The sequence below is a fragment of the Eubalaena glacialis genome, chromosome X (assembly GCF_028564815.1).
Source record: "Eubalaena glacialis isolate mEubGla1 chromosome X, mEubGla1.1.hap2.+ XY, whole genome shotgun sequence".
Classification (NCBI taxonomy): domain Eukaryota; kingdom Metazoa; phylum Chordata; class Mammalia; order Artiodactyla; family Balaenidae; genus Eubalaena; species Eubalaena glacialis.
The window spans coordinates 76359131-76647488 of NC_083736.1; the positions used below are offsets into that span (position 1 = coordinate 76359131).

General features: G+C 35.3%; 1 protein-coding gene across 1 annotated transcript; it reads right to left on the bottom strand.

The window, feature by feature from the left end:
* Positions 1-3856: 3856 nt before the first annotated feature.
* On the bottom strand, positions 3857-162827 carry HDX (highly divergent homeobox). Its single transcript, XM_061178991.1, has 10 exons — positions 162774-162827; positions 137721-137867; positions 131324-132442; positions 94759-94812; positions 59983-60129; positions 28869-29076; positions 17109-17188; positions 14170-14253; positions 8674-8796; positions 3857-3982 (listed from the first exon to the last, which is right to left on the bottom strand). The coding sequence occupies exons 2-10, from the start codon at positions 137865-137867 to the stop codon at positions 3857-3859; spliced, it is 2088 nt and encodes a 695-aa protein (XP_061034974.1). The 5' UTR covers positions 162774-162827.
* Positions 162828-288358: the final 125531 nt, after the last annotated feature.

Genomic DNA, 288358 nt, shown 5'->3' on the forward strand with positions numbered 1-288358 from the left:
TTACTAAAAGTAATTAACAAGTTAATGCAAAATAAAATTTCAATGTGGAGAAATATATACTCAGTATACACTTTAATGGAACAATCATAATATATTTCCATGAAAATATCACTTTATTCTCTTTTATCCCTTAGCAAATCTGTTCTTAATAAAGGTTTGTTTTGGGCAATGGTATGTTGACTGTAGGCTCACAAGTTAGTAGGCTCCTCCATTATAACATCACAGAGCATAGCTTAGTGAAGAGCATGATACAGTGCTGTCTGCCAAGGATAACACCAACTTCAAAGATAAACCCGTTTATTCATCATCTAGACACCATGGTACTGATAACTCCCTTAAAAGGCTAATCTATCAGAATTTGGCATTTTTAGGATCTGAATGAAGATCTAATATTTAAAAAAATAAGCAATATTCCCTGTATACCATCACTGCAATATGGAGGAAGGACAAGGGTTAGAGTTTTCAGAATTCTTCTTAAATATGATCGTAAGCTATCAGGCCAAGGTGAGGAAACTATTCTTGGAAATGGGCTGAATGCTCCCTCCTCCCTAAAAAAGGGCAACAAAGTCAATCTTAGAGGCTAGAATTCTTTTAAATATACCACTTATGGTTTCTCCTACAAACTTACATACTGCTGACTGTGAAAATGTCTTAAAATAGATGTTACTGTCTTTGGAGAAATTACCTCTTGGACATCTTTTGAGGTCTTGGTAGTATACAGAGCTTAGGATGTAATTGGGCTGCAGCCTTTTCTTCTCCAACAATAACAAACATTTCTATCACAAGATTTCAATGGTAGTACAAAATTCCTTCTGTCAATAACTGAAGTTACAACAAAACATCCCTAGGTTCCATGAAGAGGCCGATTTCTTCAATGTTTTCCTTGCATGTGCTAATTTTCCTATTCTCCAGGGTAACTGCAGTTCTCATTTTCTTGGGACTAATTTTAGCTTGGCTGAAATAAGAAAGGTACTTCAGGTTTTTTTTTTAATGCACATTTTGAAAGGTAAGTGCTCTTTTTTTTTTTTTTGGCGGAGCCATTGGGAGCTCAGAGTCTTAACCACTGGACTGCCAGGGAAGTCCTGGTAACTGCTTTTAGATACACATTCCCTGTTTAGAAACAGGCCAAAAGCAGACATCAAAGGATAGTTAAAAGAAAAGGAAAAAAAATTTTTCATATTGGCATCTGTCTTTGTGAGAGATAGTATGGCTTCAGATAGTATGTTCTGTTTTATTATTGTGTCAAAGCCCTAAAGAAAAAACACTAGTTGTTTTTCTTCTCCCAGTCATGATGATGTTCACAAAAAGAGTCCATAAACTGATATTTTCCTGCTCTAAAATGTCTCAAAATCAATTCCAATCTATACATGTGAAAATATATTTTCTTCAAAGTAGATTTTTAATACTTGACCTTGGCATCATTTTCAAAATCTATGGTGTATAATTTCATTCTGCCAATTTTGATCTTTTTTTCTGGATACATCTATTTCCTTTGGTTCCTGCTACAGAAAAACTGTATTTTGTTTTAGAAATGTTTTACATTCAATGATAGTAAAAGAAATAATTTTAGGGCTGAAACACAAATGTCAAGACAAAAGGATTCCTAAGTGTACTGTTATGATTTATGCAGTTTCTATTTTAATGGAACTTTAAACAGGGACAAGGGAATCATCTATGCCATACCTAGTAAAATCCTTAAGTCTATTAAAATTTCTACTTAAATAATTTTATTTATATCCCTGAAAAAGTGAAAAGAAATAATTTATTTTGAAGTTTATGGCTTGCTGGGGAGTAGAAATCCAATATCCCTATTGCAGGAGTTCAATGAATATTTTTTGATTTATTGACTAATTGCTGAAGTGTGACAAGCGTAATCCATAGAGTTGAAAGATGTAGGAGAGAATCACCTATCTTTACTTAGTAACAAGAACTCAATAATAAGGGGCTTAAATTGAAGCAGGAGAAATTAGAATTTAAAGATAAACTCAACAACTAGTAAAAAGGATCCTAAGAGAGACTCGAAGGCCTGGAATTTGTTCATGTTACTTCAAGAAATGGTTTCTATATTTGCTGTATATAATAGAGACTCTTTATCTCATAGGGGAATTAGTGTGACTGATAAATTTAAACTTAATATCCAAGGTTCTGTTACTCAGCCCTCTTTTCTCTGAATGGAATTTGTCTTGTCAACAAGGAGTACTAAAAATTGTTTATGAAGAACCATACAGCTCTCAGCTAAAAGGGAGCATACCTAACCACTGAAATATTTCTGCTAACAAAGAACCATAACAGTAGCATGGCAGTAATATTAAATCAAACAAATAGCTGACAAAGTGAATGATTATCAATGAACCTTACCTATTTGTGTGTGTGGGAGGGGACATTTAAAGGTCAAAGACATTCATGACTGCATTTTTGTATTCATAAGTTGGTACCTGTGAATTCCAAGATCAAAATTGATTTTACTTACAAATTACAAAAATATCTGACATAGAAGCTTGATGGCCAAAAGAGCCATCTAGTTACTTCATTAATCTTTTAGATATAGATAGTATTTTAATCATGTGATACAATTCCACACTGCCAACTCACAAATATGTGATATTGTGTGCTCAGGGAGAAACTAGCATTTTCCCTTCTATGGGTCATGGTAATGCCATCTGGTACCCTGGAAGGGAAGGTCTGCAAAAAATTGTCTACAGTGTGGTGCTATCTGGTAGCTACTAATAGAACAACTGGGTAGCATGCCCATTTTAGGAGTGTACTCATAGAATAGTATCCAGGAAATTCAGAGGAATGTGATTTACAACCAAAGTAGTATAATTCTTTTTGGATATTATCCTTGGCTGATGACTCTGTACAAGTCTCGCATGGAAATGAGGTAAATTTTGTGGCAAAGCTAAGTGACTAGATTAAAAAAAAAAATGCAAAGAAAACTCAGTGGCTTACCTTGACTTCTTGTTTCATAAAGTGTAAGAACTGAAGAAATATTATGGTGATGGTGATAAACTTGTAATATTTGTGCAACATTTCGTCTAACTCAGTTATACAAATTTACTAGTAGAATGTGAATCTTATCAATATTTGTCATTTGCAGCAATGAAGAGCTCCCATTAAGATTAATCTTTTACAACATTTTGTTCTATACACTTAATAATTTATTTGACTTCATGTTCATGAATTACTTTTCCATAATGCTTCCCCCCCAAAAAATATTTGGGTTACATAATGGAAGAATACCAATAATTTACAATTATATACTAGTAATCACTTCAATTTTCAATCATTAACTTAAGTCAAATTCTCATAGGGGTTTAAAAATAAATCCCAAGACTCATCCAGGTTAAAACATTTTTAAGGTTTTGTTTTCAATTTTCAGTCCACTTTCCTGAATAAAGGTGTATGTGGATGACAGGAAAAGGAGAGAGGAAGAAAGAAGATGTAATGGCTACAAAAACAAGACTAATCAAGCTTCAGTAACTTGATAAGCTATGTTGAAATATCTTTGTTTTTGTGTCTCTGGTCAAAACTATTACTAAAACTAAGATTCTTCTATAAAACCAAAAAGACCTTTCATAAATTAGACATTATGCATTTCATAGCTAAACTGCTCAAAATTAAATACATTTTTTCCCAGAGTTCCATCAGTTTGGAAAAAACTCTCAAACAATGCTTTTAAATTTTACATACATCTTTTTGCACCACAGCCATTGTATCTTGTTAATCCTTCAGTATACATTGTTTGACAATATCTTTTTCCAAATGAAGAATTTCGGGGCAACAGAATGCAACTATGTTGAAATGCATACCTGTTAGGTAGCCAAAAGGCTGTATCATATATCCTCCCCCCACCCAATCACAAACTGTCTGAGGCATTTTTCTCTGATAAAGAAGACACACTGAATGAGGTATCATCAGGCTCCGGTGAGGCATGATTGAAATCCATCTCTTCTAATTCAGGAGGTAAATCTGACAGCAGTGCCTGAGTCAGAAAAATCAATTGTTTTGAATTAGTATGTGGACATATTTTTTCCAATTTTATAGTTGTGGTCCTTTCACATTGATTTATTCTTACAGATTTAAATAAAGGATCATTTCTCTTTCAGGTCCTTATACAATATCTTACCTAAGAGAAAAATTCTTCATATACTATTAAGGAAGTAACAAAATACTAGATCTTGAGAGTGTGGATTATATAGTGTGGAACCCTGGACAAAAGGGAAATAAGGAGAGAAATGAGCAACTATTCTGAACCAAATGCTTTGAAGTGTTTGAGATAAGTGATTTTCATACTAGTTTTGAGTGTTCAATGATCACTGCTAAAGGGCTTTAAAATTATATTCCTTATTAAAATAGTCCTGCTTGGTTATGCTGTGTCCTTCAGACTAAAACACATTTCACAAAAGACTATTTTGTACTTCAGTGGGAGAAAGAACTTAGCAGTTAGGGAAAAAGTTCAGCTACTCTACTTTAGATTAAACTTTAACAATTTAAAAGTCCAAGTGATTTTTTTTCTTTTCTTAGGCCATGCCCGTATCTACAGATGGCCAAGCATTCACCAAGACACTGCTGAACCAGTGAATTTGGCTGTGTAATGATGTATCTAGAGGGCTGCTCATTTTTCTGCTGGAGTAATTAGGATAAGCCAAGAGCCATGAACTAAACTGTGCCATGGTGTAATTGTTTCATCTGGAGTTGCAGAACATGCATTCATACTAGAGAAATAAATAATTAATCAAGTTTTTTCTGGTTGGTAGTGCTGATGCCCATTTGACCATCAGAAATTGCAAATTAAATGGTTAATTCGCTGCTCCTAATACCAAAAAGAATGTAGCATATCTCGGCAATTTTTAGACAACGTTACTTGTAGTGTGGGCTTTGGGTGCAGCAGTAAACAAAGATTAAGGGAACAGGAACAAATGTAAGCTTGCCACTACCCAAATACGGAACGGAAAAACAGGGCATGTTAGAGAACACATGAAATCCACTGTTGAAATAAGACATTACTCTCCTATTCTCTTTATTAAAAGAAGTGACAGCTATAAATCCTATAGTTTTTGTCTTAGAGCAAAGAGGAAAGATTAGAGCTTTCTGTCAGGCTGCAAAAGGAAAGGCTAACTCCTTCTGAACAAAAATTTATTATTTATTTTATGCTATTAAATAGTCCATGAACTTCTTGGTGAAACTGAGAGTACTGTTTACAAAGCAGTCACCTAAAGGTACTACATACTCTCTAAGGTTTCTAGATTGCAGTCATAGGACACAGAGCCATTTTCTTCTAGATCAGTTGTTTACCACTAACCCAGTCTAGGTGAAACAAAGACTTTGCTGATATTGGTTGATCATAGTTTATGAGAAATACATCACTGGATTTATTTCACTTTGCAAGTGTGAAGAAGCCCCATTAAAGAGGGCAAAGTGTTCCAATTAACATAGCTTAGAGTACTGGAAAGTCAAAGTAGATGAGCAGAGTTAATGACATTCTAAATTCTAATGGGGAGACCTTCAAATCAAAGAAGCACTACTATTTATTTCTTTCTCATTGCACTTAATGTAGTTGACTAAAATAAGTGTAGTATGAAATAGGAAAACTTTAATATCTGAGGCAGTATAAGGCACAACTAATGCATGAAGTCCACTTTAAAATTCTCCTTTTCAGTATCTTTCTGGATTGCAACATTGGCACACTGAACAAATCTTCAGATTATGTCAGTTGCTAGAACTGTCTTTTTCATAGACCAAAGTGAACACAATGAGCTTTCTTCACTCCAGGTTCTTCATCAGTCAGAGCCTGACCTAGTGTCACTCTTCCTAAGAGATTAAGGCATTTCCCAAATATATCATCAGTCTCTATAATACTTATTCTAGGCCCTAGGGTGTGAATGCCAAGTTCCATAATGTTAATCATTCTTATCCTCCTTGAAAAGTGGAGAAATCGAAGTTCAAGAAAGGCAATTGACCTGGCTAGAATCACATAGTGAATTATCAAGGGAAGAAAGACCATAACTAATGACTTAGCACAGTCCTGGGAACATTATTTTTATTTTAAAATGGCTATTGATTAAAAAAATATTTGGATAATCTAATATTTCAGTCAGACATTTCCATATATTTTTAAATCCTGGACTGCTTCATTGGAGCAAAGTATTCTGTGGACCACTCATCTCACTCAACTTACCAAAATCAAGATTAATAGAAAAACAGACTTTTAAAATGAGAAACCAGTGACAATATGGTTCTCTTTTATTAGGCAGAATAAAAATTAATTCCTTCCAGAAATAAACCTCTAAGTATTTCATAGTATAAAGATCAGTAGTTTAAGAGATGACCTGGATAACTTTTGTGGACTACTATAGGTGTCTTCTATATTTTTAGACCATATTTTGAGATCCATTATACCCAATCTCAACTATGAAAATCAGTAGTTTCTATTTGGGGGCTGATTATATAGGCCATGATTTTCAGTATAATTTTTGTATAACTGTCTCTCTTTCCCCCCAGCCAATGTTTTGTTCATATCTTAGTTCATCAGCCTTTTACCAGAGGAAAAGTACAAGAAAAAGAGAAAAATAAAATGTACCATGGGTACTTTTCTTTCTTGTTAGTGGTTTTGGGGAAAGAATAAAGCCAGGTTAGAATTAGAAAATAAAGTGCAGTTTGTGTGCCACGCCTTGATATCAAGAGACGTAAACAACTGCTAAGAAGCTGACCGTTCCAAACCATGCTACGACTTTTGGGACCAGGACCACACTCCAAGTTACTCCCATAGTTGGACCTAATTCTGCTTTTTTTTTCTTTTTAACATTTATTTAATTAAAATTTACAGTTCCTTTGGGACCATGTTCAAGTGGCATGTACATATATACACTGCTAGATGTAAAACCGATAGCTAGTGGGAAGCAGCAGCATAGCACAAGGAGATCAGCTCGGTGCTTTGTGATCATCTAGAGGGGTGGGATAGGGAGGGTAGGAGGGAGGGTGACGCAAGAGGGAAGAGATATGGGGATATATGTATATGTATAGCTGATTCACTTTGTTATAAAGCAGAAACTAACACACCATTGTAAAGCAGTTATACTCCAATAAAGATGTTAAAAAAAAAACAAAAAACTACCACCTTATTTATTTAAAAATCTGTACTTTCGGTTCTAAAAAACAAATACATTTTCAATATGCCATGGAATATGCATAACTCACATAGTAAAGCAAAATGCTTAAATAAAACTGGCAAAGGTAACTGAAAACTACTGTCTTGGGATGTCTGTGTATGTACAGCATGGGGGGAGCACAATTCATGAAACTGGACACATAATGTACATGCTGGTTTACGCCTCATGAGTAAATTCTTTTATAGTTTAAATTTTGTGGTTCAGTACTTTTGTGAAATATATAACGACTTTTTTCTTATAAAAAAGGGAGAATTGTTGGATGCTAAGACACTAATCTTTTTCCCTAGAGATAACTCGGTTAGGCTGTGTATGTGCAGTCTTGCTTGAATATAAGGGATAAATGTTTGTACTCCGGCTGAATAAAAAACTCTGAGACTGCTTAATTAATGGTTACCTGTGTGACATACTACTTACATTGAATTTCTCTGATAAAGAATCAACATGGTAGTATACAACTCAGAGGCAAATTTAGTATCTTTTAGCATTAAATGGAATATTTAACATAATTCTATATTCCTTTTTAGCAAGATTAATACATTATTTCACAAATTTTAACTGAAAAAATGAGACAGAAAATGTGCTTTGGGAGAAATTTGTAAACAAAAATCCACAGTGACAAACAAAAGATGTTGCATTTCATCTTTGGGGTAGAGCAGGGGTCCTCAACCCCTAGGCTGCGGACTGGTACCGGTCCTCGACATGTTAGGAACCGGACCACACAGCAGGAGGTGAGCAGCGGGTGCGAGAGGGAAGCTTCATCTGCCGCTCATCTCACCATCGCTCCCCATCGCTCGCATTACCACCTGAACCATCCCCCCCCCACCACCTGGTCCGTGGAAAAATTGTCTTCCGTGAAACCAATCCTTGGTGCCAAAAAGGTTGGGGACCGCTGGGGTAGAGGAACCAAACACTATGGTTAAATTGGGAAAAGTGAATGCTGCACTGTGGTCACAAAGAATTTCACAAAGTAATCTCACCTTTTTTTAGTGATGAGCAACATATCATGAAATAAAAGGTATTCAAACACCTGTGAACTCTAGTAGGGGCTGGAATGTAACTGAAATCCAGAAGAGAGGCAAATGCCTCACTTCTTTCATTCAAAAAAGGTCCCAAAATATGTGCCTCTCCAGTTAGTGTAGCCCCATCTCTACAAACATTTTGAGAATTTCTTTAAAACTAATTAAATGAAATGATATGAACAAGATGGGGAATACAGTCAATAATTATGTAGATAATATTTTAAATGTTTTCCCTACTTAATGGCGGCTTGGAATTAACAAAGTATGTTAATCAGTTATTTTGATTTTCCACTAAAGTAGCACACAAAATCTGAGTATTTTTTCTCAATAAAGCTGTGCTTTAAAAAAAGTCCCAAAGTAACAAATCCTTCCTTGATGCCAAGTAGGAATGAGGTATAAAAACAAAAAAATATGTAGAACCCAAGTGTGACATGCTACTTTTCAACATGATACATTACAGCTTACTATTCTCTTCTGTCACTTACCTGCTGTTGTTCCTTATCGTCAGCTTTTATAGCTAGTATCAAGCTTCTTACAAATGTCTGAAGTTTAAAATATTTTTGCTTTTGAATCTCTAGCTCATTTTCAATGAATCTGACTTCTTCATTCTGAAGGAGAAAACATCGAATAATACAATTACTCTATGCAAACCTAGGACTGTACATGTTTGATGTACAATAAATTTTTAAAAAGCAATCAACTTAGAGGGACAATAAAGAAGATAACATTTTAGCATAAAGGAATATAAAGCACAGAAGTAAATTATCCTGTTACTCAAAGGCTGCCTTTTAAGCAAATCACCAACAGAAAATAATCTGCAAGGTCAAAAATCGAATCAAATAAATTCCAGTAAGAGAAAAATCAAGAAACAGTTCCCCTCTTGGAAAGACTCCTCCTACATTAAACCTAATTAGCATTTGAATTAGGATTAATAATAGAGCTCAATTAACCCCAAGTAAAGAGCAATAGCAGATGCAGTAATGCTGAATGTACCATTCACAAAGTCAAATACTGAGGTTATTATTTTGTACCAAGAAAGGACTCAAATTTTTAATAAGACTGTCTTAAGTAGTTTGCTGAGGCCCCCACCTTTATGTAAGAGTTTGTTATTTAGAAAATATCTCCAAATTTACCACTGTGTACCACTGATTTGAAACCCAGTCTCCACTATTTTTCCTAGTTGTGTAGGAAAAGAACAATAGACTAGGTTTTGGGAGGATTTTAGTGCCAGGTCTACTGATAATTGTGTAAAGTTGGGCAGGCCAATTAACCTGTGATTCTATTTACTCATCAATAAAATGGATATAGTACTAGCAGTCTTTGGGAATTCTAGCTTGAGGGTTATAAGGCTCAAATAAGATAATGGCCATGAAATTGCTCTGAATAGATTTACTATTTAAGCTACAATAGTCAAGAAAGTGTGGTATTGTCAAAAGGGTGGACGTATAGATCAATGGACAGAACAGAGTCCAGAAATATTTATTATATATTACTTTATACATATATAATACATACATAAATATATATATATACATACACATACATATTTGGTTGATTTTTGATGAAGATGCTGAGGTAGTTCAATGGACAAAGAAAGAACAGTCTTTCAACAAACAGTGGTTGAACAATTGTAAATCCATACCCCCTCCAAAAATGATTATTAACTCTTACCTCACATCATGTACAAAATTTAATAAGAAATGGATCGTAGGCCTAAATGTAGAACCTAAAACTATAAAACTTCTAGAGGAAAACAGAGGAAAAAAATCTTTATGTCCTTGGGTTAGGCAAAGATTTTTCAATAGGACACAAAAAGCATGAAACTTAAAAGAAGGATTTCATTAAAAAAAAACAAAACAAAACACAACCTTTGCTTTTCAAAAGACACTTAAGAAAATAAAAATACATGCTACATATTAGGAGAAAAAATTTGTAAATCACATATCTGATAAAGGACTTGCATGCAGAATACATAAAGAGCTCTTGTAGCACAAATATAGGACCAGCAACAGAATAAAAAGCAGGCAAAATATTTGAACATACACTTTATCAAAGAAGAAATGTGAATGGCCAATAAATATGTGAAAAATGCTTAATATCGTTTATCATTAAGGAAATGCAAATTAAAATCACAAAGAGATACTACCACCAACATACTACAATGGCTAATGTTAAAGAGACTGACAATAGCAAGTGCTGATGAGAATGTGGAGCAATTAGAAGTCTCATACTTTGCTAGTGGGAGTGTAAAGCAGTACAGCAACTTTGGAAAATGTTTTGGCAGTTTCTTATAAAATTAAACATACTATTTTTTACCATCTGACTCAGCAATCCTACTCTTAAGTATTTACCCAAGGGAAATGAAAACACATGTCCACAAGAAGACAGATATGAATATTCATAGCAGCTTTATTCATAATAGCCCCAAACTAGAAGTAACACAAGTGTTCATCAGCAGATGAATAACAAATTGTGTTCATGGTTACACAACTGTGTCCAATTGTCAAAACTAAATGTATGAAAAGGTGAATTTTATTGTATGTAACTTATATATCAAAAAACCTGATTAAAAAATTTATTACCCAGCCCTCTTGCCAAAAACGTGAAAATAAGCTGTGCGTATTCTCTGCAACCAGAGAATCTGTCTCAAAGAGCATAGCAGGACCTTTAACAACATTTGCTCAAAAAGCTGCATAAAATACATTAAAATTAGTTAATTCTATGGGCATTCTTGTTTCAGTTGAGAGGATACAGTTGTATTAATCATATTCTATCTATGAATATGTTAACTGCATCAATTATTTTATCAGCTCAGTTTAGAACTTATTTTACCTAATAAAACTGCTTCCTTTTCAGACCATTTAATATCAAGTGAATGATCTGCAAATGATGATTCAAGCTAAATTCCTTGTTCAAAGGCACTCTACAGTAATCTAAGTTATAAGTAAGCATTATAATAAAATTCCACGTGCTTCTGCTATAATACACTTGACTAATTCTAAACTTTTTGTATTTTTAGTATTCATTGTCAGAACAGCAGTATTAGTAAAGTGCTGACCAGGGAGTCTTTTTGAATACAGGAGATATCGATCATCATTATCACAGTGTCGTTTGAAAGCACAGTCCTTTTGAGCTACACTCACAGTCCATTAGAAAACATTTTAAAAACAGTAATTCACATTTGCAAAAGTCAGGAAGCATCTTTTGGTATGCAGATCTCTAATTTCTCATGCAAATATTCCTCCTCCTCAGTATTTATGCAATGTTTTTAAAACATAAACAGCTTTAAGATAATTTAATATTTCAGACATTTTCTTCTTGGAGCTGCTTTTTGCAAGCCTATTAAACACTTCCTAGATTACAGGCAGTAATTTATGTGTACTTTCAAGATTTTCCTAAGCAAATGGTTTGCGAGAGGAACTAGTAAGATAACATCAGTCACTGCATTTCACGAAAAAAGACCTAGCTCATTTTCCTTTTTAAAATCTTCCCTACATTCCCACTAAGCTTTGTCAATTCTCCAAGATAACTGTAGGGAGCACTCAAGGCTTCATGTGGACCGGGGCTTTGATCTCTGAGCAGGCTACTGATGGATGCCAAACTTGAGGTGTTATTTTATGATATAGCTACTCATGCCTCAGAAACTCAGCTAATCAACTTGTTTTATAAGCATTTGGGGTTAGTTAGAACTCCTAGCAATATGGATTTCTAGCAAATATCTCAGTCAGAAACTCCACTATGCCCACAATGAATATTGATTTTTGCATAGTAGTAATTACCAAACACACATAAAAAACATTCTTTCATTTTGCTACAGTGAATCCCAAGAACAATGAGAGATTGTTCAATTTAGTGTGGGGGGAAAAAAGTTATAATAATCCAGCTGCGGATCTTAATTGATTTTATATAAGTGAGCACTTGCATAATAATATTAAAAGTATTTCCAAGGATAAATTAATTAATTTATTCACTCACTCAGGAACTAGTTACTGGACACCTATGTCCTAGGCACTAGACCAGATAACATATACATGAATAAGATAAGTATCTACAAGAAGCATATGATGAATATATTCAAGAAACCAGCAAGGTGATTTTGATCCCAAAACAAAGAACACTAGCATGTGTATGCAAATAGAATAAAACAATGTTCTCTCAAGGAAGATTAAATTTCCAAACTGGTAAGGCTATTTTATTTATTTATTTATTTATTTTTCTGGCTGCACTACACGGCATGCGGGATCTTCGTTCCCTGGCCAGGGATCGAACCTTGTGCCTCCTGCACTGGGAGTGCAGAGTCTTAACCACTGGACCACCAGGGAAGTCCCTGGTAAGGCTATTTTAAATCAACTTACTGAAATCGGCAATGAGAACTGCTATATGAGGTTTCACTTACACTTACTTCAGAATTAAGGTAACAAAATTCACTGATGAAGTGAACTGAAATATCTTAAATAATGATTATAAAGAGACATATTTTCTATATAGGTGCTAATTTTTGAGAGTTAAATAAAAGTTCATCTAGGATGGTGAAGTTTTATAAAAGATATCCTTAATAAGGTAGCGAAAGACCCCTTGTTCCCACAGCATTTACCAAAATGGAAAACACTGGATCATTAAATGTCCTTTAGAAGTCAATGAAAATGATAATTGAAATTTCTGGGCTGGATACTCTGGCCTGCCCAGGTCTTCAGCTTGAAACCTTCTCAAGTGGGCTGGTGCCCCAGAGGGGAAAGGTCCTGGAAAGAATCCTCTGAGTTCTGGGCCCAGCCCTATCTGAACTGTTTGAGTGTACTAAGTGGAGCACACTTAACAGCTGTGCAATCCAGTCCTCTCATCTGTAGTTTCCATAGCCTGTGCCAAGTGGTGGCTTGCAGAGCCATTTTAATTCTGAACTGGGCATTTAGAAATATTATATGACCATGTAGGAGAGATTAGAAGGATCTCCTGTACTTCCGAACCAACAACTTTATAATTTTATTAGTTGAAAATACAGTTTAAATATAGGATTATATTGTGCTCTTTGACCACTTAGCAAATAAATTTCAAAAACTAATTTCCTTCTGTGTTTACAATGTTCAATATTTTAAAGTCTGACATGTTATGAACATTTGGAAAACAGAATCTGTTGAATGACATAACTTTCAATTATAGTAAAACTGAAAAGATTTTTGAGAAAATGACAGCTGTTGGCTTTTCTGATTAAATGTTTTTTTTTGTTAACATCTTAAGATTACTAGTCTCTGCTTTGAAGATGTATGATATTCAAGAAAATAACTTTTGTGCATGAAAGGAATGAATCTGTTGCCAAATTTCAGAAGGCCCCAAATTACCTAGTAAGACAGGATATTGATTAACAAAGGGAAAACAATTACACATCTATGCAGAAAACATATTGACATATAGACTGATAGCTTATGTCAAAATTTAATAAAAACAAAATTATGTATGGCACACTGTCAAAGTAAGTCTTTCAGTTCAGTAACAAGTGACATTAAGAAAAGGTCATTTCTATTCATATTCATTCAGTATTTGCTTTGGGGATTGTTTTTAAACTTCTAAAACAGGTATATTATTATGTTAAAAAAAAGTCTTCAGAAATTGAAATTCAAGATAAAATTAGCAAGGGACACTGGAAAAAATATCCCCTTTACCATCATTTAAAAATGTACATGGGCTTTAAAAAAAACATTGTCATACATTTCACATTAACCACCACTATGCCTCATCTTGCCATACACCATCAATAATTACTCATGCTCAGCAAACTGTGCTTAAAACCATAACCACTAAACCAGCCAGCATTAATTAAAATGTTCGGCACTCTGACTGATATCCAAGTGCCTGAGAGAGTCAATGCAGAGTCCCGGTATACCTAATTTATCAAATGGAAGTGAAATAAACCGGTACATAGGTACTGTAAAAGTCTGCCTCCTTTAATACCTTCTCTTAAAAAATTCAGAATCTGAAAATACTTTTACCTTATAATCCAAGAGAGAATTCACTTGTTCTACTTCAGAATTACTTATCATGTCACTTTCTTCATCATCAATAATTTCTATTTTCTGTAACACAAGTAAAGAAGTTTTGCTAAATATATATCTGATCATCACTATACTCAATAATGTATAGAGCATATATACATTCAATATTCAGTTTTAGTGATGGGGTTATCTAGTCTAGGTTATCCAGAATAACTCTAACTGACTGGCTCCTCAGCTTTACACCCAGTATGTGTCTGAGCCACCTCCCTTAGTAACAGAAAATTATTGTGATACTATTTAAAACAGAAAAAAACACTTTCACAATATCCCTGAAAAAGTAGGCATTCGAACTCTGCTTAAATAGTGCCCTCCAGGAAGGGAGCTTGCTTCCTATAAGTGTAGTCTATTTAATGATAACCAAATTTAATTGGTTGGAAGGGCTTTCTTTTTTAAGTTTCCATATATCTCTTTGCAACTTGTAATGTAAAATATCAACATATGACATGTATTGCAAAGTCAAATATAATTTTTTAAAAATTCACTTATTTACAGCACTCCATTAGTTATACAATTGAAAGCAGACATTTATAATGTAATGGCGAAAAGAGCAGGATGATTTGTTTCCTTCACTAGACAGTAAGAAGGAGAAGAGAGCCAGAACAAGAGACGCACTAAACTGCCCTTAGCTTTAGAATTAAGGTACAGCATAATTCGTACAGTATCTCGCACACAGTAGGTACTAATTAAATATTTGTCAAAAGAATGAACAAAACAGCTTAGCACTGATGGAAAAAAAAGTGACCATTAAGCTCCAACCATGGAGGCAAGGCAAGTTCTCTAATCATAGAATTTTTTTTAAAAAAAGCAAAAGCAAAACGAAAAAACAAAATCGGCTTTAATTTTTCTTTTGCATATGAAAAACACAGTTAAGAAAAAACACTTTTAAACATTTAAATCCTGCCAACCCAAAAGAAAATTTAAAAAAGAGAAAAGCTAAGCTAGAGTTAGTCACTAGGCAGTCTTTTAAGAACAATCACATTAATAGCAACATGTCGTAGGCAGAATTTGAAATCAAGTTTCCTACCCAGCAATAGATATGGTGATTAAAAATCACAAATGAACTGGGAATGATCATATTTGATACATTGCCTATGAGGACATGATACCATAACAGTGTTTGTGACCTGCAGGCTTCTGAGTCAGGAGGACAGCTGCAATGAAGTTGCTTTCTACTGCTGCCTGGAGATGAATCTAATGTTTTGTTTTCTATTATAATCACTATAAACTTGGGGCTTAATCATGTCATCTCTCACCAGAATGCAGATTTGATATCTTTTTCGATGTTGTTTTTTAGATTTTTCTATTTGGATTGGTTCTGGGAAAAAAGAGCTAAGTAATCCAGGGAGGAAGGCCCCAAGGGCCACTGTATAGATTTGCACATATAAATAGGTCTTGTATGTCTTTGTGATTTGTCATCCATGAATAATTGGGGACATTCAAAAGTTATAGGCAGAGGAGATCAACTTTTGAAAGTTTGGAGTTTTGTCTCTGAAAATCAATTGCTCTTGAAAAATTAGGTGCCTAAGTGACTGTGAGTCATCCCATGCCATGACTTCATTCATTATCTTCAAATGTCTGCCACAGGGGAGATCCAATGTTGAGAAATTCAGACTAAAAATGAGCATGTCTTTAGGGGAAAAGAGTTCCAATTTGTAAATAATTGTATATAATTTGTAATAGTATTACTCAAATCTGGAGCAAAGGAGATTATTACTTGGTGGAATTAAGAATATTAGCACAATTAATAATTGCGGAAAACAATTATTACTAGCTATCTAATGAAAACACAACTTTGCCTCAGAATAAAAGTATGTTTTCCTATATGCCCATTCAATTTACTGTTAGAAGGGTCAAATATAAACTTAAATCAGGACTGAAATCAGTAAAATGCAATCCTAAACTACACTCTGTATGTGGAAAACACTGTTATATATTGTCGAAATCTAACAAAAAAAGAACAAAACTGTATTTTATGTGCTCAACTTTTATTAAGGAGATGTGATAGAATTATAGTGTCAGATAAATAATGTTTGTAATGGAAGCTAGGGTAAATCTTGAAGTTACAGCCATTTTGTAACAGAAAAATCCATTATAGGGACCATTTGTAAAGTCTGCAATCAAGCACAAGCACAAAACACTGATTCAAAAGCAAAAGCAAAAGGACAATGACATTTGCCTTTATGTCTGACTTCAGGTTAATACCATCTTGATTTCTGTATTATTTGATGGAGTCAGAATATAAACAGATGCTGCTAATACAGCTGCTTAGAGAAGATCTCTATATATCAATGTTTACATTTTCACAAACTCAGTTTAATCCACATGTAGGCTGTGTCTGCTTGCTATTCAGTTTCTTAATACTGCCTTTCTTCCATTGCTGCAATTTTTAAGATGACTAGCAGAGTCCAATTTAACTAAAAAGAAGAAAAGTTTCCAAAAACAGTATAGATAGGTATGGTCTGAACAAAGAACACAAGAATCAGGAATCCTTGGATACAAGTCCCAGAACTAAGAAAGCCTTCCTCCATGGTCTCAGGCTAAACTTTTTTAACTCTGCCATCTGTCAAATGAGAAGAAATCTGCTCTTTGCTAAATGTGTTGAAGCAAAATAACTTGTTATGTATAAAATGTCACATGTGTAGTAAGCATTAGGTTTTTATATTTGCAAATCTCAAATTAAAAAATGGTACAAATGACATTGCTTTAAATTTCATTTATTAAACCCTATAAGATATATCATTGCATTGGTAACAGATCCATTTTGGTTTGTGAAGTGAAGCAAGACTTTATTCTGACAACGCTGATATTGTCACCAACTGGAAACAAATCCTTGGAATCCATCATGTAATGAGGAAAGAATTTCAAAACGTACATACCACATTATCTGCGGATACTGTATGGTGGTTCTCCTCCTTATGAGCCCTTGCCTCATTTGGAACAACTTCACTGGACTCCTCTACAGAAACAAAGAAGGCCATGATTTCATTTTTCATTCCTTAAAACTTTATTGAGAATGCTTTTTTCAAAATCACTTAAATAATTTCTCTATTGTAAAAAGACACAAATGGCAATTCTACTTCTAACAATGTATTCTAAGGAAATAAGTGTGGATGGATTTGAATTTAAGGATGGTCATCACTGTGCTGTTTATAATTAAAAAAAATGAAGTAACCTATGTGCTTAACAATGAAGGCTTGGATAAATCATGTAGGGCTTATCCTTACAATAAATACTAGAAAGCCACTAAAAATGAAGTAGAAGAATAGTTGATAATAAAGAGAATATTCATGATCTATTGGAAGGAGAAAAACTGAAGGTGACAAAATCTACTCTATAGGTACACTGTGATCTTAATTTTGTAAAAGAAAAAAAGTATACATTTTCATGGAGAAAAGAAAGACTGATGTTATTTATACCAAAACATTGCCATTATTATTTCTGATTGAAATTACAGGCAACTTTTATTACTCTTCATTTTGTCTAATTTACTTGCTTTAATATTTCCTATTTTCTTTCATTTGCTTATTTATATTTAAATATTTTCTACAATAAACATGTATTGCTCATTTTAACAAGAAAAAAGTGATACAAATAATGTTCAAATACATGATATAAAGCTATAAATATAGTACATTTTCAATTTTGTAAAAAGGGATGTGTATATGAGTATACACACACACACAAACAAACCTGTATATATGCAGAGAAAACACTGGCATAAGTATTCTCTCACCCCCATTTCAAGAGAGGATATCACTGAGGGGTAGGATTATTTCTAACTTTTTCATTGTATGTTCCAATATTTTATATAATGAACATGTATTCTTTTTATGATCAAAATTTAGTATTCTGATACTGTAGGGGGAGTGGCCAAGATGGCAGAGTAGGAAGACCCTGAGCTCACCTCCTCCCATGGGCATACCAAAATTGCAACTATTTCAGAGCAACTATCCATGAGAGCAACATGAAGATTAGCAGAAAAGAATCTTTACTGCTAGACATATAATGAAGGAGCCACAAGAAGAGGGGTAGGAGGGGTGAAGACACAGTACAGTGAAGACCCATACACCTGGTGAAGGTGACCCACAAACAGGAGGATAATTATAATTGCAGAGGTTCTCCCCAAGGAGCAAGGGATTGAAGCCCCACATCAGGCTCCTCAGCCCAGGGGTCCTGCACTGGGAAGATGAGCCACCCAGAAAGTTTGGCTTTGAAGGGCAGCAGGGCTTACTTTCAGGAGAGCCAGAGGGCTGTGGGAAAAAGACTCCACTCTTAAAGGTCACACACAAAATCTCACACCCTCCAAGATCCAGGGCAGAAGCAGTAATTTGAAAGGAGCCTGGGTCAGATGTACTTGCTGATCTTGGAGAGCCTCCTGGAGAAGCAGGAGGCAATTAAAACTCATCTTGGAGACACAGACGCTGGCAGTAGCCATTTGGGGGAGTTCATTCCACCATAAGGACACTGGTGCTGGTAAGCACTACTTTGGAATCCCCCCTCTAGCTTATTAGTGCCAGGACCCACCCTGCCCACCAACCGGTGGGCACCAGTTCTGGGATGCCCCAGGCCAAACAGCTAGCCAGGAAGGGACACAGCCTCACCCATGAGCAAGCTGACTGCCTTAGGATCTCCTAAGCTCCCAGCTGCTCTGGGACCTGACCACATCCACCAGAGTGCCCAGGACCTGGCCCAGGTCACCAGTGCACCTGCACTAACCCCAGGACTCCCAGGGCCCTATAGCCAGAGACTGTGGGACACAACTCTGCCCATCAGTGAGTGGCACTGTCACCACTTTTATTCAACATAGTATTGAAGTCCTAGACATAGCAATCAGATAAGAAAAAGAAATAAAAGACAACTAAATTGGAAAGGAACAAGGAAAACTGTTACTGTTTGCAGATGATATGACACTATACATAGAAAATACTAAAGATACCACTAAAAACTACTAGAACTCGTCAATGAATTTGGTAAAGTTGCAGGATAGCAAATTAATATGCAGAAATCTGTTGTGTTTCTATACACTAACAGTGAACTACCAGAAAGAGAATTTATGAAAACAATCCCATTCACAATCGCATCAAAAAGAATAAATTACCAGGGAATACATCTAACTAAGGAGGTAAAAGATCTGTACTCTGAAAATTATAAGATACTGAGGAAAGAAATTGAAGATGACAAAACAGATGGAAAGAAATTCTGCATTCATGGGTTGGAAGAATTAATATTGTTAAAAGAACCATACTACCCAAAGCAATTTACAGATTCAATGCATTCCCTACCAAAATACCAATGGCATTTTTCAAAGAACTAGAAAAAATAATTCTAAAATTTGTATGGAAACACAAAAGACCCCGAATAGCTGAAATAATCTTAAGAAAGAAGAACAAAACAAGAGGTAGCACGCTCCTTGATTTCATACTATACTACAAAGCTACAGTAATCAACAGTAAGATTCTAGCACAAAAACAGATACATAGATCAACAGAACCAAACAGAGAGCCCAGAAATGAACCCACACTTATAAGGGCAATTAATCTATGACCAGGGAGGCAAGAATATACAATAGGGAAAGTACAGCTTCTTCAATAAATAGTGTTTAAAAAACTAGTCAGCTACATAGAAAAGAATCAAAATAGACTACTTTCTCACACCATATACAAAAACTCAAAACAGATTAAAGGTTTAACTGTAAGACCTGATATTATAAAACTTCTAGAAGAAAACATAGGTAATAAGTTCTTTGACATCAGTCTTAGCAGTATTTTTTTGGATATATATCCTCAGTCAAGGAAAACATAAGCAAAAATGAACAAACGAGACTACATCAAACTAAAAAGCTTTTGCACAGTAAAGGAAACTGTCAACAAAACTAAAAGGCCGCCTACTGAATGGGAGAAAATATTTGCAAAGGATGTATCCGATAAGGGGTTAAGATTCAAAATATACCAAGATCTCATACAACTCAATATCAAAAATACAAACAACCCAAGTAAAAAATGAGTAGAGGACCTGAATAGACATTTTTTTCGAAGAAGACATACAGATGACCAACAGGAAAAGATGCTCAACATCACTAATCATTACAGAAATGCAAATCAAAACCATGGTGAGATATCACTTCACATCTGCCAGAATGCCTATTATCAAAAAGGCAAGAAATAACAACTGTTGGTGAGGATGGGGAGAAAAGGGAACCCTCGTGTACCGTTAGTGGGAATGTACATTGGTGCTGGCAGATACTATGGAAAACAGCATGGAGACTCCTCAAAAATTAAAAATAAAACTACCATATGATCTAGCAATTCCACTTCTGGGTATTCACCAAAGAAAATGAGAACACTAATTCAAAAAGATATATGCACCCCTATGTTCATTGCAGCATTGCTTACAATAGCCAAGAAATGGAAGCAACTTAAGTGACCATTGATAGATGAATGGATAAAGAAAAATCTGGTATACACACACACACACACACATACACACACACACAGTGGAATATTACTCAGCCATAAAAAGAATGAAATCTTGCCATTTGCAAAAACGTGGATGGGCCTAGAGGGTATTATGCTAAATGAAATAAGTCAAACAGTGAATGACAAATACTGTGTGATTTCACTTATATGTGGAATCTAAAAAACAAAACAGATGAACAAACTAATCAAAAAGAAATAGAGTCATAGATACAGAGAACAAACAGGTGGTTGTCAGATGGGGTGGGGTGGGGGCAGGAGAGAAATAGTTGAGGAAGATTAATTGGTAGAAACTTTCAATTACAAAATAAATTAGTTACAGGTATGAAATGTACAGTGTGGGGAATTACAGTCAATAATTATATAATATCTTCGTAGTGACACATGACAACTATACTTGTCCTGGTGAATGTTTTGAAGTGTATAGAAATATTGAATCACTATTTTTTTATATCAGGAATTAACAAAGCATTGTAGGTCAATTATACTTCAGAAACAAACAAACTCATACAAAAAGAGATCAGATTTGTGGCTACCAGAGGCAGGGGGTGGGTGGATGGGAGATTGGATGAAGGTGGTCAAAAGGTACAAACTTCCAGTTATAAGATAAATAAATACTAGGGATGTAATGCACAACATGATAAAGATAATTAGCACTGCTGTGTGTTATAAATGAAAATTGTTAAGAGAGTAAATCCTAAGAGCTCTCATCACAAGGAAAAAATTTTTTTTTCTATTTCTTTAACGTTGTTTCTATATGAGGTGAGGGATTTTTACTAAAACTTTTGTGGTAATCATTTGATGATGTATGTAAGTCAAATTATTATGTTGTACACCTTAAACTTATACTGTGCTGTAGGTCAATATATCTCAACAAAACTGGAAAAAGAAGTTTGCATGCTGTAAGTATGAATGAGTAGTCAATCCCTGGCTGTCATACTAATAAAACAGCAATGAAATTTTTTAAAAACCTCGATAGTTTAAAAAATGAGAAAAGAAAAAATAAAAGAAAAATTAACTCAGAAAAATCAGTGTACTAAAAAATTCTCTGTGCTGGGCTAGGGGAAGTGGCTAATTCACAGCATGGTGTGTCTACAAGATAATCCTCTGTCTTAAGATTTCCCCTACCTCTATCCCTTAGAAAAATAGGGCTAATGTTCTCTCTTTTCTTTCTGCACAGCCATGTCATAGATTATTTGGATAAATACTAGTGGAAGTTCTCAGCCCCTCGGTAATGAACAATTTATTTCACCATAGAAAGCAGAACAAAAATAGTTATCAGTTCTCCTAAGATTTTTTGAGTCCATTCCTTCCCATGGAAAGACATATAAGGGTGCCGTGTATGAACATGGGAAATGACTAGGAGGAAAACATTGCTCATCCAGGAACTCACATGAGTGCATTGAGAATGAAAGATATTCAGGGAAGGGGCTTCCCTGGTGGTGCAGTGGTTGAGAATCTGCCTGCCATTGCAGGGGACACGGGTTCGAGCCCTGGTCTGGGAGGATCCCACGTGCCATGGAGCAACTAGGTCCGTGAGCCACAACCACTGAGCCTGCGCATCTGGAGCCTGTGCTCCGCAACAAGAGAGGCCGTGACAGTGAGAGGCCCGCGCACCGCGATGAAGAGTGGCCCCCGCTTGCCGCAACTAGAGAAAGCCCTTGCACAGAAACGAAGATCCAACACAGCCATAAATTAATAAATAAATTTTTTTTAAAAAGGCTTAAAAAAATATATATTCAGGGAAGTTTTACCAGAGTTTTAACGCAAAGTCCACTAAAAATTCAATTGATTTTTTTCTATAAAAGAGTGGTTCCTAACCCTCCTACTCTGTGGGTGGGAATGTAAATTGGTACAGCCACTATGGAGAACAGTATGGAGGTTCCTTAAAAAACTAAAAATAGAACTACCATATGACCCTGCAATCACACTCCTGGGCATATATCGGGAGAAAAACATGGTCCAAAAGGATACATGCACCCCAATGTTCATTGCAGCACTGTTTACAATAGCCAAGACATGGAAGCAGCCTTAATGTCCATTGACAGAGGAATGGATAAAGAAGATGTGGTACATATATACAATGGAATATTACTCAGCCATAAAAAGAGAATGAAATAATGCCATTTGCAGCAACATGGATGCGCCTAGAGATTTTCATACTGAGTGAAGTAAGTCAGACAGAGAAAGAGAAATATCATATGATATCACTTATATGTGGAAACTAAAAAGAAACAATAAAAATGAACGTACTTACAAAACAGAAACAGACTCACAGACTTTGAGAATGAACTTAACGGTTACCAGTGGGAGAAGGGTGGAGGGAAGGGATAGTTAGGGAGTTTTGGGGATTTATATCATGTACACACTGTTATATTTAAAAAGCATAACCGACAAGGACCTACTGTATAGCACAGGGATCTCTGCTCAATGTTATGTGGCAGCCTGGATGGGAGGGGAGTCTGGGGGAGAATAGATACATGTATATGTATGGCTGAGTCGCTTTGCTGTGCAACTGAAACTATCACAACATTGTTAATCGGCTATACTGCAATATAAAATAAAAAGTTAAAAAAAAAAGTGGTTCCTAGATAGAGGAAATTTTATTAATTATTAGGACATTTCAAATCACCGCATTTCAAGTCCTGTGTAATCAGCAACTAAATGATATGAAGGAAGGGAAAATTGTCATCAGATTTAGCTGCAGAGCTCGTATTAGTACTGGTGCCCTCAGAATAGGAGTTATATTGCTCATCAACAGATCTTTACTGGTATCATTCCTTAGAGGTTTGCCTTACATTTCTGTTCTCACTTGCTCATACCTTGGTACACAGTTCTGCTTTACCAGCAACAGATTCATCCATCATTTGATTCTTTTATAAGATGCATATAAAAACTGTTTTGAGGATTTCTAAAATAAAAAGGTATGAAATGATACAGCTGAATAAGGCATGTTTTCTTTTGCTTACAGATAGCTTCCACATTTGTAAAAGTTTGAAAGCTAAATACTGTCAATTTGTCTGGTTATTACTCAACAAAAGCAGCTCTCTTAATTGGAAAATAAACAAATAAGTAGAATTACTAATCAGTGAAAACTCTAGAGGGCACTTTATGTGGTGGCCGCATGCTCACACTAAGTAACTGTACGCAGAATTATCTTTCATGTGCATATCCACATACATAATAGGTACAGTTGAAAAGAGGCTTTGTTATAAAATTTAATGAATTTAACGTTATAGATGTTAATTGTTCCTATACTTTAGACAGTTCACTTCTCAGGATAGTATAAATTTTTAAAGTTGCTCAACCATAAATATATTTTGGTAGACACAAAACTTGAAATTAAGGAGCTGAGTCATCTATTACATTTGCTAAAGTTTGCAGTTGGGTGTGGGGGGTGAATCCAGGTAGCCTTTTCTTTATCAATCCCAACCACATCTCCTTTCACTTCACCTCCACACATGGAAAGGCAAAGGAAATGGGAGAAGCGAAGGTGGGAAGTAGAAGGAGGAAATTAGAGGTAAGTCAGAAGCTATGTATCAGGGAAGTACCTACTCTCCCAGAAGCAAAAGAATGGACTTGAAACCACTAAAAGATCAACAGCACTTTTTCGTGACTTTGGCTAACCCTGCCTTTTACTGTGTTTTAAAAAATAATCCTTGTTTTTGCTTGTAGAGTTTTTTTCTAGAATATTTTAAAGTGATTTTAATTGTTTTTTGACATATAAAATGTGAGCCCTGATTTAAAGACATTTTTTTCTTCTTAGACATTTAAAAGACTCTAACCCTATTGAATCAACAGCTGTATTATAAAGGACCCTGAGTTTCAAGTTGTTAGTTTTTTGAAATAGTATGGGAAGCTACTCTGATTATCTTGCCTCCATATCTCTAAGATGTAATTAATGGAAGCTCAAAGTAAACATACATTCGACTACATTTTCATAACTGGAAGAGAATATGGTCAGCATATTTTAAAGGTATTATATTAATCTAGGCTGGATGATACAATTCACTTAATTGTCACAAAAGAATCACACAGTTAAATCAGATTAGTATTTTCCATCAGTAAAATGAGGATGGTAACAGGACAGCACTAGTAGGAAACCATACAGAAAAAGACTCTTTTCAGTATTTGAAAATTCTTTTATGCTTTTATTTTGCAATTTCTGATGAGAATGAAAAGGTTACCATGCAGCTGTGAAAAATAAGCCACCGAGAGGAATCCTAGGCAATCTCACTTCCCATCAAGTGTTTTTTGATTCATGCATTAAATTCTCTCTCCTTTTTCTCATTAGATCTTGATTACTATGTCAGCTGTCTAGAGAGCACGCTATTAAATGACAAAGGATGCTAGTGTAGGAGCAGTGGTCCATTAGCAACCTTAAAATTAACTCACTTTTTTCCCATTAACTACTTTATTTTTTAAAATTCCCTTTTAGGTGGGGAAGATGGAGTTGGGGAATCAAACTCCCCTTAAGGGCTTATGTAATTTCCTTTTATCAGAATATTTCCTCACAGCTCTCTGACCCACCCATAGAAACATACAAATCCCTACTTCCCCACTATCCCTCAAATAGCTGCCAGACATCATTCGCTAAGGATCTATTTAGAATCACTGAAAATATTTGTACACAAAAGCTGCACATAATTAATGTATACAATTTGGTGAATTTGAACGTGTATATACTTTTGTTGCCATCACCACAATCCAAGTAATAAACGTATCCATCACCTCCAAAAGTTTCCCTGTGTCCCTTTTTTTGTGTTACAAATGCTTAACATGATTTACCCTCTTAAGTTTTTAAGTATACAATCACTTATTACTAACTACAGGCACTGAGTTGTTCAGCAGTTCTCCTCTTCTGTAACTGTAACTTTATATCCATTGAACAACAGCTCCCCATATCTCTCTCCCTCCACTCCCTCATACCACTGTTCTATCGTCCACTTATATAACTTTAACAACTTTAGATGCCTTATATGAGAGGAATTTCTACTCAACCTCTATGAGACCATTGAGATAATGATGCCTCTTCCTTCTGAAATCTTTTTCTTTCCTTGGTTTTGGTAATAGCATACTATCTTGATTCTCCTATATCTGACCATTCTTTCAATGGCTCCTTTTTCTCCTCCAGGAATCTGGATATTTCTCAACACACTGTCCTTGTCCATCTTCCTTTCTTGTTTTCCATTTTCTCACCTAACTAAATCATCTATTTCTATGGCTAGACATTTTTTTTTGGCCTCGATGTGGGTGACTCCAATATTTCTTCTCATATCTTACCCCTTCTTCTGAGCTCCAGACCCATATTATCCAAGGGTCTGCTGGACAGCTCCACATGGATGTCCTGCCCTCATTTAAAACTCAGCACATGCAAAACTGCATTCATCTTCCCACATTATCCTATCCATTTAGTGCAGTAACAATAAAAATCTTAAATGAATTTGGGGAGGGGTATTGGGTAAAGGTATGAACTAAGTTCATCTAGAAGAATCAGTGTACTACAAGAGCTAAGAATGAGAGCCTTGCCAGATCTTCAGATATCTTATAAAACCACAATTATAAACAATCAGATCAATCTAACATAATAGGAAATCCAGAGTTTAATCCATGTGTGTATGTATACATACATGAATTTGTGTCTATCTATCTATTTCTCTGTCATCTATCTATCTATCTATCTATCTATCTATCTATCTATCTATCTTTGATTAAAATTTGGAAAAACAAAATTAGGTATTGTCTTCACGTATCTTAAAGCAAAACAATTTCTAGGTGGGATAAATATCATGTTGTAAAAATGAAACCATAAGGATACATGAAGCAAACATGGGGTATGTTTACATAATTGTAGTACAAGGAAGGATTTTGTAATCCTGACACCAAAGTCACAAACCATAAAGGAAAGAATTGGTATATTTAACAATACAAAAATTACAAACAAAAGTTCTGACATTTGAAAACCCCATAAGCAAATTTAGAAGGCAAAAATAAACTGGAAAATATAGTGTAAATACCCTATAAAATCGATAAAATAAAAACAAACAAAATGGGCCAATGCAAAATTCTCTCTCTCTATTACAGATGCAACCCCCCCACTATATATTATATGATTCATTTATATGAAATGCCCAGAAAAGACAAATTTATATAGTCAGAAATCAGATCTGTGGTTGCCTAGGTTTGGAGGTGGGAGTGGGTACTGGCTGAAAATGGGCTCAAGGAAATTTTTTGAAGTGGTGAAAATATTCTATAATTGGATTTTAGTGATTTGAAGAGATTATTCTAAAATTTGATTTTAGTGATGGTGATGGTTGTACAACTATAAATTTACTAAAAATCATTGAATTCTACTTTTGCAATGGATGAATTTTATTCTATGTAAATTAAACCTCAATAAAAGTGTTCATAAAAAAAGTGTCAGGAGAGGACTCTTTCTATGCTTGAAGTCAAATGAAAAATACTTCTCACAGACAAATGGTATAATTACATGTTATTATTTGAATTCTCATTTAGGGAAGCACTGAGAAGTATTATAAAGATGATCCGGCCTAATTCCCTTATTTTGCAGATGAGAAAACTAAAGCATGATGAATTAAATACTTTGCCTGAAGTCACATAATCAGCTAGTGGAAGATCTAGGACTTGTACCCAGGTTATCCAACTACTAGTCTGGTATTTGTCACATTATACATTATACCATACTCTCTTTGATTACAATGCATTTAAATTGCTCTAACCCAAATTGACTAGAATTCCAATAAAATTAAAACGATCATATACTATAATTTATGGATTGTTGTAATAACCAATATTTCAAATCATGGAGATCATTATTGTGGTAGATGAGTGTCACTTTTTGTGATGACGATGTGGGAGACTGCTTAGGTGGAAGCATTAAAAATCAAAAAGGTAAAATACAAGTGTTGGTGAGGATATGGAAAAAAGGGGTAGAGCCATTATGAAAAACAGTATGAAAGTTCCTCAAAAAATTAAAAATGAAACTACCATATGATTCAGCGATTCCTCTTCTGGGTATATATCCAAAGGAAATGAAATCAGTACCTCAAAGAGATATCTATGCTTCCATGTTCATTGCAGCATTCATCACAGTAGTCAAGGTATGGAAACAACCTAAGTGTCCATTAACAGATGAATGGATAAAGAAACCATGGTATACATATACAATGGAATATTAGTCTTTAAAAAAAATCCTGCCATTTGCGACTGCTTAGATGAACCTAGAGGACATTATGCTAACTGAAATAAGCCAAACACAGAAAGAAAAGCATTGCATGATCTTACATGTGGAATCAAAAAAAGTCAAATACATAGAAGCAGAGAGTAGAATGGTAGGTACCAGGGTGAAGAGGTGGGGAAAATGGGGAAATATTGGTCAAAGGGTACAAAATTGCAATTACATAGGATGAATAAGTCTAGATAACTAATGTAGAGCATGATGACTAAAGGTAACAATACAGTTGACCCTTGAACAATGTGGGGGTTATGGGCACCAACCCCCCTGCACAGTTAAAAATCCAAGTATAAATTTTGACTCCTCCAAAACTTAACTACTAATAGCCTACTGTTGACCAGAAGCCTTACCAATAACATAAACAGTTGATTAACACATATTTTGTATGTTATATGTATATTACATATATTTTATGCATTCATGACATACCTTTTTCTTAACTTTTTTGATATTTCTAGGCGACACGGTTTGTCTGCAAGTTTTTCCAAATTGTTGCAAATCTCCAAAAATTTTTCCAATGTATTTATTGAAAGTGGACCAGTGCAGTTCAAACCCATGTTGTTTAAGGGTCAACTGTACTATATTGTATGCTGGAAATTTGCTTTGGGAGTAGATTTCAGGTGCTCTCACCACACACACACACAAAGGTAACTATGTGAGGAGATGGATATGTTAATTAGCTTGACTGTAGTAATCATTTCACTACGTATATGTATATCTAAATATGTTGCACACTTCAAATATATACAACTATTATTTTAAAATAGAATAAAAATATGTCTATTCTTTTCAAATGTTTAACCAAATGTTTTGAGGACTTTAGATTTGAAGTACGGTAAGCTGAAAAGCAAGTAAAAAAGCATCAAATTCACAAAAGATATCATTAGGAGGTGGAGCATATAAAATACCTTGCGAGCTTCCTTCAGACAAACAGATGGATACTTCATCATTTCTGTCATTATCCTCTCCTACTTCAGGACCAGCTTCCTCTCCTGGTGTGAGTGCAGATAAAGAACCAGATTCGGGTTGCTCAGAAAAATCAGCAGGGCCTCCTCTTGGAGGTGGAACTTCAATCCCCATTAAACGATATTTCCTTCTTCGATTCCCAATCCAAGTCTTTGTAAGAGAAATAGCAGAGAAAGTTTTGTAAAAATAGAAACCTTAGCAGTTCTAGCCATTAAAATAATGAATGGATACTACATAAAATATGATTAAAAAGAATAAGTAGATACCTAGAATAATGCAGTTTTATTATTACTCAATAAGTTAAAATAAAAGTAATTGCTTTTATTTTAAAATACCTTATTAGAAGAAATATTTATCTAAATACTCAGACTTTCAAGCAACATGCAGCCCGTCGCAGAACACTTTTTTGTTTTTGTTTTTTTTCTGGTGAAAATTATCCACCAAATATTTCAAAAGAAACATGAATTTGTTCTTTTCTGAAAGGAACCAAGCATGCAGCTCTAACTATAGTTCATATCCCATTTCCAATCTTGCTCTTCGTACGTGAAAATGTGCCTTCTAGTAACTTTGTTTGGCTCCATAATGACTACCTGGGTATTTTAAGTATTCTAAAATTGCATTTTATTAGATTTAGAACCAATTTTTTAAACTTTTTATAGTAAAATAAATTTCGAGTTACAGGAAGTTGCAAAAATTGGTCTTCTTCACTCAGTTTTCTCCAATTTACATTTTACATAATTATAGCACCATAACAGAAAAAGGAAATTGATATTGTACAATATATGTGTACAATTCTATGTTCCTTTATCACACCATTCTTCTCCTCCCTCCCACCATCCTCAACCCCTGGCAACCACCAATCTGTTTTCCACCTCTATAATTGTGTCATTTTGAGAATGTTATATAAACGGAGTCATACAGCATGTGACTTCAAAAATTTCAAAAAATTGGCTTTTCTCATTCAGCTTAATTTCCTGGAAATTTATTAAAGTCACATATATCAATAGTCCATTCCTTTCTATTGCTAAGTAGTCTTCCATGATACTTATGTACCATTTTGTTTCTGTTTCTTTGCAATGTTTTTTTAACCCTTCACTTGTTGGAGGACACTTGGGTTGTTTCTAATTTTTGGCTATTATATACAGCTAAAAAGCTTCTATGAACAGTCATGTACAGGTTTTTGTGCTGATGTAAGTTTTCATTTCTCTAAGATAAATGCCCAAGAATGCAACTGCTGGGTCAAATGGTAATTATATGTTTAATTTTAAAAGAAACTGCCAAATTGTTTCCATAAAAGTTGTGCCATTTTATATTTCTACCAGCAATGTATGAGAGATCCAGTTTCTTGGCATTCTTGCCAGGACTTCGTATTATAAGTAATTCTTTTTTTTAGCTGTTCTCATTGGTGCATGTAGCAATAGATCATCAAGTTCTTAATTTAATTTCCCCAAAGGCTAGTGATGCTGAAAATCTTTTCATGTGCTTTGTGCCATCCATATATCAGTGAAATGTCTCTTCATGTCTCTTGTCCATTTTGTAATTGTTGTTTTTTCTTTAATATTAAGTTTTTAAAATTAATTAATTAATTAATTTATTTTTGGCTGTGTTGAGTCTTTGTTTCTGTGCGACGGCTTTCTCTAGTTGTGGCAAACGGGGGCACTCTTCATCGCGGTGCGTGGGCCTCTCACTATCGTGGCCTCTCTTGTTGCGGAGCACAGGCTCCAGACGCGCAGGCTCAGTAGTTGTGGCTCACGGGCCTAGTTGCTCCGCGGCATGTGGGATCTTCCCAGACCAGGGCTCGAACCCGCATCCCCTGCATTAGCAGGCAGATTCTCAACCACTGCGCCACCAGGGAAGCCCTTAATATTAAGTTTTGAAAGTACTTTATATATTCTAGATATGAATTTTTGTCAGATATGTGGTTTTGCAAAATTTTCTCCCATTCTCTAGTAGATATGAGTTCTTTGTCAGATATGTGGTTTGCAAATATTTTCTCCTCATCTGTAGCTTGTATTTTCATCATCCTGGTCTTTTGCAGCACAAAAGTTTTTTTAATTTTGATGAAGTCCAAGCTACTGCTTTTTTCTTTTATGGATTATGCTTTTAGTCCTATTCCTAAGAATTCTTCACCAAGCCCTAAGCCACAAAGATTTTCTCCTATGTTATCTAACATTTTTATAGTTTTATTTTTTACATTTAAATCTCTGATCCATTATGAATTCACTTTGTATAAGGTGTGAGACTTACATCAAGGTTAATTTATGTTTTCCTATAGATATCCAATTGTTCCAGCACCATTTCTTGAAAAGACTCCCTCCATTGAATTGCTTTTGCACGTTTGTCAAAAATCAACTGAGTTGGCCATGGTTGTGCAGGACTATTTCTGGGCTCTCCATTCTGTTCCAATGATCTATACGTCTTATCACCCTGCCAATACCACAGTCTTGGTTACTGTAGTTATATAATAAGTCTTGAAATTGGGTAGATGGATTTCTTCCACTTTATTCTTTTTGTCAAGAACTGTTTTAGCTATACTAGCATATTTCCTTTCCATGTGAATTTTAGAATTATCTTGTCTACATCAACAAACAATCTTGCTGGAATTTTATAGGAATTATGTTAAACCTGAATATCAATTTGGGGAGAATTTACATTTTTACTATGTCGAGTCTTCCAGTACATGAACACAGAATGTCTCTCCATTTAGTTAGAATTTCTTTCATCAGTGTTTTGTAGTTTTCAGCATACAAGTCCTGTACATGTTTTGTTAGAGTTACATGTAAGTATTTGATTTTTTGAGTGATTGCAAATAATTTATTAATATCTCAAATTTCAATTTCATTGCATTCATTTTTACTATATAGACATGCAATTGATTTTTATATGATGATCTTGTATCCAGAGACTTTGGTGAATTCACTTATTAGTTGTAAGAGTGTTTTGTAGATTCTTTAGGATTTTCTACACAGCTAATCATGTGTATCTTTTATTTCCTTTTCTCGATTTATTGTGCTGGTTAGAACTTCTACTACCAAATTGAATATAGGTGGTTAGAGTGGACATCTTGTTTCTGGTCTCAGAGGGAAAGCATTCTATTTTTCACCATTAAAGTATGATGTTAGCTGTAGGTTTTAGGTGCTTGTAGATTCTTTTTTGGGGAGATTGTTTTGAATTCAATTTCCTTAATAATTATAGGACAGCCTAAATGTCCATTGACAGATGAATGGATAAACATGTGGTATATATATACAATGGAATATTACTCAGCCATAAAAAAGAATGAAATAATGCCATTTTCAGCAACACAGATGGACCTAGAGATTATCGTATTAAGTGAAGTCAGACAGAGAAAGACAAATATCATATGATATCACTTATATGTGGAATCTAAAAAAATGATACAAATGAACTTATTTACAAAACAGAAATAAGACTTACAGACATAGAAAACAAACTTATTACCAAAGGGGATAGTGGGGTGGGGGAAGAGATAAATTAGGAGTTTGGGATTAACATATATACACTATTATATATAAAATAGATAACCAACAAGAATCTACTGTCTAGCACAGGGTACTATATTCAATATCTTGTAATAACCTATAATGGAAAAGAATCTGAAAAAGAATATATATATACATATATGTGTATATACATGTAACTGAATCACTTTGCTGTACACCTGAAACTAACACAACATTGTAAATGAACTATACTTCAATTAAAAAATGGTTAACAATAAATAAATGAATGTATATATTTTTTATGTTATTCCTTAGGTCCTGTGGTCCCTAGCAGATGTGAGTTCTTTCCACCCTTCACAGTCTTCTTATATTTGTTTTATATATAATGTCCAGGGATTTTAGTTGTACTTAGTGGGAAGGATAGGGAAAATTATGTGTACTCCAACATTTTTTGGAAGCCGCAGTCTAAAACCAATTTTATTCTCAAGTTTCTCATGCAATTTTCAAAAAGCTCATTTTATATGATTAGAGTTTGTAACCTTTATAGTTTTGACATGTGACTCTACAAAGTAGAATTGCCACGCCAATCTACAAAGTGGAAGAAGAATTCTTAAAACCTGTGTATTCTCTTTTAGTGTAGAAAGTCATTCAATAGCATTTCATAATTTCAGATCTAAATTTGATTATGGTACCCTTTCTTTGTATAAAAAGTAGAATTGCTTCTATACAACAAGGTCCACGTCCATACAAAGCCACCTTAGATATTCTCTAATGTAAATAAAAAACATGAATAAAGTTAACTTTTACGTGGTAAGATTTTGCAAAAAAAAAAAAAAAAATACAGGGCAAAACAGAAGAACTATTCAGTTAGTCCAAGAAGATCAATTCTTCTTTATAATTTTTTTTTGGGGGGGGCATTTTCTCTTCAAATTCAGGATATGTAGTACCTTTGATGTATTTAGCATTCATTGCTAAATGTGAAACCTGAAACACATGGATTGCTTTGTAGGCTCCCAAGTGAAAATTACCTGGTAGAAAAGGCAAATATTTATGGATATTAATTTTCCTAGCTTTGCTAAATTCTCCCATAGAAGAAACACTATTTTAAAGAATATAGTTCCATTTCAATTTCCCAGTATATGGTCTCATTGAGAATAAGCTACTAGACTTCAGAAAAAGTAAAGAATTTCAACTTCTTACTAAAGTTCCATTAAATTGTCATGTACTTTCTCTATTTCCTGTCTTTGAATACTGATGCTTATCAAATGCTGATGCTTCTTTTTCACAATAATCTTAGCCACAGATGCTTGGGAAAATGATGGTGTGGGCAGAAGAAGAACGATACCAGTTTTCTTAGGATGCTTTTGGCTTCCTTTGGGTCATAAAGGCTTAGGAAGAGAGAAGAAAACAGAAAACAGAAACCAATGTCCATTTATTTTCAACTTCTTTTTTCACCCTTCTTGGGAGAAATGAGTGATTATATACTGTATAATGATAAAGGTAAAATAATATGTGAACATTGGGACTATATGGGAATTTATTACATACTAGGGCTGACATAGTTCCTCTCTGGATATTTCTCAAAACTGGAAGGCACCAGGAAAATAATTCAGTATACAAACATAATCTTAATGGGTTTATTACATTTTCAAAGAATCATAGAAGATGGAAGGGATCTTAGAAGCCAACTAGTCTAACCTTCCATTTAAGGTAAAAGTTCCTTCTTCAGCATTATAGGTGGATGGCTATTCAGTCTTTGCATGAAAATTTCAGGAATATGGAACATACTACTTTGCAAGGTTCCTCAGTCCAGTTTTTGGATAGTGTTTTTTTTTTTTTTCCAAAAATGTTCTTCCTAAAACTGAAACAGTATCTATTGTCTTATTAATTCTAGGCCTTGGTTCCAGTTTTTCACTATGGAACCACCTTACTCCAAATAGCCTCTTCTACATTCCAGCTATCAATTATGTAAAGAGTATTTATTCCTATTTTTGGCTGTGCCATGTGGCTTGCAGAATCTCAGTTCCCCGACCAGGGATTGAACCCAGGCCACGGCAGTGAAAGCGCCAAATTCTAATCACTAGGCCACCAGGGAATTCAAGTATTTATTTCTTTGTTTCAAAATAAATGCCCCTAATTTAGTATAATACAGTTTTTCAACCATTTTATATGACCCATGGTCAAGTTATTTTATCACTCTGGGACTCATATTCCTTAACTGAGGAAACTGGAAATTGAGATAATTGGTTTCCAAATCTTTAGTCTCCTGGATAAACTTTATCCCTCCAGAGTTGCTCATAAATTTATAGAATAAGTATCTTCTATAACCATAACTCCTATGTATTGACAGCTCAAATATATTAGCTATTTAAAATGAGGACTTTCAGGCCCTATTAGCTTCTAAGTACATTTCTATTAAAATAATAAAAAAACCCAATATTCCAAACTGCCATTAGTTTAAATGTATATTATTATATATTTGTATTCTGTGTGCTATAAATAGAGGGCACACCTTTCTGTTAAACGTTCATTCGTTCAAAGGAAACCCTCTTACAGTGTTGGTGGGAATGTAAATTGATGCAGCCACTATGAAAAACAGTATAGAGGTTTCTCCAAAAACTAAAAATAGAACTACCATATGATCCAGCAATTCCACTCCTGTACATATCAAAAAAATAAAATAAAAACACTAATTCAAAAAATACATGCACTCCAATGTTCTTAGCAGCATTATTTACAATTGCCAAGATAAGGAAGCAAGCCAAGTGCCCATCAACAGATGGATGGATAAAGAAGATGTGGTACACACACACACACACACACACACTGCAATACTACTCAGCCATAAAAAGAACAAAAATTTTGCCATTTGTAGCAACATGGATGGACTTGGAGGGCATTATGCTAAGTGAAATAAGTCAGACTGAGAAAGACAAATATATATGATATCACTTATATATGGAATCTAAAAACTACAACAAATTAGTGAATATAACAAAAAAGAAGCAGACTCACAGATACAAAGAACAAACTAATGATTACCAGTGGTGGGGAGGGGAAGGGCAATATAGAGATGGGGCAGTGGGAGGTACAAACAGTTGAGTGAAAGGCTACAAGGATGTACTGTATAACACAGGGAATATAGCCAATGTTTTGTAATAACTGTAAATGGAGTGTAACCTTTAAAATAGTATAAAAAATTCATTCTTTCATTCCACAAATATTACTGAACATCAAGTACATACCAAGCACTGTTCTAGTGCTGGGGATAGAGTAGTGAACAAGCAGGCCTGATATATACCCTTGTGGAGCTTGAATTTACAATCCAGAAGATGTATACACAATAAACAAATAGACAAGAAAAATACAAATCACAAAATTTGACCAATTATTATGGAGGGAAAGCACCAACTAGAATATTTAGCCACAATGACATAGTGTAGTGAAGTGAAATCCTTTCCAAATTTGCCCATCATCAGAATTACTGGGGGAAAGGAAATATATAGATTCCAAGGTCCTTCCCTGAAAATCCTGATTAGTAGGTCTGGGATGGGGTGATCTGTATATTTTTTAACATATTTATTGGAGGATAATTGCTTTACAATGGTGGGTTAGTTTCTGCTGTATAACAAAGTGAATCAGCTATACATATACATATATCCCCAATTCTCCTCCCTCTTGTGTCTCCCTCCCACCCTCCTTATATCACCCCTCGTAGTGGACACAAAGCACTGAGCTAATCTCCCTGTGCCATGCGGCTGCTTCCCACTAGCTATCTATTTTACATTTGGTAGTGTATATATGTCCAAGCCACTCTCTCACTTCGTCCCAGCTTACGTTTCCCCCTCCCCGTGTCCTCAAGTCCATTCTCTACATCTGTGTCTTTATTCCTGTCTGAACGTAGGTTCTTCAGACCTTTTTAATTTTTTTTTAGATTCCATATATATGTGTTAGCATACAGTATTTGTTTTTCTCTTTCTGACTTACGTCACTCTGTATGACAGACTCTAGGTCCATCCACCTCACTGCAAATAACTCAATTTCCTTTCTTTATATGGCTGAGTAATATTCCGTTGTATATATGTGCCACATCTTCTTTATCCATTCGTCTATCAATGGACACTTAGGTTGCTTCCATGTCCTGGCTATTGTAAATAGTGCTGCAATGAACATTGTGGTACATGACTCTTTTTGAGTTATGGTTTTTCAGGATATATGACCAGCAGTGGGATTGCTGGGCCATATTGTAGTTCTATTTTTAGTTTTTTAAGGAACCTCCATACTGTTCTCCATAGTGGCTGTATCAATTTATATCCCCACCAACAATGCAAGAGGGTTCCCTTTTCTCCACACCCTCTCCAGCATTTATTGTTTGTAGATATTTTAACTATGGCCATTCTGACTGCTGTGAGGTGATACCTCATTGTAGCTTTGATTTGCATTTCTCTAATGATTAGTGATGTTGAGCATCCTTTCATGTGTTTGTTGGCAATCTCTATATCTTCCTTGGAGAAATGTCTATTTAGGTCTTCTGCCCATTTTTGGATTCGGTTGTTTGTGTTTTTGATATTGAGCTGCATGAGCTGCTTGTATATTTTGGAGATTAATCCTTTGTCAGTTGCTTCATTTGCAAATATTTTTCCCATTCTGAGGGTTGTCTTTTTGTCTTCTTTATAGATTCGTTTGCTGTGCAAAAGCTTTTAAGTTTCATTAGGTCCCATTTGGTTATTTTTGTTTTTATTTCCATTTCTCTAGGAGGTGGAACAAAAAGGATCTTGCTGTGATTTATGTCATAGAGTGTTCTGCCTATGTTTTCCTCTAAGAGTTTGATAGTGTCTGGCCTTACATTTAGGTCTTTAATCCATTTTGAGTTTATTTTTGTGTATGGTGTTAGGGAGTGTTCTAATTTCATTTTTTTACATGTAGCTGTCCAGTTTTCCCAGCACCAGTTATTGAAGAGTCTGTCTTTTCCCCATTGAATATTCTTGCCTCCTTTATCAAACATAAGGTGACCACATGTGTGCAGGTTTATATCTGGGCTTTCTATCCTGTTCCATTGATCTATATTTTTGTTTTTGTGCCAGTACCATACTGTCTTGATTACTGCAGCTTTGTAATATAGTCTGAAGTCCAGGAGCCTGATTCCTCCAGCTCCATTTTTCGTTCTCAAGATTTCTTTGGCTATTTGGGGTCTTTTGTGTTTCCATACAAATTGTGAAATTTTTTGTTCTAGTTCTGTGACAAATGCCATTGGTAGTTTGAAAGGGATTGCACTGAATCTGTAGATTGCTTTGGGTAGTAGAGTCATTTTCACAATATTGATTCTTCGAATCCAAGAACATGGTATATCTCTCCATCTGTTTGAATAATCTTTAATTTCTTTCGTCAGTGTCATATTTTCTGCATACAGGTCTTTTGTCTCCTTCTTTTGGTTTATTCCTAGGTATTTTATTCTTTCGGTTGTAATGATAAATGGGAGTGTTTCTTTAACTTCTCTTTCAGATTTTTCATCATTAGTATATAGGAATGCAAGAGATTTCTGTGCATTAATTTTGTATCCTGCTACTTTACCAAATTCATTGATTAGCTGTAGTACTTTTCTGGTAGCATCTTTAGGATTCGCTATGTATAGTATCATGTAATCTGAAAACATTGACACTTTACTTCTTCTTTTCCGATTTGGATTCCTTTTATTTCTTTTTCTTCTCTGATTGCAGTGGCTAAAACTCCCAAATCTATGTTGAATAATACTAGTGAGAGTGTCTTCTTCCTGATCTTAGTGGAAATGGTTTCAGTTTTTCACCATTTAGAACGATGCTGGCTGTGGGTTTGTCATATATGGCCTTTATTATGCTGAGGTAAGTTCCCTCTATGCCTACTTTCTGGAGGGTTTTTATTATAAATGGGTGTTGAATTTCGTTGAAAGCTTTTTCTGCATCTATTGAGATGATCATATGGTTTTTATTAGTCAGTTTATTAATGTGGTGTATCGCATTGATTGATTGATGTATATTGAAGAGTCCTTGCATCCCTGGGATAAACCCCACTTGATCATGGTGTACGCTCCCTTTAATGTGCTGTTGGATTCTGTTTGATAGTAATTAGTTGAGGATTTGTGCATCTGTGTTCATCAGTGATATTGGCCTGTAGTTTTCTTTTTTTGTGACATCTTTGCCTGGTTTTGGTATCAGAGTGATGGTGGCCTCGTAGAATGTGTTTGGGAGTGTTCCTCCCTCTGCTATATTTTGGAAGCGTTTGAGAAGGATGGGTGTTAGCTCTTCTCTAAATGTTTGATAGAATTCATCTGTGAAGCCATCTGGTTCTGGGCTTTTGTTTGTTGGAAGATTTTTAATCACATTTTCAATTTCAGTGCTTGTGATTGGCCTGTTTATATTTTCTATTTCTTCCTGGTTCAGTCTTGGAATGTTGTGCTTTACTAAGAATTTGTCCATTTCTTCCAGGTTGTCCATTTTATTGGCATATAGTTGCTTGTAGTAATCTCTCATGATCCTTTGTATTTCTTTTTTGTTTTTTTTTTGAACTTTTGACTTTTATTTATTTTTTTATATAGCAGGTTCTTATTAGTCATCAATTTTATACACATCAAGGTGTACATGTCAAACCCAGTCGCCCAATTCATCACACACCCCCCGCACCCCCCCACGCTGCTTTACCCCATTGGTGTCCATATGTTTCTTCTCTACATCTGTGTCTCAATTTCTGCCCTGCAAAGCGGTTCGTCCATACCATTTTTCTAGGTTCCACATATATGCGTTAATATACGATATTTTTTTTCTCTTGCTGACTTACTTCACTCTGTATGACAGTCTCTAGATCCATCCATGTCTCAACAAATCACCTAATTTCATTCCTTTTTATGGCTGAGTAATATTCCATTGTATATATGTACCACATCTTCTTTATCCATTCGTCTGTCGATGGGCATTTAGGTTGTTTCCATGACCTGGCTATTGTAAATAGTGCTGCAATGAACATTGGGGTGCATGTGTGTTTTTGAATTATGGTTTTTTCTGGGTATATGCCCAGTATTGGGATTGCTGGATCATATGGTAATTCTATTTTTAGTTTTTTAAGGAACCTCCATACTGTTCTCCATAGTGGCTGTATCAATTTACATTCCCACCAACAGGGCAAGAGGGTTCCCTTTTCTCCACACCCTCCACAAATTTTGTTGTTCGTAAACTTTCTGATGATGCCCATTCTAACTGGTGTGAGGTGATTCCTCATTGTAGTTTTGATTTGCATTTTTCTAGTAATTAGTGATGTTGAGCAGCTATTCATGTGCTTCTTGGCCATCTGTATGTCTTCTTTGGAGAAATGTCTATTTAGGTCTTCTGCCCATTTTTGGATTGGGATGTTTGTTTTTTTAATATTGAGCTGCATGAGCTGTTTATATATTTTGGATATTAATCCTTTGTCCATTGATTCATTTGCAAATATTTTCTCCCATTCTGAGGGTTGTCTTTTAATCTTGTTTATGGTTTCCTTTCCTGTGCAAAAGCTTTGAAGTTTCATTAGGTCCCATTTGTTTATTTTTGTTTTTATTTCCATTACTGTAGGAGGTGGATCAAAAAAGGTCTTGCTGTGATTTATATCAAAGAGTGTTCTTCCAGTGTTTTACTCTAAGAGTTTTATAGTGTTTGTTCTTACATTTAGGTCTCTAATCCATTTTGAGTTTATTTTTGTGTAAGGTATTAGGGAGTGTTCTAATTTCATTCTTTTACATGTAGCTGTGCAGTTTTCCCAGCACCATTTATTGAAGAGACTGTCTTTTCTCCATTGTATATCCTTGCCTCCTTTGTTATAGATTAGTTGACCATAGGTGCGTGGGTTTATCTCAGGGCTTTCTATTTTGTTCCATTGATATATATTTCTGTTTTTGTGCCAGTACCATATTTCTTGATTACATATTGTACCTTTGTAGTATAGTCTGAAGTCAGGGAATCTGATTCATCCAGCTCTGCTTTTTTCCCTCAAGACTGCTTTGGCTATTCAGGGTCTTTTGTGTCTCCATACAAATTTTAAGATGATTTGTTCTAGTTCCATAAAAAATGCCATTGGTAGTTTGATAGGGATTGCATTGAATCTGTAGATTGCTTTGGGTAGTAGAGTCATTTTCACAATATTGATTCTTCCAATCCAAGAACATGGTATATCTCTCCACCTGTTGGTATCATCTTTAATTTCTTTTATCAGTGTCTTATAGTTTTCTGCATACAGGTCTTTTGTCTCCCTAGGTAGGTTTATACCTAGGTATTTTATTCTTTTTGTTGTAATGGTAAATGGGAGTTTTTCCTTAATTTCTCTTTCAGATTTTTCATCATTAGTGTATAGGAATGCAAGAGATTTCTGTGCATTAATTTTGTATCCTGCTACTTTACCAAATTCATTGATTAGCTCTAGTAGATTTCTGGTGGCATCTTTAGGATGCTCTATGTATAGTATCATGTCATCTGCAAACAGTGACAGCTTTACTTCTTCTTTTCCAATTTGTATTCCTTGTATTTCTTGTCCTTCTCTGATTGCCATGGGTAGCACTTATAAAACTATGTTGAATAATAGTGGTGAGAGTGGACATCCTTGTCTTGTTCCTGATCTTAGAGGAAATGCTTTCAGTTTTTCATCATTGAGAATGATGTTTGCTGTGGGTTTGTCATATATGGCCTTTATTATGATGAAGTAGGTTCCCTCTATGCCCACTTTCTGGAGAGTTTTTATCATAAACGGGTGTTGAATTTTGTCAAAAGCTTTTTCTGCATCTATTGAGAAGATCATATTGTTTTTATTCTTCAATTTGTTAATACAGTGTATCACATTGATTGACTTGCGTATATTGAAGAACCATTGCATCCCTGGGATAAATCTCACTTGATCATGGTGTATGATCCTTTTAATGTGTTGTTGGATTCTGTTTGCTAGTATTTTGCTGAGGATTTTTGCATCTATATTCATCAGTGATATTGGTCTGTAATTTTTTAAAAATTATCTTTGTCTTGTTTTGGTATCAGGGCGATGGTGGCCTCATAAAATGAGTTTGGGAGTGTTCCTTCCTTTGCAATTTTTGGAAGAGTTTGAGAAGGATGGGTGTTAGCTCATCTCTAAATGTTTGACAGAATTCACCTGTGAAGCCATCTTGTCCTGGACTTTTGTTTGTTGGAAGATTTTTAATCACAGCTTCAATTTCGTTACTTGTGGTTTCTCTGTTCATATTTTCTATTTCTTCCTGGTTCAATCTTGGAAGTTTATACCTTTCTAAGAATTTGTCCATTTCTTCCAGGTTGTCCGTCTTATTGGCATAGAGTTGCTTGTAGTAGTCTCTTAGGATGCTTTGTATTTCTGTGGTGTCTGTTATAACTTCTCCTTTCTCATTTTTAATTTTATTGATTTGTATCCTCTCCCTCTTTTTATTGATTAGTCTGGCTAATGGTTTATCAATTTGGTTTGTCTTCCCAAAGAACCAGCTTTTAGTTTTATTGATCTCTGCTATTGTTTTCTTTGTTTCCGTTTCATTTATTTGTGCTCTAATCTTTACGATTTGTTTCCTTCTGCTAACTTTGGGTGTTCTTTGTTCTTCTTTCTCTAGTTCCTTTAGGTGTAAGGTTAGATTGTTTACTTGAGATTTTTCTTGTTACTTGAGGTAGGCTTGTATAGCTATAAACTTCCCTCTTAGAACTGCTTTTGCTGCATCCCATAGGTTTTGGATCGTCTTTTTTTCATTGCCTTTTGTCTCTAGGTATTTTTTGATTTCCTCTTTGATTTCTTCAGTGATCTCTTGGTTATTTAGTAACGTACTGTTTAGCCTCCACATGTTTGTTTTCTTTTACGTTTTTTCCCTGTAATTCATTTCTAATCTCATAGCACTGTGGTCAGAAAAGACGCTTGATATGATTTCAATTTTCTTAAATTTACTGAGGCTTGATTTGTGACCCAAGATTTGATCTATCCCGGAGAATGTTCCATGCGCACTTGAGAAGGAAGTGTAATCTGCTGTTTTTGGATGAAATGTCCTATAAATGTCAATTAAATCTATCTGGTCTATTGTGTCTTTTAAAGCTTCTGTTTCCTTATTTATTTTCATTTTGGATGATCTGTCCATTGGTGTAAGTGAGGTGTTAAAGTCCGCCACTATTATTGTGTTACTGTCGATTTCCTCTTTTATAGCTGTTAGCAGTTGCCTCATGTATTGAGGTGCTCCTATGTTGGGTGCATATATATTTATAATTGTTACATCTTTTTCTTGGATTGATCCCTTGATCATTATGTAGCATCCTTCCTTGTCTCTTGTAACATTCTTTATTTTAAAGTCTTTTGTATCTGATATGAGTATTGCTACTCCAGCTCTCTTTTGATTTCCATTTGCATTGAATATCTTTTTCCATCCCCTCACTTTCTGTCTGTATGTGTCCTTAGGTCTGAAGTGGGTCTCTTGTTGACAGCATATAGATGGTTCTTGTTTTTCTATCCAATCAGCAAGCCTGTGTCTTTTGGTTGGAGCATTTTATCCATTCACGTTTACGGTAATTATCGATATGTATGTTCCTATGGTCATTTTCTTATTTGTTTTGGGTTTGTTTTTGTAGGTCTTTTTCTTCTCTTGTGTTCCCCACTCAGAGAAGTTCCTTCAGCATTTGTTGTAGAGCTGGTTTGGTTGTGCTGAATTCTCTTAGCTTTTTCTTGTCTTTAAAGCTTTTGATTTCTCCATCGAATCTGAATGAGATCTTTGCTGGGTAGAGTAATCTTGGTTGTGGGTTCCTCCCTTTCATCACTTTAAGTATATCATGGCACTCCTTTCTGGCTTGTAGAATTTCTGCTGAGAAAGCAGCTGTTAACCTTATGGGAGTTCCCTTGTATGTTATTTGTCATTTTTCCCTTGCTGCTTTCGGTAATTTTTCTTTGTCTTTAATTTTTGCCAATTTGATTACTATTTGTCTCAGCGTGTTTCTCCTTGGGTTTATCCTGTGTGGGATGCTCTGTGCTTCCTGTAGTTGGATGGCTATTTTCTTTCCCATGTTAGGCAAGTTTTTGACTGTAATCTCTTCAAATATTTTTTCGAGTCCTTTCTCTCTCTCTTCTCCTTCTGGGACCCCTATGATGCGAAAGTTGCTTCATTTAATGTTGTCCCAGAGGTCTCTTTGGCTGTCTTCATTTCTTTTCATTCTTTTTTCTTTTTCTGTTCCACAGCAGTGAATTCCACCATTCTGTCTTCCAGGTCACTTATCTGTTCTTCTGTCTCAGTTATTCTGCTATTGCTTCCTTCTAGTGTAGGTTTCATTTCAGTTATTGTATTGTTCATCTCTATTTGTTTGTTCTTTAATTCTTCTAGATCTTTATTAAATATTTCTTGCATCTTCTCGATCTTTGCCTCCATTCTTTTTCCGAGGTCCTGGATCATCTTCACTATCATTATTCTGAAATCATTTTCTGGATGGTTGCCTATCTCCACTTCATTTTGTTGTTTTTCTGGGTTTTCATCTTTTTCCTTCATCTGGTACATAGCCCTCTGCCTTTTCATCTTGTTTGTCTTTCAGTGAATGTGATTTTTGTTCCACAGGCTGCAGGATTGTAGTTCTCCTTGCTTCTGCTATCTGCCCTCTGGTGGATGAGGCTATCTAAGAGGCTTGTGCAAGTTTCCTGATGGGAGGGACTGGTGGTGGGTAGAGCTGGCTGTTGCTGTGGTGGGCAGAGCTCAGTAAAACTTTAATCCGCTTGACTGCTGATGGGTGGGGCTGGGTTCCCTCCCTGTTGGTTGTTTGACCTGAAGCAACCCAACACAGGAGCCTACCTGGGCTCTTTGATGGGGCCAGTGGCGGACTCTGGGAGGGCTCACGCCAAGGAATACTTTCCAGAACTTCTGCTGCCAGTGTCCTTGTCCTCACGGTGAGTCACAACCACCACCCACCTCTGCAGGAGACCCTCCAACACTGGCAGGTAGGTCTGGTTCAGTCTACCCTGGGGTCACTGCTCCTTTCCCTGGGTCCTGATGCGCACACTACTTCGTGTGTGCCCTCCAAGAGTGGAGTCTCTGTTTCCCCCAATCCTGTGAGAGTCCTGCAGTCAAATCCCGCTAGCTTTCAAAGTCTGATTTTCTAGGAATTCCTCCTCCTGTTGATGGACCCCCAGGGTGGGAAGCCTGACGTGGGGCTCAGGACCTTCACTCCAGTGGGTGGACTTCTGTGGTATAAGTGTTCTCCAGTTTGTGAGTCACCCACCCAGCAGTTATGGGATTTGATTTTATTGTGATTGCGCCTCTCTTACCATCTCATTGTGGCTTCTCCTTTGCCTTTGGATGTGGGATATCTTTTTTGGTGTGTTCCAGTGTCTTTCTGTTGATGATTGTTCAGCAGTTAGTTGTGAATCTGGTGTTCTCGCAAGAGGGAGTGAGAGCACGTCCTTCTACTCTGCCATCTTGCTTCCAAATCTCGATTCTTTGTATTTCTGGAGAGCCAGTTGTTTCTTATCCCTTTTCATTTCTAATTCTACTGATTCGGGTCTTCTCCCTTTTTTTCTTGATGAGTCTGGGTAATGGTTTATCAATCTTGTTTATCTTATCAAGGAACCAGCTTTTAGTTTTATTGATCTTTGCTCTCATTTCCTTCATTTCTTTTTCATTTGTTTCTGACCTGATCTTTATGATTTCTTTCCTTCTGCTAACTTTAGGATTTTTTTGTTCTTCTTTCTCTAATTGCTTTAGGTGTAAGTTTAGCTTGTTTATTTGAGATGTTTCTTGTTTCTGAAGGTAAGATGTATTGCTATAAACTTCCCTCTAATCACTACTTTTGCTGCATCCCATAGGTTTTGGGTCATTGTGTTTTCATTGTCATTTGTTTCTAGGGATTTTTTGATTTCCTCTTTGATTTCTTCAGTGATCTCTTGGTTGTTTAGTAGTGTATTGTTTAGCCTCTATGTGTTTGTATTTTTTACAGATTTTTCCCTGTAATTGATATCTAGTGTCAATGTGTTGTGGTCAGAAAACATACTTGGTACAAATTCAATTTTCTTAAATTTACCAAGGATAGATTTGTGACCCAAGGTATGATCTACCCTGGAGAATGTTCCATGAGCATTTGAGAAGAAAGTGCATTCTGTTGTTTTTGGATGGAATGTCCTATAAATATCAATTAAGTACATCGGAATGTCCTATAAATATCAATTAAGTCCATCTTGTTTAATGTATCATTTAAAGCTTGTGTTTCCTTATATATTTTCATTTTGTATGATCTGTCCATTGCCTAAAATGGGGTGTTAAAGTCCCCTACTATGATTGTGTTATTGTTGATTTCCCGTTTTATGGTTACTAGTATTTGCCCTAGGTATTGAGGTGCCCCTACGTTGGGTGCATAAATATTTACAATTGTTATATCTTCTGCTTGGATTGATCCCTTCATCATTATGTAGTTTCCTTCTTTGTCTCATGTAATAGTCTTTATTTTACAGTCTATTTTGTCTGATATGAGAATTGCTATTCCAGCTTTCTTTTGATTTCCATTTGCATGGAATATCTTTTTCCATCCCCTCACTTTCAGTCTGTATGTGTCCCTGGGTCTGAAGTGGGTCTCTTGTAGACAGCATATATACGGGTCTTGCTTTTGTATCCATTCAGCCAGTCTATGCCTTTTGGTTGGAGCATTTAATCCATTTGCATTTAAGGTAGTTGTCGATATGCAATCCCGATTACCTTTTTTCTTAATTGTTTTGGGTTGTTATTGTAGGTATTTTCCTTCTCTTGTGTTTCCTGCCTAGAGAAATTCCTTTAGCATTTGTTGTAAAGCTGGTTTGGTGTTGCTGAATTCTCTTAACTTTTGCTTTTTTGTCAAGATTTTAATTTCTTCATTGAATCTGAATGAGATCCTTGATGGGTAGAGTAATCTTGGCTGTAGGTTTTTCCCTTTCTTCACTTTAAGTATGTCCTGCCACTCCCTTGTGGCTTGCAGAGTTTCTGCTGAAAGATCAGCTGTTAACCTTATGGGGATTCCCTTGTGTATTATTTGTTGTTTTTCCCTTGCTGCTTTTAATATTTTTTCTTTGTATTTAACTTTTGATAGTTTGATTAATATGTGTCTTGGCGTGTTTCTCCTTGGATTTATCCTGTATGGGACTCTCTTTGCTTCTTGGACTTGATTGCTTATTTCCTTTGCCATATTAGGGAAGTTTTCAACTATAATCTCTTCAAATATTTTCTCCGTCCCTTTCTTTTTCTCTTTTTCTTCTGGGACCCCTATGATTCGAATGTTGGTGTGTTTAATGTTGTCCCAGAGGTCTCTAAGACTGTCCTCAATTCCTTTCATTCTTTCTTTCTTTATTCTTCTCTGCAATAGTTATTTCCACTATTTCATCTTCCAGGTCACTTATCCGTTCTTCTGCCTCAGTTATTCTGCTATTGATTCCTTCTCGAGAATTTTTAACTCCATTTATTGTGTTCTTCATCATTGTTTGTTTGCTCTTTAGTTCTTCTAGGTCCTTGTTAAACGTTTCTTGTATTTTCTCCATTCTGTTTCCAAGATTTTGTATCATCTTTATTATCATTTCTCTGAATTCTATTTCAGGTAGAGTACCTATTTCCTCTTCATTTGTTTGGTCTGGTGGTTTTTTACCTTGCTCCTTCATCTGCTGTGTGTTTCTCTGTATTCTCCTTTTGCTTAACTTACTGTGTTGGGGTCTCCTTTTTGCAGGTTACAGCTTCATAGTTCCTGTCGTTTTTGGTGTCTGCCCCCAGCGGTTGAGGTTGGTTCAGTGGTTTGTGTAGGCTTCCTCTGGAGGGGATTGGTGTCTGTGTTCTTGTGGATGAGGCTGGATCTTTTCTTTCTTGTGGCAGGACCACATCCGGTGGTTTGTTTTGGGGTGTCTGTGACCTTTTTATGATTTTACGCAGCCTCTCTGTTAATGGGTGGGGTTGTATTCCTGTTTTGCTAGTTGTTTTACATAGGGTGTCCAACACTGTACCTTGCTGGTTGTCGAGTGGAGCTGGCTCTTAGCGTGGAGATGGTGATCTCTGGGAGAACTTTTGTTGCTTCATATTATGTGGATTTTGGAGGTCTCTGTTGGACCAATGTCCTGAACTTGGCTCTCCCACCTCAGTGGCACAGGCCTTACACCTGGCCGGAGCACCAGGACCATGTCAGCCACACGGCTCAGAAAAAAAGGGAGAAAAAAAGAAAGGAAGAAAAAAATAAAATAAAATAAAATTAAAATGTTATTAAAATAAAAAATAATTATTAAAAATTAAAAAAATTATAAGGTAATAAAAAAAGGAAAAACAAAGAATGATAGCAAGAAGAAAGCAGCCAATCCAAAAAACAAACTACCAATTATAACAAGCGCTAAAAACTATACTAAAAATCAAACAGACAAACAAAAAAAATGGACAAACAGAGCCCTAGGACAAATGGTAAAAGCAAAGCTATGCAGACAAATCACACAAAGAAGCATATACATACACCATCACAAAAAGAGAATAAGGAAAAATATATATCTATATATAAGAGAAAAAAAAAGGAGGAAGAGGGCAACCAAATTGATAAACAAATCTACCAATGATAATAAACTCTAAATACTAAACTAAAATAACTTAAAATCAGAAACAAATTAGATGCAGAAGGCCAACCCCAAGTCTACAGTTGCTCCCAAAATTCACCACCTCAATTTTGGGATCATTTGTTATCTAGTCAGGTATTTCACAGATGCAGGCTACATCAAATTGATTGTGGACATTTAATCCACTGCCCCTGAGGCTGCTGGGAAAAATTCCCCTTTCTCTTCTTTGTTTGCACAGCTCCTGGGGTTTGGCATTGGGTTTTGCCCTGCCTCTGTGTGTAGGTCACCTGAGGGTGTCTGTTCTTTGCCCAGACAGGACGGGGTTAAAGTAGCAGTTGTTTAGGGGTCTCTGGCTCACTCAGCCCAGGGGGTGGCAGGGGTATGGAATGCAGGTTGAGCCTGTGGTGGCAGAGGCTGGCATGATGTTGCAAGAGCTTGAGGTGCACCGTGTGTTCTTCTGGGGAAGTTGCCCCTGGATCATGGGACCCTGGTAGTGGTGGGCTGCACAGGCTCCTGGGAGGGGAGGTGTGGATAGTGACCTGTGCTTGCACACAGGATTCTTGGTGGCTGCAGCAGCAGCCTTAGCATTTCATGCCCATCTCTGGGGTCCGCGTTGATAGCCGCAGCTCGTGCCCTTCTCTGGAGCTCCTTAGCATTTCATGGCCGTCTTTGGTGTCTGTGCTGATAGCCTGCTCATGCCCATCTCTGGAGGTTGTTTAGGCAGTGCTCTAAATCTCCTCTCCTCGAGCACCCTGAAACAATTGTCTCTTGCCTCTTAGGCAGGTCCAGATTTTTTCCCAGACTCCCTCCCAGCTAGCTGTGGTGCACTAGCCCCCGTCAGGCTGTGTTCACACAGCCAGCCCCAGTCCTCTGCCTGGGATCTTACCTCCGAAGCCAGAGCCTCAGCTCCCAGCCCCCACCTGCCCTGGTGGGTGAGCAGACAAGCCTCTCAGGCTGGTGAGTGCTGGTCAGCACTGATCCTCTGTGCAGGAATCTCTCTGTTTTGCCCTCTACACCCCTGTTGCTGTACTCTCCTCCATGGCTCCAAAGCTTCCCCCCTGCCCACCGCCTGTCTCCGCCACTGAAGGGGCTTCCTAGTGTATGGAAACTTTTCCTCCTTCACAGCTCCCTCTCAGATGTGCAGGTCCCATTCCTATTCTTTTGTCTCTGTTTTTCCTTTTTTCTTTTGCCCTACCTAGGTATGTGGGGAATTTCTTGCCTTTTGGGAAGTCTGAGGTCTTCTGCCAGCATTCAGTAGGTGTTATGTAGGAGTTGTTCCACATGTAGATGTATTTTTTGATGTATTTGTGGGGAGGAAGGTGATCTCCGCATCTTACTCCTCCACTATCTGGAAGGTCTCCCCCCACCTTTCTTTTTGAGTCTTGTTAATCAGTATATTTTTCTTTTTTACACTCTGGCATATGCCCCATCAAGCGTTTATAACTGTTGTCCTCAGAGAAGCTCATGTAGAAAAATATGTACATGGTGATACATTAAGTAAGAGAGATTAATGCTGCACCTTAGGAAATGATCAATTCCAATTTCAGTACTTGCCAGAGGCTTTAGCTTTAACAAGATTCTGTACTTTTAAGAAATATGCAAAGTAATTCTTATGGCAAGGCATAGACTGGTGAATTGGAAATGAAAATAATGGTAGACTGGTAATAAAGAGATCTGGACTCTAATCACTGACCAGCTGTGTGACCTTCGGTGAGCCATACCCCCATCTATCTACACTTTTCTTATATAAAATAAGAGTATGGTATTCAATCTCAAGATGCCCACCAGCTTTAAGTCAACCTCCATGTTATATAATAGAGAGTTTACAATTTGTTTTTCATACACAGTGGTGGTGGAGGGTTATATTTAATGCAAAAACAAGCTAAAAACAGTATAAGTGAAAAGCATTCTTCTATTTAAAGGCATTTCAAATTTAGCCATGATCCTTGGAAAATAAACATAATCTAAAATGTAAAAACATACATCTGTTTTCCATGAAATTTACTTGTCTTTCAAAATGTATTTTAAACATTCAAACATGTGTTGTTTATATAAATATTTGACCATACAAGAGTTTGTTTTTACATATGTCCACTACAATGAAAACACAGATGGAAAGGGCAGGCATTAAACTGAATTGCAGAGAGATAGGGGAGGGAACAAACTTTTACGGGTGACTTATAGTGCTTTACACTTATTATCCACATACATTATCTCAAAACAACCCTCTGTTATATTATGTCCATTTACTGTTTACTGAAGCACAGAGACTTTAAAAAATTTGACCATGCTAAATTGCAAATTCTGAAGGAGAGCTGCGTTTTTCTCATGGCCTCTAGAATAGTTCTGGCACATAATAGGTGTTCGGTTTATCTTTCATGAATAAATAAGTCACTAAATAATAGGCACGAACCGGGGAAAACATTCCACATTAAAGAAATGTATGTACATAATATTCAATGAATTTAAAGGGAAAATATACCAAATTTGCTTCCTAGACTTTTTTAGAAGCATAAGATATAACAAGGAAACATGAATCTAAAATTTCCACATTATTCCACAAGTAATGGCTAACTAGACATCCTGAGGCAAAGTTCATTTTGGTGATCAATAACTAGAAGGTCTATTAGACTTTAAAACATCTACATAGTTTCTACCACAATCTCAGGAATATATTTATGTGGCAAACATATTCTTATTGGCAGTTTATCTAATATTACAAAAGAGGTCCTATTACAACACATAACCTTTTCAAAGTTTCTTTCTGCTGTGGGCATGATGCATTTTGGAAAACCACTAAAAATGAAAAGATAGTAAGCAGTTCACTACTCTTTCCTCTAGTAGAAGCTTTAACAAGCCATAAGCAAGAAGAAAATGGTAATACTTCTTTCTTTTTCTGTATGTTAGTATTTTCTATAGGGATAAAGATTTCTGCACAGTATCCATGGCTTTGACCATTTTTAACCTCAGTTATGCCTAAAACTCCTTTATATCAAATAGAATCCTAGTGAGGAACCCTGTGGTTATCTTATCTTTCATTTTGGAAGAGTATGTTTTTAGTAATACTCTGTCTCTGTGTCCTCTCTCCTGCAGAATGGGGTCTCCAGGAACCCTTACGACAGTCCATGGAGCCTGAATGCTGCTGTCATGGCACGTGGAGTTTATTAGTATCAGTGGCAGATTGAATAAGAACAAAAATGAAAAAAACTCAGTAGAAAAGTTGGAAGATAAATTTGAGGATATCTTACTGAAAGTATAGCAAAAAAACAAACAGATTGAATATGGAAATCTCAGGGTAACAGTTGTGCTCCAGGTGCAGAGTAACCAATTCATGTTGGAGCAGATCAGAAGTTCCAGGAAAGTTTCTTTAAGATGATAAAATTGCTGCACTACCAAATGTGTATGAATGTATTGAAAGGAGGTATGTACAACTGGGGAAGGTTTTGAGGATAAATTAGTAGTAGTACCTAGAAAATTAAGCAAGCAAACATACAAAAACCAAAACCTAAGTAAATAAAGAACTCCAAGGAAACAAAATAATAGTATGCAGAAAAGGACAAAAAATAATATTATACCACACAAGTCAAATGTGTAAAGCATTTACATAGTCATAACAATGTTAACACTGAATATCAAACTAACCAAAATTATGGAATAATTATACTGTGAGGATAAGAAGAGAAGAAGTATGCATGTAGGTGAAAGGATCAATAAAGAGATCTTGAAAGAGTTAGAAAAAATGCCTTGCATTTCATAGTCAAAAATCAATCAACAATGCCTAGCACTGAAAAATCAAGAAGTAGTGATATAAACAGATAGATGAGACAGCTAGGTGTTCCCCAATATCTTTCTCCCTCTTCCAATAATAACTGAAAGTTTAGCTGGGCACATGACTCCCTACAATATAACTACATTTGCAGCTTCCCTTGTAGTTAGGTACAACCATGTGACTAATATTTAGCCAATGGGATTTAAGTGAATGTGTCTTGTGGCAGTTTCTGGGAATCCCTTTTAAAAGATAGCTAGTGCACACTTTTTGTCCCTTCTTTCTCCCCATCTCTGTCATGCTGCCTGGACCATAAATGCCATAATTTTGGACCTTGAGGACCAGGGCTACATCATAGGGATGGCAGAATGGAAGATGGAAGGCATTAGAGTCTCTTGAGGACTTCACAAGGCAGAACGGCCATGCCAGCTCTGGACTTGTACATGGAATTGAAATATCTTGTTTAAGCCACTGTTATTTTGAGTCTTTTTGTTATTCACAGCAAAACCTAATTCTAATTAATATACCACATTATTCAGATGGTGGTAAATACAAAAGGGATCATCTAAAAGAGTAGAAAGTAGTTGACTCTGGCTATCGGGAAATGGTAGGAGGAGAGGAGTAAAGAATGTTGGTTTCGCAGAAACTAACACACCATTGTAAAGCAATTATACTCCAATAAAGATGTTTAAAAAATAAAATAAAATAAAAGTATTCAAATATTTTCATCCATTAAAAAAATAAATAAATAAATAAATGCTTGTGGCTTTAAAAAAAAAATGTTGGTTTTGTAGCAAGTTCCACAGAACTTAACTCCTTAAGCTATGTGCATGTATAACTTTGATTTAAAGAAACATTAAAAACAACAATGACAACAAAAACACATGCTCTGTATTTCCCTAATTGTGGCTTTTGCTTAGGCTCCTCATACCATGATGCCACTCCAATTCCTCTTCAGTCATTTATATTCTTTTGTCACCCCTTTTGCTAGACTTTAAGCTCCTTAGAAATAGGACAAGTGTCTAATGCATTTCTAGTTCCCTGTTCGTATATATAACACATAGCATGCTCAGTAAATACAGGATTTTATTTGATTTCTCATCTGAATCCTAAAAAAAATTAAAAGCACGGCTCTGGACAGGGCAGTATTTATTTTGAGAATACTATTTATTTTGAGGAATGTGCTCTATGATTTATCCCTATATTTCTCCCTCTTTCTTCATGTATGTATGAGAAAATACTTTATTTCTTCCTCTGGAAGAGTTCTGCGTTTTGTCCTTTTTCTTTAATAGTACTTAACTCTTGATTTTCTGTAATGATCCTCCAGTGTGAGCTGAAGCCTACTTATACTTGCTCACAAGAGCCAATTGTTAACATCTCTTTTGAACTCTGCATTGAATGAGACATGGAATCAGCCATGGCAGGAATCTTTATATCATAGAAATCAACAAATGTTATAAATCAGGGCTTTTTTTTTCCTTAAAAAGCTGGTTGTTAAATACCAGCACACCTCTGCCACTGTCTAAATCTTATACAAGTATCTTTTAAATGGAATGTAAACTACAGTTCCCATGACTGATCAATATAATTTTTCAATCTATCATTAATTATATAATATGTGAGATGTACAGTACTCCCCCATTATCTGAGTGAATGCCTGAAACCAGGGATAGTATCGAACGCTATATATACTTTTTTTTTCTATACACACACCTACAATAAAGTTTAATTTATAAACTAGGCACAGTAAGAGAATATTCGAGTTGCCAGCATAACTACTCTTGAGATTTGGGGCAATTATTAAGTAAAATAAGGGTTACTTGAACACAAGCACTGAGATACCATGACAGTCAATCTGATAACTTAGATGGCTACTAAGTGACTAATGGGTGGGTAGCATATACAGCATGAATACGCTGGAGAAAGGGATGATTCACATCCTAGGATGGAGCAGGAGGACACAAGATCTATCATGCTACTCCAAACAGAGCACAAATGAAAACTTATGAATTGTTTATTTCTGGAATTGTCCATTTAATATTTTCAGACTGCAGTTGAGCACAGGTAACTGAAATTGCAGAAAGCAAAACCACAGATAAGGGGGGAGTACTGTATTTCAGATCACCTCATGCAATTTTATGAGACTGATGTGCTGCCAGCTGCGCTAAGAGGGCAGATATCTCATGCAATTTTAAAAACAGTGTTATCGATATATTTAACATGCCATACAACTCACTCATTTAATGTGTACAGTGAAAAGATTTTTAACATATTCACAGAGTTGTGCAGCAATTACCACTAGCTAATTCCAGAACATTTTCATCATGCCAAAAACAAACCCTATACCCATTAGCAGTCACTCCCCATTCCTCCCTCCCCCCAGCCCCTGGCAACCACTAATATACCCTCTGTCTCTATAGATGTGCCTATTCTGGACATTTCATATAAATGGAACTATAAAATATGCAGTCTTTTGTGACTGGCTTCTTTCACTTGGCATAATGTTTTCAAGATTCATCTATTTTGTAGTATGTTTCAGTATTTCATTCCTTTATATGGTTCTATAATATTCCACTATATGCATATATCACATTTTGTCTATTCATTCACTTGATGAACATTTTTTCCCACTTTTTTGCTATTATGAATAATGCTGTTATGAATATCCATGTATAAGTTTTCTTTAAACAACAAATATTTGTCTAGATCAAGGCACCACCAGACCTGGTGTCTGGTGAGAGTCCACTTCCTGGCTTGTAGACAGCCAACTTCTCCATGTGTCCTCACAGGGCCAAGAGAGAGAAAGAGAGATGTGGCTCTTTTCATTATGGCATTAATCCCATCTTGAGGTCCTCACTCTCAGGAACTAATTTAACCTAATTACCTTACAAAGGCCCCACCTCCAAATATCATCATATTGTGGATTAGGGTTTCAACATCTGAATTTGGAAGTGACACAAACAATAAGTCCACAGTAGTAATGTTTACCGAATATTCACTAATAAAAGACAAAACTGGCAATGTGATTTCTACTTTTTTCACTGAGATCACACTGCATAAGATCAAGTTAAATTTGAAGATTCAATGAAAGGAAGAGCTTATTTGTGAACTACCCAGACAAGTGTGATAATTTTTGCTAAGATTAAAACTTTTCAAATCAATAAAAATGATTATTTTATACACTTTTCTAACATGAATCAATGTGCAGATTGTAGCAGTAATCACCAGTTCTATATACAAGGATTTCAAAAATTACAAGAAAAATTTGAAGGATACTTTGTTGATATTCATAAGCTTAGAGTTTCTTTTCAATTTATAGTATGTCTTTTTGATTTTCATGTTAATGATGGTAAGCTGACACAAGAATTGACAGTCTTATTAAATTTGAATAGATATAATTTTGAAATTGATAAACTTTTGCTTCAAAGTCAAATCAATTTTTCTTAAAAAAGATGAATCGATGTTCACACTCAAGAGAGCTTTACCTCATTCTGTATAGGTAGCATCACGAGATGCATCCAATTTGCTCTCCGTACAAACTCATCACTGTTACATTATCGGTACTTGAACTCTGCAGCTACCTCCAGCAAGGGTGGCAAGGGTGTCTTATTGTGTGTGTTGCTTATAATCAGAAAGAATAACATCATCAAGTTCAAAACTTTTATTCCTGGAGGTCATTAAAATTCATCTTTTTGTTTTCATGAGGCATCACCCTCAAGTGTGTTCTGGGGAGCACTGATTCCTGGGGGTACAAATAGGTGTTAACAGGAAAAAGCAGAATTGTTTTGGGAACAAGTAGACTGGAGAAATACTTGGTTATGGAAAGTTAATAAATTTCAATACAGCAGAACTTCACAGAGCCTTGGAGTATGTTGATACTTATACTAATCTCCTGGGGGCATGGGAAAGGTATAGTATTAAGTGTTTTCCTAAGTAATTTGGAACTGGCTCCCTGAAGGGACCAGTGATCCTTAGAACATATTCAGTTCTCATTTCTTTCACCTCAGTGAAGCAGGTAATTTGTTCTCTCTCTCTCTCTCTCTCTCTCTCTCTCTCTCTTTTTAAACAGCTGTGAACACTGAATTTTAGAGAGTGACACCCAAAGTTATCCCATTAGTTACTGGTTGAGCTGTGAATGCTGTCACCATAATATTAAAGCGTTAATTGAAATTCCACCTTGTATTATATGTAGAATTCAGAATTTCTGACCATTATGAATAATAAGTCTCTTAACATAGATGAATATTTTTATTGTTTCTTTGGTCCCTAGTTTATGTTTGTAGTACCATAGAACCACTTGAAGTAATATGATATAGCAACTTTTTGCCAATTCTCAAAACAAGTTAATGTTAATAATGTAACAGGTAGTAGAGAGGTCATTAGTGGAGAATGCCAAAACCTCCAACCAAAGCAAATATACAGTCTTTTAAAAATTATATGACAGAAGAATATCTCTCATTATTACATGCTGGCCAAGTTTTGTAGTGTAAGTTCCCCATTGTTAGAAGCCCTTGTAATAATCTTTCATTAAGACTAAAGATAATGTTAATTTTACAGGACACTCTTCTTTTTTTTAAATTGAAGTATAGTTGATTTACAATGTTGTGTTAATTTCTGCTGTACAGCAAAGTGATTCAGTTATATATATATATGCACATTCTTTTTTATATTCTTTTCCACTATGGTTTATCACAGGATATTGAATACAGTTCCCTGTGCAATACAGTAAGACCTTGCTGTTTATCTCTTCTGTATATAATAGTTTGCATCTGCTAACCCCAAACTCTCACTCCATCTCTCCCCCACCCCCCACCCTTGGCAACCACAGGTCTGTTCTCTATGTCTGTGAGTCTGTTTCTGTTTCGTAGGTAGGTTCATTTGGTGAGGACACATTTCTTAAATAACAAAGCCAAGGACCTTGTGTCTCTCTTTGGAAACGAAGGGTAATGTTCTACTTTGTCAATCTTGATCAATAAAATATTATTATAGAAACACAGATAGTTCTAGCTAGATCCTTCTGAAGGAGTCTGGTGATTTCCCAGGGACTTTTGAATGGTCATTTTTCGAAGATCACAAGGTTGGATTCAACAATACCCCAGTGCTGGTGCATTGATATTGCTGACTAATTATTGGGGGATCTAGTTATCCTTTCTTTTCTTTATATGATAGACATTATACCAGTTAGTGATTTTCTTTTGGAATTCACAAAGCTCAAGTGGTAACGTAAGGTCTAGAACTGACCTGCTTATAACTTCAGTGAATAATTTACCGTCCATGTGTCTTATTTTCAGTAATCAGGCAACATCAGATACCATTATGTACTAAAACTTGTATAAAAATATTGTTGGATAAAAAGAAAGTACCATTTCATGGTTGTTTTCCTCTTGTATGACTTATCTCTTCAAGTAGAGCAAGAACTAAGATTTACATTTTCATTCTAGCCCTATGGTGACTAGAATAGTAAATGACATCCTATATATTCGATTAATACTTGATATATCAGTTAGTTTTAATTATTTATTAGCAACATTTTTATCTGAAAGGTGTGACCTTGTTCTTCTATACCTCATAGGACTATTTCAAAGAAAAAATAAAATATCACAAGTGTGAAGACACTTAAAGCAATGACCCCTTAACTGATGTCCCTGTGTAATGTCAGTCTTTTGAAAAAAGTGTTCTGTAGTCATATATGTTGAAATGATGTTGCATAATTCTACAACTCTCTCTTCAAGCACATTTTGAAAGCTCTGAATGAACTGTATTATCTGCAATAAAGAAACAAGCTGCTCTGGTCTGAATAACAAAAAAAAAACATGATGAATTGATGTTATCAATGTAGATGTAAACACTAAAGGAAATACCTTTTTTTTTTTTTTTTACTTGATGCAATTATTGGAAACATTTTAAGTATGCTTTCAACAACTTAGTTATGTGACTCTACAGTCGGGAAGTAGCCTTGGGGGGATTGGTTCCAAGACCCATCGGGGATACAAAAATCCACAGATACTCAAGTCCCATAGTTGGCCCTCCATACGAGAGATTCTGCATCTCCATGTATAAGTTTTTGAGTGGACATACTTTTCATTTCTTTTGAGTGTATACCTAAGAATGGAATTGCTGTCATATGATAACTCTATGTTAAAAATTTTGAGGACTGTTTTCCAAAGTGGTTAAAACATTTTATATTTTCACCAGAAGTGTAAAATGGTTCCAATTGCTCCACATCCTGGCCAACACTTATTACCTGTCTTTCTTATTATAGCCATCATAGTGGGTGTTAAGAGGTATCTCATTGTGGTTTTGATTTCCATAATGACAAATGATGTTGAACATATTTTAGCGTATTTATTGGCCACTTGTACATCTTCTTTGGAAAAATGACTATTCTAATCTATTGCCCATTTTTAAATTGCATTATTTGTTTTTTTATTATTGATATGTAAGAGTTCTTTACATAGTCTGGATAAGATCCTTATCAGATATATGATTTGAACATATTTCCTCCCATTCTGTGGGTTATCTTTTTCACTTTATTGATAGCATTGTTTAAAGCACCTCATACAATTTTTTAAATTAATTTTTATTGGAGTATAGTTGATTTACAATGTTGTGTTAGTTTCAGGTATACAGCAAAGTGAATCAGTTATACATATATCCATTCTTTTTCAGATTCTTTTCCCATAGAGGTTATTAGAGAATATTGAGTAAAGTTCCCTGTGTTACAGAGTAGGTCCTTTTTAGTTATCAATTTTCTATATAGAAGTATGTATATGTTAATCTCAATCTCCTAATTTATCACTTCCTGCCACATTTTCCCTTTGGTAACCATAAGGTTGATTTCAAGATCTGTGAGTCTGTTTCTCTTTTGTATATAAGTCCATTTGTATCATTTTTAAAATTAGATTCCACATATAAGTGATAACATATGCTATTTGTCTTTCTCTGTCTGACTTACTTCACTTAGTATGATAATCTCTAGGTCCATTCATGTTGCTGCAAATGGCATTATTTCATTCTCTTTTTATGGCTGAGTAATATTCCATTGCATATATGTACCACATCTTCTTTATCCATTCCTCTGTTGATGGACATTTAGGTTGCTTCCATGTCTTGGCTACTGTAAATAGTGCTGCAGTGAACATTGGGATGTATGTATCTTTTTGAATTTTGGTTTTCTCTGGATATATGCCCAGGAGTGGGATTGCTGGATCATATGGTAGCTCTATATTTAGTTTTTTAAGAAACCTCCATACTGTTCTCCATAATGGTTGTACCAATTTACATTCTCACTAACAGTGTAGGAGGGTCCCCTTTTCTTCACACTCTCTCCAGTATTTATTGTTTGTAGATTTTTTGATGATGGCCATTCTGACCAGTGTGAGGCATTTTTCAGAGAACTAGAGCAAAAAATTTTAGAATTTGTATGGAAACACAGAAGACCCCAAATAGCCAAAGCGATCTTGAAAAAGAAGAATGGAGCTGAAGGAATCAGGCTGACTTCAGACTATACTACAAAGCTACAGTAATCAAAACAGTAATCAAAAAAGTATGGTACTGACACAAAAACAGATATATAAATCAATGGAACAGGACAGAAAGTCCAGAGATAAATCCATTCACCTATGGTCAACTAATCTCTGACTAAGGAGGCAAGAATATACAATGGAGAAAAGACAATCTCTTCAGTAAGTAGTGCTGGGAAAACTGGACAGCTACATGTAAAAGAATGAAAATAGAACACTCCCTAACACCATACACAAAAATAAACTCTAAATGGATTAAAGACCTAAATGTAAGGCCAGACACTATAAAACTCTTAGAGGAAAACATAGGCAGAACACTCTTTGACATAAATCACAGCAAGATCTTTTTTGACCTACCTCCTAGAGAAATGGAAATAAAAACAAAAATAAACAAATGGGACCTAATGAAACTTAAAAGGTTTTTCACAGCAAAGGAAACCATAAACAAAATGAAAACACAACCCTCAGAATGGGAGAAAATATTTGCAAATGAAGCGACTGACAAGGGATTAATCTCCAAAATATACAAACAGCTCATGCAGCTCAATATGAAAAAAACAAACAACCCAACCAAAAAATGGGCAGAATCTCTAAATAGACATTTCTCCAAAGAAGACATACAGATGGCCAAAAAGCACATGAAAAGATGCTCCACATCACTAATTAGAGAAATGCAAACCATACAACTTTTTAGGGCTTTCATTTATGACACTCATCAACCAAAACATGAAAATTATTGAAAATGCCTTACCCGAACTATTTCACAGTCAACATTCAATTCAGTTGCAACTGCTTCAATTTTCTCTCTACAAACAGAGCCAAGGCTGGTCATGCCATTGTCCCAGTACTTCTTAAGGGTGGCTAAGTCTTGGTCACTGAACTGAGTGCGGTCTTGTAGCTGTAAAAAACATTTTTAAAAATTAGAATACTCAAAGGAAGAATATTAAATCATCAGAGTGATATGTGCTAGGTTACTTTCAACACATAAATTAATTTCACAATTCTTACTCTGTGTTCCCCCTTGCTGAAATGGGCATTATCATGGTATTTATTACTCTGACATGAAAGTGTGCTAGAGTAAAATGAGTAAAAAAATTTACCTGATAACAATCAAGCAATGGTGACTTAAAATGGTTGTAGTGACACAAATAATACGTATTAATAGTAGAAAATACAGATATATTTAAAAAGAAGAGAATTTAAATCACTAACAATCCTGAAATTACACTTGTTAATTCTAATATATGTTCTTTCAAACTTTTTTCTATAATACATGTATTCACATTCACACTACATATATTTAAAAAATACCAGAGTCAGGATCATGTCACGGTGTTGTCTTTTGATAAATTAATCTAGACTTACCATAGATAGGCTCCTACTAATGTTATAATTAATTAAAAGACTAAATAAGAGAAATGTAATAAGATAATGTTGGTTTTTTTAATTAATTAATTTATTTATTTATTTATTTTTGGCTGTGTTGGGTCTTCGTTTCTGTGCGAGGGCTTTCTCTAGTTGCGGCGAGCGGGGGCCACTCTTCATCGCGGTGTGCGGGCCTCTCACTATCATGGCCTCTCTTGTTGTGGAGCACAGGCTCCAGACGCGCAGGCTCAGTAGTTGTGGCTCACGGGCTCAGATGCTCCGCGGCATGTGGGATCTTCCCAGACCAGGGCTCGAACCCGCATCCCCTGCATTAGCAGGCAGATTCTCAACCACTGCGCCACCAGGGAAGCCCCAAAGATAATGTTGTTTTAAAAGAATCATATTTATGGCTTCTGAAAGTTTCAGAATAAGCCCATCCTTTTTTTTCTTAGGGTTTTTTTAAACCAATAAACTATGGACTTTATATACTGTTTGAATTCAATGAATCCTGGAGGCACCCCTAGGAAATAAATTAGAAGCATGATAGAATAATGACCTCTATTTGTGAATAAGGAGTCATGAAAAGAAAGGTTAAAGGACTTATTCAACAGGGCACAGAGAGACCATAGCAGGGCTAGATGTAGAAATATATCTGATTTTTTTCTAGTAGCTTTATCCCTATGGTGTCTCCAATTATCTCAAGGGGTGGTAAAAAAATCTGAAAATTAACTTTAATTAAAAATATAGGGACTTCCCTGATGGTGCAGTGGTTAAGAATCTGCCTGCCAATACAAGGGACATGGGTTTGAGCCCTGGTCCGGGAGGATCTCACATGCCGTGGAGCAACTAAGCCTGCGGGCCACAACTACTGAGCCTGCGTGCCACAACTACTTCAGCCCACGTGCCTAGAGCCTGTGCTCCGCAACAAAGAGAACCCACCGTAATGAGAAGCCCGCACACCTCAACCACAACAAAGAGTAACCCCCGCTCGCCACAACTAGAGAAAGCCTGTGCACAGCAACGAAGACCCAATGCAGTCAAAAATAAATAAATAAATAAATTTATTTAAAAAAATATATATATATGCTGTTGAGGGGATATGGGGATATGTGTATACATATAGCTGATTCACTTTGCTATACAGCAGAAACTAACACACCATTGTAAAGCAATTATACTGCAATAAAGATGTTAAAAAAACAAAAAGGAAAACAAAAGAAAAATGCTGACACGTGGAAGAAGTTCTGCAAGAATATATAATAACCAACTATATATAGGGAAAACAGAAGACTTTTCACTTCCTAAGTTAAATATTGTTTAAAAAATTTAATAGGAACCTTTATGACCAAAATTTTAAATAAAAATAAAATTTGAAAACTAAATATCTATATCTATCTATCTATCTATATGCTGCAAAACCCTGTATGTGTATGTGTGTGTTTGTGATGAAAGAATGTGGTGAGAGCGAGAGTGAGAGAGAGAGAAAGCCTGTGAGACTGAATGAATTGAGGACAAAAGTGGCAAATCATGATGGCATGAGATGTGAGGTTCTGTTGCTACCTTCTACCTAAGAATAAATGATCTGGTCCCACAGAGAGGTTAGACTTCAAAGCCTTCCTAGACATAAAATGCTTTCAATGTTTCCTTCCTAACTGAAATTTAAAATGGAACCCTCTCCTAAATTAGATACAGGTAACAACAGGAAATAATGTACACAACATATAAACCATGACTTAAATAAAAGAGTTATCATAACTAAAACTGATACAATACTAAACAACAGGTGCAAATTTGTTTTAAAGCTACAATCTTTTGAAAAGAAATTTTAGCTATCAGGAGGAAAAACAATGTATGAATTCTCAGTTTACCACCAAGAAAGTGAAGTTAGATTGTACAATTAGTATGTGTCTTTTCATAAGACATATAGTACAGTTTTTCTTTGAGTGTGTGTCAATCAATTTCCTTACCAGCTAGATCTGTTCTCCCCCCAGTTAAAAAAAAAACCCTGATGCGTAACATTTATTACAAGTACTGATACTAAATTACATGTTTCCAATAAAAGAATCAAAACATGTCATCCAAGTTTTTTTTTAATCAAGTGAAATAACCCTCAAGTTATAATATTTATAACATAAAAATCTCATTATATGTCCCTCCTATATTTATTGTACAATAGTTGTGGAGCTAAAATTCTCAAAGCAAAACAAAGAGCAAAATAAATGGTAGTAAGTTTCTAGGTAGATTCAAATAATTCATAGCAGCCAGCATAAATATTCCCATATTTTTCCGTTGAACCAAATTCTCCACTATAAGCTAGCCTACATTATTGTCAAACTGGAAGGAATAATGAACAAAACACTGAACACACTGAGCCAATTAATTTGTAATTCATTTAGAGGACATCCAAAGCTGATTCATCCCTTAAATTGAACTAAATAAAAGCTGATTTGATTTGTTAGAAATTTCCTGCATTAGCAATGCTGAAGGCAACTTATTAAGACAACGCCTGATAAGTAGAAGCTCATGGGGAAAAGGGCAGTTATTTTTAAAGCTCCTAAGAGCATATTTTAACTAAGAAAATAAATAAGGTAATAAAAATCAATTAACATTAAAACTGAATACTCATTTACTGAAGAAAAAAAATGTGGACACTTAAAAGAGAAGGTGAATTCTTCCCCGAGGAGCTTGAAGTTGAAATCAGTTTTGTCTCTCTATTGAAATCTAAAGCCACTTTCACTTTACAAGACATCCCTCAGCCTTAACTGCTGACTTAAGTGAGGGAGACATATTAGTCAATTATCTTGCTGATGTTGTGAAGAGTAACATTCCAGTAACCCTGGAAATCTAGGTGAAAGCTGAGGTTTGGCCCATGTGACAAGACAATTGTTTTGATTTCACCTGGATTATATTGTAACACAATAGAAAAAAACCTTCTGGCCTCTTCACCAGCCTCAAGGACACTTCTAGGAATTTAGTTCTTTTATTTTTCTCTTAAAAATAAAACTAAGTGACAAAACTCTGATATTGGGGAGCAGAGTTTCCTGTTTTAAGTATGTATCTTAGTTAAATGTGGAACTGAATTATATATTTGTACTTAGAAGTAACCCTTTTGAAGTGAGAACTATTAAAAAATTTATAGCTCAATTAGCACTTCCTTCACCTTACTCCCTCAGTTTTCCATAGGCTGTGCACTACTCTGCCTTATCCCAATCATCAGTCCAGATATTAACCCATGCTGTTGAGATTTCAAACTTGTTTTGTGAAATCTTGTTCATTTTTTCACTAGACAATGGGCTGCTTAATAGCAGGTATCATGCCTTTTTACTTTTATTTTCATTGTAAAAATAAAAGTAATTATGCACTTGATTAAAAAAAAGTCAAACAATTAGAAAGGTATAAAATGAGCTACCGTCTCTCTCCTTCCTTAGTTACAAACTTCCAATCCTGACACCAAAGGCAACCACTGTCAGTAGTTTCCTGGGTAACATTCCAGGGTAAAAATGCATATACATTTAGAAAAAAAATTGATGATACTATAATTTAATTTTTTTCACTTAGTGTATCTTGAAGATCTTTCTATATCATCAGATACAGATATACTTCAGTCTTTTTAACTGCTACTTTGTGCTCCATCATATGGACACTATACAATTTACTTATGTAATTGTTATCTAATATTTTCTAATTATATTATCTAATTTAGTTATCTAATGGTGAACATTTAGGTGGTTTTCAGGTTATTGCTATTAAAAACAATGCTGAAATGGACATTCTGGTACCTATATCTTGCTTTATATTTGCAATTATATATGATGGGAAATTCCAAGCCATATGTTTTGATCACCTCCACTTCTTCCAGTTGATAAGGAAGGGATTCCTGCTTAGGGTTATGAGGATTGATAAACAACTGATTCCCAACACTAGACAGATGAAATCAACAGTAGTGTATTAGTCACATATACTTACAGCCTATAAGAGGAGAACATTGTATGCCATGCAGGGCCATAGGGTAATTCTACTTGGAAACAGAATGAACAAGCAGAGGCTGTGGTGTAACCCCTAGGCATGGTGAAATCTCTGTTTCCCACAGGAGAATGTGATTGACTTGTTTGAATCATTCTGTGGGCTAGCAGGGAACCGAAGCTTGCTATTCAGGGATAAGCAGGCACTGTGCCTGGTCCCCATGCTAAGGAGAGTTGTTTGAATATGGTACTTTATCTTCAGGAACACGATGGTAAGGGGAACTTGTGATTGGGCCATCATTCAAGACCCTCTCGGCTATCCCCAGATATCAAGACACATATAATATGGGGACTTAATTTTAGATCTTATACCACAAAATGGAATTGGTTGTCCAAAGAGTATGTGCATTTAATTTTCTTTTTTGTAAATATAGACAAATTGCCTGGACAAAGGCTGAAATGTATGATAGTCCTTATTTTCCTATATCTTTATCAATGCTAGGTATTATCCAACTTTATAATTTTTGCTAGTTTAGTGAAAAATGGTATTGTGCTGTTTTGATTTATATTTCTTTAAGAAAGACCAAGCGTTTTTATATGCTTATTGGCCTTATATTTCACAGAAATGCTTTTCTTTCTTATTTATTATTTTTTAAAAAAATTGTATACCCTTAGTGACCAGAACTGTGCTAAACATATGTTAGATATCTTTTTTGTAAACAATGATATTTTTAATCATATGAAATACATTTTCTATGATTAGCAATGCATTACCCTTTTAAACTGTATGATTTTAAAAAATGTATGCTTTACAGATATATTATTCCATTCAATTTACTTACTGATAACAGTACCTACCCCCAGTGAAAATGTCTTCTTATCTATAAGAGATTGAATATGGGGTCCTCATAAAGAATACTCTTTTGTGACTTCTGGGTGGAAATTTAATTTAACTAATTTTTTCCAAATTGTGATCAAACACACTAATATAAGATGTACCATTTTAACTATTTTTAAGTGTACAATTCAATAGTGGTAAATACATTCACATTGCTGTGCAACCAATCTCCAAAATTTTTCATAGCCATTAAACAAAAACTCCCATTTCCTCATCTGTCCAGCCACTGGCAACCAGCATTCTACTTTCTGTTTCTATGAGTTTGAATACTCCAGATAGCTTATCAAAGTGGAACAATACAGTATTGGTCTTTTTGTAGCTGATTTATTTCACTTAGCATAATTTCCTCAAGGTCCACCCATGTTGTAGCATGTGTCAGAATTTCCTCTCTTTTTAAGAATGAATAATATTCCCTTTCATGTATATACCACATTTGTTCATCAATGTATCTGCTGATGAACATTTGGGTTGCTTCCACATTTTGGCTATTGTGAAAAAAGCTACTACAAATGTTGGTGTACAGGTATCTGTTTGAGTCCCTCCTTTCAACTCTTTGGGGTATACACCCAGAAATTGAATGTCTGGATCATATGGTAATCGTATTTTTAATTTTTGGAGGAACCATCATAGCGCTTTCCATAGTGACTGTACCATTTTACATTCCCATCAACAGTGCACAAGTGTACTACTTTCTCCATATGCTCATGAACACTTGTTAGCTTAATTTTTTAATAGTTACCATGCTAATGGGTATGAGGTGATATTTCATTGTGGTTTTTATTTGCATTTTCCTGTGATGTTGGGCATTTTTTATATACTTGTTACCCATTTGTATATTTTATTTGACAAATGTCTATTGAAGTCTTTTGCCCATTTTTTTAAAAACATCTTTATTGGAGTATAATTGCTTTACAATGGTGTGTTAGTTTCTGTTTTATAACAAAGTGAATCAGTTATACATATACATATATCCCCATATATCTTCTCTTTTGTGTCACCCTCCCTCCCACCCTCCCTATCCCACCCCAGCTAGGTCAAAAAGCACCTAGCTGATCTCCCTGCGCTATGAACCTCCTTCCCACTAGCTATCTATTTTACATTTGGTAGTGTATATATGTCCATGACACTCTCTCGCTTTGTCCCAGCTTACCCTTCCCCCTCCCCGTATCCTCAAGTCCATTCTCTAGTAGGTCTCCGTCTTTATGTCTTTATTCCCATCTTGCCCCTAGGTTCTTCACGACCTTTTTTTTTTTTTTTTTTTAGATTCCATATATATGTGTTAGCATACGGTATTTGTTTTTCTCTTTCTGACTTACTTCACTCTGTGTGAAAGATTCTAGGCCCATCCACCTCACTACAAATAACTCAATTTCATTTCTTTTTCTGGCTGAGGAATATTCCATTGTATATATGTGCCACATCTTCTTTATCCATTCATCTATCAATGAATACTTAGGTTGCTTCCATGTCCTGGCTATTGTAAATAGAGCTGCAATGAACATTGTGGTACATGACTCTTTTTGAATTATGGTTTTCTCACGGTAAATGCCTAGTAGTGGGATTGCTGGGTCGTAGGGTAGTTCTATTTTTAGTTTTTTAAGGAACCTCCATACTGTTCTCCATAGTGGCTGTATCAATTTACATTCCCACCAAGAGTGCAAGAAGGTTCCCTTTTCTCTACACCCTCTCCAGCATTTATTATTTGTAGATTTTTTGATGATGGGCATTCTGACTGGTGTGAGATGATATCTCATTGTAGTTTTGATTTGCATTTCTCTAATGATTAATGATGTTGAGCATTCTTTCATGTGTTTGTTGGCAATCTGTATATCTTCTTTGGAGAAATGTCTATTTAGGTCTTCTGCCCATTTTTGAATTGGGTTGTTCGTTTTTTTGTTATTGAGCTGCATGAGCTGCTTGTAAATTTTGGAGATTAATCCTTTGTCAGTTGCTTCATTTGCAAATAATTTTTCCCATTCTGAGGGTTGTCTTTTGGTCTTGTTTATGGTTTCCTTTGCTGTGCAAAAGCTTTTAAGTTTCATTAGGTCCCATTTGTTTATTTTTGTTTTTATTTCCATTTCTCAAGAAGGTGGGTCAAAAAGGATCTTGCTGTGCTTTATGTCATAGAGTGTTCTGCCTATGTTTTCCTCTAAGAGTTTGATAGTGTCTGGCCTTACACTTAGGTCTTTAATCCATTTTGAGTTTATTTTTGTGTATGGTGTTAAGGAGTGTTCTAATTTCACACTTTTACATGTACCTGTCCAGTTTTCCCAGCACCACTTATTGAAGAGACTGTCTTTTCTCCACTGTATATTCTTGCCTCCTTTATCAAAGATAAGGGGACCATATGTGCGTGGGTTTATCTCTGGGCTTTCTATCCTGTTCCAATGATCTATATTTCTGTTTTTGTGCCAGTACCATACTGTCTTGATTACTGTAGCTTTGTAGTATAGTCTGAAGTCAGGCAGCCTGATTTCTCCAGCTCCGTTTTTCTTTCTCAAGATTGCTTTGGAAATTCTGGGTCTTTTGTGTTTCCAAACAAATTGTGAAATTTTTTTGTGCTAGTTCTGTGAAAAATAACAGTGGTAGTTTGATAGGGATTGCATTGAATCTGTACATTGCTTTGAGTAGTATATTCATTTTCACAATGTTGATTCTTCCAATCCAAGAACATGTTACATCTCTCCATCTATTTGTATCATCTTCAATTTCTTTCATCAGTGTCTTATAATTTTCTGCATACAGGACTTTTGTCTCCTTAGGTAGGTTTATTCCTAGATACTTTATTCTTTTTGTTGCAGTGGTAAATGGGAGTGTTTTCTTAATTTCACTTTCAGATTTTTCATTATTAGTGCATAGGAATGCAAGAGATTTCTGTGCATTAATTTTGTATCCTGCTACTTTACGAAATTCATTGATTAGCTCTAGTAATTTTCTGATAGCATATTTAGGATTCTCTAGTCATAGTATCATGTTATCTGCAAACAGTGACAGCTTTACTTCTTCTTTTCCGATTTGGATTCCTTTTATTTCTTTTTCTTCTCTGATTGCTGTGGCTAAAACTTCCAGAGGTATGTTAAATAATAGTGGTGAGAGTGGGCAACCTTGTCTTGTTCCTGATCTTAGTGGAAATGGTTTCAGTTTTCACCACTGAGGACGATGTTGGCTGTGGGTTTGTCATATATGGCCTTTTTTATGTTGAGCGAAGTTATTAACTTCGCTCTATGCCTACTTTCAAGAGGGTTTGTACCATAAATGGGTGTTAAATTTTGTCAAAAGCTTTCTGTGCACCTATTGAGATGATCATATGGTTTTTCCCCTTCAATTTGTTAATATGGTGTATCACATTGATTGATTTGCATATATTGAAGATTCCTTGCATTCCTGGGATAAACCACACTTGATTTTGGTGTATGATCCTTTTAATGTGCTGTTGGATTCTGTTTGCTAGTATTCTGTTGAGAACTTTTGCATCTATGTTCATCAGTGATATTGGTCTGTAGTTTTCTTTTTTGTGACAACTTTCTCTGGTTTTGGTATCACGGTGATGGTGGCCTGGCAGAATGAGCTGGGGAGTGTTCCTCCATCTGGAAGGGGAAGGAACAGTTTTGGAAGAGTTTGAGAAGGATAGGTGTTAGCTCTTCTCTAAATATTTGATAGAATTTGCCTGTGAAGCCATCTGGTCCTGGGCTTTTGTTTGTTGGAAGATTTTTAATCACAGTTTCAATTTCAGTGCTTGTGATTGGTCTGTTCATATTTTCTATTTCTTCCTGGATCAGTTTCAGAAGGTTGTGTATTTCTAAGAATTTGTCCATTTCTTCAAGGTTGTCCATTTCTTCAAGTTTGTCCATTTTATTGGCATATACTTGCTTGTAGTAATCTCTCATGATTCTTTGTATTTCTGCAGTGTCAGTTGTTACTTCTCCATTTTCATTTCTAACTCTACTGATTTGAGTCTTCTCCCTTTTTTTCTTGATGAGTCTGGCTAATGGTTTATCGATTTTGTTTATCTTCTCAAAGGACCAGCTTTTAGTTTTATTGATCTTTAGTATCGTTTCCTTCATTTCTTTTTCATTTATTTCTGCTCTGATCTTTATGATTTCTTACCTTCTGCTAACTTTGGGGGTTTTTTTGTTCTTCTTTCTCTCATTGCTTTAGGTGTAAGGTTAGGTTGTTTATTTGATATGTTTCTTGTTTCTTGAGGTAGGATTGTATTGCTATAAACTTCCCTCTTAGAACTGTTTTTGCTGCATCCTATAGGTTTGGGTCGTTGTGTTTTCATTTTCAATCGTTTCTGGGTATGTTTTGATTTCCTCTTTGATTTCTTCAGTGATCTCGTGCTTATTTAGTAGTGTATTCTTTAGCCTCCATGTGTTTGTATTTTTTACAGATTTTTTTTCTGTAATTGATATCTAGTCTCATAGCGTTGTGGTCGGAAAATATACCTGATACGATTTCAATTTTCTTATATTTACCAAGGCTTGATTTGTGACCCAAGATATGATCTATCCTGGAGAATGTTCCATGAGCACTTGAGAAAAATATGTATTCTGTTGTTTTTGGATGGAATAGCCTATAAATATCAATTAAGTCCATCTTGTTTAATGTATCATTTAAAGCTTGTGTTTCCTTATTTATTTTCATTTTGGATGACCTGTCCATTGGTGAAAGTGGGGTGTTAATGTCCCCTACTATGATTGTGTTACTGTCGATTTCCCCTTTTATGGCTGTTATCATTTGCCTTATGTATTGAGGTGCTCCTATGTTGGGTGAATAAATGTTTACAAGTGTTATGTCTTCTGCTTGGATTGATCCCTTCATCATTATGTAGTGTCCTTCTTTGTACCTTGTAATAGTCTTTGTTTTAAAGTCTATTTTGTCTGGTATAAGAATTGCTACTCCAGCTTTCTTTTGATTTCCATTTGAATGGAATACATTTTTCTATCCACTCACTTTCAGTCTGTATGTGTCCCTAGGTCTGAAGTGGGTCTCTTGTAGACAGCATATAGATGGGTCTTGTTTTTGTATCCATTCAGCCAGTCTATGTGTTTTGTTGAAGCATTTAATACATTTATATTTAAGGTAATTATCAATATGTATGTTCCTATTACCATTTTCTTAACTGTTTTGTGTTTGTTTTTGTAGGTCTTTTCCTTCTCTTGTGTTTCCTGCCTACAGAAGTGCCTTTAGCATTTGTTGTAAAGCTGGTTTGGTGGTGCTGAATTCTCTTAGCTTTTGCTTGTCTATAAAGGTTTTAATTTCTCCATGAAATCTTAATGAGATCCTTGCTGGGTAGAATAATCTTGATTGTAGGTTTTTCCCCTTCCTCACTTTAAATATGTCCTGCCACTCCCTTCTGGCTTGCAGAGTTTCTGCTGAAATATCAGCTGTTAACCTTATGGGGATTCCCTTGTATGTTATTTGTTGTTTTTCCCTTGCTGCTTTTAATATTTTTTTTGTATTTAATTTTTGATAGTTTGATTAATATGTGTCTTGGCGTGTTTATCCTTGGATTTATCTTGTGTGGGACTCTCTGTGCTTCCTGGCCTTGATTAACTATTTCCTTTCCCATATTAGGGAAGTTTTCAACTATAATCTCTTCGAATAGTTTCTCAGCCCCTTTCTTTTTCTCTTCTTCTTCTGGGACCCCTATAATTTAAATGTTGGTGTGTTTAATGTTGTCCCAGAGGTCTCTGAGACTGTCCTCAATCTTTTCATTCTTTTATCTTTATTCTGATTTGCAGTAGTTATTTCCACTCTTTTATCTTCCAGGTCACTTACCCGTTCTTCTGCCTCAGTTATTCTGCTATTGATCTGTTTTAGAGAATTTTTAATTTCATTTATTGTGTTGTTAATCACTGTTTGTTTTCTCTTTAATTCTTCTAGGTCCTTATTAAGCGTTTCTTGTATTTTCTCCATTCTATTTCCAAGATTTTGGATCATCTTTACTATCATTATTCTCAATTCTTTTTCAGGTGGACTGCCTATTTCCTCTTAATTTGTTAGGTCTGGTGGGTTTTTGCCTTGCTCCTTCATCTTCTGTGTGTTTTTCTGTCTTCTCTTTTTGCTTAACTTACTGTGTTTGGGGTCTCCTTTTCGCAGGCTGCAGTTTTGTAGTTCCTGTTGTTCTTGGTGTCTGTCCCCAGTGGCTAAGGTTGGTTCCGTGGGTTGTGTAGGCTTCCTGGTGGAGGGCAGTTGTGTCTGTGCTCTGGTGGATGAGGTTGGATCTTGTCTTTCTGGTGGGCATGTCCACGTCTGGTGGTGTGTTTTGGGGTGTCTGTGGCCTTATTATGATTTTAGGCAGCCTCTCTGTTAATGGGTGGGGTTGTGTTCCTCTCTTGCTTGTTGTTTGGCATAGGGTGTCCAGCACTGTAGCTTGCTGGTCATTGAGTGGGGCTGGGTCTTGTCATTGAGATGGAGATCTCTGGGAGATTTTTTCCATTTGATATTACATGGAGCTGGGACCAGTGGACCAGTGTCCTTAACTTGGCTCTCCCACTTCAGAGGCACAGCCCTGATGCCTGGCTGGAGCACCAAGAGCGTGTCATCCACACAGGTCAGAATAAAAGGGAGAAAAAAAGGAAAGAAAGAAAGAAGAAGATAAAATAATATAAAATAAAGTAAAATAAAATAAAATAATGTTATTAAAATAAAAAATAAAAAATAATTATTTAAAAAATTGTTTTTAAATAATAAAAAAAAAGAGAGAAAGGAGAGAGCAACCAAACCTAAAAACAAATCCACCAATGGTAACAAGTGCTAAAAACTATACTAAAAAGAAAAAAAAAAAAAACACAGACAGACAGAACCCTAGGACAAATGGTAAAAGGAAAGCTATACAGACAAAATCACACACAGTAGCATACACATACACACTCACAAAAAGAAAAAGTGAAAAAAATATGTATATTGTTACTCCCAAAATCCACCTCCTCAATTTGGGATGGTTCGTTGTCTATTCAGGTATTCCACAGATGCAGGGTACATCAAGTTGATTGTGGAGATTTAATCCACTGCTCATGATGCTGCTGGGAGAAATTTCCCTTTCTCTTCTTTGTTAGCACAGCTCCTGGGGTTCAGCTTTGATTTGGACCCGCATCTGCGTGTAGGTCACCTGAGGGCATCTGTTCTTCGCTCAGACAGGATAGGGTTAAAGGAGCAGCTGCTTTAGGTGCTCTGGCTCACTTAGGCCGGGGTCAGGGAGGGGTACGGAATGCAGGGCGAGTCTGTGGCGGCAGAGGCCGGCGTGACTTTGCACCAGCGTGAGGCGTGCCGTGTGTTCTCCCGGGGAAGTTGTCCCTGGATCACGGGACCCTGGCAGTGGCAGGCTGCTCAGGCTCCCGGGAGGGGCAGTGTGGATAGTGACCTGTGCTTGCACACAGGCTTCTTGGTGGCTGCAGCAGCAGCCTTAGCGTCTCATGCCCATCTCTGAGGTCTGCGCTGATAGTCGCGGCTCGCGCCCATCTCTGGAGTTCCTTTAAGTGGCGCTCTTAATCCCCTCTCTTACCGCACCAGGAAACAAAGAGGTAAGAAAAAGTCCTTTGCCTCTTTGGCAGCTCCAGACTTTTTCCCGGACTCCCTCCTGGCTAGCTGTGGCACACTAGCCCCCTTCAGGCTGTGTTCACGCAGCCAACCCCAGTCCTCTCCCTGGGATCTGACCTCCGAAGCCCGAGCCTCAGTTCCCAGCCCCCACCCGCCCCGGCGGGTGAGCAGACAAGCCTCTCGGTCTGGTGAATGCTGGTTGGCACTGATCCTCTGTGTAGGAATCTCTCTGCTTTGCCCTCCACACCCCTGTTGCTGCACTCTCCTCCGTGGCTCCGAAGCTTCCCCGCTGCCCACCCCCCATCTCCGTCAGTGAAGGGACTTCCTCGTGTGTGGAAGCTTTTCCTCCTTCACAGCTCCCTCCCAGAGATGCAGGTCCCATCCCTATTCTTTATCTCTGTTTTTTCTTTTTTCTTTTGCCCTATCCAGGTACGTGGGGAGTTTCTTGCCTTTTGGGAGGTCTGAGGTCTTCTGCCAGCGTTCAGTAAGTGTTCTGTAGGAGTTGTTCCACATGTAGATGTATTTCTGATGTATTTGTGGGGAGGAAGGTGATTTCTGCCTATTACTCTTACGCCATCTTGGAGTTCTTCCCCTTGCCCATTTTTTAATCATGTTATTTGTTTTTCTGTTGTTGAGTTGTAGGAGTTCTTTATGTATTCCTAATATTAACACCTTATCAGATAAGAGATTTATCTTTTAAGTTCTCATAATTTTTAGTCCTTGAATTTCTGAGATATATTCCTGTGATGATTAATTTTATGTGTCAACTTGACTGGGCCATAGGGTGCCCGGACATTTGGTCAAACATTATTCTGAGTGTATCTGTGATGGTGTTTCAAGATAAGATTAACATTTCAATCAGTAGATTGAATTAAGCAGATCACCCTCCCTACTTCGGGTGTGCCTCGTCCAATCAAATGAAGACATGAATAGAATAAAAACACTGAGTAAGAGGGTACTCCTTCTGCCTGATTGCTTGAGCTACAACATTGGTCTTTTCTAGCCTTTGGACTCAGACTGAAACAGTAGCTGTTCTTGGGACTGGAGCCTGCTGGCTTACAGACTGGACCTTGCACTATCAGCTGTCCTGATTCTCAAGTCTTTGGACTTCGACTGGAACTACACTCTGGCTTTCCTAGTTCCCTAGCTTGCTGACTGCAGATCTTGGGACATCTTAAGCCTCCATAATTGTGTGAGCCAATCCCTTATAATCTCTCTCTCTCTCTCTCTGTCTCTCTCTCTCTATATATCTATATATATATATATACACACACATATATATACTTTCTCTCTCCCCTCATATAAATATACATACACATATATACATACATACATCTTATTGGTTCTGTTTCTCTGGAGAACTCTGACTAATCTCTTTATAAACCTAAGGCCACTTGTACTTTAATCTTGAGAAGAACATCCTTCAACTTTACACTATAGGTGTCTGGGCATAGGGTATCTTGAATCTTTAGTCCTAGGAATACTGTCATCCAAATCCTTGACTCAATGTCCTTCAAAAGCCACCACATATAAGAACTTACTGTCATTTTTGGTTTCATTCTTTTAAAAAGATCAACAGCCAACTCTAGAATTTAAACTGACAGTGTCCAGCTGATATTTTTCTTGTCTCATGTACAGTTTCAATCACAATCTTCTGCTACAGGAACACCATACAAAATGTATCAGGCAGAAACAGAAAACTTCTTTATACTGATGAGCAGATGTAAAGCAAAAACCCTTATTATCATAGGTAAGTTTAAAAACATTGAATGCAGATAACTAGACTTTTAAAGAATTCCCTGGAGAAACTGACTCATCCTCTTTGGAAAGAATCAAATAAGGGTTTTTTCTCTAAACTTAGCAGGCAGTAGTCTCAATACAAAATAAAGGAATCGCTGGTAACCCTCTACATACAAGAGCAAATTTGCTGAAAACAAAACACAACACAACAAAATCTCACATCACTTCAACATGTATACAAAACTTCTCTAGCAACAAAAATTAAAAGCCAGAGGCAGCAGAGATTCTGATATTGTTGTGCATATAGTAGGGGCTTAAATCTGGTAACAAGTAGTGAACTGTAATTTTACTCCTTAGTGCAAAATAGTGGGAATCAAGAAAGTCCTAGATTTTAATCTTAACTTTGTCTCTTCCTAGTTGTGGGCAAGTGACTTAATCTCTGAGGCTTAGTTTCCTTATCTGGAAATGGGAATAATACTACCTACCTCATAGGACTGCTAAAAAGATTAAAAGAGAAAACCCTTATAAAACAAAACATGCTCATAGAGGGACCCAATAAACGTTAGTCTCCCCCTGGCACCTACTCCGCTCCCCACACCCCTACCTCTATCCTAAACAGGAAGAAAGTACAAGGTGCTATTAGGGGAAGACTAATTTAAAAGAAGAATCACATATACCTGAGGGAAAAACCTGCTATTTTAGAAAAAAAAAAAAAAAACAAAGCAAAAAACAGTTGTAGCTGGGCATGCTTGGAATTTGCCCCAGCTTCTTTGTGAAGGGCATCTCATCCTGCCTACTTTTTTCTTCTTTTAGAAATTATACCTTTGCATATATTCAAGACAGAGGATGTAGCTTTTTTTTTTTTTTTTTTTTTTTTACTATTTCTATTTTAGTCACAGTTCCCAGGGAACACAGATGTCACTTGGATGATAGCTAGCATGTTAAGAAGGTCTGATTTCCTGTCTTGCCAGTATCACATCACCATTCAGAAGGTCTTATAGAGATCCCCCTGTGATGGCTGCTCAGGTTCACATTTGGTACTGCCAGCTATTATGTGCTGTCTGAGGAACTTTCTTTGTTGACTAAATTAAATATTGGGAGTCCAATATTTGGGAGTCCTGAAGCAAAGTTCTGGACCTAAAAGGCAAACTGCTGCAGGATCCTTCTGCAATATGGCACTTGGTCATCTGCTCATTGCCACTACTTCTGCTGCTTACTTCCTATAGTTCTTATACATTGGTGGTATTTCTCCATTATTAATTTAGTAATTAATAAAATTAGGAAAAAGTTAAAAAATAAATCAAAATAGGAAGCCCACATCAAAGGATACAAATGAACTTATGTACAAAACAGAAATAGAGTTACAGATGTCAAAAACAAACTTATGGTTACCAGGGTGTAAGCGTGGGGGTGGGGAAGATAAATTGGAAGATTGGGATTGACATATACACATTACTATATATAAAATAGATAACTAATAGGGACCTACTGTATAGCACAGGGAACTCTACTCACTCTGTAATGGCCTATATGGGAAAAGAATCTTAAAAAGAATGGATATATGTATATGTATAACTGATTCACTTTGCTGTACACCTGAAACAAACACAACATTGTAAGTCAACTATACTCCAATAAAATTTTTTTAAAATGTAATTTGAGAGGAGTCTCTTATTGATACAATAGAATAAACCTGTAGACATCTTGGAATGTTCAGATCTAATAAAACAGCAGCCACTAGGACAGAAAGGAGAATACAGGATCATAGAATTAGACACAAAGGGGGTAAGCATAGTAGTAAATCAGGTAGTTCAGCACTGAGGAAAACTTACATAATTTTTCCTTACATATGTCTCACAATCTTAATCCAGTAGCAGAAAGTGCTGTTAAATTTTTCAGTGTTAAGTACATTTTTGGCATCATATATGGATATTAAGTTATGCACATCCATACTTAATATGCAATTTTAAGACATCGAATGACAGTAACTTTTTGCATAACCTTAAGTGAGAAGAAAAATCAGTGATAAACCTTCCACTAGATGGGAAATTTTGTCAGACAGTCAATTAACATTATTGGGTGTCTACTGCATGATACATAAGCATACAGATTTACTGTTTATAAGTTTACATTTGCTGTCACTAAAACTCATGTGTCGCTGAGGATTCTGTAATATAAGTTTGAACCCCAGCAGACTTTTGCCACTTAAATTCTTCTTTTCTTTAATTTCACTGCATTGTACAGGTTCTTTTTTGTTCTTACATTTTTTAAAAAATATTTTTATCTTACTGAACTAAGGTATAACACAGACCTAAAAATGAGAATTATTCTTGTAAAATGTAATTAAACTCCAAAAGGTTTATCAGAAGGTATGACTTTTCAGTCAGGGTTCTTACCTGAGAATGGGAAAGCTTTTGCAATGAGTATAAAACAAATATAATCATAAAAATTAAGATGTTTCATTTGCAGCATGTGAGCGACAGGACATACTTCTTGCCTTAAAGTATGCTATTTAAAAATAACTTATTCATAAAGGCTGATGTTTTGAAAAAACAGATTAAAACAAAACAAAAACAAGTCCATAAACATTATCTAAAGAATAAGGCCTAAGTTAGGGGAAAACTATGTCTTACCAGCCAGGATGTCCCTAACCTACTCAAGTGTGAAAGAATGAAGACCAGAGCTATTCTGAAGACTTGCACAATAGATTAAAAATCCAAATTCATTTGACTGGTGCATTTTTTATTGAAAACACTTATTGTTTTTTTAAATTTATTTATCTATTTTTTACATGGAGTTGAAATCAATTGATAGCAAGTTAAAGACGATATATATTTTTAACCATGTTTTGAAATTGAAGTATAGTTACTTTACAATGTTGTGTTAGTTTCAGGTGTACAGCAAAGTGATTCAGTTATACATATATATATATTATTTTTCAGATTCTTTTCCATTATAGGTTATTACAAGATATTAAATATAGTTCCCTGTGCTATACAGTAGATCATTGTTTTTATCTATTTTTTATTTTTATTATCTTTATTATTTTTAAATTTTTATTTTATATTGGAGTATATTTCATTTACAATTTTTTGTTAGCTTCAGGTGTACAGCAAAGTGATTCAGTTATACATATACATATATCTATTCTTTTTCAAATTCTTTTCCCATTTAGGTTATTACAGAATGTTGAGTAGAGTTCCCTGAGTAGAGTTACAGTAGGTCATTGTTGATTTTCTATTTTATATATGGTAGTGTGTATATATTAATTCAAAACTCCTAATTTATTTCTCTCCCCGTACCCTCCCACTGCCCCCTGCGATCCCCTTTAATAACCATATGTTTGGAAAACCTTGCTTTTAAATGGGCTTCAATCCATGTTTAGAAACACCAGAATCTAGTAGGTAATGTGGCTAAGCAAAAAGATTTAGTTTCTGAATCTTGACACTTTGAACATGATAGCTAAATAGCATGTATATTAAAAATCCAAATTACAAAGTGCATTTGAATCACTTAGAAACTTTATCTTAAAAAAAGAAAAATAATTCTTAAAATAGTTTTGATAACCAAATTAGGTTGTGACCATTTTGAAAATATGAACAATTATATAAATTTCAAAAGTGGTATATATAAGATAAAAAGATAGCTTTCTTCTCAATTTTGGTCCTTCTTAATCTATCTGTAGAATGATGGCAACACCAATACAGGAAGAAAAGCTTTTGGGAATGCAGACTTACACTAGCAAATGTTTAGAATTAACATGAATGTTTACAGATGACTGAAATTAAGTCACCCAAAGGGAGAAGAGATTTTCTTAGGTGATTTTATAATATTGCACATGAATTTTGAAACCTGATTTCATACATGATAACATAAACCATAAATAGAGAAATCTGCACCCAATCCAGATTTAAAAACAACTTCCAAAATAATGTACATTAGTTTATTGCTTTTTGTGGTAAAATTGAGAAAAACTTGTTTCAAGTCTACTGTAATTTTATATTAACATGCATTATATGCAGTTTTCACTGTTAACTTCAGTAATAAGTACTAAAAGTGTTAAAAGTCATCAAGACCATATGTTTGGCTACATTTACCTGCTACTGTTGTTATTATGCTACTGTTGTTATTATTTTGTTACTATTACATTGTGTACCTAGAAGCATCAACCATCCCAATCTCTATTCACACATGCATCTAGTTCTAAAGCATATAGTCCTAGGGAGTCTTAAAATAATCTGCTGTTGATAAGTGTAATAAAAAATTCTATTTTTTCCAGTAAATTGTTAACCTGTGATTGATGTTAACTAAACTTATTGTGGTTAAAATTTCATGCTATATACATATCAAATCATTATGCTGTACATATGCTTCAACATGTACGTATTATGCTTGGATGAATGCAATGTTATATGCCAATTATGTCTCAATAAAACTGGGAAAAATAAAATAAAATATAAATGTCATTAAGGCAATAATTCATATCCAGTTTTACTCTGTCCTATGTTAAATAAACTTTTACAGAAAAAATTTTAAAAAGTTAATTCCTGTTTCCAATATTGTAGTTTAGTATCCTCTGTTGTGCTGCACTTGTAATGGTATAAATTTTTTTATCATATTCCAAAAATTTGCTTAGCTTTTAATTATAAGCTACTAGAGGGCACAGATTGAAAGACTTAGCTTTTCTTTGTATAATGCTTAGCATAGATTTAAGAGCATAATTCAGGGGCATGTGGCTCATAGAACTGCAGAGAAAGAGATCTCTAGCAATTCCCCAGTCCAGGCTGGACAATTTCAAAATTATCCAAGATAAATAAGTATCAGTATTCATCTATTGTTATCCAGTGTACAAAAGGAGGATCTATGCAAGTAACCAGGAGATTTTAATTTATGGCAACTTTTGCAATCCATTGTAATTAAATTCTAAGTAAAAGAATAAAAGGATTGGCTTAATTATTTTTCATACAAACATCTTCTTGCATAGGAAAATAGTTTAGAGAGGTAGTCAGAAGAAATTCATGCTTTATCATGCTTAACAATAAAGTATTCAAATGGAGACCTGTCTCATAACAAGACTTAAATCTATAATGTGGATAAGTGTTACTGATTAAAGCAGTTAAATGTAGAACTTGAGAACTACTCTTCAATGAATTTAACTTGAAAGGCTGAAATATTGTGCAATACAATGCAGGCATTATGCATATCTCTACAGTCTTCTGAGGAATCGGAAATGGAATCATACAGTGTAAAGCCTTTTCAAATTGGCTGCTTCTCTTAGCAATATATGTTTAAGATTCATCAATGTCTTTGCATGACTTCATAGATCATTCCTTATTATCACTGAATAGTATTCCAATTCTATTCAGTGTACCAGTTTGTTTATCCCTTTGCTTATTGAAAGACATCTTTGTTGCTTCCAGTTTTTGGTGAGTATGAATAAAGCTGCTATAAGCATTTGCATTAAGGATTTGGGTAGAAATAAAATTTCAAATCAGTTGGGTAAATACCTAGTAGCGTGACTGATGGATCATATGGTAAGACTATGTTTAGCTTTGAAAGAAACTGCCAGACTGTCTTCCAAAGTGGTTGTACTATTTTACATTCCCACCATCAATAAATGAGAGTTCCTGTTGCTCCTCATCAGAAATTGCTATCTTAGCATTTTGAATTTAGCCATTCTAATGGATGTATAACCTTTAACCTAAAACATATACAATCGAAAATCACATGGAATTTTCACACTAAAGACACTGGTACCTTGCAAAGTCATCTTTGTGTGAATTTCTTCCCCAAATAACCTTTAAAATTATAATTTTATATTTGAGCTTAAACATGTGTTTATGATAAAATTTATGCTTGCTTAGAAAATATTCTAAAAAGTCTGGAACTATTTGCTCCAATATGACTTCGGGAAAAATCAAAGTAACTAACTCATTTTATCAATCACCTTAGAATGAACTATTTGCTACTTGCATACAGAAAATGCTAGACTCTGGTCAAGCTTTCCAGTAAATTTGACTCTGAAACATCAAGCGATTGTAATCTAAATAAGCAAATTAAGAAACACTGATAGATAAAATAAGGGTTAAATAGAATGTCCTTTGTACTTTATGTAACACTAAAAAAGGGGTGGGGGACATGGACGAAGGTTGTCAAAAGGTACAAACTTCCAGATATAAGATAAATAAGTATTGGAAAGTAATGTACAACCTGATGACTATAGTTAACACTGCTATATAGTATATTTGAAAGTTGTTAAGAGAGTAGATCCTAAGAGTTGTCATCACAAGAAAAAATTTTTTTTTCTTGTTTTTTTTGTATCTATATAAGATGATGGATATTGACTAAACTTACTGTGGTAATCATTTCACAATATATATATGTCAAATCATGCTGCACACTTTAAACTTATAACAGTGCTGTATGACAATTATATCTCAATAAAACTAAAAAGCTGAAACTTTTTTTGCTGACATTGAGACAGCCAATTCGAAAACAAAACTGAAAAATAAACAAAAATAAAACTAAAAAATCCAGAAGAATATATTGCAGAATTATCATTTGGGAGCTATAGCACCACCAGAAGAAAATCCAGGTCCCTACTCCATATTAACAAACAACAAAGAGGAATCAGTGCCCGAAAGAGATTTCAAGTTCTAAGTAAGTCCAAAATCAGATTTAGTACGGATCTTAGTTTTTACTAATTTGGATATATTGCAACAGACTTGACACCAGGTACAGAAATTTGAGTTATCTAATAGCTCAACAGTAAACCACAAAGTATAGGCTTAGTAACCAACTTCTTAAGTAACATTTTTTTGGTATATACAGCCAGATAACGAATGTCCTTCAACAGACATACACAATGTCTGTAAATTAAGCTCTTTAAATTTAAACCTCATTACAATTAAAAAACAAACCAATATATATGTAGATAGGTAGTTTAAAATGTTTATCATGAAAACATGATATATTAAAGTCTCACAGAAGTTTTATATGACACCCACTCAACAGAAGATGGATGTGTTTTACCAGGTTTACACTTAATACTGTCAGAAAAAAAAAAGAGTACACATTAATTTAGAATAGAGAAAAGACAGAAAGGAAAAGACGCTGCGATACTTTAAAGTATCTCTGGGGACTTCCCTGGTGGTGCAGTGGTTAAGAATCCGCCTGCCAATGCTGGGGACTCGGGTTCGAGCCCTGGTCCTGGAAAATCCCACGTGCCGCGGAGCAACTAAGCCCATGTGCCACAACTACTGAGCCTGCGCTCTAGATCCCGTGAGCCACAACTACTGAGCCCTCGTGGGCAGTAACGAAGACTCAACACAGCCATAAATAAATAAAAAGAGTTTTATAAAAAAAACTAAAGTATCTCTGAATAAATCAGACTGTTAATCTTATTTTTAAAAATTCATAATTCTTATTTTTTGGTTAACCCTGTATAAAGAGAGCCTATCTTAATTAACTGGCAAGTAACTGTTCTAACCATCTAATTCCTGAACAAAAAAATGGATTAATCTAGTTGTTTCTTAGACCATAAAAATTATCTGAATTATAAAAATACTTTTTAAAATACACACCTTTGTGTTGTTAAAAATATACATAGCTCCTGTGATTCTTATTACATACAATTCCTACTATTTTCCCAATACCATAGCTGTGTCACAACTATAGTATATTTAAGCAATGGTATGAGTCAACAAATTTAGAAACAATCAGCACAGTTTTTGAAAAATCATCAAATTGATTATTGTCCAGTAACTGACTGATCGATTAAGTCAAAATAGCAGATCTAAGGTCCTCAGATAGAGAATACTGTAATGTAATACATTACCCATTCATTTCAACATGCTTACAGGTAAAGGCTCAGAACTTTTTAAAGTATTATAGGTGATAGAAGAGAGGCTTGCTGGGAAGGCTGGGTAAACAGAAATTGAAGGCTAAGTGGAATTAAAGACTGAAATGTGTGGTACAAACAGTAAGTGCTATGGAATTTCAGACGAAAGAGAGCTAGTAGGTGGTCACTGGGGAGGATTGTGAGTTGAGGCTTGAGGCATGAGTAACAGTTGACTAGAGAGAGATAATAGAGGAAGTGAGAAAGTGAAAGTGTAGGTGAGGATACCAGCGAACACAATAGATTTGCTCAAGTGACAAAAGGAGACAACAACCTCTACTGAAAAATATATTTAAACAGGCAAGGTGGAACCAGAAAATAGCGAGCTCTAATGTTAGAATAAGTTTTAGTAGATTCCACAGGCAATGAGGAGACACAGTAGCTGAATCAACAGAAGAGGGACATGAAAGAAACTATATAAATGCTAAACAGGATTATAGAAACCAAACTGGGGTAACATATTGCAAATATCACAAGGGAAAGGAATATAACTATGAATTCCAAATCAAAGCAAAGACTGGTATATAATTATTAAATAATGGACAAATAATTCATATATAAGTAATACACTATATTTTTTAAACCGCTACATTTCATAACAATTAACTCTAAAGAAATTCCACAATAGTGTTGCTGAGACTACAAAAGCAAAATATCTTTTGAGTAATGGAACAGTCAAGTATAAACATGCACACACACTGCAGTAAATATTCTTTCACTGCAATGAGGACTATTTACTACTGCAGTCTGTCCCTCCCACCCTTAAACCCTTGCAATTATCCCTACTCTGCTTCCTTTTTTCTACATAGTACTTAAAATCTTCTGACATACAATTTATTTGCTTATTTTATTTGTTTACCGTATATGTCCCCTGACTACAAAGTGAGCTCCACAAAGGCAAGGATCTTTGTCTGTATGGTTCCTAATATATGTCAAACGCTTACATCAATTCCTGGAACAGAGTAGGAACTTCAAATAAAAATTTGTTAAATGAATAATTGAATAAATGGATGAATATGGGAATTTTATTAAAATGAATTATAATCTATTGCATTCTCAGTTTAAAGAAGCAAGATATAAAGAGTTGTTTATAAATAGGTGAAAAGGAGAAAGCAGGAGGTATCGTGTAAATATTTATATGTTTAACTACCTTTATCTTCTAAGTTTCTTGAATAATTACTTTGATTTGAGTGAGAAGTTGAAAGATGAGGTGTGTGAAGTAGAAAGAATAAGGAGAATTAACTATAACTTGACAGGAGATTTTTTCCTTCATTGAAAGGGCATATCACTTATGTTCTCAATATAGAAGGGTAATTAAATAGGCAGAGAATGAAGCGTACACTTGTTCCACTGGGTTTTGTGTTGTAAAAAAAATCCATCTTTGCATACATATTATATGAAAATTTTAATGGAATAATAATCATTGAATTGAGATTTTACTTGTACTGATTTTACATAAATATGAAGGGAAAAAATTTAGTTTAAAAATTTTGTTTATAGGCAATATTCTAAAAAGAAAAAGAACTACAAAACAACAAGAATTATAAGATTTTATATCAAACTCCATCTACCAATGATCTATTCTTTTTAGAAAAACTTAATTCCCATCCAGAAATTTAGATGACCAAGGTCATTCAACTTTTAAAAATATAAATATTCACAACGAGTCCAACTTATTTTCCTTAAAGTTCTAAATATTTTACATGAGAAAAATTTCAACCTCTGATAGACCAGACCAGTATCTTCTTTTTTGACATAGTTTTCACATTTTAAATATGTGTCTACGTACAAGTTAGTAACTTTAAAAAGGTCCACCTAAACAGATATGGAAAAAAGAAGAAATGCTTCTTAAGAGTAGCATTATGTGAATTAAAAATGTCTTTCCACTATATTTTTATTTGTATTCCATAGTTGTTGCACATGTACTATGACTTCTTCAGAGACTCAGTCTGATGACTGCAGTGGCTGATTGATTTGTGATATTGTCCTATTGCTTTCTTATTTTGGAACTATGGATTGAGGGTCTGACAGGCTTTATGTTTTTACAAAAGTATTAGAGAATGCTATTAATCTATTTGGAAAATGTATTTTTTCTTCTCTTGGTGCCAACTTAGTTTGAAGCATAAACTATAATCCTTTTTAATAAGCTGGACTCTAATCCCAGAACCATAGTAAACCTAAAAAATACATTCAACTACAACATACACCATTATTGAGCACTTTCAAATTGATTTCATTTAAACCTCAAAATAACCGTGAGTGGTATATATTATTATCTAGATTTTTACAGATTTGGGAATTGATGTCTAGAGTGGTTAAATAATTTGCTTAAGGTTACACAAATAGTAAGTTGTGGGACATGGTTTTAAATCTAAAAAGCCTACAGTATTAACCACAGACCACATGCATACATGAATCCATGAATCCCATGTTCAAGTGACCTTTGTAAATTTAATATTTAAATGACCCCTGCCTAGGTGACTAACTTTTAAAAAATTTCAGATTCTATCTGGTCAGCAGTGTAGGTCCAGCATATGACAGATGGCTTATTGCAACAAATATGACTCATACAAAAATAATTACTAAGCTACAGACTGTGGCCAAGATAAACAAGGTTCATATTCTCATGGAGTTTAAAATCTGGTGGTGGAAAAAAACCACAAGCAAACAGATAAATGTGCTACTTTGGGTTAATGTTTTGTGCAAGAAGAAAATTAAATAGAGTAGTAGGATAAAGAGCAACTTGGGCTAGAGAGGAGTTTTTAGATAGAGTGATAAAGGAAAACCTCTCCCAAAAGAGGTGACATTTGAGCTGTGACCTGAATAGTGAGACACATATACTACATACATAAATACATATCTATATAAAATATCTATATACACTTATATCTCTAGACATAGGTGTTATTAAAAAGTTCACAGAGCTTCACTTTTACATGTTCAAGATATGAGACAATTACACCAAAATTAATAACAAAGTAGGCTAAACAAATGGCCATTAAATAATACTCTCTTACTGCTATCATGCATTCATGAGCATTTTACAAGTTTAGTTTAGTGTTTAGATTTATGGTTTTAACTCAGAAGGTTTCCTTCCTATTTATCAAATTAAACTATTGATTTACAAATTTATTTCATTTGAAACTAAGTAAGAAAAAAACACTCAAATTAAAAATTTTAGAGGCATGTAATGGGTCATTTCTCAACAGTGTTTCTATCATTATTTTTTACAATTATTTTTATTTTATTGTTGTAAGGACACTTAAGATGAGATCTAAATGTAGTTTTGTAATATATTTTGAAAAGTGGAAGTGTAAGGCCTTCAAGTCTGTCCTTTTTAACACTGTTTTGGCTGAGTCCTTTGTGGTTCCACATGAATTTTAGAATATTTTTTCCTACTTCTGTAAAAAGTGCCATTGACATTTTGACAGGGATTGCACTGAATCTGTAGATTATTTTGGGTAGTACGAACATTTTAACATTGTCTTCCAATCCATGAACATGGGATGTTTTTTCATTTGTTTGTGTCTTTAATTTCTTCATTAATGTTTTGTAGTTTTCAGTGTACAGGCATATCTCGTTTCACTGCATTTCACTTTATTGCACTTTGTGGATACTGGTTTTTTTTGTTTGTTTGTTTGTTTTACAAATAGACGGTTTGTAGAAACCCTGCATCGAGCAAGTCTACTGGTGCCATTTTTCCAACAGCATTTGCCCATTTCAAGTCTCTGTGTCACATTTCAGTAATTCTCACAATATTTTAAACTCCTTCATTATTATTATATTTATTATAGTGTGATCAGTAATCCTTGATGTTACTATTGTGAAAAGATTACAACTCGCTGAAGGCTCAGATGATGGTTAGCTATTTTTAGCAATAAAGTGTTTTTAATTAAGGTATGTCCATTGTTTTTTTAGACATAATGCTAGTGCACAGTTAATAGACTACAGCATAGCATAAACATAACTTTTATATGCACTGGGAAACCAAAAATTTGTGTGACTCACTTTATTGCAATATTTGCTTTATTGTGGTAATCTGGAACCGAACCCAAAATATTTCTGAGGCATGCCTGTACATCTTTTACCTCCTTAGTTAGGTTTATTCCTAAGTATTTTATTCTTTTTGATGCTATTGCAAATGGGATTATTTCCCCAATTTCTTTTTCAGATAGTTCATTGTTAGTGTATAGAAACACAGCAGATTTTTGTATCCTGCAACCTTACTGAATTCAGTCATTAGTCTTAACGGGGTCTTTTGTAGAGTTATTTATGGTTTTCTGTGTATAAGATCATGTCAACTGCAAAGGGAGATCATTTTACTTTTTCCTTTCCAATTTTGTTGCCTTTTATTTCATCTTGCCTAACTGCTCTGGCTAGGACTTCCAGTACTATGTTGAATAGAAGTGGTAAGAGTGAGCATCCTTGCCTTGTTCCTGATCTTAGAGGAAAGCTTTCTATTTTTCCCCCTTGAGTATGGTGTTAGTTTTTGGCTCTTCATATATGAGCTTTATCATACTGAGGTCCTATCCTTCTATTCCTAGTTTGTTGAGGGTTTTTATCATGAAATGGGGCTGAATTTTATCAAATGCTTTTTCTGCATCTATTGAGATGATCATGTGAGTATCCTATATTATTTTAATATATTGCATTACATTAACTGATTTTCACATGTTGAAACATCCTTGCATCCCTGGGATACATCCAACTTGGTCATGATGTATGATCTTTTTAACATGCTGTTGAATTCAGTTTTCTAGTATATGTTCAAGGATTTTTGCATCTACATTCATCAGGAATATTGGTTTGTAGTTTTCTTATAGTGTTTTTTTTTAAGTTTTTAAAATTTAATTAATAAATTAATTAATTTATTTTTGGCCACATTGTGTCTTCCTTGCTGCGTGTGAGCTTTCTCTAGTTGCAGCGAGTGGGGGCTACTCTTCGTTGTGGTGCACGGGCTTCTCACTGTGATGGTTTCTCTTGTTCCAGAGCACAGGCTCTAGGCACGCAGGCTTCAGTAGTTGTGGCACGCAGGCTTCAGTAGTTGTGGCACGCAGGCTTCAGTAGTTGTGGCATGTGGGCTTCAGTAATTGTGGCATGTGGGCTCAGTAGTTGTGGCTTGCAGGTTCTAGAGTGCAGGCTCAGTAGTTGTGGTGAATAGGCTTAGTTGCTCTACAGCATGTGGGATCTTCCCAGACCAGGGCTTGAACCCGTGTCCCCTGCATTGGCAGGCAGATTCCTAACCACTGTACCACCAGGGAAGTCCCTTTTATAGTGTTTCTGGCTTTGGTATCATGGTAATGCTAGCCCCTAAAAATGAGTTTGGGTGTGTTATCTCCTTTGTTTCTGTAGCTCCCAGAGGTTTAGTATATGCTGTGTCTCATCAGGACTCTGAGACAAGTGAGATAGAAGCCAGTTCTTCAGATAGCACCTGGAAAAGTTAGGATATTGGATGTTTGGTACATGTCTTTCCCTACTCAGGAAGAAGCTGTGCACTGAGGGTTTCCTCCCAATTGTATGGTTCTGTGCCAGGGGTGGGGATTATGATGAGAAGGTATCTCCAATTTTCTTACCAGTTTAACGTGGCTAGTTTCATATTTGCCCTGAGTGCAGGAGCCTCTAACTTGTGTCTTGATTTCTCACAAAAGGAACTGAACTGTGTATTGCTGTTGAATTGGGATGTCATGTGGGGAAGGAGAATCTTGCTGACACCATTCCCATTATTTTTTTAAAGAGAGTAAAACTAGAGTTTCAAAGGTTTAGTTTAATATTATTTTATGTGACTCTTATTGCTCTTTTTTTCTGAGGGGAATGCATTGTATTTTTGGTGGTTTTAAATTTTATTACATGTTTAAAACATGGTGCTCTCATGCTTTCACTGGATTTCTTAGAAATCCTGAAATTACGTTATTAGCAGAATTGAAAATATATTGCAATTAACCTAAGTGAGTAGATCACTAAGTACCAATCTGTATTTTTTAAGTTCTCCTTTCTGCTGAAAGTTACAATATGAGAAAATATTTTAAGAAAATCTCAGTGTATAGATAGAAGTGACAGAAAATTAGAGAGGATTTAATTGAAATTGTAAATAAATCATGTAGCTTCCATCGACCTGTAGCCTTTTGGGAAAAAAGTCATTTAAAAAGTTTGGTGGAATTAATTTTCACAATATGGCACAGTTATTGCTAGACAATGGAGTCTGATCAGTGTACCACTAACCACTAGAACCAGGACAGTGTTTCACAACCTTGGCTCATCATAAGAATCACTGGGCCATTTATTAAGAATACTATTTCCAGGTTTTCCTCTAGAGCTTCTGATTCAGTATATCTTGGGTAGTATCCAGACATTTATTTTTAACAGGTCACCATTACCCCCAACGTACAAACTCCAATGATTCTTATGATCAGGCAAGGTTGGGAAACACATACTGACTGGACGGATCTTCACGTTACTGACTGTTTTCTCCAGGCTTTCCCTTCATTCCAGGGGCTGAAGAGAATAGAGTTGCCATTAGAATCCACTTGCAATGACTTACTTAAAAGGTTATACTTCCATATCTTTCCAAAACTGACTGAAACAGATAATTAACTACATTCATCCTTCCACTTTCCTTTTAGTCAGACCCTGTTGCAGGCATGTTGAGACTCCAAAGAAATCTTAAAAAAAAAAAAAAGGCGTTCTTACTCAAAAACAAAACAAAATGAAAAACAAAAAGCTGAGGACTTCTGCTGTAAACAAACAGCTTTTCCCCTTTCCTGATGCTGCTATGAGGCAAAATACTAAAGATAGTGGAACTACAAGTCATAAAAGACTTGAGTTCTAATCCAAATTCAATCATTTACTAGATATGTAGTCTTTTCAAGTAACTTAACCATCTTGAATTTAGCTTTTTCATCTATAAAGTCTAAATAGAAACGCCTGCCCTATCTACCTCTCTACATTTTTACAAGGATTAGAATGAGATAATCTAAGTAAAATGACTTTGAACTATAAAATACTATACATATGCTAATATTATTTTTACTATTGAAAAGCCACAACCTAATGTGAGTAGTATTAACATACATAAATAGTTTGTTATAATAAGAACAATCAGAACCATTTGTAGTCTTCAAAAGTCAAAAAGACACTAACCAGATTTTTAAAATTCTATAGTAATTCCCTAATTTATATAGACTTATTTTGATTCCACAAGTGGCAGCATACACTCATACAGTCTGGTTATACAAAAAACTAAAGCAAATGAAAATTCCTAATTTCTTCTGTATTGGTAATTACACTACATTTTCTCAGTTCCAAATGCAGTCTTCTATACCATGTTTTTGATGGGACTCTGCAAAGTATATTTCTGCTTACCAAATGTCTTTGAATGAGATTCTGACAATAGAGAGCAGTAGAAGGAGACTAGAAGGCTGAAGAAGAGAAGATGGTCCTTCCTGTTTTGCTTCCTATTCCTATCAGTATCACCCAAGGGACAACGCTTCATCCTGACATTGGTTGTTGGTAATAGTCGCAGTTGGTTCCTGATTTTCTACACTACCAGAATCAACCTCATTGTGCCCCCCAGAGGTACCAGCATTAGCTGGCAGTGTACCAAACTCAGAAATGAGTCCCATCTCAGCAAACCTCTCCTCTAATTTTGTAGTTTCTGAAAATACAAATTTCTCTTTGTTTTCCTAGCCCAAGGGGTAATAGTTACCTTCCTGAATTTAACACTTTTGTTGCTTCACAGTTTCCTTTTTGCTTTTTAAAATCCTCTAAAACCTGTCTAAATAATTTATCATATTAAATTCTTCTGGCGAGTTTTCTGTTTTCCTGCTTGGACACTTACTGATACTAACCATCCATTTAACAATCAGTTTCACAAAGATGACTTTTCAGGATGGTGTGCATGGACAGTAACTGTAATATGAATAGAATGTTGAACACAGTGTGCATAATGATGTCAAGATATATACTAGTGAGATAGAAAAAAAAAAAAGCAGCCACCGTCATCCAAAATTAAACTGATGTTCAGAGCTAGACTACAATATTATTACATGCTGGCCTGACACTCACAGTCAGGCTATTTTGTTCTCTTGTTGAACACATTGTTTAATTTCACAGAGTACAATCTAAAACAAGATTACTCAGAGACTATGATAAGATGAAACAAAACAAGGCTTCTTCATAATTTTGCCTCAACAGACAAAACCAAGTTTGCAATGCCACATGCAAAATACCCTATCACAGAATTGCTCCCACTTTCTCACAGCATCCAATCTAGAACAAATCCTCACTTCCTTATACCCTCCCTTAAATCACTCAACCAAAGCCCAAATCCTCCAGTAAGTTATTTCTAACATCTTCTTACTGTGATGTGTCATGGCTCTCCATGGTATGTGTTCTCCTTTGCTGCAACAAGTAATAAACACAACTTATTTAACTACTGGTTTTTTCTTAGTGGGTTTGACTGAGGGACATTGACACTGGTAAAATTTTCCTTGGAAGTGGGTGAGAGAATTTTCAGAGGCAATGGTTATATTCCATTGTGTGTATAAAGTGTGCTTCCAGAAGAAGCTAGAAAGTGACCAACATGGGCGTTTGTCACAATGGCAATTATGATTATGTAATTATTTCATGAATACCTCTCTTCTTATTAAATCTAGGTCATTAGCTCCATGAGAGCAGGGAAAACATCTGTTTTTTCTCACCATTGTATCCCTAAGATCAAGCACAATATCTGGCACATTGTTGACCTGTGTAGTACAATAGAAATACAATATGAGACACATACGTAGGCTTACATTTTCTAGTAGCAACATTAAAAAAATGAAAAACAGATGGAAAAATTAATTTTAATAATATACTTTAACACAATATATTCAAAATTTTATTTAAACATGTAATTAGTACAAAAATTGAGATTTTTACATATTATTTTTACTGTACAAAATCTTTGAAATCATGTGTATTTTACATTTATAGTACATGTCAGTTTGAATGTTAAATTTTCATCATACAAACTTGATCTATATGTAAATTTCATAAGATTTACAGTTGAAAAAGAAGATTCAAATACCTAGGTTTTCTAATAACTGAATTGTTATCTTTTTAAAGTTTTATTGAGGTATAATTAACAAAAACTAAACTACACATATTTAAATTATACAATTTGATGTTTTGATATATGTATATGATCAAGAAACAATCTTGGACAAACATACTCATCATCCCTAAAAGTTTCCTAATGCTCCCTTTCAATCAGTTTGCCCTACCTTTTGCCCTCCTGCCTTACCATGCAACCACTGATCTGCTTCTTGTTTGCATTTTCAATAATTTTATACAGATGGAAGCATACAGTATGTACTCTTTTTTTCATCTGGTTTCTTTCACTCAGGCTGATTATTTTGAGATTCATTCATGTTGATGTGTGCATCAATAGTTCATATTTTTAATGTTGAGTACTATTTCCCTATACGAACAAAAAAAATTGTTTATCCATTCACCTGTTAATGAACATTTAGTTTGTTTCTAATTTTAGGCTATTATAAATAAAGCTGCTATAAACATTTATGTACAAATCTTTGTATGGATATGTGCTATCACTCCTCTTGGGTAAATACTTATCAGAATAGCTGGATCATAGGGTAGGTGTATGTTTAGCTTTTTAAGAAACTGCCAAACTGTTTTCCAGAGTGGTTGTACCATTTCACATTCCCACCATCAACGTTTGATTGTTCCTTTATCTCCATATCTTTGCCAATATTTGTTGTCAGTTTTATAGTATTATATTTTCGATTCCTTCACATCCTTACCAAAACTTGGTATGATTAAAAAAATTTAGCTATTATAATGGGTGGTCATATTGTGGTTTAAATTTACATTTATCTTATGACTAATGGTGTTGAGCACCTTTACATGCTCTTATTGGCTATCTCCATATCTTCTTTGGTGAAGTGTCTTTCAAATATTTTGCCCATTTTTTATTGGGTTGTGTTCCCTTATTATTGAATTTTGAGAATTCTTTCTGTATCCCGGACACAGGTCCTTTATCAGCTGTACCATTTGTAATTATTTTCTCCCTATCTGTGGTTTGTCTTTCATTCTCTTAATGGTATCTCTTTATAAAAACAACTTTACTACAGTATTATGTTTACATAATATAAACAGATTTTCAACTGTAAATCTTACGAAATTTACATATAGATCAAGTTTGTATGATGAAAATTTAACATTCAAACTGACATGTACTATAAATGTAAAATACACATGATTTCAAAGATTTTGTAAAGTAAAAATAATATGTAAAAATCTCAATTTTTATACTAATTACATGTTTAAATAAAATTTTGAATATGTTGAGTTAAAGTATACAGTTCAATGATTTTTAGTAACTTCACTTAGTGGTGAAAACATCATCATATATCAGTTTTAGAACATTGTAATCTCTGTAATATATCTCTCATGTCTATTTCCAGATGTTCCACATTCCTATTCCCAACCTCAGGCAACTACTGATCTATTTCCTGTCTCTATGAATTTGTATTTGTCTTTGGACATTTCATATAAATAGAAACATATAATATGTGATCTCTTGTGTCTAGCTTCTGTCACAGTGCATAATCTTTTTGAGGTTCATCTATGATGCACCATGTGTCACTAGTTAATTCCTTTTTATTACTGAATTGTATTACATTGTATGGATATACTGTACTTTGTCTATCCATTTACAAGTTGATGGGCTTTTAGGTTGCTTCCAATTTTTGGTTATTATTAAAGATGTTACATCAACTGCTGAACATATGCATGCAATCCTACATGTAGAAGTGTTTTTGTTTCTCTTTGGCAGATACTGATGAGTGGAATTGCTGGGTTGTACGGTAGTTTATGTTTGACGTTTTCAGAAACTACCAAACTGTTTTCCAAAGTGGCTGTGCCATTTTACATTCTCACCATCAATGTATGATTGTTCCTTTATCTTCATATCTTTGCCAATATTTGTTATTGGAGAGAGTGTGAAATACCTTATTTTGGGTTTAATAGGCATTTCCTGAATGATGTATGATTTTGAGCATCTGCTCATGTATTTATTAAAAATTCATGTATCTGCTTTGTTGAAATATCTGTTCATATCTTTTGTCCATTTTATGATCAGATTGTTTTTCTTTGTAAGAGTTTTTTGTATATTCTGGTTACAAGTCTTTTAATGGATAAGTGATTTGTAAGTATTTCCTTCTAGGCTGTTGCTTGTCTTTTCATTTTCTTCATGGTCTTTTGAAGTGCTAAAGTTTTGAATTTTGTTGAGATCCAATTTATCCATTTTTAAATTTTATGCACTATACTTTGTTGAACAGACTATCTTTCTCCTCTGCAATGAACTGTCATAACATCTTTGTATAAAATCAATTGACTATAAATATAACAACTTATTTCTGCACTCTCAATTCTGTTCCATTGTTCCAAAGCTATCTACCATACAATAACTTGAGCTATCTTTCTAAAAGTCTACTCATGTCTTTTTTTTACTTTTGAAATCCTTTAATAGTTTCCCTTCTAAGGAAAAGTTACATCAAAATCTCCTGCATGTTAAAATGCAAATTTATGGGTCCTATACAGACCAACTGAATGAGCTTCTTTGAGAAAGCACAATTTTAATGAAATTCTGTTATATTAATATTTTAAGAACCATAACAGTTGTAGCAGAAAGCCAGAAAATAGTATTGTTAAAATATTAGTTACTCATCATTTCTAAATACTGAAATACACAAATAATAAATAGTAATGTAAATTATTTAACTTTGATTGAGATGTTTATATCAATCAATTCTATGATCAAATTAACTGGGCTTATTAGATGTAGAAAAATTATGATATTTTATGAAATACCTTTAAATTTTTTTTTAAACTACAAAAACCTGCTCAAAGATTATACAATGTGCTGCTTACTGCATTTTATTTAAGGTTACCTTTTTAGTATATATAAATATTATCATCTCAAAATATGTCCTTTGAGATTAATTAACTTATTGAAGTTCAGTTTTGCCAACTTTACAAATATCATAACAACTTTCTCAATGGCATTCTTACTAACGAGACAGGGGGAAACCCATTTGCTGCTTTAAATGAAAGATTACTTACTGCTCTTTTTCTAGAACACCCTGTAATCCAAGGCACAGTAAGGTTTCCTGAAATCTGTGGAAACAACAAATGGAATCTCAGTAAGGTATGCATTGACACTATTGGAATGTTGATCAACACCAAAGAATTCATACAAGATGTCAAGATAGGTCTGCATTCAGAGCATATCTCCCATGTGGACAATGTTGTTACCTTATTGAAAGCAAGAGATTTTAAAAGCTTTCCTTTGTGGGAAAATTCAAGAAGTAGTGCAGTTCCTCTGAAAATTCAAGAAAATTTTGAAGACATTTTTCGGGCCTCGAAGTACCCGGTTTGGAAGGTTTGGAAATCTATGGACAAGAAAATTATTATAATAAAAATGCAGTATTCTGTGGAATAAATGTTACAATAATTAAATAATTAACTATAGTCATCATACTGTATATTAGCTCTCTAGGTTTATTCATCTTACATAACTGCAAGTCCCTTTTTAGGTAGAAACTACTAAGGTGAATAGCTAGTAACACCTTATTACATCAACATTGCCGCTCAAGGAGAGAGATGCTACTCTCATAGGATTCTGGGGAGTGTTTAAAGAGACCAAGGTGTTTCTGTGAGCTATGGCTCAGGTTAGTCTGGACTTAACCATACCTTTTCCTGGGACACACAAGAATTGGGGAGTACTCCAAACTCTCCCCTTGCCCTCTCCTTCCCTTCCAAATATGTGTTTCCTGAGAGACCGACAAGTCAAATCAGCGTTGCTAAGCGGTAGTGGTGGTGGGAATGTGGTATTCAATCAAACATTTATTGGTTTTGATAAATTATATTCAGTGATGGCCAATTAATTTGTATTATGCTTACTGATAAGAAGTGATGATCAAACAGTCAAAGTAAATAGTAGAGTAATATCCTCAATTATTCAAATTTCAGGTAAAAGAATACTGTCCCTGGCCACCAGACCTGCCATTTTACTTTGAGTTCAAAATGCATCAATATGCTAGGGACAGGCTAAAAATTATATAAACTCCAAATAATAGTTGTAAGGAAAAATTTTACTAAAGTTAAAATACCATTACGGTAAAATGACAATTAACTAGAATCCTTGAGGGTCATGAGAAGGTTTGAATAATTGATTTTTTTAAATGGTGAACAAGAGTGAAAAGAAAATTTCTACAGAAAAATTCTTTAAAAAGTATACTTTCTTGTCCTCCCACTAATACTTGGTATATGATACAATGTTTGCAGAGTAAATTGATTGCTAGTCTCAATGAAGGAGGTAAATCTGCTAAAATAATCACATAATATACTCTTGAAAGAATAGAGATATCCAACTATTTTGGAATATTTGTGCACATACTTCCATCTATTAGTGAGGATATTTTAAAACTGATTATGTAAAGTTGCTAAAGAAAACATGTTAAACCAAATGAATTGCAACCCCCCCATAAACTACTAATAAAAAGTTAATATGAAACCATAAAAATGATACACATAATAAACATGGAAATTGAATTTCTTTAAACATGGACCTTATACATTATAAGACTATAAAATGTGGTTTCTTGATTAAGTCAGTTGTATGTAACCAAGAAAATGGAAAACTCCTATAAGCACCTTAACATACAAATATTATAAATTCCATGTGATTTGGGAAAAGATGAAGTTTCATGTTTTTGTTTTATAATTCTGTGGCACCAGTTACATGATACTCAAATGTTATATTCAACTACCCTCTATTATTTACTTTAAATCTATCTTTCAGTTCCTTATGTTTCTGCTAAAACTTAAGAATGGCCAAGCATAGTAGCTAAATTTGTAGGCTTTTTTGAATCATAGTACTGTATAAATGTTTCCCTCAAATTTGGAACGTTTTCTTCGGTGCAAGAGTGATGACAAGGTTTCTCCCTCACCAGAAGCTATAAAATACAGTATTTCAAATGAGTCGGAAAATATACTTCTCATTTAAGTGATATTTAAGTTCCAAACACACTTTTCAACACCCTGGTTTGGAAAATTGCAAAATGAATCTACAAGACAAGACTAATTTAACAAATATATTAGAATTTACATATCCAAATGAGTACTTTGTGTTTCAAAATAAAAATCTTTGGAAGTTATAAAGTCATTACAGTGATGTTGCTATTGTTGAAAGCACTTTGGGAACTTTTCTTTTGGAGTTGTTAGTTCATGACTCACCCAGATATTCTGTCTCATTCATATTCTCTTTGTTTTAACTGAAAATATAACAGCTCAGATTGAACATCCATATTATTCACTAAACGCGTCTCAGAATGAATTCTATTTTCCAAAATCAAATTTTCCCTGAAATGATGAAGATTTGTCACCACTGAAAGCATTTAAAAGAATCCCACAGGTCCTTAAAGCAATTGTAAAAGAACTTCAGAAACTTTTTGACAAATTGAACATTATTGAAATAAGTATAGATAACTTTCCAAGGTAACTAATTTGAATTCTCTTCAAATATTTATCAGGCATCTCTGTACTAGGTGCTGTTTTGGGTGCTACAGGAAATAAAAAGATGGGTAAAACATAATTTCCTGGAGGGAAAGAACTATGATCTTAGAGGGAAAGATAAGACAGGTACATGAATGGCTGTAATACAAAGATAAATATGATAAGTGCCACAAGGGAGGTACAATAGGAGTTAAAGACACGGCAAAATTACATCAACTTGAGGATTTATATCTCAGCTGAACCTTAAAAGATGAGCAGAATCTTGATAGAAATAAAAGAGCATTCCAGGGGTAAAGAATGGCATGAATATTGTGGAATAAAAGGATAGGGTGTGTTTGGGAATGGTGAATTCAGCTAGAACTAGAAAGGGAGTTAGGGTCTTTGTGGAGGCCATGAATGCCAAGGTACATTTATATCTAATTCTGTAGAAAATGGGGAGTCATTGAAAGTTTTTAAGCAGATGAGTTATATGGTCAGAATTGTACTTTTATACATTAGGATGATTAATGTGACTAAATGTGTATAGTGAATTGAATAAGTATGGAAACTTTCACAATAATTTAGGCAAGAGGTAATCTAGGCTTGGAACTAGGTTAGAGGAGGTAGGAATTGAGAAGAGAAATATAAAACATATTTCTAAAGAAAGGTCTTGTGCATGAGATAGAAGATAACTAGACAGTCAGGAGATTACTGGAATAGTCTTTTTATGGCCATCATAAAACTGCCTCCACAAATGGCTGTCCTGCTCAAACTAATGGAGAGTTGCAGAGTCACAACTTTGAATGTGAATGCAAGGAAGTGCCTAATGTTGGAAATCTGCTTCTCTTGGCTAAGAGTGGATACACTAAAGTATGTAACACACTAATTTTGATGTAAACTGGAGTCACATCATATGGATAGTTAAGATTTGTGAATCCAGCTATAACACTTACCTTTCTCATTGAAAATTATACTTAAAATAGATACCGTATATCAGAATATTAATTATACATTTTATACACACATTATTATACATGGTTATACATTCACAGGAAAGCATGCATATAGTTACTTTTGTGGATGATTTAAGGAATTTTTAAAACAATTTTTACTATATTTTATTTTATACGATTTAGACCCTACATATGACTCTGTTGTAATATTTTTTCTAGACTATGAGATTCTTAAGGGCAAAGTATCATGTTTAAAACAATTTAGTCTAATTATTTTTATATAGTAACAGAGAATATACACAAAAAAGCATTTGTTTGATTTCAAAAGTCTTTCTGTTAGAAAGACAATTCTACACATATCATAGGTATTATATTTTTAAAACTTCAGAGCAGTTCATGGGTCTAACAAAGCTCCTATCTGAAATATACTATATTTTATATAAGCCAGGAAAATTAAGTATATTATTAATTAGCATATGCTTAAAGAGAATTTGATTATCTGAAACACTCAGACAATAACCATGTCTCTCAGCAAAGTTCATCAATAAGTGATTCATAAATTAATGTTTTAGCTTTCCATAAGTTGTTTTGGTATCAGTTGAGCATTAAAACCTATCAAACCTATCAAGCATTCTGCTTTAATCAGCAGGGCTTCCTAGATGTCTTTCAATTATGAGTTATAGAGCATAGAGGACACTGCTGGGCGTGTGGTAGGCAATCAATAAATATATGCTGATTGAATGATTGAATTAACTTGTGCCTTTATTATTAACTAGCTTCACTTGCCATAATTCAACAAAGGCCAAGAGTGGAAATATACAAGTGACCATTATATAGGGTAGGCAGTTGGGAGGAAGGGAGTAAGTTGTTTCTGGTTGAGAACAATGTGTTCTGGAGCAAAGAAGAAAAGAAGTACTGGCTTATTTAAAAATATTTCCCCCTCCTCTCTCTACCAAGTCTAGAAAAGCTTTCAGAAACTAAATAAGCTTACAACTGAAATTTTAATATTACAACTTTTGGCTAAGGGACTAACACCCTTTTTTAAGCATATGGATTGTTCTTATATTAAGTCACATGAAATTAGAAAAGTTTACTAGCCTGACAAATTCTTGCAATTGACAACCAAGATGCTATTTGTTTTTTCTATATAATTTTACTAGTTAAAAATTCACAAACCTTAAGAGATTAAGATCAGGGAAACTGGAATTCTAGGACATTTCAATGGAATTATAAAAAGTACACATACATGGCATAACAAGCCTGATTTCACCATACTGATTCTAGAGATACTGGCTGTTAAAAATAATGGAAGGATATAAGTAAAATAATATAAATTATTATGTGGAATGATTAAGTTCTGATGCCAAGGACCTGGAGAGTTTACAAGTACAAATCTGGATCCCCTGAAATTATACTCTCAAAAATATTTTAAGATATTATCTCAATGCTACTCATGTAAAAAAAATTGAGAAAACATAAAAATTCTTTACTAACTTTAGAAAATAAAGTGTCAAATTTTAGCTTTAAGTTCTACATATATTTTTACAACTGAAATTAAATGTTTTATTACATGTATACTCAGAGATCAGTTCCTTAAAAAACAGCAAAAGATTTATAGCTCTTATCAGGCTACAATCCTTGCTGGGCTGGACTAGCATTCTTAACATGAATCATGGTTTCATGTCTTTGTTTTTGCACATGGATCCTTGTTGAACCAAAACATAGGCATTTAAAAGAAATCAAACACCCTGGCTGTTTGTTGCACTAACACTATATGTACTGATACACTTACTCTGTAATTTAAAAAACAAACAGCAGAGACAGCAGCAAGATGAAAGACTAAGCAGACCTAGAGTCTCATCCTTCTTCCCCAGAAACATCAAATTAAAAACTAGAGACTGACAAGAATAACATCATGGTAGAAATTAGTCAAAGATTTTACAGCAACCAAGCAAATAAACAACCAAGAAAAAGCCATACTAAAAATGTAGGAAATTTCACAGCATTTTAAAAAGTGTCACACTCTCTTCCTTGTGTAGCATGACATGGATCAGGGAAAGTGTTGGCCTTGTCACCAGTCCCCTTATGTGAACCAAAGAGAACAGAGTAGACAGAATTTACAACATTCTAACCTGGCTTTGGGCTGCTTGAGAGATTCATCTCTTTAGCTCCTAACTTGGAGCTCACATAGCCAAAAGTGGCATGACTCAGATCTCAGGCTAGGAGAAGTAGCAGGAAGCATCAGGCAAGACTCAAGAAAATGGCAAGAAGACTATAGACCCTCATACACCTGGAGAAAGAGATTACTGATTGATGAATATACTAGACCATCTAAGGGTCTAGGATAAGCAAGAATGAGAATCTTCAGGAAATAAAGATATTTAAAAGTAGCTGTGTACAGAGGGGAATCAGTACAAAACATGCACACAAGACCAGGGGAGACACATGCCCAGGAAAGGCCTACAAAGACCTTAAGCCTTTACACCAGTCTAATTAGTGAAGGTCTTCAACTGTGCAGACCCAGACTGCAAAGACTGGGAGAGGTGGTGGTTTATTCAAATGCCCAATTAAAAAAAATCACAAAATATACAGAGAAATAGGAAAACATCAGCCATTCAAAAGAACAAAATAAATGTCCAGAAAATGTCCCTGAAGAAACATGAACATTGGATTTACTACACAAATACTTTAAAACAATTACATTAAATCTGCTCAAAGAACTAAAGAAAAACATAAAGAAATAAAAGAAATAAGGGTGACAATATTTGTACAAAATGAGAATATCAGCAGAAATAGAGATTATAAAAGGAATCAAACGGAAATTTTAGAGCTGAAAATACTATAACTGAATGGAAAAATTCACTGAAGGAGTTCAACAGAAGACAAAAGAGGTGGAAGAAAGGATCAGTGAACTTGAAAAGAGGTCATTTCATATTATGAAGCTTGAGGAGCAAAAAAGGAAAAATAATTCTTATCAATAAAAATGTGAACAGGGCCTAAGAGACTAATGGGACATCAAAAGCAGACCAATACATGCATTATAGAAGTCCCAGAAGGAAGAGAGAAAGGCAAAGAGACAGAAAGATGATTTGAATAAATACCTGAAAACTTCCCAAATTTGAGAAAAGTCATTGATATACAAATCCAAGCAGTTTAAAAAACTCCAAGTAGGATAAATACAAAGAATTCCACACAGAGACACATTATAATCAAACTGTCAAAAGACAAAGACAGTGAAAGAATACTGGAAGCAGCAAAAGTGACTCATCACATACAGGGGATTCTCTGTAAGATTATCAGAGGATTTCATAGCTGAAAGCTTGCAGGTAAGAAGGAAGTTGGACGATATATTTAAAGTGGTAAAAGAAAAAATTATCAGCTGAGAATTATATATCTAGGAAACTGTCCTTCAAAAATGAAGGAGAAATTAAGACATTTCTAGATAAATATAAGTTGAGTAAGTTTATTACCACTAAATCTGTTCTGCAAGAAATGCTAATGGGAGTTCTTCAAGTTGAAATGAAAAGACACTAGACATTAAATTGAAGCCATATGAAATTATAAGTTTCTCCAGTAAAGGTAAATACATGGACAAATATAAAAACAAGTATTAATGTAACGTTTGGTTTGTAACTCCATTTTTCATTTTTCTACAGGAATTTAAAGATGAAGGCATAAAATAGTTATAAATCTATGTTAATAGGTACACAATATATAAAAATGTAAGTTGTGATATCAGTAAAATGGTAGGACAGAACTGTAAAGGATTAAAGTTTTTGCATATAATTGAAGTTGTTACTATCAATTTAAAATAGATTGTTATAACTTTAAGACATTATATGTAACCCCCATGGTAAACAGAAAGAAAATATGTATAGAATATATACAAAAGGAAATGAGAAAGGAACCAAAAAGAGTTACTATAAAAAAGACAGTTAAACAGGAAGGAAGGTAGTAATGGAGGAAATGAGGGACAAAAATATTTAAAGCATTCAGAAGATAAGTAACATAATGGTAATAGTAAGTCCTTCACTATCAGTAATTACTTTAAATGTAATTGGATTGACTTTCCCAATTAAAAGACAGATTAGAAGAATGGATTAAAAAAACAGGATCCAACCATAGGCTGTCTACAACAGACTCACTATAGATCTAAGGAACCTTACCTTACACCATATACAGAATTAGCTCAAATGGGACAAAGGCTTAAACATAAAAGCTAAAACTATAAACTTTTTAGAAGAAGATAGAACAGCTTCTTGATATTGGATTTGGCAATGATTTCTTAGATATGACACTAAAAGCATAAGAACAAAATAAAAACTAGATAAATTGAACTAGATCAAAATTAAACACTTTTGTGAATCAAAAGGATACTATCAGTAGAACGAAAAGGCAACCAATGAAATGGCAGAAAATATTTGTAAATCATATATCCAATAAGGAGTTAATATACAGAATATATAAAGAACCCTTACAATCTACAATACAGAAGCAATCTGATTTTAAAAAGGCAAAGGAAGATCAAATTAAAGGAAAGAATGGAGTAGGGAGGAAATGAAAGTATTAGAAGAGAAAAAAATACAAAAGAGAATGGAAGAAAAACAATAGAAAAATCAATGAAAACAAATTTTTTAAAAGAGCAATACATTTAAAAAACTTCAGGCAGATTGACTGTAGTGTGTTGACTGGTGACTGTCAAAAAGATATGTCCATGTCTTAACCACTGGAATCTGAATGTGACTTTATTTGGAATAAGGGCCTTTGAAGATGTAATTAAGTTAAGGATCTTGAGATGTGATCATCCCAGATTATTCAGGTGGACTCTAAATCCAAGGACTAGTATCCTTACAAGAGAAAGAAGAGAAGAGATGAGAAGAGGTCATGTGAAGATGGAGGCATAGATTGGAATTATGCAGTTACAAGTGAAAGAATACCTGGAACCACAAGAAATTGAAAGAGGCAAGGAAGTATTCCCCCCTTGAGCCATCAGAGGGAGTACGACCCTGAGGACACCTTGATTGCAGATTTCTAGACTCCAGAACGGTGAGAGAATAAGTTTCTACTGATGTAAGCCACTCAATTTGTGGTTATTTGCTATAGAAACCCTAGGAAATTAATACACTAACCAAAGGGAAAAGAAAGAGAAATGAGGAACAAAAATTACTAAAATTAGGAATGAAAGAAGGCACTCTCTACCAAACTTACAAACATCTAAAACATGAAAAGGGAATACTATGAAAAACCTTATGCCAACAAACTAGATAACTTATCCAAAATAGATATCTAGAAAGACCTAAAATCCACAAAGTGATCCAAGAATAAATAGAAAATCTGAATGGGCTTAAACAAGTAAAAAATTTGTAATACCAAAATCTCCAACAAAAAAGTCCCAGCCAAGATGGCTTCATTGGTGAATTCTACCAAGCATTTAAAGAATTAATAACAATTCTTTACAAACTAATCCAAAAATCAGGAGAGAACACTTCACAACTCATTCTATGAGGCCAGTATTGCCCTGATATCAAACCAAAGTATTATAATAAAGAAAGCTATAAGCCAATATCTCTTATGAATATACCCCCAGAAATCTTCCACAAAATAGTAGCAAACAAAAGCCAGCAACATGTAAAAAGGATTTACACCATGTTTAAGTGAAATTTATCACAGGTATGCAAGGTTGACTGAACATCTAAAAATCAATTAACATAATATATCATATTCCTAGAATAATGGACAAAAATCACATGATAACCTCAATGGTCATAGAAAAAAACATTTTAAAAAGATTATTCACAATGACCCAGTGGGGCTTATCTCAAGAGTTTATGGTTGGTTCAACATATAAAAACTAATCAGGAGTGAAGCCACTAAGATGGGACATAGGTCTTTCCTGACTTTGCTCCCTCTCACAAGAACAAATAACAACTATTACTGGACAAGACACCACAGAGAAAATCTTAGAACAGTGCTGTGAGGATGAAGCAGCACCTTGCACCACAGAGACCAAGACAGACCATACTAGAATGGTAAGAGGAGCAGCTACATGCTGACCACATTGCCCCTCCCCCAAGCGGACACAGCACCACACCAAGAGGTTTCCTCTGAGTCTACAGTTCTTCCAGTGGAAAGAAAGCACTCAGGGTAGACATCCAGCACCCCCTGCATTGTGGGTCACTTCTTGGGATTCCCCACTCTGGTCTATCCCACAGGGATTATGGGGGAATTTGTGGGGCTTGACCACTATGAATCTGATTGTGATGGAGGAAAGGGGAGAGGCTAGCAACAACCAGAACTTGCATCTTTGTAGACCAAGTTCCTACCTGGAGCACCCAAGTAGTGGTCCCAAACAGTGGCTTTGCTCATTTGCAAAGCCAAGTCGATGGCACAGTCTGACCAGGGAACTTGACAGGGTGCAGGTCTGCCTGATTTTGGTCCTCAAAAGAAGAGCATTCCAGTCCTGGAGCATGGTCTTCCCTGACTCAGGCAGGGTAGCTGAGTCATAGCCCAATCCACTGTTGAGCGTAGCTCCCAGCCCCATCTGATCAGAAAGGCTGGTCAGAAGACCTGAAAGCTACACAGCCCAACAACACTCAAGCAGAGTATGGCAGGCAGAACTGATCATCCACAGAGAAAACCTAGGGGCACCGTTCAGCCAGAAGACTTGGGGAGGGGGTCAGCTGATTCAAGATGACAAATAAAGAGCCTTGCCCAGCTTGGAGTCAGTTTACCTGTTCTGCCCAGGCAGGGGAGCTAATTCTAGCTCCACCCTTTGCTGAATATAGCTCCAGGCCCCTCAAGACAGGAGACCCTGACCCAGAATACCTGAAAGCCTTCTTGGGGCTGGCCCTCCTGTTCTGCCCAGGCAGGGGAGCTAGTTAGCAAGCCTGCTCACTGCTGAGTGTACCTCTCTGTCCTGCCCAACAAGAAAGCCTGGCCAAAACACCTGGAGAGCCCAACAATGCTCAAGTGGAGAGTCCAGCAGGCAGAGTTGATCATCCACAGAGCAAAACCAATGGCCCCATTCAGCCAGGGAACTTGACAGAGTGGGTTACCTTGAGTCAAGACCAAAATCAAAGAGCTTTACCAGCTTTGGAGCTGTTTCTCCAGCTACCCACAGGTAGGGAAACAAACTCATAGTCCTGTTCATGTCTGAATACAGCTCTCAGTCTGCCCAGTCAAGGAACTTAATGAGAGTACACAGAAAGCTACACAGCTAATTCAACAGCCCCGTGTACAGTGGCACTCAAAGAGAGCACAACCCATGGCTTCCCCATCTGCAAAGCAAAACCACAGGCCTCCTCTGACCAGGGAATTCAGTGCACACTCTAGCATGATTCTGTTCCCCAAAGAATGAGCTGTATAGGCCCTTGGTGCTGTCCTGCTGCCCTGCCAGGGCAGAGAATCAAATTCATAGCCTCACAAACTACTGAGTATAGTACCTAGATCTGACTATCTAGTAAGCCTGTCCAGAGAATACAGACAACTGCAGAGCTGTTATATCCTACAGCCTCACTTGGGTAGGAAACCAAGCCAGCAGTACTATACAACCATTCTCGGCCAGCTGCATCCCACCCAAACAAAAAGCTTGGTCAGTGGCCTCACCTAAAAATAGACCCTGATAGCAAGCCCCACCACCTGTCCAAGGACATAACCAGCAGACACATCCAGAAACCCAACCTGAGCTGACTGGTGAAGAACTGTCTCTGCCAGAGAGAACCTGTAAAGTCTGAAAGACACAACTTACTCAAATGTGCAGATACCAAAGAATCAAGGGTCATAAAATACCAGGTAAACACGATACCTCCAAAGGGAACTAATAAAACTCAATAACTGTGCTAAAGAAATGGAAATCTTTGACTTTTCATACAAAGAATTCAGAATAATGTTCTTAGAGAAGTTTAGTGAACTACAGAAACACACGTACAAATGAAATTAGGAAAACAGAACATAAACAAAATGAGTTACAAAGAAACAGAAACAATAAGAAAACAACAGCAACAATAAACCTTAGAGATGCAAATTACAGTGACTGAAGAATTCAATAGAGAGCTTCAAAGGAAGACTTGATCACACAGAAGAAAGATTCAGTGACCTAGAAGACCAGGAAGACATTTTAAATTATCCAGTCAGAGAAGCAAAAACAAAAAAGAATTAAAAAGAATGAAGAAAGCCCAAAGAATTTATAGGACACAATAAAAAAGAATATATTATGGGAATTCCAGAAGGAGAAGATTTTGAAAGTAGCAAAAGAGAAGAGAGAAGTTATATACAAGGAAACCCCCATAAGACTAAAGGCAGATTTCTCAACAGAAACTTCAGCCTAGAAAAGAATGGGATGATATATTCAAAATATTGAAAGAAATAAGCTATCAGCCAAGAATTCTATATCTGACAATGCTACCCTTCAGAAATGAAGAAAAAATATTTTCTTGAATAAACGAAAGCTAAGGGATTTCACTAGACCTGCCTTAGAAAAAAATGCTAGGAGGAGTTCTTTGAGTGGAAGTTAAAAGACACTAATTAACATCATAAAAATGTACGAAGGTAGCATAAAACTCACTGCAAGTGGTAAAGATATAGTCAAAGTTAGATTCTGTAATATGGTAATGATAGTGCATAATTCACATACAACTGTAGTTTAAAAGTTAAAAAACAGAGACAGTAAAAATTAACCATAACTATAATAATTTGTTATTGGTTGTGTAATATAAAACTATGTAAAGTATAATGTCTATAGCCTAAAATGTCAGTTGGAGGAGAATTAAAAGTGTAAAGTGCAGCCATTATGGAAAACAGTATGGAGGTTCCTAAAAAACTAAAAATAGAACTAACACTCCTGTGTATATATCCAAAGAAAATGAAAACATTAATTTGAAAAGATACATGCACCCCAATGTTCATAGCAGCATTATTTACATTAGCCAAGTTATGGAAACAACCTAAGTGTCCATCAACAGATGAATGGAAAAAGAAGATGTGGATGGAATGGAATATTAAAATGGAATATTACTCAGCCATAAAGAAGAATAAAATTCTGCCATTTGTAACAGCATGGATGGACCTAGAGAGTATTATGTTTAATGAAATGTCAGAAAGAGAAAGACAAATAATCTATGTCATCACTTATATGTGGAATATAAAAAAATAAAACAAACGAATATATATAAGAAAGCAGAAACAGATTCATAGATAAAAAAGCAAACTAGTGGTTACCAGTGGGGAGAGGAAAGGAGGTACAGGCAAAATAAGGGTATGAGATTAAGAGATACAAACTACTATGTATAAAACAGATAAGGAACAAGGATATATTGTACAGCACAGAGAAATATAGCCATTATTTTGTAATAACTTTAAATGGAGTATAATCTATAGAAATATTGAATCGTGATGTTGTACACCTGAAACTAATATAATACTGTAAATGATCTATACTTCAATAAAAAGTATAAAGTTTAGAAATGCTATTGAAGTTAAGTTGTTATCAATTAAAAATAGGGTGTTATAATTTTAAGATGTTTTATGTAAGTCTTACAGTAACCAGAATGGAAAAATCATGTAGTAATCACAAAAAAGAACATAATAAATCAAGGCATATTGATACCAAAAGACATCAAAACAGATATTAAAAAAAACATCAGGATAAGAAACAAGGCACAATGGATCTACAAAACAGCCAGAAAATAATTAGCAATTGACAATAGTAAGTCCTTACTTATCAGTAATGAATTTAAATGTAAATGGATTAAATTTCCAATCAAAAGAAACAGAATGGCTGAAAGGATGAAAGAACAAGATCCACTGATAGCTTACAAGACCCTCAGTTTAGCCTTAGATACACACATAGACTTACAGTGAAGGGATGGGAAAAGACATTTCAAGCAAATGGTAAAAAAAAGAGAGCAGGGGTAGCTATACTTATAATAGGAAAAGTAGACTTTAAAATGAAATTGGTAAAAGGGAAAATGAAAGTCATTATATAATGATAAAGGGTTCACTCTATCAAGAAACTATAATGATTATAAATATGTATGCACCCAACTTTGGAGCACCTAAATATATAAAGCAAACACTAACAGAAGTAAAAGAAGAGATAAACAGCAATGCAAGAATAGTTGGGGACTTTAATACCCCACTTTCAAAAAGGAATAGGTCATTTAGGAAGAATATCAATAAAGAAGCAGAGGATTTAACCAATACTGTAGACAAAATGGTTTTAACAGACATATATAGAATATTTCATTTGATAACAGAAATAAGCCAAAGCATTTATGGTCAACTAATATTTGGCAAGGGAGCCAAGAGTATGCAATGGAGAAAAGACAGTCTAATAAATGGTGCTGGGAAAATTGGATTTCACATGCAAAAGAATGAAACTAGACCCCTATATAACACACTGACAAGAATTAACTGAAAATAGTCTTAAATGTAAAACCAGAAGCCATAAGACCCCTACAAGAAAATAGGAAAAATTCTCCTGACATGGATCTTGGCAACGATTTTTTATATATGACACCTAAAGAACAAGCAACAAAATAAAAAATAAACAAGTGGGACTACATCAAACTAAAAAGCTGCTGCACAGCAAAAGAATTATCCACAAAGTGAAAAGACAAACTATGGAGTGGGAAAAAATGTTTGTAAACCATATAGCTGAGAAGGGGTTAATATCCCAAGTGTATAAAGAACACATACAACTTAATAGCCAAAACCCAAATAACCCAATTAAGAAGTGGGCAATGTTATAAGTCATAATCCTAGTTATTTAAAATGTATATCTCAGAAATAACTAATTTTCTTGTCAACTGCATTATTATGAACTTTCATCAAATCTTTAACCGTGGTCATTTTTAAGTCTTGTCATTTACAGACAGTTCTGGGTGTACTCTGATGCTTTTGTAAATATGTTCCTATAAAAGGGTTTCATCTTCAGGAAATTCATGGAAAAGACTCTGACAAGTACAGGTTTCTGGTACCTGACTGTACTGCTGAACTGAATGAATAAGCATTTTCAGAACTCTAATGAAAAACTGATGAGCTCATAAAAGTGCTAACAAAAGATCAAGATGAAAAAAAAAAATTAATTACATGGGAGTGAGTGAATTGATGAGGATGAGTATAATTTTTGTGACTTTCTGGTTGAATTTAAAAAAAGAAAAAATCCCACAAGGACTCAGAGGCAAAGAATATACAAATCAATTTTCACTGCAAAGTAAAGGAGCTGTTACAGTGGAGGATTACTGGACTGAATGTCAATATTATAACATAGTATGAGTGTGTTTCATGTTTGGTAATTGCAATCATTGTTGCTTTTGTTGTGGTCATCCATGTACAATGCTTGGTGTCAGTCTATTTATCTCTTGTAAAAATAAAATACAGTGTGTGTGGGGAAAAAAAAAAAAAAAAAAAAGAAGTGGGCAAAGGACCTGAGTACACATTTCTCCGAAGAAGGTATATAAAAGGCCACCAGGTACATAAAAAAATGCTCAACTTCACTAGTCATTAGGGAAATGCAAATTAAAACCAAAGCAAGATATCACCTCAAGTCTATAAGAATGGCCATCATCAAAAAGCAGGAGATAACCAAATGCTGGGGTGGATGTGGAAAAAAGGGAACACTTGTGCAGTGCTGGAGAGATTGTAAATGGATACAGCCTCTATAGCAAACAGTATGGAGTTTCCTCAAAAAATTAAGAATAGAACTACCATATGATCCAGCAATTCCACTTATGGGAAAATGTCCAAAGGAAATGAAAACACTAAAATGAAAAGACACCTTTACCCCATGTTCATAGCAGTAGTATTTACAGTAGCGAAGATATGAAAATTACTGGCTCATCTAAGACCTAAGATGGCGGCGTTTGCATAGGGTATAATTGCTGCAGGCATACCAGATGTGGAAATGTGGCCAAAGGATGACTCTACTAAGGACTGCCCAGGAACTTACCGATATTTGTGTTGTGATTTTTAAAAACTTTAAACAGTACAGTCGAAGCCCCTCTTCACCACATGCCACAATCTCTGTGCATTGAAGGCAGAGACCGCAGCGGCCTCTGTAAGGTCACTTTGCCCTGGAGCCGCTGGCTGGAGCCCCAGCCTCAGCCGCAGCACCCCCGTCACCAGTCCCCTCCCCCCCCGCCTCAGCCAGAGCCACCTCGCACACTGCACGGCCACCAAAGGAGGAGTGAGAGTGACTTGATGCCGGGAGGGAGACCCCAAAGGGGCCGCACCCACAGGAGGCCGAGTCCTGGCTGCTGTAGGCCTTACCCGAGGCCTTCAACTGGACCCCTCAGGCCATGCACTAGCTGAGTGTCACGTGCCTCCTGGACCCCATCCTGCCTTGTGTCGCTGACCCAGTCGCCCAGTTGACAGAATGAGGTGAAGTCTGAAAATTGCTCAGCAAGACCAGGCATAGCAAGGGCCCCTTCTCTTGTGGTTTCACTTGCCAGTGACCACTATCTTGATAATTCCGTGTGGCTGACAGGGTCTTGGTGCTCCAGCCTGGTGTCAGGCCAGAGCCTCTGTGGTGGGAGAGCTGAGTTCAGTACACTGAACAATAAGAGACCTCCCAGCCCCACATAATATCATTCAGCAAAAGCTCTACCAGAGATCTCTGTCTCAAAGCTAAGACCCAGCTCCACACAACAGCCAGCAATCTCCAGTGCTGGACACACCATGCCAAACAACTAGCAAGACAGGAACACAAACCCACCCATTAGCAGAGATGCTGCCTAAAATCATATTAAGTTCATAGACATACCAAAACACACCACCAGACGCGGTCCTGCCAACAGAAAGACAAGATCCAGCCCCACGCACCAGAACACAGGCACTAGTCCCCTCCACCAGGAAGCCTACACAACCCACTGAACCAACCTCACCCACTGGGGGCAGACACCAAAAACAACAGGAAATACGAACATGCAGCCTGCGGAAAGGAGACCCCCAAACACAGTAAGTTAAACAAAATGAGAAGACAGAGAAATACATAGGAGATGAAGGAGCAAGGAAAAAAACCCACCAGACCAAATAAATGAAGAGGAAGTAGGCAGTCTACCTGAAAAAGAATTCAGAGTAATGACAGTAAAGATGATCCAAAATCTTGGAAAAAGAATGGAGAAAATACAAGAAACATTTAACAAGGACCTAGAAGAACTAAACAGCAAACAATGATGAACAACACAATAAGTGAAATAAAAAAATTCTCTAGAAGGAATCAAGAGCAGATAAACAGATGCAGAAGAACGGATAAGTGACATGGAAGAAAAAATAGTGGATATAAATATTGCAGAGCAGAATAAAATAAAAGAATGAGAAGAATTGAGGACAGTCTCAGAGAGCTCTGGGGCAACATTAAATGCACCAACATTCGAATTATAGGGGCCCTAGAAGAAGGGAAAAAGAAAGGAACTGAGAAAATATTTGAAGAGATTATAGATAAAAACTTCCCTAACGCAGGAAAGGAAATAGTCAATCAAGTCCAGGAAGCACAGAGACTCCCATACAGGATAAATCCCAGGATAAACAAGGCAAGACACATATTAATAAAGCTATCAAAAATTAAATACAAAGAAAAAATATTAAAAGCAGCAAGGGAAAATAACAAATAACATACAAGGGAAGCCCCATAAATTTAAGACCTGATTTTTCAGCAAAAGCTCTGCAAGCCATAAGGGAGTGGCAAGACATATTTAAAGTGATGGAAGGGAAAAACCTACAACCAAGATTACTCTACCTAGCAAGGATCTCATTCAGATTTGATGGAGAAATTAAAACCTTTACAGACAAGCAAAAGTTAAGAGAATTCAGCAGCACCAAACCAGGTTTACAACAAATGCTAAAGGAAATTCTTTAGGCAGAAAACACAAGAGAAGGAACAGACCTACAATAACAAACCCAAAACAGTTAAGAAAACATACATATTGATAATTACCTTAAATGTAAATTGATTAAATGCTCCAACCAAAAGACATAGACTGGCTGAATGAATACAAAAACAAGACCTGTATATATGCCGTCTACAAGAGACCCAGTTTAGACCTAGGGACAAATACAAACTGAAAGTGAGGGGATGGAAAAAGATATTCTGTGCAAATAGAAATCAAAAGAAAGCTGGAGTAGCAATTCTCATATCAGACAAAATAAACTTTAAAATAAAGACTATCACAAGACACAAAGAAGGACACTACATAATGATCAAGGGATCAATCCAAAAAGAAGATATAACAATTGTAAATATTTATGCACCCAACATAGGAGCACCTAAATACATAAGACAAATGCTAACAACCATAAAAAGGGAAATTGACAGTAACACAATAATAGTAGGGGACTTTAACACCCCAATTTCACCAGTGGACAGATCATCCAAAATGAAAATAAATAAGGAAACACTAGCTTTAAATGATACATTAAACAAGGCGGAGTTAATTGATATTTATAGGACATTCCATCCAAAAACAACAGAATACACTTTCTTCTCAAGTGCTCATGGAACATTCTCCAGGATAGGTCACATATTAGGTGACAAATCAAGCCTTGGTAAATTTAAGAAAATTGAAATCACATCAAGTATCTTTTCTGACCACAATGCTATGAGACTGGATACCAAGTACAGGAAAAAAACTAAAAATTACAAACACATGGAGGCGAAAAAATATGCTACTAAATAACCGAGAGATCACTGAAGAAATCAAAGAGGAAATCAAAAAACTACCTAGAAATGAATGACAATGAAAACATGACAACCCAAAACCTTTGGGATGCAGCAAAAGGAGTTCTAAGAGGGAAGTTTATAGCAATAAAATCCTACCTGAAGAAACAAGAAAAATCTCAGATAAACAATCTAACCTTACACCTAAAGCAATTAGAGAAAGAAGAGCAAAAAAACCCCAAAGTTAGCAGAAGGATAGAAATCATAAAGATCAGACCAGAAATAAATGAAAAAGAAATGAAGGAAAAAATAGCAAAGATCAATAAAAATAAAAGCTGGTTCTTTGAGGAGATAAACTAAATTGACAAACCATTAGCCACACGCATCAAGAAAAAAAGGGAGAAGACTCATATCACAGAATTAGTAGTGAAAAAGAAGTAACAACTGACACTGCAGAAATACAAAGGATCATGAGAGATTATTACAAGCAACCATATGCCAATAAAATGGACAATCTGGAAGAAATGGACAAATTCTTAGAAAACCACAACCTCCCAAGACTAAACCAGGAAAAAATAGAAAATATAAACAGATGAATAACAAGCACCGAAACTGAAACTGTGATTAAAAATCTTCCAACAAACAAAAGTCCAGGACCAGATGGCTTCAGAGTCAACTTCTATCAAACATTTAGAGAAGAACTAACACCTGTCCTTCTCAAAGTCTTCCAAAATACAGCAGAGGGAGGAACGCTCCCAAACTCATTCTATGTGGCCACCATCACCCTGATACCAAAGCCAATCAAAGATGTCACAAAAAAAGAAAACTACAGGACAATATCACTGAGGAATATAGATGGAAAACTCCTCAACAAAATACTAGCAAACAGAATCCACCAGCACATTAAAAAGATCATACACCATGATCAAGTGGGGTTTATCCCAGGAATGCAAGGATTCTTCAATATATGCAAATCAATCAATGTGATAAACCATATTAAAAAACAGAAGGATAAAACCATTTGATAATCTCAATAGATGCAGCAAAAGCTTTTGACAAAATTCAACACCCATTTATGTTAAAAACTCTTTAGAATGTAGGCATAGAGGGAACCCACCTCAACATAATAAAGGCTATATATGACAAACCTTCAGCCAGCATCATTCTCAATGGTGAAAAACTGAAGCCATTTCCTCTAAGATCTGGAACAAGACAAGGTTGCCGACTCTCACCACTATTATTCAACATAGTTTTGGAAGTTTTAGCCACAGCAATCAGAGAAGAAAAAGAAATAAAAGGAATCCAAATCAGAAAAGAAGAAGTAAAGCTGTCACTCTTTGCAGATGACATGATACTATACATAGAGAATCCTAAAGATGCTACCAGAAAACTACTAGAGCTGATCAATGACTTTGGTAAAGTAGCTGGATACACAATTAATGTACTGAAATCTCTTGCATTCCTGTACAGTAATGACGAAAAATCTGAAAGAGAAGTTAAGGAATCACTCCCATTTACCATTGCAATTAAAAGAATAAAATACCTAGGAATAAACCTACCTAAGGAGACAAAAGACCTGTATGCAGAACACTATAAGACACTGATGAAAGAAATTAAAGACAATACAAACAGATGGAGAGATATACCATGTTCTTGGACTGGAAGAATCAACATTGTGAAAATGATTATACTACCCAAAGCAATCTCCAGATTCAATGCAATCTTTATCAAACTACCAATGGCATTTTTCACAGAACTAGAAAAAAAATTTCACAATTTGTATGGAAAAACAAAAGACCCCGAATAGCCAAAGCAATCTTGAGAAAAAAAACTGGAGGTGGAGGAATCAGGCTCCATGACTTCTTACTATACTGCAAAGCTAAGTATTCAAGACAATATGGTACTGGCACAAAAACAGAAATATAGATCAGTGGAGCAGGATAGAAAGCCCAGAGGTAAATCCAGGCACATATGGTCACCTTATTTTTGATAAAGGAGGAAAGAATATACAATGGGGAAAAGACAGCCTCTTCAATAAGTGGTGCTGGGAAAACTGGACAACTGCATGTAAAAGAATGAAATTAGAACACTTCCTAACACCATACACAAAAATAAACTCTAAATGGATTAAAGACCTAAATGTAAGGCCAAACCCTATTAATCTCTTAGAGGAAAACATAGGCAGAACACTCTATGACATAAATCACAGCAATATCCTTTTTGACCCACCTCCTAGAGAAGTGGAAATAAAATCAAAAATAAACAAATGGGACCTCATGAAATTTAAAAGCTTTTGCACAGCAAAGGAAACCTTAAACAAGACAAAAAGACAACACTCAGAATGAGAGGAAATATTTGCAAATGAAGCAAGTGACAAAGGATCAATCTCCAAAATATACAGGCAACTCATGAAGCTCAATATCAAAAAAACAAATGACCCAATCCAAAAGTGAGCAGAAGACCTAAATAGACATTTCTCCAAAGAAGATATACAGATTGCCAGCAAGCACATGAAAGAATGCTCAACATCACTAATCATTAGAGAAATGCAAATCAAAACTACAATGAGGTATCACCTCACACCAGTCATCAAAAAATCTACAAACAATAAATGCTGAAGAGGGTGTGGAGGAAAGGGAACCCTCCGGCACTGTTGGTGGGAATGTAAAGTGATATGGCCACTATGGAGAACAGTATGGAGGTTCCTTAGAAAACTAAAAATATAACTACCATATGACCCAGCAATCTTACTACTGGGCATATACCCTGAGAAAACTGTAATTCAAAAAGAGACATATACCACAATGTTCATTGCAGCACTATTTACATTAGCCAGGACATGGAAGCAACCTAAGTGTCCATTGACAGATGAATGGATAAAGAAGTTGTGGCACTTATATACAATGGAATACTACTCAGCCATAAAACGAAATGAAATTGAGTTATTTGCAGTGAGGTAGATGCACCTAGAGTCTGTCATACAGAGTGAAGTGTGTCAGAAAGAGAAAAACAAATATTGTATGGTAATACATATATATGGAATCTAAAAAAAAAAATGATTCTGATTCAGCTAGGGGCAGGACAAGAATAAAGATGCAGGCTTAGAAAATGGACCTGAAGACATGGCATGGGGTGGGGGAAGGGTAAGTTGGGATGAAGTAAGAAAGTAGCATGGACAGATATACACTACCAAATATAAAATAGATAGCTAGTTGGAAGCAGCTGCATAGCACAGGGAGATCAGCTCAGTGCTTTTGACCACCTAGAGGGTTGGAATAGGGAGGGTTGGAGGGAGACACAAGAGGGAGGGGATATTGGGATATATGTATATACATAGATGAATCACTTTGTTAATTTGTTAGCAGAAACTAACACAACATTGTAAAGCAATTATACTCTAAAAAAGATGTTAAAAAAATAAATAAATTACAGATATGTTTTAAAAAAAAAAAATAACCTAACTCTCCATTGATGGATGGATGGGTAAAGCAGGTGTGGTATATATGTACCATAGAATATTATTCAGCCATAAAAAAACAAGGAAACCATATAATTTGTAACACCATGTAGGTACCTTGAAGGCATTATGCTAAGTGAAATAAGTCAGAGAATGAAATACTGTATAATCTCACTTATATGTGGAAACTACAAAAAAAAAATCACCAAATTCATAGAAAAAGAGATCAGAGTTGTGTTTACCAAAGTTGGAATGTGGGAGGAGGGAGAAATGGAGGAAGGTGGTCAAAAGTTACAAACTTCCAGTTATAAGATAAATAAATACTAGGGATGTAATGTACAACATCATGATGATAGCTAACATTGATGTATTATAAAGATGTAAGTTGTTAAATAGTCGTAAGAGTTGCCATCATAAGAAATATTTTTATTCTATTTATATGAGAATATGGATGTTAGCTGAACCCATTATGATAATCATTTCACAATATATGTAAATCAAACCAACATGTTCTAAGCCTTAAACTTATACAGTGATGTGTGTCCCTTAAAAAATTAAATAATTTAACTTGCTTCATTTTAAATTAACAAATGTTTTTATCATAAATGGGTGTTCAGTTTTATTAAATGTTTTTTTCTGTGTCTATTGAGATGTTCACATGATTCTTTTTTTCATTTTATTAATGTGTGGTAACAATATGTTGATTAACACCAACATATTGATGTTAAATACATTGAATATGTTGAACATAGGATATGTTGAATATAATTGTTGAATATGTTGAACAAGGATATGTTGAAGTATCCTTGCATCCCAGGGATAATTCCCACTTGATCATGGTGAATCATAATTTTAATATACTGTTGAATTCAGTTTTCTATTATTTTATTGATAATTTTTGCATTTATATTCATCTGGGGTATTGGCCTGCAGTTTTCTTTTCCAGCAGTATCCTTTTTCTGGTTTTAGTATCAGGACAACACTGGTTTCTTAAAATGAGTTTGGGGGTGTTCTCTACTCTATGATTTTTTTGGAAGAGTTTGAGACAGATTGGAGTTAATGCTTCTTTTAATGTTAGGTAAAATTCACTGGAGAAGCCAAATGGTCCTGGGCCTTTATTCATTGAGAGATTTTTGATTACTGATTCAATCATTTTATTAGTAATTGATCTTTTCAGATTTCTATTTCTTCCTGATTCAGTCTTGGCAAGTTGTATGTTTGTAAGGATTTTTCCATTTCTTCTAGGTTGTGCAATTTTTTGTGTATACTTGTTCATAGTAGCCTCATGATCCTTTGTATTTCTGTGGTGTCAATAGTAATGTTTCCTTTTTCATTTATAATTTTGTTGATTTGTTTCCTCTCTCTTTTATCCTTGTGTAGTCTAGCTAAAGGTTTCTCAAATTTGTTTGACTTTTCAAAGAACTATCTCTTGATTTTTTAAATATTTCTTATTTTTTCCTGTTCTCTATTTCATTTATTTCTGATCTTATATTGATTATTTCTTTCCATCTACTACCTTTTGGCTCAGTTTGTTTTTGTTTTTCTAGTTCCTTGAGGCATAGAATTAGATTGTTTACTTGCAATCTTACTTGCTTCTTAATATGTAGACATTTATTGCTATGAATTTCCCCCTTAGAACTGCTTTTGCTGAATCCCATAAGTGCTAGTATGTTGTGTTTCCATTTTAGTTTGCCTTGAGAAACTTATTTCCCTCTTAATTACTTCTCTGATTCTTTGGTTATTCAGGAGAGTTGTTTAATTTCATTTTGTTCTTAAATTTTCCAGTTTTCCTCTTGTTATTGATTTCTAGTTTCATGCCATTGTGGTCAGAGAATACTTGGTATGATGTAAATCTTCTTGAATGTGCTAAGACTTGTTTTGTAGCCTAACATATTGTCTATCCTAGAAAATGTTCTATGTGTGCTTGAGAAGAATGTGTACTCTGCTGTTGTTAGAATGTTCTGTATATGTCTGTTAGGTTTATTTGGTATAGTATTGTTCATGTGCACTGTTTCCTTATTGTTTCTCTCTCTGGATGCTATATCCATTGTTGAGAGTGAGGTATAAAGTCCCTAACTATTATTTTATTACTGTTTATTTCTTCTTTAGCTCTGTTAGTTTTTCCTTTATATATTTAGATGCTCTAATGTTGGGTTCATACATATTTACAACTCTTCTATCTTCTTGATGGATTGACCCTTTTATCATTATATGACCTTCTTTGTCTCCTTTTACCATTTTCATTTTAAAGTCTATTTTGTTTGATATAAATATTGCTACCCATGCTTTCTTTTGGTTACCGTTTGCTTGAAATGTCTTTTCTCCATCCGTTCTCTGTTAATCTATGTGTGTCTTTAAGCCTAAAGTGAGCCTCTTGTAGGCAGCATATCATTGGATCTTGTTCTTTCATTCATTCAGACATTCCATGTCTTTTAATTGAAGAATTTATTCTGTTTATATTCAAAATAATTAATAGGTAAGCACTTACTATTGCCATTTTCAAAGTTGTTTTCTGAATATTTTGTAGATCCGTTGTACCTTGTATTTTATCCTGCTGTCTTTTTTGTGCTTTTGTCTCTTTTGATATTGTTGTACCTTGTATTTTATCCTGCTGTCTTTTTTGTGTTTTTGTCTCTTTTGATATCAGCATGCTTTGAATTCTTTATCATGTTCTTTTGTGTAATTACTACAGGATTTACCCTTGTGTTGAACATGAGGCTTACATAAAATATCTTAAATATATAATACCTTATTTTAAACTGATAAACTTAACTTTAATAGAATTTCTTAATTTTACACTTTTAATTCTCTTTCCCTTTACATTTCATATGGTTGTTGTTACAATTTACAAGTTTTTTAATATTGTGTAACTAATAACATATTATTTCAGTTATGTTTACTTTGGCTATTTTTTAAACTTTTAAACTAGTTTAACTTTTAAACTACTTTTAAACTAGTAAATTATGCACTGCTATTACCATATTGCAGGCTATAACTATGACTATTTATTTAATATTGCCAGTGAGATTTATGCTACCTTTCTATGTATGTTCTTAATTAGTGTCTTTTTACTTCCACTCAAAGAACTCTAGCATTTCTTGTAAGGCAGGTGTGGTGGTAATGAACTCCACTGGCTTTCGTTTGTTCTGGAAAGTCTTTATCCCTCCTTTGTTTCAGATGGACATCTTTGCTGGTATAGAATTCTTGGTTGAGTTATTTTATTTCAATATTTTGAATATGCCATGCCATCCCAGTCTCTCCAGGCCTGAACAGTTTTTGTTGAAAAATCCACCAATAGTTGTATGAGTATTCTTTTTTATGTAACTACTCTCTTTTTTTTGTGCTCTAAAATTCTATCTTTGCCTTTGACTTCCGTGAATTGAATCATAATGTCTCTTACCATGGTCCTATTCAGGTTCAACCTGTTTGAGATTCTTTGGGCCTCATGCTTCTGGTTGTCCTTTCCTCTCCTCAGGTTTGGGAAATTTTGAACCATTATTGCTATGAATATATTTTCTGTCCCTTTCTCTTTCCCTTATCCTTCTGGAATTCTCATGATGTGAATATTTCGCTTTTCATCATGTCCCATAATTCCCATCAGCTTTCTTCACTCTTTTTTTATTCTTTTTTCTTTTTGTTCCTCTGGGTAATTTCCATTGTCCTGTCCTCCAGGTCATTGAATGTTTCTTCTTCATCTTCAAATCTATTTTTTTAACCTCTACTGAATTTTTCAGTTCAGTTATTTTATTTTTCAACTCTAGGATTTGTTTGTTTGTTTGTTTGTTTTTTGATGGTTGTTATTTCCTCATTGAACTTGTTTTGTTTATACATTGTTTCCCTTATTTCATTAAGTTGTTTCTCTGTGGTTTTGCGTAGTACACTAAACTTCCTTAAGATGATCACTGAATTATTTCTGACAGTTCATAGGTCTTTATTTCTTTAGGATCAGTTATTGGAGCTATATTATTTTCCTTTGGTGATGTCACATTTACCTAATTTTTTAGTGATCCTTGATTCTTTAAGATGGTATCTGTGCATTTGAGTAAGTGGTTTCCTCTCTCAGACTTTAAAGTTTCTCTTTGGCAGAGATAGTTCTTCACCCATCAACTCAGGTTGGATTTCTGGGCATGTCTGCTGGTAATGTCCTTGGGCAAGTGGGACTTTTATCAGGGTCTATTTTTGGGCAAGGTCGCTGTCCGAGAGCTCTGAGGACAGAGATAGGGGTGTGTGCCACTGGTTCAGAATAGTTGGATAGAACCGCTGGCTTGGTTTCCTGCCTATGTGAGGCTATAGAAAGTGCTCTGCAGTTGCTTGGACTCTTTGTTCAGGTTAACTAAGTGTTTAGGACTGGGATTTATATTCCAGTGTAAGCATGGCTGTGAATTTGATTCCCTGCCTTGTCAGGGCAGTAGAAAAGGCCCCATGATTTGCATATCACCTTGTTTAAGGACCAAAATCAGGCAAGACTATGTTCTGATTTCTGTGGCCAAACAAGGCTCCAGATTTTCTTCTGCAGATGGAGAAAGCCATGGCTGTGCTCTCTATTTACGTTCCACTGTAAGCAGGCTGTTGGATGGGCTATATACCTTCTCATGTGCACTGGGTTAGGTTCCCTCTTCAGTTGGACTGAAGGTTATATTCAGAAATGGGTGGGGCTGTGAATTATTTTCCCTGCCTAGGCTAAGCAAAAGAATCATCTCCAAGGTCAGAAAGCCTCTTGGTTTGTTGTCTTAACCAAAGCCAACCCATACCCCAAGTTCCCTTACTGAACAGGACCACTGATGTTGTTCTGCCAACTATTGGCTCTATCTGCCCACCTCTTAGCTCAAGTGTTGCTGAGCCTCACAGCTTCCAAGAGTTGTCACCAGCCCTTCTGGTCAGATGGGGCCAGAAGGCACTCTCCACAGCAGGTGGGTCAGCAAAACTCCTCTTTGAGAATCCAAATCAGGCAGATCTTTACCCCGCCATGTTCCATGGTCAGAATGCAGCCCCAACTTGGTTCCGCAGATGAGCAGAGCTGCTGGGTGGGATTACTATTTGGTCCTTCATATGAGCAAAGCTGCTGGTTGGGATTACTATATAGCAAATATACTATCATATTTGCAAATATGAATGCAGTCTTCCAAGATCTGTGTGTTAGTTTTACAAGCCCCTCCCCCCATCACAGTCAGATTCCTAGTGGTCGAGCCTCACAGATTCCCCTGATAACGTCCATGTTGCAAAGTAGGTGCTACTGCAAAGTGCTGAACAATGCTGGGGGTGGGCTGGTTGTCCCCCTATTTTCTCTCTTCCCACTGGAGGAACCAAAGGCTCAGCTGAGACCTGTCCACATGGTGCTGTGCTGGCCTGGGTGAGAGACAATGCAGTCAATATACATTACCCTTCTAATGCAGTCTGTCTTGGTCTCTGTGGTGCAGCAGGATGCTTCATTCTTATCCCCATGTTCAAGGATTCTCTCAGTAGTGTCTTATTCTTGAGTTGCTAGCTGTTGTTAGTTGTCAATTCTTGTTAGCTGTTTTTGTTGTGAGGGGAAGTGAAGTCAGGAACAATCTATGTTGCCATATGGGTGACATCAGAATCCTCATGATAAAAACTTTTAGCAAATTAGATATAGAAGGAACATGCTTAAACATAAAGAGGCCATATATGAAAAGCCCACAGCTAACATTATACTCAATGGTGAAAGGTTGAAAGCCTTACTTTTCAGATCAGGAATAAGACAAGGGTGTTGACTCTCATCACTCTTATTCAAGCTAGTACTGGAAGTCCTAGCCAGAGTAATAGGGCAAGAAAAATAAATAAAATACATCACAAGTGGAAAGGAAGAAATAAAATTGGCTCTATTTTCATATGACAAAATTTTATGTATAGAAAATCCTAGAGTCCACCAAAAAACTGTTTGAGCTAATCCATGAATTCAGTAAAGTAGACTGAGACAACATTAACATATAAAAATCAGTAACATTTCTATACACTAACAATTGAATTATCTGAAAAAGAAAATAATCCCACTTACGATAGCATCAAAACAATAAAATACTTTGGAATATATTAAACCAAGGAGGTGAAAGATGTCTACTCTGAAAACTACAGGACATTAATGAAAGAAATAGAAGACACAAATAAGCGAGACAGTATCCTGTGTTCATGGATTGGAAAAATTAATATTGTTAAAATGTCAGTACTACCTAAAGCCATCTATAGATTCAATGCAATCCCTATCAAGATTCCAATGGAATTTTTTATAGAAGTAGAAAATAATCCCAAAATTCATGTGAAACCACAAAAGACTCCAAATAGCCAAAATAATTCAGAGAAAAAGCAAGGCAGGAGGTATCACACTCCCTGATTTCAAGCTATATTAAAAAGCTACAGTAATCACTATGGAAAACAAGATGGAAGATCTTCAAAAAATTAAAAATAGAACTACCATATGATCTAGCAATTCCATTTCTGGGTATTTTGCTGAATAAAACAAAAACATTATTTCAAAAATATATATGCACCCCGATGTTCATTGCAGCATTATCCGCAATAGCCAAGGTATGGAAGCTACCTAAGTGCCCATCAATAGATGATTGTATAAAGAGAAATCTGATACACACACACACACACACACACACACACACTGGAATATTACTCAGCCATAAAAAAGAATGAAATCTTGCCATCTGTGACATGGATGGACCTAGAGAACATTATGCTAAGTGAAATAAGTCAGACAGAGAAAGACAAATATCACATGATTTCACTTATATGTGGAATCTAAAAAACAAAACAAATGAACAAACATAACAAAACAGAAACAGAGCCATAGAGACAGAGAACAAACAGGTGGTTGCTGGGGGTGTGGGGAATGAGTGAAATAGGTGAGAGTTAAGAGGTACAAACTTCCAGTTGCAAAATAAATGAGTCATGGGGAAGAAATGTTCAGCTTGGGGAATATAGTCAATAATAATGTAATATCTTTGTATGGTGACATGGTAACTAGACTTATCATGGTGATCATTTTGTAATGTATGGAAATATCAACTCACTATGTTTTATACTTGGAACTCACATAGTGTTGTAGGTCAATTATACTTCAACAAACAAATAAACAAGCTCATAGAAAGAGATCAAATTTGTGGTTACCAGAGTCAGGGAAGGGGAGAAGGAGAATTGGATGAAGGTGGTCAAAAAGGTGCCAACTTCCAGTTATAAGATAAATAAGAACTAGGGATATAATGTACAACATGATTAATATAATTAATACTGCTGTATGCTATATATGAAAGTTGTTAAGAGAATAAATCCTGAGTTCTCATCACAAGGAAAACCACTTTGTTCTTTTATTTTTTTAAATCTGTGGCTATATGATATGATGGTAATCATTTCATGATGTGTGTAAGTCAAAACATTAAGCTGTACACATTAAAACTTATATGGTGCTGTATGTCAATTGTATCTCAATAAAACTGGAAGGAAAAAAAGCTACAGTAATCAAAACAGTGTGGCACTGGCATAAAAACAGATACATAGACCAATGGAGCAGAATCAAAAGCTCAGAAATGAACCAATCCATATATGTTCAACTAATATTTAACTATGAAGCCAAGATCACTCAGTGGAGAAAAGACAATCTCTTCAATAAATGGTGCTGGGAAAACTGGATATTCACATGCAAAAGAATGAAACTAGACCACTATCTTACATCACTCACAAAAATTAAGTGAGAATGGATTAAGGACTTAAATATAACTCTAGAAACCATAAGACCCCTAGAAGAAAACAGAAAAACAATCTCCTTAACATGGATCTTGGCAATGATTTTTTTGTATATGACACCTAAAGCACAAGCAACAAAATCAAAAATAGACAAGTGGAACTACATCAGACTAAAAAGCTTCTGCACAGCCAAAGAAATGATTGATAAAATGTAAGGACAATCTATGGAATTAGAAAAAATATTTGCAAACCATGTATCTGGTTAGGGGTTAATATCCAAAATATATAAAAAATTCATGCAACTCAATAGCAAAAAACAAATAATCCAATTTAATAATCCAATTAAGATATCAATAGATATTTTCCAAAGAAGATAAATGAATAGCCAGCAGGTATATTGAATGTGCTCAGCATCACTAATCATAAGGTAAATGCAAATTAATCTCACAATGAGATATCACCTCATGCTTGTTATAATGCCTATCATCAAAAAGACAAGAGATTAAAAATGCTGTCAAAGATGTGGATAAAAGTGAAAACTTGCACAGTGTTGGTGGGATTGTAAATTGGTACTGGCACTACGCAAAACAGTATTAAGGATACTCAATAATTTAAAAATAAAACTACCATATAATCAAGCAATTTCACTTCTGGGAATATATCTAATGGAAATGAAAACACTAACTTGAAAAGATATTTGCACCCTCATATTCATAGCATTATTTACAATAGCCAAGACATGAAAACAACCTAAGTGCCCATCAACAGATTAATGGATAAAGAAGTTGTGAAATATATATAGAATTGAATATTATTCAGCCATAAAAAGAATGAAGTCCTGCCATTGGCAGTAACATGAATGGACCTCAAGGGCATTATGCTACATGAAATAAGTCAGACAGAGGAAGACAATTAGTTGTATGATCTCATACATGGGATCTAAAACAAACGAACAGACAAAATAAATCAGCCTCATAGAAAAGGAGATCTGATTTGCAGTTCCCAGAGGCAGGGAGTGGGGGAGTGGGAATTGGACGAAGGTGATCAAAAGGTACAAAGTTCCACTTATAAGATAAATAAGTACTAAGGATATAATGTACAGTGTCATGACTATAGTTAACACTGCTGCTGTATGGTATATTTGAAAGTTGTTGAGAAAGTAGTTCCCAAGAGTTCTCATCACAAGGAAAGAAAGATTTTTTTCTTTTTCTTTTTTAAAAATATACATTAGATAATGGATGTTAACTAAACTTATTGCTTAGTAATAATTTCACAATATATGTAAATGAAATCATTATGCTGAACACTTTAAATTTACATAGTACTGTATGTCAATTATATCTTAGTAAAACTGAAAAAAGATATGCAAAATAGATACCAAAAAAAGAAAATGAAAAGAAAAAAATTAATGTAATACTCCATATTAATATAAAAATAAATGGAAAAATGCACATGAATATACCTCTTTAGATGCAGAAATAGCATTTGACAAAAATCCAACACATTTTCATGATGAAAGCACTCTAAACCAGGAATAAAAGGGGTCTTTTATTCTTTATCATCCTGATAAAGACCATCTACAAAAACACCACAGGTAACACCATATTTAATTGTGAGACACTGAATTTTTTCCATTTAAGATTAAGAAGAAGAGTAAGATGTCTTACCACTTCTACTTAGCATTGGATTGGAGGTTCTAGCAATTAGTTAAGAAAAAGAAAATGCAGTAAGTTTCTACACAAGTAAAACTATTTGTGCTTGTAGATGGCATGACTTTACATAAATAAAACCCTAAGAAATCCACTAGTGTCTAATATAGCTAATAGATTAGTTCAGTACTTTTTCAGGATACAAGATCAATGTACAAAAATCAATGAACAATCCAACAATTAAATTAAGAAAGAAATTCCATTTAAAATAACATTAAAAGTTATATACTTATATATAAATTTAACAAAATAAATGCAAGACAACTGAAAAGTACAACACATTGTTAAAAGAAATTAAAGAAGATCTAATAAGTGGAAAGGCATACCATGTTCATGGTACCATGTTCATATTATTGATATGGCAATACTCCCCAAATTGATCTACAGATCGAATATGATCTCTATCAAAATTCCATCTGTTGTTTTTGCAGAAATTGATAAGCTGATCTTAAAATTCACATGCAAATTTAAGGGACCTAGAATAGTTAAAATAATTTAGATAAAATAGTAGACATTTGGAGGACTCACACTTCACAATTTCAAAACTTACTACAAAGGTACAGTAATACAAACAGTGTTGTATCAGCATAAGAAGAAACATATATATCAATACAATAGAACTGAGAGTCCAGAAATAAACTCTTCCATATGATTAATTGATTTAGAGAAGGATGACAAGACCATTCAACGGGGTAAGTATAATCTTTTAAACAAATGATGATGGGACAGCTGGATATTTATATGCAAAATAATCAAGGTGAACTCCTACCTCATATCATACACAAAAACAAGCTCAAAACAGCTGAAACGCCTACATATAAGAGATACAAGTATAAAATTCTTAGAAGAAAACATATGAGTCAGTCTTTGTTATTTTGGCTTAGATAATAAGTTCTTAGATACAACACCAAAAGCACAAGTACTGACAGAAAAAAATAGATAAATTGGACTTCATCAAAATTTAAAAAATTGTGTTTAAACAATACCCTCAAGAAAGTGAAAAGGAAGCATGTGGAGTGAGAGAAAATATTTGCTAGTCATATATCTGATAAGGACTAGTATAGAAAATATGAAGATCTAAACACAACTCAAAGAACAATTTACAAAATGGTCAAATTCTCTGAATAGACGTTTCTCCAAATACGATATTTGAATGGCCAATAAGCACATGAAAAAGGAGTTAACATTGTTAGCTGTTAGGGAAATGCAAATCAAGATCTCCCTGAGATATTTCACACCCATGATACTGGCTATAATCAAATGACTGACATGACAAGTGTTGGTCAGGATGTGGAGAAATTAGAATTCTTTTACATTGATGGTTGGATTGTAAAGTGACACAACCACTTTGGAAAAAATTTTGGCATTTCCTCAAAACTTTAAGCATAGAATTACAATATGAACTAGAAATGCACTCCTAGATATATAACCAAGAGATATGAAAACATATTTCCACACAGAAATTTGTATATGAATGTTCATAGCAGCACTATTCATAATAGACAAAATGTAAACAACTCAAATATCCATCAGCTAATGAATGGATAAACAATTTATGCTATATATACACAATAGAATATCATAGAACAATGTAAAAGAATGAAGTGCTGATATATACTATAGCATGGACCTTGAAAACATTATGCTAACTGAAAGAAGCCAGTCATAAAAAACCATTATACTGTATTATTCCACTTATAATAATATTCAGAATAGGTAAATCCATAGAGAAAGATTAACGGTTGTCTAGTATTGCGATGGGGGATTTGTTGTGCTAATCAGTATGTAGTTTAGTTTTGAAGTAACAAAATGTTCTAAAATTCGATTGTGGTACTGCTTGAACAGAGCTGTGACTATATTAAAAAATATTTAATTGTACACTTCTGATGTGTGACTGCTGTATTATGTGAATTATATCTTAATAAAGTCATTTAAAAATGATCCATGCTAACTACACCTATTCAACACAGATTACTGTTGCTTTTTTAAAGTTGACTATTTACCTGAGAGTTATTTTAGCAAAGTCAATCTTACTGGCCCTCACTTTCCTCGGGTCAAAATACCATTTTTATTGGTTTAGAATGTCATGATGTTTAAAGTTTTTACAACTATTAAATGTCCATGTTTATTTAAGAAATGAACTCAAGCACACAAATACTGAATAAATTTGGAGGGTACTACCAAAGTACTTCCACTGGTGGGGGATACATTGTACTTATTTAGTAGCTTTTAAAGAAAGCTCAAAGTGCTCTACGTCTATTAACTTCTAAGTTCTTAAGAAGCTCACAAGAGTTGGGAATGCAGTTAATTTTTAAGTAACAATAATAATTACGACAAAATCCTGAATGTATAGCACTTGTTTTCCAAAATACCCCAATATCTTCACATAGATTATCATCAATTATTAATCTGTAATCAACACAGCACTCAAGATGGACTGACATAGACATAATATGAAAAGTGAAAGGCACTTCGGAGACCAATACAGTTGCAATCTAGCTCCAAAGGAGTGAGGTCAGCCCATAAAGTCTTTGAAATAGAACTGGGCTATAGTACCCTGGTATAGTTACCTCCTGACAGTTTCCTTCTCATTACTTCAACTCTTAATATGGTATTCCAAAGTGACTCCAAAACAGAGCCGATTTCAACTCTTTATCATCCTCATGGATTTCCTCAGTTTGTACTCAGTCACCTATATAGCTTGGAACTAGACTATACTCTAGGAATAGGACCTCGGCTTGAAGATACCTGGTACAACAGAGAGAAGAGGCAGATATCTCTGTTATATTATAGTCCCAGGGTCAGAAACTAAAGAGAACTGCTTGCTTGCTTATAGTTTCATAGCTAGAAAGTGGACAAGATGGTCATAGGTTTTATTTTTCTAAGTCCAGATCTACTAATAATATAGCTTGGTAATAGAGTGTCATCAAAATCTTGGAGGATAACTACCATGGACTGAAAGTTTGGGTCGCAGCTGAATTCATATGTTGAAACCTAATCCCCAATGTAATGGCAATTGGAGGTGGGGCTTTTGGGAGGTGATTATGTTGTGAGAATGGAGCCCTCATGAATGGGATTAGTGTCCTTACAAAAGAGACCCCAGAGGGCTCCCTTACTACTTCTGACACATGATGACTCAGTGAGAAGATAGCCATCTATGAATTAGGAAGCAGGCACTCACCAGATACTAAGTCAGCCAGCACCTTGATCTTGGGCTTCCCAGACTCTAGAACTGTGAGAAATAAATGTTTGTTGGGTTTTAAGTCACCCAGTCTATGATATTTTTGTAATAGAAGCCCAAATGGACTAAAACATTAGTCTTCATGGACTACACTTCCCCAGGCTACCTTGGTTCCCTAAAATCTCTACTAATTAAAATAAGGGTGGGGCATGAAACTAATATAATAGTGTGTCAACTATACTTCAATTTAAAAATATATAAATACAAACAAACAAAAAAGAAAGGTGGGGCAAAGTGATGCCCAAGAGTTCTATGCAAAGACTCTCTACCATACTGTCTCAGGTCAAGTTGGAGGAGGTCTGTTATAATATAAATAGAAATATATGGGCTTTTAATACATAGATTATGGTGAGGTTGAAAGCTGATCACCAATCTTCTTTCAGCCAGCACTACAGCTATTTCTTCCTCAATCACACTGTGATAACTGTGGGCTATGCAATATTTTACTTGAAATGGAATGTAAAGAAGACCTGGACTAGCAGAGTTTCATTAACTTTCCAACTATGATGTCATAAGTACAAGAAAGTTTATGTGCCAGGGAATGTATAAGGAGGCTTGCACAGATTGTGTCATTTCATGTATAGCATTCCTGTGAAGTATATATTATTAAGTGCATTATACAAATTAGGAAACTGTTACCCAGAGAGGTTATGACACTTGCCTGAGGTCACACAAGTAGAAAGTAGCAGAGCCTAGATTTGAATCCAGGTCTGTCTGGCTCTGAGCCCATGCTCTAAATTATGTCAGATTGTCTTTCTTTAAAGAGATTACTTTTCCAAAAAATATTGCTAAGTTTTATTCCATTTAAAAGGTTCTTTTATATAAAATAAATTTAATTTCTTTAAAAGTTCTGTCAGGAAAAAAGATAAAGACTATAAAAAGGTCTTTTTTTAGGCTAAATTATCCTTTAGGGAGCAATCGGTTTATGAAAAATTAAAACTTAAACTTTGCACTCTCAAGCCTCCAAATATTCCAATAAAGTTGAAATTGTTAGGCTGCATGGTAAAGCAGAAAAAAAACCCACATGATATATTTCTGAGTTGTAATCCTGGTTCTGTCATGTATTGGCTGTATGATTCTAGACAAGATATTAAAACATGGATAAAATGCTTATATGACCAGATTGCCATGAAGATTAAATGAGATCAGGTATATAAATTTACTGATGGTGCCTAGTACATGCAAGACCCTCAAGAAATCATAAATGTTATTATTATTACAATTATTAGGAACAATACCGCTGAAGGGGTAAAAAGTACAAAAGAGGTGAATGAAAAGGGGCATTGGGGAGGATCTTAAAGGTATGGTTCAATGTTACTTTAAGCATGATTTAAGAAAGAGCAAACACAGAAAAATGAAAAGATCCTTAATAAGAAATGTCTACTAATGATGATGATGGAGTACTCTTCTGTTAGAGATAGGTGCCAGAGGGATACTTCCTATACTCTGTTATTGCTTTTCATTTTGTAGCAGGGAGGTATAAGATAAAAGGAGTCAAGAGAAGTTGGTTCCTTATATTGGTTGATAATAGCCTGGAAGCATTTTAAATACAGATAAAAAATACTGTGGTTGAACAAATTAAAGGGTCTAGCTAGCAGCAAGAAAAAATGGCAAACATTCTTGCTTTGCTATTCAAATTCTCTAAAGCAGATTTTTTCAGAAAGAAGATCTATGGCCTTAAGAGATATTCTGAGGTAGGTTTATACCTCACTGTTGAGATTATTTGAAGCATATCTAAACAACTGAATATGTGAAACAGTAAAGAAATAATGCTTATTTTTTGCACAGGTTTAAAATTGCTTTAATTCTTACTTTGAATGTGTCTCTTCCCTCTAAACATTTTAAAAAAGACAATTTGATTAATGTTGCACTTAATGTTTTAATAAAGCATTTACTTTTAGAAAAAAACAGCTGGCTGAGTTACTGCAGGCTCTGACTTCTCAACCATTGTCACCTAGAGAAATGATTGACTTGCCTGACTATGTACCCAGGGAAAGCACCACTCATCTAGTGACATCTTCCCAAACTGCAAGTAAAAGTCATAACAGGAATAATCTATGTTCAAGAGGATGAGTCTAGCCAATTCAGTCCTATTTTAGTGATGGGAAATGCCATGCTTCCCATAAGGCTATTATTTCCTGAACAAAATCATTTGAAATGTCAGGAGACAGTTGTCATGTTATAAAAATTATTATATTCCATGAAAAAAAGGACTCACCATTTTTAAATGTGACAAAGAAAGCACAAGATTCTTTAAAGAGTTTACCCGAAACCACTATTTAGAAGCAAACAAATCAAAGTACTTCAAAATGAGTTAAGTGACCCAGATCTCAAGTCTAATTGATTACCAACACAATTTTTTACACCAAACAAACTTTTATAAAACCTTTATAAAATAAACATACACATTACCTGGTAATTGTTTTGGTTTTGTGATAACCTCAATTGGTTTGATGATGCAAAATGTGAAGAAAAATTACTCCGTGATGGATTTGTATTACTGTACATTGTAGTAGATGCTGTATGTAATGAGGTCCGTGGTGTCAAATGGTATTCTCTGTTTTGATACAGTACATTGTCTGACAAGTCTCTAATATTCACCATTTGTGAATTTGGCATATTTCTTCCTGGTCCGGGCAAAACTGTACTTTGGTTCTCAGCTCGAAGGGAACTGCCACTTTCATAAAATCTTGAGTAGCTTGGTATCTGTGCTCCCATCAATGCCAACTCTTCCTCTCTGGCATACTCATCATCAGCATCTCCAGTCTCCATTGCAATGGACAAACAAATTCCTTCTGTTGAACTAGGAGGCTTCTGTGGGGCATTTCCTCCCAGAATTCTCTGGGGGTAATCACTAACTGCCAATGAAAATACTTCACGGATTTCCAAGTTTTGTGTTCTGCAGTAAGGGTCTCTAATAGGTGGCTTTTGCCCGCATAAGTTTTGTGATGCTAGACCCGTGTGTTCAGGCTTATATGATCTTTGAATTCCGACTGGTTCAATTTTGCAAGGTTGGTGGCACACAGATGGCTTTTGTGGTACCGTCAACTCAGAGGCTTGCATTGAAGAGCTTCCATAGTGTTTCTTTGTGTGATTGTATACAGAGTTTCCAGCATTTAGCACACTTGTCTGTCTTGACAAAATAATTGTTTTTTCACCTAAGAGCAGAGAGGCATTTTTACAGTGTGCTACTTGTCTTTGAACAGGAATGTGCAACTGAAACTCAGTATCATTTTTACTGGCTGTTTTCTGACTAGGGATTTTATGTGCTTCTGTAATTTGTGTATTTGTATGTTTGGTTGTCCCTTGCCTACTTGATGAACTGGCTGGACTGTATATACCAGTTACAATGACATCATTATTGGGCAATGTCCAAGAAGACTGTTGGCTTGCGGGTGGAGCAATATTAACCACATTTCTGACTGTAACGTCTGGAGCTGCCAAAGGAGTACCAGAAACAGTTCCTGTTGTTGCTGCTCCTGATTCAGAATTCTTACTACTCATTTTTCTTCTCTTATTGCCAACCCACGTCTGGAAGGATAAAAAAATGATATTATGGAAAAGTTCTTAACCAAAAAACAAGAAAAAACAATTTCTATGTGATAAATTATATTCTCATTTGTCATAAAGTCAAGGCCTATACAAATTTAAAAGAAAAAATATACAATAAAAGAAAAAGTAACTAAAGTATAAGGTCAGAGATAATCAGGGACCAACACATAATAAATATCTAGGAACTTTGATAGAAGAATTGTATTATTGTTCTTCTTCTCCTCAAAACCCATCCAATTAATATGTAGCAAGAACCCTAAAATGTTTATATCCCTTGACCTAGTATATTCATTTTTGGGAATTTATCCTAAAAGTAATCCTAGATGTATACAAAGTTTATATGCAAAGATGTTCATCATATTTATGTATAATAGTGAAAAATTGGAAACATACTAGAGGTAGGATGTTTAATGACATTGGAAAATGCTCATAGTATTGTTAAAGAAATATACACTAGGAATCTTCAGATTTAACAACTTCTATGAATATATCATAACTTGGTTAATTTAATATTGCTAGATATTTAGATTACTTTTAGAAATATTCACTATTATAAACCATATAGCAATACACTTCATTGTGCATGCATCTTTGTACTATTGGTCCATTAGAATGCCATCTTTAGAAGGAAAATTGCTGGGCTTTTTGATATTTTCAAACTACCCTCCAATGTATAAGAGTTCTGGTTTCCCCACACCCTCAACAACACTTTGCATTATCTTTTTGTAGTCTCTACTAGCCCAGGAGTTAAGAAAAGGTATATAATTGCTGTTTTGATTTGAGTTTCTATGGTTACTATATTACTTTGATAGAGTTGCTTACTGATTACCTCTACTAATTTTTATATTAGGGTATTTGTCATTTTTAATTGATTTATAAGAGCAATTTCCTACTAGAGGCAGCAGCACTTTGTCACAAGTTGCAAATATTTTTCCCAGTTTGTCATTAATTTGTGGTAGTTATTTTCTTCTTTATGTTTTTCTCAATTTACCAAATCTTATACAGTGAATATGTATTACTTTTATAAACCAAAAATTAATAAAAATAATACCAGTGGTAGGCATTTAGAATTTGATTACAAAATATGTACTTTTATATAAGTAATTTATTATAATAATCTTAGTATTATTACACTGAATCATGATTCTTCTTAAAATATGCAATAAGAAATATTATGTTCCATAAAATGATTAGTAAACTTTATAATTATTTCAAAATACATACCATATTATAAACTACCAAAACACATTAATCTATTAAGAATTTCAAAAAATAAATAAGTGAAAACATTAAATGAACTAGCCTTGCACAAACATGGTGCAGAGTGTATTTGGTTAATTTTGTGTGATGTGCTTTTGAAAACCACATAAATTATCCAATTTTCAATGTATATTTATATTATATACAACATTAAATGTTGTAATACTATAAATAAAAGCTAACATGTATTGAATCCCCATTATGTGTTTTCATATGTATTAGCTCCTTTGCTAGGTATTATTTTCTAATTGTATAAATGAAGAAACTGAGATTCAGAAATATTAACTAGCTTGCGGAAAGATATCCTGTCAGCTACTGGCAGAGCAAGGAATCAAAATCAATTTAACTTGACCTCAAAGAACATTCTCCTTCCACTATGGTGAGAAACTCCTGAAATGGAGTTGGTCATTTCTGTTGGCCATTTTACTTTTATAATTAGTACTTATCTAATAAAATGTTCCAGAAACTGAGATGCTCCATTTTGCTCCACATGAGGCTGTGGGAATTTAAAACTCACTCTTATTTAGCTTTACTAAACAGCAGAGGTGAGAATTATAAGCAGAGAGACAAATGAATATAAATGTCACAAGAGAAGGAGGCAGGGGAGAAAAACTAAAAGGTTCTAAAGTATATACTCGAGAGAAATATTTAAAAAGAAATGTTATGTGGCTGCTTCCCACTAGCTGGATATATGTATATGTGTAGCTGATTCACTTTGTTATAAAGCAGAAGCTAACACACCAATGTAAAGCAATTATACTCCAACAAAGATGTTTAAAAAAAAAAAAGAAATGTTTGGGGATATATATAATTTCAATTTATGGTTCAAAAAGGTGAATATTACAGATATTCAAAATAAGTCACTGTGTTATGGCTTTTCGAATAACAATATGAAAAGGAAGCATGATGCATTTGTTTGTAATTTCAACATTTTAAAACTTTCAATGGGAAAGCATAGTGAATTGGTAAAATTTAAACTCAAGATCTACTACATCTGGAGGGCAACTCTGGGCAAGATTTCTAAGAAAACAAACAACCTACCATGTTCGCATCACAATACCTACCTTAACACAGGAATTTTAAGTGATCTTAGTGCACTGCAAATTTATGGCTTACTTTTATAGTTTTATAGTTCATATATATAGTTACTTACATAGTTTACTAGATATCTATATCATGTACTCATAAAAAAGTAAAATGTAATAGAATATCACATGAATATGAAACTCAGCTATCTAACAACTTCACTTGTGCAGAATGCAGCCAATATAGATGGCACAAGTCCCATGTACTTTACTGAAAAGACAACACTTGATCTTAAAACACACTTTATCTTATTTTACACATAATTTTACCAAACCTGGTATCTTAATCTACAGTAAATTAGAAATAACAAAACAGGAGGGGGCTTTGGTAATAGTGATTGCTGTTGAAAGCACCTTGACAGCACCAAAACTAAGAATGTTCATTAAATATTACTCACTAAAAAGGAGAAGAAAGGAAAAATAAAAGAGAATTGTTGTGAGAAATCATTAAATGGTCTGGGGTTCTTTAGTAAAGGAGAAAGTCACTCCATATACCTTACCATGTTGTAAGCATTATTATTTTATAGCACAGTACAATAATTGATTTCCATAGTAAAACTCTGAGTCAAAAAGTAAAGGTTCAGTTATTTTCAATAGTCTCTATTGAAGTAAAGTAGGAAAGTATATAGTTAAGAAATATTTTTTATTAAAATGTTGAAAATAAAGAAAATTCATTACCTAAGGGTTACCAGTAACTGAATTAAATTTTACTAAAAGTCATTCAGTTACAGGATCCAAAATTTACCAATGCCTATAGGATATAAATTTCTCATTCCAAATGTTTCATTGGTGAGAGAGAAAAAATGGGTCAATCAAATTGATATGATGAGCATTTGGGTTTTGGAACTAATAAAGTGATACTACATAGAAAAAAAAGAAAGGCAATAAATTTGGGTCACCAATCCTTGGTGTCCATTAAATTCTTTTTCAGTCCTTTTTTAGAAAGTCAATGTCTCCAAACTTCTCCTTTTTCTATACCTCCTTTTTGTTTTCCTGTTCCTTTACCCCACTATATATATATATATATATATATATATATATATATATATATATATATATTGCATGGATGTTTTAACCTTTTAAGTTCTTTTTACATTGGGATCAAGTTCTTAGTACAGTGGGATTTTAGTTCTTTTGAGGAAAAAAACACAATAAATACTATATTAAAATAATAAAGGAAGATCTCTTTGAAGTAGAACATGTAGACCTAGCAAAATATTAGGCTCAAGTACTATATTAAAAATAATAAAGGAAGGTCTCTTTCAAGTAGAACATATAGACCTAGCAGAATATCAGGGGTAGGGGAGGTTGTGGAATAATGGGTCTATAAACAGTTCCCTTCTCCTCTGGCTGGAAAAGCCGCCAAAATTGTGTTGAAATTTAGATTAGAAAGACTGAATTTCTGCAGAATTTACACTCTCCTAGAACAGAGAGAATGAATCTGTTTTACACCATTCCTTATAACTTACATAACATTTTACTTGTAAGCTTACGTTCTAGAAAGTTTATTTCTTTCATTTCCATTACTTGTTACAGATTTCACACCATTTGGAGCAAGATATAAACCTTTGTATTTCAACACTCTCAATATTCAAGTACAATCAAGTAAATTATTAGGGGGAAGATTGCAATAGCAAACTGTAAATATGAAAGGTCACAGTCCACAAAGCAGCTGCCTAAGAAGACTTTTCATTTTAAAGTAATGGTAAAATGAGAGAGAAGAAAAGAAAGAAGTTATTGCAGAAAAAAATGAGTTTGTACTTATAAAATGGAAAGCTCATCAACTTGAAATATTACACATTTTAAAATAATTTTTCTAAGACAATTAAATTTTTTCTCGAGGTTTTACTAAAGGTATTGCAAATAGGGAATTTAGAGCTATCAACAGGAGATATTTCTAGTTCTTACAAAAATCTGAGTATGATGGTTGATCTCAGCAAACAAAAAACAGATATCCTGGATATTTCCCTCCTAGAACTGGTGGCATAATTCCCTATTTGAAGGTGAATATATCTTTCAGTCTTTAAAAAAAAGATTTTCCAAAGAGTTCTTCTTATCAAGAGATTTTTATCTTGGGGTCTTTAAAAGTTCCTCCAACAGAAAAATAAACTTAAACAGAAGTCCTTTCTCTTAACAAATTAGCCTAATGAATGACAAGGATGGGAAAGCTGCTAATCTTTGAATCCCTAAGGTTTCGCTCCAGTGGGATTTGTAGCACGTTCAAGCAATCATGAAAGGACCTATGCACTCACTATGAAATCTGTGACTACTTCTGTTAGGTTTATCTCTTGCCTCCTCTCTATCACCTTCTCACTGCCTTTCCCAAATGTGTAGCAGCTCTGATTTTTACAGCTGAATAACAATGGTTGTGATAAAGGAAATTTTCCTCCCTAGGGATTTCTTGTCCCTTACTTGCTAACCCATTAAAATGCATACATTTTACTTAGAAGGAGGAAGAGATATTCATAAAAAGGATAGGTTTTACTAAAAAGACAAAAATACTAAATTCATAAATGCCTGCTGAAAAAAATTTAAACACAAGAAAATATGCTAACTCCCTTGGTAAATGCCTGTTTTACTAATATCAGTTTGGAGGGTTATATCTAGATAAATTCTAGGTGTAAACCAAGCATGAGATCAGCAACTAATCCTAAAGGTACTTATTAGTTCAAAGGACTGGGATTTTTAAAAGATATATTTAAAATGCAAAAGTTTTAGTGCTTTCAAGGTACTTATAGAAAAAAGTACATACTAAATGATTAGCTATTTATTAAAAAATAGTAATTTTATACCAGGGAAATGAAGCTGTTTATAGTTAGTGACTTCACACCCTGATAGTTTTTCTCATATTAAGCAATTATGACTTGTAATACAAAGCTATAAATTCAAGAGTTTAAGACCTCAATACTTACCCTGACTACACTGAAGTCCAGCTTAGTCTCCTGTGCACACTGTAATATGAGCTGAAAGCAATTTTTACTTTGATTTGTCATTCCATTTTCATAATAACGCTGTAAAATCCTTTGTTGTTCTACAGTAAATACAGAACGTAGATTCATCTAAAAATAAAAGAAGATACTCTGAAAATTTGAATAAAAATTGGGTTTGTGTAGAATTTGCACGTTTTTGTTTTTTGATACAATTTCAATGCTTTCAAGCTGCAAGATTTCTTTAAGTGAAATAATCCCAATAATGGGCAATAATTTGTGTGCTAAAGGGAGACAGGTTCTCAATGAATATTATGCATAATGCGAACCCTTATTGAATTTGTTCAGAAAAAGTATCAGTTTTAAAGACAAAAAAAAAAAAAAAAAAAGCGGAAAGCTCTTGTCTGGTTAGTGTCAGTGCATGGAGAAAAAAAGCTTCTTTCACCGAAATAAATATTTATGGCTAGTAAAGCCAGAGATTGTGGTATGGTAGTAGCCATAGGTGGTCAATTATCAACAGGGACACTCACTGTTCTTTGTCAAGCAAGGCATCTGGCATATGTCTTACAGCCAAAAGATGTGCTCTGAAACAAAAGGGTGCGTTTATTTTTTTCTTTTTCTGGGATAAAGGGGTTCATTTTATATATTAAGTCAAAATCTCTCTTTAAAGCTTTAAAATAAACAGGAAGTTTTAGTGACTGAAAATGTATTTGCTTTAGGCAACACTAACCAAAATAATTATTTTTAATAGCTGTAGTATATAAATCAAAATTAAAAATCATGTATAGTTTACTAAAAATATACCAAGTACTTTTAATCGACAACATCATAATTAGACAAGAGAAATTTTTAAAAACACATTGCTCTTCTTGCCAATAGGCAAGATGTTTAATATTAAGGGAAAACAACTCTGTGAATCTCACAAATAAGAAGCAGGTCAAACTCTTCATAAAGGAGATGGATTCTAGTAGTGCATTTTATAAAGACGAACACATAATTAGATAAAGGCAATTTCAGGTTCCTCTTAAAAGCTGTCACACTAAAATTGTTATTCCTAAAAGCTGACAGAAAGAAAACCCTTTTCAAGGAATGAATCTCTTCAAAATTAGGAAAACAGTGACAACTAAAACAATATAAGCCAAACCAAACAGAAATCATTCTAGTATACTGGGTATGGAAACAACTAAGTACATTGACATGGAAATAAAAAATAATTTCCATTTTTTGAATATTTTGAACAATAAAGCAGTTTCATGAAGAAATTAAAGACAGTCACATAGGCATCCAGTGAAATCTGTACACGACTTGTTTTCTTGACCATGCAAACGTTTTCCTATATAATGTTAAGAGATCTGATGAGAGAAAGTCACATGTGAGAGAGGGCAGGAACTTTCAGAAACAAATAACTCCACTTTATGAAGGGGATCTCATTCAAGTACAACAATGTGGAAATGTAAACCTCTTATCTGCAAACTGAATAAATTTTCAAGGATGTTTGGGCCAGAGGGTAGGGACGATATTCATCAAAGCAATATTACTATCATGTTTTCCAGTTTTCAGAGCAATTTGGGGTTCATTTTCCTAAGTGGTTCAGCTACAGTCAGGAGAGGAGCCAGAAGATGAAGGTCAAATACCTGAAATACCTCATCTGTTGTGGATTAAGAAGCAAGGTATTGGTATTCCAGTACTTTGGAATGAGATCTGAGGAGTGTGGTAAATTTCAATTCACTAATGCATAATACGGGTAATGGCTCTGATTCTTCTCTGTAGGGCTGTAACTACCATAAAAAAGCCTAGAGTACAAGATATGGCTGATCCCCAAGTGTATCACTATATCTGCTTTATGTAGGAATGGTTTCCTATTGGCTGGCTACAACTGTTGCTCCAGTATGATATGAATCTTAAAAAGCATGGCAGATTAGTTATCTTGGTCTATGGAGTGGCAAGTTATTGAATGACTGCACAGCCAAAGTTCTTAATCGTTTGCACAAAAATCAGGAAAAAAAAGTTGTAAAAACTTTCATTTTAAAAGTTGGGTTGTTATTTATGTGGAAGATAAAATGACAATCCATTGGATTCACAGAAATTGAGGTCTACTATATTGGGGTAGGGACGGTAACTAACTGAACTAGGGGATTAAATATTGAAATAACAAGTCATTTAGCTTTACCTCATGATTTCCTAGTCTAATTCTCTTTGCATTGTACTACCCACTGAGCACATGCCAGCCCACAAGGAATAAGACAACCTGTGTCCTACTCTCAACTCCACTGGAGACTATTTGGTAAATCACTTAATTTCTATGAGCATTCATTTCCTAGTTTGTAAAATTCTGGATTATATGACTTGTTTTACTTACCAGTCTGGATTGTTAAAAATAATTTAAGATATGTGAACTCATTTTTCTTAAATATTTTTTCAGCCGCACTCTGCGGCTTGTGGGATCTTAGTTCCCCAACCAGGGATGGAACCTGTGCCCCCTGCAGTGGAAGCATGGGGTCTTAACCACTGGACTGCCAGGGAATTCTCATTTTTCTAAAATTTTAAAGCATGTTATAGTTGTAACATATTTATATTTTTAAGGATAACTAGGCCCTTCAATTTATCTATCATATTCAGATATGGAATTTCTTAGGTTGCTCTCAGCTTTAGGATTTGGTGTTTTAATGAAGACCCTGAGCCATTGGCAAAAGATTAAATTATGCTCAGTATGTTCTATTCAAACAAGCAGAGCAATGAGTGAAATATTTTAGATGTATTGCTTTGGAAATACTTGAAAAATACAGCTTTGAGGAATGAAATAGCTAAAATATAGCTAAGGCTCTATTTTTACATTGGAATATTTCAGATAAATTCCTATGTAACACTGTCCTTATATATCTGATATCGTACTTAAAACCAGCTCTAATAATGCCCTAATAATGTTTTAAGTGGCTAAATCATTTGAAAAGTACCAAAAAATTTTACTCATTAAGGATTCGTTCTTGGAAAACCTGGTTTTAAAAATGGAATGAGTCCATAAAATCATCACCAATTCAAATAGAATACATTCTTGCCAACACTAAAAATTTGAATTTTGGGTAAGCCATCAACTTTTTTGTTCGTTTGTTTACAAAGAGTTGAGCTTAGGTTAATATAATACCTTGAATATCTTTATCTTGGCCAACATGTCTCTATTAACATTGTCCTTTTAATCCATTATTATTATTCACTTTTAAATTTACATACAGTAAAAATCACTATTTTTCATGTATGGTTTTATGAGTTAAAACAAACGTATATAGTCATGAAACCACCATCACAATTAAGGTACAGAACAGTTCTATCATTCTGAAAAAAACCTTTATGCTGCTTATTTATAATCAATCTCTCTAGCCACCCAGCCCCTGACAATCCCTATTCTGTTCCTATTATTTTGCTTTTATAGAATGCCATATAAACAGAATAATACAGTATGTATTTTTTCTGAGACTAGCTTCTTTCATTTAGCATAATGTATTTGAGATTCATCTGTGTTGTCTGTATTAGTAATTTGCTCCCTTTTCTTGCAGAGTAGCATTCCATTGTAAGAATATACCACAGTTTATCCATTCATCCATTGAAGGACATGTGGGCTGTTTTAAGTTCTTAGCTATTATGAATAAAACTGTTAAAAACATTTGTGTGCAGGTTTCTGTCTGCAAATAAGTTTCCATTTCTCTTGAGTAAATACCTAGGAGTTGGACTGCTGGGTCCTATAGTAAATGTATACTTAACTTTATAAGTTAAATATAAACCCTTTTCAAAAGTGGCTGTACAGGGGCTTCCCTGGTGCCGCAGTGGTTGAGAATCTGCCTGCTAATGCAGGGGACACGGGTTCGAGCCCTGGTCTGGGAAGATCCCACATGCCGCGGAGCAACTAGGCACGTGAGCCACAACTACTGAGCCTGTGCGTCTGGAGCCCGTGCTCCGCAACGAGAGGCCACGATAGTGAGAGGCCCGCGCACCGCGATGAAGAGTGGCCCCCGCTTGACGCAACTAGAGGAAGACCCAACACAGCCAAAAATAAATAAATAAAATTTTAAAACAAAACAAAACAAAACCAAAAAACCCATCTTATCCTAGTCCCAATTCAGGCTGCTTTTATACAATCTTGTGGGAAAAAGGGGCAATGATCTTTCTGGCTACTTCCCACTGAACAGGGGTGATGAGGGGGTAATTGTGAAATGAAATTGATCAGTTTTGAAAAAAAAAGTGGCTGTATAAATTTGCTTTTGCACCAACATTCTATGAAAGTTTCAGTTCTTTCACTTCCTTACCAGAATTATTATCATATATTTCTAAAAAATTAGTTATTTTAATAGTTGTGTAATTGTGTATTATTATTGTGGTTTTAATTTGTATTTCCCTAGTGATAATGATATTGAGCATCTTTTGCTATTCTTATTTGTCATTCATACATCTTCTCTGTAGAAGTGTCCAAATATTTTGCAAGTTTTTAAATTGGATTGTTTGTTTCTTATTATTTAACTTTTAGGGTTCATTACATAGTCTGGACACAAGTCCTTTATGAGAAATATGATTTTCAAATATTTTCTCCTCGCTTGTGCCTTGTTTTTATTTTATTAAGTGTATTTCACAGAGCAGTTTTTAATTTTGATGAAGCCCAATTTATCACTGCTCTTTAGTTTTATGGATTGTGCTTTTAGTGCCATACCTTAGAAATCTTTGTCTAGCACAAGGTCACAGAAACTTTTTCCTATGTTTTCTTTTAGTAGCTTTATATTTTCGCATTTCACATTTTAGTTTAGGATACATTTGGAGTTGATTTTTGTGTAAGGTGTGAAGTACAGGTCGAAGTTTTGTGGGGTTTTTTGCATATGGATATCCAATTGTTCCAGTACCATTAATTGAAAAAAACTTTTTATTGAATTGCTTTTTCATCTTTGTTAAGAATCACTTGACCGTATATGTGTGGCTCTTTTTCTGGACACTCTTTTCTGTTCCATTGATCTATGTGTCAATTCTTTCATTAAAACCACACTGTCTTAACTACTGGAGCTTTATCATGACTGTTGAATCAGGAAGTGTGAGTCTTCTAATACTGTACTTTTAAAAATGAATTTAGCTATCCTACATCCTTTACATTCTCATATGAATTTTAGAATCAGATTGTTGGTACCAACAAAAAATTCTGCTGGGATTGGATTGAATCTATAGATCAGTTTAGGGACAATTGCTGTGTCTTCCAAATCATGAATATGATATACTTCTCTCTAATTATTTAGATCTTGTTTGATTTCTTTCCTCAGAGTTTTATAGTTTTCAGTATACAGATTCAGTACATAGTCTGTTAAATTTATACCTGTGTATTTCTTATATGTGTATGGTTTTTTTGAAGGGGGAGGGGGCTATTGTAAATGGTATTTTTAAAATCATGGTTACTATAGTTTAAAGTAATGTAGTGTATATTTGAAATTTGCTAAGAGAGTAGATCTTAAGTGTTCTCACTACACCAAAAAGAAATAGAACTATGTGAGGTGATGGATATCACATATGCATTACCTTGATTGTACTAATCATTTCATAATACATATATATATATATATCAAACCATCACATTGTACACCTTAAATATATACAATTTTCATTTGTAAATTATACCTCAATAGAGCTGGAAATTTTAAAAAAATCCAATTGTTCATTACTAGGATATCAACATACAACTTATTTTGGTATATTCACTTTGCTAAATTCATTTATTGGTTCCAGCAGCTTTTTTGTTGATTGTCTGGTATTTTCTAAACAATTATGTCATCCACAGAGAAAGGCTTGTTTCTTCTTTTCCAATACATTTGCCTTTTCTTTCTTTTTTTTTTTTTAAACATCATTATTGGAGTGTAATTGCTTTACAATGGTGTGTTAGTTTCTGCTGTATAACAAAGTGAATCAGCTATACATATACATATATCCCCATATCTCCTCCCTCTTGCATCTCCCTCCCACCCTCCCTATCCCACCATTCTAGGTGGTGACAAAGCACCAAGCTGATCTCCCTCTGCTATGTGGCTGCTTCCCACTAGCGATCTATTTTACATTTGGTAGTGTATATATGTCCATGCCACTCTCTCACTTCGTCCCAGCTTACCCTTCCCCATCCCCATGTCCTCAAGTCCATTCTCTACATCTGCGTCTTTATTCCTGTCCTGTCCCTAGGTTCTTCAGAACCACTTTTTTTTTTTTTTAGATTCCATATATATGTGTTAGCATACGGTATTTGTTTTTCTCTTTCTGACTTACTTCACTCTGTATGACAGACTCTAGGTCCATCCACCTCACTACAAATAACTCAATTTCGTTTCTTTATATGGCTGATTAATATTCCATTGTATATATGTGCCACATCTTCTTTATCCATTCATCTGTTGATGGACACTTAGGTTGCTTCCATGTGCTGGCTATTGTAAATAGAACTGCAATGAACATTGTGGTGCATGACTCTTTGAATTATGGTTTTCTCAGGGTATATGCCCAGTAGTGGGATTGCTGGGTCGTATGGTAGTTCTATTTTTAGTTTTTTAAGGAACCTCCATACTGTTCTCCATAGTGGCTGTATCAATTTACATTCCCACCAACAGTGAAAGAGGGTTCCCTTTTCTCCACACCCTCTCCAGAAGTTACTGTTTGTAGATTTTTTGATGATGGTCATTCTGACTGGTGTGAGGTGATACCTCATTGTAGTTTTGAGTTACATTTCTCTAATGATTAGTGATGTTGAGCATCCTTTCATGTGTTTGTTGGCAATCTGTACATCTTCTTTGGAGAAATGTCTATTTAGGTCTTCTGCCCATTTTTGGATTGGGTTGTTTGCTTTTTGATATTGAGCTGCATGAGCTGCTTGTAAATTTTGGAGATTAATCCTCTGTCAGCTGCTTCATTTGCAAATATTTTCTCCCATTCTGTGGGTTGTCTTTTCGGCTTGTTTATGTTTTCCTTTGCTGTGCAAAAGCTTTTAAGTTTCATTAGGTCCCATTTGTTTATTTTTGTTTTTATTTCCATTTCTCTAGGAGGTGGGTCAAAAAGGATCTGTGTCTGGCCTTACATTTACATCTTTAATCCATTTTGAGTTTATTTTTGTGTATGGTGTTAGGGAGTGTTCTACTTTCATTCTTTGACATGCAGCTGTCCAGTTTTCCCAGCACCACTTATTGAAGAGGCTGTCTTTTCTCTGTTTTATATTCTTGCCTCCTTTATCAAAAATAAGGTGACCATATTTGCATGGGTTTATCTCTGGGCTTTCTATCCTGTCCCATTGACCTATATTTCTGTAGGTACTGGTCTTTTATTTCTTTATTGCACTGTCTAAGACCTATAGTATAATGTTTTAATCAGAGCTGTGAGAGTGGACATTTGTTCCTCGTTCTCAATTTTAGAAGAAAAGCATTCAGTCTTTCACCATTGAGTGTTATGTCAGCTGTAGGTTTTTCACATGCTTTACAAGTTTAAGGAAGTTTCCTTTTATTTCTATTAAACTGAGAGTTTTTATTATTACTATTACTATCATCATTATAATGAATGGATATTGAATTTTGTAAAATGCTTTTTGCTGCATGTATTGAGATAATTGTACAGATTTTTTTCTTTAACCTTTTGATATGGTAAATTATGTTGGTTGATTTTCAAGTGTTGAATGAGTATTCTGTTCCTGGAATAAACCCCAGTTGGTGGTGATGTATTATTCTTTTTATATATTTATTTCATTTGGAAATATATTGTTGAAAATTTTTGAGTCTGCATTCATGAGGATGTTTGTGATTTTTTCTTGTATTGTATTTGGTTTGGTACAGGCAATGAGTTAGGAAGTGTTCCTTCTACTTATATGCTCTAGAAGAGTTTACATAGAATTATTATTTTTTCATTAAATCTTTGTTAGAAATCACCAATGAAGCCATCTGAGCATGGAATTTTCTTTGTTGGAAAGTTTTAAGCTATGCATTACATTTCTATATTATTCAGATAATCTATTTCTTCTTGAGTGAGTTTGGGCAGTTTGTGTCTTTCAAAGAATTGGTCCATTTTATCAAAGTTGCTGAATTTAAAGGTGTAAAGTTTCTTATATACTATTCCTTTATCATCCATTTAATATTCATAGGGTCTATTGTGATGTATTTTTCCTTCTTGATATTGGCAATTTGTTTCTTTTGTCTTGGTCAGTTGACAAGAGGCTTATCACTTTTATTGATCTTCTGAAATAATTAGCTTTTGGTTTCATTGACTTTTGTCTATTGTTTTTCTGTCTTCATTTACATTGACTCCTGCTCTTATCATTACTATTCCCTTCATTCTGCTTATTTGTACTTAATTTGCTCTTCTTTTTTCTAGTTTCTTAAGGTGGGAACTTAGATTATTGATCTTTGACCTTTCTTCTTTTCTAAATATAAGCAATTAATGCTATAAATTTACTTCTAAGTACTGCTTTGGCTGCATTCTACAAATTTTGATAGATTGGATTTTTTAACAGCCTTATTGAGGTATATCTGAGGTACATACAGCTGCACAATATTTAATGTCTACAATTTGATGAGTTTGGCCTTATGCAAAAACTAGTGAAACCATCACCATAATCAAAATAATCAGCATATCCAACACTTCCCAGAGTTTCCTTGTGTCCCATTGTTTATTTGTTCTGTAATAAGAACACAACATGAGATCAACCCTGTTAACAAATTTTGAAGTGCACAATACTGTATTGTTAACTATAGGTATTATGTTCTACAACAGATCTCTAGAATTTATTCATTTGGCATAACTGAAACTATCTACCCACTGAATAACAACTTCCCATTTCCCTCACCCTCCATCCTGGCAACCACCATTGCATTCTCTGCTTCTGACTATTTTAGATAGCACACATAAGTGGAATCATGTGGTATTTGTCCTGTGACTAGCTTATTTCACTTAGAATAGTGTCCTCCAGTTTCATCCATGTTGTTGCAAATGGCAGAATTTCCTTCTCTTTAAAGACTGAATAACATCCCATGGTATGTATATATTACATTTTCTTTATCTGTCGATGGACACTTGGCTATTTCCATATTGTGGCTATTGTGAATAGTGCAGCAATAAACATGGGCATGCAGATATTTCTTCAAGATCCTGATTCCAATACTTTTGGATAGTTGTCCCTTGCTATCTGTGGGAGATTAGCTCCAGGACCCCCCACAGATACCAAAATCCAAGGATGCTCAAGTCCATTACAGTTGACCTTCTGTATCCACCTATCCATGGGTTCCACATCCATGGAAACAAAGGGATGACTATATACCCAGATGTGGGATTGCTGGATCATATGGTAGTTCTATTTTTAACCTTTTTGAGGAATCTCCATGTTGTTTGCAATAGCTGCTGAACATTAATTTACATTCCCACCAACAATGTACAGGGGTTCCAATTTCTCCACAGCTTTGCCAACACTTTTTATGTTTTGGTTTTTTAATAATAGGCATCCCAACAAGTGTGAACACCATACACAAAAAAATCAACTCAAAATAAAGACTTAAACATAAGACCCAAAACTGTAAAACTCCTAGAAGAAAGCATACAGAAAAAGCTTCTGGACTTTGGTCTTGGCAACGATTTCTTGGAAACGTCAACAAAAGCACAGGCAACAAAAGCAAAAATGGACAAGTGGGACTACATCATATTAAAAATATTCTGCAAAGCAAAGGACAGTCAACAATCAACTACAGTAAAAAAAAAAAAAAGGCAACCTACAGAATGAAAGAAAATATTTGAAGCCATATATCTGATTAGGGTTAATTTCCAAAATATATAAGAAACTCCTAAAACTCAATAGCAAAATAACTAATTATCCAATTAAAAATGGGCAAAGGGCTTGAACAGACATTTCTCTGAAGAAGACAAACAAATGGTCAACAGGTATTTGAAAGATGCTCAACATCATTAATTATCAGGGAAATGCAAATAAAAACTATCTTGACAAAGGGTGTGTTTTAATTGTCATTCAGTTCAAAATATTAATTCTCCTGTTTATTGTTTAAAATATTTAAGTATTTTCCAGATATCTTTGTTATCAATTTCTAGTTTAGTGTGGTTATGAATAGAGAACATACTTTATATTATTTCAACTGTTTTAAATTTTTTAAAGTTTATGGCCAAGGCAGAATATGGTTTCTTTTAAAGAATGCTCCATGGGGCTTCCCTGGTGGCGCAGTGGTTGAGAATCTGCCTGCCAATGCAGGGGACACGGGTTCGAGCCCTGATCTGGGAAGATCCCACATGCCGCGGAGCAACTAAGCCCGTGCACCACAACTACTGAGCCTGTGCGTCTGGAGCCTGTGCTCCGCAAGAAGAGAGGCCATGACAGTGAGAGGCCCGCGCACCGCGATGAAGAGAGGCCTCCACTTGCCGCAACTAGAGGAAGCCCTCGCACAGAAACGAAGACCCAACACAGCCAATAAATAAATAAATAAATAAATAAATAAAATTTAAAAAGAAAAAGAGGAGTCTCTTTAAAAAAAAAAAAAAGAATGCTCCATGAACATCTGAAAGGAATGTATCTTTGGCTATTGTTAGGTAGATAGTTCTAATAATGTCAATTAGGTCACGTTGCTTAATAGTGTCGTTCAGATCTTCTGTGTCTTTACTGATTTCCTGACTACTTGTTCTATCAATTACCGAAAGAGGAAAGGTGAAGTCCCCAAGTATAATTGTGAACTTGTCTATTTCTACTTTTAATTGTATCGGTTTTGCTTTATGCATTTTGAAGATCTGTTGTTAGACGCATATGCAACTAATATTGTTACATATTTTTGGTGAATTGATCCTTTATTCATTATGTAATACCCCCTCTTTATTCCTCATACTATTCCTTGTTCTGTATTTAAATTGTCTGACACTAATGAATATACTTCAGCTTTGTTTTGAATAATCTGTCATAGTATATAATTTTCTTTCATTTTATTTTAATTTATGTCTTTATATATAAAGTAGGTTTCCTATAAGTAGGATACAGTTGGGCTTTAAAAACCCAATATGATGGTATGTGTATGACAGTATGACAGTGTGTTTAGATCACTTACATTTAACGTAATTACTAATATGGATGGATTTGGGTGCACCATTTTATTAGTTGTTTTCTGTTTGTCCTTCTGATTGTTCGTTTTGCTGTTCCCCTTTCTCCAACTTCTTTTTTATTATTTTAATATGTCTTTGTAATGTTTTAATTCATTGGCTTTTGGGCTACATTTCTTTCCATATTTTTGAAGTGGTTTTTCCACTGACTTTGTTTTCCATGTTTTGTCATGAAAAATCCATGGTCATTTCCAAATCTTTGTTTCCCCATGTATTTTGATTTTCTCCAGCTTTTTTCAACACTATATCTTTGATTTTTAGCAATTTGATTATAATGTGTCTGGGCATGATTTCCTTTGAGTTTAACTTGTTTCAAGGGATCTTGAACCTGTAAATTTTTATCTTTCTTAAGTGTTTTGTAGAATTCACTAGTGTAGTAATTTGGGCTTGGAGATTTCTGAAAAGAAAGATTTTTAATCACAAATTCAAGTTCTTTAATAAAGTGTTCAGTTATTGTATTTCTTCTCAAACAAGCTTTGATGATTTCTGTCTTTCAAAGAATATATACATTTACTTTAAGTTGTTTACTTTATAGGTGTAAAGTTAATAGTCCATTAGTATATTTTTAAATGTCTGTACAGTCTGTAGTGATATCCTTTCTCTCATTCCTGATATTGGTAATTTGTGTCTTCTTTCTTTTTGGTGTACATCCTTTTCTCAAATATCCAGATTTTGGTTTCATTGCATTTCTCTATTTTTTTAAATTGAAGTATAGTTGATTTACTACATTGTGTTAGTTTCAGGTGTACAGCATAGTGATTCAGGAATTTTTGCAGCTTATATTCCACTATAAGTTATTACAAGATACTGGGTCTAATTCCCTGTGCTATACAGTATATCCTTGTTGCTTGTCTGTTTTATATATAGTAGTTTGTATCTGTTACTGTTTTCTATTTCATTTATTTCTGCTCTTATTATTTACTTCTTTCTGCTTGCTTTGGGCTTAATTTGATCTTCTAGTTATATTTTGTTAAAGTGAAGCTCAAGTAACAGATTTTCAAGCTTTCTACTTTTCTACAAGTGTTTAATGCTCTAAATGAACTCTAAGTGCTGATTTAACTGTATTCCACATATTTTGATATGTTGCAATTTCATTTTCACTGATTACATAGTGCTTTCTAATTTCCCTTGAGGGCTCTCCTTTGACCCATTGGTTACTTACAACTGTGTTGTTTACTTTCCAACTATTTGGGGATTTCCCAGATATCTTTGATTTATTGATTTTTAGTTTAATTCCTTTATGATCAGAGAACATCCCTCATATGACTTCAACTTTTTAACTTTTGATGGTTTGTTTTATGGCCCAAAATATGGTCCATGTTGATCAATTTTCTATGTGCTTCTGGGAATAATGTGTACTCTGCTCTCTTTGGGTGGAGTCAATTAGGTTGAGTTTGTTGAAAGTGTTGTTCAAGTCTTAAACAGTTATTTTCTCTCTATTTTAGGAATTACTGAGAGAAGCTGTTAACATTTCTAATTGTATACTAGTCTGTTTCTCATGTCTCTTTTAACAGTTTTTGATTCATATATTTTGGAGCTCTGTTATTAGGTACATAAATATTTAGGATTTTTATGTTCTCTTAATTAATTGATCCCCTTATCAATATGAATGATGTTCTTTACCGCTGATATTTTTTCCTCTGAAATCTTCTTTATCTGATATGAATATAGTCAACTTTATTTAGATTCATGGTATATATTTTTTCATTTATTTATGTTTAACCTATCTATTTCTTTATACTTAGGTGGGTTAGTTGTAGAGATTTATAGATGAGTTAAAGTCTAATGTGACAATACCTGCCTTTTAACTGGTATGTTTAGACCATTTTGCAATTAATATAATTATTGATATGGTTGGGCTTAGATACAATCTATTTGTTTTCTATTTGCCTCATATGTTTTTTGTTCCTTTTTTTCCTTTTTCCTATTTTTATTTTAATTAAACATTATTTATAATTCTATTTTATCTTCTTGGTTAGCTCATCACTCTTTGTCATGTTATTTTAATGGTTGTTTTAGTGACCATGGTATACACCTTTAATTTATTATCAAGATAATTTATCATAATATTATATATACTACTTCACATATAATAGAAGAATCTTACAATAGTATACCTGTATTTCTGTTCTACTGTCTTTTGTGCTATTGTTGTCATACATTTTGCTTTTACATATGTTATAAAACCTCCAATAAACGGTTATTTAAAAAAAATTAAACAGTTATCATTGAAAGTGATTTTCAAAAATTAAAAATCATACATATTTACCTACATATTTTTTACTTCCATTGTGTAGGTCCAAAGTTCTTTTTTTAGGTGCAAATGCAAGGAGCTTTACTGTAGTAATGCCCTTCATTTTCTTTAATTCTTTACAGGCTACATACAAAACAAAAACATAATAATGAAGAAAAATTAATTTCAATTTGGCATCATTTTCCTTCTGCCTGAAAGATTTCCTTGAACATTTTTGGTAGTGTGTTTCTGCTGTCAGTGCATTTTTTTTTTCTTTAGAATGAGTAAGAAAACCTTTGTTTTGCTTTGATATTTTGATATAGAATTCTAGGTTAACAGATTTTTTTATAATCTTTCAGTGCTTTAAACATGTCGTTCCATTGTCTTCTGGCTTGCATTGTTTTCAACAAGATGCCTCCTGTCATTCTAATGTTTGTTCCCCTGTACATAAAAGTGACTTTTTTTCCCCTGGATACTTTTAAGTTTTCTTTTTTCTCTGGATTTCAGCAGTTAGATTAGGAGATGCCTTGGAGCCATTTCCTTTAGCTTTCTTCTTCTCAGAATTTGTTAAGCTTCTTGACTATGTGGGTTCATAGTTTTCATCAAATTTGGAAAATTTTCAACTGTTAATTAAAAATACTTTTCTTCACCTTCTGGGACTCAAAAAACATGTATATTACATTGAGTGATATTGTCCCACAGCTCATTGTTGGTCCATTCATTTTTTTCCCCATAGTTTTACTTTTGTCTCTAGAATTTCAATTTGGATCTTTTAATAAATCTTCCATTTCTTTCCTCATCAGGCTTGTGCTTTCCTCTACCTTCTTGAACATAGAGAATACAGTTTTAATAGCTGCTTTTACATTCTCTACTAATTCTAAAATCTATTATTTTTCATTCTGTTTTTTTAATTGTTTCTTCACCACACTATGAGCTGTATTTTCTTGTTTCTTTGCATGCTTTTTGTAGTTTTTCATTTAATGGCAGATATTGCTAATGATGCTCTTCGATACTGGATGTTTTTATATTCTTTAAATATTTTGGAACTTTGTTCTGGGATATATTTAAATTACTTGGAAATTGATTCATCTGAGGTTTGCTTTGTTAGGCAAATCCAAAATTGCCTTTAGTCTAGGGCTAATTTGTCTCATTACTAAAGTAATACCTTTCTGAGGACCTTCCTAGATATTCCATGAAATATAGTTTTCCAGCCTGGTGGTTGAAAACCTAAACTATTCCTGGTCTTATGTGAGCTCTGAGGATTGTTTGCCTGATCCTTTCTAGTGGTTCTTTCCCCATCTGCAATAGTTTTCTCACACACTGGAGTTGATCAGTATTCAGCCAAAGATTCAAGGGGCCCCTCTACAAATCTCCAGAGGTCTATCTATGTGCAGTTTTCTCCTGTGAGCATTCTCCCCTCCAGTACTCAAATTCTAGTCACCCTGTCCTCTGTGAACTCTGAATTCTGTCTCCTCAACTCAGAGAGACTTCCAGGCTGTTTGGTTCCCTTTCCCTTGGTTGTGGTCTGGATACTTTCTCCAGGCAGTGAGGTGGGACATTCACAGGGCTTATCTTATTTGTTTCCCTTCTCTCAAAAAATCGTGGTCCTGTGCTACTTTTTGTCAAATGTCCAAAATCCACTGTTTCATACATATTTTTGCTGTTTTTTGTTTGTTTGTTTTTAGATATTTAAGATGAGAGGGTAAATCCTGTTCTTGTTACTTCATCATAGCTGTAAGCAGAAGTTCAGGTGGCCTTTTGGAGTGGTGGAGTGGGAACACTATGTTAGGAGTCAGGACATCTCTGTTCCTATTAAGCTTCACTACTTGCTATTTTTGTGACCTTAGCAAAGATAATTGACCTCTTGGGCCTCAGTTTCATCTGGAAAATAAAGTTATAAAATCTGTCCTACTCTTCTTCACATGATGAATTATGTTAATTAAAATACTTGGTAAACTATAATGTGCTATGCAAAAGTTATTTTTGTTAATTGTAAACATTTATGTAACCAACTTGTCATTCCTACTAGTAATAATTAATTTAACATATACCAAACCACTCCCACATCATGTGTAATAAACCTCAAATAAAGGAAACATACATTAATATATTCTCATGGCAAAAGGAAGACAGATCCTGACCCTCTTCTATGTAATGAGAGTTTGATCTTTTAAAGTTTTGGAGAATGAAAAAATTAAGCACAACACCAATGGGCATGGTGTCCATGTATGTAGGTGCCTCTGCATAATTTTTTAATGTAATATTTAGCAAAAGCTTGATTAAATATACAATAATGAACTGACACTTTGAACTTAATGAAATTTGAATACGTGCAAAAGAATTGCTATGGTGGACTTCCCTGGTGGCGCAGTGGTTAAGAATCTGCCTGCCAATGCAGGGGACACGGGTTCGAGCCCTGGTCTGGGAAGATCCTACATGCCGTGGAGCAAGTAAGCCTGTGTGCCACAAATACTGAGCCTGTGCTCTAGAGCCCTCAAACCACAACCACTGAGCCCACGTGCCACAACTACTGAAGCCCGTGCACCTAAAGCCCATGCTCCGCAACAAGAGAAGCCACAGCAATGAGAAGCCTGTGCAGTGCAACAAAGAGTAGCCCCTGATTGCTGCAAGTAGAGAAAGCCTGCACACAGCAACGAAGACCCAATACAGCCAATAAATAAATAAATAAATAAGTTTATTTATTAAAAAAAAAAGAATTTATGGTAAATCTGTTTTCAGAAGCTGTCACTTTAATGTATCATTTACATTTAATGATCCTCATCTTTACAAACAGCAGTTCTATTTAGTTATTTTATAATTAACTTGCCAGAATTTGCAGATATTTCAAAAAAATACATTTCAACATCTTCTAAGCATAAAGTCAAGTAACAGGCATTGCATCTATTCAAATACTATGAAAGGATATTCATTATTTGTTTATTGGGCTATAACTACTGAAATGCATTGCACACATCTCTTATCTTCCATTTTAGAGGTATAATTGGCCTCTATCACTTAGGTGGAAATATGAAACAGGAAATTTTAACTACAACCCAGAAAACTTTCTCAGGGCACAAAGAGATTGTACACTGACCTCACTTTAAAAAACACTTAAGAATTCTATATAATTAATGTTCATATTTTCCAGCTACATGAAAGCTAAATATATATTCATAATGACATGGGCATAAATTCCAAGATAATATTATGTATAAATTTTCCATATAAATAGATGAAAAGATATATCTACAGTGACATATATCTCTATAGCCACATGTCTAATGTCTAAATTCAAAGATGATGAATGTTTGTTCAAAAACAATCACTGGCAAGTAGATATACTAATCTCAGATTTTTTCATCAATTATAATAATTTGTTAGCTTTTAGTGACACTTGCTTTTATCACAAAGTGGCAATGTTAAAATAATAAAATACCTTTAAACTACAAATACCTTATCATACACTCAGATGTCAAAACTCATAACAAAATAAGAAAGATCAATTTCAAACAGATAATCAGTTGGACAACAGAAGCATAAACAGGGCCTCAATTGGATAATTGATTTCCTGTTGTCTTTAGCTCTGCTTTCATACAATCCCACATGCATACACTCAAACAGAAAAAAATGACAATTAATGACCAGTGATATATAGCATCTCCTGATGAGTTAAATACTACCTTGATCCATATATATTTGTGACTAAATTCTATTTCTTTTTACATTTCTAGCCTCAAGCAAATCGTGCAAGTAAATCATTTCTATCTTTCACTAGTTCATGATAGTGATTCCACTGCCATAAGCACTGACCCCTAACATCCTGCAATTAACATTCTAATACCTTTAAATATAGGTTGCATTTTAATTTACTATTGAGGGTAGCTCTATAAAATTTCTCATAGCTGCACATTGCAAAAGTGATTGTTAATAAATTACTCATTATATCAAAATAATATATATGTCTCTTTAATTTCACCATACTGTGAATTTATCCTTATTAGTTCTCTCTTAACTTTTTTCTATCATCCACACAACTCTCTCCTACTCTATCCTACCTCTTCTCGCACTCCCAGCAAGAATTTCCATTGGTAACTAAAATTTGTTTTTAAAATGTTAAAGCCATATTTATTCACTTAAACTAGATATTCTTTTGGTGTTTTATGAGTCAGATTTACATAGTATATGTTAATATTTAAGGGTAGTTTTACCTAGAAGCAAAGAGATGGACTGTTTGACTCTCATACTTTCCATTCCTGATTTTATTGCAAAAACTTTGGGGGAAAAAGTATACATCTGTTCTTTGGGAGTTGGAGGAAGATTTCTCAAAGCACCCCATCTGGTGGTAAGTAGGTAACAGTATATAATTACACACATGTATAGTGTTGAACCAACACACACACACATATCTAATTCATCAAATAGTGGAAGCATAAATTTATCCCTACAAATAATTTTAATAGACTAAGTACTGCTTAATGGTTTAAAAGCCTCATGGAGTGCAACTAAAATCTGATAGTCACAGGTAAAGTCTTTTCTTTCTTCTTCCTTTAAAAGAGGAAAACAAAATCTTTCCTATATTGTCCAAATCCACCTTTGGGTCTCTGTCTGAGGAACTCTGCCTTAAGGTACTCAATTCATTCCATCAAATGTATTTTAATTGTGACTTATGACTATAAAAGAGAAGTTTTATCGTTATACCTGGTGGAAAGGCTCTGTGTGTAAGTGAACACATGCAGATTGTGGGGTTTTCTTTTCAAGATTATCAGTGAAATAAAACCCTCAAATTTAAAAATTTTCATAAAACTTGCAGATCTCTGAGAACACGTCCTTGGACCCCTAGGGGTCTGCAGACCTCAATTTTTAGAGACACCGCCCTATGTTAAGCCTATGACATTAAGATAGAAAACATATGTTATTACCAAATCATAGACGTATATATGTTTGAAGAGTGGGATAAAGAGTGACCCCTAATGTTTTTGTCAGCACTGCATTTCTCCTGCCTAGTCATGTTTTTCACTTGGATATGAGGCACAAAAGGAGAGATTGTTACATAACAAATGTGCTTCTGTGTATTTCATCACAATGCTATTCACTGGTGTTAATCAGACTAGATCTGAACACATGGACTATACTATCCAAGGTTTAATCATGACCATATTCAGCAATTGTTATTTTACCACTAATATTTAATTCAGGTAACCAGATAACCATTTGCAAAAATATTCTCAAGGCTACTTAGAAACTATAGCTTCACTTGTGAATTGTCAGAACACATATTGCTTCAATATACTTTGCAGTAGTGAGAAGTCAGAGCAAAACTTTTTGCAAAATAACCCTCTCCTCTCCAAGTCACTGCTCTCAAAAGCAGCCAATATATAAGTGAATTACCACAGATATTTTAATTTAGTCACTTAAAATTTTATTTATTAAGCATATATTTGCATATAGAGAGCTATTAATTTACTGTGTTCTGAACCTAAGTCTTAAACCAATTTCAAAGGAGTCTAGAGAGTCAAAAGAACAAAGGTGTTTCTCAATAATATCTTTATTACTTCTCTTTAAAGTTGAAGGTTAGGAAGTGGGTGATGAATGGCAGGGATGGTAGTTATTAAAATACTGTTTCCTGAAGAGAACATTAACACAATTTTGTCTGCACCTAGTACTTTTTTTTAATATATGGATTTAATAACTTCTTAAAATTTAATTAATAAATAGAATCATAGAATTTTAAAGCTAGAGATATCCTTAGGTATTATGAAGATCATGCCCTCATTTCACGGTTGAATAAACTGAGGGCCAGAGATGTGATGTATTTCAAACTTGTTTTACGAAAAATGTCTAATGTGTATTATAAACTCTTTGATGCCTAATTCACTTTATCCAACACCTAGAATATTAAAGAACACAAACTTAATAAATAAGTGCTTTTGAGGATCAACTTAAATATCAACTAAAGGGCTACCCTGACTATATTAGTTTGCTAGAGCTGCTATAACAAAGTACCAAAAACATGGTGGCTTAAACAGAAATTTATTGTCTTGCAGTTCTAAAGACTAGAAGTCTGAGATCAAGGTGTTGGTAGGGTTGGTTCCTTCTGAGGACAATGAGGGAAGGATGGGTTGTAGGCCTCTCTTGTAAATGGCCATCTTCATGTTTAGATGGCATTCTCCCTGAACACTGACCGATTACTTATCCCAATAACAAGATTAGAGGCTGGCTTCCTTTATCAGTCAAAAAGGCCATCAATTCCTGTGCCGACCCTTACCCCGCTGCACCCCGAGGTATCTATATCCTCATTCCTGGAACCTGTGAATATGTTAGACTCCATGGGAAAAGTGAATGAAGGTTGCAGGAGGAATTAAGGCTGCTAATCAGTTGACCTTAAAATAAAGAGATTATCCTAGATTATTTTAGTGGGCCCAGTGTAATCACAATTATCTTTAAATGTGGAAGATGGAGGCAAAGAGTAAGTGTCACAGTGATGCAATGTGAAAGATGTGATCAAACATTGCTGACTTTGAAGATGAAAGAGGGCCACATGCCAAGGAATGTCGATAGCCTCTAGAAGCTAGAAAAGATAAGGAAACAGATTCTTCCCTAGAGCTTCCAGAAAGGAAAGCCCTGACGACACTTTGATTTTCACCCTGTGAGACCTGTTTCAGACCTCTAACCACCAGAACTGTAAGATAATACATGTGTTGTTTAAAGCCATGTGTTTGTGGTAATTTATTACAGGAGCAAATAGAAAACTAATACAGTTCCTCTTGAAGGTATTAGCAACAGTAACCCCAGTAAATCTATACTCTTCTGTAACACTGTTGACATGTCAAGTAATTAGGATAAATATCATTTTAATGGTAAGGTCATTATTATCAACAAAATAAGTGGGTTCAGTCACTCTTAACAATTTTACCCATCACATAGGTGTAGCTATCTTCTCAAAGAGACAATGTTGACTCCAGAACGGAGCAAAACTGATGTATATTAGCCAGATAATACTTTGATTACATATTACTTTACACATGTGAAAATGGACAAAAGGAAATTCAGAGTTTTCTATAACTACCAGCTTTTAAAAAGTTTAAGTTGTACAGGAATTCATATTTCACTTTGTATCAGTGTTTCTCAGACTCTTATGTGCATATGAATCACCCAGGGATCTTATTAAAATGCAGATTCTGATTCAGTAGGTCTTGGGTGGAGCCAGAGATTCTGCAGTTTCTAAGAAGTCCCCAAGTGATGCCCATACTGCTACTCCATGGAACACACTTTGAATTGCAAGGATTTAATAGACACAGATGCACCAAACCCTACCAGATAAGTAAACTGGCTCCAAATCACAACCAATACTGAGTTCAAAAGTAGTCTCTCTCTACATTAAGTACTAGTTGGGAAAAGGAAAAAAAAAAAAAAAAAAAAAAAAACGACCTTTAGCATCTCTTAAGCATTCATTGGTGATAAAAGTGAGCCTCTAGGTTCTAATTAAAATGCTTGACTGATTATTTTAATAACTTACATACATATTCAAAAATAACTTCATGTTGTCTTAGAATAGTGGGGATGAGTAAAGGCTGAGCATTCTATACCTAATGTAATACTTCCCATTAATGTAGAATATATTTCTTCTTCCACACCTCACAATTCCTCAGATCTCTTCCAATTGTTTCTCTGTTGAGGAGATTTCAACACAATAAACGATTGGTCTATGAAAGGGCAAAGCTATTTGGAGAATGGGTCTGGGATAATTACTTTCCTAAATGGCATAGCCATTTCATCCATGAAGCACACTGTAGGTAGACCAAGCTAACCAAGTAAGAAAGTATAATATATAAAGAAATATATTAAAGCAATATATCAGTGTTGGAGAAAACTTATGATCTATCCTTTCACAAAACCCAATGAAGAAACGCTTTCACCATTGCTTGGTACTTGACAATAGAAAAAATAGTGTATGGGTCTACATGCCTTCTGCCACCGAAGCCACTGGAGTCAAAACAAGGATCCCTTTCTCTTAAAAGTCATCCTATCTGTTAAAAATTTTCATTTCCACTGAGAGAGAAAGGAAAATGTCACAGGCATTACAGACTCATAAAGAGAGTAAGTCAGGGAGAAATTTTACACACACACAAACACAATTTTTGAAAACAAATGAAGAAGGGCCTCACTCTAGCTCTCCAACCTATAACCTAGTAGTTAAGAATGAAGCCTCTAGAATGACACTTGCTTTGAAGTACTGGCTCTGCCACTTACTACTTGTATGACCCTGGACAAGCACTATGCTTGTTTACCTGAGAAAAGTGCCTACCCAGGGCATGTAAGTCACATGTTTCCATGGCTGTTTTAAGAACCATAAAATAAACTTCCCCCAACCCCAAGGGAAGAGAAGCTAAGAAAATGTTTTCCTCAATTTTTGCCACTCTAACAAATAACACATTTAAAGATTCTAAGGATCAACCCAATTGGACATAAGTCTCATGTAAAACAACAGGAGATCAAGAAGGTAAGACAGCTCTGCTGTTGTAGATTTCTTTACAGATGTCAGATGTAAAGTATAGCATTTGATTGACAATATAATGTCAATTGTTCAGTTCCCATGTACCTAGATCTCTGGTTAATCCAGGCAATTTTGCTACTAGTTGGCACAAGGATGATTCCATTTGCACAGACAAGTTTCAGTTTATTGTCTTGAAATTTTATGCAGGCTAGAAAGGTCTCAGGGTGTCAGTGACAGTTTCTGAATATACCAACCTCTCCAGTCCCCTTTGTATGCAGAATATATCTCTCTAGAATTTTCACTGTTTACTTCCAAATCACTATGCCTAGATATAGTGTACTCAGTGCAAGTATAAGACACCACCAATTTCATGTTTAGCTAACTGATTCCACTGTAAAATCAAAGTCAACAATTCAAATATTTTTACCTTGTTGGGGATTACACTACATAAAAATATAATTCCCTCTGGGAATACAATTTTAAAAGCAGAATTAATTAAATATATATTTTTAAAATATTCATAGTATACTTACAATAGTCTATGACAATAGTTTTCAAATTTACAGAATATAATACCCTTTTGGACTGCTTTTCATCCATTTTCCTAAACCCCAAACCTTGATGTGATATTGGGATGGTGCCTCAAAGTGAAGCAGCAGTCCAAGTGAAATCTGTAGAAAGCCCCTGTATTAAACCACAATCACTTTCTTTCAAATAAAACTGAGCTCCATGGAACAATGCAGTTTGAAGCCCAAGGGGTAGGGAAGTGACAACTGATATATTATAAAATAGCAATTATGGCAGCCATCACAATGATTAGCTCTGATTCAAGATGAAAACTATCAGTGACAGTCAATGTAAAGCAGCAAATGCAAGACATCCTGCAATAAAAAGAGTGAATAATTACTGGATTTAAGAGAAGATGCATAATGAAATGTTATCAAAGAGAAATACAGACAATGGAAAATGTCTTAGTATTTTTCAGACTGAGAAAATTACAGACAGAACCACTTCTGGGATAATGTTCCCTTGGTCTTATTTATGAGGACAGAACATATTTGCAGGCTACCCAATATATAGAGATGTCTGTTTTTCTGTATTGCATTTTCTTTGAATCATATTGAGGTTTATTCAGTCACTGGAGGGTCCCTTGCTTGACTAATGATGAATAAGTTTTCACATATATACAGTTCTTTTGATAACTGTATTACTTTGTTTCCCAAGAAATTGGAAAACAAAGACCATATACAGCTGTAGATATTTCAAATAGTCATCCAGATGCTTTGGATAAAGAAGTATACGGTAGATGGCATGGTCCCAACTCTTAAGAACAGGTTTAAAATCCAGTTGATGAGTCTAGTCTAACACACACATACATACACACACACACAATAAAATTAAAAAATAAGACAGTATAAGGCAGACTATAAGAAAGTGACAAATATAAGAACTGATGTAGGAGTTCTAGAAAAGGTGAGCTTAATAATGGTTGGATTAGACTTGGAAGGTACTTACAGAGAGGTGCAACTTAGGTTGAGCTTCCAAAGTGGGTAAGACGTGAATAGGCAAAGAGAGAGCATCTTAGGTGAAGGGAGTGGTAGTGGTACAAGGAGCAAAGTTATGGAGGTAGATTGTTCTGGCGACATTAGGGAGAGTTGTGCACTGAGAAATAAACTAAGATAAGGTTCCTGTGGTATAATAAAGTCAGATTACAAAGCTCTTTGCAATCCAAGTGTAACTGGGCTTGGAACAATAGAAAATAAGAAGCCAATAATATTTTGGTGAAGAAAAATGACTTGATGAAGGAAGTCATCAAGCCGTTAGTCTGACAGGATGAATTAGAAGGCTGGCTAGGAGGCTCCTGGAATGACTGGATGGGTGGTAATGAGAGTTTAGACTGTAAAATAAGGGAAAAATGGTAGGAGAGGCTTTCAAAGGAAAACTCACCAGGACTTGATAATCCCTTAACTATGAGAAATGGAGAAAAATCCAGATTCCTCTGTAAAATAGGAGTTCATGATCAGACAGTGGAGCAGAAGTATTAACACTATTATACAATTTCTCCACCAAGGACAGACAGGCAGGATGTTCCTCATGGTTGCCGAGTGATATAGCCCCTCCCAATAAAGGGGAGTCGTACAGGATCTCTCAAAATAGGATTTGACCTTGGTGGTTCTAACAGAGACACAGAGGAAGAAGGAAGGACTTGGCGCCAAACCTGAAACCGAGACCAAAGCTTTAAAAGAAACCTTTCCAAGAAGGAAAAAAAAAAAAGACAAGAAAGGAAAATTTCTTACTCTGAGTCTCTCCAAAGAGTTTGTTTCAAAAATCACTGAGCGGCACGCCAAATCAGAGTTCCTTGAAGACTAAAAGTTGGACTCACTTGAATAATTAGTGTTTCTATTCTCCAAATGGTTTCTCATCTCAGTAATTTCTATTCCAAACTCCTATCTGAGTTCTTTCCATTATTCTAAACCTGATAACTGTAGATTAAGAATTTGCCTTCTTAAATTTTTCAGGCCCACTCTGGGGCTGCATATGCTCATTAGGCCAGATTCAAAATAACTGGCAGATTCTTTCCATCGACTAGCGCTTGAAACATCACAAGGCCAACTTACCAACCCTTCGCATATTCTGCCCAGACAGACCTCAGCCCAACCCCCTCCAGCGAAACGGAAAAGGCGCATGCGCAAACGCAAACTCCACGCCTATACCCCTCGCCACGAACTCCGCCCTACCACCCCCACCTCCCCGCAGAGGTTGTTATTGCGCAGGCGCAGCACCTCCAGCGCGTTTGAGTAGGGCTGTGAGAAATCCACAGTCCAGTGAAATCTAGAAGTGTTAGAATTCACTCCCCCTCCTTTCTTCGGAGGCAGAGGCGCCACTTCCTCCTACTCAGGGGCCAGAAGCGCGTCCCAAACGTCGCACTCTCTCAGAGCAAGGTCCTTCGCTCTCTGCCAGTGTCTACTGTATCCCTATCCTCATCTCGTTTTTAATCTCACGCTGCCGCCAGGCTTCACTCGGAGGGTAGAGGCAGTTGGCTCCCCCAAAGCCGCACCAGTTTGTTGGCAGCCTCTTTAGGCCTCTGAATCTCCGTGCCCCCCACTGGGCAGAGCATTACCTCGGTGCCTTGCTCGCCCTCCTTCGCCCTTCACACCTACCCATGCTGGGTGCTTACCTCGGGCGTGGTGCAGTGACGGGAGGGATCAGAGGATCCCAGATCAAGCCAGGGCTGGGGCAGGCGTATTCAGGGAGATTTTTCCTGGGTCTCCACTGCCTCCTCAGACAATGAAATCAGCGTGTCCGATCATCAATTCTCATCATGATCGTGACGTCACAAAAGACAGCGGCCAATGGGAGCCGAGATCAGCTCCGGACAGTCCCTGGCCTCAGCCCAGAACCCAAGAGTGGGGAGGGGGGAGGAGAAATAGCTGCCTGCAGTGGGGCTGCCTCTTCCCCGCACATATCAGCTGCATCCAAAGCCAGGCCTCTCTGTACCTCTCCCTTCCTGAGTAGAAGTGAACGCCCAGCATCCCTGTGACTATAGTAGTTATATGCCAGCCATTTGAGCAGGTGCTGCCTGGTCTTCCGACTTGAGATTCGCTTGCAGCAGAATCGTTGCACGCTGCCAAAATCAAATGATCACATACAGAAATATAGTTTTTTTGTGGTCAGTGGTCAATTGACAAATGTATATTCAGTGTTACTGAAATCAAGAAGGTGTCCATTGAGCCTTTAGAATTTGTCGATAAGAGTGAGTGTACTGTTTTATGTCTCCAGTTGACTCTGGCGACTGAAGAAATTTAAATTATTGCTTCTGTTCACCTAACCTTAATATCTGTTCTGCTGGAAGTTACTTGAGTAATCACCATTACACCATTACAGGAAAAAAAACCTCAAGCCATATGTTACACCAGTTAACACACTTGATACACTTCCAAAATATGCTGGATGCCATGAGAGATGTAGAATTCATTGGTCCTCTGCTATTATAGAACTTATAATATCATTCGGAAGATGTGACTAGCACACATTAAACTTTCACAATATAATAAAGTACATGATCATGTGCTCAGTCATGTAGTCATGAACTACAGACAAGAGTTACATCGTTAATGACTGAAAACATCAGTGAGGTGAGGATAGTTGGGAAACATTCTATGTTGTAATTGAAATTTGAACTGTTTCTTGAATGGTGGATAAGAGAGGATGGAAAACACTGTCTTAAAGAGGAAGAAATGGGCAAAAGTAGGAAAGTATATATATATATATATATATATATATATATATATATATATATATATATATATATATATATAAACTGTGAGGAGGTCCATGATGAAATCAGCCTAACGAATAGAGGGTGTATGTTGAGGACTAGTGGGAGATAGGATAGACTGATACTAAAAGCCTTTGAAAGTAGGCAGAGAACTTTGATTTTATTAAAAGCCACCAAAGGCCTTAGGGCAGGGTACATCAGACCTCTCTAGTCGATTATTTTTAGAGCAGCTTGAGTGTTTTTTTTTTTAAACAAAAGTCAGATCATGCCCAGCTCCAGATTATTCAATGGCTTCCATTCACATATACTACAAAATACAAATTAGCCCCGAGGTCTTAAATGATATGGCTTTTCCCATCTCTCTCGCCTCATTTCCTGCCACTCTGCCACTAACTCACTTTCCAATCACACCAGCCTTTCTCCATTTCTCAAACAAATTAAATTCATGACCACATCAGGGCCTTTGCACTATTGTTCCCTCTGATCTTTGTAGGACTCAGTTCTTCTCTTGATTCACATCTCTCCTCAAATGTAACCTCTTTAAAATATATCAATTTTACGTAACTTCTTTAAAAAGTAACTTCTTTAATTTTTTTTTAATGTTTCCAGAATTGCTCCTTTATTTTGACAGAGTCTTAACATACTGAGGAAATAGGCTTGTTGATGCCCCAGAGGACAAATAGGAAAATACAACCCATTGGAAATATCTTAAATAACAAGTAACAGATACGTTTTTCCCACATGAGAAAAAAATATTCTAGCTGATTCTTTTTGTCTTAACTAACTGTTTGTAGTGTCAAGAGACAACCTCTTGGATATATTTTCATACAAACCCCATGTTTATGAAATCAATCCTATGGATTTAATTCACTGACCAGCTAATTTTTATTCTTTTCCTGAATTCATCTGAAGGAAAGAATGCCATTCCAAAGAACAGCACAGCTGATCTTTTTGCAGACCATTTATATCTTTAAAAAAAATTTTCTTTAAACATCTTTATTGGAGTATAATTGCTTTACAATGCTGTGTTTGTTAGTTTCTGCTTTATAACAAAGTGAATCAGCTCTACACATACATATATCCCCATATCTCTTCCCGCTTGCGTCTCCCTCCCTCCCTCCCTCCCTATCCCACCCCTCCAGGTGGTCACAAAGCACCGAGCTGATCTCCCTGTGCTATGCGACTGCTTCCCACTAGCTATCTATTTTACATTTGGTAGTGTATATATAAGTCCATGCCACTCTCTCACTTCATCCCAGCTTACCTTTCCCCCTCCCCGTGTCCTCAAGTCCATTCTCTACGTCTGCGTCTTTATTCCTGTTCTGCCCCTAGGTTCTTCAGAACCTTTTTTTTTCTTTTTTTTTTAGATTCCATATATATATGTGTTAGCATACGGTATTTGTTTTTCTCTTTCTGACTTACTTCACTCTGTATGACAGACTCTAGGTCCATCCACCTCACTACAAATAACTCAATTTCCTTTCTTTTTATGGTGAGTAATATTCCATTGTATGTATGTGCCACATCTTTTTTACCCATTCATCTGTCGATGGACACATAGGTTGCTTCCATGTCCTGGCAATTGTAAATAGAGCTGCAATGAACATTGTGGTACATGACTCTTTTTGAATTATGGTTTTTTCAGGGTATATGCCCAGTAGTGGGATTGCTGGGTCGTATGGTAGTTCTATTTTTAGTTTTTTAAGGAAACTCTATACTGTTCTCCATAGTGGCTGTATCAACTTACATTCCCACCAACAGTGAAAGAGGGTTCCCTCTTCTCCACACCCTCTCCAGCATTTATGGTTTGCAGATTAAAAAGTAACTTCTTTAAAATTTAAAGAGGTTACACAGTAACCATATTTCAAATTGTGATCCTCTCAACACTCCCTATACCTACCTATACCCCTTCACTTTTTAATATTTCCTTATAGCACTTATTACTAACATACTCTATATTTTTAGTTATTGAAAATATAAGGTCCATGAAGGTGGGCGTTTCTGTCTGTTTTATTATTATATCCCTGGCATCTAGAAGAGTCCTGGACACAAAGTAGACAAATCAGTAAGCACTTTTTGAATGAATGACTGAAAGAAAATTTTTCAAGTGGTTGGTCAGTCATCAATTTGCAGTTTGAAACAGATTGGGGATAGGCTGTAGTGAGAGAGGTCTGTTAGATAATTGTAGTAGTAATCCAGGTTCTAGATGACTTGGGTTGAGATCAGGATGTTAAGAACATAAATAAAGATAAATAATTGAAGTTGAGATGTTTCAAAGAAGGAATGATAAGGGTGAAAGTGGAGAATTCAGAGATGACCAACCTATGATGGATTAACATATTCATTAAGTACCTATTGCATACCTTGAACTGAGGTGATCTGAGAGAAAAAGAAGGGCAGCTTCCTTACCGTTGAAAAATTTATAGCCCAAATGACAAGAGAAGACATATATGAAACCAGAGTACAAAAAGAGGTAATTAAATTCATCTATTGATCATTCTTCTTTTCCCCTCACACTCCATATTCAAGCCACCAGTACGCTGTACCTTCAAAAATACGCTCCAAAGATGAGCACTCCTCACTTCCACCATTACTACTACACCAGTCACTTCTAGCTCGAACCAATACAAAAGCATCTTACATGATTTCCTATCGTCTTCTATTGTCCTTCTTTAATATTGATACTTATTCTTAACATCAGTTAAAATATTCTTTACAAAGTTGAATCAGATCATATCATTCCCCAGCTTAAAGCCCTCCAAATGCTTCCCACTAGATTAACGATAAAATTCTAAATCCTTGTTATGGCTTATTTTCCACCACTTTTTTCTGCCCTAGTTCACTATGTTACACTGGCCTTTGCCTCCACCCCACTCCCCTCTTTCTGGAAAGCCTGTTCCCTCTTTATAGATGTTACACTTGTGCCTTCTTTGAAAACTCTTTCCTCAGATCTCCACATAGCACACTTCTCCACTCAGATTGTCTGCTAAAATTCACCTCCTCAGATGTGTCTTCAGGGACCAATCTATTTAAAATAGCATCCCCTCTATGACACAACCCACAGCAAGATCCTTTTTGACCCACCTCCTAGGGAAATGGAAATAAAAACAAAAATCAACAAATGGGACCTAATGAAACTTAAAAGCTTTTGCACAGCAAAGGAAACCATAAACGAGATGAAAAGACAACCCTCAGAATGGGAGAAAATATTTGCAAATGAAGCAACTGACAAAGGATTAATCTCCAAAATATATAAACAGCTCATTCAGCTCAATATTAAAGAAACAAAAAACCCAATCCAAAAATGGGCAGAAGCCCTAAATAGACATTTCTCCAAAGAAGACATACAGATGGCCAACAAACACATGAAAGAATGCTCAACATCATTAATCATTAGAGAAATGCAAATCAAAACTACAATGAGGTAGCACCTCACACTGGTCACTATGGCTATCATCAAAAAATCTACAAACAATAAACTGGAGACAGTGTGGAGAAAAGGAACCCTCATGAACTGTTGGTGGGAGTGTAAATTGATACAGCCACTATGGAAAACAGTATGGAGGTTACTTAAAAAACTAAAAATAGAACTACCATATGACCCAGAAATCCCATTACTGGGCATATACCCAGAGAAAACCATAATTCAAAGAGACACATGCACCCCAATGTTCATAGCAGCACTATTTACAATAGTCAGGATATTGAAACAACCTAAATGTCCATCAACAGATGAATGGATAGAAGATATGGTACATATATACAATGGAATATTACTCAGTCATAAAAAAGAACAAAATTGGGTCATTTGTAGAGATGTGGATGGACCTAGAGACTATCATACAGAGAGAACTAAGTCAGAAAGAGAAAAACAAATATCGTATATTAACACATATATGTGGAATCTAGAAAAATGGTATAGATGATTCTATTTGCAAAGCAGAAACAGAGAAACAGACATAGAGAACAAATATATGGATACCAAGGGGGAAAGGGGGGGTGGGAGGAATTGGGAGATGGGGATTGACACATATACACTATTGATACTATGTATAAAATAGATAACTAATGAGAACATACTATAGCACAGGGAACTCTATTTAATGCGCTGTAGTGACCTGAATGGGAAGGAAGTCCAAAAGGGAAGAGCTATATGTATATGTATTGCTGATTCATTTTGCTGTACAGTAGAAACTAACACAACATTGTAAAGCAACCTACTCCAATAAAAAATATTCTTAAAAAGTAATTTTTGGTATGCAAACTCTTCAAGAGAACAAGTAAAAGAATGAAAGCTCCCCAACTCATTTTATGAAAACAGAATATCCATGACACCAAAATCCATCAAGGAATGTACAAGTAAAAATAATTAAAGGCAATATTACTAATGAACACAGATATAAAGATTCTAAACAAAATATTAATAGAGTACAACAATGTGTAAAAAGGATAATATGCTATGACCATTGAACTTTTTCTTGAAAAGCAACATATATTTAACATTAGGAAATCAAATAATATAATTCATCACTTTAATAGATTGAAAGAGAAAACTTATGAAATTATCTCGGTAGATTAAAAATGTTTGATAAAATTCAACATCTTTTTATGACTAAAATACAAACAAAACTCGTAGTAGCGGAAAAATAGAAATAAATTTAATCTGATTCTAGGTATGTAGCCCCCAAAATCAAAAAGCAAAAGCTATATAAGATTTCATATTTCATGATGAAACATTAAGAACTTGCCTTTTGATATCAGGACACAAAATAAGGATAATTGCTATCACCATTTCTACTCAACAGTTTGCTAGAAGTCTTAGCACAGTAAAGCAAGACTGTGAAATAAAGGTATAAGGAGTGGGAAGGAAGAAAATAAAGTGTCATTTTTCACAAATAATGTAATTGTCTATGTAGAAAGTTAAAAGAATTTGTCAATTCTTTTAATAATAAATGAGCTCAACATGTTCCTGCATATAAAAATCAATAGTTCTTTAATGTACCAACACCAAGCAGTTAAACTAAGATTAAAATATTTATTTCTATATCTACATATCTAGGAATAAATATAAGTTAATATATGCAAGATCCTTGCACATAGAAACTTTTTGTACATTATTTAGAGACATTAAAGAATACCTAACATTTTAAGAGATATAGCACGTTTAAAGATTGGAAGACTCAGTATTGTAAAGATGTCAGTTCTCCCCAAATTGATCTACAGATGCAATGTAATTACAGTGTAAAAAAATGCAATTTTTAAAAAGAATTTGAAAAGCTGATTCTGATATGTACATGTACGTAGAAATGGCCAAGAACAGCCAAGACACTCTTGAAGAAGAATGTGGGAGAAATTGTTCTACCAGTTATCAAGAATTATGTTAAAATTTACAGTAATTAAGATAGTATGGTACTGATTCTGGAAGGGACACATAAGCCAGTGGAACAGAAAACAGACCAGAAAAAGTTTCATGAATATATAGACATTGCATATATGACAGAGGTGGCATTAAAGATTAGTGGGAAATTAATAACTTTTCAATAAATGGTCTGAGATACAAGGTATCCATGTTGAAAAAAGTAAGTCAAACTCTGCCTCATATCATACCAATAAATCCAACTATGAATGGCAAAAGCATCAAGCTTTTCAAAGACAGTACAAGCTCTTCATGATGTCAAGGTAGGGAGGAACTTCTTAAATAAAAAACAAAACTTATAGGATGCAGTGAAAACAGGGCTTAAAGGAAAACTTATACGTCTAAATGCATATAGTGAAAGAGAAGAAAGATCTCCAATGAATAACCTAACTCTACACCGTCAGGAACTAGAAAAGATCAACTTTGAGAAGATCAACAAAACTGACAAACATTTAGCTACATTGGCTAGCCAAAAGAGAAAGGGGGAGAGACAGAGAGAGAGGGAAAGAGAGAGAGGGAGAGATGACTCAAATTATGAAATCAAAAATGAAAGTGAGGACATTACTGCTTATTTTACAGAAGTAAAACAGGATTATAAGAGATTATGATGAACATTTCTACACCAACAAATTGGATAATTTAGATGACATGGACAAATTCCTAGAAACAAACAATCTGTCAAAACTGATTCATGAAGAAAAAAATCCGAATAAACCTATAACTACTAAGGAGGTTGAATCGGTAATCAAACACTTCCCAATAAAGGAAAGCTCAGGACCAGATGGCATAATTGGTGAAATCTGCCAAATATTTAAGAATTACCACCAGTCCTTCTCAAATTCTTCCATCATATTGGAGAGAAGGGAACACTTCCTAACTCATTCTGTAAAGTCTGCTAACAAAGCCAGAGAAAGACACCACAAGAATAGAAAACTACAGACCAATATCCCTTATGAATACTGATGCAAAATGTCTCAACGAAATACTGGCAAACCAAATTTGGCAGCATATTAAAATTATTATACACCATGACCAGGTGAGATTTATTCTTGGAATGCAAGGATGGTTAAACATATAACAATCAATCAATGGAATATACCACATTAATAAAATGAAGGAATGAAAAACAAGTGGTCATCTTAATTGATGCAGAAAAATTATTTGACTAAATGAAGCACCATTTATTGATAAAAATAATAGACTAGGAATAGTAAGAAAATTCTTCAAGATAATACAGGCTATATATGAAAAATCCACAGCTAATATCATAGGCAGTGGTAAAAGACTGAAAGCTTTCCCACAAGATCAGGAACAAGACAAGGCTGCCTGCTTATGCCACTTCTATTCAATACAGTATTAGAAGTTTTATCTAGAGAATTAAGGCAAGAAAAATGCATAAAAGTCATCCAAATTTGAAAGAAGTAAAATTATTTTTGTTTATAGATGATGTGATCTTATATATAGAAAATCCTAAAGATTTCACAAAGAATTTTTAGAACTAATAAGTGAATTCAGTACAGTTGCAGGATACAAAATCAACAGAAAAATCTATTATATTTCTATACACTAACAATGAACAGTTCATAAAGGAAAATAAGAAAATAATTCAATTTACAATAGCTTCAAAAAGAATAAATACGTAGCAAAAAATTTAACCAAGAAGGCAAAAGCCTTGAATACTAAAGATTTTAAGACATTACTGAAATAAGGAAGATATAAATAAATGGAAAGAATCCTATTTTCATGGATTGGAAGGCTTAGTTAAGAAGGCTGTACTACCCAAAGTGATCTACAGGTTCAATGCAATCCCTATCAAAACTCTAATGACATATTTTTGCAGAAATAGAAAAACCTATCCTAACAGGCTGATGGAATCTCAATAGACCCAGAATAGCCAAACAATCTTGAAACAGAATAACAAAGTTGGTGGCTTCACACTTCCTGATTTCAAAAATAACTGCAGGGCTACAGTAGTCAGAACAGTGTGGTTCTCATATAAAAACATACATGCAAACCAATGGAATAGAATAGAGACCCCAGATAGAATCCCTTGCATATATGGTTATATAATTTTTGACAAGTGTGCCAAGACCATTCAATGGGGAAAGGACAGTCTTTTCAACAAATGGTTCTGGGAAAATTGGATATCCACATGCAAAAGAATGAATTTTGACTCTTACAACATGTACAAAAGTTAACTCAAAGTGGATCAAAGATCTAAACATAAGAGCTAAAGAAAACATTGGACTTGAATAAACATTTCTCCAGAGAAGATATACAAATGGCCAATAAGCAAATGAAAAGATGCTAAGCATCATTAGTCATTAGGGAAATACAACTGAAAAACCACGATGAGATACCATTTCAAACCCATTAGAGAAATAAGTGTTTGTGAGGATATGAAGAAATTGGAACTTTTGTGCATTGCTGGTGGGAATGTAAAATGATGTACCAGCTGTGGAAATCAGTATGGTGGTTTCTCAAAAAGTTAAAAATAGAATTAACATATGTTCCAGTAATTCCACTTCAAGATATATACCGAAAAAAATTGAAAGCAGGACTCAGGCAGATCATTGCACACCAATGTTCACAGCAGCATTATTCATGATAGCCAAAAGTCCAGCCAAAAGCCAACCCAATGTCCATCGAAGGATGAATGAATAAAAAATGTAATATATATACTATATATATATATTCATATACATGTATATACATATATTTGTGTGTATATACATGCACCAGGGAATATTACTCAGCCTTAAAAATGAAGGAAATTCGGACACATGCTAAAACATGGATGAACCTTGAGGATATTATGCTATGAAAAATATTATATGATGTTTTTATATGTGGTTCCTAGAGTAGGTAAATTCATAGAGACAGAAATTATAATAAAAGTTACCAGGGACTTAGGGGTGAGCAAGAATAGGAAGTTATTGTTTAATGAGTACAGAGTTTATTTTTGGGATGAGGAAAAAGTTCTGGATAGTTGTGATGGTTGCACAACTTTGTGAATGTACTTAATGCCACTGAAGTGTACATGTAAAATCTAAAAATGACTAAAATGATTAATTTTATGTTCTGTATATTTGCCGCCATGAAAAATAAATCATGATAGTTGTAATTAGTAATCACTGAGTATATGCCCTGTCATGTACTATACTAAGAACTTTAATATATTACCTCCATTTTTTCCTCAAAAAATATTAACTGCATAGAAAGATATCATAAATGACTGGGAAAAATGTAGGCTGAGAGAACATATATGTAATTCTCTATTACTTACAGATACTTGTTTTACATAAAAGTCCTACAACTCAATGAGGAATAAAACCCAATACAAACAATCAGAAGACATTAATAGACTTTTCATAGAAGGGTAAACATGAATGTCCAATAAACATATTGCAATCTCTCTAAAGATTAAGGAAATGCACACTAAACTGACAGTGAAACACAAGGTCACACCCATAATATTGGCAAAAATTAGAAGTCTGATAATAACAAATGATGGGAAGAATGTGAGGCAACAAGAACTCATACAACTGTAGGAGTGCAAAATAATAGAAATATTTAATATTTGGCAATATGTAACAATGAGGGGACGAGGATAATGACATAGGGGTAAGAAATTTCAATTGTATAAATGATAGATTTAAGAGTCTGAACAAGGTTGTTATTATTATCTATACATTTTATGAGTCTGAAGTATTTTACTATTTAAAGAAATAAAAAATGAATTGTTGAAAAAGTGGTATATGAAGATTTGGGTTCTGGAAATACCTTCTCTAACGTGACTAGTCTTCAGATACTCAAATATAATTACTCTGACAGGAAAAATAATCTATATCTATATCTCTATATCTATATCTATATGTATCAAAATCCTTCCAACTCTCACAGCTCTCATAGCAAATTCAGTCATTAGAAGTAAAGCCAGAACCAGTTTCTGGATCCTGGAAATGTCTCTAATAAGTTTTCATGATAATTGATTTTCTACTTCCTTGACAGTTTCATACCAGCACCTGGACCATTAACAATATGTTAAACCTGATGGGAGGTATCTGTCATGAACCCCATTTAAAGAAATCAAGAAATACACCACTCCCTTTAGAGCTCTAAATCCTTGGGATGTATAGGCAGTTACTGTTTACAGATTCTGCAGGTCCTAAAGGTTTAATCACTTGCTACATCCAAATTCAAATATTTTAGTCCAAAAAAACTATTTTTCAATCTGCTAGCACAGCAGTTACTTGATTTAAACTCTTCAGGGTCTTGAACCTTAATTTCTGGCTAAGTTCTCCTGGCCCTTGACCTTTCAAACTCATCTGTAAACCACTCGGATCCCAACCTTAACAGTAAGAGATGAGGCCTCAGGGCTCGTTCTGTCCTTTGTTTATAATTAACAACTTGCCAAATAAAAAACGTTCTAGGCAACTAATTAAATTTTTATTGTGATAAGAGCACTTAACATATCTATATTTGGAAGTGCACAATACAGTAACACTAACTATAGGCACAATGTTGTACAACAGATTTCTAGAATTTGTTCACCTTGTATAACTGAATCTTATACCCATAGAACTGGAACTCCCATTTTCCCCTCCCCTCAGTCCCTGGCAACTACCATTCTACTGTCTGTTTCTGATTTGAACTATTTTATAATCGTTCTCATATAATGGATTCATGCAGTATTTGTCCTGTGGACTGGCTTATTTTATTTAGTATAATGTCCTCCATGTTCATCCAGGTCACATATGGCAGGATTTACCTCCTTTTAATAATATTCCATTGTATGTATATACCACATTTTCTTTATCAATTCATCGTTCAATGGACATTTAGGTTGCGTCCATAGCTTGGTTATTGTGAATAATGTTGCAATGAACATGAGAGTGCAAATATCTCTTGAGATCCTGATTTCAATACTTTTGGATGTATGTCCAGAAGTGGAACTGCTGTATCATATTTTGGGAAAACCAAACATAAAAATTATCTAAAAATGGATTAAAGAGTTAAACTAAGACATGAAATTGTGAAACTCCTAGAAAAAAACATAAGGGAAAATCTTCATGATATGGTTCTAGGCAATGATTTCTTGGATATGACACTAAGAGTACAAGCAACAACAGCAAAAATAGACAAGTGGGACTAAACCAAACTAAAAAACTTCTGCATGGCCAAGGAAATAATCAGCAGAATGAAAAGGCAACCTCTGGAATTGGAGAAAACATGTGTAGCATATATCTGATAAGGGGTTAACATCTAAAATATATAAGGAACCCCTACAACTCAATAGCAAAAAAGAAAAAAAAAAGAAAGGAGAAAACTTCAAATTACCCAATTAAAAAATGGGTAAAAGATTTGAATAGACATTTCTCTAAAGAAGACATGCAACTGGCCAACAGATAAATAAAAATATGTTCAATATAATTATCATCAGGGAAATGCAAGTCGAAACCACAATGAGCTATCACCTCACATCTGTTAGAATGGCTATTATAAAAAAATAAATAACCTAAAGATAACAAGTGATGGCAAGATTAGGAGAAATTGGAACCTTATACACTGTTGGTGGGGATGTAAGTTGGTGTGCAGCTACTGTGGAAAACAGTATGGAGGTTCCTCAAAAAATTAAAAATAGAATTATTATATGATACAGTAAAAGATACTTAGTTATTTACCTTCAATATACTGATTTGTAGGCAGAGAATGAATTGAAAACTTTTTCAAAGTTTGTTCACTCAAGCTCAATAGCTTGAATACCTAATAAAGAGTCAGGAGTGCCAAATTTACAAATACAGATCCCTGTTATAAAGCTCTGTTCTGGGGCAGAAAGTCATGTCTAGGGTTAAATGCTCTACCACTAGGAGGTAGGGGCTACATCCCCTACCACTAGGACAAGGAAGCAGGAATAGAAAAATATCTGTCCATAATTCAGGGGCTAAACTCCAGCCAAATCAAATTTATAGAGATATCAAACTCAGTAGAGTTGGGTGATGACATCACAAATAAGTACATTGTTTGAAAGGTTTAGCAGAAACAGAAGTTTGATTGTTTCCTAAATTGTGTTCTAGATTAAACTGAAGGCTTTTTTTGTATCTTGGACTGAAATCTACATGAGCACAGACACCAGAGGAATTGTGTTCACCATTCATTTCCCCAGTGCCTCATACATTGCTTAGCGTACAGTAGCCACTTAATAAAAATTTGTTGAATGAATAAATCAATATTTCTCTGATGCTAACTACTTCATTAATTCATTTTTCATTGTTTAGAATTATTATGAAAAAAGCCCTGGTGCTCAAAGATTCAAAACCTTCAGCTTCATATTGATGTCCCAATGAGGCTCAGACCACAGTGTTTCATCATGTGATTTGAGGCCAAGTTTCTGGACATTTAAAAAATTGACAACTTGTATGCCCTTGGAGCATGGAGGGTTTTCAGGATCCAAGAATTTGCTAAGTAATTAGGGTCATGTCCTGTTTTAACAGTTACCTCAGTGAGACCTAAAACCAATGCCATTCCAATATAGCAACACGTATGTGGATCATATGAAGAATGTTGGATTTGGATCCTAGGTTTCCATAAACCATACTCCTTTAAACAAGTCATATCAATGCTTCACATCTCACTGATAAAATAAGGGAGTTGAGCTAGAATATCTTTAACTATCCTTTCAGCACAAACTGTTTAAATCATTGAACTGACATGTTGCAAGTACAGAAAAGGAACTTTAAATATTTCTGCTGAGTATCAATGATAATAATAGCAACAACAGTAATAAAGAATATTTACACAGTACTTACTATGTGCTAAATGTTTCATATGGATTATTCTAGGGGTTCTTATATAATATTTTCATTTAAATATGTATATTTTGATTCAAAATTACAGGGCTTTAAAAATATATACTTTTGGGCTTCCCTGGTGACGCAGTGGTTGAGAATCTGCCTGCCAATGCAGGGGACACGGGTTCGAGCCCTGGTCTGGGAAGATCCCACATGCCGCGGAGCAACTGGGCCCGTGAGCCACAACTACTGAGCCTGCGCATCTGGAGCCTGTGCTCTGCAACAAGAGAGGCCGCGATAGTGAGAGGCCCGCGCACCGCAATGAAGAGTGGCCCCCGCTTGCCGCAACTAGAGAAAGCCCTCGCACGGAAACGAAGACCCAACATAGCTAAAATAAATAAATAAATAAATAAATAAATTTATTTAAAAAAAATATATATATATATATACTTTTTTGGGTTAACACATCTTCATTTTAGAAAACTTACAAAATAAAAAATAACACAAAGCAAAAAATTGGTAAAGTTTTGGTGTATATCTTTCAAGTATGTGTGTGTGTATGTGAATTCGTATTTGTATAAACCAAATTCAAATAATATTGAAATCCTATTTTATAATTTATCGCTCAACATGAAGTGAAATTTTCCTTAACATGAATTTTAATGACTGCATATCATTAAATTGTATAGCCTACCATGATTTAATCAATCCCCATTGCTGGACATGTTGGTTATCTTCAGTTTTGTGATATTATAATTCTGAAATGAATACCTTTATGCATAAATTATTTCAACTGCTGGGTCAAGGATTATGCACATTTTAAAAACTCTGCATACATACTGCCAAATTTTGCTTCAAAAAATTTTACCAGTTTACAGTATCACCAGCAGCAGACCTTTCATTTTACCTTTTCTGACTCTGAATATTATTATTATAAATTGCCAAACCTATAAGGAAAAAATGAAATTTCATTTTATCTTGCATTTCTTAGATTACTGTAATTTAAAAAAAATTCTTTTGTGAATTGCTTATTTATGATCTTAGCTCATTTTTCAAAGTCAAGTGTTAGTTGGGTGGGAGTAGGAGAGAAATAGTTGAGGGAGATTAAGAGGTATAAACTTCCAGTTGTAAAACAAATGAGTCATGGGTATGAAATGTACAGTGTGGGGAAGATAGTCAATAATTATGTAATATCTTGTATAGTGACAGATCGTAACTAGACTTATTGTGGTGCTCATTTTGAAATGTATAGAAATATCGAATCACTATGTCGTGTACCAGGAACTAACACAGTGTTGTAGGCCAATTATACTTCAAAAAGAAACAAGCAAACAAATAAACTCATAGAAAAAGAGATCATATTTGTGGTTATCAGAGTTGGGGGGTGGGGAGGGAAAATTGGGTGAAGATAGTCAAAAGTTACAAACTTCCAGTTATAAGATAAATAAGTACTAGTGATATAATGTAAAACATAATAAATATAATTAACATTGCTGTATGTTATACATGAACGATTTTAAGATAGTAAATTCTAAGAGTTCTCATCACAAGGAAAAATATTTTTTTTCTATTTCTTTAATTTTGTATCTATATGAGATGGTGGGTGTTCAGTAAACTTATTGTGGTAGTCATTTCATGATGTAAGTCAAATCATTATGCTGTACACCTTAAACTTACACAGTGCTGTATGTCAACTATATCTCAATAAAACTGGAAGAAAAACAAACAAAAAAAGATATTAATAGAAAAACTAAAGCTAAGGAAATGGAAACAAAATCAAATGTTAATCTCTACTTAATTGGCTTATAAGAACTCTGCCTTATGGACATTAACTCTTTGCCTATAATACATGTTGCAAATACTTTTTTCCAGTCTATTATTTGCTTTTGTTTATGGTGTTACCAAAGCCATTAATCACTTCCCATTTTTTTGCCTAAATACATAGAAATATCTTTATTGTTATAGCTCAGATAATATGCTATTCATTTATTTTTGATATTTTATAGTTTCAAAGTTTATATTTAGCTCTTAAATTTATTTAAAATTTATTTTTGGTGTATGATATAAGAATTAAAACCATTTTTTCAAATAATTGTCAACACCATTTCTTGAATAATTTGCCATCTTTTCTCCATACATTGTTAAGAAAACACTCTTTAAAATCTACTGTTTAGATTTAGAATTTTCTTTTGGTATTATAGTTTTCTTTTTGTCTTCCAATAGCTCTGTGAAGTGAGTATTACATTCCTATTTTACATAGGGCAAAAGTGATTTTCAGAGATGTTAACTGACTTGCTTAAGGTCAGGTAGCTAATAAGTGACATAGTCCAGGCTGGAAACCAAGTGGTTTGACTCAGATTCATTTATTTTTGCCTCATCAGTACCAGAAAGACAAGACATTTCAAACAAGTATTTGTAGGAGACCAAGTTTCAGGCCATTTATAGGTTTATAGTTGCAGGTATAGTTTCCATACTTTAATTTGATAACTTAAATTACCAAAATTGCATTTTTAAATTTTTAGTGGATTCAGTAAACACATCTTCAAAACATACCTCACACAATCAATCTTAACATAGAGCTCTCAATTTTAAAGGTATATTTTTGACTTCAGATTTTTTTGCTGATTTCACCTTTGTAGAGAAGTGATATTTTACTGTATATGTAATGAAATGATATGCCATCTACCAGCAAGCTTTCCAATATCTCATATGTACACATTTAAAAAGCCTCTGTTTTTGAGGAGATAATGTTAGAAAAATGTATTAATTCATGTGTTATGTAGCCCAATGACACCTGAAATTTCTCTTGGCCATTTTGTAGTTTTGTAGTTTTTTAGTTTGATATGTAATCACAGAGTTCATAAGAAATTGGGTCTTCAAATAAGAAATTTTCATTCTGGGTAATGACGCTTTTTTGCCTAAGATGCCTAGAGCTAGGGTCGGAGAATCATATAGCCCCAACTTCACTATGATGATTTTTCTGGGCTGGCTCACAATAAGAATGCTATCATCACAGAACTTACTGCAGTGGTATTGCAGAGCAAAGGCCTGCAGAAGAAAATTCAGTTTCCAATTCTCCCCTGCCTTCAGAGCAACATGACACTTTTTCTTATGTTCTCACTTGCACATGGAGGCAACAGATCCAGACTTAACTTCCTATATAAAAGACAGTGAGGCTTTTCTAAGTTACTAACACCTTTCTTTACTAATTTTCTCCCTGCCCCCTAAAAAGCCAAAGAAGTGTTTCATTACACCTACAACAACCAGCAAAATCCTGCCAGCAATTTTATTTAACTTAAACACTCTAGAGGTTTACATTTAATCCCTGGACGCTTCTGCAAATTCAGTTCAGAGGATATACTCAGAAGTAAGAGGAAAATCTACTTTTAAGTAAAAGAGAAATTTACATGTAAAAACAATTTGGAGTTAAGCATTCAATTATGTGATTCAGGTGAGATCAATTAAAAGGTATTTCAGCCAAATAGTCAAAACAACCTTGAGAAAGAAGAACAAAGCTGGAGGTATCACACTCCCTGATTTCAACCGATACTATGAAGCCATAGCAATCAAAACAGTATGGTACTGGCACAAAAATAGACATGGAGATCAATGGAAGAGAAGAGTCCAGAAATAAGCCTACACATATATGGACAATCAATTTATCACAAAGGAGCAAAGAACATACAACGGAGAAAGGACAGTCTCTTCAATAAATGGTGCTGGGAAAACTGGACAGCCACATGCAAAGGAATGAACCCAGACCACTATCTTATGCCATATACAAAAATTAACTCAAAATGGATCAAAGACTTGAGTGTAAGACATGAAACCATAAAATTCCTAGAAGAAAACAAAGGCAGTAAGTTCATTGGCATTAGTCTTAGCAATGCTTTTATGGATCTGACTCCAAAGGCAAGGGAAGCATAAGCAAAAATAAACAAATGGAACTACATCAAACTAAAAAGCTTCTTCACAACAAAGGAAACCATTATCAAAATGAAAAGGCAACCTACTGAATGGGAGTAGATATTTGCAAATCAAATATCTGATAAAGGGTTAATATTCAAAATACATAAAAAACTCATAAAACTCAACAAAAAAGAAAACCAAACAACCTGATTAAAAAATGGGCAGAGGATCTGAATAGACACTTTTCCAAAGAGACATACAGATGTCCAACAGGTACATGAAAAGATGTTTAACATCACTAACTATTAGGGAAATGCAAATCAAAACTGAAATGAGATATCACCTCACACCTGTTAGAATGACTATTATTGAAAAGACAAGAAATAAAAAAAATGTTGGAGAGGATGTGAAGAAAAGGGAACTCTTGCATATGACCCAGGTTTTCCACTTCTGGGTATTTATTTGAAGAACATAGAAGCAGTAATTTCAAAAGATATATGCACCCCTATGTTCATTACAGCATTAATTTATAGCCAAGATATGGAAACAACATAAGTATCCATCGATGGATGAATGCATAAAGAAAATGTGGCATGTATATATAAAATGAAATATTACTCATCCATAAAAAATAATGAACTCCAGCCATTTGCAACAACATGGATAGACATTGAAGATATTATGCTAAGTGAAATAAGTCACATGGATAAAGACAAATTACTGTATGATTTCACTTATATGTGAAATCTAAAAAAAAAAAGAAAGAAAGGAACAAACAAAATAAAACAAAAACAAACGCATAGATACAGTGAACAGATTAGTGGTTACCAGAGGGGAAGGGAGTTGGTGGGTGGCAAAACGGGTGAAGGAGGTCAAGTGTATGGTGATGGATGGCAACTAGACTTGCAATGCTGATCACTTTGTAGTGTGTACAGATAAATTATAATGTGTACACCTGAGACATATAATAAAAAATGCAGTTCAGTGAACTGTCCTAGAAATATCTTCCATGAAAGAGTTACATATCCACTTTTTATTACACAGGATATGCTTTTAACCTTTTAATCTAGTATCTAATTCAATATTAAGAAACATTGACTTACTGTAAAGACTTCAGATTTCTTTTTCTCAGGTAAGACATTTTTAGTCATCCCCTGCTCCAAATATTACTGATGGATACCTGTTAGAGATGGTCACTATTGTTTCTTGTGATCCGTGTGACAAAAGGATATTAAATTATTATACAAATATATATTCTTACTCTTTCTTCTTCCTCAAAGAACAAACACCACAAATTAAGACTAGAACTAGATTTTCTATAGCATTACAAATATTTTTATTTGTAAATGATTGATATTTGGATGAAAAGTATGAAGCCCTGCATACATCTTAGAAATAGCATACTTTACTTTGGCATCATAGAAGCAATCATGTTACTAAAAAAAATTATCTCTACCCTCCTGCAGTCTACTAAAAATATCCTAAAGAAAAAGTCCACTGAGAGTAGTATTACATTTTTCCAAAAAAGAACTTACTACCATTATTGTTGGTAATAATCATGTGTTCCTTCTCTTACCCTGTAACTTCTTATTTTGATCTACAGATTCATATTTCCAAATTCCTTCTGATTATCTACTGCTATGCTAAAATTAACCCATCAGAAATGGAATTGGGGTTAGTAGATGTAAGCTTTTATACATAGAATGGATAAACAACAAGGTCCTACTGTATAGCTCAGAGAACCATATTCAACATCCTATGATAAACCATAATGGAAAATAATATTTAAAAAAAGAATGTATATATATATGTATAACTGAATAACTTTGCTTCACAGTAGTAATTAACACAACAATGTAAATCAACTATGCTTCAACAAAATTTTTTTTAAAAAATAGAATTTATCTTTATATTTATTTATCTTTTTGTATCCCCAACTCTATTAATGGCACTGCCATCTTCACAAGAATCTAGGGTTACCATATACTCTTTTTTCTTTTATGTTTTTTGCTGTCACATTATATTTATTTATTCATTTACTTATTTTTTTAACATCTTTATTGGAGTATAGTTGATTTACAATGTTGTGTTAGTTTCAGGTGTACAGCAAAGTGAATCAGTTGTACATATACATATATCCACTCTTTTTTAGATTCTTTTCCCATATAGACCATTACAGAGTATTGAGTACAGTTCCCTGTGCTATACAGCAGGTCCTTATTAGTTATCTATTTTACATATAATAGTGTGATTATGTCAATCCCAATCTCCCAATTTGTCCCTCCCCACCTTACACCCTGGTAACCATAAGTTTGTTTTCTACATCTGTAACTCTATTTCTGTTTTGTAGAAAAGTGCATTTGTACCCTTTCATTAGATTCCACATATAAGTGATATCATATGATATTTGTCTTTCTCTGTCTGACTTACTTCACTCAGTATGACAATCTCTAGGTCCATCCATGTTGCTGTAAATGGCACAATTTCATTCATTTTTATGGCTGAGTAATATTCCATTGTATATATTTACCACATCTTTTTTATCCATTCCTCTGTTGATAGACATTTAGGTTGCTTCCATGTCCTGGCTATTGTGAATAGTGCTGCAATGAACAATGGGGTTCATGTATCTTTTGGAATTTTGGTTTTCTCAGGGTGTATGCCCAGGAGTGGGATTGATGGGTCATATGGTAGTTCTATTTTTAGTTTCTTAAGGAACCTCCGTACTGTTCTCCATAGTGGCTGTACCAATTTACATTCCCACCAACAGTGTAGGAGGGTTCCCTTTACTCCACACCTTCTCCAGCATTTATTGTTTGTAGATTTTTTGATGATGGCCATTCTGACTGGTGTGAGGTGATGCCTCATTGTAGTTTTGATTTGCATTTCTCTAATAATTAGTGATGTTGAGCATATTTTCATGTGCTTTTTGGCCATCTGTATGTCTTCTTTGGAGAAATGTCTATTTATATCTTCCATAGGGTCACCATATACTCTGTGTTCACCTCCTCACATCTAAAATAGTTAAGTACTTTTGATTTTGCCTTTGCAATCTTTTTCATATCTGTCTCTTTCCTTAAATGTGTGCTAACATTATTATAGTCTCAGACCTCATAATTTCTCACCTGAACTGTTACAGTGGTCACAAACGTTTTCCACACCATTAATATATTTCCACTTCAGTATAGTGTTCACATTGCCTGCAGAAAAAAAACCAAAATCTAAAAAATCTGGCTCCATTTTTATTGTGCTGATACTTAACTTTCTTTATTACCTACAGCATAACCCCCAAAATTCTAATAGAAGAGCAGTATTGAAAGTCCTCCATAATCTGTTCCTAACCTACCTTCTAGTTTCCCCTCTCTATAATCTTTTCTCTGAACTCCCACATATCTTACACTCAAGTTTTATCACACTATGCGGCAAATTTAAATAACAGCACATCCATTCTGAAGTGTTCCCAAACCTTTCACCGCAGAAGCTCTGTCTTATATTTTGTTTCTTTCCTATTTATGCTCTCACAGTACTATGTACCTCTGATAATGTGCTTGGTAGTTTAAGAAGTTCCTTTCAGTCATGAACAGAGTGAAATTAATAACAGTCTAGTTTCTTCCAAATCCTACTTGAGGCTTTTGATATTTGAGATAGTGTAAGGGACGTATTAAAGACTGTCATTTAGGATTTATAAGCTATATCCTTATACTAAGTTAGAGCCCCAGAAATCTACTTATCCAGACCAACATAGTTAAATTCTTCATAAACGTCTTTATAGAACTACATTTGAATATTTTATTGTGGGTCCTATATAAGAAAGTATTATGAAGAATGTTTTTGCATTCATAACTATAGCACTTGTCACCATCTGCTTGGTATTATGATAGTTTGTATGCATTTCTTTTTCACTATCTTGTAAACTGGTGGGCAGGGACTATATCTTCTTCATCTCCTCACATACAACATTGCTCTTCATATAGAAAGGTTTTATATAACTGTGTCTCCTTGAATTATAAAAGAAAATAATTTTTAGTTTATAAAATAAATTATTTATTAATGATTAACCTTAAAGCATATCAAATATGATTTCTCACATAAACACATATTCACTTCCAATGTTGAAGGAACCCATCTACTCAGAAAAGAAATGTACATATGAAATAGTGTTAATGCAAATTGGAATGAAGGCAGAATTTCATTCTTTTTTAAGGTTGAGTAATATTCCACTATATATATATAATGGAATATTATATATCCACTATATATATAGTATGTGTATATATATATACATATATATACACATATATATGTATATATATATATCACATCTTTATCCACTCATCTGTTGATGGACACTTAGGTTGCTTCCATATGTTGGCTAATGTAAATAATGTTGCTATGAACATTGGGGTGTATTTATCTTTTTGAATTAGTGTTTTTGTTTTTTCCAGATACATACCCAGGGGTGGAATTGCTGTATCATATGGTAATTCTATTTTTAGTTTTTTGAGGAAATTCCATACTGCTTTCCATAGTGGCTGCACCATTTTACATTTCTACCAGCAGTGTACAGGTTCCCTTTTCTCCACATCCTCTCCAACATTTGTAACTTGTAGACTTTTTGATGAGAGCCATTCTGACAGGTGTGAGGTGATAGCTCATTTTGGTTTTGATTTGTATTTCCCTAATAATTAGCGATGTTGAGCATCTTTTCATGTGCCTGTTAGCCATTTGTATGTCTTCTCTGGGAAAATGTCTATTCAGGTGCTCTGGCCATTTTTTGATTGTTCATTTTTTTGATATTGAGTTGTATGAGCTGTTTATGTATTTTACAGCAATGTGGATGTACCTAGAGAATATTATGTATAAAAATAAGTCAGGTACAGAAAGATAAATACTATATGGTATGACATATGCAGAGTCTAAATATAATACAAATGAATGTATATGCAAAACAGAAACAGACTCATAGATATGGAAAACAAACTAGTGGTTACCAGAGCGGAGAAGAAAGGGGGAAGGGGAAGTTAGGGGTATAGGATTAAGAGATACAGACTATTATGTATAAAATAGATAAGCAACAAGGATGTATTATATAGCACAAGGAATTATAGCCATTATCGTGTAATAACTTTTAATAGAGTAAAATCTGTAAAAATACTGACTCATTACACTGTGCACCTGAAACTAATAAAATATTATAAATTTACTATACTTCAATAATTAAAAAACCCTAACATAATAAAAAAAAATATTCGAATGATGGTTAGATTGCTTGGTGCTTTGGATTGCCCAGTCATCCATTCCCTTCCATTAAATGTTAATATAAAACAAAGGATTTGGAGCTCTTATATATAGCTGCATCCTGTTATTGTCGTATAAAGTAACTCTATCCATCCACAATTTAAATTCAGGAGGAATTCATACTCTATTCCTCAAGAATAATTAACAAATATTTTCTTAATTGAATCACCTATTTCTTTATTCCATGGCTGTTTTCTAAAATGTGTCAACATTTTGCTTATCTGTTCTAGAATAATGTATGTTTTGGGGGGTTTGGTTTGTTCTTTTTATATTATGGAGAGCCTCATAACAAGACTGATGATACATAACATGGGAAAGATGATGCATATTCATAGTCTTGCAGGATATGTTTATAGGTAATATTATACTAGTTTCTGCCAAAGATTGAAACTATCATACTCTAAGTTTACCTCAATCTTGTCTGCACAAATGCATACTCAGCCATACAAGGGGAGTGCCAATTTTATGAAACTTATTTTTCCTTATACCATGCTGTGCTCATTGCTTCCATTAAAATACACTGGTGAAAAGTAGAAAATTCGTAAGAAACAAAAAAAGTGAAAAGATGTTAGAAATTAAAAATAAATAAAAGTTTGATTTACAATAAAGGTCAAACATTTGTCTTTAAAATAAAACCTAAAACTTGGTAGTACAAGTTAATATTTTTAATGTGCATCCATTTTAACACAAATAGTTCTGTTATTGAAATTAGGTTTTTCTCATAATCAAAGAGGTATGTAGCTGCAAGTAAGGTTTTAATTTTTAACTAATATCATGTTTTATAATATAATGTAATAGTGAAGTATTTACATGGGGATTATTATTATTATTATATGCTACACATAATATTATTTTCTCTTTTCACATTATGAATTAGAAATGTTTTATAACAGGCCTCATGTGAAGAAACATATTGTGTCAACTATGAGAGGGAATATTTTGTTTTAAATGTGTGAGGTATTAAGTGTATTTCTTTTTTCAAGTATGGAATTCTAAAGAAAAGAACAATGGTACAATCAAGATCTTAAAAATAATCTCTTTTTTTCTTCACTTGTATTCTTAGGTCTGAAAATATCACCTTTTCATTTGAAGCTTTAACTTAATAGCTTTTCCTGACATTCTGCAGCTCACAGTGATTTCTCTCTTTCCCAGACTCCTACTGCACTGAGAACCAGCACCACACAATTTTGTTCTTAATTGTTATAATAGTTTCATGAGTCAGTCTTCTCAACTACATTGTAAGTTTCTTAACTGAAGAAGTCATGTCTTACATTTCTCTTGCCTGGCACAAAATTGGATAATTGTTTGTTAATAAAAGTAGCCAGCAATTTTCTCCCTTTTGAACCTTTCCACTCCTCTCATTTGGGGCTGCTCAAGAAAGGTCAGCTTCCTATAAAAATTTTTACCAATGTATTCAACAATATCCTCTAGTGTTAAAATAGAGTTAGCAGCTCTGAAACATCAAGATACATTTCACATGCATTCTCAATTTTACAATATACTTTAGTGTATGGTCTCCAGAAATACTTTCTATCTAAAAGTGGGGATGTTCTGTTCTGTATTGAAAATTCATTCAGCAGCATGTATTGGATAGCTATGATGGATTAGGTACTGTTTAAGGAATAAAAATAAATGTGGAAGGCCTCTGACCATTAAGGAAGAGAATTTATTCCCAGTTCTGTGCTAGCTGGTTTGCATAATATGACTTATTCTTACATTTCAAAGAACGTATCATCATCCTCATTTTACAGTTGTGTAAACTGCAGTTCAGAGAAGTTAAGTAATTTTCCCAAGGTCATAGCTTCCAAAAGGCAGAAACAGAATTTGAACCCATGTCTGTCTATCTTCAAATCCTGAGCTTACAGTCTTATAAGAGATATAGCAATATGAAGAAATGCTTGCAATGTAATGTGATTAAGTGCTATAATAGAAATATATATACCAAATACTGTGGGAGCACAGAAAAGTGAGTAGAGCACAGAGAAGGTAGTGACTCACACTGCTTAAAAAGAAATGAGGCATAATTCTCAAGTCAAATAACTCATTTCTAAGCTCTCAGAGTACCATGTTACTTTCTTAAATAGCACTAGTCACAGTTATTTTGTATTTTATGGGTAGTTATGTGATTGTCTCCTCAGTTCCCTCTGATAAACTTTAAACTCTATGACTATAGAAACTATTTCTAATTCTGCTCACTATGCACATAACACAATACCTGACACATAGTAGAAACCTAAGAAATATTTATTGAATGACTGGATGAATGAATGTTGTGAGATTTGAATTGAGTCCTGAATGGTGAGTAGAAAAGTATAAGGTGGAGAAGAGGTGAAATGGCCTTTCAAGAAGATATAGACTGGGCAATAAAGTTCTTTTTTTTTTTTTTTAAAGGATCCTCACACATAGACTGTGTGCACAGAACTCTTTTTTTTTTTTTTTTTAACTTTTGGGTTTATTTATTTATTTATTTATGGCTGTGTTGGGTCTTCGTTTCTGTGCGAGGGCTTTCTCTAGTTGCGGCAAGTGGGGGCCACTCTTCATCGCGGTGCGCGGGCCTCTCACTATTGCAGCCTCTCTTGTTGCGGAGCACAGGCTCCAGACGCGCAGGCTCAGTAATTGTGGCTCACGGGCCTAGTTGCTCCGCGGCATGTGGGATCTTCCCAGACCAGGGCTCGAACCCGTGTCCCCTGCATTGGCAGGCAGATTCTCAACCACTGCGCCACCAGGGAAGCCCTAAAGTTCTTGATTGATTGAATGAGCTTAAATAATTATTTTACTGTTTTCTAGGTCCCAAGAAACTAAGGACTGTTCTCTATCATCAAAAAAAAGTTACTCCAGATGTGATAGAACGTGCAGATTATACTCAGTGTTTTACCTTGCCCTGAATAGGACTCTAGAGCAAAGATGGGACAATTGGTAGTGTTTCCAGTAATTTGGAAGAATGCTTCAAATATACATTTCCAGACCAGAGTACTGTATTTAAATCTGACATAATAGAGTTACTGGCAACCATCATATGACATTAAATAATACTTTAAAAAATAACATCAGATCCATTTTACATTAGTTGGCTCCAAAAAGAAATCTAAAGCTTCAAAGTATTGAAATAATTAAATGACAATAAAGGTACTTATAAAACCTTTACAATCTTACATACTTTTAAACACTTAATCAAATTTTTGGAAGAATGCTATTGGTCAAGAATCACTTTCCAAATACATGTGCTTTCATTAAACTCAAAAGCTTTTGCACAGCAAAGGAAACCATAAACAAAACGAAAAGACAACCCACAGATTGGGAGAAAATATTTGCAAATGATGTGGGATTGATATCCAAAATTTACAAACTGCTCATGCAGCTTAATGTCATCAAAACAAACAACCTAATAAAAAAATGGGCAGAAGACCTAAATAGATATTTCTCCAAAGAAGACATAAGATGGCCAGGAGGCACATGAAAAGATATTCAACATCGCTAATTTTTAGAGAAATGCAAATCAAAACTACAATGAGATATCACCTCACACCTGACAAAATGGCTATCATCAAAAAATCCACAAACAATAAATGCTGGAGAGGGTGTGGAAAGAAGGGAACCCTCCTACTCTGTTGGTGGGAATGTAAATTGATACAGCCACTGCGGAGAACAGTACAGAGGTTCCTTAAAAACCTGAAAATGGAGCTACCATATGACCCTGCAATCTCACTCCTGGGCATATATCCAGAGAAAAACATGGTCCAAAAGGATACATGCACCCAAATGTTCATTGCAGCACTGTTTACAATAGCCAAGACATGGAAGCTACTTAAATGTCCATCAACAGAGGAATGGATAAAGAAGATGTGGTACCTATATACAATGGAATATTGCTCAGCAATTAAAAAGAATGAAATAATTCCAGTTGCAGCAACATGGATGGACCTAGAGATTGTCATGCAGAGTGAAATAAGTCAGACAGAGAAAGAGAAATATAGTATGTTATCGCTTATATGCAGAATCTAAAAAGAAATGATACAGAGGGAGGGGCAAGATGGCGGAAGAGTAAGACGCGGAGATCACCTTCCTCCCCACAGATACATGACAAATACATCTACACGTGGAACTGCTCCTACAGAACACCCACTGAACGCTGGCAGAAGACGTCAGACCTCCCAAAAGGCAAGAAAATCCCCACGTACTTGGGTAGGGCAAAAGAAAAAAGAAATAACAGAGACAAAAGAATAGGGACAGGACCTGCACCAGTGGGAGGGAGCTGTGAAGGAGGAAAGGTTTCCACACACTAGGAAGCCCCTTCGTGGGCAGAGACTGCGGGTAGCAGAGGGGGGAAGCTTCGGAGCCACGGAGGAGAGCGCAGCCACATTGGTGCGGAGGGCAAAGCGGAGATTCCCGCGCAGAGGAGCGGTGCCGACCAGCACTCACCAGCCCGAGAGGCTTGTCTGCTCAGCCGCCGGGGCGGGCGGGGCCTGGGAGCTGGGGCTCGGGCTTCGGTGCTAGCCGGGAGGGAGTCCGGGAAAAAGACTGCGGCTGCCAAAGAGGCAAGAGAATTTTTCTTGCCTCTTTGTTTCGCGGCGCGCAGGGAGAGGGGATTCAGAGCGCCGCCTGGGCGAGCTCCAGAGACGGGCGCGAGCCGCGGCTATCAGCGCGGATCCCACGGCAACAGGGACGCAGAGGGAAAAACGGAGAGATTCCCGCGCGGAGGCTCGGCGCCGAGCAGCACTCACCAGCCCGAGAGGCTTGTCTGCTCACCCGCCGGGGCGGGCGGGGGCTGGGAGCTGAGGCGCGGGCTTCGGTCGGATCCCAGGGAGAGGACTGGGGTTGGCTGCGTGAACACAGCCTGAAGGGTCTAGCGCACCACAACTAGCCGGGAGGGTGCACGAGAAAAAGTCTGCAGCTGCCGAAGAGGCAGGAGACTTTTTCTTGCCTCTTTGTTTCGCGGCGTGCAAGGAGAGGGGATTCAGAGCGCCACTTAAACGAACTCCAGAGACGGGCGCGAGCCGCGGCTATCAGCGCGGACCCCAGAGACGGGCATGAGACGCTAAGGCTGCTGCTGCCGCCACCAAACAGCCTGTTGGCGAGCACAGGTCATTCTCCACACCGCCCCTCCCGGGAGCCTGTGCAGCCCGCCACGGCCAGGATCCCGTAATCCGGGGACAACTTCCCCGGGAGAACGCACGGCACGTCTCAGGCTGCTGCAACGTCACGCCGGCTTCTGCCGCCGCAGCCCCGCCTCCTCCGTACCGCTCCCTCCCCCCGGCCTGACTGAGCCAGAGCCCCCGAATCATCTGCTCCTTTAACCCCGTTCTGTCTGGGCGGGGAACAGACGCCCTCAGGGGACCTACATGCAGAGGCGGGTCCAAATCCAAAGCTGAACCCCGGGAGCTGTATGAACAAAGAAGAGAAAGGGAAATCTCTCCCAGCAGCCTCAGAAGCAGCGGATTAAAGCTCCACAAACAACTTGATGTGCCTGCATCTGTTGAATACCTGAATAGACAACGAATCATCCCAAATTTAGGAGATGGACTTTGGGAGCAGGATATATTAACTTTTCCCCTTTTCCTTTTTTTTTGTGAGTCTAGATGTGTATGCTTCTGGGTGAGATTTTGTCTGTATAGCTTTGCTCTCACCGTTAGTCCTAGGGTTAGGTCCGTCCGTTTTTTTTTTTTTTTCTTGGCTTAAAAATTTTTTTTTTCCCTAATAAATGTTTTCTTAATAATTTTTTCCTTATTTTCTATTTTTAAAAAAAATTTTTAATAAGTTTTTTCATATTTTTTATTTTAAAAAAATTAAAAAATTTTTTTTCTTAATAAATTTTTTCTAAATAATTTTTTTCTTATTTTTAGTATAAAAAATTAATAAATCTATTTTTAAAAATTAAAAAATAATTTTTTTTCTTAAGAAATTTACTCTTAATAAGTTTTTTTTCTTATTTTTTATTATAATTGCTTTATTTTATTTTATTTTATCCTCTTTTTTTCTTTCTTTCCATTTTTTCTCCCTTTTATTCTGAGCCGTGTGGATGAAAGGCTCTTGGTGCTCCAGCCAGGCATCAGGGCTGTGCCTCTGAGGTGGGAGAGCCAACTTCAGGACACTGGTCCACAAGAGACCTCCCAACTCCACGTAATACCAAACGGCGAAAATCTCTCAGAGATCTCCATCTCACCATCAAGACCCAGCTTCACTCAACGACCAGCAAGCTACAGTGCTGGACACCCCATGCCAAACAACTAGCAAGACAGGAACACAGCCCCATCCATTAACAGAGAGGCTGCCTAAAATCATAATAAGGCCACAGACACCCCAAAACACACCACCAGACGTGGACGAGCCCACCAGAAAGACAACATCCAGCCTCATCCACCAGAACATAGGCACTAGTTCCCTCCACCAGGAAACCTACACAACCCACTGAACCAACCTTAGCCACTGGGGACAGATACCAAAAACAACGGGAACTACGAACCTGCAGCCTGTGAAAAGGAGACACCAAACACAGTAAGATAAGCAAAATGAGAAGACAGAAAAACACACAGCAGATGAAGGAGCAGGGTCAAAACACACCAGACCTAACAAATGAAGAGGAAATAGGTAGTCTACCTGAAAAAGAATTCAGAATAATGATAGTAAGGATGATCCAAAATCTTGGAAATAGAATAGACAAAATGCAAGAAACATTTAACAAGGACGTAGAAGAAATAAGAGGAACCAAGCAACGATGAAAAACACAATAAATGAAATTAAAAATACTCTAGATGGGATCAATAGCAGAATAATTGAGGCAGAAGAACGGATAAGTGACCTGGAAGATAAAATGGTGGAAATAACTACTGCAGAGCAGAATAAAGAAAAAAGAATGAAAAGAACTGAGGACAGTCTCAGAGACGTCTGGGACAACATTAAACGCACCAACATTCGAATTATAGGGGTCCCAGAAGAAGAAGAGAAAAAGAAAGGGACTGAGAAAATATTTGAAGAGATTATAGTTGAAAACTTCCCTAATATGGGAAAGGAAATAGTTAATCAACTCCTGGAAGCACAGAGAGTCCCATACAGGATAAATCCAAAGAGAAACACACCAAGACACATATTAATCAAACTATCAAAAGTTAAATATAAAGAAAACATATTAAAAGCAGCAAGGGAAAAACAACAGATAACACACAAGGGCATCCCCATAAGGTTAACAGCTGATCTTTCAGCAGAAACTCTGCAAGCCAGAAGGGAGTGGCAGGATATACTTAAAGTCATGAAGGAGAAAAACCTACAACCAAGATTACTCTACCCAGCAAGGATCTCCTTCAGATTTGATGGAGAAATTAAAACCTTTACAGACAAGCAAAAGCTGAGAGAGTTCAGCACCACCAAACCAGCTTTACAACAAATGCTAAAGGAAATATTCTAGGCAAGAAACACAAGAGAAGGAAAGCACCTACAATAACAAACCCAAAACATTTAAGAAAATGGGAATAGGAACATACATATCGATAATTACCTTAAATGTAAATGGATTAAATGCTCCCACCAAAAGACACAGACTGGCTGAATGGATACAAAAACATGACCCATATATATGCTGTCTACAAGAGACCCACTTCAGACCTAGAGACACATACAGACTGAAAGTGAGGGGATGGAAAAAGATATCCCATGCAAATGGAAATAAAAAGAAAGCTGGAGTAGCAATTCTCATATCAGACAAAATAGACTTTAAAATAAAGACTATTACAAGACACAAAGAAGGACACTATATAATGATCAAGGGATCGATCCAAGAGGAAGGTATAACAATTGTAAATATTTATGCACCCAACATAGGAGCACCTCAATACATAAGGCAAATACTAACAGCCATAAAAGGGGAAATCGACAGCAACACAATCATAGTAGGGGACTTTAACACCCCACTTTCACCAATGGACAGATCATCCAAAATGAAAATAAATAAGGAAACACAAGCTTTAAATGATACATTAAACAAGATGGACTTAATTGATATTTATAGGACATTCCACCCAAAAACAACAGAATACACATTTTTCTCAAGTGCTCATGGAACATTCTCCAGGATAGATCATATCTTGGGTCACAAATCAAGCCTTGGTAAATTTAAAAAAATTGAAATCGTATCAAGTATCTTTTCCGACCACAACGCTATGAGACTAGATATCAATTACAGGAAAAGATCTGTAAAAAATACAAACACATGGAGGCTACACAATACACTACTTAATAACGAAGTGATCACTGAAGAAATCAAAGGGGAAATCAAAAAATACCTAGAAACAAATGACAATGGAGACACGACGATCCAAAACCTATGGGATGCAGCAAAAGCAGTTCTAAGAGGGAAGTTTATAGCAATACAAGCCTACATCAAGAAACAGGAAACATCTCGAAGAAACAACCTAACCTTGCACCTAAAGCAATTAGAGAAAGAAGAACAAAAAAACCCCAAAGCTAGCAGAAGGAAAGAAATCATAAAGATCAGATCAGAAATAAATGAAAAAGAAATGAAGGAAACAATAGCAAAAATCAATGAAACTAAAAGCTGGTTCTTTGAGAAGATAAACAAAATTGATAAACCATTAGCCAGACTCATCAAGAGAAAAAAGGAGAAGACTCAAATTAATAGAATTAGAAATGAAAAAGGAGAAGTAACCACTGACACTGCAGAAATACAAACGATCATAAGAGATTACTACAAGCAACTCTATGCTAATAAAATGGACAACCTGGAAGAAATGGACAGATTCTTAGAAATGCACAACCTGCCGAGACTGAACCAGGAAGAAATAGAAAATATGAACAGACCAATCACAAGCACTGAAATTGAAACTGTGATTAAAAATCTTCCAACACACAAAAGCCCAGGACCAGATGGCTTCACAGGCGAATTCTATCAAACATTTAGAGAAGAGCTAACACCTATCCTTCTCAAACTCTTCCAAAATATTGCAGAGGGAGGAACACTCCCCAACTCATTCTACGAGGCCACCATCACCCTGATACCAAAACCAGGCAAAGATGTCACAAAGAATGAAAACTACAGGCCAATATCACTGATGAACATAGATGCAAAAATCCTCAACAAAATACTAGCAAACAGAATCCAACAGCACATTAAAAGGATCATACACCATGATCAAGTGGGGTTTATTCCAGGAATGCAAGGATTCTTCAATATACGCAAATCAATCAACGTGATACATCATATTAACAAATTGAAGGAGAAAAACCATATGATCATCTCAATAGATGCAGAGAAAGCTTTCGACAAAATTCAACACCCATTTATGATAAAAGTCCTGCAGAAAGTAGGCATAGAGGGAACTTTCCTCAACATAATAAAGGCCGTATATGACAAACCCACAGCCAACATTGTCCTCAATGGTGAAAAACTGAAACCATTTCCACTAAGATCAGGAACAAGACAAGGTTGCCCACTCTCACCACTATTATTCAACATAGTTTTGGAAGTGTTAGCCACAGCAATCAGAGACGAAAAAGAAATAAAAGGAATCCAAATCGGAAAAGAAGAAGTAAAGCTGTCACTGTTTGCAGATGACATGATACTATACATAGAGAATCCAAAAGATGCTACCAGAAAACTACTAGAGCTAATCAATGAATTTGGTAAAGTAGCAGGATACAAAATTAATGCACAGAAATCTCTTGCATTCCTGTATACTAATGATGAAAAATCTGAAAGTGAAATTAAGAAAACACTCCCGTTTACCATTGCAACAAAAAGAATAAAATACCTAGGAATAAACCTACCTAAGGAGACAAAAGACCTGTATGCAGAAAATTATAGGACACTGATGAAAGAAATTAAAGATGATACAAACAGATGGAGAGATATACCATGTTCTTGGATTGGAAGAATAAACATTGTGAAAATGACTCTGCTACCCAAAGCAATCTACAGATTCAATGCAATCCCTATCAAACTACCACTGGCATTTTTCACAGAACTAGAACAAAAAATTTCACAATTTGTATGGAAACACAAAAGACCCCGAATAGCCAAAGCCATCTTGAGAACGAAAAATGGAGCTGGAGGAATCAGGCTCCCTGACTTCAGACTATATTACAAAGCTACAGTAATCAAGACAGTTTGGTACTGGCACAAAAACAGAAATATAGATCAATGGAACAGGATAGAAAGCCCAGAGATAAGCCCACGCACATATGGTCACCTTATCTTTGATAAAGGAGGCAAGCATATACAGTGGAGAAAAGACAGCCTCTTCAATAAGTGGTGCTGGGAAAATTGGACAGGTACATGTAAAAGTATGAAATTAGAACACTCCCTGACACCATACACAAAAATAAACTCAAAATGGATTAAAGACCTAAGTGTAAGGCCAGACACTATCAAACTCTTAGAGGAAAACATAGGCAGAACACTGTATGACATAAGTCACAGCAAGATCCTTTTTGACCCAGGTCCTAGCGAAATGGAAATAAAAACACAAATAAACAAATGGGACCTAATGAAACTTAAAAGCTTTTGCACAGCAAAGGAAACCATAAACAAGACCAAAAGACAACCCTCAGAATGGGAGAAAATATTTGCAAATGAAGCAACGGACAAAGGATTAATCTCCAAGATTTACAAGCAGCTCATGCAGCTCAATAACAAAAAAACAAACAACCCAATCCAAAAATGGGCAGAAGACCTAAATAGACATTTCTCCAAAGAAGAGATACAGATTGCCAACAGACACATGAAAGAATGCTCAACATCATTAATCATTAGAGAAATGCAAATCAAAACTACAATGAGGTATCATCTCACACCGGTCAGAATGGCCATCATCAAAAAATCTAGAAACAATAAATGCTGGAGAGGGTGTGGAGAAAAGGGAACACTCTTGCACTGTTGGTGGGAATGTAAATTGATACAGCCACTATGGAGAACAGTATGGAGGTTCCTTAAAAAACTAAAAATAGAACTACCATATGACCCAGCAATCCCACTACTGGGCATATACCCTGAGAAAACCATAATTCAGAAAGAGTCATGTACCAAAATATTCATTGCAGCTCTGTTTACAATAGCCAGGACATGGAAGCAACCTAGGTGTCCATCATCGGATGAATGGATAAAGAAGATGTGGCACATATATACAATGGAATATTACTCAGCCATAAAAAGAAATGAAATGGAGGTGTTTGTAATGAGGTGGATGGAGTTAGAGTCTGTCATACAGAGTGAAGTAAGTCAGAAAGAGAAAAACAAATACAGTATGCTAACACATATATATGGAATCTAAGTGAAAAAAAAAAAAAAAAAAGAGGTCATGAAGAACCTAGTGGCAAGATGGGAATAAAGACACAGATCTACTAGAGAATGGACTTGAGGATATGGGGAGGGGGAGGGGTGAGATGTGACAGGGTGAGAGAGTGTCATGGACATATATACACTACCAAATGTAAAATAGATGGCTAGTGGGAAGCAGCCGCATAGCACAGGGAGATCAGCTCGGTGCTTTGTGACCACCTAGAGGGGTGGGATAGGGAGGGTGGGAGGGAGGGAGATGCAAGAGGGAAGAGATATGGCAACATATGTATATGTGTAACTGATTCACTTTGTTGTAAAGCAGAAGCTAGCACACCATTGTAAAGCAATTATACTTCAATAAAGATGTTTAAAAAAAAAAAAAAAAAAAAAAACCAGTTTCTATGCCTGGGGCCTGGGCTGCATAGCATGGATGACACTTCCAGGAAGTTTGCATTAAAAGTGCACAAAGATGTGAAAATAGATACACACACACATACATATGTAGAAAATTAAATAAACAACTTTTATCACCAATCTAATCTGTGCTGGCAGTATAAAGCCCTCCACCCAAGGTATATTATCCCCCTAGAACTCACCATGTAATGCCAAGCCCTAGAACGAATTAAAGAACTTCACAGCGACTTCTCGGGATCCTTGTCAACATCACTTTGCCACTGGGAAATGCCCATCCTTCATAAACCTATATGCTCCACATCCAACCAAAGGTTAGGATCAAAGTCTACTTGGGTGAAGGTTTCCGTTCTTGCCCCAGGTCTCAAAGCCCAGCTGTGCCCCCTCAACAAAGTCAAAAAAAAAAAAAAAAGAAATGATACAAATGAACTTATTTACAAAACAGAAACAGACTCACAGACTTAGAGAACAAACTTATGGTTACAGGGGTGGGGAGGGGAATGGTGGGGGGAAGGGATAGTTAGGGAGTTTGGGATTGACATGTACACACAGCTGTATTTAAAATAGATAACCAACAAGGACCTCCTGTATAGCATAGGGAACTCTGTTCAACATTACGTAACAATCTAAATGGGAAAGAATTTGAAAAAGAATAGATACATGTATATATATAAATGAATCACTTTGCAATGCATCCGAAACTATCACAACATTGTTAATCAACTATACTCCAATATAAAATAAAAAGTTAAAAAAAACAAAAACAAAACAAATACATGTGTTTTCTCTTTTATAAACTGTAAACACTTTAAATACGGAGATGAGCAAGTTTCTTTTTCACTACTTGGAAAAACATGTCTTGTAATTAGTGGGCTTGTCCCAAGTCAACTTGAAGGAACAGTCTCCCTTCTACATAATTCTGGCTCATTAGTTATACCTAGAATTGAGGATAAGATAATGAAATAAGTACAGATTTATAATATCAATATTAAAATTGATAAGCTAGTTTCCAAAATGAATTTGAGCAGATTTGCATCATTAGAGTTGTGAAACATGAAACCTATTTGTAAAAATGTAACATTTATGTGACCCAGCTAGGTGGCATAGGAGATGTGGCTCTAATTATATCCTGAAATATATTTTAAGGGTCCAAATTGCTTCCTTATTAACTTGAGGATTATACAAAATAATAATATCACTTTTAAAGCTTTATGTTGTAAGGTAAAGGTAATTAGAGTGCCCCCAAAATTCATTTTGAGGTCTGCCCTCACTTTTGTTCTTTCAAAAGTTTGTTATTCCCAGACTGAAGAGACTTGGTAAAAAAAATTTTCATGCAATTATCTACAAAAAACAAAGGCATTACTTACTCTGATAATATTGACACATAAAATGAATAAATGAAATCTAAAGTATTGGAAATCTTAGTGCAAATAGGTATTGATAAGTTCTAAAAGTATCTAGAAGTTTCTTTGTGCATCATCTTACTAAAGTGATGTAGTAAAGATGGTGAGAACTAGAACTGATTTAAATTAGCCTTTTAATTACTAATAAGCAAACATTAGAAGACCAGGTCTCTTCTCCCAAGAAAGTCCCATTATTGTATGTAAGTGTATAGACATGTATTTTTATTAATTTTTACTGGATTATAGTTGCTTTACAATGTTGTGTTAGTTTCTCCTGTACAGCAAAGTGAATCAGTTATACATATATATATATATATATATATATATATCCACAAAAAAAACATAGATTCCCTTCCCATCTAGGTCACCATATAGGGCTGAGTAGAGTTCCCTGTGCTATACAGTAGGTTCTCATTAGTTATCTATTCTATACATAGTAGGGTATATATGTCAATCCCAATCTCCCAATTCATCCCATCCCCTCCTCCCCCACTTGGTAACCATAAGTTTGTTTTCTATATCTATAGCTCTATTTCTGCTTTGCAAATAAGTTCATCTGTATCATTTTTCTAGATTCCACATATAAGCAATATTATACGATATTTGTCTTTCTCTGTCTGACTTACTTCACTCTGCATGACAATATCTAGGTCCGTCCATTGCACAGCAAATGGCAACATTTCATTCCTTTTTATGGCTGAGTATTATTCCATTGTATATATGTACCACATCTTCTTTATCCATTCCACTGTCGATCGACATTTTGGTTACTTCCATGTCCTGGCTATTGTAGATAGTGCTGCAATGAATATTGGGGTGCATGCATCCTTTCGACTTATGGCTTTCTCTGGATATATGCCCAGGGGTGGGATTGCTGGATCATATCTTACCTCTATTTTTAGTTTCTTTTTTTTTTAACATCTTTATTGTAGTATAATTGCTGTACAATGTTGTGTTAGTTTCTGCTGTATAACAAAGTGAATTAGCTATACGTATACATATATCCCCATATCCCATCCCTCCTGCGTCTCCCTCCCACCCTCCTTGTCCCAACCCTCTAGGTGGTCACAAAGTACCGAGCTGATCTCCCTGTTCTATGCGGCTGTTTCCCACTAGCTATCTATTTTACGTTTGGTAGTGTATATATGTCCATGCCACTCTCTCACTTCGTCCTAGCTTAACCTTCCGCTCCCTGTGTCCTCAAGTCCATTCTCTACACCTGTGTCTTTATTCCTGTCTTGCCACTAGTTTCATCAGAAATATTTTTTTTTAAGATTCCATATATATGTGTTAACCTACGGTATTTGTTTTTCTCTTTCTGACTTACTTCAATCTGTATGACACACTCTAGGTCCATCCACCTCACTACAAAAAACTCAATTTCACTTCTTTTTATGGCTGAGTAATATTCCATTGTATATATGTGCCACATCTTCTTTATCCATTCATCTGTCGATGGACACTTACGTTGCTTCCATGTCCTGGCTATTGTAAATAGTGCTGCAATGAACACCGTGGTACATGACTCTTTTTGAATTATGGTTTTCTCAGGGTATATGCCAGGTAGTGGGATTGCTGGGTCATATGGTAGTTCTATTTCTAGTTTTTTAAGGAACCTACATATTGTTTTCCATAGTGGCTATATCAATCTACATTTCCACCAACAGTGCAAGAGGGCCACCACCACTGTCCACACCCTCTCCAGCACCTACAGTTTGTAGATTTTTGATGATGCCCATTCTGACCGGTGTGAGGTGATGTCTCATTGTAGTTTTGATATGTATTTCTCTAATGATTAATGATGTTGAGCATCACCTCATGTGTTTGATGGCAATCTGTATATCTTCTTTGGAGAAATGTCTATTTAGGTATTCTGCCCATTTTTGGATTGGGCTGTTTTTTTTTTTTTTATTGAGCTGCATGAGCTGCTTATATACTTTGGGGATTAATCCTTTGCCAGTTGCTTCATTTGCAAATATTTTCTCCCACTCTGAGCGTTGTTTTTTGGTCTTGTTTATGGTTTCCTTTGCTGTGCAAAAGCTTTTAAGTTTCATTAGGTCCCATTTGTTTATTTTTGTTTTTATTTCCATTTCTCTAGGAGGTGGGTCAAAAAGCATCTTGCTGTGATTTATGTCATAGAGTGTTCTGCCTATGATTTTCTCTAAGTGTTTTATAGTGTTTGCCCTTACATTTAGGTCTTTAATCCATTTTGAGTTTATTTTAGTGTATGGTGTTAGGGAGGGCTCTAATTACATCCTTTTACATGGAGCTGTCCAGTTTTCCCAGCATCTCTTATTGAAGAGGCTGTCTTTTCTCCATTGTATATTCTTGCCTCATTTATCAAAGATGATAAGGTGACCATATGTGTGTGGGTTTACCTCTGGGCTTTCTATCCTGTTCCATTGATCTGTATTTCTGTTTTTGTGCCAGTACCATACTGTCTTGATTACTGTATGTTTGTAATATAGTCTGAAGACATGGAGCCTGATTCCACCAGCTCGGTCTTTCTTTCTTTAGATTGCTTTAGTTATTCGGGGTCTTTTGTGTTTCCATACAAATTCTGAAATTTTTGGTTCTAGTTCTGTGAAAAATGCCATTGGTAGTTTGATACGGATTGCATTGAATCTGTAGATTGCTTAGGGTAGTAGAGTCATTTTCACAATAGTGATTCTTCCAATCCAAGAACATGGTATATCTTTCCATCTGTTTGTAACATCTTTAATTTCTTTCATCAGTGTCTTATAATTTTCTGCATACAGGTCTTTTGTCTCCTTAGGTAGGTTTATTCCTAGGTATTTTGTTCTATTTGTTGCAATGGTAAATGGGAGTGTTTCCTTAATTTCTCTTTCAGATTTTTCATCATTAGTGTATAGGAATGCAAGAGACTTCTGTACATTAATTTTGTATCCTGCTACTTTACCAAATTCATTGATTAGCTCTAGTAGTTCTCTGGTAGGATCTTCAGGATTCTTTACGTATAGTATCATGTCATCAGCAAACAGTGACAGTTTTACTTCTGCTTTTCCGATTTGCATTCTTTTTTTTTCTTTTTCTACTCTGATTGCTATGGCTAAAACTTCCAAAACTATATTGAATAATACTGGTGAGAGTGGGCAACCTTGCCTTGTTGCTGATCTTAGTGGAAATGGTTTTAGTTTTTCACCATTGAGAATGATGTAGGCTGTGGGTTTGTCATATATGGCCTTTATTATGTTGAGGTAACTTCCCTCTATGCCTACTTTCTGGAGAGTTTTTATCATAAATGGGTGTTGAATTTTGTCGAAAGCTTTTTCTGCATCTATTGATATGATCAAATGGTTTTTCTCCTTCAATTTGTTAATATGGTGTATCACATTGATTGATTTGCGTATATTGAAGAATCCTTGCATTACTGGGATAAACCCCACTTGATCATTGTGTATGATCCTTTTAATGTGCTGTTGGATTCTGTTTGCTAGTATTTTGGTGAGGATTTTTGCATCTATGTTCGTCAGTGATATTGGTCTGTAGTTTTCTTTCTTTGTGACATCTTTGTCTGGTTTTGGTATCAGGGTGATGGTGGCCTTGTAGAATGAGTTTGGGAGTGTTCCTCCCTCTGCTGTATTTTGGAAGAGTTTGAGAAGGATAGGTGTTAGCTCTTCTCTAAATAATTTTTAGAATTTGCATGTGAAGCCATCTAGTCATGAGCTTTTGTTTGTTGGCAGAGTTTTAATCACAGTTTCAATTTCAGTGCTTGTGATTGGTCTGTTATATTTTCTATTTCTTCCTGGTTAAGTCTCAGAATGCTGTGCTTTTCTAAGAATTTGTCCATTTCTTCCAGGTTGTCCATTTTATTGGCATATACTCCCTTTTAGTAATCTATCATGATCCCTTGCAGTTCTGCAGTGTCAGTTGTTACTTCTCCTTTTTCATTTTTAATTCTGTTGATTTGAGACTTCTCCCTTTTTTTCTTGATGAGTCTGGCTAATGGTTTATCAATTTTGTTTATCTTCTCAAAGAACCAGCTTTTAGTTTTATTGATCTTTGCTATTGTTTCCTTCATTTCTTTTTCATTTATTTCTGATCTTTCCGATTTCTTTCCTTCTGCTAACTTTGGGGGTTTTTTGTTCTTCTTTCTCTAATTGCTTTGGGTGTAAGTTTAGGTTGTTTATTTGAGATTTTTCTTGTTCCTTGAGGTAGGATTGTATTGCTATAAACTTCCCTCTCAGAACTTCTTTTGTTGTATCCCATAGGTTTTGGTCCATCTTGTTTTCATTGTCATTTGTTTTTATGTGTTTTTTGACTTCCTCTGATTTCTTCAGTGATCTCTTGTTTATTTAGTAGCATATGGTTTAGCCTCCATGTGTTTGTATTTTTTATAGTTTTTTTCCTGTAATTGAAATCTAGTCTCACAGTGTTGTGGTTAGAAAACATACTTGATACAATTTCAATTTTCTTAAATTTACCAAGGCTTGATTTGTGACCCAAGATATGATCTATCTTGGAGAATGTTCCATGAGCACTTGAGAACACACTGTATTCTGTTGTTCTTGGATGGAATGTCCTATAAATATCAATGAAGTCTATCTGGCCCAATGTGTCTTTTAAAGTTTGTGTTTCCTTATTTATTTTCATTTTGGGTGATCTGTCCATTGGTGAAAGTGCGGTGTTAAAGTCCCCTACTCTGATCATGTTACTGTCGATTTCTCCTTTTATGGCTGTTAGCATTTGCCTTATGTATTGAGGTGCTCCTATGTTGGGTGCATAAATATAATTATTATGTCTTCTTCTTGGATTGATCCCTTGATCATTATGTAGTGTCTTTCTTTGTCTCTTGTAATAGTCTTTATTTTAAAGTCTATTTTTTCTTATATGAGAATTGCTACTCCAGCTTTCTTTTGATTTCCATTTGCATAGAATATCTTTGTCCATCCCCTCACTTTCAGTCTGTATGTGTCCCTAGGTCTGAAGTGGGTCTCTTCTAGACAGCATATATATGGGTCTTGTTTTTTTATCCATTCCGCCAGTCTATGTCTTTTGGTTGGAGCATTTAATCTATTTACATTTAAGGTAATTATTGATAGGTATGTTCCTATTACCATTTTCTTAATTTTGGGGGGTTTGTTATTGTAGGTCTTTTCCTTCTGTTGTGTTTCCTGCCTAGAGAAGTTCCTTAAGGATTTGTCATCAAGCTGGTTTGACCTAAATTACAGCAATATCTTTTTTGATCCATCTCTTAGAGTAATGTACATAAAATCAAAATAAACAAATGGGACCTAATTAAACTTAAAAGTTTTTTCACAGCAGAGGAAACCATAAACAAAACGAAAAAACAACCCTCAGAATGGGAGAAAATATTTGCAAATGAAACAATGGACAAGGAATTAATCTCTGAAATATACAAACAGCCCATGCAGCTGAATATCAAAAAAACAAACAACCCAATCAAAAAATGGGCAGAAGATCTAAATAAACATTTTTCCAAAGAAGACATAAAGATGGTCAAGAAACACATGAAAAGATGCTCAACATCACTAATTATTAGAGAAATGCAAATCAAAACTCAAATGTAGACATGTATTTTTAGTAAACTATTTAAAATACCACACCTTCTGGCTGGAAAAGAAGAAGACAAATGGGGATGTAATAGAAAGTGTGATCAGTAAATTGAATATGTGTTGTCCAAATACTTTCAGTATATAAAATTATTTCCAAATAGGATATTGAATTTAAATTTCTTACTTGTTAATTTCTCTTGAATTTTTCCATTGCTCTTTCCCACATCCATACCTTCAACATTGGTGTCAGGTCTTTTTCTAAAATTTTTAACTGTACAGCAAAGTGATTCAGTTCAATAAACATTTATTGAGTGGCCATCATGCAAAATGTGTATAGTGGAAAAGAGATTATGCAAACATGAATTAAACGTGGTCCCAGTTCTCAAGGAGATTACATTATGCTGAGGCATGAAACGAGTATTATTAACTTAGATTCACATACGGATAAGAAAATCGCACTCTAAGTCATATTTTGTGTAATTTACCTGCTACAATTAAAATGTGACTTTTTATGATATTATTAATTATTTTATAAATCTTACCTGGCTGTTGAGGGAAAGGAGAAGAAAGAATAAAGTATACTATTGCCAGTGTTTGCTACTGAAACCTTCACAGTCTTGGCTCAGAGTGATGGTGAGCCTGGGTAACAAACCACATATAATGAAACTTGGAAACATCTGTGAAGTGATATATCAAGAAGTAGAAAACAATGTAATATTGAATGCATAATTCTTGAAGATTCATAGGTTTACACATAGTTTGAAAAAATCGTAAGATTTATTTTTAAGGCAGCTGAGAAAAATAGCATAGTAATTCTGAATTCATATTCACAATTGTTTAATGGTGATGGAAAAATATGTCCTATTGGTCACCTATCCAGTGCACGTCCTACCTCCTCCAAAAGCCTTCTCTGACTTCAAGCAATGGTGATCACTTCCTCCGATGAGCTGCTGCAGCCCTCATTATGTATACTGTTCATTTATTGCTTAATGATATCATTTATATGGTTATTTTGTATTTTAACTTTTCACTAGTGTCTGTCTCTATATAAATAGACCATAATATCCTTGAAGGTAAGAATATATGTATTTCTTTGAAAGTATAGCTCCCAGTGCAGTGTCAGTCATATTTTGAGTAAATGCACAGTAAATATTTATTCCAGGACTGATGCTTTTCTAAATCTTTTATCAAGGACCCATACCAACAGCTAATTAATGTGTCAGTAATGTTTAGGAGAACTGTAATAGCCATTGGTCTACTTAGATCCTTTGACTATGGACAAATGTGAAGTGGCTATTTTAGGCTCCCTAAGTATAAAAATCAATGCAAATAACATCTCTGCAAATTCGTGGGGACTTTCAATGATGCTAAAATAACCTTAGTATTGAAATTCAAGGAACACAAGGGGAAGTCGGAGGGAAAACTTTGAAATATGCCTTTGAAATATTGATGACACTAGAGGGGTTTGGCACAATTAGCCCTAACCTCTGGCTTAGTTAGTGAACATATGAATTACCAGGAAAGCATAGTGTGATAGATGTGTTTGTAGTTTCCATTACTAATGAGTATGAAATTAGGTATATCATTCTTATAAAGCAGGTTGTATGGATGTTGAAAATAAATTTGTGGGGTACACTGTCTTGAAATTTAGTAGTATCTATTTTTTCATTTGATGTTAATAAGGTTCATACAACAATTTGTTTCTAGGGGACTGCAGTTTTGGTATTTTGCATACTTAAATGGAGATGGAAAAAGGTCTACAACATATACACCTCTAACTGCCACACTACAGTTATGTTCATTCCAAATTTAGCTATTTTTAAGTAAATGGGTTGTGTAAAGTGTAGATTCAGAATTTCCCAAAGGTAGAGTCATTAAAATGATTTATCTGAGACATTATTTTCCTTTTCAAAGTTTTAACTCTTCTCCACAGGATTAGGCCACTGATGGATTGTATCATGATGGACTTTATTAATAAGTGAGGTAAACATTATAGCCATTTTTAAAGAGAAAAACACATTTCTCATTTCCCCTCCATACCACAAGAAATGGTTCTCTCTAGACACCATGAAAAAAATAATTTTTGGAAACAATCCTGAGGTAATAAAATAAATCAGAGGTAATATTGCTGTCATCCTGTACCCAGAGATAAAAATGCTAATCAATTACTAAGAAAAAATTGGCCACTGTGAAAGGATATTTCAGCATAATCAATAAAATTATCTTTAGTCTTTGGCCAGAACTTTCATATTAACTAGTTTCTCTGAATCTCAAGAATTTCCAAATGATCAAACCTTTTGATTGCCCACTGCTCTTTTACCAATATAAGAGAAAGCAAGAAGTCATAAATTATATTAGTGCTTTGGAAGTGGTTAAAGACTGAGGTGTCAACTATAAAACCACTTGGAAATTAGAATAAAGTAATTGAAACCAAGCAAGAAAATAATTGGCGAGTCTAAACCTGTCAAAATTTGAATTATTTGAGTTTTATATCAATCTCACAGAAGTCAAAAGGTTTTTCAGCATCTTAAAAAGCCTCAAACTTGTCCATTTAATTTTTACTTTGTAATGCCATATATGTAGTGGTGGAACTAACCATAATTAGAAAGAATAAAATAGACATTAAAATATTTGTGTGAAGAATAAGAAATTAGAAAAAGAAGTGTGGCTATATTTGAAAACCATAGAGATATAGGAGCTGTTTTAGCACATATTTAAATAGTTAGGCACAGAATTGATGTCCCCATTTTTTGTTTTACCAAGAAAGCATGATAACCTCAAAATTGCTTAAAAGCCCTTAACATAAATTCCTGCCCTAACATCACAGTATCATGATCCATTTTCTTGTACATTTTCAAAGATGTTTGAATCTCATGGGAGTTTAACAAGAATGGTGATTTTCTGTGATCTGAGTGAAGTTCCTCATCATAGCTTTTAGGACAGCAGGTTCCTCCTCTAATTCATCCCTAGAGCCTTAGGAAAGCCAATTAGTAAACTGCCATTTCTACATCTATTCCAACTGAGGTTAGCCAGCTAAGACATAGCTGCATATAGAAATCTGGGAAAAAATCTAGATTTCTGGAACAATGCTCACTGATTTCTAGGCATTCCACTACTCTAACTTCATCAGAGAAAGGTACCAACTTTTAGCCTAATTATTTTAGAATGTCATTCCTCATGTGATTACAAATATCACACAACTACTCATATTCTGGGATTGATGTCTGGGCAGAAACCTAGCATAGCTGCTTGCTGGATTTTAAAGATTTTTTACATTTAACACAGTGGTCCTGAAAATCCCTCTAACTAAGCTTCTGAATAGATAATAATAACTGTAGTATCTTTATTATCTCCTTATTAGAAAAATGATAGTATCTCAGCCCTCTAATCTGGTACGTGCAGAGCATTTTTTCTCATTGGAACAGGAAGGAATAGGGGAAGCTAGAGCTGAGACAGAAAATTTCCCTGGTTCATAAATTTATTCTTTCATTGATCAGTCAATAATTATTGTATTGAGCTTCTATTATGTGACAGGCATTGTTCTGGGTGCTAAAGATATAGTGATATACATGACAGACAACATTCCTGCTCTTATGGAGATTACATTCAAGTAGAGGCAGAAAAAAAGTGAGCAAGAGAACACATGAATAAAATAATTTTGATGTATGATTAAGTACTATAATGGGAATTGTAAAATAGAGAAAAAAATGATAGATACTGACTGGGGGGTTGGAGGGGACTACTTTAGAACGTGTGGGCAGGGAAGACCTCTCTGAGGAGGTTTCATTTCAGCTAAGAAAAGAATGACCAGATGGTGTGAGTCATATGAGAATCTGGGGGCAGATAATTTCATGGAGTAGAAATAGCAAGGTTGATAGGTTCGAAGGATAGAAAAAAGGCCAGTTTGAGTAGAGTATAATGAGCAAAGGGAAGAGTGATAAGTAAGTAGGTCACAGAGGAGATAGGGATCAGATTTTTTTTAGGCTATGGTAAGGGATATGGATTTTATTTTATTTATTTTTAAAACAGTTTACTTGAGATATAATTCACATACCGTACAACTCACCCATTTAAAGTGTAAACTTCAATGGCTTTTAGAATACTCAGAGTCATGCATCAATGACCATAATCAATTTTAGAACACATTCATTATCCCAAAAAGAAACCTCCCACCCCTTAACCATCATCTCATAATCTTCCCATCCCCTCAAGTTCTAGGCAACCACCAATCTACTTTATGTCTCTATAGATTTGCCTATTCTGGACATTTTATATAAATGGAATCATATAATCTGTGGTCTTTTGTAACTGGATTCTTTCACTTAGCATATGTTTTTGAGAATCATCCACATTGCAGCTGGTATCAGTATTTTATTTCTTTTTATTGGAGAATAATTTTCCCTTATATGAATATATGATATTTTATTTATCTACTCATCAGTTTATGGGCATTTGGGTTATTTTCACTTCTGGGATATTCCGAATAATGTTACCATGAATATTCATATACAGGTCTTTGTGAAGACATGTTTTACTTCTCTTAGATAATATGGCAACTCCACGTATAACTGTCTGAGAAACTACCAGACCATCCAACAAAGCAGCTGCACCACTCCACAATGAGGACTCCAATTCCTCTACTCTTTGTTGATAATTTTATTAACTCTCTTTTTTATTACAGCCATCTTAGTGTGTATGAAGTGGTATCTCATGGTAGGTTTTATTTGCATTGATATGGATTTTATTCTAAGTGTAATGGAAAGTCAATTGGAGGGTTTTAAGTTGGGCAATGGCTTGATCCAATTTACACTTTAAGATCACTATGGCTGCTGTGTAGAGAACTGGAGAAAGGGAAGGGACAAATAGAATCAAGGAAATCAGATAGGAGATAATTCCTGTACTCCTGATGAGAGTTGATACTGGATTTGACTAGCTGCTGGTAGTGGAGATACACAGAGAAGGACACAGTTAGGACATATTTTGAAAATATAACTCATAGGACTTGCTAATGGACTCAGTATGGGGAGGGGATAGATACTGGTGATGAAAAAAAAGAAGAATCAGGAATGCTTTCTAGATTTTTGTTTGAAGAACTGGGTGAGTGGTGGTACCATTTACTGAGATGGAGAAGACTGAGGAAAGGACAGGATAGAGGGGTGGAAATCAAGAGTTCCATTTTGCCCATGTTAAGTTTGGAAATATAAATCAGACAGTTGAATATATGAGTTTGAAGACCAAAGGAGAGATAGAGACTGGATATATTAACTTGGTAATCATCAGGGTACAAATGACATCTACAGCCATGGGACTGTATGTGATGACCTAGAAAGGTCTAATTTTATTCTAACACTTTAGTTGTTACTGCCCTACTTTTCACAAGATTTCCAACCTCCTGTTTCTGGCTCACCCATGTCAGAATTCCACTGCCTGACACTCTGACACCAAAGTTACCTCTCCCAAATTTCCCCACTGAACTTGGACTACTACCGTGAATCCTGACTCAGACAGAACTACCTAGTGAAGCACTAAGTAGTGGGCTAACTCAGATGCTTTCTACAAATGGTTTCCCTGCTCCCAACCACCGCTTTCACATTTAGAATGAGCTGCATAAGCTCTACAATAGGATTTCCAATTCACATAGCAAAAAAGGTAATATGAAGTTAAAAAGCATGTGCTGACTCCAGGGTGTTTCAGGAAATTGAAGGTCACCTCCTCCATCTCTTCAAGAAATGTCATAGAGAGTCCTCGACTTTACTCCCTTAGCCATCAGGGAAATGATAGTCTTTATGTCAGGCTTATTTGAAATGCAGCTTCTCTTATACTCTAGGGGCCTGGCCTCCTGACAAATCTGCCCAGTGGTCTGGTACCAAACTGAATTGCCTGATGTCATTCATTGTTGTGCTTTCCTCATTGCTACATTAACATCAATTTTTATCGTAATTATTGTGGTGGAAAGGTCATAGTAAACATAACAAAACAAAACAGAAATTTAAAATTTAATCTACTTTTCCACTGGAAGTGATGATTTTGGCAGTATACAATAATTATTACTAGGTTGGACTATGCTTTGAGCTTGTTTATAAGAATATAAAATGTATGGCCAGAAATGCATGGCCAAACAGGAAAGATTTAAAAGTGCCAGGACTTAAAATTCTCTGTAAGGAAAAGAAAGGTATCATAACTAATGATTTATCACTTTGTTTGATAGTATTTCTCATTGTCCAAAAGTAACACAAATAATGTCATCTTACATATTATACTGTATTTTATATATATATATATATATATATATATATATATATATATATATATATAATTTCCAGATAAAATGCTTTCCAATATTTCATCTTTAATGTGATTGGCAGAATGAAGCTATATTTTATAGATAAAGAAACTGAGATTAGCTCTGTTTACATGGGCAAATTACTTAACTCTACTAATTTCCATGTTATCTGGCTCCAAGTCCAGCACACTTTCCTCTACATCATGCTCACATCTGAACAAATTCACCTTTTCCACTCATGCTTTCTCTCTTTAAAAGCACCAGTGTTGATAATTGAATTGCTGGATAATTTGCTTGCTTAGACTTAGACAAACTTATAATAGAAAAAAAATAATAAAAACAATGAAGGGCTAAGGAAATCAGAATAGTTCCTAGAGTGATATGTACTTCCAACATCAACATGCATAGAGACTCACTCTACTTATAGCATTGAGCTACAGAACTAAAAGTTTGAAAGTGCAATTAAAGAACACAATTACTGGTATTAGCCCTGTTTTATTTTCTGTAATGAGTTGGGTTGGCTTCAGGGAGGGTAGAGAAATGGCAGTTATGATTGTAAACTGCCTCTTTTATAGATATCTAAATGTAAAAGATGATGTCTAATAGATTAAATGAAACATATGTGTCCCAAACTGAAATGCAGATTACCCAATGACTTCTTAACTTCCTTCACCCATAGGCTTCCTTATTTCAGTTAAAGGCAACTCCAACCTTTCAGTTGCTAGGCCAGAAACCTTAGAGGCATCCTTCACTCCACTCTTTCTCTCACACCCTACATCCAATAAGTCAGCAAATACTATTGGCTCTCCTTAAAATTTTTTCCAGAATTTAGAGCCTTCTCATCACTTCCACTGCTCTGTTGTGTAAGGTCTGGATTCTTGTTGCTTCTCTGACCTCATCTACTACTCCTGTGGAAAAGTAAATTCAAAAGCCCTTAGGACAGGAGAATGCCTAGTATGCTGAAGAAGAACAAAGAGGTCATAACAGCCAGAATAATACTGCCTCAGAGGTTTTAAACTTACTATTTCTTCCATCAAGAAGTTTCTTTCCTCAGATTTTTACAAGTATTTGCTCAAACTCACATTTTTGGTGAGGCATTTCCTGAATACCTTATTCAAAACTACAAACTTCTAGCTCCAGCATTCTTTGTCCTGTCCTCCTTTCCTGTGTGATTTTTATCTAAATCATGAATATATTATATGACCTACTTGTTTATTTTGTTTATGTTGTTCATTATTGTCTGTCTCCCCCTGTTAAACACGTACACTCCATCGGGTTACACTTTTTTTTTTTACTCCACTGCCATATCCCCAATAGACTTTCAAGAAATATTTACTGAATGAAAACATGAATAAATGAAACACAAGGCTACGGCAACAAGTGGTCACACTTTCTACCAAGTCTCTTGATTGCTGGACTTGCCTCAGAGCAATAGCATTATTTTAATTATGCTTGATAATTACTGGGAACTTTAAAAAAATCATCCCAAAGCTTCATCTTTTATGAATACCTTCTGATTTGGTTCATATAATATTAATTAAATATTCAGATGGACAATAAACTTCCAACGTGCACTGTGAATGTAGGCTGCCACCCACATTACCATCCATCAATTTTCCATATTACTGAGGTTATACCATATCCACAAAAGTACAAAATTGCCATATAACAATGCTTTTTCTCTTTTCCTTCCCAATGACACATCTTATCAGGCAACTTAGAGGTGGTCATTTCAAGCCCATTAGCTGAGCTACATAATATCAAGGAAAAAAAGAATCCCAAGTGCAAAAACTATTTCATTGATAAAGGTTGTCAGGCTGATACGTAACATTGTACTCTCATGTTTGAGTAGAAGATAGGTATGTAAGAACTACTGGGTCCTATTCCAACCCAAATTCTGTCTTATTAAATAGAATAGTAAATCATCAGAGTAGTTGACCCATTTAGTAAAATTAAGCTAGGAGCATTATATGTGCATGTATGAACAAAAATTTTGAAGCAACCATAGTCAAAATTATTGAAATCTACACTAATGGGAGTTCCACAGAAAGTTCTTTTCTTCTCAAGTAGACAAACATACCACAGTGAACTGACAGTATTCTTCAGAAATAACTTTTATTAAATTTTAGTGTTAGAGCTGGAAGGGATCACAGAACTAGTCCCCTGGGTAAGAAAGTCTTCTCCAAGGTCATATACATTTTTAATAGCAGATCAGGGTATATATTTCAGATCTCTGGACTCTATACCATGCTCTTTCTACTGCACAATGCTGCCTCTCCTCTAAGAAACAAACTAAGAAAATTACTCTTCATGATGAGCTTGCAGGACTTTATTCTTGCAAACACTAGAAAATTTAATTTCTTAGTTATAGAAAACAAATGCTCAATTCTTACTAACAATGATTGTTCAACAGATGGCATTTTGCCTCATAGAGTGTATAATGTACTCTACTTATCAAAATACATGCAAAAGGTATAGTGGGTTGTAATCTAAGTTGTCAGTTATGCTTTGAGACATGGTGTAGGTGCCATTAAAAAAGAAACATGATGCATGAATATGAGTGTAATGCTTTGTGTGCTCTTGAACTAGTAGTGCACAAAGTAGAGAGAAAGGAGGTAAGGATCAGGGACAAATGAGTATGAATTGCAGAATGATGCTGTAGTTGCAAAAGAATCCTGATTACAAAGTTAAGGCAAGAAACCTATACTTAAAAGTCACTGGAGACAGTCTCACCTGGAAGCATTGTAGTGTTATGTGGTAATCACATTTTTTCAGATGATTAGTGACTTTGTTCTTTAGGAGTCCATGGTCTGAGCTAGGCATAATGCCCCAATCTATTCTAGCACTCTGCATAATCTACCTACCAGACATCACCACTGAGAGGATCCACTGTCAACTCAAACAATATATCTGGAATTCAATTTTTCACCCCCTTATACCTTACCTTTAAAGTAGTACCTATTCTAAAGTTATCTATTTTTATCAATGACATTTTCTAGTCACTCAAATGTGAAAACTGGGAGATGCTTTTGACACAACCTTATTCCTTTCCTGCCACAATCCTTCCTGCAGCATATAAAATGACCCAGTCCTATTTTAAATCAATTAATGACTGGATTATGGCAATGGTTTTCTAACTGGTCTCTTTATTACCTCTTTATCCAACACACTTCTATCAGATTTATCTCCCTGCTTTCATTATGTCACGGTGCCTTACATATAGGTGGTTCTAAAGAAATAATTATTGAATAATAAGTACTTATTATACCTGATTAAAAACCTACATTTTTTGCCCTCCCCATTGCCAGCATAATTTTAAAGCACTCTGAAGTGTGACCCCTTTCTATTTCTCCCCAAGAAGACTATTTCTGTTTTAGTTACGTTGGTTTTCTCATTAAACACACATCAACTCCCACAGTTCTTTTCTCCTCTTTTGTAGTATCTTCGCTTGCAATTATGTCTATCCAAATTCCACACCTTCTTCAACACTCAGCTCAGGTCTTAACTCCTCCTTGGAACCTTTCCCAATTACTGAAGTTCATAAGGGGCTCCTATCAACATGTCATGTATGTAAACTGTTTTATGGTTATAAGCTTTGTCTGCCAACCACAACTGATGTCTTGAGGACAGGAACCTTGGACAGGTTTCTTGTCTTCTATGAGTCTCAGTTTACTCATCAATAAAATGAAGTTAATTGTACTTAAATCACAAGAGTTGTTGTTAGGAAAATTCATAGCAGAGTGTCTAGCACATAATAGATGCTCACAAATGCTAGTCCAATTTTTTGTGTGTCGCTTATAGAGTCTAGCATAGGGCCTTGCACATATTAGGTACTCAGAAAGTTCTGAGTGAACTGAACACAAAACCACACACAAAACATTTCCTTAATATTGTTAGTTGTAGTGTTGGTGGTGGTAGATGGGTGTATTTGTGGACATGTTTGATAGAAGGGAGGAGGGCAAAGAAGAAAGAAGAAACTGAGGATACTCTTCTGAAATATTACAGTGCAAGGTGGTGTTGGGAGAGGAGTAAGGAAACAGGAAGAGGGAGGTTGTCATGTACAGCAATGAGGATTAATTAAGTTGAATTTCCATTTGCTCAGGTATTAGAAAAACATTGAGTATTCGTTATTAAAACATGACACAAGAATACCTGTTCAACCCTGTCAGACACATAAAATTTGCTTATAACAGCAGTCCATGAAGTAGCATGTAATATCTCTTAAATTTGCAAAGGACGAAGGCCAAGAGAAAGAGGTTATATCAAGTAAAACTAAGTGAGAAAGACTAGGTTGAAATTCTTTAAGCATTAATGGAAATTTCAGTCTCAGACACACATACACATATATTCACAGGAATTGTCAAAGTATTCCTAGGTGTTAATTGTAGACATTTCTTGGCAATTGCCTATGTACTTAGGCTTGGAGGATGACTACTTGTGATTATCTTGACAGGCTCTAATTATGTCTCTTTGGGTCATTTCATATGGCTATTAGCATAGCACAGTATGAACATTCAATAATGATGGTAACCATCACCATAATCATCATTTATATTTACAGAGTTCTTTATAATTTACAAAGCACTTTCACATATGTTCAGATTCAGCTGAGCCCATAATTCAATTAAGAACACCTATTACATCATAGGTGCTTTTATGTACATTTTGTGTTCCTTACAACATTTTATAAATTAGCAGAATGGACTTATTCAGATTTTGCAAATGGCGAAACTTGAGGCTCACAGAAATTATGACCTTCCAAGATCACACAGATAGTTACTGACAGAGCCGGAACTAAAATGTTTGATTTATAACCCCAGACCAGTCCCTGTTCTCCACTTTACAATACTAACTTCAGTTAAATTCTTAATAAATCCCTTTTTATGAATTCCTGACACTTGAGATTTAATCTGTCAAAAAGAAATTCAGTTCATCCCCCAGACACCACTTTGGCTTTTACCACCATTGACACAATCATTCACCTATTCGTCTAGAAAGACAGCCTTAAAATTATTTTTTTATTCCTGTCTTTCACTGCTCCTGTCTGCTATATCTAATCTGATGAGTCTTCTTCCACATATATATCAAAGTCACCATTTGTCCTCATGGAATTCAAGTTTTTCATTTATGAAATGAGAGTGGGGGTTAAACTTAGCTTTTTTGAATTCTCTACTAGCTCAAACACTCAAGGATTCAAAGAAATACATGGAAATGTTAATACTTCCTATTTATGGTGGTATAATAACATACTTCCATTATTCCATAATTCAACAAATTCATATAGTAAGGATAATGTGGGCTACGATACAAACAAGCCTCTCACAAATTACTTCAGAAGCATGGGAGGGAAGTTGAGAGGTGTGAAGCAGAGGGTAGACTTTGCTTTTATATATCTTTGTACTCTATTTTTTCATTCATAACCACAAGCATGAGTTGCTGTTGTAATTTGAAAAAAAATAAAGAAACTAAATTAAAAAATGCATCCATTCATTCAAGAACTATTTATCAAGCGCTTAGTACATGCAAATCTCTGTAGGATACAGTGGTGAACAAGACAGATATGGCTCTTGCTCTCAAGGACCTTAACATACTGATAGTTTCCTTGAAGAAGTATAACAAGAACATCTGAACTATTCAAGAAGTATTTCTTAAAGTGTGGTATGGAGATTGCTTGTATCAGAACCACATAGGCACTTGAAAAATTCAGATTCTCAGGCTCCATCATAAACTTTTTGAGCAAAAATATGTGGGGGTGGGGCCTGGGACTCTCGAGTTTTAACAAGCACAGCAGATGATTCTTCTATGCACTTTTTTGAGAATTTCTGTTCTAGGGTGTGGGCTAGTTTTACATTTGGCTCTTTGTGTATTTGCATTTTCTACAGTGTCTTCAGTGCATATGCAATACGTAAGGAAAATACTTATTAAAGCTATTTAAGAAAATTCAACCTAATCCATGAGCTTTGAAACATGTGATGCCAGTGGACTAACCAAGAAAATATTCCAAAAATGGAGTACAAACTCTGTTAAGGGAACATGGAGACAAGAGTAAACAAAATATGATCAGGGGATTAATGAAGCAAATCTAGCCAGAGCACAGAGTTATGTTAGGGAGGAATGTGATGAGGTTAATGGAAACAGGGTAACATATCAATGAAAGGTCTTGTTTATCAAGCTGAGATGTTTTGATTTGATTCTAGTCAATCAATGGATTTCCTTGACCAGGGGTGGAAGGAATTATGCAAATCAAGCTAAACGAAGCATGTTATGCAGTCTGGGGAGAAAAGAAAAAGACTGGAATAAAAGAGAATAGCTAAACACATATGTATGGAATCTAAAAAAAAAAAAAAAAGGTTCTGAAGAACCTAGGGGCAGGACAGGAATAAAGACGCAGACATAGAGAATGGACTTGAGGACATGGGGAGTGGGAAGGGTAAGCTGGGACGAAGTGAGAGAGTGGCATGGACTTATATATACTACCAAATGTAAAATAGATAGCTAGTGGGAAGCAGCCACATAGCACAGGGAGATCAGCTGGGTGCTTTGTGACCACCTAGAGGGGTGTGATAGGGAGGGTGGAAGGGAGACACAAGAGGGAGGAGATATGGGGATATATGTATATGTATAGCTGATACACTTTGTTATAAAGCAGAAATTAACACACCATTGTAAAGCAATTATACTCCAATAAAGATGTTAAAAAAAAAAGAGAATAGCTAGAAGGCTGGTGGAGTAATACAGATATAATTTGATGAGGTTCTGAACTACAGTGATGGCTATGAAACTTGTATTGAACGAGGGTTAGGAATAGTGAATGAATTTTTTTTAAAAATTGAATGTTTAAAAAAACTATTCTCCTTATTCTCTCTTAATAGATGAGGTGTTTATTCTTTGATTAGAGGACAGGCTTTCTGTATTAGGGCATTTAGCTCTTTCAGACATATGATGACATGATTTGCCATATTTAAGGATCGGTTCTTTTTGAACATTTGGTCTGTATATTGTAAATTGTTTAAAAACAAGCAAAATTTGTTCTCTTTAAATGCCAAACAAAGAAAAAAAAGAGCCGTTATTCACTTGACCTGTTTTTGAGTTATGAAACCCTGAGAACAGAGCTCTGAGGCAGCATTATCCAATAGGTTCAGGGTGCAGTAATCTGATGAGAGAAAATCTTCACTGTATTTAGATAATTGTTTAATGTTAGAGCTGAAGGGGACCATAGTGATTACCTAGTCCCATTATCTTACTTTATCAATAAGGAATTTGAAGTCCACAGAAGTTAAGCAACTAGATCTACATTAGCCAATAAGCAAAGGTCAGAGTCTGAAGTTGAATAAGAGCTCTGATTCCCAGTCTTAGTCCTTTTGAAACCCAGCAGGAACCTGTGTGGCTCTCCAAAGTACAAAAGCCTTTCAATGTCCCCCATTTCTTGTTTGTTGGAAAAAGATTTAAGTGTCAATCTTCCCTGAGTTCCGAAGGGCAGATTCAAACAGTTACTAATTAGGGGAGTGAAGGAATGCAGAAAGAAACAATAGTGAAGCATGGGGTTTTGTCCTGGTTCTTCCTCCGAGGATGTGCATAATAATTTGATACATATCTCTGAGTTCTACAGGAACTAAGGCCTCCACCCAGGAGGAAGATGGTAACTTTAGGAGGAGCACAAGCACATGAACCCCAGACTGGTTGGAACCAGAAGGCTGATGATTGAGATTCCTGGAACATCATCCTGTTACCTCACTACCAACCAATCAGAGGAGGGTCATACACCCTGCAGACCTCCTCCCAAATTTTGCCTATAAAAACTCTTCCCCAAAAATCATCAGGGAGTTCAGGTCTTTTGAGCATGAGCCACCTGTTCTCCTTGCTTGGCCCTGCAATAAACTTTTCTCTGCTCTAAACTCCAACATTCAGGTTTCTTTGGCCTCACTGTGTGTTGGACACATGAACTGGAATTCCACAACACTTTTCTGCTACACTATGTAGACTCCTGACATAATTGCACAATTTTGTCTTTGCCAACCATTTTTATTGCCACTGTCTCTACCCTTGAAAAAAACCTCATCTGATGGATGGACCTAGAGTCTGTCATACAGAGTGAAGTAAGTCAGAAAGAGAAAAAGAAATACCGTATGTTAACTCATATATATGGAATCTAAAAAAACAGTACTGATGAACCTAGTGGCAGGACAGGGATAAACAAGCAGACGTAGAGAATGGACTTGAGATCACAGTGGGAAGGGGAAGCTGGGACGAAGTGAGAGAGGAGCATTGACATATATACACTACCAAATATAAAATGGATGGCTAGTGGGAAGCTGCTGCATAGCACAGGGAGATCAGCTCGATGCTTTGTGATGACCTAGAGGGGTGGAATAGGGAGGCTCAAGAGGGAGGGGATATGGGCATATATGTATACATATAGATGATTCACTTTGTTGTACAGCAGAAACTAACACAACATTGTAAAGCAATTATACTCCAATAAAGATGTAAAAAAAAAAACAAGAAAAACCTCATCTGTTAACCTGGCATATCCCTTCTCATAAGCATAGTCAAGCACTGACATATTTGCTAATGTTAATCAAAATGTACTAGCATTCCTGTGAGAAACTTAGACATAAAATTTAAAATCCTCTGGTTCCATAGTCCCAGTTTTAACCTAATACACTCCCCCCTGCAATTAAATAGCACTCTCAAAGTCACATTTGAACTTCAGGACCTTAGCTTTAAAAGAAATGGGAAAAGATGTTTTTCCCATGTTTTTTACATGTAACATCATACTAGAACCACTTGGTTGTAAAAATTTCCCCATATTTAGATGGGCAGGGATAAATGCTTGAGGGCAAAGACCATAGGCAAAATTTGAAATGTTGTGAACCTAAGTTTACCCAGAGAACAAAAATGGTAGCAGTTGCTGAAATGCAGCTCATGTGTTGCCAGAAACAGTGCTTTTCCTGTGCCAAAGAAGGAGCAAGGCAGAGGGAGTGGGTGGAGGGATATACTCACTTCCTCCCATGGGGCACATGTATCAAATTATAATCTCTGGCAGAGGGAGGATTTCTCCAGCGAGGCTTAACAAAAATAGTCAAAGGCACTTTATGGATTTATCCCTTGCCAAATCTAAGTCCAAGTTATTAACTAGAGTATTCACCTTTTAACACTAGGCATCTCACTCCAAGACCCAGGCCAGCGGCCAAGTTCCTTTTCCTACATACACCTTCACAATGACTGATCAACGCATGTCCAAGTGAGGATGGGTCTGTCTGCTTATGCAGGGGCTGGAGTTGTTTAGGGGAAAAAGGAGTAGTTCCACCTCTGTCTCTGCCCGTCTGTCTGTCTTTCTGTCTCTCTCTCTCTCTCTCTCTCTCTCTCTCTCTCTCTCTCTCTCTCTCTCTCACACACACACACACACACACACACACACACACACACACACGGTAAAACCTCCAAACAAGACCCATATCCTGAGTTTGGCAAATTGAAATAATTATACATACCCTTTACTTTGCCTTGACCTGACGCAATTTTCTTTACCAGTGTCAGAAATTGTTTTAGAGATAGGGATAAACCTAGAAGAGGAAAATCTTGGGTCCTAGAAAACTCCACCTGAAATCATACACATGAAACCAGTTTGTAAATGTATAATCCCCAAGACATAGCTCCTTCTTAATTCCACATTTGCCCTCCCTCTTTTCCGCTTTCACTTTGTAATAATTTTCCTTCCTATACTGACCTGAAATCATGAAGTCCCAGCTGTCCCAGTCTCTTCTAGTTGAGAGCAGCTCTTCTAAGCTGTACAGATGATTGCTTAAATAGCAGCTTTAGCCCAACCCATTAAATTATTTTGGAAATGGATTCTGCTTTGTTGACCCACCCTTATAGCAATTGTTATTCTCAGAACAGAGAATTCTGTATTAGATACCTTGTGGAAACAAACTCAACTATTTTGTATCAAATATTTTGAATGTACTAAGCAATGTACTGACATTGTGTGCTTGTATGTGTGGAAGGAAGGAACATGGGGGTGGGGAGGTTGTTCAAGGACAAAATAAACAAGTTTCTTCCAACCTCAAAATACTTTCAATATGTTGAGAGGAAAACACATTAAAGATCCCTTTAGAATTTAAAACAACTTTTATAAAGAACGGGAAAGCAAATAGTAGGAAAATGTCACCCTTATTTATACTTTAGACCCAGTAGATGATACTATCAATTACAATTACTTAGCTACTTTATTTCAGGTAAAAGACCCACAGCATAATAGTTTTCTCTGAACTTTGAGCAATGTCTTCAAATATTCTCTGCAAATTCTGACCCCTCTTTTCTGATACTAAAGGCTCATCTCAATATTTCAATATATCAGATAAATATAAAGTAAGAAAAAATCCAGATGGCAGTGATTTGAAGAAATTTATTCTAAAGCTTCTTGACATTTTTCATAAGGGTCCACAAAGGAGACAAAAAACTTTAACCTAAAAAAAATATTTTCAAAGGAAATGTTAGGTGCAGGAAAGAGAAAAACCTCATCGCTGTATTCAATTCCCATTAACTCACTTGGGAGTAAATCAAATTTTAGTCTAGAAATTTGGGTTATAAATGTGTTAGTTACATAAGGCAAATATTTGTGAGGGAACATGTGCTTGGCAAGATTGAAAGTTTTACTATTCTCCTTGACTTCTTAAAATACTTAATCACCCCATTTCTTCTATTATTCTCTCTCTCTCTCTCTGACATGAAATATTCCTCCATGAAATGTCATTAATAGGCATATAATTTCCAGATACTCTTTGTGCACTAGGATTCAGCTGCACAAAGTGGTAAACAAGTCCATGCAACAAACTGAATAGTTTGTTGCAAGTTGGAAACATTAAAATCCCAACTTTGCCACAAACCAGTTTTGTGACCTCGGACAAATCATATGATTTCTCTGTGCCTCAGTCATTTATAAGTTAAACCTGGATATTGAACTATATAATTTCTTGCATCCCTTAAAATTCTCACAATCTATAGTTTTAATTTAAAAGTCAACAGGCACCAGAACTTTCCTGTTACTAAATCTCAGTGTAATGTTTCACACATTCTTAAACCTTATCTTATTTGATGCTCATAAAAACCCAGAGTTAGGCAGATTTTATCAACCCCACTTTAAATATGAAAAAATTTAACCTCAGAATGTTCAAGGACTTAAACCAAGACCACTCACTCAGTAAGTGGAAGTGATTCAAAGCCAAATCTGTCGGGCCTTGATACTTCCCAAGCCAGCATCCAATAGTTGCTTACTCATAAGTTAAGTAATTCTTCCAAGAGGCAAAGAAATCAGATTTACCTTATTTTTAAATTAACTATAGTTATCATGCTGAACATTATATCTTTATCCATATATATATATATATATATATATATATATATATATATATATATATATATATAATGGTTCTATAAGTTTTATGGTTTCAGGTCTTACACTCAAGTCTTTAATCCATTTCAAGTTAATTTTTATGTATGTTGTAAGATAGTAGTACAGTTTAATTCTGCATGTGGCTGTCCATTTTTCCCAACACAATTTACTGAAGAGACTGTCCTTTCTCCAATGTATATTCTTGGCTTCTTTGTAGTAAATTAAAGTGTTTATATATATGTGGGTTTATTTGTGGGCTCTTGATTCTGTTCCATTGATCTATATACCTGTTTTTTATGCCAATACCATATTGTTTTGATCACTATTGCTTTGTAAAATAGTTTGAAATCAAGGAGCATGGTGCCTCCAGCTTTGTTCTTCTTTCTCAAGATTGTTTTGGCTCTTTGGGGTCCTTTGTGGTTCATTTGTTCTAGTTCTGTGAAAAATGCCATTGCAATTTGGATAAGGATTTTGTGGAATCTGTACATTACTTTGGGTAATATGGACAGTTTAACAGTTTTAATTATTGCAATCCAAGAGCATGGAATATCTTTCCATTTATTTGTGTCTTCAATTTCTTTCATCAGTGTCTTATAGTTTTCAGTGTACAGGTCATTCACCTTCTTGATTAAATTTACTCCTAGGTATCTCATTATTTTGATGTAATTGTAAAGCAATCACTTTCTTAATTTGTCTTTCTGATAGTTTGTTATTATTACATAGAAATGTAACAGAGTTTTGTATATTGATTTTTTTCCTGCAACTTTATTGAATTGGTTGATTAGTTCTAACAGTTTTTTGGTAGAGTCTTCAGGGTTTTCTATATATAATATTATGTCATTTCCAAATAGGGATGGTTTTACTTCTTCTTTTCCAATTTGAATACCTTTTATTTCCTTTCTTGCCTAGTTGACAAACTGCAATTACCTGTTGCCTAATTCCAATAATATGTTGAATAAAAACAATGAGAGTGGGCATCCTTGTCTTGTTCCTGATCTTAGAGGAAAAGCTCTTAGCCTTTCACCACTGAGTATGATGTTAGCTGTGGGCTTGTCATATATGGCCTTCATTATGTTGAGGTTGTTTCCCTCTATACTCATTTTGTATAAAGTTTTTATCATAAATGGATGTTGAATTTTTGTCACACATTTTTTTTCTGCATCTATTGGAATGATCATAAGATTTCTATCCTTTATTTTGTTAGATTAGTGTACATGTTGATTGATTTGTGGATGTTGAACCATCTGTGTTTCCCTGGAATAAATCCCACTTGATCATGGTGCATAAGCGTTTTAATGTATTGTTGAACTCAGTTTGCTAATAATTTGTTGAAGATTTTTGTATCTATCTTCATCAATGACATAGGCCTGTAATTTTCTTTTCTTGTGGTGTCCTTGTCTAGTTTCGGTATCAGAGTAATGATGGTCTCATAAAATTAGTTTGGAAGTGTTCTCTCTTCCATTTTTTGGAAGGGTTTGAGAAGGGTAGGTATTAATTTTTCTTTGAATGTTTATTAAAATTCACCAGAATTCTAATAAATATTAGAATTATTAATAGCATTAGAATTCTAATAAACATTAGAACTATTAGAATTTTAATGTTTATTAGAATTTATCTGGTCCTGGACTTTTGTTTGTTTGTACTTTTTTGATTACTGATTCAATCTCATTACTAGTAATTAGCCTATTCAGATTTTATTTCTTCATGATTCGGCCTTGGAAGATTGTATGTTTCTAGGAATTGACCAGTTTCTACTAGGTTGTTCAATTTGTTGGCATATAATTGTTCATAGTAGTCTCTTATGATCCTTTATATTTCTATGGTATCAGTAGTAATATCTCTTGTTTCATTTCTGATTTTATTTATTTGAGCCCTCTTTTTTTCTTGGTGAATCTAGATAAAAGTTTGTCTAATTTATTTCTCTTTTAAAAAACTGCTCTTAGTTTTATTGATTTTTTATATTTTGTTTTTAGGCTCTATTTCATTTATTTCTTCTCTGATCTTTATTTCCTCCCTTGTACTCATTTTGGGCTTTGTTTGTTCTTATTTTTCTTGTTCCTTGAGGTTTAAAGTTAGGTTTTTTTATTTGAGATTTGTCTTATTTCTTGAGAAAGCATTTATCACTATGAACTTCCCTCTAAGAACTGTTTTTGCTGCATCCCATAAATTTTGGTATGTTGTATTTCCATTTTCATTTTCATTTGTCTCAAGGTATTTTTAATTTCTCTTTTAATTTTTTTATTGACCCATTGGTTGCTCAGTAGCACGATTTTTATTCTCCTCATATTTGTGAATTTTTCAGTTTTTTCCTTGTAAAATGAGATTTACTTTCATCTACATAATATTTAGAAAGACAGAGAGCACACATCTGAGTGTCAGACTCATATTCCATGTACTTAATCCAGATCTCAATTGTACCTGAAACTCAACACGTCTAAGGCTGAAATAATGATCATCTCTCTACTACCTTTACCACCAAGCAAACAAACACACCTGGAGGGAAGCATTCCATGATTTAATGTTTTCTATCCAGTTTTGCAAGCAAGCCACCTAAGTGTCATCCTTGACACCTTCCCCACCCCTATTTCTCTTATCCTATCCATCACCAAATCCTTAGGTTTACCTCCTAAATTTATTGGAATATATTCATGTGTAACCAGTTCTATTCCTAACACACTATCCAAAGCTACCACTATATCTTACCTGGAATAGGCAAGATAGCCTCCTAATCTATCTCCTTGTTTCTTCTCTCCCCTCTTCCCTAGACCATTTTCTCTCCATTCAGCAGCTGAAGTCATAGTTTTAAATTGTTAATCAGTTGTGTCCCTCTTAAAATCATTTCATACCTTTCTACTGCATTTAGGATTAAAAGTTAATCCTTATTATAGCCTCCAAATCATTGCATTGTCTATTAGAGTCTACCTCTAGAACTTTATTTTAATCAAATCTTCTTCTCACTCTCCAGGGTGCTTCAGACAAGTTGGCTTTCTTTCAATTCCCTATTTGCTGTTACTTCCTTCATGGGACCTTTGCATACATTGTTTCCTTTGCCTGGAATATTGGTTGGGGGTGTCTCACTGAAAAGGAAACTGGTGTCCCCCTTCCCTGGTAGAATCCAGGAAGACAGCAAAATTCTAATATAGCAAAAGCTGATTAATAGTTTAGGCAAAGATTTAGACTTGAGGGAGCCCTGTAGGGGGTCTGTGTACCTCAAAGGGTCATGGATAGATGAGATAAAACTGGATCTGATGGATATTTGGGGTTGTGAAAAAAAAATGACTTAGAAATGAACTATGTCTTAGCAGATTCCAGCCTGGATAAATAAGGACCCACCCAGATATCCTCCTCTATCATTGACGCCTACATACCACATAGCCCCCAACCCAACCTCAGACTCAGTCCTGGGGGAAGATGAGGAAACACTTGGTAGAAAGAGGGTTCAGAGTAGAAATTAAGCTCAGTTATTAAAAAATAAAAGAAGTTTTATTTCTTGTGTCTTGAGATTGATATCTGTACTCTGTATGCACTGAATACACATTATCCATTATTTTGTGTGTGATTATTTGATATTTACTCCACAAGATTAATATCTTCATGGGAATAGAGACTGCTCTTATTTTTGTTCACCAGTATATTCCCAACACCTAGTACAGTCCCTGGTACATAGTAAGCACTATGTTTATTTTATAAGTGCATAATTTGTCCAAAATTGCATTGATAAATGGTCTACTATTTTAAAAAGAAACACATTGTATTAGTTTTCTATGGCTGCTGTAATGAAGTACTACAACCTGGGTAGCTTGTATCAACCAAAATTTATTGTCTCACAGTTCTGGAAGCTATAATTCTGACACAAAGGTATTGTAGGACCATGCTGCCTCTTAAATCTATAAGGGAATACTTCCTAGCCTCTTCTTAGCTTCTGGTGGTTTGCTGGCAATCTTTGGTATTTTTGGCTTGCAGCTGCATAACTCTACTCTCTGCCTTTGTTATCACATGGCATTCTCCCTATGTGTCTCTACATGGTTGTCTTCTTATGAGTATAGCAGTCATATTGGACTAGGAGCTCACTCTACCCCAGTATGACAACATCTTAACTAATAACACCTGCAGTGACCTTATTTCCAAATAAGATACTAATAAATTCTAAGGCACTAGGGGTTAGGACTTCAACATATCTCTTTTTCTGAGGGGAGGGAAGGAACACAATTCAACACAAAACACCCACATGCCTCAAATATTTAATTAGTGCTATTAATTACCAGGCCGGTGTTTGCTGTTTTATATTCATTATGTCAATCATTCAATCCTAACACGAAGTATTTTTCCCATTTTACAGAAGAGAGATTGGAAGATCAGTAAGGTTGACTCACTTGTTCAAGGTCATTTAGCTAATAAGTAGTATATCTAAGTGTGTTTGATTCCACTATAGCATGCTATGTCTCAGAAATCTAAGGACTTGATGAAATTTTTAATTTTTTGTCTTTCCCTACCTATGAACAAAAGTATAAAAATCAAACTTTACTCAGCCTGTGTATACACGTTTTTACTCCATTGGTGCATCATTGATAGAAAATATGCTATACTATAGTACGTAATTAAAATGACACTTTTACATTTATAGAGGACTTCTCAGTTTTTCAAAGCATTTCAACATAAATTTTCTAAATTAATTTGACCATAAGTTGTCAGTTCACTAAAATTTTGAAATAATAATAATAATAATAATAATAGAAAGTGGGTTAATTCACTCAGCCAAGTAAAACAATTTGTTGATCATAGGAGATCAGTCCAAGATAGCTCTTTCTAATGTAGTCATCCCTGATTAAACAGAAAAGCTCTTTTTATTTTAAGGATGACTTATGTCTCTTACTTCTAGTAGATTATCCCATTTCTAAATATGTTGTCTACTTGGTGCAAGGTTAAGTGACAAGTGCGTTATAAAACTCAGAACTATCTGGAGGTGAAATTGGGACCACCTTACTTTTAGTATTTATTAGAATAAATAAAGAAGCAGATATTGGTCCATGGTGAAAGAAAAAAAAATCAGAACTGATAATAATCCCAGGAAGATATTTGTGTCAACTAAGCCTTTGGCTACTGTATAAAATTGTAACTCTTGCTGGTTTTATTCCTTTGAATATGCTATGAAAGCTATTATAAAATCAGACCTGGAGTCATAGCAAAATGTGCTAACAAAAATTTTCAATAGTTCTGAAACTCTTAACCTTGTGGCCCCTGAACAAATTGCTAGGTGGCCTATGCCTGTCTTATATGCCTTCTATCTGAAATGAAATATCTCCTTCCTTCAGAAAGGACTGAATACTCTCATACCATCTCCTAGCATTCTTATAGAGCTGTTCTGCCTAAACAATGTTCTGAGCTTTTCCCTTCACTGTATTATAAAATTCTCTGTGAATATTTCATATTGAAATTTATTGGATAGAGTAGATGACTAATAATATGTTACTCCATCTAAAAAGATTGATGTAGCAGTTAAGAATGCATTCTGCTGCAAATAACAAAAAATCTTACTATAAGTGCTTAAAGAGATAAATTTGGAGGTAAGCAATCTAGGGCTAGTACTGTAGCTTAATGATACTATCAAAGACCTATATTATTTCTAATATCATCCTTTACCATATTTAGCAGTATAAACTTTTGCTTTCATGCTTGTTGCCTCATGATTGTGAAATAACTGTTGTATCTCTGAGCCTAACACCTGAGATCCTGGCAGAAAAAAGAGAGGAGTGCAAAAAGGGGCAAAAAAGGTGAAAGACTTTATTTTAGCAAGGTTTCACCTTTAAAATCAGAAAGAGATGCCCTTTCCAGAGACTTCCTCATACATCTCACTGATCAGAGTTATGTCTCATGGCTACTCCTAACTATTTAACACAGCTACTGGGAAATTGGGAAATAGAGTTGTTTTTAGCTGGCACTACTACCATGAACAAAGTAAGCTTTTTGTTAGTAAGGAAAAAAGAAAGACATGTAATGGGCATGCAATAAGTAAGCAACAAGCAATATCTGCCACAATGGGTATTTTGACAGTATATGAGAAAGAAGGAAGAAAGGAAGGAAGAAAAAGAAAGGAAGGAAGGAAGGAAGGGTGGGAGGGAGGGAGGAAGGGAGGAAAGAGAGAAAGGAAAGACAAAGGAAATATTTAAAAATCTAATGGTGGCATTAATCAGTGAAAAGGACATGGGGGAGATATTTTGGAGAATAAGGGGACTTTTTTGAGATCACTCAAATTATTCATATAGACAGAAGCCTCCTTCATCAATATAATAGGAGATACCAGTTACTGAATGCCTACTTTATGCCATGCACGGTATGCATATTATTTCGTCTAATTTTCACAGCAACCTTATGAGATAGGAACGCATAATCTAATAACAAAACCATATAAGAAGTGCTAATAATAAGATATATGTGTCATGGGAACACAGAGGAACAATGAACATAATTCAGATATGAGCCCTGTACAAGTTGAGATTGTATAAATCTGTTTTCAAGATTCTTTTATTGGTAGTATATAGAGAATACGGTATGGTAGAAAGAGCGGATGACAAATCTAGGTTTTTACTGTATCCAAATAAGAAAAGTAGGCTTTATTATGTTGAGGAAAGTTCCCGTTATGCCTACTTTCTGGAGGGTTTTTATCATAAATGGGTGTTGAATTTTGTTGAAAGCTTTCTCTACATCTATTGAGATGATCATATGGTTTTTCTCCTTCAATTAGTTAATATGGTGTATCACGTTGATTGATTTGTGTATATTGAAGAATCCTTGCATTCCTGGGATAAACCCCACTTGATCATAGTGCATGATCCTTTTAATGTGATGTTGGATTCTGTTTGCTAGTATTTTGTTGAGGATTTTTGCATCTATGTTCATCAGTGTTATTGGCCTGTAGTTTTCTTTCTTTGTGACATCTTTGTCTGGTTTTGCTATCAGAGTGATGGTGGCCTCATAGAATGAGTTTAGAAGTGTTCCTCTCTCTGCTATATTTTGGAAGAGTTTGAGAAGGATAGGTGTTAGCTCTTCTCTAAATGTTTGATAGAATTCGCCTGTGAAGCCATCTGGTCCTGGGCTTTGGTTTGTTGGAAGATTTTTAATCACAGTTTCAATTTCACTGCTTGTGATTGGTCTGTTCATATTTTCTATTTCTTCCTGGTTCAGTCTCAGAAGGTTGTGCATTTCTAAGAATTTGTCCATTTCTTCCAGGTTGTCCATTTTATTGACATATAGTTGCTTGTAGTAATCTCTCATGATCGTTTGTATTTCTGCAGTGTCAGTTGTTACTTCTCCTTTTTCATTTCTAATTCCATTGATTTGAGTCTTCTCCCTTTTTTTCTTGATGAGTCTGGCTAATGGTTTATCAATTTCGTTTATCTTCTCAAAGAACCAGCTTTTAGTTTTATTGATCTTTGCTATGGGGACATATGTATATGTATAACTGATTCACTTTGTTATAAAGCAGAAATTAACACACCATTGTAAAGCAATTATACTCCAATAAAGATGTTAAAAAATAATAATAATAATAATAAAATTAAGTTTAAAAAAAAAAAGAAAAGAAAAGTAGGCTTGAATTTATACTAGACCTGTATGCTATTGTTGCTTTTGAAACTTGAGGTCATGTCTACCCAGTGCAGGCAAATTTGGCCCCATTTCTCCAGCAGTGTCTTGAAAGTATGCTAACAGATAATTTGTCCTGGCAGAATTGCTCATTCTAGGACACCTCTCAACGACAATCCCACAAGAATGAAATTCCTTTCTCAAAATTTTAAATAATTTATTTATTTTAATATGAGTTTTTGTTTACTCATCTGTTGTTTGTTTGTACTTTACCCAATTCAGATAAAGTGGTCACCACTTTATCTGAATTGCAACCACTGCTCTTGTTTCTCTCTCACAAGAAAAGAGTTTTTTGCAAAACTGCAAGAGGATGTTTTGTGTACCTTTCTGAACAACTTGTAACGTATTGAAAAGTTCCCTAATGCATTTGAAAATCTGTTTGCTTTTTAAAGAGCACCAGGTGTTCAGAGCTACACACGAGAACTGCCATCGTTAAAAATACAAAGAAATGAATTGAATATACGGATATTCTCTAAATATGGCCTTAACAAAAAAGAGATTTCTCAGATATACTTGTTAAGTGTTTGTTGATTGGCCTTTATTTTTTTAAAAAGCAGCCTTTCATTAATACCTAACCAACAGCTAATAAAATGCAAACTACCCACTTTACATACTGAAAAAGATATAGAAGACTGGCATTGTAGACAGAACATCCAGCATTGAGGTAATTCATACTCATATAGCCATTACAACTGTGTTTTCTCTCTACACCATACACTTAAACATCTGTTTTTAGGTCTATTTTTGTTTTATTTGGCTTTTTAAAAAATGAATTTGTAATTTAAGTAACAAGAGGTTGTCTCAACAGTGGAAGTTACCATAGCTGCCAATGTTTCTTTAAAGTACAATGAGTGATTTTGAGATATCTGAATCAATTATTTGACTAGTTACACGTTTGTGCATCTTCTCTCAAGTAGAGGTGAGGTGTACTTAGTTTCTCATTCTTAAGATTTTTTTCATCTTTTCCAAGTGAATAGGAGTTGTGTTGCAACTTAGGGAAAGAGGGGAGGAGGAAGAAAAACTAAAGGCATCTGGAGAGTTAAAGTGATAAATTTAGTTTACCATCAAACAGAAAAATAATGAGAATAAGAATGAGGTGTTTTAGGTAAAACTGGGTAGAAAATTCTAAGCCTGTACAAAGCTCCAGGTAGTCTTTTTTTATTAACATCTTTATTGGAGTATAATTGCTTTACAGTGGTGTGTTAGTTTCTGCTGTATAACAAAGTGAATCAGCTATATATATATATATATATATATATATATATATACATATATCCCCATATCTCCTCCCTCTTGCGTCTCCCTCCCACCCTCCGTATCCCACCCCTCTATGTGGTCACAAAGCACTGAGCTGATCTCCCTGTGCAATGCAGCTGCTTCCCACTAGCTATCTATTTTGTATTTGGTAGTGTATATATGTCAATGCTACTTTCTCACTTCATCCCAGCTTACCCTTCCCCCTCCTCGTGTCCTCAAGTCCACTCTCTACGTCTGCGTCTTTACTCCTGGTAGTCTTTTGATTCTTCGTTATTTTATAAATATGTCCTCTTTTTTCTCTGCAAATGGTTTGTACATCGTTACTAGTGTCTTCTCAACAAGTTCTTTTGACTTTTCAATGATGGAAATTTTCTGAATGCATTTGGGCCAGAAAAAATATATATATATGTTTATATTAGATAAACACATATCTGCTTCACTTGTTTTCTGGACCAATCTGGTATGCAGAGTTGAGGGAATTTTTGATAGTCATCATTTTCTTTGGATTTAATTAAGACTATAAGTTCCTGAGAGCATGAACTTCATCATCTGTATATTCTAATCTACATATAATGTGACACCATTAGCCTTAGCCTCTCAGGTGTCTAGGCAACATGTGTGTTTGGTCTGATTGCACTGGGGAAAACAGGCTTTTTCATAAATCTGTCCTGGATCCTGCTTCTGACTCTAATTCTAATCAGCTCCTGAGCTGATTCTTTCTGCAGCCAGGGCTACACATAGTCACTGACCTTGGCACCTATTAAGTAGTCTCTGAGAGATAAAAAAGTAAGGCATGCAGCTGACTGTTGAGTCTTATCTGATTTTCAGAGAATTTCTAAGGAAGCACACAATCTCCATTCATCATAGAAACTCTCTGTAGGTTCACAACAGCTCACAATCTATAAATTCAAAGATTCAGACAGAATAGAATTAATCGGGATTGAGTATCAACAATGCTGTTTCTAAATTATTTATTCCACTTCCAGGAATTAGTTTCAATCACAGTTTAAACAACACAATATCGCTCCCTTCATTCTCAAATATATTACAGGCTAATTCCATATATCCAAACAAATGGAAGTTATATTTCACCAACCACTTTCAAAAGGGCTACCATATTTTTCAATAGACAATGTATGAGCAGACGAATTGCTATAACAGTAAACTCCTTTGCAACCTTATCATAACTGATCTTTTTAGCACAATTTTTTTTCTATTTACAGAAGTAAGTATATGGCAAATGCAGAAAATTAAGTACAAAAAGTAAGAAAAAGGAGTACAATGACCAAAATATCATTTGTAATACCACCATCCAGAGATAATCATTGTTAATGTTTTTGCATATATCTATATATCTCTAGTTACATTTATTACTACATTTATTTGTATATTTCAAAGTGGTATTACATTGTAATACTTTTTTGAAACTTATATTTTACCTTAGCATTGGATTGTATTTTCCCATATCAATAAATATTCTTCAACAACATGATTTTTAATGGCAGTACACCTTACCTCCGTATGAACTTTCTATAATTAACTTAATTTTCCATTGCTGGACATTTTGATTGTTTCTAATTTTCCACTATTATAAATAATATCTTGATGAAAATCCTTATGTATTAATTTTTGCATGTATCTTTGATAATCTCCTTAGAATAAATCCCTAGGAGAGGAATTGCTAGATGAAAGGTCATGCATATTTTAAGGCTTAGTTTGTTGCCAAACTATAGCTGACCTTATCATGTTTACATTATATGTTTATATTATGTTGTTGTAGAAAGAGAACCTATCAGTTTTTTTCTTACATGAAGAAACAGCTACACATATATTCAAATATTTATACTAGCTATTATTTTTTTTCACATAATGAACCATTTGCACTTAAGTATACATTTATATCTATCTGGCTATTATTTGTGTGTCAAATCGATGTTGCACACACTTATTTTTCATTAAATTCAGAACAGTACCCAGTAACTTCCACCTGAACACAGATATCCCCAAATGAGAATGGAAAAAGCACCAATTGATTTTCCATCAGTAAAGCTGAGCATTTTCAGAGTGTGTGTACCCTGGACATACAACATAAGTGAAAACATAGTGGGGTCAAAATGGCAAGGGTCTTTCAAAAGGCCTATAACAAGTGTCTACTTTGTACAGGTATTGTGATAAATATTCTGCATTTGCATATGAATGGGGTGGGGGAGATTGGTGCAAAGTCATAAATAGAAAAACAGAGGCCCAACTTTCAAGCACTGCCAGAAAATTGATTGCTGGAGACTGGGATATTCAATAAAATACTATTTGGGGGATGTAGCAAAGCCATGTCTCCAAATAAAAACAAATCTAGATGAGTAGATTAAAAGTATAAAAATTTGTAGTGATCAGCATCAAAGTTTGCTCTATAACTATAACTATATTTTAATCTCACTACTATTTTCTAATATGAAAAGGTATCCCCCAAATTATACTTTAATGCAAAAGGAAATATTAAAGCGCAGAATATAGACAAATAACATATTTTCAAGTCAGTCTTGATAGCAATTCTCTATCGTGAAAAATTTTGTATAGAATGAAGTATAGAAGATCATAAAAGGCAGACAACTTTATAATTGAGGTGAGGGTAAGGAGAAGTCTATTGAGTTCCTGGAAAGCATTTGTGCTATGATTTATTAAACTTTACATTGATACTTTAGCCACCTACTCTATTATTGGCACTGTGCTAAGCTCTGTGGAGATGAAGAAAAATAAGCCAAGTTGTCTGACCTTATCGAATGGAGAATAACAGCAGTAAATATAAATAATGGATAATCTCTCTTGAAGGTTTAGTATATATATATATTAGGGTTCTTGGTTGCAAGAAACAAAAATTGACTCCGGCTAAATTAAGCATAAAAGGGTAGTTTATATACTCTCAGTCGAATGGGACCAGAGAACCAAACTTGAAGTTTTCACAGGTTGCGCTGGAAACTACCACCAGAACTTTTACTACCACTTCAGTAATTGGACATAGTTACTGCTACTGCTATTGCCCACCAGCAGAATTATTTCTGGATGACCCCAATGTTCTCTAATTTCTAGCTTCCATTCAAAGTCTGAGGTGGGTGATTCTAATTTTCAGAGGTTTAATATTCTCTTACCTTACTTGCCAAGCAAATTAGAAAAGGGAGAATCTGGTATTTTCAGCTTCTGTGGTAGGAGGTGGTATATGCCTCATAAAGTGAAGGATTGCCAAAAACATAAGCAGATGTTCAAGATGCTTGGCAGATACAAATAATTACAAATATTCATAATGGTTGGATACTGTACTGAGTGATTAATATAACCTTTCTCTTTTTTTTTTTAATCAGTCATCAATTTTATACACATCAGTGTATACATGTCAACCCCAATCGCCCAATTCAGCACACCACCATCCCAACCCCACCGCGGTTTTCCCCCCTTGGTGTCCATACGTTTGTTCTCTACATCTCTGTCTCAACTTCTGCCCTGCAAACCAGTTCATCTGTACCATTTTTCTAGGTTCCACATACATGCGTTAATATACAATATTTGTTTTTCTCTTTCTGACTTACTTCACTCTGTATGACAGTCTCTAGATCCATCCATGTCTCAACAAATGACTCAATTTCGTTCCTTTTTATGGCTGAGTAATATTCCATTGTATATATGTACCACATCTTCTTTATCCATTCATCTGTCGATGGGCATTTAGGTTGCTTCCATGATCTGGCTATTGTAAATAGTGCTGCAATGAACATTGGGGTGCATGTGTGTTTTTGAATTACGGTTTTCTCTGGGTATATGCCCAGTAGTGGGATTGCTGGATCATATGGTAATTCTATTTTTAGTTTTTTAAGGAACCTCCATATTGTTCTCCATAGTGGCTGCATCAATTTACATTCCCACCAACAGGGCAAGAGGGTTCCCTTTTCTCCACACCTTCTCCAGCATTTGTTGTTTGTAGATTTTCTGTTGATGCCCATTCTAACTGGTGTGAGGTGATACCTCATTGTAGTTTTGATTTGCATTTCTCTAATAATTAGTGATGTTAAGCAGCTTTTCATTTGCTTCTTGGCCATCTGTATGTCTTCTTTGGAGAAATGTCTATTTAGGTCTTCTGCCCATTTTTGGATTGGGTTGTTTCTTTAATATTGAGCTGCATGAGCTGATTATATATTTTGGAGATTAATCCTTTGTCTGTTGATTCATTTGTAAATATTTTCTCCCATTCTGAGGGTCGTCTTTTCGTCTTGTTTATGGTTTCCTTGGCTGTGCAAAAGCTTTGAAGTTTCATTAGGTCCAATTTGTTTATTTTTGTTTTTATTCCCATTACTCTAGGAGGTGGATCAAAAAAGATCTTGCTGTGATTTATGTCAAAGAGTGTTCTTCCTATGTTTTCCTCTAAGAGTATTATAGCGTCCGGTCTTACGTTTAGGTCTTTAATCCATTTTGAGTTTATTTTTGTGTATGGTGTTAGGGAGTATTCTAATTTCATTCTTTTACATGTAGCTGTCCAGTTTTCCCAGCACCACTTATTGAAGAGACTGTCTTTTCTCCATTGTATATCTTTGCCTCCTTTGTCATAGATTAGTTGACCATAGGTGCGTGGGTTTATCTCTGGGCTTTCTATCTTGTTCCATTGATCTATGTTTCTGTTTTTGTGCCAGTACCATATTGTCTTGATTACTGTAGCTTTGTAGTATAGTCTGAAGTCAGGGCTTCTGATTACTCCAGCTCCGTTTTTTTCCCTCAAGACTGCTTTGGCTATTCGGGCTCTTTTGTGTCTCCATACAAATTTTAAGATGATTTGTTCTAGTTCCATAAAAAATGCCATTGGTAATTTGATAGGGATTGCATTGAATCTGTAGATTGCTTTGGGTAGTATAGTCATTTTCACAATGTTGATTCTTCCAATCCAAGATCATGGTATATCTCTCCATCTGTTTGTGTCATCTTTAATTTCTTTCATCAGTGTCTTATAGTTTTCTGCATACAGGTCTTTTGTCTCCCTAGGTAGGTTTATTCCTAGGTATTTTATTCTTTTAGTTGCAATGGTAAATGGGAGTGCTTCCATAATTTCTCTTTCAGATTTTTCATCATTAGTGTATAGGAATGCAAGAGATTTCTGTGCATTAATTTTGTATCCTGCAACTTTACCAAATTCATCGATTAGCTCTAGTAGTTTTCTGGTGGCATTTTTAGGATTCTCTATGTATAGTATCATGTCATCTGCAAACAGTGACAATTTTACTTCTTCTTTTCCAATTTGTACTCCTTTTATTTCTTTTTCTTCTCTGATTGCCATGGCTAGGACTTCCCAAACTATGTTGAATAATAGTGGTGAGAGTGGACATCCTTGTCTCGTTCCTTATCTTAGAGGAAATGCTTTCAGTTTTTCACCATTGAGAATGATGTTTGCTGTGGGTTTGTCGTATATGGCCTTAATTATGTTGAGGTAGGTTCCTTCTATGCCCACATTCTGGAGAGTTTTTATCATAAATGGGTGTTGAATTTTGTCAAAAGCTTTTTCTGCATCTATTGAGATGATCATATGGTTTTTATTCTTCAATTTGTTAATATGGTTTATCACATTGATTGATTTACATATACTGAAGAATCCTTGCATCCCTGGGATAAATCCCACTTGATCGTGGTGTATGATCCTTTTAATGTGTTGTTGGATTCTGTTTGCTAGTATTTTGTTGAGGATTTTTGCATCTATATTCATCATTGATATTGGTCTGTAATTTTCCTTTTTTGTAGTGTCTTTGTCTGGTTTTGGTATCAGGGTGATGGTGGCCTCATAGAATGAGTTTGGGAGTGTTCTTTCCTCTGCAATGTTTTGGAAGAGTTTGAGAAGGATGGGTGTTAGCTCTTCTCTAAATGTTTGATAGAATTCACCTGTGAAGCCGTCTGGTCCTGGGCTTTTGTTTGTTGGAAGATTTTTAATCACAGTTTCAATTTCATTACTTGTGATTGGTCTGTTCATATTTTCTATTTCTTCCTGGTTCAGTCTTGGAAGGTTATACCTTTCTAAGAATTTGTCCATTTCTTCCAGGTTGTCCATTTTATTGGCATAGAGTTGCTTGTAAGAGTCTCTTAGGATGCTTTGTATTGCTGCAGTGTCTGTTGTAACTTCTCCTTTTTCATTTCTAATTTTATTGATTTCAGTCCTCTCCCTCTTTTTCTTGATGAGTCTGGCTAATGGCTTATCAATTTTGTTTATCTTCTCAAAGAACCAGCTTTTAGTTTTATTGATCTTTGCTATTGTTTTCTTTGTTTCTATTTCATTTATTTCCACTCTGATCTTTATGATTTCTTTCCTTCTGCTAAGGTTGGGTTTTGTTTGTTCTTCTTTCTCTAGTTCCTTTAGGTGTAAGGTTAGATTGTTTACTTGAGATTTTTCTTGTTTCTTGAGGTAGGCTTGTATAGCTATAAACTTCCCTCTTAGAACTGCTTTTGCTGCATCCCATAGGTTTTGGATTGTCGTGTTTTCATTGTCACTTGTCTCTAGGTATTTTTTGATTTCCTCTTTGATTTCTTCAGTGATCTCTTGGTTATTTAGTAACGTATTGTTTAGCCTCCATGTGTTTGTGGTTTTCACGTTTTTTTTCCCTGTAATTCATTTCTAATCTCATAGCGTTGTGGTCCGAAAAGATGCTTGATATGATTTCAATTTTCTTAAATTTACTGAGGCTTGATTTGTGACCCAAGATGTGATCTATCCTGTAGAATGTTCCATGCGCACTTGAGAAGAATGTATAATCTGCTGTTTTTGGATGGAATGTCCTATAAATATCAATTAAATCTATCTGGTCTATTGTGTCATTTAAAGCTTCTTTTTCCTTATTTATTTTCATTTTGGATGATCTGTCCATTGGTGTAAGTGAGGTGTTAAAGTCTCCCACTATTATTGTGTTACTGTCGATTTCCTCTTTTATAGTTGTTAGCAGTTGCCTTATATATTGAGGTGCTCCAATGTTGGGTGCATATATATTTATAATTGTTATATCTTCTTCTTGGATTGATCCCTTGATCATTACGTAGTGTCCTTCCTTGTCTCTTGTAACATTCTTTATTTTAAAGTCTATTTTATCTGATATGAGTATAGCTACTCCAGCTTTCTTATGATTTCCATTTGCATAGAATATTTTTTTTCCATCCCCTCACCTTCAGTCTGTATGTGTCCCTAGGTGGGTCTCTTGTGGACAGCATATATATGGGTCTTGTTTTTGTATCCATTCAGCAAGCCTGTATCTTTTGGTTGGAGTATTTAATCCATTCACGTTTAAGGTAATTATCGATATGTATGTTCCTATGACCATTTTTGTAATTGTTTTGGGTTTGTTTTTGTAGGTCCTTTTCTTCTCTTGTGTTTCCCACTTAGAGAAGTTCCTTTAGCATTTGTTTTAGAGCTGGTTTGGTGGTGCTGAATTCTCTTAGCTTTTGCTTGTCTGTAAAGCTTTTGATTTCTCTATCAAATCTAAATGAGATCCTGCTGGGTAGAGTTATCTTGGTTGTAGGTTCTTCCCTTTCATCACTTTCAATATATCATGCCACTCCTTTCTGGCTTGTAGAGTTTCTGCTGAGAAATCAGCTGTTAACCTTATGGGAGTTCCCTTGTATGTTATTTGTCGTTTTTCCCTTGTTGCTTTCAATAATTTTTCTTTGTCTTTAATTTTTGCCAATTTGATTACTATGTGTCTTGGCGTGTTTCTCCTTGCGTTTATCCTGTATGGGACTCTCTGCGTTTCCTGGACTTGGATGGCTATTTCCTTTCCCATGTTAGGGAAGTTTTAGACTATAATCTCTTCAAATATTTTCTCTGGTCCTTTCTCTCTCTCTTCTCCTTCTGGGACCCCTATAATGCGAATGTTGTTGCATTTAATGTTGTCCCAGAGGTCTCTTAGGTTGTCTTCATTTCTTTTCATTCTTTTTTCTTTATTCTGTTCCGCAGCAGTGAATTCCACCATTCTGTCTTCCAGGTCACTTATCCATTCTTCTGCCTCAGTTATTCTGCTATTGATTCCTTCTAGTGTACTTTTCATTTCAGTTATTGTATTGTTCATCTATGTTTGTTTGTTCTTTAATTCTTCTAGGTCTTTGTTAAACATTTCTTGCATCTTCTCGATGTTTGCCTCCATTCTTTTTCTGAGGTCCTGGATCATCTTCACTATCATTATTCTGAATTCTTTTTCTGGAAGGTTGCCTATCTCCACTTCATTTAGTTGTTTTTCTGGGGTTTTATCTTGTTCCTTCATCTGGTATATAGCCGTCTGCCTTTTCATCTTGCCTATCTTTCTGTGAATGTGTTTTTTGTTCCACAGGCTGCAGAATTGTAGTTTTTCTTGCTTCTGCTGTCTGCCCTCCAGTGTTTGAGGCTATCTAAGAGGCTCGATGGGAGGCTCTGGTGATGGGTAGAGCTGACTGTTGCAATATAACCTTTCTTAATCTGCAGGGAACCACTGTTACAGGTGGATGACATCAGTCAGATTAGGTTAGGTTACATTGGAAAAAAAAACTGCCAGATCTCAATGGCTTATAACAACAAAGGTTTATATCTTGCTCATGCAACATGTCTATTGTGGGCCAGCAGGGTAGGGAGATGCTTTTGCTCTCACTGTATTCACCCAGGGAGCCAGACTGACTAAGGTTTTAGCATCTTCTTATGCCATGTTCTCAGTATGAGATTTTAGAGTTTACTATGTCAGAGGGAGAGAGAGCAAGAGTTAAATCATGGTGATTAAATGTTTCAGTTTGGAATTGAAACAATTCTCCTCCAATTTCATTGGCCAGAACTACTCCTGTGATCATGTCTATGTTAAAGAGGGTGGGGAAGCTTAATCCTCCACATATCTGTAAGTAGAAAGAGAGCTAAATTTAGGGGGAATATTAGTAATGTCTACTATAGTAGGCACTATTTTTATTAGCACCTTCAATTTTGAGAAAATTTTAACACAGAGTTTAAGTAAGGTAGTAGTAATAGACAGAACTGGAAATTGAATATTTTCTAAGATTACATTAAGTTTTACAATAGCAATGATATCTAACATGCATTGAGAATCACTAAGCATCATTTTCATTTTCACAACAACACTTTCAGACAGGTTCAGTTATTGTCTCAGTTCAACAGATGAGGAAACTGAGGCTCTGGGAGATTGAATAATTTGCTCAAGTTTACACAGTTAGTAAGTAATGGATCAAGTCTGGAAGCAGTAGCATGATTTCAAACCTCATTTTTTAACTACTCTATTACATAGCTTCCACATACTTTGCTTTCTAACACAATATAAATAATGCATAGTTACCAGCTGATTTAAATGAATGTACAGACTTCTAAAAGTGAGTTTTGTATAATAGATCTTTAGAGCTGCAAGAGACTTTAGAGATTGTTTAGTCCAATCATCTGCTTTTTCTAGGAGATTGAGGCCAAAAGAGGAAAAGAGTTATATGTAAAATCATTGTTATTTAGTGGTTGAGCTAGGACTCACATGCAAGCCCTAAGCAATATTTGGTCATACATTGAAACCTGCAAAAGTTTTCTGCATCTTGAGATGCTAGTATTACCTCAGAAACTCATTCTAGACCATATCTTATCCAGACTCATGTGTATGTCATCCTTCCTAAATTCACAAGGGTATTGTTACTTGTTTATAGGGAGGCTATGGAGTAGGGAGAGAGAGTGGGAGAAGGGTAAACCTATTTGGGTAGACCAGCAACAGAATGTAAGAGGGGATTATTAATTCAGGGTCTATATAGAGGCTTTTTCTACTTCAGTTGTGAATTGACTGAAGGAAGAGGAATAGAAACCTGGTTTATCATAATCAATCAGTAAGAGAGTGTCTGGAAATGCCACCACAGCTGTCATAAATGCATCTAAATCAGAAACTGATGTAAAAAGTTGAGATGAGGAAAGATGAGCAGGCTTCATATTCTGCTGCTAACAACACTTTGCAGCATTTTATTCCTATTCCAAATGTCTGTTTGTTGTAATAGAATAGCCTCTGTTTAGTAAGGTTCAATCCTATGGTAAGGACTCCACTGTTATTTGTTATTCGTATATTGTCATTTGTTAACAGATAATTCTATGGGGATCTTAATTGCACAGAGTTCTCTCCTTGGAGAGAGTGGTCTTGAAATAATGTAACTAGAAAACACTTTTAAATCAAATCAACATTTATAGCACTTGCCTAGTATGTGGAAGGCACTATGTAAGGTGTTTCTCTCTGGAATTTTTGTAATAGTTTGAAATTCAGTAGCAAGGAGACCCAGAAAGAGAAGAGGAAGAATTTGATTATTTGTAGAATAAGACCACTGGTGGTTAAGGTAAAGGCTATAAATGTGTCTTTCTGATATATAAATAATGGCATTTCTGAGAACATAGGGTGAGAGAGTAGTTAAATGTTGGATAGGGTCCATTTTTATTAATAGCTATACAATGAAAGTTGATGAGCTGTTTCTGTGCTCCTTGGTGGTTTTATGTGAGTGATTACAGCTATCATTATTGGAGATTTAACATGAATTCTGTACATCTTTGAAATGCACAAAATCAAAATAATAGCTAATAGAAACTTCCTTCAAACAAATTGTCACATGCCACAAGCAGAAATATGTTTTATCTGTTTATTTGTTTGTTTAAATTAGGCTTGGGAAGTAAGCTATCAGCTTTGAAAAATTCCTTTTGGTGACATTAACCAGGGAACCTATTCAAAACCAAAATTATCCTTTCTCTCAAACTTGCAAATCCTGACTTTTCTATTTCTATTTTATTTCTCCATCTCCCTACTTTCCACATCCAAGAAGTGACTGAGTTCTGTAAATTCTAGAGCCATGGGGAGTCTCAATTCCATCCTTTCCTTGCAATTATCTTAACCCAAACCTTCAATACCCTTCACTTCATTACAGTTGTCTCAAAATTGTTTTCTCAAGGCTGGCCTTTCCTCTCTCTTAACTAGTGGTTCACAAACTTTTGTGTGGATCAGAATGACATGAAAACTTATTAAAACACAGATTTTGGTCTTCTGTCCAGAGTTTCTGATTAAGTAGGTCTGGAGGGGGACAAGAATTTATTTGTAACTAGCAAATCAATAATGTTAATGCTGCCAGTTCTGGGATCACACTTTGATTAGTCCCACTCTAATCCATCCTTTTTCCTATTCATTGTTGTCAAGTCCACCTTCTTAAAGCAGAGCTTGATTATGTCCCTTCTTTGTTTATAAAATTTCAGCGGCTTTCCTTTCCCTAACAAATAAATCTGACATTAAAGCTTTCCTCTGTCTTCTAGCTCTACCTCTTTTTCCTGCCTTATCTTCTACCTTTATTCTCTAAGATGGTATGTTACATAATAGGTTAAAGAAAAGAGCTCTGGAATTATATAGGCTTGGATTTGAATCCTATCTTCACCACTTAAAAGAGTGGGGAGTTGTAGAAGTGTCCTCAGTTTCCTCATTTCTAAAGTGAGCATAATAGTACCTACCTTTTAAGGTCTTTGTTAGGATTAATTTAATTAATACATATAGGATACTTAGAACAATGCCTGAAACCCAATAAACGGGAGTTATTAAAAATACACTATACTAGTCCAACTACATAGCTCATCATTTCCTGAAAAAAAGCACCCCCTTTTTCCTTCTTTATAATTATGTTTATACTCATAAATCTCCCTTCCCCTGATAAATCCTTTCTTCAATTTTTACCTCTGCCAAATTCTTCTCAATTCTTGAGATTTGTCTCAAATGCCAACTCTTCTAGGATATATTTCATCACCTTCATCCCCCAGCCAGGAGAAATGATATCTTTTTCTCCTGAATCTACATAAGATATATCACTATGTATTTTTCTTTGTATTATAGATAATGATATGATTTTCATGTTTCCCTACTCGATTGTAAATTCTTAGTGAATGGGGTTTAATGTCACCTACTCTTGGCACCTAGTAGATACTTCACAAAGTCTAAAAGACCCTTCATGATCTAGTACCTGCCTATTTAGTCAACCTCCTCTTACATCATTCTATCAATTATTCTGTGTGCTTTGGTCATATTGAAATTATCTGTTCCTGGAATGCACCATGTTATTTTCTATTTCAAGGTCTTCACACATGTTATTCCTTCTACCTGCATCATTTTCTTCAACATTTGCTTCCGTGTTATACGATCTGGAAGCAGCCTGCTCTTCTTTGCCATAAATGACACCACTGTTTTATGTGTTACTTTATATCTATTTTCCCCATTTCTCCATGAAGAAAGAGGACACATCTGTTTGACTTAAACCTTATAGTCTAGTATACTGTTTTTAACCTGCTTTGTTCACCTCATACTATAATGATGAACATCTTCCTAGACTGAAAAACAGATCTATACACTCATTTTAATAGCTGCAGAATAGTCCATTTTATGGATGTTCCACTATTTATTTAACCAATCTTCCATTGATGGGCACAAGTTGTTTCCAATTTTTCAGTAATTTAAACTAAACTTCAATGAACATCTTTGTACACTTGCTCCATTTTTCCTTGAAGTAAATTCCTATGAGAACTTTCTTAGTCAAAGAGTGTGAGTTTTTAAAATGTTGACTTCCACCCTTGTGAAGGGTAGCAATATATGCCACCCCAAAATATGCCTCTTTGGCATAAGGATTATTATGCTTAAGTTGAATATTTTGAGAGCCTGCAGACACAGCAAAAGCTCTAAAACAGAGAAGTTAACCTTTTGTAAGGGACATATATATTTACAAAGGAAATCTCTGTGCCTCTCATTACCAAGAACCTCAGGTTGATTAAATCACGAGAGAATCTTACTAATAGAGAATGCACAGACTTCAATCTACATAACAAATTTCACCCTTGTTTACTATGCTTTTCCTGGTAAGTTCCTGTAACTGGTCTCTCCCTGTCTTTCTTTAGCAGAAGATGGTATTTAAGGTAGTGGCATGGACCATCTAAAGAGTTACTCATTCTCCCTGGGTATCTTCCACATATACATGAAGTATACATGCTAATAAATTTCTGTTTTTTGTGTTTTTTTTTTTTTAATGTTGACTTCCAGTTCTCAGACGTTTAAAAACTTGGGAGTTGTCACTCCTGCCTTTTTGACAATGAAATCTGAACACACTGAAAACCAACCATTTTTCTTGTCCCCATGAGAGAACTGAGGTCACAGGGCAAACCTCCACCAGGAAATCTGTAGAGACAGGCAAATCCAGAGAGTAAGAGTTGAAATAGCAGTCGCTCCCATCAAGCCTCTTAGATAGCCTCATTCACCAGAGGGGAGAGAGCAGAAGCAAGAAGAACTACAATCCTGCAGCCTGTGGAAAAAAAACCACATTCACAGAAAGATAGACAAGATGAAAAGGCAGAGGGCTATGTACCAGATGAAGGAACAGGATAAAACCCAGAAAAACAAATAAAAGAAGTGGACATAGATAACCTTCTAGGAAAAGATTTCAGAATAATGATAGTGAAGATGATCCAGGACCTTGGAAAAAGAATGGAGGCAAAGATCAAGAAGATGCACAAAACATTTAACAAAGACCTAGAAGAATTAAAGAACAAACAAACAGAGATGAACAATACAATAACTGAAATGAAAACTACACTAGAAGGAATCAATAGCAGAATAACTGAGGCAGAAGAACGGATAAGTGACCTGGAAGACAGAATGGTGGAATTCACTGCTGCGGAACAGAATAAAGAAAAAAGAATGAAAAGAAATGAAGACAGCCTAAGAGACCTCTGGGACAACATGAAACGCAACAACATTCGCATTGTAGGGATCTCAGAAGGAGAAGAGAGAGAGAAAGGACCAGAGAAAATATTTGAAGAGATTATAGTCTAAAACTTCACTAACATGGGAAAGGAAATAGCCACCCAAGTCCAGGAAACGCAGCGAGTCCAATACAGGATAAACCCAAGGAGAAACATGCCAAGACACATAGTAATCAAATTGACAAAAATTAAAGACAAAGAAAAATTATTGAAAGCAACAAGGGAAAAACGAAAAATAACACACAAGGGAACTCCCATAAGGTTAACAGCTGATTTCTCAGCAGAAACTCTACAAGCCAGAAGGGAGTGGCACAATATATTTAAAGTGATGAAAGGGAAGAAACTACAACCAAGATTACTCTACCCAGCATGGATCTCATTCAGATTCGATGGAGAAATCAAAAGCTTTACAGACAAGCAAAAACTAAGAGAATTCAGCACCACCAAACCAGCTCTAAAACAAATGTTAAAGGAACTTCTCTAAGAGGGAATCACAAGAGAAGAAAAGGACCTACAAAAACAAAACCCAAAACAATTAAGAAAATGGTCATAGGAACATACCTATCGATACTTACCTTAAAAGTGAATGGATTAAATGCTCCAACCAAAAGACACAGGCTTGCTGAATGGATACAAAAACAAGACCCATATATATGCTGTCCACAAGAGACCCACTTCAGACTTAGGGACATATACAGACTGAAAGTGAGGGGATGGAAATAGATATTCCATGCAAATGGAAATCATAAGAAAGCTGGAGTAGCTATACTCATATCAGATAAAATAGACTTTAAAATAAAGAATGTTACAAGAGTCAAGGAAGGACACTACATAATGAACAAGGGATCAATCCAAGAAGAAGATATAACAATTATAAATATATATGCACCCAACATAGGAGCAACTCAATACATGAGGCAACTGCTAACAGCTATAAATGAGGAAATCGACAGTAACACAATAATAGAGGGGGACTTTAACACCTCACTTACACCAATGGACAGATCATCCAAAATGAAAATAAATAAGGAAACAGAAGCTTTAAATGACACAATAGACCAGATAGATTTAATTGATATTTATAGGACATTCCATCCAAAAACAGCAGATTACACTTTCTTCTCAAGTGCGCACGGAACGTTCTACAGGATAGATCACATCTTGGGTCACAAATCAAGCCTCAGTAAATTTAAGAAAATTGAAATCATATCAAGCATCTTTTCGGACCACAAGGCTATGACATTAGAAATGAATTACAGGGAAAAAAACCGTAAAAAACACAAACACATGGAGGCTAAACAGTACGTTACTAAATAACCAAGAGATCACTGAAGAAATCTAAGAGGACATCAAAAAATACCTAGAGACAAATGACAATGAAAACACGACAATCCAAAACCTATGGGATGCAACAAAAGCAGTTCTAAGAGGGAAGTATATAGCTATACAAGCCTACCTCAAGAAACAAGAAAAATCTCAAGTAAACAATCTAAACTTACACCTAAAGGAACTAGAGAAGCAAGAACAAACAAAACCCAAAGTTAGCAGAAGGAAAGAAATCATAAAGACCAGAGGAGAAATAAATGAAATAGAAAAAAAGAAAACAATAGCAAAGATCAATAAAACTAAAAGCTTGTTCTTTGAGAAGACAAACAAAAATTGATAAACCTTTAGCCACACTCATCAAGAAAAAGAGGGAGAGGACTCAAATCAATAAAATTAGAAATGAAAAAAGAGAACATACAACGGACAGCGCAGAAATACAAAGCATCATAAGAAACTACTACAAGCAACTCTATGCCAATAAAATGGACAACCTGGAAGAAATGGACAAATTCTTAGAAAGGTATAATCTTCCAAGACTGAACCAGGAAGAAATAGAAAATATGAACAGACAGATCACAAGTAGTAAAATTGAAACTGTGATTTAAAATCTTCCAACAAATAAATGTCCAGAACCAGATGGCCTCACAGGCGAATTCTATCAAACAGCTAACATTTAACCTTCTCAAACTCTTCCAAAAATTTGCAGAGGCAGGAACACTCCCAAACGAATTCTATGAGGCCACCATCACCCTGATACCGAAACCAGACAAAAATACTACAAAAAAAGAAAATTACAGACCAATATCACTGATGAATATAGATGCAAATATCCTCAACAAAATATTAGCAAACAGAATCCAACAACACATTAAAAGGATCATACACCACGATCAAGTGGGATTTATCCCAGGGATGCAAGGATTCTTCAGTATAAAGAAATCAAACAGTGTGATACACCATATTAACAAACTGAAAAATAAAAAAAAACATATGATCATCCCAGTAGACACAGAAAAAGCTTTTGACAAAATTCAACATCCGTTTATGATAAAAACTCTCCAAAAAATGGGCATAGAGGGAACCAACCTCAATAATAAAGGCCATATATGACAAACCCACAGCAAACATCATTCTCAATGTTGAAAGACTGAAAGCATTTCCCCTAATATCAGGAACAAGACAAGGATGTCCACTCTCATCTTTATTATTCAACATAGTTTTGGAAGTCCTAGCAATGGCAATCGGAGAAGAAAAAAAATAAAAGTAATACAAATTGGAAAAGAAGAAGCACACTGTCACTGTTTGCAGATGACATGATACTATACATAGAGAATCCTAAAGATGACACCAGAAAACTACTAGAGCTAATCAATGAATTTGGTAATGTTGCAGGATACAAAATTAATGCACAGAAATCTCTTGCATTCTTATACACTAACAACGAAAGTTCAGAAAGAGGAATTAAGGAAACAATTCCTTTCACCACTGAAACAAAAAGAATAAAATACCTAGGAATAAATCTACCTAAGGAAGTAAAAGAGCTGTACTCAGAAAACTATAAGACACTGATGAAAGTAATCAAAGATGACACAAATAGATGGGGAGATATACCATGTTCTTGGATTGGAAGAACCAATATTGTGAAAATGACTATACTACCCAAAGCGATCTACAGATTCAATGCAATCCCTATCAAATTACCAGTGGCATATTGTACAGAACTAGAACAAAAAATCTTAAAATATGTGTGGAGGCACAAAAGACCCCGAATAGCCAAAGCACTCTTGAGGGCAAAAAACGGAGCTGGAGGAATCAGACTCCCTGACTTACTACAAGACTATACTACAAAGCTACAGTAATCAAGACAATATGGTACTGGCACAAAAACAGATATACAGATCAGTGGAACAGGATAGAAAGCCCAGAGATAAACCCACGCACCTATGGTCAACAAATCTATGACAAAGGAGGCAAGAATATACAATGGAGTAAAGACAGTCTCTTCAATAAGTGGTGCTGGGAAATTGAACAGCTACATGCAAAAGAATGAAATTAGAACACTCTCTAACACCATGCACAAAAATAAACTCAAAATGGATTAGAGACCTAAATGTAAGACCGGACACTATAAAACTCTAAGAGGAAAACATAGGTAGAACACTCTTTGGCATAAATCACCAGAAGATTTTTTTGATCCACCTCTTAAAGTAATGGAAATAAAAACAAAAATAAACAAATGGGACCTAATGAAACTTAAAAGCTTTTGCACAGCAAAGGAAATTACAAACAAGACAAAAGGACAACCCTCAGAATGGGAGAAAATATTTGTAAACGAATCAACAGAAAAGGATTAATCTCCAAAATACATAAACAGCTCATGCAGCTCAATATTAAAAAAAACAAACAACCCAATCACAAAATGAGCAGAAGACCTAAATAGACATTTCTCCAAAGAAGACATACTGATGGCCAAGAAGCATGTGAAAAAGAGCTCAACATCACTAATTATTAGAGAAATGCAAATCAAAATTACAATGAGGTATCACCTCACACCAGATAGAATGAGCATAATCTCATCAGAAAATCTATAAACAACAAATGCTGGAGAAGGTGTGGAGAAAAGGGAATCCTCTTGCACTGTTGGTGGGAATGTAAATTGATAAAGCCACTATGGAGAACAGTATGGAGGTTCCTTAAAAAACAAAAAATAGAAATACCATATGACCCAGCAATCCCACTACTGGGCATATACCCAGAGAAAACCATAATTCAAAAAGACACATGCACCCCAATGTTCATTGCAGCACAATTTACAATAGCCAGGTCATGGAAGCAACCTAAACGCCCATCCACAGACGAAGAGATAAAGAAGATGTGGTCCATATATACAATGGAATATTAACCCTAAAACAGAACGAAATTGGGTCATTTGTAGGGACGTGGTTGGATCTAGAGACTGTTATACAGAGCGAAGTAAGTCAGAAAGAGAAAAACAAATATCGTATATTTGCACATATATGTGGAACCTAGAAACAGATGAACTGGTTTGCAGGTTAGAAATAGAGACACAGATGTAGAGAACAAACATATGGACACCAAGGTGGGAAAGTGCCAGGGGGTGTGGTTGTGGTGGGATGAATTGGGAGATTGGGATTGACATATATACACTTATATGTTTAAAATAGATAAATAATAAGAACCTGCCATATAAAAAATAACTGAAATAAAATTTAAACATTAAAAAAAAAAGAAACAAAAGAAGAAATCGTGGTTAAAAAGAACTCCCAAAAAACAAAAGTCTAAGACCAGATGGCTTCACAAGCGAATTCTATCAAACATTTAGAGAAGAGTTAATACCTATACTTCTGAAACTGTTCCAAAAAATTGCAGAGGAAGGAACACTCCCAAACTCATTTTATGAGCTCACCATCACCCTGATACCAAAACCAGACGAAGATACCACAAAGAAAGAAAATTACCGGCCAATGTCACTGATGAACATAGACGCAAAGATCCTCAACAAAATAGTAGCAAACCAAATCCAACAGTACGTTAAAAGGATCATACCCCACTATCAGGTGAGATTTGTCCCAAGGATGCAGGATTTTTCAACATCCAGAAATCAATCAGTGTGATATACCACGTTAACAAACTGAAGAATAAAAACCATATGAACATCTCAATAGATGTAGACAAAGCTTTTGACAAAATTCAACACCAATTTATGATGAAAACTCTCCAGAAAGTGGGCATAGAGGGAACACACCTCAACATAATGAAGGCCATATATGATAAACCTACAGGCAACAGCATACTTAATGGTGAAAAGCTGAAAACATTTTCTCTAAGATCAGGAACAAGAAAAGGATGTCCATTCTTGCCACTTTTATTCAACATAGTTTTGGAAGTCCTAGCCATGGAAATCCTAGGAGAAAAAGAAATAAAAGGAATCCAAATTGGAAAAGAAAAAGTAAAACAGTCACTCTTTGCATATGGCATGACAGTATACATAGAAAATCCTAAAGATGCTACCAGAAAACTACTAGAGCTCATCAATGAATTTGGTAAAGTTGCAGGATACAAAATTAATACACAGAAATCTGTTTCATTTCCATACACTAACAACGAAAGATCAGAATGAGAAATTAAAGAAACAATCCCATCTACAATCACATCAAAAAGAATAAAATACCTAGGAATAAACCTACCTAAGGAGACAGAAGACCTGTACTCAGAAAACTATAAGATACTGATGAAAGAAATCAAAGATGACACAAACAAATGGAAAGATAGACCATGTTCTTGGATTGGAAGACTCAATATTGTCAAAATGACTATACTTCCCAGGGCAATGTACAGATTCAGTGCAATCCCTATCAAATTAGCAATGGCATTTTTCACAGAATTAGAACAAAAAGTTTACAATTTGTATGGAAACATGAAAGACCACGAATAGCCATAGCAATCTTGAGAAAGAAAAATGGAGCTGAGGAATCAGGCTCCCTGACTTCAGATTATACTACAAAGCTACGGTAATTAAACAGTACAGCACTGGCACAAAAATAGAAATATAGATCAATGGAACAGATTAGAAAGTCCAGAGATATACCCACGCACCTATGGTCAATTAATCTATGACAAAGGAGGCAAGACTATACAATGGAGAGAAGACAGTCTCTTCAAATAATAGTGCTGGTAAAACTGGACAGCTACATGTGAAAGAATGAAATTAGAACATTCTCTAACACCATATACAAATATAAATTCAAAATGGATTAAAGACCTACATATAAGACCGGATACTATAAACCTCTTCTTAGAGGAAAACATAGACAGGACACTCTTTGACATAAATCGCAGCAAGATCTTTTTCAATCCACTGCAGTAATGAAAATAAAAGCAAACATAAACAAATGAGACCTAATTAAACTTAAAAGCTTTTGCACAGCAAAAGAAACCATAAACAAATGAAAAGGCAACCCACAGAATGGAAGAAAATATTTGCAAACGATGCAACTGACAGGGGATTAATCTCCAAAATTTACAAACAGCTCATGCAGGTCAGTATCAAAAAACCAAACAACCCAATCAAAAAATGAACAGAAGACCTAAATAGATATTTCTCCAAAGGAAACATACAGATGGCCAAGAGGCACGTGAAAAGATGCTCAATATCGCTAATTATTTAGGGAAGTGCAAATCAAAACTACAATGAGATATCACCTCACAGCAGTCAGAATGGCCATCTTCATAAAGTCTACAAACAATAAATGCTGAAGAAGCTGTGGAGAAAATGGAGCCCTCCTACACTGTTGGTGGGAATATAAGTTGGTATAGCCACTATGGAGAACATTATGTATGTTCCTTAAAAGTAAAACTAAAAACAGAGCTACTATATGATCCAGCAATCACACTCCTAGGCGTATATCTGGAGAAAACCATACTTCAAAAGGATACATGCACCCAAATGTTCATTGCAGCAAAGTTTACAACCACCAAGACATGGGAGCAACCTAAATGTCCATCAACAGAAGAATGGATAAAGAAGATGTGGTACATATATACAATGGGAAATTACTCAGCCATGAAAAAGTATGAAATAATGCCATTTGCAGCAACATGGATGGACCTGGAGATTATAATACTAAGCGAAGTAAGTCAGACAGAGAAAGACAAATATCATATAATATTGCTTATATGTGTAATCTAAAAAAAATAATACAAATGAACTTATTTACAAAATAGAAACAGACTCACAGACTCAGAAAACAAACTTATGGTTACCAAAGGGGAAAGGTTGGGGGGAGGGATAAACTGGGAGTTTGGGATTAACATATACACACTGCTAAATATAAAATAGATAACCAACAGGGACCTACTATATAGCACAGGGAACTCTGCTTAATATTCTGTAATAACCTAAATGGGATAAGAATTTGAAAAAGAAGAGATATATGCATATGTATAACTGAATCACTTTGCTGTTCCCCTTGAAATTAGCACAACATGTAAGTCAAATATAGTCCAGTATAAAATAAAAATTAAAACCAAACAAAGCAAAACAAAAAACTACTAGTTGAGATCAGCAAGTTTATAGGATACAAGATCAATATACAATAGTCAGTTGCTTCCCTATATACCAGCAATGACCAACTGGAGTTTGGAATTTTAAAATATTACAGTAGCATAAAAAATGAAATACTTAAGTATAAATCTAACAAAATCTGTACAGGATCTGCATGCTTGCATAAAATTCTATAAAACACTGATGAATGAAATAAAAGAAGATATAAATGGATAAATATTCTGTTTTGATGGATTGGAAGACTTAATATTGTTAAGATGTCAATTCTCCCCAACTTGATCTCCAGATTCAACATAATCCCGATCAAAATCCAAGCAAGCTTTTTGTAAATATAGAGAAATGCACTCTAAAGTTTATATGGAAAGGCATAGAGCCTATAATAGCCAACACAACTGTGAGAAACAAGAACTAAAAGTTGGAAGGTTCTATTACCTGATTTCAAGACTTATCATACTCAAATTTACCATAATCAAAACAGTGTTATATTGGTGAAATAATAGACATATTGATGAGTGGAACAGAGTAAAGAACCTAGAAATAGATTCACACAAATATGATCAATTGATTTTTAACAGAAACGCAAATAGTATTCAATAAAGAAATGATAATCTTTTCAACAAATGGTGTTTGAAAAATTGGACATATATATGCAAAAAGATGAAAATAGTAACAGATCTTACACTTTACAAAAATTTTAACTGAAAATGGATCATAGCCTTAAATATAAAATGCGAAAGTATAATAAGACTTGTAGAAGAAAACATAGGAAAAAATCCTATTGGTTTGGTAATGAGTTTTAGATACAATATCAAAAGCACAATCCATGAAAAAAAAAATGATGATAAGGACTTCCCTGGTGGCGCAGTGGTTAAGAATCCTCCTGCCAATGCAGGGGACATGGGTTCGAGCCCTGGTCCGGGAAGATCCCACATGCTGCAGAGCAACTAAGCCTGTGCGCCACAACTACTGAGCCTGCACTCTAGAGCCCGTAAGCCACAGCTACTGAGCCCGCGTGCCTCAACTACTGAAGCCCACATGCCTAGAGCCCGTGCTCCACAACAAGAGAAGCCACCGCAATGAGATGCTCACGTACCGCAACGAAGAGTAGCCCCCACTCGCCGCAGCTAGAGAAAGCCTGAGCGCAGCAACGAAGACCCAACGCAGCCAAAAATAAAAATAAATAGATAAATAAATTTATTTAAAAAAGAAAATGATGATAAATTGGACTTCATTAAAATTATAAACTTTTGCTTTGTGAAAGACACTGCTAATAGAAGGAAATAAGCCATAGACAGGGGAGAATATTTTCAAATTCAAAACATACAAAGAATCCTTAAAGCTCAACAATAATAAACCAACCCAATTAAAAATGGGGAAAAGTGCTGAACAGACACCTTACCAAAGAAGATATACAGTTGTCAAGCATTTAAAAGATGCTCAACATCAGTTGTCATTAGAAAGATGCAAATTAAAACAACAAGATACTACTGTAGTCTTACATGTAATGCCAATATCCAAACAAACCTGGCAAATAACAAGCAATAACAATTACTCGAGAGAATGTCTGGAGCAATGGGAACAATCATTCATTACTGGTGAGACTATAAAATGGCCCAGTTACATTGGAAGCAAGTTCAACAGTTTCTTATAATGTTAAACATAGTTTTAACCATACAATCCAGCAGTAACACTCCTAGGTGTTTTTCCAACTGATTTGAAACCTTATGATCACACAAAAACCTGCACACTATTGTTTATAACAACTTTATTCATAACTGTCAAAACCCAGAAGCAACCAAGATGACCTTCAATCAGTGAATGGATAAACAAACTGGTACAGCGACACATTGGAGTATTGCTCACTGATAAAAATGAATGAATTATCAATCCACAACATGAATGAATCTTAAATGTATACATCTAAGTGAAAGAAGTCATTCTGAAAAGGTTATATTCTGTATAATTCCCATTTATATGACATCCTGGAAAAGGAAAACTATAGAAACAGTAAATAGTAAACAGGTAAATAGTTTCCAAGGGTTTGGGGAAGGTTGACACACAAGGATTTTTTAGAGTGATGAAACTATTTTATATAATATTGTAGTGGTGGACATTATACTATGCATTTGTCAAAACCCATAAAAGTTTATAGCACAAAGAGCATACCCAATTAATTAGTAGGTAAGACAATCTCAGGATGGAATGCAGATTGTGACAAAATATTCTAACTGTATACAAATATATGAAAGAACCTCACTGCAGGGGATGAGGGTTAAGATACTGACATAATTAACTTTGGAAGTGAGTAAAGTCTGAGAGACTAAAGACAGTAGAGACTGTACATAAATACTGTACCTTTGTTGATAGTTGTTTCCCACAGGGTATGGTTTAACAATTCTGAAATCACTATAAATGTATACTTAAATTGAATGCTTAAATAAATGATGGCAGATAGTGGGAGCCTAGTGGGAAGTTGGAGTGGGAAGTTAAAGTCAAGCAAGGGAGAAGGCTAGAATGATCCATGTGGATCATTAATAGATTAGTATTGGAGATATCAATATGAATTCATGTTTAGCTTAATATACATATAGATGGATACATATAGAAATATTATAGATATGCGTGTATACATGTGTTAGTATACACACATATATTTCCTCTTTCTGTCAGATGAGAGGGCTTAGAAACAATAGCAGCAGTAGCAACTAGCACACCCAAGACCCCCATTTGACTTTTGATGCTATTATCCAATAAAAGGGACCTGGTCTCCTTGGAGATATGACAGATTAGAGAGCTGGACCAAGGAATATACAAGTATAAAACATGAATGTGGAACATCTTTTAGTGCCTGAAAATAAACGCTCAAACACACACACACACACACACACACACACACACACACAGAGAGAGAGAGAGAGAGAGAGAGAGAGATGAAGACAGGTCAAAGGATCATAAGAGCCACATGAAAGAGTTCCCAATGGACAAAGCTTACAATTTGAGCAACAAAATAAATAAAGTGGTATTGGATTATAACCCAAAGTATAAAATGAATACCCATGAGTTCATATTATTTTTAAATAAATGATTAAATAAGTAAATGGAACAATAGGCAAAAGCTCCATTCAGAAGAATTCCAAATAATTTATGTGGATATTCCACCTTCAAGGAAGTAGAGTATAGCTCTCTACTATATGTGAGGGCTACATATAGCTACTTTCTTCAATAAAGTGCAGTGTGAAAAAGAGGAAAAACAGTAACTTTACAGTGGAGAAACCCAACAAACACTGCTTCAGTGATAACTCATGTTGATAATATATACACTTGGTATGATGTGATGAGAATAGCACTTTACGTCTCCAAAAGCCATAATCCCAGTCTAAACGTGAGAAAGCCTTAAGACAAACTCAGATTGAAGGACATTCTACAAAATACCCAACCAGTATGCCTCAAAATTCTCAAAGTCATTAAAACAAGATGAGCATAAGAAACCATCACAACCCAGAGGATCCTCATGAAACAATGACAACTAAATGTAACATGGTATCCTAAATGGGATCCTGGATCAGAAAAAGAATATTAGGTACAGATAATCAAATAAGAATAAAGCATGGTCTTTATATAATAAGAATGTATCAATATTGGTTCATTAGTTGTGAAGAATATACTATAATAATGTTAACAATAAGGAAAACTGAATGTGGGGTTTATGCAACTGTAATATACTTTCAGCTTTTCTTTAAATCTAAAACTATTCTAAAATATTTTTTTAAAGTATTAATTACTTGTTTTTAATTTTTTTTTTTTCTTTTTGGCTGCATTGGGTCTTCATTTCTGTGTGCAGGCTTTCTCTAGTTGTGGCGAGCGGGGGCTACTCTTCATTGCAGTGTGCGGGCTTCTCATTGCGGAGTGCAGGATCTAGGTGTGCAGGCTTCACTAGTTGTGGCTTGTGGGCTCTAGAGTGCAGGCTCAGTAGTTGTGGTGCACGGGCTTAGTTGCTCTGTGGCATGTGGGATCTTCCCAGACCAGGGCTCGAACTCGTGTCCCCTGCATTGGCAGGTGGATTCTTAACTGCTTTGCCACTAGGGAAGTCCCTAATTACTTTTTAAAAAGAAGCTAGCCTAGAGTGGAAGATTTCTACTAGTAATTATAGTTTAGTGATTAAAACTTTAGTGCTAGGTCAGGAAGACACAAATAGATCAAAGACAGAGAATAAAATCCAGGAATTATACTCATGGGAACATACTATAAGCTTAATGTGGCATTTCGCTAAATCTGAAAAAATGTGGAATATTTAAAAAATAATGTTAGAACATTTTAAAAAATGCAAGGTATGTTCAGAAAATGGCGAGACATTTGAAGTGGCTGAGGGATGGAATGTGTTGGGGGTGAGAAATAGAGAGAAAATGGTTAGAAGCTTCATCCTTTGAGTCAGGCTAACTTTGGTTTCATTGCTGACTCTACCAATCAGCAAATATGTGACTTTTTGCAGAGAGCCAAACTTTCTAAATATCAGGTTTTTCATCTGTAAACTAAATATAGTAACTTCCTTTCAAATAAGATGAACTGAATGAGACAATTCATGAAAAACTCTTAAAGACTACTTGGCACAAGGCAAGTGCTAAATAAATGCTATTATTATAAAAAAATGTAGTTCAGTTGTTAACTGCTTTTACAACAATTAGAGTGCTTATTATTTCCCACTCCCTTTCCAACACTGGGATTATCAATCTTTTTGCAACTTTATAGGTGAAAAAAATGACACCTTGTCGCTATGATTTATATTTATTAATGTGAAAAAAACATATTTAATTATGTTTATTGGCCATCTATATTTCCTCTTTTGTGAATTGCTCATTTTTCTTCCTGAGGGGCATTTTCTTCTGATTGACCTGTGTGATTTCTTTACACATCTTTAAACGTTGCAGGCATTTCCCCCCAAGCTTACCTTTTGCCTTTTAGCTTTATTTGAGGCCAGATAATTTTTAGAGGTATCTTAGTAGTAGTTCTTTCTAACATAATTTCCTCCAAAGCAAAAAAATCTTCAAATCTTAGAGTTGGAATGCACTTCAATTCTCATAGCCCAACCACGCATTCATCTCTTTACCAAACCCAGGCATAAAACCAGAATTTCCTTCTATAAATTTCTTGAGAGATGATCATCCATGCTCTGCTTGAATATTTCCAATTATGAGAGTTCTTTACCTCATGACGTTGAATGTATCACTTTTGACAGTTTTAGTTATAAAGTTCTTTCTGATATTGAGCTAAAATCTATCAATTTATGATTTCCATCTGTTGCTTTGGTTCTCTCTTTAAGATAAACACAAAACAATTCTTTCTTTTCCACATGACAGCCCTTCAGATACTTCAAGGCAGATCCCATTCTTCTCCTTAGCTTTCTTTTTTCCAACTTAAAGGTAGTTGTTAGTATAGGATAAACTTTTTGACAGTTACTGTTAAGGGTGTGATTATGAAGAGGTAAGCAACTTAGTTTTCAATGGAATAAAAATCAAGTCAATGCTTCCCACTTGTGAATCTTTTATTTCATTCACAAAGGCTGTCCAGATGGGAAGATAGTGGGGGAAAATTAAATTTGCCTCATTGTTTAAAATTCACCTCACTTTTTCCTTTCATTGAATAGTTATTGTATTATATATGTGAAATGGAATGTGTCACCTTTTTAGGGCAGTTGTAATAACAAATACAGCATACTGAAAAGGTGCATCAAATAAAATATTTAATAATTTACAGATTAGCATATTACCAATTTCAGCAGCTAATCCTAGTGTGCTGGCTCTTGATGTGCATTGTACTTACATATATAGAATTTGATAGCAAAGTGAAAGTTGCTCCACATAATTTAACCTAATGAAAGTTTAGGTAGGTGCACAAAGCTCTTATACACATACCAATAAACCAGAGATAATAACTTAGTTTTGCTCAGAAATAGAGTATTTCCTATCATTCTTATTTATTTTTCTTAATATTGTTCTTATTTTTCAAAGGAATAATGACTATATTTTTGTAGCAATGAGACTTTCCCTTTATAAACAGTCAAATAATGCAAAAAGGAAAAAAATAATTTTTTTGAATTGAATTACACCACTCATAAACAACCCTTGTTAACATTTGATAGACATCACTCCAGATATCTTACTGTGTGCATATACTGATAAAAGAATGGATGAAGGGATGGATATATGGACACTGTATCAGACATCTATTGGCATATAACAAATAACCACAAAATATCAGTAGTATTCAAAAATAAGCTTTTATTTCTCATTCACACTTCTGTGGGTTGTCCGGGGAAGTCCTTCTACAGCCTGCAGGTATATCTGTTGATTTTGCTTCTTATGTTCTATTTTGGTGCCGAGACTGGAGGGGCAGTAGCTACAAGTGTGTTTCTCTCATGGTAATGGCGGAAGTACAAAAGAGCCAAGCCAAACTGTGCAGACACATTTCAAGCCTTTGCTTATATCTTGTCTACTAACATCCCATTGGGCAAAGCAAGTCATATGGCTAAATCCAAAGTCAAGGATCAGAGAAGTACACTTTACTTATCCTGAGGCCAAGGCAAAGGTGTGGATGTATAACTCTATTTATACGAAAGTGAATGATTGGGACCAATAATTCAATCTATCACATATGGATGAATGGAAGATGGAGACAGTCTGATCATCTGGTAGAACTATACAAAAATATAATCTAACTATACAATTCTATTTTTTAAATGAAAGCATAAAATTAAATGTTACTTGAATTTGACAGAAGAAAAAGAAACTGAACTAAAGGAATTGGTTAATGTCAAGTAAATGTTTTTCTACCACAGCATATATTTGCTATTTTTTTCTTAAAAAAAAGCTCTTTAAATTTTTAATAAAAATGATTATAAAAACACTCAAGTTGGAGTCATGTTTTTTGTAAGTTACATTCAATTTTTGACACTCTGTATTGACTCCTTGCTATGAAAGATGAGGAAATCTTCACTCTTACACTGGCTTCCTTCTGTCCTTTCACCTCCTGATTTTGCATTATTAATTTTACCATATCAGTGGTATATGACATTTATATTATCTTCTGTAATCATAATTCCCATAATTATTTAATATTAGTTCTACATGTAAAATGAGTTGATACTTGTTACTATTCTTTTTACAACAGCTTCTCCATTCTCTTTTTTAATATTTTATTTTAAATTTCTTTTCTGGATGTGATTATCAGGTAGTTATGTTTTTAGAAAGGGTTTATGGTTGTTGTGTTCTCTGAGTTGCTGCATGTTTGCAAATGACTCACTCTTGTTTTTCAACCTGAAAGATAACTTAGCTTGTGTTAAGTTTTTGGGTCATATTTTCTTTCCCTTAGAGTTTGTAGATTTTGCTCCAATGACCTCTGACATCAGGCATTGCTTCAGATAAACTTGAGGCCAGTGCAGTGTTACTTCCCCTCTCGAAGATCTGTAACTTCATCAGGATATGTCTTGGTGTTGATTGGTCAATCAATTTTTCTAGGACTATTTTGTGCCTTTTTGTTCTGCAAATTCAAGACTCTCTTAACTTCAAGAAAGTTTTCTCATTTTTTAAAATTTTATTTGAAAATTTGTATCAAAGTCAGTTCCAAGAGTGAAAAGAAAAAAACAAAAACACTGCAAGGCTTATAATGAAAATAGCAGTCCCCTGCCTCCCCTTCACGCCACCAAGTCTTGTTCCACAAAGGCATTCACTCTCAAATCTTCTCGCAGTCTATTCAATTATTTACTATCCTCAAGCCAGCCTGGGGACTGAGAAGTTTAGGTTTAGTTTCAGTTTGCCCTTTGAACAAACTTTTCCCTGGGTCACCATTTCAAAACCTTCCTCAGTCTCATTTTTGTATCACTGAAGAGTTTTTATTTTAGTTTTTTTCTGCCCAGAATCAGATGTTTTTGTGTGACCCCTTGTTGGTGACAGCTGGTCTTTGGCCAAGCTCCAGAGACACAAAAATCACACAAGCACTGTCCCTGGAGACATGTTGCACTCCTTATGAGGTCTTTTCAATCTCAAACTGTGGCTCTTCCGAGCCAAGCACCTGCTTGCTTTGTGTTTTCTCACTAGAACGCTTACTCTTGTGCCTATCTTTCTAACCAGCACAATTTCACCATGGACAATTTGGAATTACAGTGGCAACTTTGAGGAACTTTTAATAAAGGCAAAATCATTAATTTGACAAGTACCTTACCACCAGCCCCCCTCCCCCAATTCCAACTTACCAATGATCTGCTTTCTTTAATTGGTAAATGCAATCTTGACTCAAAAATGACCTTTCTAAAAAGATTATTTAGCTAAAGATAGTGGAAAGTGGGGGAAACTTAAAAAACTCTCTCCCTAATCCACACCTTTAGACAGCATTCAGAATTACACCCTGATGTTGATATTTCCAATGTCCTTTCCACTTTACTGTTGATTATTTAAAGCCTGAAGTCACAGTTGTGACATGTAAACAACAACAACAACAACAACAAAATGTTTGGCAAATCATGAACTGCAATATTTAGCTGAACATTTTGAAGAGATTTTTTGATACCAAAAATGAGGAAATACCTCATGAGAAATTTGTCTAATGTAGGAAACATCACCTCCTTTGTTTCTACATTTCAGGAATTAATAAGTGTTGGCTTTTTACTTTTCAGCTTGAGAAAATTGTCAAAGGCCCATGTTATGTCAAATTAGCGTATGACATTCTCCTTTGTGTGTGCATATATCAAAATCTCTTATCCTATATTTAAAGTTTCTTCTTTCTATTTACAGAGAGGAAATAACTAGCTATTTGCCTGAAGTTGGCTCCCTCTCATTTTTTGTTTCACTTCCTCTCTTTTTCCTTCTTTTGAGAAACTTCAAAGATTAACTGATCAAAAAATCATTCGGTTCTTATGTGCACACTCTAGGAATATCTAGATCAGATAAAAAGACTGGTAAATTTACCAAGACATATTGTTTTATTTAATATCCTAGTAAGTTAATTGTATTTTCAAGCTATAATTGAACATCTTCAATTATTACTTTTTGTACACTTTTACTTTTGTTTATGCCTAATTGCATATACTGTATGCATAAATGTACATGATAAATAATTTACTACAAATTGTTATATGAATAATGTGCCATAGAATAAGCCTTAGAGAAATTCAAAGAGGCTATCATTAGCTGTCAGAGATAATCCCAATTAGGCAAAAAAAGAAATGGGAAAAATTAGGCTGCTCTGTATAAAGATAATATTTGCAGAGTTCCCTATGGTGTCTGTTCTCCCTTCCTGCAATGAATAATAAACCCAACTGTTCAACTACAGGAGTGTTCCTGGTAGTCTTTAGTTGAAGGGCATTGGCGGTCCTCTGTGTCTATAATTTCACTGTGATAAGCCATTGTGTAGGATTTTTTAAATTCAATGTGCTGAATAAATTCCTTGATAATTTCCTCTCCATTTTTCTATCTGTTCTCTTTTTGGAACTCCTGTTGGTTAGATGTAAGACACCCTGGACTAATTGTCAAATGTTATTATCTTTTCTCCTTTATTTTCTATTCTTCATCTTCTTTTCTACTTTCTGAGAAACTTTATCTTTTCAGCCTTTACTTTATAATAAATTGTTTGATTACAGTTATGAAATGTGGAGTATGGATAAGACACAGGAATAATGTGGAATTACCTTGGAAAGACCCAGTGGGATACCTCAGAACTGCAGAGAAAATAATTGAACACCAAATCTAATCAAGTCTATTTATCTAACTACCACTATAGAAGAAATAAGAGAAGAAAAGACAGACATTAAAGACACATGAGGAACAATCAGCTGAATCCAGAGTGTGGGAAATTCTACAGGACAAAGGACTCAATTTCTTCAAACAGCAAATGGCATGGGAAAAGGAAAAGGTGATCTGTCATAGATTTAAAGATATTTAGGAGATGTATCAACCAAAAGCAATGTGTGGATTTGGTTTAGATCCTTATTCAAACAAAATGATTTTAGAAAGAAAACATTCTTAAGACAATCTGCGACAATGGAATACAGACCAAGCATTAGAAGGCATTAAGGCATTATTTTTAATTTTGTTGGATATGATAATGGTATTATGGATATACTATCATCTATATGTTTTTGTATGTTTGAACATTTCCATAATAAGAACATCTTTTTAGAGACTGCAAGGAAAATGGAGCTGAAGTCAAAACCATCATGATGATTTTTCATTTTACTGTTCACCACTAACCTCTTAGCCAAAGGAGGTTTCCTGAGAAAGACTGGGATGAAGAAGGGAGAGGAAAAGAGCAATTGTCATATCACAGCACTGAAAGGCTATGGAAATCCAGTGAATTAAGTGGACTTGCAGTGAGCCCCACCTATCTTGAAAACATAGAAATTTAACTTTTTCAAGGAAAAGTAAAATAACAGACCTGGTGAGAGGGGTTCCTAAATAACAACACCCAAAATAAGTTGTAGACATTCCTGTGTCTCTCCCTGTTTTTTCATTTTATTATTCAGCAAAAAGATCATTCCCATTTAAACATGAGGAATCATTGGAAAAGGGCCTGCATTGGACATTCACATAGATACTGCAAAATAAAAAGGAGTAAAAGAACATAAGCAAACACCAAAAGGAAAACACAGTTGAAGAATTCAGAGAAATAGTTCTCTAGTTCCTCAAACAAACCATAGACAACGTTAACTGCTTTTAAGGCAGATTAATGAAATATTCTAGAAAGAGAAAGTAAAGTAGAAAAACGGAGTTGAAATGGAAGCCGGCAGAGCTCAGAAACACTGACAACTTATTGTGAAAATCTACGAAAGGACTGTGGAAGCAGGTTGAGACTCCCAGATACCTCCCTCAGTCTAATCTCAATTACATGGTACCTAACAGTTGTGCTTCTTGGTTTGTGATTTGTGACTGCAGGCATTTACTTATTTTATTGAAGCTAGAGGTTATTTTCCTCATTTTTCATTCTTATGGTTGATATTGTTGGGTTTTAAAGGAATGGGTAGAGTAAAATTGATTTTATTCTGCTGTCATATAAATAGGTAAGGTAGGAAATGATTTTTTAAATCATCTGGTCCTTTAAACAGATAAGATACTATCTTTCCTTTTACAGATGAGGCAACTGGGACCCACAGAAGTTAGTGGCTTGCTCAAGTCACTTGGTTACACGAATCATTAAAATTGTGGTCCTTTATTAGGATGCAATGGCGTCTCATTTTTTGATGACTGCCAGAGCTGACTGTACTGCTTCTGCATGTAGCCCCCTCCCTCTGTCTATAAAAGTTCTTGCCCACTGATTGTCAGTGGGGGGATTCAGCCTTTAGACAGGCGCCCGCCCTCCCCCTCTCTACCCGGTTGCCGGCATCCAAAATAAATTAAAGTTTCCTTTCCACCAAAAAAAAAAAAAAAAAAGAATGCAATGGCATTTTTAATTAGAAAGTCATATACTATAAAACATTCTGAGGAAAACTTGGGTCAGAATCAAGAAACAGCTGAGGTATTGGCAGCTGTACATGACTAAAATATGATAAAAAGAACAACTGTTATCACCAACAAAACAAGTCTGGCATTCAAAACGAGCCAATTTATTATTGTGAGAGATTTAGGCCCAATTAATGAGGTAGAGTAGCAGGGAAATCCTACAAAATATAGTCAAACTTCAATTATACATTCTGAGAACTTAAAAGATGGGTCTCTTACTATCATGATTGATAACTGTAAGTGATGCTTTTTTAAGTAAAACAAAAAATGTATTAGGCAGACTAAAGCTGGGTCTAAAAGACCTCAACTTACCCTAGAACTCAGGCATTCACAGTTCAGATGCAGATACAATCCCAAACTAAGGCCACTGCTTGAATCTTGTTTTCATACATAATTTGTATGGAGTTAGAGAACACACTTACTCCTGTTTTTCAAAGGGAGACATGAGGAGAAACTGGAATTCACTGAAATTTTTAGAGGAAAATATCAATAAAGTGAATGAGAGTTATTTCTGAGCCATATCAGATCAAGGTTTCTGGGCATATGTAGAGATCTATGTTTCTGGGAATTATCTAGAGAGTTATAGGGACAGCTAAGATTATAAGAATGGGCAATATCGTACATATTTCTTTCTTGAATGAGACTTCCATGATCTTTCAGTAAATACTTTGAAATACCTATATAGTCCTAGAAGGTTTAGGTAGAAGAATCCTGTTGGGAACTTCAGCGTTGGCATTGAAACACAATTAGTTGACTTGAGTCAGAGATATAAAGAATCATTACCAAATAGAAATATCAGTGGCTGACACCCTAGAGAGTCCTGCTGATAGAAACTGTTAGGGAGACATCACTCTGATTGGTAGAATTAATTTCGCTGTTTCACTATCATCAAGCAGATTTGCCAAGAGCCTCTGGGTGGGATGGTTTCTGGAAGCTAGTCCTCAGAAAATAAAAAGAGTACGCATCCTTGTTTTATCAGTTGAATGGGTCCTTGAATAAAGCTAGGAATAACAGAATCCAGTGCTCATCTAATATCCAACTACTGCACCATGTGAACCGAATAGAATACAAAATATACTATTTTGAACATAACCTGTATTCCTGGCAAGGCTCTAACATGGCCCAGAAGACAGTTTTTGACCCAAGATGACAGTAGTATTCAACCAAGTTTGCTGTTAGGCTGAAGTAGGAACTTCTCCAAGTTTGACTTTAGCCTGGTTGAATTGTTGTTCAATTAAGAAGCCTAATAACCAAACCTGTAAAACTTGAACTCTCATAGGCTAAAAGAAAATGTCAATTAAAAAATCCCAAGAGGAGGAGCTTCAACATGGCAGAAGAGTAAGACATGGAGATCACCTTCCTCCCCACAAATACATCAGAAATACATCTACATGTGGAACAGCTCATACAGAACACCTACTGAACGCTGGCAGAAGACCTCAGATCTCCCAAAAGGCAAGAACCTCCCCACGTACCGGGATAGGGCAAAAGAAAATAGAAAAAACAGAGACAAAAGAATAGGGATGGGACCTGCACCAATGGGAGGGAGCTGTGAAGGAGGAAAGGATTCCACACACTAGGAAACCCCTTCGCGGGCAGAGACTGCAGGTGGCGGAGGGGGGAAGCTTCGGAGCCACGGAGGAGAGCACAGCAACAAGGGTGCAGAGGGCAAAGCAGAGAGATTCCTGCACAGTGGATCAGTGCCAACCAGCATTCACCAACCCGAGAGGCTTGTCTGCTCAACCGCCGGGATGGGTGTGGGCTGGGAGCTGAGGCTCGGGCTTCGGAGGTCAGATCCCAGGGAGAGGACCGGGGTTGGCTGCGTGAACACAGCCTGAAGGGGGCTAGTGCACCACAGCTAGCCGGGAGGGAGTCCGGGGAAAAGTCTGGAGCTGCCGAAGAGGCAAGAGACTTTTTCTTGCCTCTTTGTTTCCTGGTGCGCGAGGAGAGGGGATTAACAGCGCTGCTTAAAGGAGCTCCAGAGATGGGAGAAAGCCACAGCTATCAGTGGGGATCCCAGAGACGGGCGTGAGACGCTAAGACTGCTGCTGCAGCCACCAAGAAGCCTGTGTGCAAGCACAGATCACTATCCACACCTCCCCTCCTGGGATACTGTGCAGCCCGACACTGCCAGGGTCTCGTGATCCAGGGACAACTTCCCCGAGAGAACACATGGTGCGCCTCAGGCTCTTGCAACTTCACACCAGCCTCTGCCACTGCAGGCTTGCCCTGAAATCCATACCCCTCCCTCCTCCTGGGCTGAGTGAGCCAGAGCCCCCTAATCAGCTGCTCCTTTAACCCCGTCCTGTCTGAGCAAAGAACAGACACCCTCAGGCGACCTACACAAAGAGGCAGGGCCAAATCCAAAGCTGAAACCCAGGAGCTGTGTGAACAAAGAAGAGAAAGGGAAACCTCTCCCAGCAGCCTCAGGAGCAGCGGATTACATCTCCACAATCAACTTGATGTACCCTGCATCTGTGGAATACCTGAATAGACAACGAATCATCCCAAATTGAGGAGGTGGATTTGGGAGCAACGATATATATATATTTTTCCCTTTTTCTGTTTTTGTGAGTGTGTATGTATATGCTTCTGAGTGTGATTTTGTCTGTACAGCTTTGTTTTTACCATTTGTCCTAGGGCTCTGTCTGTCCGTTTTTGTTTTTTTTTTTCTTTAGTATAGTTTTTAACGTTTCTTATCATTGGTGGATTTCTTTTTTTGTTTGGTTGCTATCTTCTTTCTTTCTTTCATTTTATTTTTTATTACTTTTAAGAAGATTTTATTTAATAATTAATTTTTTATTTTAATAACTTTATTTTATTTTATTTTATCTACATCTTTCTTTCTTTCTGTTTTTCTTTTTCTCCCTTTTATTCTGAGCTGTGTGGATGACAGGCCCTTGGTGCTCCAGACAGGCGTCAGGGCTGTGCCTCTGAGGTGGGAGAGCCAAGTTCAGGACATTGGTCCACAAGAGACCTCCCAGCCCCATGTAATATAAAACGATGAAAATCTCCCAGAGATCTCTATCTCAATGCCAAAACACAGTTCCACTCAACGACAAGCAAGCTCCAGTGCTGGACATCCTATGCCAAACAACTAGCAAGACAGGAACACAACTTCACCCATTAGCAGGAGGCGGCCTAAAATCATAAGGCAACAGACACCCCAAAATACACCACCAGACGTGGACCTGCCCACCAGAAAGACAAAATCCAGCCTCCTCCACCAAAAAACAGACACTAGTCCACTCCACCAGGAAGCCTACACAGCCCACTGAACCAACCTTAGCCACTGCGGGCAGACACCAAAAACAAGGGGAACTACGAACTTGCAGCCTACGAAAAGGAGACCCCAAACACAGTAACTTAAACAAAATAAGGAGACAGAGAAGCACACAGCAGATGAAGTAGCAAGGTAAAAACACACCAGACCCAACAAATGAAGAGGAAATAGGCATTCTACCTGAAAAACAATTCAGGATAATGATAATAAAGATGATACAAAATCTTGGAAATAGAATGGAGAAAATACAAGAAAAGTTTAAAAAGGACCTAGAAGAACTAAAGAGAAAACAAACAGTGATGAACAGCACAAAAAAGGAAACTTAAAATTCTGTAGAAGAGATCAATAGCAGAATAACTGAGGCAGAAGAACGGATAAGTGACCTGGAAGAAAAAATAGTGGAAATAAGTACTGCAGAGCAGAATAAAGAAAAAACAAATGAAAAGAATTGAGGACAATCTCAGAAACCTCTGGGACAACATTAAATGCATTAACATTCGACTTATAGGGGTCCCAGAAGAAGAAGAGAAAAAGAAAGGGACTGAGAAAATATTTGAAGAGATTATAGTTGAAAACTTCCCTAATATGGGAAAGGAAATAATCAAGTCCAAGAAGCACAGAGAGTCCCATACAGGATAAAACCAAGGAGAAACACACCAAGACACATATTGATAAAACTATCAAAAAATAAATACAAAGAAAAAATATTAAAAGCAGCAAGGGAAAAACAACAAATAACATACAAGGGAATCCCCATAAGGTTAAGAGCTGATCTTTCAGCAGAAACTCTCCAAGCCAGAAGGGAGTGGCAGGACATATTTAAAGTGATGAAGGGGAAAAACCTCTAACCAAGATTACTCTACCCAGCAAGGATCTCATTCAGATTTGACGGAGAAATTAAAACGTTCACAGGCAAGCAAAAGCTAAGAGAATTCAGCGCTGCCAAACCAGCTTTACAACAAATCCTAAAGGAACTTCTCTAGGCAGGAAACACAAGAGACAGAAAAGACCTACAAAAACAAACCCAAAATAATTAAGAAAATGGTAATAGGAACATACATATCAATAATTACCTTAAATGTAAATGGATTAAATGCTCCAACCAAAAGACATAGACTGTCTGAATGGAAACAAAAACAAGACCCATGTATATGCTGTCTACAAGAGACCCACTTCAGACCTAGGGACATATACAGATGGAAAGTGAGGGGATGAAAAAGATATTCCATGCAAATGGAATTCAAAAGAAAGCTGGAGTAGCAATTGTCATATCAGACAAAATAGACTTTAAAACAAAGACTCTTACAAGAGACAAAGAAGGCCACTACATAATGATCAAGGGATCAATCCAAGAAGAAGATAAAACAATTGTAAATATTTATGCACCCAACATAGGAGCACCTCAGTACCTAAGGGAAATACTAACAGCCATAAAAGGAGAAAATGAGAGTAACACAATCATAGTAGGGGACTTTAACACCCCACTTTCACCAATGAACAGATCATCCAAAATGAAAATAAATAAGGACACACAAGCTTTAAATGATACATTAACAAGATGGACTTAATTGATATTTATAGGACATTCCATCCAAAAACAACAGAATACACTTTCTCTCAAGTGTTCATGGAACATTCTCCAGGATAGATCATATCCTGGGTCACAAATCAAGCCTTGGCAAATTTAAGAAAATTGAAATTGTATCAAGTATCTTTTCTGACCACAACGCTCTGAGACTAGATATCAATTACAGGAAAAAAATCTGAAAAAAATAGAAACACATAGAGGCTAAACAATACATTACTTAATAACCAAGTGATCACAGAAGAAATCAAAGGGGAAATCAAAAAATACCTAGAAACAAATAACAATGAAAACACGAGGACCCAAAACCTATGGGATTCACCAAAACAGTTCTAAGAGGGAAGTGTATAGCAATACAATCATACCTTAAGAAACAAGAAATATCTCAAATAAACAACCTAACCTTACACCTAAAGCAATTAGAGAAAGAAGAACAAAAAATACCGAAAGTTAGCAGAAGGAAAGAAATCATAAAGACCAGATCAGAAATAAATGAAAAAGAAATGAAGGAAAGGATAGCAAAGATCAATAAAACTAAAAGCTGGTTCTTTGAGAAGATAAACAAAACTGATAAACCATTAGCCAGACTCGTCAAGGAAAAAAAGGAGAAGACTCAAATCAATAGAATTAGAAATGAAAAAGGAGAAGTAACAACTGACACTGCAGAAATACAAAGGGTCAGGAGAGATTACTACAAGCAACTATATGTCAATAAAATGGACAACCTGGAAGAAATGGACAAATTCTTAGAAATGCACAACCTCTGACACTGAACCAGGAAGAAATAGAAAATATAAACAGACCAATCAGAAGCACTGAAATTGAAACTGTGATTAAAAATCTTCCAACAAACAAAAGCCCAGGACCAAATGGATTCACAGACGAATTCTATCAAACATTTGGAGAAGAGCTAACACCTATCCTTCTCAAACTCTTCCAAAATATAACAGAGGGAGGAACACTCCCAAACACATTCTACGGGGCCACCATCACCCTGATACCAAAACCAGACAAAGATGTCACAAAAATAGAAAATTACATGCCAATATCACTGATGAACATAGATGCAAAAATCCTCAACAAAATACTGGCAAACAGAATCCAACAGCACATTAAAAGGATCATACACCATGATCAAGCGGGGTTTATCCCAGGAATGCAAGGATTCCTCAATATCTGCAAATCAATCAATGTGATACACCATATTAAAAATTCAAGGGGAGAAACCATATGATGAGCTCAATATATGCAGAGAAACCTTTTGACAAAGTTCAACACCCATTTATGATAAAAACCCACCAGAATGTAGGCAGAGGGAACTTACCTCAATGTAATAAAGGCAATATATAACAACCCCACAGCCAACATCGTCCTCAGTGGTGAAAAACAGAAACCATTTACTCTAAGATCAGGAACAACATAAGGTGGCCCACTCTCACCACTATTATTCAACATAATTGTGGAAGTTTTAGCCACAGCAATCAGAGAAGAAAAGGAAATAAAAACAATCCAAATCAGAAAAGAAGAAGTGAAGTTGTCACTGTTTTCAGACGACATGATACTATACAGAGAGAATCCTAAAGATGCTACATGAAAACTACTAGAGCTAATCAATGAATGTGGTAAAATAGAAGGATACAAAATTAATGCACAGAAATCTCTTGCATTCCTATACACTAATGATGAAAAATCTGAAAGTGAAATTAAGAAAACACTCCCATTTACCATTGCAACAAAAAGAATAAAATACGTAGGAATAAACCTACCAAAGGAGACAAAAGACCTGTATGCAGAAAATTATAAGACAATGATGAAAGAAATTAAAGATGATACAAATAGGTGGAGAGATATACCATATTCTTGGATTGGAAGAATCATCACTGTGAAAATGACTATACTACCCAAAGCAATCAACAGATTCAATGCAATCCCCATCAAACTACCACTGGCCTTTTTTCACAGAACTAGATGAAAAAATTTCACCATTTGTATAGAAACACAAAGGACCCCGAATAGCCAAAGCAATCTTGAGAAAGAAAAATGGAGCTGGAAGAATCATTCTCCCTGAGTTCAGACTAAACTTCAAAGCTACATTAATCAAGACAGTATGGTACTGGTACAAAAACAGAAACATAGATCAATGGAACAGGATAGAAAGCCCAGAGTTAAACCCACACATATGGTCACCTTATCTTTGATAATGGAGGCTAGAATATACAGTGGAGAAAATACAGCTCCTTCAGTAAGTAGTGCTGGGAAAACTGGACAGGTACATGGAAAAGAATGAATTTAGAACAGTCCCTAACACCATACAAAAAAATAAACTGAAAATGGATTAAAGACCTAAATGTAAGGCCAGACACTATAAAAGTCTTAGAGGAAAACATTGGCATAACACTGTATGACATAAATCACAGCAATTTCCTTTTTGACCCATCTCCTAGAGAAATGGAAATAAAAACAAAAATAAACAAATGGGACCTAATGAAACTTAAAAGCTTTTGCACAACAAAGGAAACCATAAGCAAGACGAAAAGACAACCTTTAGAATGGGAGAAAATATTTACAAAAGAAGCAACTGACAAAGGATTAATCTCCAAAATTTACAAGCAGCACATGCAACTCAATATCAAAAAAACAAACAACCCAATCCAAAAATGGGCAGAATACCTAAATAGTCATTTCTCCAAAGAAGATATACAGATTTCCAACAAAAACATGAAAGAATGCTCAACATCATTAATCATTAGAGAAATGCAAATCAAAACTACAATGAGATACCATGCCACACTGGTCAGACTGGCCATCATCAAAAAATCTACAAACAATAAATGCTGGAGAGGGTATGGAGAAAAGGGAACCCTCTTGCACTGTTGGTGGGAATGTAAATTGGTACAGCCCCTATGGAGAAAATTATGTGCTTCCTTAAAAAACTAAAAGTAGAACTACCATACGACCCAGCAATCTCACTACTTGGCATATACTCTGAGAAAACCATAATTCAAAAAGAGTCATGTACCACAATGTTCACGGCAGCTCTATTTACAATAGCCAGGACATGGAAGCAACCTAAGTGTCCATCAACAGATGAATGGATAAAGATGTGGCACATATGTACAATGGAATATTTCTCAGCCATAAAAAGAAACGAAATTGAGTTATTTGTAGTGAGGTGGATGGAACTAGAGTCTGTCATACAGAGTGAAGTAAGTCAGAATGAGAAAATCAAATACTATATGCTAACACATATATATGGAATCTAAAAAACAAAACAAGAAAAATGGTCATGAAGAACCTAGGGGCAAGACGGGAATAAAGACGCAGACCTACTAGAGAATGGACTTGAGGACACGGGGAAGGGGAAGGGTAAGCTGAGAAAAAGTGAGAGAGTGGCATGGACATATATACACTACCAAATGTAAAATAGATAGCTAGTGGGAAGCAGCCACATAGCACAGGGAGATCAGTCTGGTGCTTTGTGACCACCTAGGGGGGTGGGATAGGGAGGGTGGGAGTGAGGGAGATGCAAGAGGGAAGAGATATGGGGACATATGTATATGTATAACTGATTCACTTTGTTATAAAGCAGAAATTAACACACCATTGTAAAGCAATTATACTCCAATAGAGATGTTAAAAAAAAAGATATATAGTAAAATGACAATAAATTATATTTAAATATTGAAAAAGAAATCCCAGGAAATATTTTCTCAAACAGTGTTTCCCAAAGGAAATTCAGTACCTTGATAGGTTGCCTCTAAGAACTCTGTGTCTCTCACATCATGATCATTATTAACTCCATTGACCTGCGAAGAGTCAAACTTTAGGAGATTTTCAATTATTTCTAAGGAAAACGAAGTATACAATAGGAAAATGAGCTGAAGAAGCAATTGGCAGTGTTCCTAAATGAAGAGGAAGAAATGCCTCAGTGCAATGCCAAGGCACACACTGTACAGTTTGTACTGTCCCTCAGATAGAGGACAAAAAGTTCTCAAACTTCTTGAGATCCAGAGATCTCTATCTATTTTTAAGTTCACTAGAGCTTTTGTCAATTAGTCACTAAGTTTAGCTAAAGCTTCAAATTTGTGATGTCATTGACGTCTTTGACTAAAAGTTTTAAAACACCTTACGTTTTTACTACACAAACGTTTGACTTCTCTTATTTAACAGTTGGGTTGTTTGTACTCTCAATGTAATCAAAGAACTATGGTTATGATCAGTATTTCTTTTTTATTTTTTTAAACATTTTTATTGGAGTATAATTGCTTTACAATGGTGTGTTAGTTTCTGCTTTATAACAATGTGAATCAGTTATACATATACATATATCCCTATATCTCTTCCCTCTTGGGTCTCCCACCCTCCCACCCTCCCTATCTCACCATTCTAACTGGTCACAAAACACCGAGCTGATCTCCCTGTGCTATGCGACTGCTTCCCACTAGCTATCTATTTTACATTTGGTAGTGTATATATGTCCATATATACACCACTGCTCTCTCACTTTTTCCCAGCTTACCCTTCCCCCTCCCCGTGTCCTCAAGTCCATTCTCTAGTAGGTCTGCGTCTTTATTCCCGTCTTGCCCTTAGTTTCTTCATGACCATTTTATTTTACTTTCTTTTTAGATTCCATATATATGTGTTAGCATACGGTATTTGTTTTTCTCTTTCTGACTTACTTCACTCTGTATGACAGACTCTAGGTCCATCCACCTCACTACAAATAACTCAATTTCGTTTCCTTTTATGGCTGAGTAATACTCCATTGTATATATGTGCCACATCTTCTTTATCCATTCATCTGTCAATGGACACTTAGGTTGCTTCCATGTCCTGGCTACTGTAAGAAGAGCTGCAATGAGCATTCTGGTTCATGACTCTTTTTGAATTATGGTTTTCTCAGGGTATATGCCCAGTAGTGGGATTGCTGGGTCGTATGGTAGTTCTATTTTTAGTTTTTTAAGGAACCTCCATACTGTTCTCCATAGTGGCTGTATCAATTTACATTCCCACCAACAGTGCAAGAGGGTTCCCTTTTCTCCACACCCTCTCCAGCATTTACTTTTATAGATTTTTTGATGATGGCAATTCTGACCGTGTGAGATGATATTGCATCATAGTTTTGACTTGCATTCCTCTAATGATTAATGATGTTGAGCATTGTTTCCTGTGTTTGTTGGCAATCGTATATCTTCTTTGGAGAAATGTCTATTTAGTCTTCTGCCCATTTTTGGATTGGGTTTTTGTTTTTTTGATATTGAGCTGCATGAGCTGCTTGTAAATTTTGGAGATTAATCCTCTGTCAGTTGCTTCATTTGCAAATATTTTCTCCCATTCTGAGGGTTGTCTTTTGGTCTTGTTTATGGTTTCCTTTGCTGTGCAAAAGCTTTTAAGTTTCATTAGGTCCCATTTGTTTATTTTTGTTTTTATTGCCATTTCACTAGGAGCAGTTTCAAAAAGGATCTTGCTGTAATTTATGTCATAGAGTGTTCTGCCTATGTTTTCCTCTAAGAGTTTTATAGTGTCTGGCCTTACATTTAGGTCTTTAATCCATTTTGAGTTTATTATTGTGTATTGTGTTAGGGAGTGTTCTAATTTCATTCTTTTGCATGTAGCTGTCCAGTTTTACCAGCTCCACTTATTGAAGAGGCTGTTTTTTTTCCGTTGTATATTCTTGCCTCCTTTATCAAAGTTAAGGTACCATAGGTGCATGGGTTTATCTCTGGGCTTTCCATCCTGTTCCATTGATCTACATTTCTGTTTTAGTACCAGTACCATACTGTCTTGATGACTGTAGCTTTGTAGTATAGTCTGAACTCAGGGAGCCTGTTTCCTCCAGCTCCATTTTTCTTTCTCAAGATTGCTTTGGCTATTCGGGGTCTTTTGTGTTTCCATACAAATTGTGAAATTTTTTGTTCTAGTTCTGTGAAAAATGCCAGTGGTAGTTTGATGGGGATTTCAATGAAATTGTAGATTGCTTTGGGTAGTATAGTCATTTTCACAACATTGATTCTTCCAATCCAAGAATGTGGTATATCTCTCCATCTATTTGTATCATCTTTAATTTCTTTCATCAGTGTCTTATAATTTTCCACATACAGGGCTATTGTCTCCTTAGGTAGGTTTAATACTAGGTATTTTATTCTTTTTCTTGCAATGGTAAATGGGAGTGTTTTCTTAATTTCACTTTCAGATTTTTCATCATTGCTGTATGGGAATGCAAGAAATTTCTGTGCCTTGATTTTGTATCCTGCTACTTTACGAAATTCATTGATTAGCTCTAGTAGTTTTCTGGCAGCATCTTTAGGAATCTCTATGTATAGTATCATGTCATCAGCAAAAAGTGACAGCTTTACTTCTTCTTTTCTGATTTGGATTCCTTTTATTTCTTTTTCTTCTCTGATTGCTGTGGTTAAAACGTCCACAATTATGTTGAATAATAATGGTGAGAGTGGGCCACCTTGTCTTGTTCCTGATCATAGTGAAAATGGTTTCAGTTTTTCAACATTGAGGATGATGTTGGCTGTGGGTTTGTCATATATGACCTTTATTATGTTGAGGAAAGTTCCCTCTATGCCTACTTTCTGGAGAGTTTTTATCATAAGTAGGTGTTGAATTTTGTCAAAAGCTTTCTCTGCATCTATTGAGATGATCAAAAGGTTTTTCTCCTTCAGTTTGTTAATATGGTGTGTCACATTGATTGATTTGCATATATTGAAGGATCCTTGCATTCCTGGGATAAACCACACTTGATCATAGTGTATGATCCTTTTAATGTGCTGTTGGATTCTGTTTGCTAATATTTTGTTGAGTATTTTTGCATGTATGTTCATCAGTGATATTGGCCTGTAGTTTTCTTTCTTTGTGACATCTTTTTCTGGTTTTGGTATCAGAGTGATGGTGGCCTCGTAGAATGAGTTTGGTAGTGTTCCTCCCTCTGCTATATTTTGGAAGAGTTTGAGAAGATAGGTGTTAGCTCTTCTCCAAATGTTTGATAGAAGTCGCCTGTGAAGCCATGTGGTCCGGGGCTTTTGTTTGTTGGAAGATTTTTAATCACAGTTTCATTTACTGTGCTTGTGATTGGTCTGTACATATTTTCTCTTTCTTCCTGGTTCAGTCTCAGAAGGTTGTGCATTCCTAAGAATGTGTACAGTTCTTCCAAGTTGTCCATTTTATTGGCATAGAGTTGCTTGTAGTAATCTCTCATGATCCTTTGTATTTCTGCAGTGTCAGTTGTTACTTCTCCTTTTTCATTTCTAATTCTATTGATTTGAGTCTTCTCCCTTTTTTCCTTGATAATTCTGGCTAATGGTTTATCAATTTTGTTTATCTTCTCAAAGAACCAGCTTTTAGTTTTATTGATCTTTGCTATCATTTCCTTCATTTCTTTTTCATTTATTTCTTATCTGATCTTTATGATTTCTTTTCTTCTGCTAACTTTGGGGTTTTTTTGTTCTTCTTTCTCTAACTGCTTTAGGTGTAAGGTTAGGTTGTTTATTTGAGATGTTTCTTGTTTCTTAAGGTAAGATTGTATTGCTATAAACTTCCCTCTTAGAACTACTTTTGCTGCATCCCATAGGTTTTGGGTCGTTGTGTTTTCATTGTCATTTGTTTCTAGGTTTTTTTTAAATTTCCTCTTTGATTTCATCAGTGACCTCTTGTTTATTAAGTAGTGTATTGTTTAGACTCCAAGTGTTTGTAGTTTTTACAGATTTTTTCCTCTGATTGTTATCTAGTCTCTGAGCATTGTGGTCAGAAAAGTTACTTGATACGATTTCAATTTTCTTAAATTTACCAAGTCTTGATTTGTTACCCAAGATACGATCTATACTGGAGAATGTTCCAGGATAGCACTTGAGAAGAAAATGTATTCTGTTGTTTTTGGATGGAATATCTTATAAATATCAATTAAGTCCATCTTGTTTAATGTTTCATTTAAAGCTTGTGTTTCCCTATTTATCTTCATTTTGGATGATCTGTCCTATGGTGAAAGTGGGGTGTTAAAGTCCACTACTATTATTGTGTTACTGTCGATTTCCCCTTTTATGGCTGTTAGTATTTGCCTTAAGTATTGAGGTGCTCCTATGTTGGGTGCATAAATATTTACAATTGTTATATCTTCTTCTTAGATCGATCCCTTGATCATTATGCAGTGTTCTTCTTTGTCTCTTGTAATAGTCTTTATTTTAGTCTATTTTGTCTGATATGAGAATTGCTACTCCAGCTTTCTTTTGATTTCCATTTGCATGGAATATCTTTTTCCATCCCCTCACTTTCAGTCTGTATGTGTCCCTAGGTCTGAAGTGGGTCTCTTCTAGACAGCATATATGCGAGTCTTGTTTTTGTATCCATTTAGCCAGTCTGTGTCTTTTGGTTGGAGCATTTAATCCATTTACATTTAAGGGAAATATCGATATGTATATTCCTGTTACCATTTTCTTAATTGTTTTGGGTTTGTTATTGTAGGTCTTTTCCTTCTCTTGTGTTTCCTGCCTAGAGAGGTTCCTTAAGGATTTGTTGTAAAGCTGGTTTGGTGGTGCTGAATTCTCTTAGCTTTTGCTTGTCTGTAACGTTTTTAATTTCTCCATCAAATCTAAATTAGATCCTTGCTGGGTACAGTAATCTTGGTTGTAGGTTGTTCTCTTTCATCACATTAAATATTTCTTGCCACTCCCTTCTGGCTTGCAGAGTTTCTGCTGAAAGATCAGCTGTTAACTTTATGGGGATTCTCCTATATGTTATTTGTTGCTTTTCCCTGGCAGCTTTTAATATTTTTCCTTGGTATTTAATTTTTGATAGTTTGATTAATATATGTCTTGGCATTTTTCTCCTTGGATTTATCCTGTATGGGACTCTCTGTGCTTCCTGGACTTGATTAACTATTTCCTTTCCCCTATTAAGGAAGTTTTCAACTATAATCTCTTCAAATATTTTCTCAGTCCCTTTCTTTTTCTCTTCTTCTTCTGGGACCTGTATAATTCGAATGTTGGTGTGTTTAATGTTTTTCCAGAGGTCTCTGAGACTGTCCTCAATTCTTTGCAATCTTTTTTTTTTATTCTGCTCTGCAGTAGTTATTTCCACTATTTTTTCTTCCAGGTCACTTATCCGTTCTTCTGCCTCAGTTATTCTGCTTTTGATTACTTCTAGGAAATTTTTAATTTCCTTCATTGTGTTGTTCATCATTGTTTGCTCTTTAGTTCTTCTAGGTCTTTGTAAAACGTTTCTAGTATTTTCTCCATTCTATTTCCACGATTTTGGATCATCTTTACTATCATTACTCTGAATTCTTTTTCAGGTAGACTGACTATTTCCTCTTCATTTGTTTGGTCTGGTGGATTTTTACCTTGCTCCTTCATCTGCTGTGTGTTTTTCTGTCTTCTCATTTTGCTTAACTTACTGTGTTTGGGGTGTCCTTTTTGCAGGCTGCAGGTTCATATTTCCCATTGCTTGTGATGTCTCTCCCCAGTGGCTAAGGTTGGTTCAGTGGGTTGTGTAGGTTCCCTGGTGGAGGACTCTGGTGCCTGTGTTCTGATGGATGATGCTGGATCTTGTCTTTCGAGTTGGCAGGACCACGTCTGGTGGTGTCTTTTGGGGTGTCTGTGAACTTATATGCAACTTCTCTTCTAATTGGCAGGTTTGTGTTCTTGTCTTGCTAGTTGTTTGGCATAGGGTGTCCAGCACTGTAGCTTGCTTGTTGTTGAGTGGAGCTGGGTCTTTTAGCCTTGCGATGGAGATTTCTGAGAGGCTTTTTTCGTTTGATATTACATGCTGCCGGGAGGTCTCTGGTGGAACAATGTTCTGAACTCGGCTCTCCCACCTCCAAGGCTCAGGTCTGACACCCGGCTGGAGCACCAAGACTCTGTCAGCCACACGGCTTAGAAGAAAAGGGAGAAAAAATAAAAGAAAGAGAGAAAGAAAAGTAAAATAAAATAAAGTTATTCATATAAAAAATAAAAAAATATTAAAAATATTAAAAAGTAGTAAAATAAAAAGAAAGAGAGAGAAACCAAATCAGAAAACAAATCCACCAATGATAACAAGTGCTAAAAACTATTCTAAAAAAAGAAAAGAAAAAAATGGACAGACAGAACCCTAGGACAAATGGTAAAAGCAAAGCTATACAGACAAAATCACACAAAGAAGCATACACATACCCACTCACAAGAGGAGAAAAAGGAAAAAAAATATATATATATATATAAAAAGGAAGAGAGCAACCAAATCAATAAACAAATCTACCAATGATAATAAGCTCTGAATACTTAACTAAATTAAACATAAAACCAGAAACAAATTAGATGCAGAAAGCCAACCCCAAGTCTACAGTTGATCCCAAAGTCCACCGCCTCAATTTTGGGATGTTTTGCTGTCTATTCAGGTATTCCACAGATGCAGGGTGCATCAGTTTGATTGTGGAGATTTAATCTGCTACTCCTGAGGGTTCATGGAGAGATTTCCCTTTCTCTTCTTTGTTTGCACAGCTCCTGGTGTTCAGCTTTGGATTTGGCCCCGTCTTTGTGTGTAGGTCACCTGAGGGTGCCTGTTCCCTGCCCAGACAGGGCAAGGTTAAAGTAGCAGCTGATTAGGGGACTCTGGCTCACTCAGGCCAGGGGGAGGGAGGGGTACGGAATGTGGGGTGAGCCTGCCATGGCAGAGGCCAAAATAATGTTGTAACAGCCTGAGGCGTGCCGTGTGTTCTCCCGGGGAAGCTGTCCCTGGATCATGGGACCCTGGCAATGGTGGGCTCCACAGGCTCCCGGGATAGGAGGTGTGGATAGTGGCCTGTGCTTGTACACAGGCTTCTTGGTGGCTGCAGCAGCAGCCTTAGCATCTCATGCTCGTCTCTCGTGTCCTCCCTGATAGCCGCAGCTTGCCCCCATCTCTGAACCTCTTTTAGGTGGTGCTCTGAATCCCCTCTCCTCACACACCTTGAAACAATGGTCTCTTGCCTCTTAGGCAGGTCCACACATTTTCCCAGACTCCTTCCTGGGTAGCTCTGGCACACTAGCCCCCTTCAGGCTGTGTTCACACAGCCAACCCCTGTCCTCTCCCTGGGATCTGACCTCCGAAGCCCGATCCTCAGCTCCCAGCCCCCACCAACCCCAGCGGGTGAGCAGAGAAGCCTCTTAGGCTGGTGAGAGCTGGTCGGTACTGATCCTCTGTGCGGGAATCTCTCCACTTTGCCCTCTGCACCCCTGTTGCTCTGCTCTCCTCCGTGGCTCTGAAGCTTCCCACCCACCCACCCGCTGTCTCCACCAGTGAAGGGGCTTTCTTGTGTGTGGAAACTTTTCCTCCTTCACAGCTCCTTCCCAGAGGTGCAGGTCCCATCCCTATTCTTTTGTCTCTGTTTTTTCTTTTTTCTTTTGCCCTACCCGAGTACGTAGGGAGTTTCTTGCCTTTGGGAAAGTCTGAGGTCTTCTGCCAGTGTTCAGTAGGTGTTCTGTAGGAGCTTTCCCACATGTAGATGTATTTGTGATGTATTTGTGGGGAGGAAGGTGATCTCCACGTCTTACTCCTCAGCCATCTTGAAGCTATCCCCTCCCCAGTATTCCCTTTTAAAGTTAGCTCGAGATGCAGCAAATTATAGTGGTTAGTTACTGGAATTTGGAGTTGAACCCGGCTTTGAATCCAGGATATTATTTTCTAGCTGTGTGGGCTTGGGCATGTTACTTAGCTTGTTTCTTCATCTTTAAAATGGGAATAATCATATAGTATGAGATAATGGTATAAAAGTATAAAATAATAATATATAATAGCATAATAACATGAGATTGGTAAAACAAGTCTAGGGCAAATGTATGGTGCACGTAAAGTTCTTACCGCAGTGCCTGGCATATAGTGTTATTATTATATCTCTCAAATGGATATAGTAAGTATCTCATAGGGTGGTTGGGAGGTATGAATGCAATGATGCATGTAAATTGACAGGCATACAGCTGGACCTCCTCCACCTACTGTCCCCTTTCTTCCTTTCCTGCACCTATCCTCCTCCCATTCTCCTCCAACTCCCCTCATAGCCCAAGTGCTCAAATGCAGAGTTGGGATAAATCAGCTCAGGAAGGTTGACAATAGCTCATCCTCCACATCTCCCTCCACCCTGTGTTAGGTTCCTAGTCAGTGTCTGTTCTGTGAGACCCACAAGCCTCCCCCAAGATTTTAGTTTTCAAGGGATTTTTCACAGACCACTGCTGAACCGGAGGCTAATTAAAATGTTTACTCACTGCAGATCTGGGCTTCATCATACATAGGGACTTGGTGATGAAAGATAAATCCTCTGAGTGACTTCCCTGGTGGTCCAGTGGGTAAGACTCCATGCTCCCAATGCAGGGGGTATGGGTTTGATCAATGGTTGGGGAAATAGATCCTGCATGCATGGCACAAGTAAGAGTCTGTATGCTGCAACTAAGAAGTCTGCATGCCGCAACTAAGAAGTCCACATGCTGCAACTGTGAAGTCTGCATGCCGCAACAAGAGCCTGCATGCTGCAACTAAGACCCAGAGCAGCCAAAATTAAAAAAAAAAAAGATATAGGCTATTACTTTAAAAGAATTTAAAAGGAAAGAAAGAAAGAAAGAAAAAAAGAAGAAAGAAAGAAAGAAAGATCTTCTGAGCTAGTCAGTCCTTTGTGTATTTTCCTTTATGAGAAAAAATTAACTATGCCTCGTGACTTGATGTAAATGAGCCTGTATATCAGCCTTTAAACAGTCCCTTCAATTTGAGCTTTAATAGCACACTATTTAGCTGCCAACAGTTGTGTTCTGGTGTCCACTGACTGAATAGAGAAAGAGACACAAAGGCTGCCATAGAATGAGTAGCTTGCTTCATTTCTGCTTGTTTTGTTTTTATATTACTGTAGGTATGTCATTTTTAATTTCCAGGTCTCAGTTTCTCCAGCTATGAAATGAGGGGATCTCTTGGATCATTTACAGTCTTAATATTTATGATTCTTTATGAAGTGAGTTTGTTTTTTCCTACTCAATTGATATGACAGTGATAATACCTCACATTTGCAAAGGTATTTTGCCTTTTTTTTAAATAAAAGGCTTTCTGCACACATAATCTCACAATATTCTCAATTATCCTGTAAAGTACATAGGACCAAGAAACTTGAACATAGCATATAGAAGTTAAATGACTTGCCCATGGCCATACAGCATATTAGTGATAAAACCAGGATGAGACCTCAGTTCTCCTGACTCCTAGTCTAGTGTAACCACACAGAAAGATGAATTACTATAATATGGCTGTGTGCTGGAAGAAACTCCACTTAAAAAATCGTATCACCTGTAACTTCATTATTTTTTAAGGTGATTTATCTTCATTATTTTTAAGAGAATAGAGCTGTCACTTTCTTTATTTTTTCCTGAGCACAAAACTTCTTATATACCACATGGACCAAAAAGAATCATCTGGTAACCATTATAATGGATAATAAGCCCCCAAGGGCTGGGTGAATATCTTAGTGATGTTACTTCATAATACCCATGCTGCGAAAATATCTTCCTCTTACCAAATTTATGCAAGTCATTTAAGTAGACGGAGACCTTTAAATGGAGGTGCCTCCTAGACAAGTGTGTCTAGAATTATCTACAATAACTATTATCTATTTAACTGGATTTAGCAATTCAGAAACCTCACCTTTTTAGAATACCATTTGGAACCAAGAAAGTAGTAAAAATATGTATCATCTGAGCAATAAAAATGATTGTTAAAAGCCAAGGCACATTGTTCACAGCAGAATTCCTTTGATGCTTCCCCTCACTTCTCAGGACACTGGTTATCTGGTGTCTAAATCCTCAGCATATTACAAGTGAGAACAGGGGCTACAAGAGACAGGCACACTGACAGTCAAACTGACAGCTGATAGTCTGACAAAAGATGGGGAAAAGACAGAAAAGCAATAAAGCCCAGAAACCAGAACTCACAAAGAACCGCAATCTAGGTTAATTTACCGAGGGAGGAATCAGACCCTGAGCGCATTGTTGCATAATAACATAGTACACTATTCAGATTCTGAATGATGTCCCTAACTCATTAAAATATTAGCCAAAAATAAAAGGTTATAAAAATTATAGATTTTGTTAGATTTTGTTCTCTGCTTAAAAAGACAAGGAAAAGAATTCTAAGGAGGGACAATGTTCTCAAGTGCTAAATTTTAACTTGGCTGAAACATGAAAATAAAGGAAGACACCTATTAATTAGGTTTTATTTTTATTTTTTATTTCTTTTTACTTCAGTATAAATTAGCCTTAATCAAAATGAAGATGGGGGCAAGATTATTTTATCTTTAAGAAGAGTGGTTAAGAAAAACACCTCAGCTATTTGGAAAACTGTGCTGATTGGAATGACTCATTCCTGAAGGTTCTTCATAGCTGAAGTTTACTGCAGTTATATAGCAAATTAGTCAGCATGAGTGATTTTTCCTTAACTTGGCCATCACAGACAGAAAATTGCCTACACTGAAATATCTGCTAAATTTGCCCTAGATTAATTCCTTTCTGGGCATGGTAACATCACAGAGCACTTTAGGCAATGAAATACCAAATGCTGAGCTGGCTGCAAATAACTCTGAGCAAAAGAGAATGTTTTGGATCACAAAAGCAAAGGTGCAAAAGACACCAGTATATTCCTAGAAGCAATGTTTTCTGCCTAAATTGTATGTATATCTTGTAGATATAGAAAAGGGGATTTGTTTTTATAGTATGTGGCCTCTTTCCAAACATTTATGCCCTAATATATTACAAAAACCTGTTTATCCTTTCATCCCATAGCAAGGTAGCTGAGAATGCTTTAATCCATCTTCCTGTTATTCTGGGTGTGTACTCTTATCTACCTGTGACAAATGATACTAGGATGAGTAAAAGAGAGATATAAATTCAGTATTTTTAAAATAAATTCCTTAGTATACTTAATAATTACCTTTGAGAGAGACACAGAATCTTCCATGCAGGACCAAGGTGCAATAAAGTATTTGGGAGGGAGAAAGACATTTATTCAACACTGGCAATACTATGATTCTTCAAGTGGTGTATTTTAGCTCTCTCTGTCCCTAAATTCTGAAAATAATATTCTGAAATTCAAATTAGGACCATGTATCCTAAGCTTCATGCATCTTTTCTGAATTATAAAGGTTGAACTGTGAGCTTTACGGCTGATGTTAACTAAATGATTACATTTATATATTTCTTTAAATTTGAATGACAGCCTATTTCTAACAAATATAAGATAGTTAGAAAGTTATAGTTCTGCTATTTTCATATTCTAAAATTCATTGAGATAAGAAAGCTTCAGACAACTTTGAACCTGGAGACCCATAAGCCTGAATTGTTCCAAGGGACCTATACTTTGATACTTCTAGGAGTCTAATAAGTAGATCTTGGGGTAGAAACAAATTGTAAAGGCATATAAATTAGACTTGTTTCCGATCCAATATATTGCTGCTCTAAGTTGGTTGAGGCTGTTATGTAGTGGGGGAAGTGTGATAGGCAACTAGTAGGGCTAATTGTGCTCATTATTGATTTAGTGCAAAAATAATTCAAACACACACACACATATCTGATCATGGCTTATTTGGGGGCTACATTTTAAACTGATAGAGCACTCCCTCACTCCCTTCCCTGCAATACTCTGAGAGGGAAACATTATTTTCCTTCTCACCTCTTCCCTCCCCTCTCCTCCCTTTTTCTCTCTTCTATTCTTCTCTCCTCTTCTGTTCCCTCCTAATTCTTTAGTAGCAGTAAGAAAGTATTATCAATGGAACTGTTAGGCAAGCAAGATACCTCAGCATATCTTGGACAGAAGGTAATGTTTTCTACATATTTGGCTTGCATTCTCTGCTTCTAATGTAATATTTTGCTCTGGTTTTGTGTTTGGGATGGTGCATCCTGTTGGTTTTAGTCACTTGTGAGTTCACTTTGAGTGTATTCATATGCTATGTCATACAGTAGTTTCTCTTAAGCCCGATTAAATGGGGCTGATTGAGCTTCACAGCAAGCATGCTGTCGGAATCTGCTTAGCAAGAAGTGCAGTTGGAATCGAATGCTTCGGTAGAAAAACACAGGCAAGTCTATATACTTCTTTATGTGCTGGCTGATATATCGGTTTATATTTGCTTGGCTTTTAATCTCTCATATTAGTTGCTTTTTTTCTCCTTTAAAATTAGATGACGTCGTGTAGTCGGAAGTCGTGCGTGTATGCAGCACTTGTGGAGAGTTTTCAGGCAGGATCACGGGAATGTCGATGAGACAAATAAAATATTTTGCTAGTGCCAGTGAAGTTGTCCAGTTTCTTCATTTTTAGTGTGTATTTGTTTTGAAAATGCTTATGTTTTAGGACAATCACTAGTACGGTGGAAAGCACAGTCTCCTCAGTGTAGGGACTGTGATAGAAAATGACAGAGGCTGTCTTTTCTGTGGGTATACAGTCACTAGGGAAACTCCTTAGGAAAACTTAGAAACCGTTATCTGGCTGTATATCAGTAGCTCATAATATGTAGGTAGAAAGATAGAAAATATTTCTTTTTATGGATAGCTGCATTAGATGCAAGGTTTTTAAGGTGGGTAAAATTGTTTATAGTCTCTTACTGGACATGAATGAAGTCAGTGTTTAAAAATTAGAGGCAGAAAATGACATTGGAGAAAGATCTATTTTCTTTTGCATGATTTTATACTATTCTAATGTAATTAAGCACATATATATTATTTCTGCCGCGGAGAGTCGAGTTGTTTGATTTTTGGAACAAGACACAAATAGACTGCTTACATACCTGTTACACAAGGAGATTTTGTCAGAGGCATTTGCACTGTGTGGAAGAAAATAATTCAACTTTCACTCATAGGGATTGTGGCTTCTCAGAGTTCATGATGCATCACAAAATCAGTCATTTTAATGTTAATCTTGTTTATTGTGATGAAATATGAGTGCAGAAAGAGATTGGTTTTGTTTATTAACACTTTCCTTTGCAAAGTCCATATATGACTAATATCAATGCGCAGCTTATCTAGCGAAATGAAAGTGTTAAGAGTTTGCTTCCAGAGTACTGTGGCTGTCAACTCAGACTAGTAGAAATGCTAATTACCAAGTGCTCCATCCAAACTGATTTCAAGTGTGACTAGATAGTTGATGGATACCTGCACATGCACACGCAGACAGAAACAAGCCCTCTGTTGAAAGATGAGATGTGTCAAATGCCAAAAATGTCGTCAATATAAGTCATTTTCAAAATTGTATAGGGGAAGTGAGCAAAAAGAGAATTTATGATGACAATAAAGGATGAGTCAAAGCCTAGAATGATAAAATTCAGTTGACAAATTGAATAGCATTTGTTGCTACCTTTCAAACCTGCAATGACACCTTTGAAGCAAATTTAATCTTGGCTAAGGTATTTGTCTGTTATTGGGAACTATCTATATATTTCTCTGTGTTTAGTCTGCAATCATCTCTACATAATAAATTTTGTTTCTTAATATGTAATTAAACTTTTTATCCTACTATTCTTCAGGGTTTTCTTTTTAATATAAATAACGGCAAAAGCATTTATCACTTTAAGACTCCTGGGTTTTCCAATGTTCTAACATGCCCTCTGCAAGTCTCTTGGTAAATAAGACAATTTGAGATTATCTTTCTATAGTACCCAGTAGGTTTGCAAATATAAGGGAAAGCATACATAAACCGACAATACTTTGTTACTTAATGTGTATGCCTTGTTTTTGAGACATAACTATCTCAGAGGTACTGGTTCCAGGCTCTACATGAAGCTCAGGATATATTTTCTGACTCTGAAAAAAATTACAAAACTATGCTTTAAAATATTTACATTTTATGTCACTGAGTCTTTACTGTGCATTTTCATTGCATAGAATGCCATTTAAAGGCTTAAGCAATACAATGGTGCTTTAGTCTTTCACTTAGCAGAAGGACAATTAGTTCCAAAGTAACGTTCCTGTCATTTTCCTGATTAGTGCCATTTTACTGCCTGCTTTTGGCAGATGGATATTTCATTACTAATCAAGATGAAATTCTAGAGTATTACTGATATTCAAGTGATATTTACCAACTCCATAAGAATTGCCTCAGACTCATCCCCTGGATGGGATTTACCTTTTAAATGTATTGCAATGTCAAAGACTGAATAGAAACCCTGGTTCGGTCTCCTGACATATCCTGGCTACTTTTTGGGCTAATTATATAATATTTATTTTTTTTAAAGATCTACAATGCAACTATGAGAAGTCAGCCATTTCCAGGATAACATAGGTGTATAACAAGAAATGCAATTCTGGATTTAAGACTAGTGGAGTCTGGCATTCAGGTATTTGATTATTATAATCAGGTTGTCCTAGCACTGATGGTAGTGAGGTTTCTGTTCTTTATTTTCTGTGAATAAAATTATAATTTGGATATAGAAATTTTAGGCAGTTAAAGAACATTTGATCAGAGTCTCAAATACATATATCCCTGTGTAATGACAATCCTAAAGAGCTAAAGTGATGAGGGAACACTTCTTTAGAGAGGGCTGTTCCAAAGGGTTTTAGCAGAATACATCATGTTCCATTGCTAATTCAGTGAAAACTCAACAAATCACCAGGTATTTATTAAGCATTTTTTTGTGTGCCGGGTACATGTAGGAAAAGTAGAATAAAGCTGCATGTACTATATTCTGTTCAACTGTTAATTAATTGTTTAAGTAAAGGCTGCAGCTAAATGCTAAGTCTATTTAGATGGTGCATTTATTCTAAGAAACATTGGCTATGTGTGGTCAACGCAATTTTTACATACTAATTATAAAGTACCTATTATAAAAGAAATGCATTTAATAAGCAGTTACAGGATTTTTTAAAATGTTGCTAACAACAGTCAACTTTGGTTAGGGATTGATTGTACAGTTTCTGAATTATACAAATTATTACTTTTCTCCTTTCTTATCCTGTGTTTTGCTCCTTTTTTCCCTCCATGAAGCCAGGACAGGTAACACTTTATATTATACATTCCATTTTGCTACTTATTAGTTCCTATGGGAAAAGATTTAATGGGAGAAGAAGTTGAATATGATGTTTAAGATAATCTGTGAATTGATTTCAATTATCCATTCTATCTTTATACACTGGTATCATGGCTAAGTAGAAGCTGAATATAATATCAAAATATAACTGAAGCATGCCAGTTACATCAAAGAAGGCATCAATAATTTAGTTATAATTTCAAAAGTGAGTAGACCTTTCATAAACACAGAATCAAAAAGAAAAGCAGATAGCATGGAGAATTTGCTACCATATAAAGCCCTTATTGAATTTTACAACTAACACAAGGATTTGAAACACATTAATTAGCAGCTGGGGAATGTTAGTAGAACACAAATAAAATAGACATTACCATTTAAGACAGAGCCTCTAGTATATTCACTTAGTAATAAGTGAAGAGATTATTAACTAAGTTTCCAGATACTATCAATGGTGTTTACTCTGCTGAACTGTAAACCAGTTTTGGCTATGTATAAGATGATATGGAACTGCCACCAGCAGGTGGGTTTGAATCTCCCCTCCCTTTTTTAAACCTACATGTAAATATCAAAACTGAAAAAAGAAATTGCTAATTTCAGATGCTGAGATATGGTCATTACTGAGGATTCAATTTTACAGAAGATAATAAATTATGAAAAATATAAGAAACATGTAACTAAAGAAAATAGCAAGAATATCACAGTCAGATCCTGGGAAACACCATCAATGTGGATGAAATTTTTGCCGATGGTGGGAGATTCCTCTTTTTAAATGAATCAAACTTCACTTTACTGAATGACATCCTAGGGATGACTCTTAAAATATAGGCATTTCTTGATTTTCTATATGAATGGGGGTTTACAGTGGTATGGATATTTGGAAATTGTGTATATTTAAACAAAATTTTTTATATATTACAAAACTATTTTTGGAGTGGGGCATGGTGAATTTAACTTCCTAATTGCATATTATATTAAGCTTACAAGGGCAAGGGAAAGAGGATAAAAGGCAGGGGAAAACCAGATTGGGATAAAAAATGCTATGGATAATACATATGCAGTTAATTGAGACTTAGCTGTTTATTTTGACATTTTGCTTGATGTTCTGTTGAATAATCATTGAAAAAGCTGCTTTCTTTTATATTTGTAGCTTATGCAGATATCACCAGAGGGTACAATTTTAACACACTGAAAGAACATAAATGACCTAGGTTTCTAAAGGTGTAAGGTTTTTATGAATATATCAATATGCATTACAGTCACAGAAAACAGGATTAATTTGCCAGAATTCATGTTAGTCATGGAAATTCTGGAGTCCTTAAGGAGGCC

Bases quoted from the DNA above. Each gene is read 5' to 3' on its own strand.
- HDX (XM_061178991.1), bottom strand. From the start codon at position 137,867: ATGAATCTACGTTCTGTATTTACTGTAGAACAACAAAGGATTTTACAG. The intron at 17,189-28,868 runs GTATTTTATATG...TTGTTTCTGTAG, and splicing joins GTCTGAAGGAAGCTCGCAAG to AGGAGTCCAGTGAAGTTGTT. The intron at 8,797-14,169 runs GTAAAAGTATTT...TTTCTCCTTCAG, and splicing joins ATTCTCTCTTGGATTATAAG to AATGAAGAAGTCAGATTCAT.